General features: G+C 30.7%; 3 protein-coding genes and 3 long non-coding RNA genes across 18 annotated transcripts; 5 read left to right on the top strand and 1 right to left on the bottom strand.

The window, feature by feature from the left end:
• The first annotated feature begins 2,269 nt into the window (after nt 1-2,269).
• Nucleotides 2,270-45,200, top strand: LOC121128112 (DBH-like monooxygenase protein 1). Its single transcript, XM_040723681.2, has 7 exons — nt 2,270-2,914; nt 39,632-39,748; nt 39,819-39,992; nt 40,311-41,036; nt 41,106-41,282; nt 41,654-42,037; nt 44,663-45,200. Exons 1-7 carry the CDS (start codon nt 2,636-2,638, stop codon nt 44,912-44,914), a joined length of 2,109 nt encoding a protein of 702 aa, XP_040579615.1. The 5' UTR covers nt 2,270-2,635; the 3' UTR covers nt 44,915-45,200.
• An 11,539-nt stretch (nt 45,201-56,739) lies between these two features.
• On the bottom strand, nt 56,740-225,870 carry Magi (membrane associated guanylate kinase, WW and PDZ domain containing protein magi). Of its 11 annotated transcripts, none has more exons than XM_071893012.1 (13): nt 225,056-225,332; nt 65,730-65,963; nt 63,452-63,964; nt 63,312-63,395; nt 62,300-63,001; nt 60,206-61,800; nt 59,954-60,146; nt 59,254-59,538; nt 59,141-59,175; nt 58,802-58,905; nt 58,403-58,589; nt 58,006-58,330; nt 56,740-57,946 (listed from the first exon to the last, which is right to left on the bottom strand). In XM_071893012.1, the coding sequence occupies exons 1-13, from the start codon at nt 225,330-225,332 to the stop codon at nt 57,630-57,632; spliced, it is 4,851 nt and encodes a 1,616-aa protein (XP_071749113.1). In that variant the 3' UTR covers nt 56,740-57,629. The 11 variants fall into 11 exon arrangements, with proteins under 11 accessions (XP_071749113.1, XP_071749114.1, XP_071749112.1 ...); XM_071893013.1 differs by lacking the exon at nt 225,056-225,332 and adding an exon at nt 187,935-188,240; XM_071893011.1 differs by lacking the exon at nt 225,056-225,332 and adding an exon at nt 126,534-127,048.
• On the top strand, nt 127,256-128,336 carry LOC121128084 (uncharacterized). Of its 3 annotated transcripts, XR_011783351.1 has the most exons (4): nt 127,364-127,378; nt 127,520-127,559; nt 127,626-127,818; nt 127,877-128,336. It is a non-coding gene; the product is annotated as an uncharacterized lncRNA (long non-coding RNA). The 3 variants fall into 3 exon arrangements; XR_005868030.2 differs by lacking the exon at nt 127,520-127,559 and having other exon boundaries at nt 127,256-127,378; nt 127,775-127,818; XR_005868029.1 differs by lacking the exon at nt 127,364-127,378 and having other exon boundaries at nt 127,385-127,559.
• A 55-nt stretch (nt 225,871-225,925) lies between the features above and the next one.
• LOC121127952 (uncharacterized) lies at nt 225,926-230,227 on the top strand. The gene is made up of 2 exons (XR_005867974.2): nt 225,926-226,062; nt 226,683-230,227. It is a non-coding gene; the product is annotated as an uncharacterized lncRNA (long non-coding RNA).
• Nucleotides 230,228-235,890: 5,663 nt separating this feature from the next.
• On the top strand, nt 235,891-236,893 carry LOC139907052 (uncharacterized). The gene is made up of 3 exons (XR_011783365.1): nt 235,891-236,221; nt 236,274-236,413; nt 236,476-236,893. It is a non-coding gene; the product is annotated as an uncharacterized lncRNA (long non-coding RNA).
• A 6,135-nt stretch (nt 236,894-243,028) lies between these two features.
• On the top strand, nt 243,029-247,503 carry LOC139907093 (glycoprotein-N-acetylgalactosamine 3-beta-galactosyltransferase 1-like). Its single transcript, XM_071893104.1, has 4 exons — nt 243,029-243,068; nt 246,549-246,791; nt 246,856-246,892; nt 246,955-247,503. The coding sequence occupies exons 1-4, from the start codon at nt 243,029-243,031 to the stop codon at nt 247,376-247,378; spliced, it is 744 nt and encodes a 247-aa protein (XP_071749205.1). The 3' UTR covers nt 247,379-247,503.
• The last annotated feature ends 40,855 nt before the right edge of the window (nt 247,504-288,358 follow it).

Raw genomic sequence — 288,358 nt, 5'->3', positions numbered from 1 at the left:
ACTGTACTTTATTTATTCTTTTTTAAATCAGTTTTAGTACTGACAGTCCTAAAGACTGACAGTCTTACGGACAGGTCCTAAGACTGGACAGGAACAAGACCAAATAAATAAGGACCGGCACAACACTATGTACCGGGTGGAAACTCGAAACTTACACAATTGGAAAGAAAAAATAAAATAGCTTACCATTCTTTAATTATACATTTAACAAAAATCTTTCTTAATAATTTTCTGATATCTAGCCAATGTCAAATTGATTTAGTCTATTTGGCCGTCATTGGAAACAAGCCTCTTGCAAAAAGAGTTGCAAGTTTTGCAAATGAAGTTCGGGTCCATGGCATCCCAATTCTCGTCGACAGAGTGATGGATGCTATAGGCCCTCCTCTTGATGTTCAGCAGGAAATAAAAGTCGAGGGGATTCACATCCAAACTGTATGAATGGCCACATTTTCTTGTCCCAGGAAGTGATGTTGTTAGCTTAGAAGGTCTCAGGAGGGGGCCCATCTTGCTGAAAAACGTCATTGCCGTCAAGGAAATTTGCCTGGATCCGGGGGAGCAGGTTGGAAATGAAAAAGTCGAACTACATGTCTGCAGTGAGCCTGTAACACTCCGGAAACTAGGTCAAGGGTACCACAATGCCGTTGGAGGTAAAAATACCTAGCGCCATGGTTGATGCTGGGTGTTTGGCAGTGGCACTTTTCAAAGGTCCACATTGATTTCCTTGAAGCTGACATAACAGTCATTCGGGCGATTGTAGATGGGATCAACGTCAAAAGTCTTCTCGGCTTAGAAGAGGATGACTCTGTCTGGTGCTACACACCTTATATTGTTGAAGAGTCCCCGGAAACGGAAATGGGTTATCTTTATGGTGGCTGTGAGGAGGGACCTCATCAGGGACTTTCTACCCAACTTTTTTTTACATTTTTGAACACGAACTCGTATGGCATGGGCGCAAAGAGACTTGGTTGGACCCTTTTTTATGGCATCCTTAAGGCCATCTGCATTAATGATGGTCTTTTTTAGGAACCATTCTTTTTTTCTATGGTCTCGTTGTGGTCTAGCCTCTTCTTAACACTATAGATGGTCTTACGAGCCATTCCCGTCAGCCTGCTTATCTCTGTTCGAGTGTGCTTCTCACGAGAAGAGTTCCTCCCCTAAGCATTAAATCTGGCAGCGATGACGTTTCTCGTCCTATGTAAAAAAAAAAAAAAGCAGGGAAACTCCAAATGATTACGCATATCTTAGACTCTTTAAGGGATTAGAAACAAGGTGATAAATACATTTTTCAAATAAATCAAATACTAAAAAATATCCTTGATTCAAATTAAAAGTGACTGTATGGCGCTAACAATGACCTGAGATACCTCAAAATTTGAAATAGTCGGGTTTTTGATTTACTTCCAGGTGTTTGTGCAGTGTAGATATACAAGAATAAGGGTATAAAGGGGGGGGGGGCAGAGGTACTTCCCGTCCAAATTTAGAATAATTTGAGGAATTTTGAGGGCAATTATTTCTTAATATTTTTTAAAAGCCAGAAATGGAAGAAAGTCTAAAGACGGTCTTTTCTAAAATAATATCTTTAAGAGATAGACATAACACCAAATATCTTTAGAATTAGGTACATGATAGTTTTCAGTAGTTATGGGAATTACGGCTCTTTTTATAGAAACGGCTCCTCAGATTTTTTGTTTATTTAGAAAAAAATCCAAATTTTTTTTCTCTGCTGCATAATTTCCCCATAACGTTTTTCCTCCTATCTTCGCTTGAAATTTCATACTGACGAAATTTTTTTATAATCAAAAGGGAAAAAATCCATCATATGGGGGTGAGTCGGGTCATAGAGCTGTTACATTCACGAACGACACATCACTAGTATTCAGGCCAAATTGAAGTTACCCACCAAAAAGAATCACATCTCCTCTGTATACAGTCATGTCTCGTTTAAACGAAAAAACTTAATGCATTGAAAGAATATCAAATTAGAATGATTCTACAAACAAAATCAAGAGATATTATTATACAATCATAGCTAACTAGTATATGTATGTATACTACCTTTACGATATATAAAAACGTTTGAATTTAATAGAATAATAAATATTATTATGGAAAGGAACGTGATTTATCATAATAAAATAAGAAATTAGGGAGTCTCATCACTTGTTCTACTTTTTTTATTGAAGCAGCTTTTATTCTCTTGGAGTACAAATATACATAGGGAAATAAAAAGTAGGGAACCTCGTTGTCGTCAATTTTTTGTTTTTTGCGTGACTTTGTGTGAAGCATCAGGAGGAGCAGCACAACTATTGCTACAACAACCACCGCATTCTGTGAAAGTGGTTCATGGGAACAATGCAGTGAGTAAAGGAATCCCATCATCATCAGAACACATACGTGAAAACAGCACGCAAGTAATATTCGAGCGCGTTTTTTTCTTACTTTACCATCCTAACAAAAATCATAGAAATGTGTAGTACACACAGACAGACTTACATATTATATTATATATTTATGTATATAATTTGTCAGTGAGTGAATGAATCCCCGTGAAAGACGGTATGTGTCAATAAGAAGAATAAAACACCTTAGTGCATGAGTCCGTCCAAAAATATATGTATATATACATATAAACAAAATGTTTGACCAAGAATTATTTTACGTTTCCATCCTTTTGTGCATTTTGACTCTTGTGAGCTCCAAATCCACAGGCTTGGACTATTCCGATCTCACCGATGGCAGCTCCAATCCAGAGAATGAGGATAATATTACAGTTGTAAATCTACCAAATCAAGTCTCGGACCACCGATCCCTCATGGAGGAATGGAAGGGAGAGCACTGGGCTGCTTTGGATTCGGATTTGAATCAAGTGTTTCTCTCGTGGAATATCGAGCATGGGGATTCCATCACATTTCAGGTAGGAGGGATCACGAGTCTTTCTCTTTTTTGAACCAAATGAAATGAAATAAATCAATCAATCTCCACTGGATGCTTACATGTTCAAAAATAGATAAATCATTATTTGCGTGTGGTTGGAAAATCGATTCATTCGTGTAATAATGATATATTATCGAATAAATATGCAAATCTTTAAAGGTCCATAGTCTAAAGGTTTTTATTTGTCTTTTGGATAATTATCATACCTACTGCCATGATGTGCCCTATGTTAAGGTTCTTTATTGGCAAGTCACGAATTGATCGTGCAAAATCCATTGAATACATAATGAGCAGCATTGTTTCATTTTATTTACAGGAAAATACCTTAGACATTATATGTTTACTAGGTACTACAGAACTAAAAATTTGTGACAGTAATCGATATATCAATAAGGAGAGGGATCCCTTTGAATCCTGTATGTATTTTTACGTGATAACCGTTTTTTAGAGGCTTAATCTCCTTGTAGGTAGCATTTGTCACGAAATGAATAGAGCATTAAAGAAAACTTAAAGGCATTAGGCTCTACTTGAAATATGTGCTGCTCTAAATACATAGATATTTACATAATTCAATAATGATTATACAAAATGGAGTCTCAATGGCACATAAAATATGTATGTAATTTTATTTCTCTTACAATTTTCTATTCATATTTAATGAATTTTAATTAAAATTTCATTATTTCTAGTGTTTTTCGTATCTTATTTTTTTAGGGATTTAATTTAATTTAATTTATTTATGTATGCAAGTACAAATAGGTGGATGATTGATGTCATAGAGTATATCAAATTTGCAAAACGATCCATTGATAAACACTAACACCCTTGTTTCACCCCTTTTATTAAAATATACATTCATTTTGATAAAAAAAAAAAAACTAGTAATAAAAAAAAAACAGTGAAAAATTTCCTGTATATAAAAAAAATGAGAGGGAAACATAAATCTATAATACCTAACATGTTATACACATATATAGAGAGGTAGATGTAACAAGGGACGGATTTAACCCTTCACAGTGTTTTGAGAGATTATATTTCATTTAATTGTAGCAAGAGGTTAGATTATTTAACACCTGCAAAACTTACCTTAAGTTTATAAATATAGTATTATAATATATAATAATTATGCTAGGGGGATCAATCAAATATGTTTTATGTAGTTATAGGTAGAGTTAACAAGCAATTTAGGTATTAAAAGGTGCGTTCGCTGGATTTTTTTGAGGTGAACTTTTGGTTTTTATTTCAATTTCAAAAATTCACAGCTTTTCACAAAAAATTTCAATAATCCATAGATGTTCATAGAAATTTCTATTTTCTTTTTCAATCAATAGATTAGAAAATTACATTTTTTAGAATTTTTTTTTTTTGAAAATTACATTTCAAATATTGAATTTTTGGAAACAATTTTAAGAAATTAAAATTTTGGAAAAAAAAAATCAAAAATCAATAGGTTTACAAAGAAAATTAATTATTTTGTAAAAAAAATAAAAATTACATCTTAAATATTAAATTTTTTTGAAAAAAAGTTCAAAAATCAATAGACTTTCAAAGAAAATTATTTTTTTTGGAAAAAAAAATTATAAATTACATTTCAAATATTAAATTTTTGGGAAAAAATTTCAAAAATCAATAGATTTTCACAAAAGATTACATTTGTTGGAATTTTTTTTTAAATTAAATTTTTTGGATTTTTATTAAAAAATTAAATTTTTTGGAATTTTTTAAAATAATTAAATTTTTGGAATTTCTTTCTTAAAATTACATTTCAAATATTAGGTTTCTTGGAAAAAAAAATTTTAAAAATCTAGGGCTACTCAAAAAAAATTCAAATATTCAAGTTTTTTGCTCAGCTGCATAATTTACTCGAATGACAAAAAAAATAATCCTTTATTGGCGGGAAGGGGGCACAGCAGGCCCTTTAGCCCACCCCTGCGGACGCCCCTGTATTATTAGTAATTTGTGCAATGGATTGCCCTAAATAAACGTATCAACGTTCATATTGTTAGGTACGAAGAAGTGAATTAAAAAATATATTTCTCATTTCACAAAATATTATTTTATATAAATAAATGATTATTTTTTAACAATGTGGTTTTTACAAGTTGGAAGTAAACAAGTTTATTTTTTATTTACATAAATCATATTATTTTTAATATTATATTTTATGTACATATACATATATGCATATTTATAGGTATATCTGTAGTAGTGTTGGGTTTCAGCCTGAAAGTCCTAAACCAGTGAGAGACCGTTATGATTTTCCTGGGAACTGAAATAATTATGTACTTTAAATAAGTTCAAAGAAAAAATTGATCTGCTCTTGTCTTTCACAAAAATCATTTTAGACCGATTCTATAGATCAGTGGTGGGGAAAAGGGGTAAATTGGAAAATTTTGAGGTTAATAGGAGTACTGCTTCCTAGTGTTATATGAAATAAACAACATGCCCTACAGGGGTGTCTGCAAGGGATGGGATTGAGGGGATGTAGCCCACCCTGTCAAAAAATTAAGAAATTTGGATCTATTTCCTAGAATTTTTTGGCTCAGGATACAAATTGCTACGCCTAATTAAGGGTAAAAATTTAATTTTTACCAAATAGCTATAGAATTTTGAAATTTTTTTGTCAAAAAGTTATATTTTTCAATTTTTTTTTCTAAAAAGTTTAAAGTTTGAAATTTTGGTCTAAAAATTTAATATTTGATTATTTTTTCCAAAAGTTTAATATTTGATTTTTTTTTCTAAAAATGTAATATTTGAATTTTTTTCAAAAAATTTTTTTTATGAACAGCTATGGATTTTTGAAACTTTTTAAGAAAAGCTATATAATTTTGGAATTTTTCTCAAAAAATGTTATTTTTTCAAAAAAATTCCAAAAACCAAATACCTCCCCTCCATCACCCCCGCGTACGCCCCTACACTAGCTTTGGAAAAAAAATTGATCCAAGTGAATGTAAAAAAAACCCTCACTTAAGACGAATCCAAAAAAAAAAAAAAAAAAAAAAAATCGGTCAGGAACGAGTCGTAACACTAGTATATATGTATATACTAGCGTCAGGTATATATATATTAATAAACTTTTTTTTAAACCACAAATAGGTCGATCTTCCTGCTTTTTTTTTTTTTACAAACTCATAGCTATTTACATAGAAACATCATTTTTGTACAAATTAATAGGGATGTATCAAATATGTATTTCCGTCACATTTGTATCTGGAGCTGAAAAATATTGTGTATATAATTAGCTTTTACACCATGAAACACTGAAAGCAAAAAAAAAAATTGTATTTAAGAAGTATATGGTTTTTTTAAATTTTAATGTTTAGATTTACTTCAACATCCGCGTAACTATCCTTTTAGATATTTGATATATCACTAACATGTGAAGTAGGAGATTTTATTTTTAATCATTGGTACCAGAGCAAAATAAAGTCTACTATTTATGTTGTATATAAAATTGATTATTTTTTGTTTTTTTATTAGAAAAAAAATTAAAAACTAAGGGTTTAGTGTACTTCTAAAATTTACTCTTGTTATATGAACATTAATAACTTGGATTACGAGTAACATGACATAAATGTTGGTCGATATCTTAAACTGAGCCAGAGCTAGCTTCTTAAACATAAATTGACGACCAATCAACCCATTTTGTTACAAAACCTAATGGTCTCATGAGTTAGTGAGTTTTTTTGAAGAGTGACTAATGCACTTTTTTACCACCAATAACTCAACCAAATACTCCTTATCCTCTAGAACTACAATAAGCACAATCTTCCAACAACAACAACAAAAAAATAAAAAAAACAAATTGTAATCCAAAAACTGATGTAAACTATAAAGCATTTTTACCTACGTTAGTTAACTGGGATATTATAAACCCCAAAAATTTTAAAAATGTTTTTCCTTATGATTTCTGGGATTTTTCTTTTTTCAATGTAAGGACATATGTAGATGGACAACGGTCACTCCAAAGTTATGATTTTATTATAATTATTATTTTAAATAGTCCATGCAACCTCCTCAAAAACTGATGAGTACTAATTTGATTTCAAAATTCGCATAAAGTAATTAAAAAGTTAAATTTTTGATTGTAGAACTATGCCTCATTGTCCTATGAACCCTTCTTAATTGCCCAGATCGTTTAGATTTTTGGTGGACGATTGGGCAATGAGTTAAAGTAGACCATGATATCATACTCCACAAATCTACACAAAACAATACAAACAAAAAGGAAGAGTCCATAGAGCATTGATGCATAGTTATACTTTGCTCCAAAAAAATGAACCTGATAATTTATAGATTTTTGATGAAAAAAGCAAATTCAATGTTTTTACTCTAAGAATGACAAATTATATATTGATGAAATCCCAAATTCATATTTCTAAGATTGTTATAAAATTATGATTTAATCTATGTTTTACATTGATAAAATTATTTTTAGCTTTTTAATTGATATTTGCAGGTGCTAAATGTATGGAGTATTTAAAGATACGAAACAAAATTTAAATGACATTCATTGTTCAAGTGTATATTAAGTAACTAAATATGTCACCTTTTTGGGGTATATTTTTACCCATTTTACTAACTGCATTATTATAATGACTTTAAATAGTTTAATTTATAAATGGAAACTTCTGAACCCCTTTACAAATAGAAAATACTTTTTTTAAAGTCATTTAAAAAAAAATGACCTTTGAAGAATGAAACTTTACAAATATTCATTAAAGTACAACAGAAAATGGAATTAACAGGTCACCTTAGTACACACGCTAAATAAAAATTGGGAAGAAGGTGACCTTTTTGTGTCCTTATAAATGTACTTTATGTCATATAACTATTGTTTTAAGAATAAAAAAGACTCTAATAATCACGACATTTGCGATTTTCTTCGTATTATTTTGAAAATAGATGAAAAAAATAAGCATTTATGAGTGAAAAAGTATTTTTTTTTTTTCCTAGAGTGCTAAAAATATATTTTTGTATCCGAAAAGTTGGGCAAAATTTAATTTTCTCATTTTCATAAATTAACAGTGAAATTAAGTGAAAGTTTATGAATATTTCCTACCTTTTATTTGTTTGAAAACTCTGGGTTACTCTTAGTTCAATGAGAAAAGTAGAGAAAATATTACATTTAGCAATGCACAATTTACTTTTAAAATACTTAAGTGGGGTAGTCCGATAAATTAATAACTTGTGAAGCTTCAAATTACCAATAATTACATTATATACATCATAAGAGAATTAGTGCGTGTGTATGGGGGTAAAGAAACCAATCCCCTACTACAATATAATCAAAACGAATAAATCATTAATCAAATTACTAATAGTCTCATTTGCAAAATAATATATATATGTTTTATATACATAATAAGTAAAGCTTAACATTTTAACAGAAAAAAAAAAATATTTCATTTATTATACAACACACGCAACCTATCAAATTATCAAATTCCATGTAGACTGAATATATATATGATAATTTATTAGTTAAAGTAAAGAAGGGGGGAGAGTTGTTTAGATTTTCATCAAAATGAGTTCAAGAAGTCAAATTGACTTCATTAAGTGAAGAGAGGGGAAGAGGTTAAGTGTATTGTTGTCTATGTATAAAAGAAAGAAAGAAAAAACTGATCAATTCACGACTTTTCAAAAGATTTTTCTTTTCATTGAGAGTAAAATTTGATGCAATTATTGATAACATAAATCATTATTTCGTGTTTTTCTCTTCTTTTTAATTAAGGAAACGCTCTGAAGTAAGAGTTGTATAAAGTATTGGCCTGAATGGAATAATACGGATGCATTATGTAGAGGAAATGAGGGTCATAAGTAGTGAAGGAATGTGCAATAAGGGAGCCTATGATTATGAGGCTTATTTTTTTAAATTATTAGGATATTAAAAAACAAAACAATATTCCATGGTTGAGTTATTACAAAAAAAGTCATACACGCTGATTTCTTATTTTATTTTGTTATAAGATGAAATTATCAAAACTATGGACAAAGTTACACAATACACAGGAGGAGAATAAACAATTATTTTGATATTTTAGAATGTCAGGGTCTTTTGAAAATCCATCATTTAGGATTAGATTAGAACTGCGTTGCTACTGCATTTTTGCATAATATGAAGTTTGTAGTACAAATGCTTATTTATGTGGACAACAAAAGCATCATGAATTAATTGCAATCATGAAATATTCATTAACAGAGTTTCTACAAAGGGACAGTCGTTAGGAAGAAAAATACACAGAGATGAAAACAGGGGGTCATTAAATTAAAGCAACAGAAAAAAAAAAACATTTTTTTGTCTTAAACATTCGTAGCCAAGATAAAGCCTGATAGTGAAATATATATGGGTAAAAACTAATATAAGGTATTTTTAGTACTTACTAGGGATGCCTTGCTTCCAAATTTTTAATACTGCTTTAATTTTCAATTTATGAAAATTATGTCATCTTAAGGGGGTTTTCCAAAGTCTGATAACGCGAGTGAGGGATCAATTTTAAGTCCTGTATTAAGGATCAATACAAGTCTAATACAAATAACTACATACCCTATGTTCAAAAAAAAAAAAAAAGAAGAAGAAGGTAACACTTATAGGCTTTGAATAAAAAAACCTGATTAATTGACGACTGTTTTAACAAAGTTGAGTGATTTATAACGCAGAAAAAATCATATCTGTTTACTTTTCTCTTTAAAAAAATTATTCTGGACGACATGGATGTAAAACAAACAAAGGCTGTGGGGATGAGCTGAAAGGCAATCTATGCCATCAAAAAACGATTTGAGGAGCGTGGGATAATCCAAAGGAAGAAAGGATCAGTTTGGACAGTTTTACCTGTCAAAGCTCGAATCAAGATAAACCCAATCAGGACTATTTGTGGGATGGAAAAGGGCATTTCCTTGACCTCTAGTACAGTCCATAGTTCATGAGGACAAGGGGATGAAGTCAAGGACCAGAAGAAAGAAGCACCTCATCCATGACTCAAAAAAGCAAAAAGGCTCAAGGGAACAAGAATACTCCTCAACAAGCTCAAGGCTGGAACAGCAAAAATTTTGCTTTCTGATGAAAAGCATTTTAGGATAGATCGGATTTCGAACTCCTGTACGGATCGATACAACAATAACAAAAACCTACTGACATCCCAGAGAGTATGGCAAGTGAATATTTAACACCAAACAATTCTGCTACTGGAACGCAATGCCAAAAGACTATATCATCAAGGTGTGCCAAGGCTTCAGAATGAAGTTGGAGGCTGAGGGTGGGCATATCGAATAATCCAATTATTTTACAGTCATGTTGCAATTTTGGAAAAAAAAAATACAAATCTTACCTCATGAAATAGCTCCGGTGAAAAGGTTGTCATTCTTGAAAACTATATCCTTTTTTTTTTGGAACATGGGTGTAAAAAGTATATTAAGAAAACGAATTCAAAAGAATAAGACACTTTTTTTGTTCCAAGATAATTCTATTTATAAGGGTAAAGACCTAGTACGTTTATGCCTTTCCAATATTGGGATGTAAGTAGGTATATATACTATCTATATTTTTATAGATAGAACACTCATTACTAAAAAAGTATGAAAATGAATACCTAAAAATTCTCCAGGAGTTTCTACTCAAATTCCAATAATAAAAAACAAAGAAAGAAGTTATAAAATTACTCTTTGAATATTTTATTTCTTATCTGCTAAGGAAAATTTAGAAACTCTCCTGAGAAACATAATTCCAACAGTAGTCTATGGTAGTCTTTAAAGTATAAGTTGTAATTCCTTTTAAATTAGGGGTGTGCGGATGCATCGGAATCGATATCGCCCTGAATTTGCCTTTTTTAAAGTATCAGAATCGGCTCAATACTGCTGATTCCACTGATACGTATGTATAATTATTTATATAGATAATGTGACTTATTTGAGATAATTTTGTAGACCAAATTACGGTTACAAATACCAAAAAAATCAATTAGAAACTAGGGATAGTTCAAGACCATTTGGTCTCATGTAGGACGAACCAGTAAAATAATAGAAAATAGCCTTTAGTTAGTGTCACAAGTATTTTTTTTTCTTTTTCAGTGAGGCATTTGAAATTAAATAATAGGGCGAGGGACAAGGAGGCTGACTTTAAATATCTAACAAAGGCAAACTTCCAAATGTGATCCAACTATAAATTAATTGACTCCTGAGCACGGAGAATAATTAAATTTTTTAAGCCAATTTGATTAACAACTAATTATAATTGATAAATATTAATTTATTTATATTTCCCTATCTGAAATTAATAAAAAGTCAAACATTAAAAAAAAAGTAAACAATTTTTCTTATTTGTTAATGAAATTCCTTTATACATAATAAGGAATAAAGACAGTATCGGAATCGGCTGAAAATATATCGGTACATCCCTACTTTAAAAGATTCTTGAAAAGGCCAGAGGATCTTCAAGGATTCATGATGCAAGTATTTATTCTGTTTATATGTATTATCATCGTCATTATTTGGTTGAACTACCATGAAGAAAGATTTGACATTGAGATTGTTTGATGATAAAAACATACAAACAAATTAATTAATATAAATATATAGTCGTACACAGACAGTAGTGCTTACATGATGGTCGGTGATTAAAGTGAAGGGGAGATGTGAAAAGTAAAACAATATATACATATATAATTTGTTAATTAAAAGTTTCTTTAGATTTTGGTTTCATAAACGTACATTTATATATTGAGCTTTGTTTTTTTGCTTTTTTCAACAAAGTTATCAAAGTCATGTTTGATCATGGAATTCGCAGGCATATGCATATTGCAAAATGCAGCTTTATTTATATACTTGTAGGTATTTTCTTCAGTCCTTCATATCCTATAGATAATATATGTACATATACTGTATATTTACCTTAGGGATATCAAGTCTCATATGTATGTACATTGTATATACATACATTATAATTATCATAAAATATATTTCAAGACTTACTCTTTTGTAAGTTGCTTTGGTATGTAATAAATGTTGCAAAGATTCAAGGGGAATCATAGATTTGGCTTAAAACTTTTAAAATATTTTATAGAGAAATGACCTGTGCATCAGATTAATAAAACTGCAATTAAAAATAGTGATTATAACTAATTTTATGAAAGATTTTCTCAAGTGCTCAGGAATTTTCATATTTTTTACATTAATTCAGAATTTTATTTTTATATTATAGAACCATTGTTGAAAAAGTTGTGGCATTTCTTTGATTATTTAAAAACTCTGATTAATTTCCTTTAGAACAAAGAAAACGACATTTAAATTGCCTGCATAGTTTTTCTATAAAAGTGCATTTTTAAGGATTAAAATGGTACAAATAGTTACTATGGCATAAAATTGCATACATTTTGGTTTGATTTGAGGTAATTATGGATTCTTACTGTTTTTCTAATACCAAAGAAACTGCCTCATTCTGCTTGATCTTGCTCATATGTGCAAATCCAAATTTTAATATTTTGTTAATTTTGGGTATATTTATACTTTTTTGTATCGTTTCTTGTTTTTGATTGGCACAGGAACTTGTGGTGAAGTTGGTGAGTCATCTTCGTGTTTCTGATGCGACAGTGTTACGTACAACTCAGTACTTAGACTTTGGAGACAGAACTTGACATGTTATTCTATGTATTTAGATGCTTAAGACTTCAATGGGGCCTTTATCTTACCAGCTTGATCTCTTAATCTTGCAATAACTCGATAAGCTTTATTGTCCCATTATAATTGAGCAAAAAAACAGATTGCTTGCTCTCTCGCTTCCTAAGGTCACCAACAGTAAAAGTAGGACAGCCTTATGAGTCACATCAGCAATGTGGTTAAAGTTTGTAATTATATTGTAGGTATGAAACAGTGTATAACTGAAGACCTTATTAACTAGATAAAACTACCACTATAAAATATCTGGGACTACCGAATCTTGCCTTGAATGGTTTTTTTGGGATATTTCTGGTCAATAAGAGAAATTTCCTTGCGAACTATATGAAAAAAGACACATATATCTTCAATATAGGCTGGGTTAAATAAATTACCCAATGTGGGATGATGACATCATAGCGATTCTTATTTACTTTTTTTTTACAATTTGTTCAAAAGTTCGATATGAGTATACAAAAAATATATACAACAGTCGACTGTCAATCCTTGTCCCCCCCCTCTCCCCCATAAGGGACTTGTTTAATTTCAAATGAAGAATTATTCATTAAATAAATTATATAGAGTATGTAATAATACAAATAAGATAAAGGGATCTCTGGAGGGTATGGGGGAAAATATGATGGATGTACGTTCATAGCATGTCCTTTAGTACTAGTATTTTGAAGTAGTGAACAACGATTTGTAATCAAGTCTGAGAATGGATCTTCTCAGTTTGTCTGAAGGTAAAAGAAATATATTGGCATACCCCAAAAATTATAAACACCCTATGTTTACTATATATATATATATATACTGGTAGAGGGAGGATTGTCCCCAGGATTATATACATATAGATATTTTTTTTTTGGCAAAAGATATTTTTGAAATATTTTTCTAAAATTCATAGCTATTCACAAAAAAAAATTAAATAATAAACTTTTTCGAAAAAAATTAACCCCTATTTTAGCGTAATTTTTTTTTTTTCATAAATAGGAATAAAAACAAAGAATGAAGGTAGAAGAAAAGAGACAAAAGAGGTTTGGTTTCGGTCAAAAACAGACCCTTAATGCCCCAGGAGGTTAAAAAGATATCATAGAAACATGCTATGTCACTGTATACATCTACTTGCTAAATGTCATGATGGATGATTTTGGAATAGATATTTGATTACACTAAAAATAAACTTATAAATATATATGTACCAGGTATGAAAAAAATAATTGGGGGATTTAAAAAAAGGGGGTAGTGACGCCACTGATCCTACCTATTATATATATATTGCACATAAAGCCTCTTTCATTGTCCAAAAAGTTGGATACACCATCTTCTGATATGATACCAATATTGTTGCCATTAGTTCTACGGCCAGTATCCATTTCAGGTGGAGGTACTGCAGACAAGACATGGGTTTGTCCTAAAATGTCATAAATATATGATACTCAATCCCCTTAAGATTTGGAAGATGTACTGAGCTAAAATAATAAACATTCTTCAATATAAAACTGTCAATTGTGCCTTTTCAGAAAAAAATATATCTTGGCAGATCCCTGATTTTAAAGATTCAAATTCTAAGCTGTGCATTTAAAAAGAGACATTTAAATCATTGGTGGTTTTGCAGGAGTCCTGGACCCTCTCTGCACTAAATATTTCAAGGAGAGTCATATTTTAGGAGGCTGCAAATGGAGAAAGAAATAAAGAAAATGTTATTTTACAAAAAAAAAAAAAAAAAGCAGTAGAGGCGAAAGGACGCCTCTATGGAAATCAAATCAGACCAAATTTACCAGATGAATAGATAATGAGCAACAAATTATATCGTAATTTTATAGATATAAGCCAATATCATCGAACCAGGATGCCCCTAAATCAATGAGTACTTTTAAATTGAGAATTCATAAAAATACAAACAATTTCTATAAATATATTAAATAGCAAATGAATAACCAAATATAGAATCATTAAATTTTCTAGATACAAAAGAAGACAGATTAAAATGGTTGGAGCATATCAAACCCATTATATATAAGATGGAGTTTTATTTTAATCTTCTTAAATGTAGATTGAAAGATCAAGGATCTCTATTAACCCTTGCTACAATATTATCGTTGTTGATGCTTCATCTTCAAATTAATATTAGAGAAAGAATATAATTTCCATCATTTTTGATTGACAAACATATACCTACATATTACAGTAAGTCGCGACGAAAGAAGAAAGCTTAGGAACAGAGATCTACATACATATTATGTAGATATGTATGTAGCTACAAAATACACATTCATAGACGACGTATCAATCAGGATTGTCCTTGTCTTGTTTCTTTATTTACATACATATTAATATAGGAAAATATAATTTAAATTTTTGTCAAAACTTTTATTTATTAGTCCCAACTACATAATACGTACTTCTTTTGATATAAAGAGAATATGGCTTCAGAAACTTGGCTTCTTGCTTTAATTATATTGATTCATGTATTTTTATACGCTTAATTTATAGAGGAGTGCTTACTGTTTGGATAGAGAAGAGGAGTAGAAACTATCATCCTTGACAACTTGGCATATTTTATGTACATATACAAAGCATGCGAAGCCTTTCTTTGGTTTTATCTAGGTATGCAGATATTGCTCTGATTTGCTCATTACACCTTTTTGTATACATGTGCTATTAGATACAAGGATTTATCTCCCGTAATTTCTGGAGGGGTCACAGCTACGCCAAATTCCTAGGAAATATTGCATTGAATTATTTTCTATTATACATAAAAATGAAAAATGGAATACTTATTATGGAACATTGACCAGCAAAATAAGTTTTTAACGAAGTGTGCCTTGAAAATACAAATGTAATTATTGGAAAAATAATTTAATTTTGAATGTTTCACGATTAATTTAAAATTTATGTTACTTCTTAAAATGTAACACTAATTTTCCCTCATTTTTTTATTTACTATTTCAAAAAATAATGGCCAAAAAAGGACCTTCAGCAAACCAAGAAATGAATATTTCATTATAGCTTCAACATTTAAGGTAGGAAAAATGGATTAATTACGGAGTTTTAGAGGTAGATTAAAATTTCTGAATGTAAATATAGAATACATACATTACTTTAGTTTATCAGTACTGATAATCATGCTCTATCTCATTCCAAAATTTCCCGGAATTTGGAAATTGATATCCCGGGAAATGAGAATAATGATAGGACGGGCCTTGAACTAGGATCTGAAGTATCTGGGTACGCTTTAAATAAACTAGTATTATCCAAACGATCCGTCACCTGAACTGGCTTTGAGAAAACCCAAAATTTACGAATCATAAAAATATATGAGTGGTTTCTTGGATGGCACTGTTGTTCATTTATGCTTAAGGATTGTGCACAGTATAAAAGGAGCTAATTATAATCCAGCCAATCACCGTTGAGGACACTAATTAGTAGAAAAAAATAATAAAAAATCAACTGTTGCCAACAAAATACTCATTATATTTTTGTCTTGACGAGGTAACGTCATACTCACAACCACAAGAATGTATTTACAGGGTTCTGAAGGAAAACGTGGACTGTTAATAAATGCTAATTATATAATTAAAATATAGATATTTTGTGATTTTTACTCCATATTCCGAATCTCCTTTGCTTTCTACTTAAGTAAGCAACAATAAACATTTCTCAAATCTTTCATCATGAGTGAGCAAGAAGCAAAAATGGAGAGGATCTCAGACCTTCTGGATACCCATATTGAGGTGGCAGAGATAATGGACATTATGAAGTGCTCAAGGAGCCTCATTTTCAAGGTGGCCAATATGAAAAAGGATGGAAAATACATCCCAAGGAAAGCAGGAAGTGTAAGACACAACCTTGAAAAGGAATTCTGAGTTTCTGGGGGACCTGAAGATCAAAGAGGACTCCACAAAATCCATGAATCGCCTCTCTAACGAGTTTGACGTGGACGAGGGACAATCATCTTTGCCGGATTTGAACTCGATGGGGCACTTTGGAGAAGGAGACTAATCGGACATCTCCCCCAATGTGTACTCCCTGAAGGCTGCCATTGTGAAGGAGTGGAACAACTTGTCGGAAAAGTTCATCATCAACTCCTGCAAGGCTTTCTGCCGCCGTGTGGAGGCTGTGATTGCTGCTGAGGGCGGTCATATTGAATGAACATGCTCACAAAGGTCGTGTCTCAAAGTTTTGTTAAAAAAATTTAAAATTATTTGTCAAAAAATAAAGTTATTGACATTTTTCTAAAATCAGTCATTCAGTCCACGTTTTGCTTCCGAAACCTGTACACTATATTAAGTTATCCGCAGGTGAAGTTTCTTCTTCTTTTCTTCTAATCAGTGTACTTAACATTGATTGATTAGATGCGATTAATTTCTTATTAAGCGGTGAACAATTATCAACTATTATTGGATAATAATTTTATAGGTTGAGTAATTGGCCAACTACTTACTGATTTTTGGCTTTTTCAGTTTCTTTTCGGATGAGAGGTTACGATATATAATAAAGGAAATGATGAGTTCAATGCTATTATATCAATAATAATATTAATAATGAATAATAATTATGTTCTTATAGTAATTACATCTGATCATTTATTATTTCGGCATCCATAGTCAGTGAAAATGTAACTTTAATCAGTTGCGCTTGCAAGATTATATTTTGTTTCTGGGGGTGGGGTGGGGGAGATTTTCTTGAAAATAAAAAAACCAAAAAAGTTTAAACGTTGAATTTCAAATATTAAATTTTTTGGAAAAAATTCAAAAATCCACAGCTGTTCACAAAACAAATTCAAAAAGTAGTTTTTCAAAAATAAAATTTTTGAAAAAAAAACTACAGGCATTCACAACAAATAAAATTGATAGTTAATAAAATACTATTTTTTTTGAAATTTAAATAATTCAATTTTCTAGTAAAAAACAAAAATGACTTAATGGGGGTGTGTGGGGGGGGGGGTATTGCAGACACCCCCTTGTTAATCTAATCCTTTTTTTTAGGTCCGAAATTTGTGTAAAATGCTTATAAAATTCGAGATAAGTATCTGTTTAATTTCGGTTTTGGATCCAAGTCTAACAGTTTGGGTACCCAAAATTTACTCGAGTATATACGTCTAAAGATACGAACCTTCCCAGATCTGAGAAAAAGTGGGTCCGTCCGTTCTTTAAATAAGAAGACTTATTAGATACATAGGTAAATACTTAAATCATTCTTTCTTTGAGGATGATAAAGTATTGATTATGCAAGTCTCTTTTTATTAAATATTTCAAATAAGTATATAAATATTAAATGCTATTATGCGTATGAATATAAAAGGAGAAAAGGAACGATTAATCTTGCAAGAGACAAAAAAATTTAACACGGAGTTTTAACAAAAAAGAATGATTTTTTTCTTCCAAATTTCCTTTCATGATGTGAAGTTAGTTCTTTAACAGGTTTTTCTTTTTTTTTTTTTGAAAACTTATTCATTGTATAGTTAAATAACAGCCATTTTTTTAAAATTCTACAAACAAGTGACATAGTACAATTTGAATGAATGCCTAAAAAATGAAAATATGTCATATTGTTACTATTAATAATGTATAAATAAATAGATTTCAACTGGAAGCGGCAATTGAATTAAGTATACTTCAAAATAAACTAACTAAAAATTACAAGGAATAATATAATTTTTTTTTGTCAAATAAAAAACTCATTTATCTGTTTATTAAAATCTTTTTTGAGTAATTTAAAAAAAATTGAATTATGGCAAATAATGATAAGTACTTAGATGTTATTTATGTAATTAAATAAGACCGGTACAGGGTAGACAATATCTCTTTGTCGTTTATAACTTACGAATTTGTGAACTAAGAATTATGATCATTGTATACAAATACAATGATGTTGATTTTATTAGATGTTTCAGTCAAATCTGTATTAAAGAAAACACATATTTTTAGATGAAAAGTTGACTATATCTGGGTTTTTAAAATCTCCTAAGTATCCAAAAAATCACATTTTCTGGATACTTGTTTAAAAAAGTACTTTTAAAACTCCCTATTTTGAGGCAACTAGTGTTTGATTGGATCCTGTTTTTGACATATCATCGATTATTGTAAGCGTAAGTGTTTTTTGGGTGTACTCATTATATTTATGAATTGAAAAGCAATGTGAAATGATTGTAAAAATAAATTTGAAGAACAAAAAAGTAGGCGCCAGCTTACGATTTGTATCTATAAAAAGGAAAAACCCTCAGTGGAAATCTTCATTCTCACGAATTCCTATGAATTTATGGATTTTTACTTCATTTTTCTTGAATGGGAAGTATTTTATGCATTAAAAAAATCAGTATCTGAGATATGCATATTTTTATTATATCCGGATTTAACAATCGACTTATACAAGTTGCAACTTGTACAGTAAACATATAAAATATACAAAAGAGGAGGTTGTTGAACAACTTCGTTCAATATTTACAGTCTAAAGGGTATCTCAAATTACTTTTTCTTACGCTTAGAAATTATTAGTATCGATATTTTACATGTTGATATATGATGTATCTAATATTTGATTGCAAATCTCAAAATAATGATCTACAATGTACATAAATAATATGTATTGGACTCAATCAACATACATTTATACCTATGTAGGTATGTACGCACAATGAGGGAGTTTACTTATTAGTTAGAGGGGATGGCGTAGAAACACCTTCCCCACACACCAAATTGATTCTAAACTTATAAAGTAATTTGATCATTTCTATATATAAAACTGCATACTTTTTAATATATAGGTATACATATACAATAGACATGTACATTTGATGTGCTAGAGGGTATATCTACTACATAATATACATATGTACATATATGAATACAAACAAATACATGGATTTGTCTAAAATGCCTGCGGAAGATTCCATTTGATTGTATTTACTACTATGCAATATAATATGTATTATAGATCAAATTCTTGATTTCCATCACCTTTGAAAAATGTTGGTTTTTTTTAACTTCCTCCTACATTAAAATGATTCTAATGAGTGTACGTACATATTTTTAAGAGATAAAGATTATAACATAAAACTATTTTTTTATTATCATATCTTTTAATATTATTATGTAGATTTCTCATTATGTTAGGAATTTTTGTGTTAGAAGTTGTTAATATACGGCCATAAAATGAATCCATCCCAATCCGACTATTTTAATTCATCAAATTTTTATCCAAGAGGAAATTAATTCTATACAGTAATATCTTTAAATACAAGTGTCCTACTATACTTGGTATATTCTTAGTAAACATTTGAACTGAATACGATTTATTATTGAAATAAGAGCTGGCCAGGAGTTAGTAACGGAACAAGACATCCGGAGAAGCTATCGATTGAAGAGTTAAGCGGCTGAAACAGTTGCAACAGCTCGTTTGGGAAGTGGAAGATGTTCAACTAGAGGAAATTGTGAAATACAGGGAGATTAAAAAAGTTTTAGCCAAATTGCAGGATGTTTCCGATTTTATTGAAAAAGGACACCCTGATAAAATGTCCTTTGGGGTTGAACTATTGACTTTTTATTGAAATTTTGAAAAAAATAGTTAAAAAATACAAATCTAATTTTAGAGGTTTCATAATATCAAAAAAATTATTTATTTTTTATAATGATCAGCAAGAACAGTTAGTCAGTCACATTGAATACATAAAAAAGTTTCACAATTTCAAACCAAAAAAAAAATCAAAAACCTTAGAAAATTATTTCTATTGGATAAATTGCTTTAACTTAGCAACTCAATGAAGGAAAGAATTCAATTCGTATGTCAAGAAATGACTGTATACTTCATGATCCTATGTAAAACGTCACTTTTTCTTTCATTTAATTTAAATGTAACCACAAAATTTATTCAAGAAGAAGAAATTTCCAATTATTCCCCAGAATAACATACGTACATCCACACATATTGTATGTACAATATATATTCTCATTTTATCGTTGTTTTATGTTTTCTTTAATTTAAACCGTGTGCTTTGAATGTACTATAGTACATAATATATGTATTTGAATAGAAATTAATTAGTAGAATGACATTTACAAAATAAATACACAATAGGAATTAAGTTTTTTTCTACTTAATAAATAAAAAAAGGGTGGAAGACGAAGACAAACTCATATCTTTCAGCTATCTATCTATCTGTGTGTGTTTTTTTACGACTAACATAATATATACCTAGTATCTTAAAAATAATTCCGTACAAAACTAAAAATAGAAAATCATTACTTGTAATTTCCTTTTATGTTAAAATAATATACATACATACTCCTTCATGGACTAAATAGTACATAATATTATATAAAGAGGAACCTTGGCTTATATACATGGACGTACGTCGTACATGTATAAGTAGTTGCGTTGTTGGAGTTGTGTTTTGTTGTCTTTTTTCTTCAATGAACACATTTTCTCACGGTTTGATGCATTGAAGTTGAACGACACCCAACTCCCTTCATCACACAGCTTGGTTGACAATTCTCATACCTATTTTGTAACTCCATAGAAAAGGTTTATATAATACAGGGGAGTCCGCAGAATTATACTTTTATGGGGGGGGGCTTCATTTTTGTACAATTTTTCGTAATCAAATTTCAAAAATTAAATTTCAAATTGTTTGGAAAAATTTAAAAAAATTAAATTTCATATTTTTGGGAATTTTTTTTTAAATCCACAGCAATTCATAAAAAAAAAAAATTGTAATAAAATCAAAAAATTGGAATTTTCTGTAAAATAATCGAAAAATTAAAATATTTTTGATAAAAATTACAAACTTTTACAAAAAAATTTAAAAAATAAGTTTTATAATTATATTTCAAACATCTATTTTTGGAATTTTTTTTTTTAAATTTACAGCTATCTAAAATAATTATTGTTTTGAAAAAAAATTCAAAACTCCACAGCTTTACGGTAAAAATTTATTTTTTTTGGAAAAAAAAGAATAATAAATTATTTGGGAAAAAAATTCAAAAGTCCACAACTATTAACAAAAAATAAAAGTTTTGTAAAAAAAATTTCAGAAGTACACAACTATTTACAAAAAAAAAAATTTTTTTTTGAAAAAAAATTCAAAAATCTAAAGGGATTCACAAAAAATTAAAATATTTCAAATAATATCTTTTTGGAAAAAAAAATTTAATTTCTTTTTTTTTTTAATTTCAAATATTATCATTTCTTCTTTTTTTTCAAATATTATCATTTTTTTTTTCTAAATTTCAAATGTTAAATTTTTACTATTAAAATTCAATTTGGGTAGAGCTACAACCTCTCCATAACACCCCCTGCAGCCCCTGCAATATTCCAAAGAAGTAGAGATGAATTGGTGAGCTCCAACTAAACCAATGATCAGGTCTGGTTTTACTGTGAATAAGCGCAGGGTAATGATAAATGTGGGAGCCTATTTCTTTACTTTTTAAATTTCAAATGGATTTAATAGATGTTTTGATATTTTTCAAGCACCTTTTCTTAAGAAACTTAATATTTGAATGACATTTTTTAAAGAAAATTAATATTTAGATGCTCTTTTTTAAGAAATTTAATATTTCCATTATATTTATTTCGAAAAGACATTTCTGAATCAAATACCTTTAGAAAAAAAAAAATTCGGAATTATTTTTATATAATCTACCCTGTACCGGGCCCTTATTTTGTTTTATTAGGGCAGAGCCTGTCATTACGGGATGAGAGTATTTTCTCCCTCCTAATAAATGCTCGAGTCATTTTGATGGACTTTCCTCGAATTCATTTATAAAGATATAGCAAAGCTAGGGCTGTGTCATTTTAAAAATAAAACAAACTTAATTCAATGAAACATGGGCACAATTTACTAAAATATACTACAAAAAGACTTCGTCTTTCCTTTAAAAAATGTTATTTCCCCAAATCAAATCAGATATTTATGTTTTGAAAAAACGTCCATCGATTTAAAATGTTATCAAACAAAGCTGTCGGAGAAAATGTATATCTTCTAAAAAAAGGCTTGCAAACCTGTTTCAAGTCTTCATTTTCCGAACTCAAGTTCATAAAAACATGATTTGAGATAAAGTCCGTACTCAAATGTGAAATCAGACTCGGAAGTAGGTAAATATCACATTATATGTGATATTTAAAAAACCAAATGCATTTTTCTAAATCATATTAGAAATATGGTAAAGAGAGCTGCAATATGTACTCATAAATACAATGAATAGATTATTAGCCAAAATTAAGCTTACTGCAAAATGGTTGTTACAGAAACATATCCATTAATAAAGACATTCATCTCATTTTATTTTATTTCATGTATATGTGCTTTATTAAATAAAACAAACATCTGCCGCAGAAAAGGGACTGTGGAAATTAACAGATTCGTCACATTTGACTATAATATATAATTATGAAAAATCATTGCTATTGCATCAAATAAACGTACATGGTTTTACATTAAAAACGTAATCGATTAATAACTCTGTATTGACTAAACTTGTGAGTCATAATTTTATGCTTTTTCTCCCTAGATACTATTTATGCATCAAAAAAATATAATAATAATTAATCAATATATGTTTAATGTATGTTACAGATGTTAGACTCAATATATGGCACGTACCATCTTTGTATCATTCTGTTTTCTCAAGCTAAATCAGGTATTGTTCTGTCAATTAATCTTCCTTAATAAATGGTGCAAGCTTAATTATGCAATATGACGTGCATCACCACAAAATAATTCTTGAATCAATTTAATTTTATTCTTTATCACATAAATATAAACGGCCCAAAAAATCATTCTGTCGATACTGGACTTTATATTCAAAATATAATGTCCTCGATTTGAATACTCAAGAATATTAATTAAAACCTAAATAATTATGAGCTAGTCAACCTCTCCCAAAGAAAAAACCTAGTCATGTCTCTGAAAGATTTTGTCCTAACCACGAGCCCCTCTCATGTACAAACAGTGTCTTACCTGGACAAGAGTGACCATATTTGCTTTTTTTTTTGAAAAAGACTGTTGGCCTAATCAGTGTCGGTTTAATAAAGGATTAATCAATATAGTTTATCAATAAAAATAGAAGATAATACATAAATTAAACAAAATAAAAGTAATCATTTATTTTGTGTTGACGAACTTCTTTCTAAGTCTCTACCTTACAAGTAGTTGGTGCATCGTATTCATATTTTCTAAGCTACAATTAATAAATTAAGGGTCTACGTATTCTTCATCTTTTCCTAGGATCAATTCATAGCACAACTAAAAAATATAAACAAAGTATGCTTATAATTGCTAAAAATACGAGGGTGGTTGAAAAGATTCTGACCTGAACATGAAGATGGTAGCACTCGTAAATAAAAGCTATTCACATAATTGTTGTTTGAGTGAGTTGATCTGATCGTTTTTTTGGGAAACAATCCTAAACTTTTTTATACATTATTCAGCATCGTCTCCTTGAAACTCTTCACATTTCCCATAGTGATGTAACACATCCCGAATTTAACTCCGCTGGGAGAAATGTGTTGGGTTACAAGTAGAATATGTTGAAAAAAAGAAATCAGTGAAACCCTCACATCAACTCACCCAAACGACCGTTACCTAATAACTGCACCTCCAAAATAATTGAAATTTTTTTATTAGTAATTGCCAACAGATGCTTTTATTGTAATTATTAATTAAATAATACGTGGTTATATGAAAAGTTTAATTCTTTACATGTACAGATATAAATGTTTGATGAATGGAGGGATGAATAGTTAGTTATTTCCAAGAAATTTAATATCTTTAATTTTTTTCCCAGGAAATTCAATATCTTAAACTTTTTTCGATAAATTCAATTTTTTTGGGAAGCCATTAATTTTTTTTTTCCAAAAAAGTTTCATATTTTGTATATTGTATATATATATGTATAAAAAATTTAATTTCTCTTTGAATATCTACGGATTTTTGAATTTTTCACCAATAAAATTAATACTTCATTTTTTTTTTTTTCAAAAATTTCATCTTTTGAGAATATCTATGGATTTTTGAATTTTTTTAAAGGAAATTTAATATTTTAAAACTTTAAAAAAAAAAAAATTTCCAAAAAATTTATTTTTGGGTATGGATTTTTAAATTTTGTTTCCAAGAAATTTAATATTTTAATTTTTTTTCGAAAAAATTCATTTTTTTTTTTTTGAGAAAGCTATGAAATTTTTTCCAATTTTTTGATTTCTTTTTTTTTTTGGAAAAAAAAAATCCAAAATGCAAACCCCCCACGAAAATATAATCCTGTGGACGCCCCTGACTATTAGCTGGAGGAGGGTGATAAAGAAGACCAAAAAAAAGTAATTTACACTAATAAAAATTGAGATCTTAATACCTATATATGTATAAATAGAAATTTCCTTGTGAGACAATTAGCATTCAATGCCTACTGTATACAGAATACACACATAATGGCCTTCTTTCTCCTAACAAAGAGTGAGGATGCTTGAATAAGCAATGAAAAAAAGAAAATATATAATAGGAATTAAGGAAATGAGAATTTCAAGTATTAAATATATTAGTTCATGAATCAGATAAGACATTAAATAAGGGTTAAAATATGTAAATTACTTAGAAACTCACGAATTATGTATAGCTATTTCCCTTAACTCTGAGTGTGATACTCTCTTTATGTTAATCGTGATACGTTTTGACAAAAATAAATCCTCCATGTTTCGAAATAATATGAATTGAAGATGATTTGTAAAAAACATAAAAAACTTCGGGTGGGAAATCTGATTGATTTCTTCTCAAGGCAAAGAAAGAAGAAGGGGAAAAAAGGAAATGAATCCATCGGAAAGGATGGAAGTGAGGATGATGATTCATTCATTTTTACACATTCATGAGAGATCCATGCATGATTTTCTCAGGAGAATCTTGAAGAGCCAAAAAATAACGGAAGGCCTTCAAATATTACATAATTATGTTACCTATTGATAGGACTCGAATCTTATTCATGATGCAGGGAATAGCAACACAATAGGGTAGATTAGGATAACTTATACTTCCCAATATTAGGTTTTGTGTTGTTTGATGGAGTAAAAAAACATTATTTGTCAAACCTAGTACTCAAATTAATCATTTTTTGTCGTTGTATTACACAACAAAGTCAGGAAGTCGAGAAAAAGTGAGGCCTTCATGATATGTCTGACACGGGGAGAAAGAGCAGTAGATAAATTCAAAGCCCATTAAGGCCCTTAATCAGATACAGATAAAAAATACACAAAGACAGGTATTAACCAAAATAGTATACAGATCCCAGATCCACAAGAATCAAACATACTGTCATTTTCAATGATAAGTAACAGAAAGGGATCTCGACTTGGACTAGAGACTTGTGATTCGACTTTGATCTCACTATCAAAGATTGAGACTTGACTTGGACTTGATAACTAAGACTGGCGACTCGGCTGGAACTCGATAGCTAGTATAAACTGAATTTATGACTATGGATCCTATGTACATATAAATATGGACTTGAAATGAACTTAATATAAGGTTAAGAACTCGAACTGGACTTGATAAATATTCAAGGACATGAGCTCGACTTGGACTTGCAATTTAAGGACTCCCCCTACGCAAAGTGGTGTTTATAAATCAAGTCAAAATACAAGGAAGAGATCGGAGGCTCTTGAGAATGGAGGTTACAAATAATAATCTTTATGCAATAAACATGAGGTTGATCATTGTTTTCTTTCTAAACATATCTTTTTGTCCAATCAATACTGTATATGCATTAGAGCTTTTCCATTTAAAACTTGGCGATATTATGTTGCATGGGATGCATGTTTGTCTAGATTGAGATGTACTAAAATCTTGATTTGAATGTACCTACTATCATTGTTTCAATTTGAACATCCTGCAGTTATTTTTTTTCGGGATTGGGGATAAATGTAATGTATCAAGATATCAATATCTTAGACATTATGAAGTCGATTGTAAAATATTTATTGTTTGCTAATGATATCATTTCATTCATGATAAAGGTTTAAATGTAGCAGAAGTAATTTTAAATAGTAATTTAGTTAAATGATTATGTTTTTTATGTATTAATGTACCTTGTAAGTACACAACAATAAGTCGATACTATAAAAGTAACGATGTCCTGACTTTCTTTTTTGGTTTATAAAAACAAAACATGTTAATAATTTATAAGTAATAATACACTTTCCAACATCTGGTTGATGTATTTACTTGTCCCATTCCTTGACCACTCACTCAAAAATAACTATTGCGGACATATTTTATTCCCCCATAAAACATCTATTTATATCCATATATAGTAATGAAGATATGAAACTCACAACATACAAACATGATATATGTAAGCACCAATCATGTGTCTTCATAAATTAGGGAATGATAAACTATCAAAGATTTAAAAATGTATATTCAGCAAAGATTTATTTGTTTTTTAAATACATACATATATGGTCCATTGATTTAGACGTAATGTATACAAAAAGTTTGACTAGCTACTAAATTATATTTTCATTGAATTAACATTTTTTTAAAAGAATATATCCTATTAGCTCGGTTGCGCAGACTCGACTTAAATTTAAGCATAGCTTAATTATAAGAGAGCTTAAATGTAGCGACTCTACAAGTTCTTGTTTTAAATTTAAGTCGAGTTGATGCAATCAGACCTTAATAAAAAAAATACTATTATTATCAAACAAGCAACGTAATAGCTTATTTGTATATCCCTTTTCTACATATAAAGAAATTAACCAATAAAATAGGATATAAATTAATATAAAGTACAATCAAAGTTAATAGAAATACAAGGGTATACCCAGTGATGTAAATCCATTGAATATTTTAGCTGGCCCGTTTTTTTTTTTTTTTTTTTTTTTGAATTGGTAATCTGAAGAAAGAATTTTCTTTTCATTAAAAAGTTGTCACTATTATTTTATTCCTAAGTAGTTAACATCTTTTCCTAAATAGATTCGATTATATTCAAAATTTGATAGTGTTGGGGATCGATATCGGAGTAATTGTAGCAAACGTCATTGTTTATTTCCTTTTTCCCTTCCTCCCTTGTCACAGCTGATTGTAGCTCATCTAATGAAACGTCATGAGCATTATTCTTTCTCTTCAAGATATTATTCAAATTATCAGGGTTACCATGTTGATTTTTGGTTGATTTTTTCTAACACGCCCATTGTACACTGGATTTTCATCACTAGTTATGCCATCATGTAATCAGGTTTGCCAGAATTTTCAATTTGATGTACTGCACCGACTCCTGGCAAGACAGACAAATTTTGACCTCATAGAGTATAACAACGTTATATTAGTAGCATATAATACTAGAAATTATATTATTAACAGTAACAATATATTGTATTCTTTGACGTCACTATTAAAAAGCGTGTGGTGGAAGTCAAACATCAGTCGGAAAATCGTTATGGTATAACCTTGTATTTCTATTAACCTTGTGTATAATGACGTTTTTTAAATTAAGCTTGAACGGGACATTTTAAAGTATATTTACAAATCAATGATAATTAATTTTAGCAATTTTTACAAATACTTATAATTTATCAACATTATTAATTGAATATATTTAGATAAGTAAAAATTTACTAGAATCCGGGTGAGTATAAAAATAGCACCTTCCGAAATAACTTGTTATGATCTTTTTTTTTAAACACAAAATTGTTTGATTTATTTATATGTACAATCAAACACTTAGCTAATGTATAGGTAAATACTGGAAATATTCAATTTTGATGTAGTGTTGAAAATGAAATGCTGTTCGGGATTCAAGTATCTATTCCAATTGAAAATGAGTATAATATTTTAAATAAATGTTTCTTTTTAATTTTACTATTAAAGTAAACAAAGACTATTCTGTTATATTATGAATTAATCAAAATCTTCATATTTAAGTAATTTCTACGTATAATTAAAAAAATGAGGTAAATGTGAACTTTTTGTGTATTTTGCAAAACGTAAAACACAAATAATTGATTATAAGATAGTATTTCAATATTTATAAACAACAAATAAAAATAAAAAGTAGCACAAACTATTTCTCGTTTTCTTATAAGAAATTTTCATTTATTCTTAGAGTTTAGAACATGAATTTAATTTTCAGTTTGACGTGATTGAAGTATTAAACACGGTGAAAGAGGGGGAGGGGGAGTTATGAATATGGACTTGTCCCTTTCCTTGCAAATATTCATAAACTTTCTAAGCTCTTTAACAGGATTTGAAACTTCAAAATTGGAAAGAATCTATATTCATAAAAGCAAAGTTTGTCCGTATGAATGTATGCATATAGTACAACAAGTATGTAACTGGGTGCACTTTTATAGTGCTCCATGATGTATATCATTTACACATTTGAATCTAAGAAATAACCATTTAGTCGTATAATGAAATACTACAGAAGTGTGCATCGAATTATGTATCGAGTGTGTATACAGGATGCTCTGTATCTAGGGATCTCTGATCTAAATCATATCAATATTTTTTTAATTTAAGAAATAATAATGTAGTCGTATTAATGAAATATTGAATATCGTTTGTTTTTTTAGTGAGCGCTCTTAAGACTAAATTACTCACCACTCATTCCACCCTGTTATTATTATTATTATTTTCAATCCCTTATTATTATTCTTTCATTCTTGAGAACAGAGCCCATACTAGTAGTTACGTCTGAACGTGCTCATAAAAAACGTAGAGTAGCACTGAGAATTTCTTGAGGACCTATCTTCTATATTATTAAAGCAAAATTTGTCTTTAACTCGACACCTAATTGCTACTGCTATAATTAATAAGAGAACAAATATTTTGCAGCTTACCAATTAGCACTTTTTTTAAACATCAGCAATTTTTAAATCTCTAAATATATCCTACATATTCATAGAGCATCGAAGACCAATAATTGCATGAAAAATATTATCTTTTATCAAATCTACTTATAAAGTAGTATAATATGACTTAATAACAGAATGAACAATATCCAAAAGGTATTCCTTTCCTAAATTTGTACATTAATTCTATATAATAAATTTTTCTTCCCCCCCCCCTTTTCCACATACTCCCTTGTCATCTCCAAAATAATATTTCTTTTTTTAAGAAATCTTTTTCCTCTAAAACACATTCAAATTCACTGTCACAAATATGTCAAAAGAATAAGTGAGACTCATTTATTAGGTATTAATGGAATAACACTACAAAATGTATCTATTAGTAGGTATCTACATACTCTTTAGAGAGTCTGCAGAATTATATTAGGTGCTTGGTTTTAAAATGTTTTGAAAAAGATCCAAAAATTAAATTTTGAACAAAAAAATCAAAATTTACATTTTAATATTTAATTTTTTTGAAAAAATTATAAATGAAGTATTTAAATTTTTGGAAAAATATTTGAAAAATTTAAAAATCCACAGCTGATCACTAAAAATAGAATTTAAAAAAAATGCAAAAATCTGCAGCTGTTCACAAAAAAAAAATTCAAAAATGAAATTTACAATATTAATTTTTGGAAAATAAATTACAATATTAAATTTTTGGAAAAAAATTACAAAAATCCACAGTTGTTCACAAAAAAATTAATTTTTTGGAAAATAAAATTATTTTGGAAATTTTTGGAAGAATTCAATTTATTGGAAAGTTGGATATTTGGGAGAGGGAGGGCTACAGACCCTCCAGCCCTCCCACTGCTGACTTAATTACATTTAATAAAATATAATCAATATTCAAAATTAGTATTAATTCAATAATGTGGACCTGCTAATTTATTTAATTGAATGTATGTGTGGATTATATATGTATTTATGTCTAACTGCATATAGTCGACCTATTCAAAAATAAAAAAATATATTTTATGCATAATTGAATGAAATAAGTTGCAATACTAGTGGATATTTGCAACAATTAAGATAATTATATCTTAGAGATTTTTGAATTCTTTTTTACAATAATAACTGTTACTTACATACATAATATGTAGATTTTCAGAAAAAATGAAATTTTAAATGTAGGACAGTATTTTCTCATTAATAATTTTTTTCATATTGTTACAACTGAATTCTATGAGCCTTTTTGATATAGAAGTTTTTTTTTTTAACTATCAAATGAAGCTTGAATTAAAATTAGAATTTTAATAATCCTCATTTTTTCTTACATAGTGTTTGGAAATATACATAATCGAAACGACAATGTTTAGTTTCAATGATAATGTTCACCTTCAGTTTATATGAAAATCCTCAAAACTATTTTACTTTGGTCTCTATTAGTCAAATATTATTAGACCACTTTGCAGAGTATGAGAGTGTTTTTTCATCTTTTCGTTGAAGCGTTTATCAAAATTGATAGACCAATTGCAATATATATATATCTTTCCAAGTGAGTGACTTACCAGATTTGAAACTCGGTCTCCAAGCTCAAGTTGGACTTGGACTCGCCCTGAAATTTAAGCGAAAAAATGATGTTCTCCATTTCAAATTCCAAAGTGACTGCAATTCTAAAACAGTCTAATGTATTTAATATGTAGTTTTCACATTTCCATTGATTGCTCAGTATGTACTAATTTAGAATACGATACCTTATAGAAAGTAGTTATCTACATGCAGTGTATAATCAACCAGGGATTCTTATCAGAGTAGAAGGGATTTAGAGCATAGAAGGAGGATTCTTCTCAAATTTCATACATGGTAGATGTTCGGTTTATAAAAAAAAACTCCCTTTATATGTACACATTTGCGACTATATATTTTTTAAATATGCTTTGCACATAGTATATACATATTATTATATGGTGAGAGCACAATATAAGTTAATGAGCTATGATTTATACATGAATGTATGTACATTTATATATATATATATTTTAATATACATCATATGTCGATTCAAAAGCATTTTCAATTCATAATGAATTCTTTTATCCCTCATGAAAATCCATTTCTGCGATTTGGATAACGGTTTGAAGTGTTACAAAATGGATGGATCCCATATCGAAATGTTGTTATACTCTTTAAGTAAAAGGGTTTTTAATCCATGTCACTCTTACTCAACAAACCAAGAAAATGATAATTATGTACTTTATCTTATGAGACATTGACTTCCAAAAAAAATTACGTTTATAGGTATCAAAAAATTTATTTTGATTTATTTAAATGGCATGCTTTTAATTATTAATTTCTATTTCGAATGTAAAATAGTTCTTCATTATTCTATTAGACATGATAATTGAAAATAATTACTTAAATTTTTGATCAGCTTTCTACAGCCACAGTTGATAAACACTGTTTTAGGTTCATATTGTATCTCCCAATTAGTCAGCCTATTCTTCCCAAGTATTCATAATTTAATACTAATAGTAGGGAATTGTTCATAGTTTAACAAGAGTAAATTTAAGTTGAATAAACCAACGTTCAAAAGTATTATGTTAATGGACATGCTCGACTCTTTTGGGTTAAACAAAAATACTATATTTTTGTTTAACCCAAAAAGGGAGTTTTACCAAACGTTTTTGTTCAATTTTTCATTATCTAAATGAATGAGTTATATAATTTGTAGAAAAATATTTTTTTATTAATTACACAAGATCTCAATTTTTCTCTCAGTCAACTGAAATATCTGGGATTTTAGCAATTCGGAACTATTATTGTTCAGGGTCATTTTTTACCCTAAAAAAATCTCCAAATTAAAAGTAGGATTAATAAAACTTATGCAAAAGTGTTTATGTTGATTCTGTATCTTGTTCTGAACTTGCTATATTTCCATTTTTGGATAAAAAATGATAAAAAACGACACTTCTCTTTAGACACTTATAACTTGTTCAAAATACATAGTGATGAGAAGTATCATGACTTATATTATAGATTCAATGTATAATTTAAAAAAAAATATATATAAAAAATATCCATCTCCAAGATTTTTTGTTCCATTTTGAAGTAATGCCAATTTCATGACGCCATGCCCTGTAAAAGGAAGATCCAGGCAATCTAAGTAAGATATTTCTAACTTTATCATCCATATCAAGAGATGTTCGAATTCGGATTCCTAATTCCTCGAGGGACGAAGGGAGGAGAATTAATCCAAGGAAAACTACTAGACCTCATAAAGGAGTAGAATGGACTCCTTCCTTGGGAACCCGATACCAGGATCGAAACAATAAAGCGATCCATTCACGATGAGTAGAGATTTTTAATATTTCAAAGTGGGCTCACTTAAAAAATACAAAGTGGAACAAAAATCCTCAGAGATGCATATTTTTTTAAATACATCTTTTTAAAAATTATACATTGAATATTTATCTACAATATAAGCCATGATATTCTTCATCACTATTTATTATGAATAAGTTATAAGGATCTAAAGAAGAGTGTCGCTTTCCATCATTTTTCAGCCTAAAAATAGAAATAGGTATATTGAGTTCAAAATAAGGTACAGAATAAAAAAAAAAACACTTAAATATAAGCTTACTTAATCCCGATTTTAATTTGAGGATCGTTTTAAGTGTAAAAAATGACTTTGAACAATAATAGTCCCGAATTACTATAATCACAGATATTTCATAAATCAGATAACTTAGAGAAAAAATGAATCAGTTTTGGATTCTGCGCACAAATATGAATTCCTTTTTTGGCTTGAATTCATTTATACAAAATAAGTGTTCCCCTGTGTTATCAATATAAACACAATAGATTAGTATGTGATTTAGGGTTTTAAATAAGTTATATAATAAACAAGCACGACAGTAATTCAAATAAAAGAAGTGTTAATCACTTTTCCTTTTCAATTAATTATCATTCCATATGGATCTCGAGCCAAGTTATGAGAACCATAACAATTAACATGAAGGCTCCTTCAACAAATTTCTTAATGTACTTTTCTAATATGATACATTTGAATATATAACTAACCTCCTTTTTAATAATTGCCTTTAGTGGTCTTTATCAAATGATATGGATATTAAAACTCTTTATATTCATTCAATCCAATTCCCTTTTTAGAATGAGAGTCTCACTGCATTCTAAACACATGCTACTGTGTTGTGTTTATTTAATGAGCATTAATGAATATACTTAATAAAAAAAATATTTTCCCACAAAATAACACTAATTAATTTACCTATATGACGTATATAGCATATGAACAATACCTATTTATCATAATATCATTTTAAATTAGATCAAAATATACAATCGCATATATTAATACGAGGTTGGTCTTAAAAGTTTTCGACCTCAATTTGAAGATGGTAGCACTCGTAAACAAACGCTATTTACATCTTTTTAGCATCTATTGACAGTTACTCGCCAATTTTTCAGCCCTTTTAGACGACCATTTGTTATTTAAAAGGGGTTTGAGTGAGTTTGATGTGTAAAATGTTTTTTTATTTTATTTTTCAACATAGTCTCCTTGTAACGCATCTCACTTCTACAAGCAATGTTACAGACGCCCAGATGACAGAGATGGCTCCAATTGCTGGAAGAAGTGTCGTTTTATTTACAAGTGCTGCCATCTTCACTTGAGGTTGGTAACTTTTCAGAACACCATCGAACATCAAATATACTTATTCGGCCAAATACCCTAAATAGTACTTCTACAAAATGTCCGGTGGATAAATTTTCCTTCTGCAATTTTTTTTTGGCGAATGGTACAAGAACCATTTTTATGCTAGTGGGATCTACCAGGAGCGCAGATTAGATTTAAAAAATACAGGGGAAGGATAAAATTTGCATAAATGTAGTTAATCTTATTTCTTCTCTCACAACTGCACCAATGAAATAGACGAACTACATACTTATTTGCATTTATTGACAAAAGAGTTACATGTATGTACTCTTCGTAACTTTAGGAAGGATTAGCCCTCCTAATATTATTGCGTTCGAAGTTGAATATATGTACATGGAAGGTATCACCTTTTTTTTATTTAGAAACTAACAAGTTTGTTGGCTTTATGTTAACAGGAAAATAGTATTTCAAGAATGAGTTGAACTATTTTTACAGTAGAAAGTTTATTGTTTAAATAAATAAGTAAACAAATCCTGGAGATAGGTAAACAGTGAAAAAATGTAGATTAACAAAATCCTTAAACAAATGTACATCGATAGGTATCTATGTAACCCCCATGTATTTCATCATCAAATCATTCACTTCAACCAAGTAAATGTTCGTACATACATCATATCCATCACATGGCATATTAACTACTTATGTTGAAGAAGTAGGTAAAATAAAAAAAGAACAGCTACCTTATTGAGAAAATCCTAATTTCCCACGAGCAAATGAAGTGTATATTATATTATTTTATACACACATTTATATCGTTCACAAAAGAGCAAGTTCATAGTAAGAATAATCATGTATGTAGGTAGGTACCTGAAACATCACAATAGAGCCAATTTGTTATTCATACCTGGTCTTTTCCTTGAGTAAATTCATGGATAATCAACCATAGTGAGGCAGAAAGCTTTGTCAAAGAAAAGGGATTTGTAGTGTGAATAAATTGATTAAATCATATCTATGCCATGTGGCTCCCTCATCCAAACAATATGAACTAATCAGAGCTCTCATCAGGTGGGTGTTGGATCACATTCATAAGTGGGGGTAGTGGGAGATTGGCTCAACTTTCACAGAAAGGGTCATTTGTAAATATGTCCGCCTCTAGACTACAAAAGGTTGACTAAATCTGAATAATCCACCTTGCCAGTTTTATAAATAAATATAAATGGGGTTAAATAATCATGATATTATGACTTTTCATCGTTATTATTTTTCGAAAATTGGGTGGGGCAATGTTTCCTTTCTCCCTTTATTGTCACATTTGTTATCTCCACCAACGAAGTTCAACGGAGGCTGTATTTTTCTCTCTGTTTACTAGTCACCAGGATTACAACAAAATAATGGATCGATTTTGATCAAACATAGGTGTGAAGATTATGTATGGGCACAGTAAGAGGACATTAAATTTTATTTAAAGTAGCACAAAACGTAACAAATACAAGATCGACCTAAACTTTGAAACAAATTAAAATAAAGTACTAAATTTGATTTTAGGGGGAGGTTTTGTGGTCTACCGAGGGCCCATTCTAGTTACTCCTTTAAATCATGGGCAATTAATTTGAAGAATTCTAGAAAATGTACGTGGATCAACGACTGGATTCATGTTTTTGAGGTTTTTGGTAAAGGAATTTGTCATCCAATGGAAAAATAGGCCTTACTTTGAGCTTCTGTTGACTTGAGATAAGTAAACATGTATGCACTTATCCATGTTTGTATACATATAAATCCTTCTCAAAGTAGGAAGATCCAAGCATGTGTGAGAGAGATTTGTGGAATATTACAAAGGGTTAAAAAGGGGTTATGAGAATTTATTGTTGATTACAGTGCTACTACTATTTATAATTATAGTGGTTACACTAAGAGAGGAAGTTTGTTCCTCTATTATTTTCCGACAAAAATGAATGTAATACCTATGATCATTTGGATGTAGGTTTTTACTATGCTTACATGTAGTGAAAAAGTCCTCACTACAAGTCTACAACATATATATACCTAGTCCCTCACAACAAAGCATAAAACTCCTAAATAAAGAATGGGCTTTCTCATCTATTCAAAATTTAAATACCCTTTAGGTAGTTAGATTAATTATAAAATAGATTGACTGCTCTTCAGGTGGAATGAGCTATAATTAATTTATTGAAAAAGTGTCAGAGACATAAAATAACTTTTATTACTTCAGGAGAAGAACAATATTAATGTGTAAAAATTGACAGTTTATTGACATTGATATTGCAAATAAAAAATTAGAATTCCCTTGTGTATTAAAAAAAACAAAAAAACATTTAAACAGTTACTATTTGTTCATGTAGTTGAATGTTTATCTTTGAATCTTCTCCTCAAGGCTTATTTATATGTATATTCAATTCTTGTTAATATTTGTACATTCTAAGTGTACTTAATTAATTATCTTTCATTTCATTTTCTTATAATAATTAAAACGTGATTCAAAAATTGATTAAAATATGAAAATTTCAAGACTATAATTGTTATTTCACTTTACTCCGTATTTTAATTCAAATTACTGTATGGTAAAGTAAAGATTGCCTTGAGACTGCTAAGGATGTTAAAGATTCATTTAAGTAAGAAAATACAGGACAAATGGAATATACTTACATACAATCACATCTGCCAAAAATTACTCAAATTTATTTGTTGGACCTTCATCCACAATAGATAATAGTAGTTACAATAACAAGATACATTTGGCTTAGACTGATTGATCATAAGTTTATGTGTTACTTATTGTTTTCTTTGTTGATACTAGTAATTAATTTGTGATGAACATCATGTGTATAATGGATGTGTTAAAAAAAAAACCCAAAAAAAAACGAATATCATCATGGTAACACTTACAATTTGAGGAATGTTTTAGAGGAGCTCCGCAACAATCAGCTGAGGAGGGGTAGAGGGAAACGATTGTCAAAAATTACTCCGATATCGAACCCCAATTCTATTCCGAGTCCAACAAGGACTTACAATTATGATTACGCAACAAATCTTCAAGACCCCGTCTTTTATGTGGGCACACGAATGTTTTATCAAGTTTAGAATATAATTGAATCCATTTAGGAAATTCACTACTCAGGAAATAAATAATAATAACAACAGTTAAAGAAAAGATAATTAATTCCCGAGATTATCAATTCTAAAAACAGACCAGCTAAAAAATTCACGGGATTTACATCTCTGTTAATAATCAGATTAATTACCAATGCCTGTTCTAATTTTTTCCTCCACCCTTGGCATTTATAGCCCTTCAAGGTGATTGAATAAATACACGTCGAAAAAGAATGATTAGAATACAATACCTACATACGTTGTAGTTGTAATGAACGTAAAAACCATTCAAATTAGTCATGAGAGTAGTTCATTTATCACATCTTTATGATCATCCTACTAAAGGGAAACGATTCACCCATCCCTTTTCATTCTTTGAATCTCCTACCTCTATATCCTTTGCATGTATGTACATTGTAGATAGTCACTACCTCAGTAAGGAAATGCATTTGTCACCAAATTAGAACAATAAAAAGTATATTCATTTGGAAGGAGTGTAACATGCGTATTCATATTTATCTGTACCGAGACAATAAACTGTTGCTGGTCTATATAGGCCCCTAGGTAGGTAGTAGGGTGTAATCAATGTAGATTATAACACAAAAAAAGAGGCGTGTTTTAAACAACTTCAACAACCTTTTCCGTAAGTTAGTAGCAGAAGGAACAATTTGTTTGATTACACAACAAGCTATTTTAATCACATTAATAATTATTGAATCAAAATGACCCGTATCCGCCTTCATGATCAAATTTTGACGTCATGAGTCCTTTTTATGAAAAACGCGATAATAATTATAATTATTTTTGTATCATCAATTATGTCATTAAATCAGAAATATACGTTTATTTTTATGAAGTCAATTAAATCTTTGTCCGATTGAGTTTATTAAACTCAAATTATGTTTTCCCTTATCAGTGAACATGAATGGGATATGACACATTTTCATGTTGAATAAATAATAAATGTTACTAAATAGGTGATAAAAGATAACTCTTTTGTCTAAGTCTACAACTACATAATATAATTCAAAACTTTCGAATGAAATAATGGACGAAGCTTCAATTTGGATTTAGGTTAAATATTATTTTTTCAAACAAAAGCTCTAGCGGAAGTGGCTTGCCCCGGCTCGACGTTTCATTACGTATTGTAAATGCATTATTTACCGTAATTGGTCTTTTGGATTAAATTATGGTTCCTTAAATGGATGTATGTAGACGTAGATAGAGTGCGGAAATAAGCGGTGTTGCTTTTGGCTATTTTTGTGGTTATTTAAAGAGTCATCAATGTGTTAAATAGGTATTCATTACGCATGATTTATAAAAATTTACTGTTTTAAATTTTTTTACATCGAATATTCAAATGAAATACAAAGAGAATATAAATTAATACATAAGCCATTTTAAAAAGTGACTTTGCAGGGGCGTGCACAGAATGATATATATACATATTATTTAATTATTATTATTATTTTTTTTTTTTTGGGGGGTCTAGTTTTGTTGCAAAAAAGAATGGAATTATTATTTTTTTTTTTCAATTGATGCTTTAATTGAGCTTGAATAACAAAATTTTTGAAGTTATACTAATAAAAAAGTCTTACAATTTTCATAGTCGGGTAATATTCCTAGTACTGATTAGAATAAATGCCTATAATATCTAATTTTGTATGTTTATTCAAACTGAGACACATTCATAATCATCTTCGATGCGTCTTAAAAATAAATTTACTTACAATTTGATGTATAAGACAGTAAGGAATACTTGCTTGATCCATACTTACATAAGTAGAACAAATTAGTCTTGCATGTCTCAATTTAACGACATGCATCCTTCAATTATTTTGTTCTTGTTTTTTGTCATTTCTTACATTGTCCAAAAAAATGAGAAATATCATTTGATTATAACTTAACATCATACATTTAGTATAACAAGGGCAACCACAGAAGGTGGCTATAGGGGATGTAGCCCCTCCAATTAAAGAATTTTTCCTTTTAAGTATAAAAATTTTTCATTATTCGATCCAATTATACGGAAGAACAAAAAAATTAATATTTAATATAACTTTTGATTTTTTTTTCCAAAAAATTGAATTTTTTTGTGAATAGGAAACAATTTTTTACATTAGTTCTCAAATAAATTAATTTTTTGTGAATACCTGTAGATTTGGAATTTTTTTTTTTATAATTTAATATTTAAAATTTCATTTTGGAAATTATTTTCAAAAAATTGAATATTTGAAATTATTTTCAAAAAATGGAATATTTGAAATTGCATTTTTTAAATTTATTTCCAAAAAAAATGAATTTTCTGTGAGTGCCTATAAATTTTTGAACTTTTTTCCCAAAAATTTAATATTTGAATTATTTTCCCCAAAAATTTAATTTTTTGTGAATACCCATGGATTTATTTTTTTAATCGCTCTATTATAACGACGACTTTTGTTTTTACAGATTGAAGTTCATTCTACAGGATGGCTGAGCCTTGCTTTTAGCTTCCGTGGAGAGTTGGATGGAGCGGATGTTGTGTATATGTGGGTTGAAGATAGGACAGGAATTGCCAGGCTTGTGGTAAGGCTTTTTATTAATGTCGTGCTCCTGTTTTAATTTCATTATTCATTGATATATGTTTCATATGCAGGATGCACATGGGACGACAGACTATGAGCGAAAGTTTGAAACCAATGGAACACGTTTTCGAGTTGACTCTGAGCCCAATTATGAGATCATTATTGGATATCAGTATCAAGACACTACAGTCATTCGGTTTTCAAGGAAAATTAATACATGCGATGAGGATGATGTTATTATAACGGTGGGTAAATCATGGAATAAGAATTTATTTTATCTTTTTGTTATGGCTCATTTATTTGCTCTAAAATTGAGTTATCGATATGTGCAGGTACAACATATGTAGAATATAAATGTATTTGTATGCATAGCTATAAAGAATCTTTATTTTTTAAATGTAATACTCAAGCATAACGTGCATAAAAATATATAGAATAAAAACCTTAATGAATGGAAAGAAAAGATGCATATGTATGTATATAAAATGCAAATGTTTGTCTCTCATCTCTAGTCCTACCATTTGCCTCATCCATTAAAAGTCTATTTCTCCTACTTTTTTTAGAATGATACATTCACTGTACTCTGGTCCTACTCTCACAAAGATCCTCCGTATTTCATTGATGACAAAATTGACTTGGATATCTTAAAAGCAGATAGATTTGGGTCTCGAAGTCTACATCTATACGAATCCCCTGGATCTCGGAATAAAGCTCCACAAGAGGACACTTATAATTGGCTTCTTTCCTCTAAAGCTTTGGTTGTACCTGCTCAAAGCACATTATATTGGTGTACAGTAATGCGACTACCAGACTTTGATGGAGAAAAGTATCATATGATTGGTTATTATCCCTTCATTACTCCAGGGAATGAGAGATTTGTTCATCATATGATGATATATGAGTGTCATTCCGATGAAGTATACGATGTAGATACAGGCTATGAGTGCAATACACCTAATATGCCAAATAATTTCAAAAAATGTAAGGGCATCATAGCAGCATGGGGCTTAGGTGGAGAACCCTTTTATTTCCCAGAAGATGTGGGCTATCCTTTGGGCCAAAACTATGGGGGCTCCACTTACTACATGTTTGAGATACACTATGACAATCCAGGACACTATAGACACCTTGTAGATAGTTCAGGAATTGAACTCGTTCTTACACCAAAGTTAAGAAAATATGATTCAAGTCTCATGACCATTGGACATGATGTTTCAAGTCTACACATCATTCCACCAGGAGAGAAAAAATATGTGTCTGTTGCACATTGTCCAGATTTGTGCACTAGAGTAAGGCCTTTATACATGTACTAGCATTACGTATTATCCTAAAACTCAAAATGTGTTTTAACCATTTAGTTACTGCCAGAGGATGGTATCAAAGTATTTGCAGGACTCGCACATACACATGATCTCGGACGATCTGTTCGTCTCAGACATTTACGCAATGGTGCAGAGATGCCTGTTCCTTTTCAAGATCGTTTTTTTAATCCAAATTACCAAACAATGAGGCGAATTGACATGGAGGTGAAACCTGTAAGTTTTTTAAGCCAAGACTTTTTCGTGATATATTAATATACTTATCCAAAGGACTCTAGGAAAAGTGCGGTCAAGGGAAAAATAAACAATTTAATCTAAAAATTAGGAAGACTATGTTCCTAACAACGTAGTTGACCTTATCCTTCCTTCTCTTTTCCCTCGTGGAGAGGCTCACTCCTTCACTCACCCCCCACACACACTTGCTGCGTTCCTAGCTAGAGGAACATGTAGCAGCTTCTAATTTAAGCCAATCAGAATTAAGAACTACTAAACACCACCTTCCTTGCCTTGAGTGTCCAATCTTTGCCTAGAGTCCTTTATACTTATATATGTACACAATACACGTATTGTTATGTTTCTCCTTTCAGAATGACCATTTGATTACAGAATGTAGCTACAATTCCAGCTCTCTAACGCATTTTACACGAGGAGGATTTTCGCGAAAAGAAGAGATGTGCCTTATTTTTCTGCACTACTACCCTGCCACAAAGTTGGCTCATTGTGCCTCGAGACTCTCTTTCAAGCATGTTTTATATGCACTTGGAGTCACAGTCTGGCCCATTACTCCTCAAAATAAACACCTGGGTCTCCGTATCAAGGATCCAGCCCACATGCAAAACCTGACTTTTGGGGACTATTTAAAGATATCAGGAAGGAATGATCCAATTGTATCTAGTCGACTTCAAGATGCTTCACTACATCATTCACACAAAGCAGAGTGCTTTGACTACGGAAGACAGAATGTGTATGCGGTAAGTTATATATTTATGCATCTCGCATGTCAGATCCAAAATAAATAGTATATTTGAATAATAAATATAGAATAGAGCGAGGGTATTTTAGTATATTTTTTTTTAGTTTTTTAGGGGTATGTAGATAATAAATAACTTTAATTCAATTTTCCTACAACCTTACATATCTTGGATATATAGATCATTTTTCTTTTTATATACCGGGTGCGGCGAAAAAAATCTTTATACTTCGTTTTTGCTACATAAATCAAGGTTTTTGTGAATGCAGTGAAGTGTTTTCGGTCAAATACTAAAAAAACAAAAAATGAAATAAACAAAAAGAAAAACATAAAAAAATAGATTTTCCTAAGTGTCTTAGAATCCAGGAAAATGCCATCTGAACGTGACCAACGAATTTTAGTGAGTGCACTTTTGGAGGCTTGTAAGAATCCAACAGAAATTGATCTCAAGGCCAACCATCTATACCGTTATGAAGTCGGAGACGGTGGATAAGATGCTTGGGTCGGGTACAAAAATGAAATTGAATCTGAAAGAAGTCAAAGAGGCTACCCAAGCCAATCCTTTGAAGTCAATGCGGGAGCTTGCCAAGGACTTTGGCGTTTTGGGCCGAACCGTCCTTAGGACCATCAAAAGACTGGGAGAAAGATCCTTGTGAGGGTGGAGATGCCCCACATAACACCAGCCATGAAACAGACCCATCTCCAACGTTGCAAGGCTCTGTTGATTTACCTCAAGAAGGTCAAGGCCAGTCGAGCTGTGATCTTCAGTGCTAAGAAGACATGGACAGTGTACCCTTTGCAAAACTGCCAAAATGTCTGGTATTTGTCCTTTGGAGAGGTTGAAGAGTCTCTCCAAACTCTCACTACCACAAAGCACCCTACATCTGTCATTTCCTTTGGCTTTGTGGCCTCAAATGGCAAGGCCATTCCCCTCATTTGGTTCCCGACCCGATACAGGCTCACAGCGGGCCGACTTTGTGCAAGCCTTGGAGGAGAAGCTATTATCGTGGGTCCTGACCAACTACTCGGACATGAACGTGGTGTTCCAGCAGGATGGTGCGCCTCCACACACGTCCAAGAAGTTATTAGACGACAAATTGCCTTTCTGGACAAAGAAAATGTGACTCTCCTAGTGCTAACCCATTGGACTTCACTTTTTTGGGTACATGTTGAGTTCAGAGCCTGCATCGTCCGTCACCCAAATATATAAAACCTCAAGGAAACCGTCAACCAATATTGGGATGCCATGTCTGAGGACTACATTCGCAATGGGTGTAAGGCCTTCTGTGGCCGCCTGGAAACCATCATTGCTGCCAAGGGGGGGGCTACATCGATTATTAGAGTAGCCAAGACATCATATTAGTTATTTTAATTTTATTGACATACCCTATTACAACTGGTTGCTAAAATGCATCTTAATAAAGTTCTAGATTGAAAGTGTAAAGATTTTTTCGCCGCACTCGGTACATGTTACAACAAGGAATAATAGGAAGGCGAAACCATCGAAGATGACATCTAGGGCGTCTGTAGGATATTATTTTGGAGACGCTTAATTAAATTTATCCTATTTAATTATTTTTTTTCTGAATTTAAAATGCTTAAAAAAATATTTGATCTGTTTCGCCATTAAATTTTTTTTTGCACAAAGCTGGAAGTTTTGCCTGATAAAGACAAAATTCCTTTATTTAGGGGGGAGGGGTTCAAGTTTCAAGTTAAATAACATGAAATCACTGATCAGGGCGGTTTTAGGGGGCACAAATTTTAAATATATACACTAAGAAGTAATTTTTAAAAAATAGAAAAAGACTATTTTAAAAGTGTAAGAAAATATTTTTTCCTAAAAAATGTGAACATAATTTATTTAAAAAGCCCATCAGAAGGCTTTGGCTTCTTCTCAAGGTAATTTGAAGAAAAAATGGTCTTGCATGTTATTTTCTAAAAATATGTCGTTTTTTAAAAACCAAACTTTAAATAATAAAATAATAAAAGGGCCCAGCCCAAGTTAAAACCTGATTGGTGGTGATGATTGATTTCAGGACCTATGCATGTATTAAAGCTTGTTTAATTTGACCTTTGCTGAAAAATAGTTAAGTAGCCCTTCAAAATAGTCTATACATGAAAGATGCACTCTTTTTTTCATAGTTTTGACCTAATAAGGCCATTTTTTAATTTAATTTTTGTTTAGTTGAATAGTTATTTATTAATTATTATTACAATGATATAAAATGAATGCATAAATGAGAAAAAATCTTGTAATTACTTATGACATTCATTGCACGATTGTTTCAATTAAATTCTCTCTTTCAATTGTTAAAAAAAAAAAAAGAGTGTATAATCCATGTATAAAGTAATCGATGGCTGAACGACACTTAATTAACACTGAATAACAAGGGGAATTTTGTTTTATCATAAATATACCACAATCAACTAATAAAATCGAGAATATAGCAAAACACACAGTTTTAGAATTCAAACATGTAATGTTTGAATTCTAAAAAAAAAATGTATGGCAAAAATCATCTATAAAATTATCAAGTGAGATTAAGGTTTTTCGTTGATCATTGTACTCATGATATTACTAATCAATAATACTAATGTTTACTATAATTTCATCATTACTATGTAGGATGGTTTGGAATTCTCTACTCCAAGGATATACAATCCCATTTACGACTATTTAGAAGATGACGTTTGCCATCCACAACAAAAAATTTACTCTTTCGACGAGCAAGAAACTTTTTCAGAGGATAACGGGCAGCAGCCCCTTCACTCCTCTTCGTCCCATCACCTAATTTCATTAGTTATTTATTACCAGACTCTACTGATCTCATTCCACCTCTCCTATCATTCCATTGATTATCATTATAATTCATTATAGAGAAACATAATTCAATATTATCTGTAAAACTTTATCATATACCCACTACATAAATCATTTTACAGAAACGCCAAAGATATAAGACGATTTTATAAGGATGCTTTATTTCTATGTTTATAGTTTAAAATAATACTTCATTTAAATGTTATTATAATAATATAATATATTATGTACGTATGAAAGACTTGAAAAGAATATTATATTTTTTATTTAAATGTATATATGTTGTGAAATCATTGTTATTTAATCTACTAAAAAAAATCTATAATAAAATTTGTTACGGACATTTATTTGTAAAAATACTATTATTAGTTTTTTCTTTAGCAAAATCTATAAATCAAGAGCTGTGGCGATGACTTTATGGACCAAATTTAGTTGGCTACGAGAATACTTATTTATCCGCTAGGGACATTGATGGCTCCCAGAATTTTATGTCTATAACTGTGGATGGGCATTTTGGATAGCACAATGAGAAGGCTGGAGCGAGACATATGGTAGTACTGATTTAATACTTTTGTCAATATGAGCTGTATGTAATATAATTTTTGTGGGAGCAAATGAATTACTGCTCTAAAGAAGAAAACCTTATACATTTAAATAAGTATTAGTGCAGAGAAAAAAACTAAGCCTTAGGTAAACACAAATTCTTCTACAACTAGTCAAATATCTGTGCTTTTGAGATCCCGTAGTTATTTTGTGACAAATTGGACCTTGATTTAGTCAATACCAAATAGCTGCTGGTCATATGATTGTGCAATATCACGCGTTCCGAAATATGGTTATTTTGCTCAAAAATCGAGTTTCTGTTGCTTCGTAAAAAAAAATAATTTCCCCAATATTAAGTAGTTTGACTTAAATTGGGCATAATTTTGGGCGTCTCAAAGGAACACTTTTTACGCTGTCAGCAAGTCCGAAACGTTGGAGAGGAAGAAGTTCTCTGTCAAAAAGACCAAACTGGATCCGGAGGAGTTAAGGAAAACAGTCCATGAGGACCCATGTAAGAGATCTTGGGGATTCACACTGGACTGTCTAGAAAGCTATATAAAAAGTGAGTGGAAAGAGCCTTGTGATGATGGAGAGGCCACTTTTGACACCAGCTATGAAAGAAACCCATCTTTTCCGTTAAAAAAACTCTTTTGAATGAGCCTTTTGAGTTCTTTTTAACACTTTTTTGAAGCTTTCGGTCTCCCTACAGCCCTTATGCCAATACTCTGAACAACAACTTTTGAGTATTTGTTGAGGGGAAGACCTAACGTCATCCAAACACCGAGGCCCTCAAAGCCATTGTCAGCCAGCACTGGTACGCCATGACTACATCCACAGGCCTTCCGCCGCCTGGAAGCTATAACTGCCGCTAAGTGCGGTTATATTAATGATTACGAGAGCTCAGACACGCGTCTATTTATAGTATTAATTCTGTTAAAATTCTATTGTTAATTAATAAAATACATCTTGTTAATGTTTAAAATTCAAAGATTTTAAACGACCACTATGTATTATTTTCATCTATGCTTATAATAATCCTCGTTGTCACTCTCCATTTTTATGAACACACTTACAATATAATCCTGACATAGGTAGGAATTATTCCTATGTTGATCCTCAATTCTACTCTGAGTCCAACAAAGACTTATAGTTATAGAACTTTTTTGAAAAAAATTCCAAAAATTTAATTTAAAAAAAGTGAATTTTTTTTTTTAATTAAAAATATTAAATTTTTTTTAACTAATATTCACTACCATTCACAAAAAATTAAATTATTGGAAAAAAATTCGAAACGCTATGGGCATTCTCAATATATTTTAATTTTTGTCAAAAAAATTCAAATATTAAATTTTCTAGTAAAAAGGCAAAATTCTAGCCCCATCAACCCATCCCCCGCGACGTGCCTGATAGTCTTCAAACAAAGTCCCTCCTATGTTACAATCTCCTTCAATTAGTTATTGTAAACGAAGTCAAGACAAATAATAGAGATGCCTAATTACTATATTCAGAAGTCGATTAATACCAACTTTTCTGAGAATACACTTTAAGCAATACTATAATATTTAGAGGATTTGAAAAATTTCAATATTCATTATGAAATCTGTAAAAATAGGAACACCCGAAGATGGTTTGGATCTTTCAAGATAATACAAGTTTATTTACACAGTACAAAAGTACTTTGGTGTCAGTTACAATGTACGTTCTTTCTGTACTTTTAATGTAACTGAAAGGCGTTTGTTTAGTCTACATCCTTAGATAAAAGGTGCCGTACTGGTAGTCAATTAAAACAATCGTAGATTACTCGGAGCTGTAATATTTTATAGGCGCTTAGCCATAGCTATAGTTATAGATTCAAATAATTCGATAACTATTGTTATAAATAAACCAAAAAATGGGATTCTAACCCCGGCAATTTGAAGAATGTTTTGGGGGGGAGAGCAGCTTAGCTGTCATGACGTTTCGTTAGATTAGCTGAGAGTAGCCTTGAGTTTAACAAAATAAACACAAATTCCACTCCGAATATAGCTATGATACATACAGCAGGACCCAGGAATGGAAATATAACGATTTCAATCTTCATTTCAGCTCAGATTCTAATAACAAGGGCGTCCGCAGGATTATAAATATATATATATGTTTTTTTTTTTTTTGGGGGGGGTGGTTAGAATTTTTTTGAAAAAAAAATCAAAAATCCAGTGCTATTCACAAAAAATTAAATTTTTGTAAAAAAATTTCAAAAATCCAAGGCTTTTCTCATAAAAAGGATTTTTTTTTGGAAAAAAAATTCAAAAATCCAAATCTGTTCACAAAAAATGAAACTTTTTGGAAAAAAATTCCAAAAATTAAATTTCCAATATAAAATGTTTAGGAAAAAAAATTATAAAATTTACAGGAGAAAAATTTCAGAAATTCATAGCTATTCTCAAAAAATTAAATTTTTGAAAATAAAAATTCAAAAATCCAGAGCTATTCAGAAAAAAACTGAAATTTTTGGGAAAAAAATCAGCTATTCACAGACAATTAAATTTTTCGGAAGAAAGTTTGAAAAATTTAATTAAATTTCAAATATTAAATTTTCTAATAAGAATAAAAAATTCCATAATTTGGGGGGGGGGGCTACAGTCCCTCCAGCCCTCCCCCTGCGGATGCGCCTGAATAAGGACTTACACTAAAAATCCTATATGTTAAATATTTTCTAAAGCTGTCGTGATTCTTTTTAATTATTGCTACGCTATCACAAAGTGAATTGAGTCCCAAATTAAGATAGTGTTGCCAAAGATTGTGAAAAGATATTTGTCTTACCTTAGACGAAGCTACAAGTAGATCCAGACTTTCTTATTTTACCATGGACCCGGAGCATGATGACTCAGACTTTAACTGACACTGGAAAGGTGAACTCGAATATTGCTCTGAATATTGAATATAATGCATCTTTACTCTTTTCTTTGATTATATTTACAATATAGAATCACAAGTAAAAGAACATCAGTCGTACATGTATACTAATATATATACAAAAATTAACTTTTGAATCTTCCTCCTCCTCCGTTTTTTCTGCGTAGCGACATTTTTTGTTCTACACTCTCCTATTAAAGATTATAAGGGAAGGGGGTTAATAGTACCATTAGCCAGTTAATTCGTCTTGGATTGCTGCAATTCAAAAGCACACTTATTGCTGCAATTCAAATGAATACCTATGATAATTTAATCTGTCCTATAAAGCCAAATAGTGACATTGTACATAGAACTAATATTTTTAAGTACCTATGGCTCATAAACATTCTATTGAAGCATTGAATATTACGCAGGATACTAATTTATTTGGAGGTAAAGTCATAATAAAGTTGTACAAAGTTGGTGTATGTATTAAGCGATCTTCACTTCAGGGAAGTTAGGAGTAGGTTAGTTATTTGACATCACATCACACTTTTATTATCATCCCCCATGCTTCCGTGGAACGGAGAGGCTCATATTAGTATGTATATACATATATTAACTCTTATTAGTTAATATATCGAAGTAACTCTTATCCCGTTATCTACATATATGAGACACTACTTTATTTGGGACTCCTTTGACTTTTTGATGGTGTAGCGATAAAGAATGTTTGCTAGTATAAAGTTCCATGAATTTTACAAAATTTGGATGAATATCAATATGAAGTAGGACATTGCAGGAGACATTTATATTATCAGGGGCGTCCGCATGATTATATTTTTATTTGGGGGTTTGGTTTTTGAAAAGTTCTTGAAAAAATTAAAAAATTTCCTCCGCAGCGTAGCTTGATTGAATGAACTTTTTTTTAGGAAAGAAATCCTAAAAAAAAAAAATTTAAACCATATTTTGTTATATTTGTTTTTCAAGAACCAAAAAAAAAATTCTAGTAAAAAACAAAAATTCCTTAATTGGGGGAGGTCATAGGGACGCCTCTGATTGTTCATATCCGATATAAAATTAAAAGCATCATGATTCCGTTGTATCCTTTGAATAAAGCTTTAAATTATGATAGTGAATACAGCTTTTCTTATGGTTTTGAAATTCTTATTTTCCAAAGGCTTGAATCCCTCATCGCCACAAAAGCCACATGACAAAAAACTGGAAACCTTGCCAAAAATATAGACTTATTCTCTTTCATTATCGACGAAAAAGGAATTAAAATTAATATTTTTATAATTCAATTATATAATGAAATTTAATATTAAAAAATGAAATATAAGTTCTGATATTTGTTCTTTTCAAATACGTAATATTTTAATTAAAACAAATTAAAATTCTTCATAAGAAAAATTATTATTAGTGAAACTATTGGTACAATTAGTCTTAGAATAAATACGCTTACAGATTATATTTATACAAATGAAGATATTTTATTTTATTTTATCCTACATTAAGGAAAATTATAACCTATAAAATTAACATAAGTATTTAAATTGCAAATCATTTTTATTTAATTTTTAATCAAACTTCGATAATATCAATCACAATTATACATTTCAGCAGTTTGGTCTTTATTTTTTCTTGATGATGACGATGGTATTGTTCTTTGACATCTTACATAATATTGATACCAATTCTAATCAATAACAATTTTGTAATTAGAAGCTAATATGATTACCATTTAAGGACACAAATTATCCAGGAATTCATCCTTTTCCTCAAACTTGAACATTTAGTAAGTCGACTGTCAACCTTGATAAAAACTGAGTAAGATCATGGATATATATTGCGACTTTTCTAGGCAATACAACATTGGTTCACAAGGTATTATGAAAAATAGTTCTTTTTGGACTAAGAATATAATTTAGGATCGCCTGCGAAGTTATTCCCATGCGAATTCGTCGGATTATATACACTTTTTTTTGTAGAAAATAACTCCTCCGCCAAAATTTTCCCTCGATTATAATCTTTTTGTCTTTAGAAAAAAACTCCTCACAATTTTTTTCTCATCATTCTAATAACCTTTTTTGGAAAAGAAATCCTTTCATTGATTTGGGATGGGGGAGGGTGTAATTTTTTTTTATATTAATCTTTTTGTTTTTTTTAATTTCTCGATTGAGGAGAGGGGAATACAGCCCCCTCCACACTTCGGACACCCCTGATTCATGTCTATGTTTTTCTTCTATATACAGAGTACGATTTGTGTTTACTTCCTTTCGAAACATCTCAGAGCTCCTTACTGCTAATATTATAAAAAGGTCATGGCAGCTAAACTGCTCTTGTCCAAAACAATCTTCAATTTTTTAGGATTACCACGATAGTTTTCGCTTTATTTATTTAGCCTACCGGTGGATAGCTTTATTTTATCTATGGACTTTTCGGACTCAGAATATATGTCTCGCTCCTTCTTTCTTTTCAAGCTCTACAAAATTCCCATCCTTATCATAGTCCTGTACTACTGATGGTATTTTTGAAGTACTTTAGTCTAACAATTTTGATTATAGTAAAAATGAGATTTTTGTTGGGAGCCCTTTTTTTAGTTTTCAGTACGAGGCTCAAAAACACGTTTGAAGTGACTCTCTAAAACTGTCGCTTTGATCTGAAATTTAAGTCATGGACAGTTCAAAGTATTTCTTACAAATTGGAAAATTTAAAAGCTTGCAAAGATAACAATTTATCATTGTAGAACTTAGATTTTGAGGTATGGGTAGACTCTACGAAAAAGAATAAGAAAAAGTGATCACCTACCCCATTTCAACAATTCCTGAAATTTACAATTTGATCACTTTGAGAAAAAAAGCAAACAAAACAATGCAAATCGACAGAATGGAATATTAGGGACTAGGCCATGGATTTTGAAAATATACTTGTTAATGTCATAATAAATCGGTAAATCAAAACTACAAGATTATTTTGGTAGTGGAAATATACTTAAGATCTAGCAAAATGGTGAATTATTGCCAAGTATTTGGATGTCAAAATAGGACAAACATAAGTAAAGACATAAGCTTTAACCGCCTACCGAAAATCTTTATATATTCCAAGTTTGATTTTCAACTTAATCCTATTGCATAGTATGTAATGCCTATTTTCATTTTTTTTTTTTTTTGTAAATGAAATCCCTTGCAATCGAGGAACTTTTATGCGAAACTTAAAAATAAAAATGCCCCAAAAACTTTCCCTTTCACGTTGATTAAATAACTTTTTAAGCTATTACTCGATTACTTAATATTATACAATATATAAGTTTCCCTGAGCATCAAAGACCACTTTTATTATCCTATAATACACCCCCAGCCCATGGGTTGTGGAAGTGAACTGCTGGTCGAAAAGGTAGGTCATTAGCCACCGCCACCGCTTCATTAAGAGTTAGGAACCTTCGTTATTCACAACATCTCAAGGTATTGAACTTTTTTTGATATTATACTTAATGGGCTCTGTATAGGTATGTGTAACTTTGGTAGTGGTTTATGACCGTCATGCGGCTCCTCTGTAACCGGAGGGTTTAGTAGTTTTTATTAATACTAAAATATAAGCGAAAAAGGTGAGCAATTTGAATGAACGTGATAAAATGTGGGTATATAGAATTGTTGATCTATTTGATAATATTCGAACTACACGGTTGTATATTTCATATCAATTTGATAAGTTTCTTCAAAATAAACAAAAAAGAAATTTAAATCTACTTTTCAACATCAAATGTAATAATTTCAAAAAATCATCTCTTAGGACATACCTAATTTCTTACCTTAATATTTTTACTAATATATCCTAAACATAAACACATTCACCAAATAAACTATTTCTGCTGTATGTTGTGCTATTAAAAAGGTGTTCCTTTTTTTTTGCAGATGAACTAATTTGTTTGGAGTCTGTGCAATTGCACCACTTAAAGCCTTGTTCATTTCCATCAGGCACAATTGATGCAGTCAGTCGTAATCTCTCTGAGAACTTCCTCAACACTGAGAAATGACTCAAACTACTTTCTTACATTGAGCTGTTTTAAAACATCATTTTTTTCCCCTAATCTATTATATTCATTTACTGCGACATGGATCACAACAGCCAAGACGTAGTAGGGATCTGTTTTTGAAGAGTCAATACTTGGAACTTGAACATTGACGCACTGTCCTACATCAGTCTCCTTAAACTACCTAGAGAAGAGATGTATCATCCTGTTTGCCTGTTCTTCTTGCTTCTTATTATCACCTCTCTCTTGTACTGGGCTGTCCTAAGCAGATTCTCTTTGTGAGCACTTCATTTTCCCCCATGAAAACGGTGGAAGGTTCTGAAGCGTAGCAGTTAAGGCCAAAGACGTAACAATTTTGTGAGAGGATCTTTTAATTTAAATCCTCCTATGCCAAGATACAACCAAGTTTGGGATGCAGAAAATGCAGATATCCTATTAAATTATTTAAAATCTGTAAGTGACCCATTCACCATCTCATTAAAATTGATTTTTATAAAGACATAACCTTGCTATCCTGAGCCTATCTTGTGCGGCTACTACTTAAGCTAGCCTGAGTTAAGGAATATTTCCTGAAGGTGATGAATTAGTGGAGCATGGACAAAACGTCGACTGACAGAAGGTGGACCGTAGAATATAAAATAAAGGGCTACTCCAAATGGTGTTCCAATATATCCCATTCAGACATTTCCCGCATGAAACATAGCCCAACAGCACCATTTCTATATAAACTACCAGTAAGGGGCCCCATCCCCCTTATTTGGGGGTGTTTTCAGTCACCGCCGTGTCCCAAAATGGGATAACAACTAGGTGCCCTTCACAACCCATATGTACCCCCCAAATGCTTGAGCTGTTTTCAGAGACGGCTTGTCCCCAAAATGGAATGAAACCCACCGCCACTATTTAAATTTACACCCCAAAAGAGCCCCCAAATTTGAGACTGTTTCGGGGTTCATCCCAATTTGAGGCCCACCGGTACCCGAAATAACCCCAAATTTTGAGGTATAAATAGGGGTTTGTGAGGGAACCTTACTGTTAGTTTAGGTAGGGGTGGTGGGGTAAATATCTCGGGCTGGAAATGTCTGGAGTGAAATGTCGTAGAGACAGTTTTCCATATTTGGAAATGTAATATTATCCAGTCGACGTTTTTGTCCATTTGACGTTCTGTCAGTCGATGTTTTGACCTACTACCGGAATTAGTCATTCATTTACTATCCTTTAAAAAGTATTATTCCAGTAATCTCATTAGATAATATTTGAGAATAAAGAGGTTTGAAAAAGAATAACCTATGTAAAAGCCTATATAGAGAGAACATCCTATATATAATTTAATTTTCAACATTTGTAAATCTTGGAAAAAAAGATCCACATCTACGTTAAGTAGATGGGACTGATATTAATACTGGTTTTTATAAGTCCCATAGTTTTTGAGTTGCATCGTCAGCTAAACTAAAACAATTAAATATATCACTAAAATAGGATTCTGGTTATGAAATTCTTGAGTCTTTACTAAATTTTATCATGTTCCTATAGAAAAAAGAAATTTATATTTATTCCTAATAATTAATGGGTGCATATATATTTTATAGGAATTATAATAAAACACATTGTGTTGATTTTAAAATTATATTTAACCCTTTATAGGCCACTCATATGGCATCATTTTAGTTGTGTTTGTGCAAACTATAACATCGTATTTGGAAATGCCACATGAAGGAAATCGTAATAGACGAAGAGTACTTATTTGAAATCTATTTTACTCAATATTCTTATTTAATAAGATTTTTTTTTAAAGATGAAACCTTGATATGTTTCACTTTAAGGTTTAATTATCTTTTTGACATGATTGCAATATTATTTACATGTTTAAAATGAATTAAGTTAATACTACTCCAAATGGGATAATTGGCCAGTAATAGTTATATGCATAATAATATGTCAATTTCTGCATTTTGTTGATAATTCCTCCTTCACTGATGAAAGTGGAAAGTCCTTCAACATATCACCTGTTATCGAGGCTATAAGATCCCAATGTTTAGAAGTCGAAACACTTCATTCAATATATATATGTAAGCAAATAATTCCTTCAAAAACTAAGATAAGACTGAATAACCCCCCCCCCACACACACATAAAAAAACTAACAAGTTAAGATTTAAGAATATGGTACTTACTGAAAAATTTGGTTTCATGTAAGATTATTTAAAAATATATTAGGGAAAATAATCAGCACATACTTTTTGATTATAATTATATTTATCTGTGTTCTCAATCTGTTGCTCGGTTATATAACAATTTCCCAAAAATGACCACAAAATTAGTATTTTGACAACTCTTGAGTTATTGTTATTTATAAAATCAGATGGCATACAAGCAATTGACACTTTAAGAGCAAATTGCTAAAAAGTGTGTCTTCTGAAATCACTTATACCATTCAAGAAGCAATAAAGAGGATCAACTACAACTACAGAACTGATATTAATTCAGGATTAGCTATTCTGAGATGGTTGGACAATAGTATGGTTCAACTGGGTTTACATTTTGTTGTTGTCAATCCTATTGAAAAATAGATCGTTGGTGCTACTAAGGAAATAAAAAGTATTGACCGTCCGAAAATGGTATCAATGTACAACAAGAATATTATTAATGCGGATAAAGCATACATGTTGATCAAATTATATAGAACTGAAGTTAAAACACCACAATTGTAGATAAAAATGTTTTGGCATATGATGGATATTGGTAAAGTGAATACATGGCTTTTATATCGTAAGCGTTACAAGCTTTTCAACATGCCACCTAAGAATCGAAAATTGTTAGCAGAATTTAAAATAAAAATTCCTTAAATGTAAGTAATAAGGGTCGACCCAGGAGGAATAGTATTGAATCTATGGCTAAGAGAAAAAAAATATATATATCATTAGAAAATGATCAAATAGGAAATTCGCCAATACATATAAAGCGAGAAAAGTAGATATAGAAAATGCCTAAGTGATACTTAGGATGAAATGTTCTAAATCTAAGATATATTTATTAAAGGCTATTAAATTTATTTTTAAGTTTTTTGTAACTATATAGAGAAATTAAGAATAAGTAGATATGATAATATGGTTTATAAAAAAAAACCAGTTTTTATATAATTATATGTATATATTAACGACCAATGACACCATGTGGAATCATATTTAAAAATATAACCATTTTTGGTCTCGTTGAAAAACCCCTAAAGACTATCTTTAAAGTGTATGAGGTATGTAGCGTTGCCTACAAAGACTCAGAATATCTATAACATTTTGCGGCTATAAATGTATCGCTATATTTGACATAAGTTAATATTTTTATATTACTCATATATTGCTCAACCTTCAAGTATTTTCCACATGTTCTTAAATTTGAATGCATTTAATCATAGAACGTTAATTTAAACCCTTTACGCCCGTATGTGACTAATTTGTCAAACTATAATAAATAAAGAAGTAGAGCTGAGATACAGAACGAGACTGGTAGCTAAGGTTCTGTTTAAGTTTTAAGTTAGTGTTACATCAGAAAAGTGCACCACTTTTCAGTAAAAAAACACAACTTTGGTTTTAGTTATCCTTGAGATCCGTTTTCATTTTTTTGTTAGACAAAATTCCGGATAGCTATGTAGTTTTAAATGGCTCATAATGAAGTGATTGGTAATTAGTCAAAATTAAAATAACAATTTGTGTCATTATAACAGATTATAAGTAGAGATTAAGACAAATACAACAGTTTTTATCGGCGGAACTTTTTAGTCCTATCTGGAGTAACAACGGACAACTTTTACTTTTATACATATGAAAATATATTAAATATACACACCCTAATATTCATGTTTCAATCGTTAAAAAAATTCATGGCTTAAAGGGTTAAGCTATAATCTAATGTGACAGCCTGCCCCGGTCACGGGGTTGTCATACTATGGGTTGGTTTTACGCCTATAAAGTATAATTCCGTTGATCGAGGGATTAAGTTACTGTTTTATAATCAATTAATACGAATTTGTCTGTAGTTGACTATCATTTATGAATATTTTCATAAAATTAAATAAATAAAAAATCTTTCTGATTTAATTTAAGTCAATATAATATAATTATACTTAAGTTTTTAACATAACATTTGATTAGAAATAAAGAATATCTTAATTGTTTCTTACTCCATGTAGGATAATATTACATGTGATAACCTATGTCTGTAAATTCATAAATCTAAATTATGAATCTGTTATTAGACTACTCGAGGATTAAAATGTACTAAGTACAATCTTGATTTTACTACAATTGCAAATCCTAAAAGCGGAATTTGGGCACATGATTTTGTACCATAAGTCTTCATATTTGTAGTTATTAAAACTTTGTGGCTCTCAGATATGTTGCATGAAAAAAGACTTAATAGAAAATATTTGGATATGTAGGTGTTTTTATACTGTAGTATATTTACGGATTGAGAGGAGATATTATTAATTATCCAAAGAATAAAAATAGTTATATTTTGAATAAGCAATATAATAATAATATAGAAAAGAATATTCATATAACACATTATAGATCATTTATCGCCGGTAATACCATTTTAGGGGACTAAACATCTTCATCATAATTATAATAAAATAATATATATAATATTTCTTTTCTTTAAAAAAAAATCCAAAATCCGAGTAATGGAAGAGAGAGGGATAGGGAAATAGGGAGGGACATTATGTATTATAATAATAGGCTTACTAAAAATGTAAGCAATAAAAAAAAGAGTAAATATTGCATCTGTACCACAAAAGTAACAAAATTGAATAAAAAATAAATTATGTGCCACTTTTTTTTCATTATGTGTAATTAAATGTGTGAATGTGTATAGAAACAATAGCAAATAATATATATATATATATCACAACCCCTAAATGCGTTTACAAATATATATGTATATATAAATAATAAGATATATATTGGTAAAAATAAGGCATAATAGTGTTATTTACAACAACATGAATTAAAAACGAGATTTTCATATAAACTTCTATGTCGTGAGAATGATAATAGTTATAATATATAAGTATATATATTCTTTTTTTTCTCTCTTTAAAAAAAAAGTTCATTCTTTTGTACTTGGACTTCCCCCAAACTATAATAATGTCCAACAACAACAACAACGCTGAGACGGAGCTTCCTACTCCTCTTCTATTCATTTTTGAATTCAGCGTCATCATCTTAATGTAAAAACCACACACAACCTATACAAGCGTCGTGAACTATATTTTGAAACAAATCTCATAGATTTGTCCATGTCTGAATTAATGTTTCCCTTAAACTTATTAAGATTGGTGTTGCTGATGAAGACTACTGATTTGTTGCTGTTGCTGTTGTTGCCATCCATACAACTGATCTCTTGGAGAGCTCTGACTAACAGGACCGTTCAATAAGTGCCCGTTGGGTAAATAGTTGTAGTTATCATAGTTGTGGAGATTTCCGTTTGGATGAGTTGTTGGCAGTTGTTGTTGCTGCTGCAGAGAATAATGTCCAAGATTTGTGGTGGGTTGAGACATGGCGCTCATGGGACGATTGAGAGCATTAGACTGTTGGGAGGACATAATGGATGGCACTGGAGTAGGAGCCATGGGCGAGAGTTGTTCTAAAAAGAATAGATCCACATAGAAAACAAATAATAGAAAAGAAGAAAATTTTACATACCCATTAAGGCAGCTGGAGGCATCTTTCCTCGTCGGACGAGAAGCCTCACAACACCTCCACCGCTTTTGATTAATTCTATGGCTTCAGAATGAGTCATATTTTTTGTATTATTCCCGTTTATCTCGATGATTTGGTCGCCAACACGAAGTCGACCATCTGATGCTGCTGGCCCATCCATGGCTATACGTAGTACAAATAAGGGCATACATTGAAACTCTCTCCCACCTCGAATAGAGAAACCAAAGCCTCGAGATCCTCTTCTTAATTCCACAGCGTAATATTGATCGTCTAACTCGAGCCGATTCAACTCCTGGTCTTGTTGGTCCTATAAAATGAATAAGTCCATTAACGTATTAGCAAATGGGTTTGTACGGCTGGATTAGTAAGATAAACAAACCTGATAGGAGTAGACAAGCTCATTCTGAGATTGCGTTTGATAAGAGTTATCATAGAGTTCCATTTGGGAAGACTGTTGTGGAGGGGAATAAGGAGGTTGCTGCTGCTGTTGTTGTGGTGGCGGCGGTGGCGGGGGTTGTTGCTGCTGTTGCTGGTACGGATTGTACGTATACCCCGCAATAACAGATCTGAACAAATAAATATTGTGTAAATTTCTACAAATGCTAGATTATAATTTAATAAGTCATTTGAAGTGCCAATCTAATTTATATCCATAGGTTCAATGTTGGTTATTAAGAGTAATTTGATTTACTCACAAGAACGTTCGAGAATAGGATTTATAAAAGCATGCACGTATTAACTCAGAAAAGAAATAAAAGAAACTAAAAAAGATAAACACCTTGGATCTACATTAGAGGATACGGATGCAGTAGAGCCCGTCGAATCCGTCGGAGGCAATACTGTAGGGGTAGCCTGTGCCGTCACCATGGAACTCGTCGAACTCTTAATGAGGTTAAAATAAATAAATATATAAAATAATAATCTCTAAATGTACATACATATTTAAAAAATAGGTTCGAAAAAAATAATTAATACATGAATTAAGAAAAAAAAAAAAGTAAATAAAAAATGTATATTTATTCATGCAAAAAATGGTAAACTAAGGGAAAATTATTTTTATAGTTTTTAACATTGAATAATAGGGAGAATGAACTAAATTAATATCATTTAAACTTACTCTATGTGATGCAGAAGTCGTACTGGATGTTTCATCTGCAACAACAAAAATTGAAACAAGCATTAATTAAACAATATTATACAACAACAATTCCAATTTTGTTCACTTCATACCTATGGGAGGTCCAACGGTTAAAACAACACTGTATCCAGAGTCTTTTATTAGATTGACAATTTCCCCATGATGCATGTAATTTATATCAACGTGATTAACTGCAAGAATACGATCTCCAATATGTAACCTCCCACACCTTTCGGCTGGACTTCCAGGAATAATTCGACCTATAGTCGAACCAGAACGAGAAACCGAGGAAATTATAACGAAACCAAAGCCTTCATTTTCACGTCGATCTACAGCAACGTCATACGGATACGTCTCCGTAGCACGTCCGTTACCATCTATTAAAAGGAATCATAGAATAAATTTGATAATTCATTAAATTTTAATATTTTCACAAATATTTTGCTGTTAACGTCTACAAGTGGATTACCACATCTATCGTGCGTTTAAACATAGAGATATCAGGAGGAGAAGAAGGAGACTTGCTGGCTGGAGTTATTAATAATACTATATTATATATATACGTATGCGTGTTCACGCACGATAGATGTGGTAATCTACCTTTAGTTTATCAATATTATACTGCTCAGTCTCCCCCCATCTAGTAGCAACTTCTTTTTGATAAATTATCGTTATTTTTAAATAATACAATTTCCTTCATGACAAAAAGACAGTATTTAATCAAAAGCTTGACGATCTATTGTGCGGTTAGTTTGAATAGATAAGATAAGAAGGAGAAAAATAATTGCAAACCTTGTTGATAAATTCGCCTGCGAATTGTGAGTGTAACTTTTCCGTTTTGAGCAGCAGTTCCCATTAGACCTACGACTTGATGATGTGAAGAATTGAGCACTGAATTATTGTCTACTGCAACTATTTCATCACCACTAAAAAGTCTTCCATCAAGGTCTGCAGCACCACCTGGTACAATATGCCCGATGGATACCTACAATCAATAAAATAAGTGAATTATTTTCCTAAGGGTTGTTTTTTGTAAGATCCTACCTGTGAACCTTCTTCTGTTCCACCAACAATTCGAAAGCCAAATCCAGAATCTTGTCGATGAAGCGTGACTGCTATTTCTAACATATCAGTAGCTCTTCTCTCAGGTCGGGGCCATCTCGTAAGATTACCAGGTAAGGGTTCTGAATGTTCAAAACTAGTGGACTCTTTTCTACCCCTAGGCAATGAGCCTGTCAGAGGAGGGCCAGTTCTTCGAGTATATCCATATGAGGGATCGTATCCAGAGCTCGTTGGATTATTATTATTATACCCGTTAAAATTTCCGTTATCGTTGCTACCTACTTTAGAGGGAGAGTATGGACCACCTCCATATTCACTCTGACCGTAGGCGGTGGTGTTGTTTTCTTGAGGTAGAAGAGAGTGATGATATTGATAGTCTCCACGTGTGTGTTGACCAGAATACGAACCGTAGTTAGTATCCAATTCTCTTCCAGGACTATGCGCTCTTGAGTAATTATCAGAATTGTCTAATCGAAGAGCTGCATCCATTCGCTCTCCTAGTTGAGTCGATATAGAATTATTGGCTGCACTTCCTCCGCCCATAGAAGCTCGGGTGAAATCATTGCGTGAAAAAGGTTCATTAAAAGCTGCAGTTGGAGTTTTAGAACGACTTGCCATATGCCGAGTATCAACCAGAGGTGTTTTTGGTCGATTTGGTACTTTTTCTTTTTCTTGTGTAGAATACAACTCCGCAGTTGGAGTCTTGGAACGAAATAAAAACCCACTTTTGGGTTTAAAACTGTCCTTTTTGTACTTGTTCTTTGATGGTGAAGATTCTTTGGAAGAAAGTAGCCCTCTTTGGACGGTAATGGTAGCTTCTTGACCCCGGCTACAATTTTTGAGGACTTGAACAACCTCAGAATGAGTCATATTACGCACGTTGATATCATTGATTTCTATTAAAACGTCTCCTTCATTTAAGTTTTTACATCTAGCTCTATCTAAAATTTTCTTAACTTTTTGTCCATAAGCAGAATCGGCTATGGTAAAACCAAAGCCCATTCCTCCTTTTGTGATCTGAACACTCATTGAGTCACTATTACTACCTCCCTTACTGCTAGGATAAATATCTCCTAAAAGATCTGCACTTCCAGGACGAGGAGCAATATTTGCTATGCCAGATGTACCTGATAAATCAGGCATACTCTGAACATCAGCCTGTCTTTGTTGGAGCTGCTCTAACTCCTGTGCCCACTCGCCCTGCTCGGGAGAAGTTACAGCTACAGTTGTGACAATCTCAGTGTTGGGATCATCTGGATCAAAAGGAAGTGGATATCCTCGACAAATTTCCAACTGAACGATATCACCCGTCGAAATGGATTGAAACATTGTCACCATATCGTGATGCGTGAATCCGAGAACACAAGTAGAGTTAACGTAGACAAGCACATCACCAGTTTTCAAACCTCCATCTAACCAAGCAGGCCCATTAGGAACTACAGATTTTATCTGAAGGAATTCTTCGACATTATCGTCACCTCCTACAATCGTAAAGCCCAGACCTCGAGCCGATTTGACTAGTTGTGTTCGGATTCGCTCTCCACGTAGTTGATTGGGATCCCGTGTAAAAAATGCAGCTGAAAAATGATAAAAATTATGTTAAATATAGTATGTGATTGCAATTTTATTATCAAGAGTCTTGTGATCATGCAAATGAAGAGAAAGCATGCACAAAAACCATATACAATAAACTAAATGAATAAATAACGCAATATATTATAATATACCACATTTAATGATATAGTAACGGTAGTAAAACATAATGGAATCTCGTAAACAAAACTGAGAATGAAAAATATTCAAAGTTGTAATTTGACTGGCTAATACTCCCACTTTCGGATAACTTGAGGAGTTTTTGTACATATACATAATATGTATTGTACACCTAACACTACTACTAGTACTACTACTAATAATAATAATCTAAGGGAGATAAATTAAAAGAAAAATTTGTTAATTAAACTAAATATATGAATGAACTAACAGGAGAGGCGTAATATAACTAAAAAATAATATAATGGTTTAACTAAGTGATTGTATCGATTATTCACAACACTAAGACATGCGCTGCTGCACCTGGCTCATTATCCTCTTCATCATCGTCAACATAATTTTTTCCAGAATTCTCTAGTCCAGAAACCAGGTCCGGGCATTCCGATGAATGAAATGAGAATGAAGTTGAGAAATTGGCAGCTCCATATTTAAGAAAACAATTAGGATCGTAGCAATGCGACGCTGTAGAAGCAAAAAAAGTAGGGCAAGGCAAAAATGCCATTTGACCTGAGGTCGTAGTCGTAGAAGAATAGAACCGAACAAGCCCACCATCAGAATCTCTCATCGTGGGCATAGTAGCAACAACTCTACCATTGAAATTAGACAATGCAGATGTAGTCTTAACTGAATTTGGCTCAGTTGAGGGAAGAGCAAATTTAACTGTCTTTGTTTTGTTACTATTTGTTCTAGCCAGATTGGAAGTAAGACTTAGTAAATATCTTTTACTGCAATTGTTGAGACGGAAGAATGAACGTTTCTTATGACTTGCCGCCAAGAGCTCAGTGGATGAGCGTCGAAGACAAGAGCGAACATTCAGATCATCAACAGAATTTGATTTTTGTTTGGATAAATGAATCATACTTCGGTAGTTACCACGAAATGGGCTAAGAAGATGATGACATCCGTTTTGACGTGTTTTGGTTAATGAGGTAGAAGATTTGGTTAAAACAACTTGATCAGCTTTTTTTATACGAACGAGGCAGGGCAAGCACCATTTAAACCCAGCTGATCATTTGGTTAGTAGGGGAAAAAGTAAGTTTTAATTCAGAGTTGACAAGATGGATAAAAAAAAACACAATGATACAATAAGTATGAAAATGGAAGACATACCCAAAAATCAAATGTAAAAATATAAGATTTATATAATGAACCTTCAATTCAAATTCAAAGAAGAAATTAATGGAAATGAAGTCTGTAAACGAAAAGATTGAAGTCATTTTGATCTATGATGGTAACAGATAAATAAATCTTACATTTTACATACTTTGCACTATTGGCAAAACACATGTAACATTGAATATAAAATTGAACTTACATTGTGTTTTTTTCGTACGAGGAAAAGTACCAGGTCCAGGAGGGATGGGTAAAGATGTTCCATCGTTTGGAGAAGCAATAGCATCTATAGAGGGAATACAAGAAATATAAAAAAAAACCCGGAATATCAAATCTTCTTACCAGCACTTTGATTGACAGCTCTAGCTACGAGGACGGGGTTTTCGTACTGAGTACGTCGATTAACATGATCGATGTAGTAGGTACCATAGTGTGGATCATCTATACGTTCCCATCCAAAAGGTAATTCATCTTCGGAGCAATCTTCAGGTCTTTTCTTTTGGATACGAGACAATCTAGGATCGAGCCAATGAGATGTGCCCGATAGATGATCAATGAAATAAGGTTCCCCCTTTTCTGTGTAAGCCTTTTCCCAATGTGGCGGAAGAGGCCCCAAGGGATCTTGAGGTTCATGCTCTTGATCCCGTTTATTGGATTCTGAATGATGTGATGTGTCGTGTTTGGCACTCATGGCTTCTACGTTAGAGCGATTTCTTTTCCGTTTTCCTTCAGAACTGGGATGTGCACCTGGAAAGAGTTTTGGAGCAGATGTTGAACTATCGTTGGATGAGGATCCTCTGGAATGGGGTGAATTGCCTCCAGAGTCTTTGGGACGAGGTGTACCATAGTGATTACCTGTAAAAATGGAAACATAGAAAAATGAAGATGGATCTCAAGAATGGAATAAAGGAAATATAGAGAGATGGAGAATCACCTCCAGGATTAAAGTTTTCATAGTATGATTCAAAATAGCAACTTCTGGATCTCTGTAGCTCTTGTTCCTCCATAGAATGCTGATTTAGAGTATCCTGACGCCTACTACAGCTCCTTGTACTCTTGCTCCTGCTCCTGTGGATCAGTGGATTCTTGGTGGAGTGGTTGTTGTTATTGCTACTACTAGTCTGCTGCCCAAACCAACGTGGTAAGGTCAGAGAATTCATGAGAAGGAGAGCAAGACAGGCACGTCAAAATAAAAACAAAAACCAGGTTTTTCTTTTGCTCCAAACACGGTAACACCACCATAACCACTAGCACGGGTCACTCACTCACTCACATCCACGAATCACAACAAGGAGACACATGAGTCAGGGTGGCAAAGGAGAGCAATCTGGAGGAGGATATATGTAGGCTGAGGAGGAGAGGTTGAGGGCTGCAAGGATACTAAAACAACGGCTACACTGACTCCTCCATAGACACGAGAGTAGCTGCTACACAAGACGCGAATCACTAATATTAGTAAGTAGTATCTCTATGTAAAGAGGAACAGAGAAGGAGGAGAGAGAAGGAAGAACAGGTAGTTGTTAATCCCAAGTCAACTCTCCAAGGGAATAAGCCCCAACGCACCAGCAACACTTGGTTTCAAAATAAACTAGCGCGCCCCAAATTAACAACAAGCGCACACGACCACCACCACCACCCTTCTTCTTCTTCCTTCTCCTATACTAACATACTACTTAGTTAGTTATACTTTATAGTTTATCCACCATATTATAATAATATCAAATACAATTTGACTTATACTATGTAGTATCTATATGTACTACAACTACTACTACTACTACGACTAACGTTTTTTCTCTTTTTCCTTCCTCCTATCGATGTATATCCTCTTCATAGCATTTATAATTCTACTACTAGATCATTATTCATTATACGATAGATACCTATTCAATTCAGAAATAATAACATAGAAAGAAAATATGTTATTTCAAGTTTATTTCAAGTTCATTAACTAACTTAACTATCAGGCTATGAATTACACCTACTACTAACTAGTGCTGGATAAAATCAAAAATCCTCGACTTTACTATAGCCTACAATTTTCGGAAAACAAATCAAACTGTCACAAAATATGATTTGAAAAAATCAACTTTACTTGAAATAAAATATAATCAAAACATTCGAGTATTGATTAATCCAATTCCTTTACTCAAAATTCTACACCCCTCCCCTGTCTAAAAGCTTTTCAAATTTGTCAAAGAAATTTTTTTTATGAATAATTTTTTGTCCTTGTCACAATTTTCAAGAGTGTGGTATTCTTTTGAAAAATATATTAAAAAATGATAATGATATATATTCTTATCGCAAGGATCAAAAATTTGCATTATGAAAAGTTTAAAAAAAAATAAAAAAAAAAATCTTTCAAAATGGTCAAAAAGCCTATGAATAATGATTGAAACATCCCCCCCCAAAGAAAAAATCTATTCAAGGCCCTGAGTATAGACGCTGCTCCTTTTGATATAGTGTCCTATAAAAACACATCGACTCAACGCAGAACTCACTACTAACTTCATTCTCGAACTCAAAAACTTAAAAATGTTAAAGTATGGTGTAATGACTAATCATTGATGTCCACGCTTGAGCTAATTAAAGAAAAAGAAGAAAATGAAAAGCAACTTACCATCAAATATACCGCTCTCGAGCAATTCGCCTGACTTTTCTAGAGCAATAAACTCCTCCTTGGAGAGAAAGGTGTAGTCCACTCCATTCTTCTCACCAGGACGAGGAGTTCTTGTGGTGACGGGCACTGTACGCAAATATAAATTCTCTCGTATTGTATTCTGAAGATCGTGATCCACTCCTCCTTTAGGGAAACGAGTATTCAAATAATGCCGAAGATCAGCAGCTATCGCACCTGAAATAAATAAATAAAGATCTGATATAAAAAGTTATTTAAATCATTCATGAATATAGTTATAATTCCAAAAGAGATGACACTTGGCGGTTTAAAACGTCATTTTTTGAAATTAATAAATGTTATGTGAAAATGAAGTATATTTGATTCTTGTTTTTTTTTTTGTTAAGAAGATATTTTGGTCTTGCTTTAGAAATTATATTTTCTGTTTAGTCGATTATTAAGCCTAACATTTCATAAATGTATAAACAATCTCCCTTACTGGATGTAAAACGAGGACGTGTTTATATTAGTAATACGTGGGTCGACTTTTTTTAGCCATGGGTCCTGCTTCTTTTTGATTTTTGAAACCAGACCCAAAACATTTAATCAGATTTGACCACTCTATAAGATTTGACAATTTAATAATACAATAATTCTTCAATATCCCTTACCTTACCATACTCAATGTATTTAATTAAAATTTAGAGGTGTGTATATACGAAACTGTCTATAAACCTTTTCGTAAAATGATATTACTTTCAAAATTCTTTTTTAAGGGTAACATAACATCTTTAAATAGAGCCTTACAATAACCTCCCTCCACCATTTTAAATAAAAACTTGTCACAGAACCCCCTACTATAAACCATTCCGTCCAAAGTTAGTTTTAAAAAAAAAAGTTTTGAAAAAAAATTCCAAAAATCAGAAAAATTACTTGTTGAGGATTTTTTTTTCAAAAATCAACAGCTGTTCACAAAAATTAAATTTTCTGGTAAAATGCAAAAATTCCTTTATTTGGGGGAGTACATCCCACCTCCTGGGGACACCCAGGATATTTTAAAAATATTGTAGCATTCCGAAATGCAAACCATGTGGCAAGAAAACCTTCTCTTCCTTTCACCCTCCATATCAAAACAAAAAACAAATTAACAAAATTGACCACAAAATAAAACAACACTAATCAAGGCTATGTTATTTACCAACAACACCAACAAGGTATAGTTTAAAATGAATTAAAGCGATCCATTCCAGCCTCCATGAGACACTTGGTTACTTTACATCTTTATTTATAAATCAATGGGAAAATAAAATAAAAAACCACCACACACCTCATTCAAAGATACTTTTGACATGACTAAAAAGAAATTGTACTACAATAACCAAAGAATTTACTTATTTTTTTTTTAAATCAACGTAGCTAAGAAGAGAGGAGCTCTCTTATCACAGCGCAACGTAATATTATTATTGTATGCCATACTTTGTATGAAGAATTACACTCTTCCTATACCTACACAAATGTAAATTTGCATAAGCTTCTTTCAAATCGTCATAATTTCAATTCCCTTACTTAACATATTATTATATTATCAGGGCCCTTTCTCTCTTACTCGCTCGCTCTTTACTATAAAGAATAAAATTAAAGCGATTATATTTTAAAAATATGTATAAGTTGGGTAGGATTTAAAAGTCAGTATGCAGGGAAAAAACACAACAAAAAAAAAGTCAACAAGTTCCAATAATAATAATCTCATAGTACTGTGGATTCAGAGCGAAAATGTGTTATGTCAAAAATGAGAGTTTTAGCTCACATTTATTGTATGTGTAATGTGACTCCTAGTGTCAGGTTTTGGTTTTGAAATCATAGACAAGTCTGTGGCTGTTAAATTTTAACTAATTCTATCCAAATTCGGTCTGGACCGGCCTGCTAGTACATTTTAATTTTTTTTTAGAGAGGGGAAAAAAATTAGTGAGACCTTTATTTTTTATTATTAGAAAAAGAAAATATGGGTCCACTGTTTGAGCTTGGTATAGAATTGAGCAAAAAATTCGGTATCGGACAGTCACAACACTCTTCTTGGTATTTGACAAAAAGGTTCTTTAAATATTCAAAACCGAATTTTTCCCCAAGTCTTAAGTGCTTTTTTTCTAGGCCGTTGCTTTTATCATCGCTAGTGTTACGTCGGGAAAACATTATTTATCTTTTTTTTTTTTAAAAGAAGCCTTTTCCTCCCTACATTCTTAAACATATATTTATTTTTTGTATTATCCAATAATGGAGAATATAAACTATAATTAAATCACTTACTCAACAAACTCATTATAATTTGATGAATAAATTAATGAGTCTACCTATGTAGATGTAGTATATTTTTCCCTCATGAATGCGTCCCAAGATTCAAATCAATTACTCCTTTACTTTTCTGGTCTCTATACGAATTATTTTGATTGGATCTCCATTTTTATCATTTTAGTAAAAACACAAACTCGATTAAAAATGATGAGAGCTAGTAAAAAGTATATTAATCAGAAGCCTTAAATTATGATAGCATACGACCTCCTAGGGCTTCTTTCACACATGCAATCTGGGATTTGGATTAATTTTAAATCAATCTACACTGTCTATAACACAGCAGATTCATATACCTTCCTTTCGAAAGAAATTAATAAGTATTCATTTTCTGTACTAATAATTATTATATACTTCTATACATACATTTGTATATAATGATAATGTAACTAAGCACGGCTCAAATTACACTGAATTACGTTCTCCTCCTAAAATAGATATTCAATGTTATTGTTCGAATATGTTTCTTTTCTTTTTAATACAATTTTCATTTATGATAATTTTAAACAAAGGTTGCAGCTCTAATCAAATTTTGTTACTCAATCCTAAATCTTAATGATGACCCTAAAGTGGGCATACTCTCCCCACAGTGTTACACCACCTCTAGCAAACATAAATTTATTTGGGTCAGCTGTCGATTGTACTACTTCTCTTTATTCGTATTTTGAACTTTGATTGGTAGAGCTCTAATGATTTCTTATTTAGCAGTGCATAATTCCTTACTATTTAAAGAAGAATAACTTCATAGTTGGGAAAATTGGGTAGCGATCAATTGCTTTTGGGCCTTCTCTTCGGGCTTTTTATGGAAGAAAGAACGGCGTGTTATTTGAATAAAAAAATATTTTCTAAATGATTTTATTACAGGAATCAGACAGTGACGACATTTTAAATATATATCGACCATTTTCGAGGTATAAGCGCCCAATACTTATATGAATAATTAATCCTTACTTAGGAAGAATTGGTCATCTATTCTCAAACATGAAAGATCCTACATAAAAAGTTTTTTTGAACGAATTCTACAGGTAAGCCCAAGTACTTTGATCCAATATTTGTGAAAATATATACCTGGTACATTTTAAAATCTGGGACGTCCATCAAGGACAGCGTGTTGAACAGAACAGACTTCAAGTCCCATAATAACAAAGGACCAATACAACTCTAATAAATATATGTACATACTTATGGCAAAAAATCTGAATCAATTTATGTGAAATGATAGATTTCATTACTGCCACACCATCAAACTCAACCATTTTACAAATATCGACATTAAAATATGCATTAAATGGTACGGAAAAACTTTATGAATATTAAATATAGACATTTAAAGTATATACTTATATGTATATACATAATCAAAATCACAGATAGAGATAATTAGAAAGAGAGTCTATAATTTTTACATTCAAGCTAAGCATACAAATCATATCAAATTGAGTAAATGAGACATTTATGTATCAATTAGAACTATCCTTTGAAGAAACCACATTTCTTTTTTCTTTTTTTTGATTAGGGATCTGTGTAAGTCGTATATAAATACATTTACATACAAATAGTCATAAAGATGAAAACAATGAGAATCATAAGAGAATGCAATAATAATGCAAGGAGTTTATCTTACTATATTTCCGTTAAAATGTAATTTGCACAGATAGTGTAAATAAATATGATTTTTATTATTATAAATTATATCAAAACTATACAAAATAGATGAATAAATTAGTATTTTCAAAAAATAAGAAATGACTTAAAATCATGAAAAGATTATTTCTAATATAGGATTATGCGAAGGGAATTCACGCATAAACATAAGACTCTAGAGACTAGCTGTATGTACTATGTATCTATAATATTAATATGAGAGAATAAAGTCAGAAATAAAGACTCAATGTAAAAAAGAGGAGGAGGATCTATTTTTTTATGTTATATGCTTCTTTCTTCCTTCTGTTTGCAAATCAATAAGCTTCCAATTAAGATGGTTCTTATTGTTTTATTAAGGAGTAATTAAATAAGTATGTACATCAATATAAACACTAACTCTTAAATATTATAGTCCAAAAATATAATATAACTATCATTGGAGCAACAACGTAAAAAAAGAAAAAAAATCAACCAATCAAATCCTCCGCGTAACTTTTTTATATTTAGACATTAACTCAACCTATCAACATCCATTTTACATTCATACTCTTTTGAGGATTTATCAAATTATTAAAAATAATAAGTAAATGAATTATGTCAATAGGAGAGAAACAAGACAAAAAAAAAGATGAAAAAATAATGGATGATATGTAAAGAATGCTAGGAATGTAAGCAAGTATGAACATGAACGTTCAGATAGATGGATGATGGTACACACTCCAAGGAAATATCAAGTTGATGATGATGCTCCCACTTTAAGAAACACAATTCTTTGGAGCGATACAACATATAGCAAAGAATTTAATAAGAGCGCCAAAGGCTCAATTCACCTCTTTCTTTCTCTCTCTCTCTCTTCCATTATTATATTCATCCTCGTAATTCTAAAACATTGGGAAAAAACAAAAGGAGACAAGAAGGAAAGACAATGGAGTTAATGAGACATGGGTGTAGATATGTTTATGTATTAGTAGCACATATTACTCTCACTATTACTTGTTTAAAAAAAGACGAATGATTTTAATAATAAGTAATATCATACAAAGATGAAAGAAGGTCGTTATAGCAGTACCCTTTCACATTTTTTTATTTTATTTCCTCAAACAAACATAAATTTCAATTTCCTTCACATATATGTAGCACTTCCAAGCTTCTATTCTCTATACTTTAGAACTAAACACTTATAATGTAATAGTACATATATTTACCTTATAACCCTTTTCAAATGTGGGAGCCTCCCTTAATCAAATATTATATGAGAGCACAAATAAATAACATTTAATAAAATCATTGTTTCAAAATGTCAATTACAACCCACAATAATAAGAGTCATAATTAAATCAACTCAATCCATTTTTATATCACTAAACTAGAAATAATATTATTTTGTTTTCTCATGTTACAACAACCCTTATTATGGTTGTATTTTTTTTTTTTTTTTTTTACCCTTAACCTTATTTTCTCATTAGTTATGGAACTCAATGATTAATTATTGTTACCCCTCATTCTATTTATATGTACAAGACGTGAGTAAATTCTACATACTATATAGTATAATCTATAATAAGAAAATATATCTTTATAATAATATATTGTAGACATTTTCATTGTCTAATAACTTTTGATTTGCTGCATTTGCAATGCAAGGTATCCCCTTTTTTCAAATGCTTCACCCTCAAATATATAGGTAGATATAAGTTAGTATTTTCTAAAGAAGAAGAAGTGTGGGGGGGGTTGTAAGAAACATGTTATTGTTTTGTTTTTTTGCCCCTTCTTCTCCTCTCCTCTCCTTCTTAACTTATTTCTTTTGCTGCTCCTTTCTCCTCCTATATATACACAATATTATTTAGTATATATACATACATAGAATAGAGAGTCTCAGCATGGCTGACACTGAAGCTCTCTTCTATTAATTCCCCTTTATGAAGACTAAATATGCCTTCTTACTAAAGCATATACACATAATAAGTTTTTTACCTTTGGTTGTAACCTTTTTGATACGTTTTAGAGTTGTCGTAGGGATATGTATGGGATAGTCTGGATAGCTTGCACTGGAAAGAGGAGGGAGAGTTGTGGTTGAGAAATCAAAGAGGGGCCACTTGAGGTGACCGTGTCGAGGGTGTCTGAGGGGATAATTATAATACTGATGATCGTCGTTGTCTATGTTGCATCCGACGTCTCTCTCAGAGTCGCAGCGAAGAAGAAGTTCCTCTCTTTCACTATCTCCAGCTGTTCCTGTTCCTCCGCCTTCTCCTTGATGAGTTAAACAAAGTGCCTGTAAATTTGGCTCCGAAAGGGTGTGTAGTAGGGACTGACCCGTGCCGTTTGGATGACCACTGGAGGAACGATACACTACTTCGTAACTATACACTGTATTTCGCTCATGACACACGCAACAAAGAAATAAACCTTTTTGATCCTTGTTAGCGAAAGAATGCCTATGACGAACGTCATTCATATCACATTGTCACTCAGCACTAACTCGTATCTGAACCACCAACTATCTACTTCTCCACAAACTAACTTACTAGAATAAGATGAGGATGGTAAACATATACAAATATAGGTGGCAAAAAAAATCTCTTCAGCTCCACCACCAGAAATGGAAGTGTTACTCAATACACGCCCGTACAGCATCATCATACGCACGTAGGAAAAACGGAGGCAACGCCATCTATCCTTACTTTTACTTGGGCGAAAAACTTATGATGGAGCGTGATATTGGGACTGGAGGAAGGAAAAGAAAAGGAAGGAAGAGGGAAGGAAGGAAAACTAAAAAGAAGAAAAATTCAATTATTATTTATGAACTACCACAGAATATCGATAACAAGATGATGAAAGAGAGAAGAGGGAGGTTAACCTTCAAGCCACATGGAATGGCACTTGCACCTTCGATGATCATTGTATTAATATTTCATGCATGTAGAACATTTAAATAATTAGTATTTATTTACATAAAAGATTTTTGTTCACTGGTGAAATGAGGAAGAGAGAGAGAAACTTTCAGAATGGTATGTTATCATTATTATTATTAGTAGTAGTAGCTAGGCATTGTGTATGGCGTAGATGGGAAAATAAGAACGATGCCTAAGGGAGAGTCTTCTTTATATATTCTACTTGAATATGAATAAGTATAAAACAAGAGGTCAAAAAGAAGTAATAATTCTCTCCGTGATCATTCTCAGAATAAGTTCTACGATGACGGCAATGATCATTACAATAAACATATACAAGTAGTTAAGCTGATTTATGATTACGATCCTTGTTCGGGATTTTCTTATCCTTTATTATACATAGCTAAATTAAAAATACAATCAGTGGTAATTACTTCCAATTGAAGGTATTTAATTTATTCAAAGGAGTATTTTAAGCCTTCAACTAATTTCGAATAACTATTTATTTTCATAAAAAAATTAGGATATTCTATAATAGTCAACATGTTGTACAGAGAGCGAAGGTAAAAACAACTCAACAAGAAGGAATATATATTATTGTGATATTTGAAGCCTTTGAATAATTAACAAACGAGTCTCAAGTTACAATCTTTTGTACCTAACTGTGAAGAGCGTCTGCAGGATTATATATATATATATTTAGGGGGGTACAATTGAAAAATTAAATTTTTGCTGAAAAAAAAAATTACAAAAATTAAATTTTTATTTGGAGAAAAGCTCAAAAATATATAGCTATTCACCGAAAATTAAATTTTGTAGAATTAAATTTGAAAAATTTAATTAAATTTCAACTATTAAATTTTCTTGTAAGAATGAAAAATTTCCTTAGAGGGGCTCCAGTCCTCCTCTTGTGGACGCACAGAGAGAAAGATGAGGGGGTGGGGATGTAAATATTAATTAATAGCTGCACTTTTACAAGAAAAAAAACAGAAATAAAAGCTTTACTATGGAATAGAATTTCTTCAATTTTCAACCTCTTCAAAGTATTCTACCTAGGCTTGCAGACTACCACGGATACAAACGCACAATATTCAAAAGGTTATGTACATTAGAGTAAATAATAGTTGAGGGAGATTTGGTTAGTGGGAAATAGTGTCATTTAGTTGGAACAGAGTTATTTATTATTATTATTTTTTTTTTTGAATTCCACAGGTAGAAAGGCAAAGAAGAATAAATAATAAAGTTAAGGACAGATGAACAAAAAAACAACTCTTTATTTCAAATAAATTCATTATAAATGTAACATTTGTAAAATTAGTTTTATTGACATAATTTTATTACTAGTAATTATCTCTCCTTCTTAGAAAAAGAAATAATATAAATATTACTACGAATCTGGTCGTTCTCCGATATGGCTTAGATCACAAAAAAATAATAAGAAAAAAAAAAGGAGGCGGGATCAGAGTCGGAAGGTATACAAATTAAAAAATAAAAATGAATTAATGCCGATTCTATGCAATTTACTTGGATATTCTTAGGCAAGAGCGCACTCCTTCTACACGTTCTCTCTTATCTATTGGGCAATCACTCAACCTCTCACGCAAGAAATTCCTTCAGATAGGTTTTGTGATTTACAAATATTTTTCTACATACTACATAGAATACGAATAATAATAATTATTATTATTAACTTTCAAATTCCTGACTGGAAGGGAAAAGAATCCCCCCTCTTCTTCCACTCTACCTATTTGTAATAAAAATAAAATAATATAAGGACAAGACAGGTAAAAAACCACAAAATTAATGGAAAGTATTTATAAGAAGGAGGAGGAAGAAGAAGAAAAACAGAAATCGAGTGAAATCGCCAAAAATTGCGTCCTTCAAAAAGATTTTTTGTGTGATTCTATGTGAATTTGTAGATTTTTTTTTATCATAAATGGAAAATTCACATATATTATAATATGTTTATACCATTAATGTATTAAAGTTAATCCTCCTTTGCACCTATATTCTATCGTTTTTACATGCGTTTTAATTACGTAAAGGGGAGATCAGGCAGCGTCATATTGCAATATGCATTCGTACATAATATATTAATACAAGTATTTAAAAAAAATATATATGTAGTAGGTACCAAGAGATGTATAATTTTAATTCACTAGTACAGCAACCCTCTGATAGATGGCCAAAAAAGAGGTTATACAATTCCTCCGATAGAGGAACATATCATATTACTATGTTACTCAGTTTCATAACATAACTTTGTCCCTCTAATAGATGGCGTGACTTCCTTTTGGAATAGAACATACTATATTGACAAAAAATACGAAATTATAACTACTACGTTGGTAATTTAAAATAGTATACATTATGTACGAAGTAGGATTGATGAAATAAATACTCTGTAAATTGAGTATCATGACACTGCAAAAACGTACATATCATTATTGAACATGATAAATTATAATTAAAATGATTAGGAAATCTCTAGCCAAATATAAATATAGAGGCGTGCTTGTAGGTCTATTACTAGGTCCTCATTATCGTTACATGCTCTGGCCATGGGATATATCCATATTACATTGTTCCGTAGTATATAAATTTATCACGATATAGCACTTTATTGTATCTCTCAACCTTTCCTTTATTAATATAAATAATTAAAATCCCAATTATAAGCCCTTTACGCTCAATTGTAAAAACAATTCTTCAACTAATAATTAATTTAGTAGAAATTCACGAATTAACTAGAAATTTTATAAAGAATTCAACCCATCAATGTAAAAAAAAAAGTACGTAAATAGTTTGAGTAGTTTAAAAATCGAGAGTTGACAAACAATTGAATATATTTTTTTAGTGAATTGACACAGATTTACAGAAACGAATAGCATTCATTCTTGTAAAAATTCCCTTCTCTGATTGAAATAAAGGATTTGATGGCACACGTCAGGGAATGAGGGAAGGTCGTTGAGCATGGGGAGTGGTGTTATGTATTGTATTGTATAGGTGTATTAATTGTGTGCACGTACATAGCACTACTACCTATTCTATTTTTAAAATTACCTAGTGATTACTACATAAAAAATCACTCGAGACACAAATCCCTCTTTCATTGGAATAAAAATAAATACCATCAAACTTTAACAAATTTAAATTTTACTTTTTTGACATTGATTCATATATTTATGTCGGTACATAAATTCATATGTGGGGATTATTAATTGCATTTACCTTGATAATCAGACAGCAGATAAATTAACATAATATATATGTATGTAAGAAAGGTTTGGCTTTTTATTATTTATCTAAATATCTGATCGCATTTTCTGCGCCTGGCTATAAAATAAAATATTTATAATAAAGAAGAGAGTTGATTAACAATAAATCATTTCATTAGAAAAAGAGAAGAGAACGAACAAACAACTTTCATATGTTGAATCATCTAAGTATTAAAAAACATTAGTCGTTACAATTACAAATAACAATAACACAACAAATGCTTATGAGGGTGCTTTTCAAATAAAAAATATACTAGAGGGAGACCAGAAACAATTGCAACACTTTTTACTTTTGAATAAATTAATTGAACTAGTTGGTTTGATTTAGAAGGGACGTCCACAGAGGTCGGTTAGTGGTGCAGTACACCTCCCCCCTCAAAAAAATAATAATAATATATATCTTCTTGCAGACCCGTCAAAATTTAACTTAAGTTAGAGCTTATACAATTCAGTGATTTTTCCAAAGATTATAATTGAACGCTACTACATTATGCAACTACCCCTTTTGTACTAGGCAATATAATATCTCAAATGTCTCTTCAGTAAGGGAGTTTTGCATTGTGATAAAATTATAAAAATTGTTTGATTTTTTTTCTTCAAAAAATCAAATATTAAAATTTGAATTTTTTCCCCAAAAAATTTAATATTTGAAAATTTTTTCAATTTTTTGGGAACAGTTTTTGATTTTAGAATTTTTTCCAAAAAATTAAATTTCTTGAGAATAACCATGGGTTTTTGAAATTGTTTTCCAAAAAATTCCAAAAAACAAGCCCTCCCAAAAATATAATCCTAGGGAACACACCTCAGAGCAAAATAGTCTTATTTAAAATATAAAAAAATTGTCTTATAGCTAGTTTTATGCCAAAAAATCTGGTTGTATTCTCTACATTACATTATCTTGAAAAAAAGTTGCAACTATCTTAGGTTTACCACCTGTCCCTACTAAATATGTACTACCTCTTAAGAATGATGCAAATTGTATGAGAATGAAAGTACGACCAGTAAAATAGTGAGGTTGAAATTGACTAATAATCTTTAGATAATATAAAAATATGTCAAAACAGCTACCTTGTAATAAATCATACAAATACAAAAGAAATATATATATATATAAAATGGCGGAGTCTTTTTGTGGTTGTAAGTATTTTTATTCTTTATTAATATTGTAAAAAATAAAAATAATCAAGATGTCGAGTTTCATAATGAATAATAAATCAAATTTATATAGAATGATTTCGTGTGACAAGAGTCTCTGCAAATAAATAAGTAGTAAGTGCTTTATATACATATATATATATATATATATTTCATTAAAATAAATATTTATATCCAATATCAGATTATATTTTTCCTTTAATTTTCTTGGCAGGACAAACACACACTCCCCTACGCACAAACTTCTATTTCGTGTACATAGGTTTTAAAATATTATGCGACGTAATTAAAAAGAAAGACCATGAACAACCAATTACCAAATACTACTACTTATAATGAATAAAAGTCAAACTGATTGTACATCCAATTACTCAAAAGGAATAATACGAATTTCAATTAAGGTCCTCAATTATGTATATTTGAATGTGTGGTCAATTTTAAGAAACTAACTAATGCTTTTCATATTTTTAATTTACGACATGCTACATCGTAGGTAAACCAAAGAGAAGTCACAAGGGTTTATATAGACAGTTCGGTATAATTGAATAGCAGTAGATATAAAATCGTATCTCTGTACGATTAGTTCTGTTGAGGAAAAGGGTATCAGATAAAATTGTGAGGATAGAGCAATATTTAGTTCGGGTATCTTTATACTACGGATTTATTATTTCAAATCACTTCCCACTAATTACTGAGAGGTGGATCGGGCTACAAAATATTGGACTTTGGGCTAAATCGAGGATCAAAGTGTCATGTCGGGTTTCGGGCCAGCTTTCGAGCCAAAATAGGAGAATTTATAAAATAAAAATATTCCAATATATACTCATTAAAACATCAGAATGAAATTGATGAAGTGAAATATCAAACTACAGGGGCGTCCGCAAAAAACAAGTACGGATCAGGGCTCAGGAAAATGAGGTTCGTACAGCGGGCTATTGAGTCAAATATGAATTAATTAGTTCGGTCTTACCAAAAATATTATGTGCCCAGACCAAAAACCAACATTATTAAAATTAATATTAGCTCGTAGCGCTTACAGTTGTATGTCCAGAGAACCAATTATCCCGATTGCTCAGAGTATTGCTCTATCCGAATTGAAATAACTAAACATGTATTATTTAAAAATAAATGAGACCTCATCAAATTGAACATCTCTTGAACCACTTTTGCCAGATGAATTCAATGGATCAGGCTTACGCATACCTCGTCTTTCTTTCATTATAACCAAAATTATCGATTTTTAAGCAAATAATAACACGTCATCAAAAGAATTTCCTCCATTTGATAATGTTAAAAAAAAAATATATATATATTATATTCATTTTCCAGTTGATATAATATCCTTGAAAGAGACCTCAGCCCATTAAAAAAATCAGCAGCATCTTCTAAAAATGCTGAATCGTACCTTTCACATCGTATGAAGAATAAAAATATAGGAAAAAAGTTAAGAAAGGGCTATAACTCTGTGCGTACATAAGCATACAAATGTTTTCTTAAAAACTGAGTATGTTAAAAATTATTAATATATATATAAACTATCAAACATCTCCAAAAAATTTGTCGAAAAGTGATTAGGAAAATAAATTTAATGGAGTTATGTGTATATATATATATCTTGTTATAAGTCTCAGTAAATACATCAAACTTCCGACATAGATAATTAAATAAAACATTTGTCATAATTTAGATTTTCTTAAAAGAAACTAAAGAAAAAGAATAACCAGCATGGGGTAGTTAAGCGAGAGTTTTTATAAAGGAACGAAAGCGTCGATCACACATATTTTACATATTTGAACACCAAATCAAAAGACGTCTAATTAGCAAAAAAGAAAAATATCCGCCCTACTTATGATATTGTTCATTTTTGTTTCTCTCTCAAGAAAATATCGTTAATCAAGAAATTATGAGTTAGTAACAATTCGTAAGTTATACATTAGATTAAAAAGATGAAGCAAAAATATTTGTATGAGGAGTTACATAATTGTATTGAGTCAACAGTAGCAAAAAATAAAATTACACAAATTCAGCAATTTATTTATTCAATATTATTTCGGAGAAACAGAATAAGAAAGCGATGAACATAAGAAATTTATATACCTCTAAAAAGATAAGGAAGGTTAAGAGGTATATGAATTGTTGTAGATAAATAAATATATATAGATTATAGATAGATACCAACATTATTCAGAAAAAGTCGAATAACCCAAGCCTGAATAAACAAGTTAATTTTTTTTGAGATCACAAAGATTGAAAAATCAGAAAAGCTTTTACACATTTGAGAAATAATATTTATTTTACAAATAATTGAATAAATTTTACAGCTTTGCAGAAAGTGACTAGGATAATAGTCTGGATACATCCAATTTGTGTTGTTTTCAAAATTAATCTACAAGGATCAAGATAAAAAAGTCTTGAGTGACATTGCAAAGACTAAATAAAAAAAACTACAATTTTAGGAAGTTTGGTATAGATAAAAAAAACCTTTGCAATTTTGGAAACCAAATTTTATAAAAACCACGGTATAATTGGAATACAAACATTATTCTTTAGCGTTTTTTGACCAACTAAAGAGTATTTTTATTTATTAGTAGCTTTGCAATGAAAGAGTTAATTGAATTAATAGAATTATTTATGTATATTTTAGGAACTTAAATTAATAACTTCTTTCAATTTATTAAAACATTCATTACACAATTGTTTTAATTCAATTTTTTCGTTTATTTCATAACAATTACACTATTAGTCAGATATAAATTTAGATAAAAGATGCGCCATCTTTTTCCCTTGAATAAAGTATTTTCATTGACGCTATGAATTATCTCAAAATTGAAGGAGATGCCATTTTGGACCCTCAAAGTTGATATTTTATTACTTAAAATGTAGAAATTTATAGTAAATCTTGATCAAATGCAATCAAATGGTTTTAAGAATAAAAGAAAATTTAATACCTGCAGTGAATACTAATTTCTGCCAATGATAAAGACTGTTATTTGAATTAAATTAAAGTAATATGTACTAAAAAATTGCTGAGTTGTTACTTTTGTTCAAATAGGGACAAGAAATGTAGGATAATTAGAGAAAAGCATACTTTATTTCATCTAGTATTCATTGACTAGTCTATGGACTAAATTATTTTTTTAATTAAAAGTAAGATGAAGATTGATATTAGAGATTATGCAAAATTCTAAAAATGAAAAACTGATAACAAAATATGAATAATTATTTTATTCAATCTTAAGCTTGTATATTTTCAACAGTGTTATTGAAGTTACTTTTACCTTGAGACTAAAATAAATAAGAACACGACTCAGAAGGGATCTTGAAAAATACATTTTGGGGGTAAAAAATAAATGAAAAAAGTTATATTCCATTCAAAATTGGGTGCCCTATCTACAGAACATATCCCAATAAAAAGGAATAAAGAAATTTATTCATCATCTGTTTTAAATCCAAATTGCGTAGTTGGGGCATTCCATGTCAAATGGAATAGGGCATGTAACACCACCCTCTCAGATTTAAATGATTTTTGGAACACAAGCTCAATTTGATGATTTGATCAAGTGTATAAACATCCCTTATAAGAGACAAAAGTAGACAAATCGACAGCCAATGAGAAATGCATAGTAAATTAGTGGTTCACCGGGTGCAACGAAAAAACATTTATACTTTTAATATGTACTTCATCAACAAGTTGTAATAGGGTATGTCAATAATATAAAAATAACTAAAATTATGTCTATGCTGCCCTAATCAACGATGTAGGCGCCCTTGGTAGCAATGATAGCTTCCAGACGGCCACTACAGGTCTTTCACCTATTGCTGATGTAAACCTCAGACATGACATCCCAGTACTGATTGACGGTGTCCTTGAGGTTGTTGATATTTGTGTGACGGACGGCACAGACATTGGATTCAACATGCACCCAAAAAGTTAAATTACAATGGGATGGCATCTGGTGAGTAGGGCCACATTTTCTTTAGCCAGAAATGCAAGTTGTCCTATAACCACTTCTGGGACTTTTTGGACGTGTTTGCAGGTACATCATCCTGCAGAAACACCACGTTCATGTCTGGGTAGTTGGTTTGGGTACATGGAAACAACTTCTCCATTGGTTTCTTGCCAGCGTCCAAAAGTGCAGGGACCGAAATTCATTGGTCACATTCAGATTGTCTTTTCTCGGCTTCTAAGACAATTAGGAAGATCTAGTTTTTTTTTTTTTTTTTTTCGTATTTGACACGAACAAATTTACCGCACTCACAAAAACCTTGATTTATGTATGAAAAACGAAGTGTTAAGATTTTCGTCAAATACGTTCTTGAAATTTGATCTAATAATAGAGCTAATTTTTATATTTCAATATTTACTTTGTTTTTTATGAAGTAAAAAAGATATAACTTTTTCTTCTTTTGGTTTGTTAAAAAACCATGATAGCCTTGAGAATTTGACAAAGATTTTAAAATAGTGCAACTTCACTGTTATGACATTTAAGCAGCTATAAAAGGAATTCAATGAACGTAATTCACACTTCGTATCTAATAAGGACATTGGTAGAAATTACTTAAATATTTATCTTCGATTCTACTATGAATCCAACATGGACATACACACTTACATATAACAAGTTCTTAACAAATTATCAGAGCTTATCTCTGTCATTCATGAGCACATTTACAAGTGGTTCCTTTCAATATACATGCTCTCTTCAAGAAGAAGAATAATAACTTTCGGAAAAAAAAAAAATGCATAGAATTTGCAACTATTTGTCGGTATATACATTTATTTAAAAAGTAGTATCCCGAACAGTGCAGGTAATTCGTTCCATGGATAATACACCAGACTGTTTAATCTATGAAGAAAATAATATTCCATCAAAAATCAATACCCATTACTAATATTACTACACTAATTTTAAGGTGAATTAAATTTCAAATATTATTTTTTCAAAAATCCATACTTAATTGATAATTTTTTTTTATTATCAAGTTTCAAAAAATTTAATTTCTTAGAAAAAAATCTCATAAGTTAAATTTCAAATATTAAATTTTTTGGATTTTTTTTCTCCAAAAATCCTTAGCTATTCAAAAAAAAAATTAATTTTTTTGGAAAAAGGTTTCAAAAATTCATATATATTCACAGAAAATTATTATTTTTTGGAAAAAATTTCAAATATTAAATATTTTAGAATAAAATATCAAAAATTAAATTTTTTGGAAATAAATTTAAAAAATCCATAGTTATTAACAAAAAATTATTTTTTTTGGGAAAAAATATCTTTTTATTTTTTGGGTTGGGTGCTGTAGCCCCTCCAGCTACACCCCTGATTAAAAAAAAGAAACACATATAAACAAGCTAAAAAAACGTCTCACAAAAATTGCAATCATTCATGAATATGTCCTACTGGTAGGTAAATTCACTATATTAAATATAAATAAATGTAATAAAAAAAGGTTTTAAAATCTTGATATTGTATATTCATTTTCTCTCAATACTTATTTCATCTTTGCCCGCGCATAATATATATAAAGCTATGCTGTGTAGTATGTAAATTATATATTATATGAAACTGTAATAAAGTATAAATTAGATTTAGTAAGGAGGTGGGAAAAGTAAATAAAACAACTGCATGCTTTATTAAGTTCAAAAATGGCAAATTGCTTTAATTCAAATGTATGTATGTTGTATACGTATGGTACTTTAGCTTTTTGTTAATATGTAAATATTTATCCATATTCTTAATTTATAAAGGAAAAAAAACCTAGATTTAATATTTATTTATGAGATAAAAACATTTGATCAGAAATAGCAACTATCTGAAACCGCTTAATATCAATTTGGTCTTACGTGATTCTATCTGTATCCATATTTCGGTCACGAGGATCGTAAACAGATTTGTAATAAGTTAAGCGAGTTGTACACATGTGCGGTGATAACATAAAAGCAAGCTGGGATATTTTTCCTTCATATTCAGACAGTATGATAAATGTATTCGTTGATATGTCCATAGGAGTTGCAGTTTTTAAGGTTAACTGAGCCTGATAAAAATCGGTAATTTGGTAACACTGATCATAAAAGATACGTCAAAATTATTTAAAAAAAACAGTGTATAAGTCCTCACGTTGCAAGAAAAACGAAAAGAAGAAAGGGATTAGCTGGTTCATAACAAGCTTCACCAACTGAAACTGATTATAGTGATGATATCAAAAGTCTATTTTAAATTCAAATACCGCAAGTTCAAATTGACTGAATTTGTAAATAAAATGCTCATGTAAAAATTTAAACAAATATCATTCATATTCATAACTTGTTGGGCAGGTCTTCAGTCGTTAAATATTGTATTTGATTCATTAAATAATTCTCCTTGGTTTTTTATTGAAGAAAAAAACTAATAATGTGTTTTTCTCTGTTACATCTAAAAAATTCCAACCTTCTTTTATTTTACCACCACACACATATGAAACACTTGAACTGCCTTTGACATTATTTTACCTATTTTCACGATATGGAAGCACAGATTTTTTTTTGTAAGACTGATCTAGACAGACTTAGTTCAGTTGAAACAAAAAATATGACTGTTTCAATCCGTTTTAGGATTTTCAGATTGGTAAAAAACACGAATAAAACATGCATTTTTATTGGTGAGCCCCTTCAAAAAAAGATATGTGATGATTTACTCTTTCCTTACGAACGAACATACATATTAGACTACGAACATTCTTACTATTTGATTATTATGACCAACATATCTTATGACACAACAAAGATAATGGTTCTGGTATCAGTATTATCTGAGGTGATAATAAGTGAGGGCTTTTTTGGAAGATTGACAAGAGCAGGGGTTGATAACTCAAAATTTGTTTTTCATTAAACCACTTACAGGGGCGCTAAAGAGCCGTAGGTTGTAAAATTATAGATGAAATCAAAACCTTAAAAAGTAAACATCATACTATAGCCCAGGGGTCCACAGTCCAGGTTTGGCCCTCGACGTCAGTTTATCTGGCTCGCCGACGATGATTGAATTGACTTTATAAAACGTATGGAACACGATACTTTGTGCTACAATTTAAAATTTTTGTTGAGAAAACTAGAAGATATTGATTTCTATGTGCCTCACATTTACTATTGGTGTAGTGTATTTTATCTTTGTCTTGTTCTCTGCATTTCAAGAAATATATACTCAGTGCCCATGTAGCACTAATAGCTCTTACATTCATTTACTTCATCTCCGTTTGGGTATCCCCCAATTACGTATCTTACCCGTTCTTTCATTTTCAGATCTCGTTTTCTTCATTCTTCATTATGGCTACATAAAAAGGTAAACGTGGATACAGAGTGTCGCGTTTTTAAAGAGGAGTGGGGAGTAAAGTATTTCTTTGTGGAAACAAAGGACAAAAAAAAAAAGTAGTTGCTATATATGTAGCAAAAGTTTTGCAGTTTTGAAAGAGTACAGTATTCGTCGTCACAATGAAACAAAACATTTACCAAAAGTTTTCTGGAACGTTACACTCTGAGAATGATGAGTCCATGAAATGTATTTTAGAAATTCAAAAAAACTTCTTCACGAGAAAGTTTTCTGAAAATGAATCTGTCGCTGTTACAAGTTACTAAACGGTTGGTGAGCCCCACTTTAGCCCAGCTGGTAATCAATTAAACAGACAACTTTGAAATGAACCCTCGAGAACATAGTAAAAATAATCAAACAAAAGTTAGAGGATAGCAACTCTCAGTCACAGCCAAGTTATATTTTAATAAGGAGGGTCGTGGCCCTTATAACTACTGTATAACTATCCAAGTTAACGTTCCTCTTTCTCTAAGATTTTAATTAATTCTATAACTTTTCAAGTTTTTAATGCTGATTCATGTTGTATTGGCCAAAAATTAAATAATCATATTCTATTGATGACTACATTGCCCATGTTGTGGACTTTATGTCGAATTTTTAGCCTTTGACGGTATCAAAATAGTCATTTTTTTAAATTAACCATTTGGAGAGTATTTAAAAGTAAATTACATTGATTGTCGGGGTCAAAAAATTGTTTAGTTATGGGTGATAAGGAACTTGTTCTATTCTACATTAGTATTCTATTTAGTAAAAAACTAAAACGGATCCATTTATTCATTAGAGGCTCTTACCCACAGAATTCATCAACGTCAACCTAATATGTTTATGAGATTGTCTTTTTATCTATGTATTCCCAAGTCAAAAGATGCATTCATAGAAAGAGAAATCCTTCTTCTTCTTTCTTTCTTCCATAATGGATAGCTTTTAATTTCCTTAGTATTCATGGAACATGTGTATGTACATAGTAGATGTATGTACATATTATCGAAGTATCTATCGTTATTTTTGTTTCTTATAAGAGAGTACTTTAAGAATAGTAATTCATCAAAATGGGTGCACATGTAGATGTAAATACGTCAATAATCAGTGATGCGTGACCCAAAATTAAGTGTAGCCGTTTAAGTGCTTCATAGTAGGCCATATGTATACATAATATAATTTTGGGTCAACTTGCTTGCTGGATAACAATAGATGTGACGACGTTATCTTAAACAATATAAAACTGTGGGTTTTTTTTTGTCAGCAGACGATTTTTCTACTTCTCTTGCCCATTATTAGTATTATAATCGTTGCTAGAACGAAGTTTTAATAGCTTCTGTTAGGCTCCTAACAATTACCACCGATTATTCAAGAATAGTCCAAGAATTACCAAGCTCAACTTCATCAAGATTCCAATTAGTTCAAGTAGAAAGACAATGATACTTTATTTATTAATTTTACTTTAAATAAACAATTAAATTTCAAAATAGACACCCTTGGCCTACACCATGGTATCGATCCTAGAGTTGAAGAGCTTACAGGTCTTCTTCCCGTATTCCTCCGATATGGTAACCCACTCCATCTCCACACCAGCCTTTAAAGCATCTCCATTAACATGGGAAGTGGATAAGACCTTTCTCTCAATGGCACCCTAGATTCTATAGTCAAGAGGGTTGTAGTCTGGTGAGGATAGAGGCCACATAGACAAGGGCAGGAAATTTTGGCCTTTGGAAAACATAATTACCCCTCCGGGTATTTGGCTTTAAACCAAGGAAATTTAAATTAATTTTATGGTAATTGTCTGCACCGATATACAGGCCTTTTGGAAACGAAAAAGTCCAGGAATTCCCTGTCCTATTCCAGTTTTGCCTATCACTCCAAGCACTTGTAGATGACCTTCAGCTTTTTAATCTTGGTAATGAGACGCTCGGAGCAGGGGACGATAACTCCTTCCCGCGTCAAGAAGCAGCTGTCAAACAATTTCTAATGGCCTCTATCTCAGTTATACTTGGACTGATGAAGAAATTGGTTTCACAATAATAGTTTGTTCCTATTGCTCTACTAGTTGATACTCCGGGAAGGAATCGTTCAATTATTTAGTAGGTTACTTAAACCTTTCCAAAGCACACACTGGAAGTTTTTTGTAATAAACAAAAAAGCATGAACAATAATAAACGAAGGATGCCACCACTATCCTCAGCTATGTAAACAATACTTGTGCCCACTATCAAGCAATTTAGGGACATTTTGCCTCCTTTTTTAAAAAGGAAATGTGGCAATATATACAATAAAGATAAAGTCGTGTTGTATTTCCACAAAACAAAGTATATATATCAATTTTCATACCTCCAGCTTTTTGAAATGTCTCAACATTTGAAAGTCAATTTAAAAGAAACTTTTTTATGATGATTATTTCTTTATGGAAATAGGAAACCCATTACTACCCAAGTTAGCTAAGAGGGTTCATGGTATATACATATACCATTGTATGATACACATTTTACACACAATGATATTACAATATAATAGTAACAATAATCCAAATACCTCCTCCCCTCAAAAAAGGGTCATAAAAATTCTTCATATTTCTAAATAGTTACAACCACAACCATTTCGAAAAAAAGTAGCATGACAAAGAAGAAAATCCTTTCAGAATAAGGGAAATAGATTTATTTTCACGTTATAAAAACATGGTCATCAAACAAATGAGTTGAATTTATGTAGAGCTACACTTGAATTCAGTTCATAAAATATCCATTCTAAAAGAAAAGATACCGTATGTTCATTTGGTACATCTTTACACTATCAAATATTAAAAATACATAGTACATAATTATGTACATGATTTCTTACTAGAAAAAGACAAAATGTGCCGCGTATGTTAATATTTTTATACGTGTTGTGTAAAAGTTGTGATTTTACACAAGTTGCAACCAAAAAAAGAGATGTATAATTTTTAAAGGAGGGATATACTACAGTACTTGGGATGGGGATAATGGAATCCATGGATGTTCGATATATTAATAATGCATTTTTTGGTCATTTCAATAAAAATTTCAAAAATATAAATATTATAAGGCACATAATTAAGTTCAAATACACAGATTTATGTTACTCATAAACACATAATAACCATCATGAAATATTATAAGATTAAAATGAAAGGATAGTATGAATTAATATTTGACAATTAGAATGACCAAATTTATAATTACACCAGCAAAAGTACACCCGGCGTAGCTCCGGCCAAGGAGGGAGTGGGAAATAACATTGACAATGGTGAATATTATTTCTTTTTAATGTTTTGATCCCTTCGGTGTGGACGAGCAATAAAATATGTATATTTATGTTTATGAAAAAACAATAAAAATGGTCTTAAGAACTTCGAATAAAATGCCAACACATATGAATAAAAAAATATGTCTTAAGGAGAGGTCCATTTTTCATTTTTGTCGAACAAATTCCCAAATGAAAATTCGCGAAGAAAATGGCAAAACCCTTGTTTGCACTAATTTTGCAAAAGAAAAGGTCATTTATTGGAATTATAAAGAGGAACACAAACTTGCCAAAATTTGTTTCGTACTTTTTCGTTTTTTATGGAGAATAATGTCGTTGAAAAAAAACCCCTTCGATAACTGGTTCATTTTTGCAAATATTGCAAAAATTAAGAAGTAAAATGATTCGGAATTTGAAAATACAGTAAAGAAGAAATTAGAGTTTATAGGTGCAAATTACATAGTTTTGAGGAATTTCTTTTTAAAAATTGAAAATTGACATGTGATGAAAAAAAGAGAAGAAAATGAAAAAAATATTCAAAAAATGAAAGATATTTCAGTTAAACATCAATTTTGTTGTGTCAAATTTATATGAAAACGAATTTTTAGATCAATTTCTACAAACTTCATTTTATCAACGAATCCAATGTTCCATTTCCAAAAATACATTTTTTTGCAAATGAAAAAAAAAACAAATAAAAAGAAAGTGCAATTTTAAATTTAGAAAACGTAGTTATTCGTATAGTTGTTTTTTGAGTCATTATTTGAATTATAACTCAACCCCTTTTTATTCTCCTTGAGCTCTAAAAGCAACTTCTGTTTTTTGAGATAGAATGAGCCACCTTATATGACCCTCTCCCCCCCCCAAATGCCACTCCCGTCTTAACCTTAACAGGTTCAAAAGAGGCAACCCTGCGAAATTTCAGCTTCCTCTAGATTCAATGGTTTGGGCACCCATAAAGGACATACAAACTCTATTATATATATATACACAGATAATTAATTATGGAACGTCGAAGCTCAATGGACAATGGACACGGGAAAAATTATTCACTGGAACTCAATGTGCAAAGGTTCCTTACTACAGAAAGAAATATACTTAATAGATGAGGACTTCTAAGACGAGATATTATGAAATATTTGTAATACTGTTTCCTTATATTTAATCAGTGCAACTCGATCTGACTAATTAAAAGAACCTTTTTCAAAACGAAAACATTTTAAGACAAAAAAATAGCCACTTGTAATATGAGATTATACAAGTTGTAACCGGGACAGACATTGGAACTTGAATATTATTTTATATTTGCCGGTAACAAAAAGAAAAAAATCACAGAAAAATTTGCTAACATTCTATTTTTATTGTTAAGGTAGAATACTTCATTCAATTTATAATAATAATAATCAAACCCTTTTGTAATTACACGTGTGAAAAAAACAAAACATAAAAAACAAAATGTGTTTTTTTTCTAGCATATGAAAAAAAACCTCTAATTAATAGACCTGTCATTAGACATATATTATATTATCTTTTTTGCTATTGTCAGTAAAATAAATATCTAACTCAGCAAAAAAAAAAAAAATAAAAAAGTAATGATTAGAAAATGACAATAATATTTTTTCTTCTTTTATTATTTTTCAAGCCTTGCCAATCTGCCAGTTTTAGAAGGAAATAAATTGAATCGTTTTTAACTATGGGAAATTCCAATTTAAGTAGTAAAAAATATTATTCCTACATATCACTTATGATATAATAATAATTACATAAACGCTACAAACATCAGTCACAATTTCCTTCCATATGTATGTACATAGTTAGGTAGGTAATAATAGAGGCTTTAATTAAAAGAATGATGGTGGTTCATCAACCTTTAAATCTATGGAAAAAAAGAGAGAAATAATAAATTATGAATTCAGACCTCATTCATAATTCAATCTCACGAATTGACTAATACATATTTACATTTGAAGGAAATAATTTATACATGAATGGTTTTTTTTTTGTGAATCCAAACGAATGAAAAACATAGAGAAGGGGGGCGACGGTTCCACCTGAACCATTAATTAGACAATGAAGTAAGAAAGATTATATGCAGAGAGGAATGAATTATATTCGTCACTTTCAATTTTTTGGGAATTTTTTTCAAAAATCCATAGCTATTCATAGAAAGTATTTTATATTTTATTTTATATAGTAAAGTATAGTATTTTTTTTTAGAAGTTTGGATATTAGGGGTGTGAGGCTACAGCTCTTCAGCCCACCCCTAATCTATATACTTCATCACTATCCAGAAATGAGGCCTATTTAAATAGTAATTTGGATTAACTTATAGATAAATAAATACATAAAATGATATACCAAATTAATATTTCTTAACAACAAATTCCTTTTTACTATGTATTTAAATAATGAAAAGATGGCGATTCTATTTACATCCAATTCTTACTATTATTACTTTTTAAAGCCTTTTTCAAAAGTATTTTCATAAAATAAAATTTCATAGTAAAAGAAAGTTGTTAGTTAATCAAACGTGTTGGTGCTATGGTGTTTTTTTTTTAAAAGGCATGTTGCTAGAGTTGAACTGTTTGTGTAGATACATATTTATTAATAATTGTTACTCCAAGAAAAGAAAACACCTTCAACATTTGTAGAATCTTGTCAAATTTTGTTTTACTCGTGTTTGTATACAATTATTTGTTGATGCTGTATTATATATATGAGTACTTAAATTAATAAAGCAAGGCTTATATGTACGAACACTTTTGGATATTTAATATAACTACACTCCTTCTTCTTTTAATCTAAAATTATGTTTCATTAAGGAAACTAAGGTATCTCATCCTGTGACCATGATATACAATTTAAGTATTCAGTGAGTTGATATAATTTGACTAAATTGAGTGAAACATCTGTTCTTTTGCAAAAAAATATTGTCATTTCTTGTGACGAAGTCTTTAAAAAGTATCGTTGATTCAATTAAATAGCCATCTACCGAGTAAAAAATAAGATGTATGTATGAAATCCGTGGAGTCATTTTTGAAACGAAACGGAAAAGAAACAAAGACATTATATATATTAAAAAATAATGAATGTAGTTTAGCAAAGGGGCGCGTGTAGCTAAAGCTCATCCAGGTAGCACTCTAAAGGCTAAAGTACATCTATCATTAATGATGAAAATCCTGTGTGGTATGGGTTTTCAAGTAGTGAAAGAAAAATCTAATGAGGTTTCATTGGATCAGCTAAAATCAGCTGTGCCGGGGAAGAAAGACAGAATTATATTTTTTCAAATTTTTTTGGGTGGGGGGATCCAGCTCCTCACCCCCTTGAGGACGTCCCTGTATTATTTACATAATATATAACTTATCAGAGTAAAGCCATGTTTGTGACAAGTTAATGATAACTACTGACACATGATAGTAATAAGAACTCAGCCACTTTTGATAGATATGTAAACACTGTAAATATTACACATATTAAAGATGTCATCATTATCACCCCCCTTTCCCTAGCATAATCACGCAATACTACTCCTCTCAAACATTTTTATTTTATTCCGAACTCTCTAATAAAGTGCTTCACAACCGATGGACTAACGAGTTACAATTTTCTTACGTTTTTTAGGAATTTGTCATCGGAATAACGCATTTCTTTAACTTAGCCATTGTCATCAATAGCTAATCCCTTAGTAATAAACTTCCTTTCCTACTACTTTACTATATTCAAAATATGATTGAACATTTGTGTGTGCTCATAAAAGACTGAGAGTAACCTTTGAGGATTTGTTGTTGAGTTAAAATTATAAGTCCTTGTAGGACTCGGCGTAGAATTGGGGATCGACGTCAGAGTCATTCTTGCCAATGTCCAATTTCCTTCTCCCACTCCTTCCTTGTCAGTGATTATTCTAGCTGACCTCCTCAAGGAAACACTTTTCAAATTCTCAGGATTACCACGTTGATTTTCGGTTTTTTTTGGTTTTTTTAACATAACCATTATACACACGATTTTAATCATTACTAATAACTTTAAATTTCCATTTCCACTACTAATGAAGGGCTAGCACAAACTTATTGACGCTAAAAAAAAATTAAAGGCATTCAATTTTTTTGTAACTTTCTGTCAAAAATGGGGTATTTGAAGATGTTAAAATTGGGTATTTGAAGATCTTAAAATGTTATATTAGGGGGGGTCATATATTTATGCCAGCCAGTTGACGGGGGTGAGGCTAGTGATTTAAAGATTTTTTAGGATGAGGGAGGGGGTATGGAATAATTGGGAGTCCACACCATTGTGAACTGATCACTTTCTAACTAATCAACATAATCTCTTCAATATGAAGTATATCAGTGGTCTTCAAGATATAGCCAGGGGGAGGGGTCTATAAATTAAGGACGTCCAATAGGAGTGGGGATCAAGTTTTGGACAACACACACAAACGGACGGCTGGTGTCAAAAATTGTACTTCTTTCGGGATGTCATAAATGTATGACCTCCTACGTGGTACCCCCTGTAAAAAGTTTGAAAACTACATTATAAAGTTATATAGTATGATAGTACACATTTGAGTTATTGAGAGGATTGGGAGGGGGGTAGAGTGAAGGACTAACTTGGATGATGGAGACAAGATCTTAGAAATATGAATCAAGAAATGTATACAATATACATACATTTGAATTCAAGGAAGTTAAAAGAACACATTCCATGTTAGGCGTAGAGATATTAAAAGAAGGAAATACAAATATTGTAACATATTTGCATGTACATGTCTAATATATTTATTATCAATTATTTAATAGAATCAAACACCTACAAATTGATAGTCAATAAAGTATGTAGCTTTTATATATATGGGATTATTCCTCCAACAACACCAACTCTTGAAACATTTTAATAAATAATTACATATCGAGACGTTAAAACCGCGGTTTCCAATGGTAGGTACTTATAATGGATACAACGCTTCCTTGGCAACAATGATTATTATTAATAATAAAAACAGACATAACTTCATACAATTAAACATCTCCCCTCTATCTAATTACTTAATTAGAGTTCATTATTCCAATACATAGATATATGAAAGTATACTACTAATTAGATACATTAAATGTTGTTACTCAATCGTAGGGTGGGTAGGTAGAATTTTATCGAGGATGTGGAAGATGACCCACTTAGGAATGGTAAACTTCCGTTAATGAGTACCTGGCATGACATCGGAAAATGTTAACGACTCTAAAACGGTATGGCTATGTATCCATGTATATGGATATGTAGTATACCTTTTAGGATATTCAATTAGATTGAAGGAATGTGTATATGATTCATAATAAGAGTGTCGTTCTCATTACATGGAACCTTGGATATTGCAAAACTCCAATTACAATAATATTATTAATAATAACGGAAAGGAATGTGTCCTTTATCGTGTTTGCATATACAATGCATACATGGATCATACATGACATAAGCGATCCTTATTGCCTCTCTCTCTCTCCTTCTTTTCCTTCAAAAGGGGAAAGACAAATCAATAAATGGTTGGCCAGTTAAATTATTTATTATCTACAAATGTTGGACTATGTATAAAAGAAAGTGAAAGAGCGGTCCTTTATGATTAAAGCTATAATTTATAAATAATTCAAAACCCACATAACAAATATACTAGGTAACCCCAGTTAGGTAAATAGTAATATTATGCAAACTAATGAATGACTCAGAGCATCAATGTATTTTCTTCTAGACGATCCAAAATTTAATAGAATGCAATAGATAGAAAGAAAAAACAAATTTTTTAAGGAAACCAAAACAAAAAAATCCATGAGGGACTAAATCGAACTGCAGATCTTAATTGAGTTAGGCTATTCTGTATTTAGTGAGTTTGAATATTCAAAAATCATGGAGGTAATTCAATCAACATTCTAAGCAATAATACCGAGTGGTCCATTAAAATCTGACCAGTGAACACTTTGAATTTTAAACTTCAACAAGATATAATTTATTAATTAACAATAGAATTTCAACAACATTTATACTATAAATAGATGTGTGCCTGAACTCTCTTCATCATTAATGTATCCGTCCGTAGCGAGAATGATGACTTCCAGTGAGGACGGAAGGGCTGGCACCCGCTGCAGTCATCTGTTACGGCGTCCTAGTTCTGTTTGACAATGGCTTTGAAGACCTCGATGTTAGGATGACAGACACTGCAGGCCTTCTCCCTAACATGCACTCAAAAAGTGTAGTCGTGGGGGTTGGCATCAGGCCTGTATGCAACGGAGCAGAGGGTCTTCTTTCAATGGTTTGTGTCAAAAGTGGCCTCTTCACACTCACAATGTTCTTTCTTCACTTTTTTTATAGCTCTCTGGACAGGCTGGCGTGAAAGCCCGAGATCTCTTGCATGGCTCCTCGTGGACTTGAGAGAATTGGCCTAGGTTGTTTTCTTTCGAGTCAATTTTGACATTTTTGACAGAGCCCTTCTTGCTTTACAAACGTTTTGGACTTGCTGACGGCTTACACTTTAGTCCTGGAGACAAACAACTGCTTGGAGTGGGCGAATGGAAATTCGTCGATCTCTTTCAAGTGGCCTTTTCTCAGCTTGTACGTAAGACAGAGATCTTAGTTTTGTTTTGTTTTGTAACTAATTGTTAATGCTTTTCTATATACAAATGTGAACAAAGGTTCAATCCCTCAACCTTAATTAATTATTGAATTAGTAAGCTTTCAGATTTCATTTGACTACCCGGTATATCCCCTTACATCAGGAGTACTAGCTAACCAAAGGGGAGGCATTAAAAAACAAATGCCTAATATAACTTTAAAATCTTTGACATGGTATTATTATATTATTTTTTTTTAAGAAAGATAAATAATGATGGTTTACTCCAGAGGCGGTTAAATTGGGAGTAGTCATTATGGGTGGTAGTAGTAGTGCTCGTGGTGGTTCTCTAGAAGTTCCTGACAGCTATTACATTTTGTCTTAATAATTATTATGGATATCTTCTGGTGGTGTTTCATCATAGTGTCTGAAAGATCAACAACTGCAAACCCTATTTTCACCTTGAAGCCATAAAAGGGAGTATTTTCCCCCTTTCTCCCTCCCCCTTGGACTATACCCAAGTATAAATGTATGTATGCTTTTATAAGTAATTTGTTTTAATCATTTAGTCATTAGTTATGACTCATTTGTATTTATTTATCTCCTTCTTTCTCCCTAATGTTATTGATGCTGCTTTAATAATTGCAAATCAACAGACATCATCTCTGAACAATACGAGTAATAATCATTAGAATAAAAACATAATGAGGAAAATGTGAGGAAGGAATGGTTCTAAATGTACAATATACGTCATAGATACATTTTTATTTACATATAAAGTTGTTAAACTTATTACTCAATGTGGTGGTTTTTTTATTTTTATTTTTTAAAATGGTAGAAAGTTATAAATTTTACGACGCTGTTAATATATTTCTCCCTTGAAATTAAATAATATTATTTTTTATTAGATACTCTGTTTTCATATATTACTAGAGTAGGTTTGTCCGGCGTTGCCCGGCATATTCAGAAATTAAAATTCATTCTAAACTCTTCTGATTCATATAGAGATTATAAGGTTTAGAGGAGAAAAAAATATTCAAGTTCTACCTTTATTCGCTCATCTTTCCTATTATTGTCAAAAATCCTTTGTTTTATTGTCTCTTCTGTTTTTCTTCATTTTAAATCTTTCTTTAAATGTTTCTATCAAATAGTCATAGTTAATAAAAAAATCATTTTTTAGAAAAAGGCGGCTATTTTAAGACCACCATGGCGTTGAAGGCAAGAAAAAAAATTACCAGAACCATCTCTTGAGCCTTAAAATCTATTCATTGGTTTGACCATGATTCCCGGACAGCCACAAACAAATGCACACACAGACATTCACATTTAATAAATAGATAAATATGCAGTTTTACAGACATTTTAACAGTCTCTTTCTCACTGTTGCTCCTAAATCCTTTTTATTTTATATACTTGAATAACACGTAGTGACTCAAGATTTGGTGCTACAAAAATCAAGAAAATTAGGAATTCCTATAACATATATTTTTTAAATTCATTAATTTAAATTATTTATTTGATATATTGTCTAAATGACAGATTTTGGTCAAAATTGAGTGAGAAGTTGCAGATATATTAACTATAATTTAGAGCATAGGAATCTGCACAAAATTATTTCTCCTCAAAGTAAATAAATGAAAGTATTTTATATTGTGCGAGCGAGCTCTCTATAGGTTAAGTCTCTGTTTGGTCATAATATGTATGTACTCAGTGGTGTCCGTAGGGTATCGGCTGGGGGAAGGGCTGTAGCCCCCCATTATAGGATTTTTTTTTTCTACAAAATTATATATTTGAAATTTAATTTAATTTTTTTTTAAAAAAAATTTATTTTGAAATTTAATTATTTGTGAATAGTTGTGAATTTTAGAAATTTTCCTAAAAACTTCATCCTCCCCAAAAAAAATATATAATCCTGTGGTACTGGGAGATCTTGATATTTTCTCAAGGGGTACAAACAAAACTACTGATTGAGAATTACTGATCTATCATATTGTCTTTCTTTAATTGTAAGAGGGAATTTTTCCTATCTTTAAGTTCTATTTTTGACGCTTCTAAATCATTAATCAAAGTAATTTATCAGATAAAAAAATGATAATATTTAGTCAAAGAATACAAATGTAATCCAGACTCATTTTTGATGAGAAAAATCCTCCTTGCTCACTTATGTATTATACTCACATATATAAAGACATCATCACCATATTTGATCTGTATATGACATGAGTTTTATTCCGTAGCTGGATGTAGTAGCCTTGACGATACAAAATAAAATATGAAGGGCTCTTTTGGACAGCTATTAAAAGAAATTTATTGCTCCCCATATAAAGACTCGTCATAGTCAATTACATGGGTACATACATAAACATAGTTTATAATATTATGTACTTGCCTCTGCCTGTTAGTTTTTTCTACAAAAAAAAAAAAAAAATATGTATTCCTTCATATCCTTGAAAGTGGTCAAGAAATTGAATTTTATGACTTTATTTATCGTTCATGTCAACAAAATGTTTTGGGAAGTTTTTTTATTTTGTTTTAATTAGTGATGTGCTCAAAACGCATATAAAAGTTATGAGTCTCTTTGTCTCGTCTTGTTATAGAAGTGAAATGATTGGAGTTCCAGATGCAAGAGATAATAATCCTTGATCAGGGGTGCCGCAGGATTTTATGTATATATTTTTTTTTTTTTTTGAGGGGGGATTAGGTTTTTGGAAAGAAAATTAGAAAAATTAGTTTAATTTGAAAATAATTTAAAAATCCATATCTATTCTTAAAAAATTTCAAAAATCAACAGCTGTTAACAAGAAATTTAATTTTTTGGGGAAAAAAAATCAAATATTAAATTTTAAGGAGATAAGTTCAGAAATCCATAGTTATTTTTTAAAAATGAATTATTTTCGAAAAAAATTCCTTAATCCTGAGCTATTAGGATAAAAAATTAAATTTTTTGGGAAAAAATTAAGAAACCCATAGCTATTCTTAAACAATAAATTTTTTTGGAAAAAAATTTCAAAAATCCACACCTGTTCACAAATATTTAAAGTTTTTGGAAAAAAATTCAAAAAATAAATTACAATTTTTCGGAAAAAAATTCAAAAATTAAATTTCAATTATAAAATTTTTTGGAAAAAGAATTCAAAAATCCATAGCTATTCTTATTCTTTTTTTGAAAAAATTCCTAAAATTAAATTTGAATTATTAAATTTTTTTGGAAAAAATTAAAAAATCTGTAGCTATTCACATGAAATTAAAATATTTTGAAAAGAAATCTCCATTCTAACCCCTGGGGACGCCCCTGTTGATAACTTATTTTCTACCTTTGATAAATCATTAATAATATTAATAAGTAACACAGAGTTATATGCGAAATAATTTGTTTTTCTGTAAGAACTTTGCATATTTTGTTACTTAAATAATAATTATTAAATGTAGATTTATTTTATATAATAAAATATGTATTAACCTTATTTTTTTGTGTATATTTGCTTTATATAAATATATATAGTACATGCATATGTTAACATGTTTTAATCAACTTCATTTTACTTCTTCCCTTTCTCTCCTTATTCCTTAGAATTTTATTTTTTTTAAACTTCATTTTAATTTTGTTAAATCGTGCTTTTCTTAAAGGAATTATTATTTACTATTATTAACAGCGAGTTTAAATTCCTTCATATTGACCCTGATGTTGTTTTAAATCCTTAGGGGGAAAGAAAGAAAGAGGAAGGGGGGGGGGGGAGGAAGGGTTAAGTAAGAATGGGAGAAATAGGGTATTATAATATATAAATACTCTGTAATTCTTCTTAATGACCTTAATCATATTAATAATGATTACTCCGACGCTGCTGCCACCACCTCCTATATATACATATATATTCTAAGCATGATATAGATGATGGCGTTCGTGACAAATATTTATAAACAGACTATCATGATTAAGCTCCTTGTCAGAGTGGTGTTTAGTCCCAAAGAAATTGTATAATTTAGAGAGGAATTTCGTTTAATATCTTATGGTGTTATATACTGGGTGCGGCGAAAAGATCTTTACACTTCGTTTTTACTAGATAAGGTTTTTTGTGAATTCAGTAAAAATTTTCAGGTCAAATACTAAAAATAAACAAAAAAAAAAATAAAAAAATAGATCTTCCTAAGTGCCTAATACACCAAGAAAATCCCATCAGAACATCACCAACGAATTTCGGTCCTCACTTTTGGACACTCGCAAGGAACCAATAGAGAAGTTGTTAACATAAGTCCAGGCCAATTACCCAGACATGCACGTGGTGTTCCAGTAGGATGGTACGCCTACACACGCGTCCAAAAAAGCCCAGAAATGGTTGGAGGACAACTTCCCTTTCTGGCCAAAGAAAATGTCACCGATGCCAACCCAATAGACATCACTTTTTGGGTGCATGTTGAGTCCATCACCAAAATATCAACAACCTCAATGACACAGTCAACCAGCATTGGGATGACATTTCTGAGGAATATATCTGCATAGGGCGCAAGATCTTCCGTGGCCGCCTGGAAGCCATATTTTTATTTTATTAACATACCCTATTATAACTGGGTGCTGAAATACATCTTGATAAAGTTCTAGATTGAAAGAATAAAGATTTTTTCACCGCACCCGGTATATTGATGACATCATGATGACGCAAAATTTCGATTGTTATTGCCATTCAAAAAGTAAAGTGTAAAAAACTGCAGTCAAATTTTGGAGAAGAGTAACACATTCAACATTTCATACCTTTCCTCCTGTCTATACCCACTCTATTTAGTGTTGTATTGGTACTTATTTAGGACCAAGGACCGTAGTCCAGTCCCATTGGTTGGTCCTTAAAGAAGGTAAATTCGATCCCAATCACATCAATGAGGGTCATTTCCTTTTTTTTTTTTAATTATTTCGTTACATTGTTTTATAATTTATTATTATATATATATGTCCAATTATCTTTATACATATTGCATTCATCTCATTTGAGATAATAAACCATCGATATTTGTTTAAAAAATTCCAAGGACAGTCCTATGACTGGACTGAAACAACACTATCTCTAATATACATACAACAAGAACATGGACACATAGCTGGCGAGATTGAAGGAAAAATCTTCGTTTCAAAGTTCATTTCATAACGAAGAAATCAAAAATACTGATACAATTATGATTCATAATTAAATTTGAAGCCCATCTAATTCCTAATAAGTCGTGCAATGCACCGTACTTCAAAAATGAGTAATAATAAAGACTAAGACATTTCGGAAATGAGCCAGACCAGATTTATAAAATTTATTATCATTAAATGGGCTTATTTTTGATATCCATATCTATGGCAAATAGAGTTGAATAATTACCAAGGATAAAAAGAACTCCTCTTCAAAAAGAAAATCCGTTCAAATAATAATCAAAGAAGGTATATGCCACATTTCCAATAGTTTATTGATAATGGAAACGTTTTCAAAAATATATAATATACAGCAGTTGTGTATAAGTACATAGATTAAAGAAGTTATATTTTAAGCAGACAGTCAAATATTGAGCCTTGAAGTTGATGAAAAAGTTCAAAAACTTTTTGGTGGAAAATAGTGTTACAATTGTAATTCAAATAAATAATATGATGAAATATTTATATTTTTGTGATGAGGGTCTCAAATATACACTACGATGAGAAATCAATGCAATTCAATGAACCACAGTTTCTGTAAATATAAAATATGATACAACATGAAATGAGACATCAACACAAATGTCAAGAAAATGAGAAGTTACCAATTTATTTGTTTTACTTCTTCAACATAAATGGCCCAAATTTTAAAATATGTATGTAAAAAAATATGAACTTCAGCAAGAAATAATTTATTAATTAACAATAGATTTATGGATTTTCAACGAAATTAATACTATACACAGAGGTGTGACTGAGATATCTTAATCATTAATGTAGCTACTCTTAGCAGCAATGATGGCTTCCAGGGTGTGCACAGTCCTTTATCCCCCCCAAAAAAAAAAAAAGTGGCCAAAACTATATTTATTGAGCTTATCTTTTGATTTTCACCATCCAAGTTATGTCTAACTTATTAATCCAAAACATATTAGCTTCGAATGATTTCATATGATTTTTAAAGCATTTATTTTGATATTTATGGAAATAATTGAAACATAATTTATTTGTTGATGCAAGGCAAATTAATGAAAAAATAAATTTAATCTATTTAATAAAAAACTGTGTAAAATATTTAATCTAATCCTCATCGGGGCATCATTTACTGTATCAATATACAATAATAATTTAGAATATATGAACCAATAACTCATGTTTATTTCCTTTAGAATTATTATACTAAGGTAAGGTATTAAGGGGTCACTGCTTATCAGAAGATGCTGAATCTGAACCGTAAGGGTGTTAATTCTTGATATTTTTCTGAGTGTTTAATTCTATAATATAAAGAAGATCTATCAAGAAATGAAAAGAATGATTCACTGGGCTGACATAACGTGCAGTTTAATAGGAACAAACATGCTCCCAATGTGTTGGTTGATTGTCCAGAGCAGTGGTTCTCAAATGAGGGTACACGTTCCCCTTGGGGTATTTCGAGGCACTCCAGGGGTTACTTGAGATTTTGGAAATAATAATTTACAAGTGGTACATAATAACTCAGGGGCGTCTGCAGAGGGTGGTTTGGAGGATCTGTAGCCCCTCCAAATTAAGGAATTTGTTTATTTACTAGAAAATTTAATATTTGATTTTTTTTTTCAAAAAATTTAATATTCAAAATTTAATTTAATTTTCTGAAATAGCTATGGACTTATAAATTTTTCTGAAATATTTTTTCAAAAAAAATGTTTTTTTCCAAAGAAAAACTTTATTTTTGTAAATAGCTGTAGATTTTGGATTTTTTTTTTTTGGAAAATAATTTTTGGATTTCTTTTCAAATAAAGAAAAAGAAAACCAGCCCTCTACTCCAAAATATAATCTTGCTCACACCCCTGTCACTCAAGCTAAAAATGCTTTGTGTTGGTAAGTCTTACTTTTTTAAATAAATATTTCACAGGTGGTAAATAACTAAAAGAATGTTGAGAGGATAAGAACATGTTCAATTTTGCATTACACTCTAGAGCTGAATCCTAATTTTGGAAAAGTACACAAATATGAAAAGATTTTTTTTTCTTTTATACTCATCATGAATGTCGTATCTAGATAACCTCAGTGTCTTTTTTTGCACACACTTATTCTTCTATACTAAACATTAGGTATATAAATAATTTTATGTATATAAACCATAAAAATACCCAAAAAACTATTCTACTTTTCATTAAATTGTTTATTAATCCCTGAACAAAACAATATAAACACATTTTTATTAGATGTATGGAAAAAAAAAAACTAAACAATATCAATATTTAGGGGTTTACCCGTTTTTTCTGTACTAAAGCACTGTGCGGCGACGGAAAGCATGGCACCTGCTGCAGATGTAGTGTTTTTGATGGCCTTCCCCTCGACATGCATCCTAAAGGTGTGGTCGAGGAGGTTGGCATCAGGGCTATAGGGGGGGCAAAAGTGTCAAAAAAGAGTTCGAAAGAACTCAAATACTCATTCAAAATAGTCTTACAAGGAAGGAAATGGGCTTCTTTCATTGCTGGCATCAAAAGTGGCCTCTCCACCCTCACAAGGCTTTTTCCATCTACTTTTCTGATAGCTCTCTGGCAGTCTGGTGTGAAACGCAGATATCTCTAGCATGGGCCCTCATGGTGGAATTGGCCTAGATTATTTTCTTTAACTCATCCGATTCAATTTTGACTTTTTTGACAGAGCCCTTCTTGCTCTACAATGTTTCGAACTTGCTGACGGCGTAAACGTGTGTCCTGGAGACAAACAACTGCTTGGAGTGGGCGAATGGAAATTCGTCGATCTCGGTCAAGTGTCATTTTCTCAACTTGTACGAAAGCAAAAGACCTCAAATTTGTTTTATTTTGTAACTAATTGTTTATGTTTTAATATATCGAAATATGAATTAATTTCAATCACTCAAGCCTCATTAATTATTGAATAAGTAAGTGTTCAGATTTCAATGAACCCCCAGGCATATAATGTATCTCTTTATTACATTGTATATAATGACATTAGTACTATACAATGAGCTTGATGTATCCTTTACATGATACATATTTTGCAGATCCAAAGGGGCAAATAACATTGAAAAAAAAGAAAGAAGAAGATGAACCTATAAGACAAATGATGAAATAACGGTCAATAATACGTCAAAATTACACCCAAATACAGTCAATCCCTCATTTTCAACTTCTCTTTCTCCATGATTAGACATATAATAATGATTGTACTATAACATACATCAAAGCAATACATACAAACAAACACACATTAAAAAAAAAAGAGTCAAATGATGATAAACGACTTGGAGTAAAACACACCATTATTACAAGTTGTTTGGTGGCCTTTTAATAATAATATATTATCATTTCATTAATCTTCGTACATAACTCAATAGAAGGGAGGGAGACCCATTAACAGCAAACAAAAACCTCAATACAGTAAATGTATATTAATTTAAGTCCCATTAATAAACAACCAAAATTACTAAATACAGTGGAAAGAATAAAATAAGTATTAACCCTTCTTGCTGATTTTGCCTATTGACAAAGAAAAGGATATGGTCTATAATTTTTAATACAAAATTGATTTTAACAGTGAGAGATAGTTGGGGGGAGAAGGGGTAATTTAGAAATTTTTGGGGTAAAGAGATTGGATTTTTCTTGTGTGTAGTTTAGATCGATCTAAAAAAACTGCAGTCCAATCAGTCCGGTCTGAATAAAATTTTCTCGTCCTAGAACGGTCCTTTTTGGTATTTTATGGAACAGCTGAAATTACGTAGTTGCTACTATCTACGTCATTTGAGTCGCAGAAGTTTTATCATAATTCATAATCTCTTTCAAAGAGAGAAAAAATAACAGAAGTTAAAAGTAGGAAATGTGTGACTGGAACGGAATTATTCATTATTTTCTTAGTTTTTATAGTCTTCCATACTGGCTAAAAGTGAAGAGGATAAAAACTGCAGCACTGAAAGGGCAATGTATCAGTCCTTAGGACCGTTGAATGGTAAAAAAGATTGAAGAAGGGGTCAAGGCTGATACGGAAGTTAGTCCTATAACCGATCCAAAGAAGGACTTTTACTTTCTAGAGTTAAATGAAATAAAAAAAATAAATGACATGTAACTAGTTGGGGGTAAATTAATTTTACTATAAGTTCTTTGTGGGTAACGCAAAAAAAAGTGTATGAAGGAATACAAATGCTATGTATAACCCCAAGACTACAATCCATACCGTCAAGTATGAGGTTGTTTCTCATCTAAGGGGAAAGGAACACTTCGCCGCATCAAAGGAAATATTAAGCAACAACCTTATTCCTTGAGGGCAGGCACTGAAAGCGAGTCTTCCAGCACGACTATAACCCAAAATAAATGGCCATGGCAACAAAGGAGTGGCTAAAAAAGAATAACATCAAGGTCAGAGAGTGGCCTTCCCAGTCTCTGGACCTCAATCCCATATAAAAATTTTAGCATTGGGCAAACTTACAAAAACGACAACATATTATTTCCTCCACTTAATAAATATATTATGTAACGTTGTTTCAACTTTTCTCACTGTACAGCATACATATATATATATATCCATTTATAATTACTTTTTCTTTTCTTTTTTGGGAGCTTCTTTTCATCTATTCATAGCATTGTGTAGTAACATCAGACTTTTTTCAAGATACAAATAAGCAAACATACATATTATATAGTATATAAACACAAAGATTTGTATCCATCGCTATATTAAAACAGATTTATTTACAGAAAAAAATGGCCTTCAAGAAAGAATAAAAAAATGGATATTCACATTTGAAAAAAGGTTTTTTTTTTAAATCTTAAAAATACTAAAAGATAAGAAAATCCATAGATACTACACAGAAACTAATAATTATCCCACCTGCAAGATGATGACACTTCTTCATTCACCGTATCTTAAGTCACCTTTTACTTTTTATATGGCCATCACCACATATAAATGAATGAGGTATAATAATATATTACGGTCTATCATTATTTACTACTACTGCTATTACGACTAGATAGTAATACGCTATAAACATTATTGTGGTCATATTTAAATGATACGTGTTTGGATTGAATGCAGAGAGAGAGAGAGAGAGAAGCAGGTGAACCTTTATGTATATACATTTGCATCTCCGATTACGAGCAATTTCCGTGCTGGATAAGCATTGGGTATCCAGAATAGACTGAGACCTTGTTTCCATTACATTTGATGGATATCATTATATTTTATATAAGTAAATGAATTATTTTTGAATCAATGTCAGATTGGGAGCAAAAAAAACTAGGTTCAAATTCAAGGTATTGCCTCTGGACTGTCCCGAAAATACAATTTCATAGTGAGGTTTTTTAAGAATATAAAATATATTATTTTCTATCTTTTTTTTAATCACACACTTTGAGTCCCCCTTTCATTTAGAGTCTATATTCATAAACGCAGGACTTATCTGCAAATCTGAAACCAGCAACGCTGAGGGGGGATGCAAATTCAAAAAGTTAAATTCTGTCTTTTTAAAGACACTCTTCAATTAAGAGTATTCGAATCTAAGGTATTTACTAGTGATGTGACGATAATAAAAAAATATAATAATAATAATAAAAAAAATATAATAATAATAATACAAAAAACAGATCCCGATACAATTCTAGTAAAAATTAAGAGTGCCGATTCTGATTCTTTAATATCTTAAATAATAGTTTAAAAAATGCCATTATGCTATTTAAAAAAAAAAAAACACAACTGTTCAAAAGAATTGAATTTTTTGCGAACAAAATTCTAAAATCCAGTTACTTACAAAAAAATTATAAAATCCCCAGCTGTTAGAAAAAAATTCAAATACTAAATCCTTTGGAAAACATATTCAAAAATCCCTAGTTCTAAAAAAAAAAAAAAATTTAGAAAAAAAATTTCTAATATTAATTTTTTTGCAAAAAAAATATTTTATATTAACTTTTTGGAGAAAATTATACAAAATATAGTTTTTAAAAGGAAATAAAATTATTTTCAAAATTTAAATATGAAATATATTAAAAAGCAAAAATTCCTTCATTTGTAATTCTTTCCAAAAAATTTAATTTTCTGTTAATAGAAATAGAAGGGTTGAAATTTTTCCCCAAAAATTCAATATTTTAAATTTTTTTTTACAAAATTAAAATTTTTGAAATCAAAACATTTAATTTTTGATTTTTTTTAGAAATTTCCCAAATTACAAACCCCTCTATAGTCCTACAGTAACCCCTGCAATAAGTTTTATTTTCTAAAGCTGTTATCGTTATTATTTCATCCTATCCTTCAGGAAAGAACATCTAAATATAGAAACGTGCTCATGAAAAATTGAGAATAATACTATGGATTATTTGTTGGTGGAGTTATCTCCTATATTAATAAACCAAAGTATGTCTGTTCATCGACGCCTATTAACTCTGATCAATGCCTTCTGCTAGTATATAATAAATCAATTATTTAAAATGAAATGATAGTATTTATCAATAGTTGGTAATTAAAATATCTGATATTGAATTCAAGGGTATGAGGCAATCAAATTAGAACTAGAATACTTGAAAAAAATTATAAATTGTTAATTTTGAATTAACATAACTGTACAGATATTCCCCCCTCCTAAAAAAGACACAACACGATTTTCTACTAAATATAAAAAGCCAATAATGAGCTCCTTAATAACATATAATAGTAAGAGAGACATGCCCATCATCATCGTCACGTTTGTCATATTAGCAAAAAATAAAACTGACAATGAGATTGAAAGAAAAAAAAATCAATCCCCTTAGAAGCATAAATGTAATCATAAAAAATCAGTACCTCTCATTAAAAAAAGATATACTTCTTCAAACAATAAGAGTAAGACTGCCCAAATAACAAGGAACTTTATATTATTAAGATGACAATAGAAGGAAATGTTTATATTACTGACACTCTTGGTAATAATTTAAAGTTAAGTAAAGCAGGTACACGTCCATACATAGATGGATTACTTTTGAACCTGTCCAGAGAAAGAGAAAGATGTGTCCTTGAAGACATACATACACGTATGACTCCCATGTATAAATACATACATACACTTTTTTGGTACCCCCATTAACTAAGAGCAATATATGATGTTATTTAAGGGATGAAATAGATAATGATAAGACATTTGCTGCTACAAAATGTCAATATGTATGAATAGTGTATGAAACATTTGTTTACTCAATAAATATTACAATCATCTGTAGAAGGGGCCATTTTGTAAGGGGATGAAAGTTCAAAAATGAAGGCAAAAATAATTGGAGGCATTTCATCCTAACAAATAATTTTTCAGACAAAAACAAACACACATACAACAGGAAGAAGTAAAAAAAAGAAAATACATTATATATGTGTAGGCCGTTAATACAAAAACAGGCTTGGACAATTACTCTAATACTTAAATTAAAAAAATTTCATAAACTGCAGGATTATATTGTGGGTTTTTGGATTTTTTTTGAAAAAAAGACAAACATTAAAAATTTTTAATTTTTTTCCTTCCAAAAATCCATAGCTATTCACAAAAAATTTCCAATATTAAATTATTTGGAACTTTCATACCTATTTACAGAAAATTAAATTTGTTGGAAAATTTTTCAAAATTAAATTTCCAATATTAAAATTTTTGGGGAAAAAACCACCCGAAAATCTATAGGTACAATCAAAAAATTGTTCAAGTTACACTTTTGGATAAAATTTTCATGCATGAAATGTCAAATATTAAATTGAAAAAAAAAAAAAAAAATCCATAGTCAAAAACAAAAAAAAATCAAAAAAGAAATTTCTAATTTTAACTTTTTGAAAAAAATGACATAAAATCCACAGATATTCACAAAAATTAAATTTGAAATTACGGTATTTTTTTAAAAATTCCATAGCTATTCCTTAATTTGGGGGGTAGGGGGATAGGTCTACAACCCACCCAATTAGTAAGCCCATGATAAAGGACTAAATTTGAACAAATAATATTATTTAAAAAAATGAGTAAAAATATTAAAAAAATTAGACAGGAGGAAATTTTTAATGGGATAACTTTAAAAATTAAGCAAGAATGGGCGTGGGGCTCAACGGCTCCTATGCAATTTGGCCAATTATTGTGGCAAAAGTTAATCGTCGCAGTGAAAAAGGAATGATAAATTGGTGGATTTTATTAGAAAAGTCTTATGATCGAGGACAAATTAAATATCATATTAAGGTTCTGAACCATAGTTAAAATTTTTGAGTATCTCCACTTATTCAAGAGATTTGAGTATGAAGCCTATAGGGCTATTGACCGAAAATCCCTATGAAATATTGTATTCCTGTAAGGTTTTTTTTTTTTTTAAATTTGTATCGACGTATTACAAATGTTTAAGAGAACATGAGAAAGTTATATATTTTGTAAATAAATACAATTAAATTGTATATATATACGAATCAAAATTGTTCTTTCTTCCTTCATAAGTGATACCATTATTAGTGATGGGACGATCAATCGGAATAGGAGAAGCGGGTGTCTTTTCTGGAATCGGCATCAGGAAAATAATTCTCAATTTGCATTTCAGATTCTAATGTACTATTATTTATTAAACAATTTATTACATTTCTGTTATGAAAAAAAAAAAAAAAAAAAACTCAAAAGAAGGAATTTTTTTTTTCCAAAAAATTATTCTTTGAATTTTTTTTCGAAAATTTTTTAATTAGAAATTTAACTTTTCAAAAAAAATGAAATATTTAATTTTGTTTTCCAAAAATTTAAATAAAAAATTTATTTTTTCTAATTTTTTTCCAAAAAAAATTTTCAAATTTTTTTGAGAACACCTGGGGACGTGTTTTTAAATTTTTTAAAAAACCAAGCCTTTCTTGTGGGCGTTCTGATATCAAACTGGTATTTGTTTAACTATTATTTAAAATATTAAAGAACCGGCATCAATAATTTTTATTATATCTCATCGGAATCGGCATTCCTTTTGGAATCGTCCCATCACCAACCATAATGTTATCTACTATATTTCTATGTCGTTGTAGTGTTGGATAACATTACTGTATAAATAAATATAATCCCATTGAAAAGCATATTATGGAGAATTTAATTCAAATTGAAACATACGTTTTGTAGACGTGATATATTTATAAACATATATATGTTATATGTAAATCCTCTTCAAGTAGAGGATATGCCATTATATAAATGGAGAATGTCAGAAGGATGATGTTCAGTCGAGGAACACAGTAGATACATGTATACGTATTACATATTACAAAAAAAAAAAAAGAGTAACATAGTTGGAGCATAAAAAAATATACATATATAAAGGATAAATGTTCCAGGACAACACTTATTTTCAATTTGACAAGGCATTCAATTATATAACTCACAGTTTACATCTATTCGCCTTGATTACTTGCCCATATAGAATGGATGTATGCAGAGGCGCATACATACATACTTAATATATTTTGACGTTAATCTCATTGGACTCGTAAGTAACACTATAGATTCTTTTTTCATCCCCTTAACGCATGGAAACTTTTAATACATAATAAGTAATTAATTCCAAGCACAGAGTGAGCACACCATGGAATGTCCACGAAAACTAAGTATCTAGGTATTATTCTATGGCCTATCACTTTAACAAACAACTATTATTTGAGTAGGTACATAGTAATGGTGAGAGTCGTTCCGAGACCGATTTTGTTTTTCGTTTTCTTCTTAACCGGTCTAAAGTCGTGGACAGAAGCCATGTTATTATGGTTTATATATAATTTATTTGATAAAAAGCATAATTTTTGTGGAACGGGTCAACACAGATTTTTTTAAGTAGACTGAACTTTATACAAAAATTATAGGGTTCTTAGACATCTATAGGATTTCTCAAACTCAAAAAAAAAAAAAAAATACATAAGTAAGGGAGCAGTGAAAAAAATATGAATATATGAACATAGATTTCAAACAGTTTTTATGATTAAATAAGAAAATAAAAGAACAATTAGTTGATTTTAGTGTACCTAAATTTGAAACGTGTATTTTCTCCAAGTGTGCAATGGTCTATTTGTCCTCTTATTTTTAACATAAAGTGTGTCTCACGAAATCATGAATGAAACTTTGGAATGGTTTAATTGATTTACTAAACAGTTCACCAATTTTTCCCTTAAATATCAATTGGTAGAGCAATAAAAACATCAATTCTTGTTAATCAAAATGCTTCATCAGAACAAGGACAGCTGAGATGAAGGCAAAAAAAAAATCATGAGTCAGTGCTTCTTGATGAGGTAATGAGTAATGAAAAGATCTCCTGCATCCTCCCCTACTCAAAGGGCCTCATTACCAAAGAAAATAATAAAAACAGAGCCTTGAGAGGAGGCCTGCAAGCCACAAGGGCAAAAAAAAACTCAAAAAAGTTGTGACAACAACTAAACAAATTTCTAGGCCTAATCAATGTGGCCCCTTTCCCACAAGACAGGAACACTCTTGACTATAGGACCTGGGACGCCTCCAAGAAGAAGGCCTGTGCCATCTCCCATGTGAATGTGGATGTCCTAAAGACTGCCATGCAGAAGGAGTAGGGTAACATGTCGGAGGAATGAGTGATACAGTAAAGTAAATATATAAAGTCTCATAGTCCCACTACTTATAATTTTTGAGAATTTGATAAAGTTGAGCTTTGGAAAATTTGTTCACGATTCGCAGCGAAAATGTCCATCCAATGAATGGCAGATTTTGACGGCATAAATTTTGTACCAAGTCATCCAAATGTATTATTGTCGAGTTATTTATTATTTTACTTAACTTTTGAACTTCAATTAAAACTGTTATTCACTAATTCCTGATTTATCCACTTTAAATTGGGCATACTTTTTGTCCAAGAAAGGATAGCTTGAGCAAAAATGACACTATTCCTATTTGTAAAATATGTTGGTAAGCGACATGGTAAGTAATGATTAATTGGAAATACATATCCCAAAAATCATTCCATTTTTCTTAGCCGCATTACTAAATGGAAAAATGTAGTTTTGCCCCACATAAGATAAATAAACAAAACATGTATGTTTTTTTTTTTTTTTAAAAGAGGGGAAAATCCAGATGCTCCCACCACCTCTCTTCGAATATAAGAAACAAATGGCGTTCGACATGCCGAAAAGATCTAAGACTAATACTTGTTCCAAATGTATCACGATTTACTAAAAGGGTAAAAAATGAACAGCTTTGCTTATTATTAATTAGTCTAATTATGTTAAGTATATATACATACACAGGGTGGTCCAGAATAATCGGGAAAATCTTTAAAGGCTTATAAGGAACAAACTATAACTTTTTTATTAATTAAAAGCTACATTTAATTATTTATAATGCCTCTTATGATATATAAGAGGCATGATACTTGAGATAGGCCTCATGTGTGACTCTCCACCAGAGATGAAAAAACACATGAGATTAGTTCCGGCCTTTTAGCAGGCCAAAATACAGGATCTAAAAGTGAGGATATCAAGACTTTTTTGACATTGAGTGCCAGTTGGACCGTCATGTTGGAATGTGTAATTTGAGCTACTCCATCCTAAATTGAAAATGCAAAAACAGAGCCAGTACAATGACAAAGCTTGAACCGCATTAACTCATCCTGGCCTACCAAGGGTGGCCAAGCTTATTAAGAAAGGCGAATTTAGTTATAAATAACTGAAAGTGATTAAATGTAGCTTTCAAATAATACATTTATAGTTCTAACCACTCTAGTTCGTTTTTTAAATGCAATAAAAGATTTTCACGATTTATTTGGACCACCTTGTACACTAGAAAAAGTCACTTATAGCCTCATTCGCAAATCATATACATTGTTAGAGAGATAAAATTATGTAGCCTGTTACATAAAAGGGAATCGTAATCATAAACAACAAATATGTATATTTGTAGAGTAAAATATAAAACCGTAACAGTAATTTAGTCGTGATATGGAAATCCTAGAGACTTTTTTTTTTATTCTTTTCAAATATTGAAGCTCTGACCTTTTAATCCTTTGAGTATATATGTAGGTATATTTTTTTGTGAGACTTAGCCGTACCTAAATCCTGCCCAGCTTTCTTGGGGCAATTATTATTATTCTAGTTAGTAAAATGCAATCTAAACTTTCTTGCTCTCTAACGATAATGAAAACCCGTCAAGCAAAGTGCATCATTGTTAGCCCAAATGCAAATTATTATAAATATCTATCCATGAATGTAGATAAACGTCCAACTGCATAAATTTCTCCTTCCCTCCTGTACAAATGTACACCATATACGTAATAAGTATGTATCTATGTATAAATATGATCTAAAAATAAGAGCAGTCATAACAAAAAAAAAAAAGCAATAATAATGAAATAAAGGTAGGTAATTGAAATAGAAGAAGCATGAATCATTGCTAACAAGTATCTACTGAATGCATTTAATATGGTCATTTGTCTTAAGATGTATTAGAAAATAAACAAATGGGTCTCATAAATACATAATGGCTATGAAGTTAGGTTGACTTATGGTACCCATCCAGTGGCGTCTGCCGGATCGGGCTGGAGCCCGCCCAAATATCCAAATAATTTAATTGTCACAAAAAAAAAAACATCCTTTTTTTTGTGAATATTTATGGATTTTTGAAATGATTTAAAAAAAAATTTAATATTTGAAATTTCAGAAAATTTAATTTTTGTGAACAATAAATTTTTTTATGATTAGCATTTTTGACATTAAAAACCAAAATATTAATATTTGAAATTTACTTTTTGAATTTTTTTTTCTAAGACTTATATGTTGGATTTGATTTTTTTTTTTGTGGGGAAACAAGACTCCCCTTCCTCCCCCCCCACAAAAACACATGCAGACGCCCTGCTATCTTGTGCCTCCTACTTCTGAAAGGAAAGACATCCTCCCTTTCTTTTAGAAAATAAATATTCATCGTTTATCGAAGATGTCAAAGCAGCAGCACACAATACACACACAATTATAATAAAACACTTAAAAAGAATAAAAATTATCGACTGAAATGTCAATATCCACTACTACTGTTACTACTACTTATAACAAGTTCGGGAAATTCAAGCGCTTTCATACTCGATCTAAGATCTGTTTTTCTTCCTAAAGGGTCTTAATTTATTTATATCAACATATAATCTTAATACATGGAAGAACCATTACTATTTCATGGTTTAGATTTTAAAATGAACTCATTTCCTGAATATGGAGTTAGTGACAAGTGAAAATCAACCCTTGTGCCAAACTGCTCTGGTCTCCCCATACAATTAATGAGAGTTGTACACATATAAACACATAAAATGTTGTATGACACCACTGTAGCAATGTTTACAATTATAGAGCACACCTGACGTCATCAAAAGTGTGTCCGCAGAAGCTGAACTGGATGGCCAGTAGCCCCCCAAAAAAAAAAAAAAAAAAAAAAAAAAAAAAAAAATTATCATTTTTAATAGAAAATTTAACATTTGAATTTCTTTCCAAAAAATATTATAAAATAATTTTTTTTCAAAAGTTTATAAAATAACTTTTTTTCAAAAGTTTAAATAATAATTTTTTTTCAAAAGTTTATATACAATATATTTTTTTTGAATGACTGGATTTTTGAAATTTTTTGAGAATAACTATGGATCTAAGAAATTGTTTAAGAATAACTATTAATTTTTGAAATTTGTTCCCAAAAAAATTAATTTTTGTGAAGAGAATTAATATTTTTAAATTTTTTTGATATCATTTTATATTTGAAATATAATTGTTTTTGTGAAAAACTGTGGATTTTTAAATTTAATTTTTATTTTTGAAATTTTGCTTAGAATGGATTTTTGAAATTTTTCCCCAAAAAAATTAATTTTTGAATTTTTTTAAAAAACTTCATATTTGAAATTTTTGGATAAAAAAAAAATCCTGCAGACTTCCCTGATCAACCGTGCATCTATGAACCTTAATTTTAAATGAAAACCGATCAAACCCGATTATGTTACTGTACAAAACTTTTCTACTTGATCGATTCAAATCAAACGTCAAACCAAATTATTTAGTTAATAAATCTTAAATATATAACATAGACAATACTAATAAAATAAATTACCCTTTTGCCAATACAAAGGCCCTCCTCGAATAAATGTCCTATAAACCATTAACTTTTTTTTTTTTTTTTTTTGCAAATATTCATTATGTTCTTACCTATAATGAAAAATAAAAAATATAGAATATATAAATTGATTTTTATAAATTAGTAAAAAAAATAATGAAAAATAAACATGGCATGTATATAAAGAGGCGCGTATCATGTATTCGATAAATGTTCTTCAATGACATTTTTCAATCAACCAACAAATCAACTTTTCTTGATTTTTACTTATTCATTATTGACATTTTTCCTTTACGATTCCAAAACATTTTCTGATATTAAAAAAGTGTATACTTGTATGATGTTTTTCTAAACCCTTAAACAATTATTTGGCAAAATTTTACTTCTTATATAATTATGTACTTATAAAAATACAGGAAAATAAAAACCCGAAAAAACATGATTACATCTGACTCCTTATAGGCAATTCTTTTTGCCAAAAAATATTGAAAATAATAAATAATCAAATATCCTTATGTACAATAAACAGGTTCAAGTTGAATCAGTCTTCCTCCTTCTACCTTTGATTAATTGTTTTTTATTTATTTATTTTGTTATATAATTCATATTATGTATGTGTGTAGAGCAATGCTCCTGTGTCAACCTTCTATTGAGTTTTTTATATATTTTTGAACTAAACATTTAAAGACAAGGAACTAAGTTTTGAAACTTTGCCAAGAAGTTAAGTTTGAAACAAAAGAATAGAGAATCTCAGGTCAGTATGTAGTAACTCATCGATTTTTTCCTTCTTATCATCCTCCCTCATTAGACTGTCCCGTTTTCGGGTTCATATTCTTTTCCCTTAGCATTAAGACCTTTTCTGTAGAGAAAAAAAAAAAAAACTCAATATGGCAAAGCATGAGACCTCTCATGCCATTTTTTAGCATTAGCAGGTAGAAATTGGCCATTTTTAAGTCTCTTGTACCATCATCATAAATATGTTATAAGTCAAAAATTGTATTTGGCTTATGATAAAAAAAATATTAAGAAGTTTTTGATGTTCTCATTGGTTTCTCTTCAGGGTTTATAAATTTAATCATAGTTGAAAGGAAATTTGTAGGAAAAATCTTTGATAATACAAGGAAAACGTAAAACAGAAAATTTCATTACATATTTCGACTCCATTTTAACTTAACATATTTTTGGAAATCTTTATTACTATGACGTCAATAATATGATGTGTTTTTTTTTAAATCATCATATCCTTGAAATGTAACTCCCAGACATGAATTACACTTATCAAAATATCATCATCAATTTGGTAAAGATGTAATTAAGTCTCTATTACACCATCCATTCTTATTATTAAGTAAGATAAATATCTACAAACAGAATCATTATGTAGGTATATTCTCGAGGAAATGGACACGGATTTTACGGACAGAGAAAAGTCTTACTCAAAGACACGTCCATTCATATTTATTTATTTAAATAATAATTATAAAAAATATATACAATGTACATACACGAGCAAACAACCGTTTTTCCTTGACTGCAAAATCAAGATATACAGCAGCTATGCATTTCCATCAAATGACCTACATATACTACTCAATAAAGTACACTGACGACTTTAATCGATATTTATGTCACAAATTTATGCTCCACCATAACTCAAATGAAGAAAGATAAATCTATCTTAATTTAATCATCTGTTAAGAAAGTCTTCATGCATTTATTGGAACTCCCTTTTTGTTTTAGAGCCACAGCAATAAATTCAAAATATTTTCAATTAGAAACCCACCTACCTACTTACATAATATTCTCTCAAATAAGAAATAAAAAAAGAGATGTTCAATAAAAGAATAGGAATGTTTGACCCAAATTCCTAGATAGTGACAGGGGGAGGCATTAGGAGCCGTGCCTCCCCAGAACTTAACTATACATATAAATAGGTCTGTCCCGATAACACATTTTTCTGTGCCATTAATTGCCCCAGAAATGACTGTGATACGCGATAATATTGCCTTTCTGACACCATTTTTAACTTATATAATGATAATAGCATAATAATGTAAGAACAACTTTTAGAAGATCAATAATCTTTTATTTTAAAGAACACTGGATCCAGACATTTGGAAGACATTTAAAGTATCAAGAATTAACACAAAACCAAAAATGATCAATACAATTTAAACACTTAATACAAAAGGATTGCACTTCGACATATCATAAACTCAGACATACAGGCAAAACTGCCAATTCGAACCTTTGTGCAAAAAAAAGGAGCAAACTAACGACAGAAAGTGGATGCCTCAACAAGTCACATGCAAATCTGTAGCTTCTTTAGTCTTGCAGATTCCGAGCAAGAAATACCAACACTGGATTAAAAACTTTTGATATTCAGTTTCTTTGAATCATACGGATGGAATTTATTGCAGCAGGCAAAAAATTATGGCTCATTCTAATTTATCGTGCAATTTATTGATTATTTGCATATCACGACGGGCCTCAATAGAAAAAAAAATTAAATTGTTTAAATTTAACCTGCTACAGCTGAGAAGAGGTATTATAATAACATAACTAAAATGCACAAACGGTAGAACGCAAAACATCCGTTTAAAATTAAATTGAATTATGTGTTTCAACGTATTACAAAAGTTATGGTCGATTGTTTTAAGTTTTATGTCACTTTAACTTCTCAAAATTCAATGGAATCTTACTGTGCCAATACATTATCATATATAACACACACAAATAGAGGGGACACATAACTTCCGTTCAACTTTGTTGCGGAGGTAATCAAATTTACATTGATAAAAAAAGTATCAAAAAATAGTTTTTAATTTTGTGCTTAAGGATAAAAAAAAGTTATTAAATTATTTCAAAAGGAAATAAAATATCCTCTCAAGCTGGTTAAGCGGTAAAGAAGAATCCAAGTCACGACCATGGCCCCTCCTCCTAGATTTTGGAGAGCATGTCTTCGAAAATAGTTCTGGATAAGAGACTGTTAAGAATCTTTTAATTTGCCATTTATGATGAGGAATACGTATTTATTAATTTTTAATTCATTAGTCATAGAAAGGTGTACTAATTACAACCTTTTCTACTGAATCAATAAATAAAAATTAACTGAGTACCTACATACCATTAAAAGTTAATCATGATTAATAACATTAGTACATGGATAGATAAAGTCATGAAAATACTACTCCAGACTTTTTTTTTTCTTCATCATCACATTAAATAAAAATAACCACAAAATGCAGCCAGTTGTTATATGTATTATATATTTTAAAGAAGCAGGGAAAATGCAATTTAGTACGCTTTCACTTTGTCAAAAAAATAAATTCAAGAAGTTAGGAAGAAGACAGATTTGATAAGTATAAGTAGTTTTTCTCTGTGAGCTACCTTAGGGTCTATGTGCATACAAAGTACGCACACAGGTTGGAGGGAGAGAGAGGGGGTTTATTAATTGCAAGTGCAAGCTATGATGTACATATGCCATATACAGGGTGGGGAATTTAAATCAGGAATAAGTTTAGACCTTAATGTATCTCAGTGTTGTGTCGTTCGCGAATAATCAGGAGCCGGCTCATCAAATAATGGATTTTTCGATTTTTATTATAAAATCTTCTAGCTCGCCGGATCTGGCAACCTTCGACCACTACGTCTTGGAGAGAGAGAGTCCAATAAACGTACACATAATACTATTGAATACTTGCAGGCTTCCATTCTCGAGGAAGTGGTCAATATGGGCAAGGAGTTTCTCATCAAGGCCTGTGCCAGATTTGAGACTTCCGTTGGTTGATTTGAGTGATTTACTTCACTACATATAAGAGCAAAATTGCTGAATCAATTATGGGAAAAAAATTGTAACATTATCCTTTAATTTTCCGGATCTAAAATCATCACCCTGTATATAAATGCTAAAAACTTGCTGGTATACTTTGTGAATGGTTTCTAACGCATCCATCAACATGTCTTTAAATATGATTAGAAATAGGGCTCAGATTATTCCCCAAAAGTGGGGAATCACAATTTCTTTTCGACCTCAGTGGACTGGAATTGATTTTGATTCCAGACTCTACTAATATACCTAATCGTCAATTTTCCATTCTGTATACATGTTGATAGACAAACTATGTCATGATGTAGATTATGTTACTTCAGTGACATATGCAGAATCTTCGTATATTGCGTTGTGCTGAATCATGCATCAAAAAATACATAAATTAGTCTTGTATTAAAATTTCCTTCAAAAATTTTTAAATCGATTCTGATTCTTTAAAATATTGTGAATCGTCACTCAGCCCACTTTAAAAGTAAGGTTAATCGGAAGAGTAATGCGTGAAGGGAGAATAGAATCCTGGTGTTCAATTGGATCACCATAAGAATGACTGAATAATTGAAAAACAAACCAAGTAATTTTTCATGTTATAGGGGTACACGTCAGAGACTTAAGAAAAAATTGAAATTTGAATGCTTCTAACTGAAAAATATTCCATCAATATGTTACGTGTCCAATATATATGGTTGTGTAGGAATTTGTATTCCATGGAGACAAGAGGTGTGTGTAATACATTAACATATATATGTGTCAAATATATATAAAAGATACCCAACTTTTAATATTCAAAGTATATTAAAGAGTCCAACGAAGCCTGATTACTCATTATATTTAAAGAGACTGCAGTAAGACCACCACCTAGCAAAAAACTAGAATGTTGAGTGGTTAAAATCTACTTCCTTCTCCAAGATAAACTAAACAAGAACAAAAGCGGTTTCCCTGGTTTCGAAGGAGAAAAATCAGGGACGTCCGCAGGGGGTGGGCTGGAAGGGATGTAGCCCTCCCCAAATTTAGCTTTTTTTTAGCTTTCTACAAGAAAATTTAATTTTCCATCCTTTTTTTCTAGAAAAATTTAATTTTTCAATTTTTTTTTCCAAAAAAATGAACTTCTAGTATACAGCTTCGGATTTTTGAAATTTCTCTTTTAAAAATTCAACATTCCATTTTTTTTCAAAAATTTTATATTGGAAATTTAATTTTTAATTTTCCAAAAAATTTAATTGTTCGTAAAGAGGTGGGAATTTTGGATTCCCCCAAAAAAAGTAATTCTTTGTAACCAGGTGTAGATTTTTGAAATATTTTAGCAAAAAATTTGATTTTTTGTTACTTACTGGGGATTTTGGAAAAATTTTGTGAACAACTGTAGATTTTTAAACATTTTTGTAAACACCCGTGAATTTTTGAGATTTTTTTCCAAAAAAATTAATATTCGAAATTTAATTTTTGATTTTTTCTCTTCAAAAAATTACAAAACCAAGCCCCCTCAAAATATAATATTGTGGACGCCCCTGAAATTTGTATGCTTGCATCATCTACCATGCAGTATGTCATAATAACATTTATTTATATATGTACATAGATGATTTCCTTATATAGCTAACCACAGGATGGACGTAAAGTCTTAGTGTGAAATCATGTGATGAACACATTTTCAAGGATGTATATACACCTATAAAGCTGATACAACTAATAAACTGGTCGTGAAGTCATTCAGAAATGCACTCCATACGAAAGTAAGTTAAATGAAAAGTTTTTTATTATTACATTATATTTTATGGGTAAAAAAATTGAAGATATTAATTATATGATGCATATTTTATGTCTTGCAACCTCATTAAATTGGTCGGGGCATGTTGCTTATTGTATGTGTAGAGAGTTACTTAAACGTCAATGCACTGAGAAAAAGAAATGAAGCAAATTCTCATATCTAAAATAGATATTATTTGTCTTTATTTAATTTTCTTTAAAAAAATATATGACTTAATCATGTAAATCAGTATATTTGCTGGTAAAAAATATGTCCAACGAATATTTGTAGAGGAAAAAAAAAAAAGAAGGAAATAAATAGTTATTTATGGGGGAGATTAGACTAAATAATTTTATGCTAATAAAATTTCACCAATTCATTTTGAGGCAGATTTATTCAAAGAACAAATAATATGTAAAGTGGAAAAAATCAAATCCTTTGTAATTTGAGGAGAAGGACGCGTTTTCTTAAAAAATAAAATATTAAAACGAAAGTAACATCAAATAATCATTAAGCACAAGAGGAAAATAAAAGAATTATCATTAAAGAGAGTTAAGGATGTGACAGCTTTAATGTAAAGATTATGATTAATAATAATAATTCAAATAAGACAAAAAAAAAAAAAACAGAAACATAAAACTCATCTTCTCACGATGTCAAAAGACATTTAAAGGGAAAAAGTATTTTGGTTATGAAAGAGACGTAGAAAAAGAATGAAAAAATATCTCCGATTTAATTGATTAAACTGTCATCGAATTTCTTTCATTATATACATCCATCTCTTGTCCATACACAATATTTCCTTTCAAGGACAATAATTAACTTATCATTTCACCTCCTCCTCCTCCTCCCATCCAAGGTGATGCGATGACCAGTATCAATCACTGTCTTTTGACCTCCTTTCTAAAGGTACAAACTCAAACATACATCAACCTGCACAATCTTCACAAACAAGAAAACAACAACTGTTCTATCCCCAACTCTTGTCTCTTAGCTAGGGTTGTATCGGTTCATAATATGAGTCTTAAAAAGGGCCCAGTCCCTGTTATTCGTCCTTGGAAAATTCCCAAATTTTAAAACACCCTCTACTAAACATCTTTTTCAATAATATTATACTAATTGAATTACTTCAATAGAGCGTTTCACGTCTCATCAGCATTGTTGATGTTGGACATTTTAATGGCCGAAACAACAGATTTTTATAGGAATGAAAATCCTTTTTCTATAGTATTAAGGAAAATAGTAGACCATTACTTATTCTTTAGGCTAATGAAATATTGTAATAGTCTCCCCTGCATATTAGAAATAATGAAAATGAAAGATGTTACAAGGACTTAATTAAAAATATATTTGAGAAAATTCGAACTTTAGACCTGCATTTATATTTTGTTTTTGTTATCATTATTATTACCACTCGCTCCTTTTCTTATTTTAAAGCTTTTAAATTTTATAAGAAGATTTAGCTCACTCAAGCTGTACTTCTCGATATTTATTTTAATACATTCAAATTCTAGTGTAAATTTTACTATTCATGGTCGACTCTAACTGGCATTCATTGCCGCTAGTAGAAATAAATGATATGTCAAAATGGGACCGGCAAATAAAAGGACTTGAACCTTACTGTCTATCAAAATTTAATCCCTCTGTTGCCTAGTTGTATAATATATCTACCCTTAAAATGTATTTAAAATATTATTACATCTTTAAACAATAAGAACACCATGTTGTAGACAATTAATTAAGAATTACAATTTAAAAAACAAGATACTTTCCTCTAACTATCCTACTTTTCCCGTCCACTAATCGATCAAAAAAACAAACAAAAAAACAAGGTATAAATCTAGTACATATAAGCTTGATTTAATTTAAATATTAGTGTTAAACATTTGCATCTAGTAGTATTCAATCCAGATGTTAAGTCTTTTTTTATTCATAAAGCGATTTGATAAAATATATTTCATAAAGATTGATTGGGAACTTCTTTATGAAATAAAGTAAAAATATCAACTTTGAACCCCCAAAATGGCATTTCCTTCCATTATGATGCAATTTATCACATTAGTGAAAATGCTCTATAAAATCTCAAGGATCCTTCATGCACGATCATAGTTTGTCATTATTCTTAATAATATTAGATCTTAATGTCTCATATATAGCTGGGATGGATTGATGATAACATCACTTTGCAAAGATTGTTCTATACGAGACTTTTGCGTCCGATTTGGACGCTTTTTGAAGTTGGAGGAACAAGCGTTAAAATTTTGAGACACCATTCTAATCCTTAGCTATGATGAATACAATACACTTTAAAGGCACATCAACTTATTATGGGTTTATTAGTAGTAGTCTTGTAGTCCTAATTTATTTGGTCTAGTCCAATCCAGTCTTAGGTTCGGTCCTATTAGTCCTTGAGACCGCCGGCCTTTAGGACTGGCAGTAATAGAACGGATTAAAAACGATAAATGAAGTGGAGCAACGTCATCAAGCACCGAACTTTCTCCATATATATTAAATGCGAATGTCTGTCCAAAAATCACGCCTTAACCAATGAAGTAATTTTTGCTTTTGAGGGTCAAAAGATGGTTCAGGTTAAATTTATTTTTGGCCTTCAAGATCATGGCGGCCTTACATAGCATTTTTCTAAAATAATTTTTTTGACTAAAAACAACTATTCCATTCATATAAAATAAAAATTAAAGACCGTTAAAATTTTAAGAATGATTCTCGCTGCATGTTGGTATGTATCTTTGTACACTTTAAAAAAAAGGAAATTATAAGACTTAAAAAAAAGAGAATAAGACAAAAGATTTATGACAATAATATAATTGATGAGCAAACTATAGTTGAATATTTTTTCTCCTCTAAACCTTATAATCTCCTTTAAAAAAAAACAGACAAAGTTAAGAATGAAATTTGATGTCCCGGGCAAGGCCAGGCAAACCTCTCCTTTATTTGCTTATAAAAAAAAAGGGTGAAAAGATGCATACAAATATAACATGCAGCGAGGATAATTCTTACAGTCACTATTTTTGTTTTATATTAAGTAGTCACTCTGAATTAATTTTAATTTCTTCATGCCCTGGGAAACGCGGGGCAAACCTACTGCAGTAAGTTTTATGACTGAACCAAAAGTGAACTGGACGGTACTGTAGTCTTCAATCCGAAACAAGGACAGACCCACCACTAGTTAGTTATTAGATCATGCCTCATAAAGTGCATGCAATTAGAAGCCCTTTACATAACAAGTAATTAAAAAATATGAGAAATTTAACATTGATGTTCCATTCATATGTATTTTATCTATTTAGGTAGACAGATGAATGGGATTCCGAGACATTGGTAAGATGATGCAACTAATAGTTAAATGCACAAGGTTCTATATTACATATATATATAATTGATTTTCAATTAAATCCCCCCCCCCTCCAAATAAGGAGTTGAAAAGGTCAAAAGAGACAATAGCATAGGAAGGATTTAAATAATGAGGTGGCAAATAGCTTTGAGAAAATGCAATAGGGAGATGTTCATACATATTGTGTGAGGAACAAAAAAAGAAGAAAAACAAAACATTATTATTATATTTCGGTTCTTATTTTATTTAACTTGATACAAACAATAATAACAAGAGTAAAATAATTTATTTAGCTCAATTTACCGAATTTTAAAAGAAGCAAGGGGTCATTGAAGCCCTTCTGCTCCACAATGTTTTGTCTAAGGCTCTGCGAGAGATTATATACATAATAAGCCTCTAATTTATTTTGACTCCCTTATTTGAAGCCCAATTGACTTTTTAATAAATATATTTTTCATTCTTTCATATTCACTATTGGGATATTTTCAAGTTAATGAATAGGTCGATAATTGCAAAAAAATAATAAAAATAACTTATAAATTAAAGAGCATATTATGTTGAAGAGTAAAGATCTATATAGAGTACTCAATTTTGAAAGGAAATTAGTCATAGGTAGCTCACATATATTGTAATTGTTGCTACATCTAAAAAGAAAGCCTTTCAGGCAGAGTTCCTTGACCAAATACTACTAATTACATAAAAGAACAAAATCCCTACATACCGAGAGGAAATTTGAAATTTATAAAGTTTACATAATTACTTCATATTTAATATAATATTCAAATTACAAAAAAAAAAAAAATTTTAAAGAATTATTCTGAAGGATTTATTCAATTTTGGCTGTGTGTACAAAAGCTCAATCCTGCTGGAAGATTATATTACCTTCAGGGATTTTTTTTTTTTTGCCGTACAAGAGAGTAATTTGTCTTGGAAGACTTCATTGTAGCCATGGCTGATGAAGACTTTTTTTTTGCGGTGATTATTATTTTCTTAGCATCGTCTATCTCCCCAAAACTTATAAAACAGTCATTACGATGGTTATAAACTGGGTGTATATCAAATGTTTTTTCATCAGAAAAAATTATCACTCTACGAGATGGTGCAGATTTAAGTTAATTAAAAAGAGCTTAGTAACGTTGGGGATGGCTATCTTTCATTCTAATCGTAAGGTTAGACCTCTCCAACAACATTACCAAGGACTAGCCATCAAGTTTTGCAATTGTTTTATTAACTTCAGTATGAGAGTCTCTAAGATCCTATGCATGATTTTGCATTTACATAGTTGTATTTCTCTTAAAGCAGTTTTTACCAGAACCATCATTTCTTTCAAAGTTCACAACACAATCCAACTTCTTTTCACGTTGTAGACAGTCTTCCTGGAGACTCCAATAAGCCTAGAAATTTTTGTAGGAGTGCAACCTGAAGGAATGATTGTTCAGACCTTAAGCCGTGTTTCCCACTCAACTAGCATATTTTTTTTTTTTTTTTTCATTAATAAATTAAAAATCATATTTTTTAGAAAAAATAAATATTCGGAAATTTATAGTTCAATCACTTAAAATCCCCAAGCATTTTGAATCATTTGAGCATATAAATTTCAAGTTTCTATCCAGTACATACAATAACAAGAGGGACAATGTAATAAATAAGATAATGGCTAAAAGAAATTGCCTATGAAATGTGTAGTATTATCTAAAACAAGGATACTGCATCTCTTGGAAAGGATATATATATATATATAATAGTAAGATAAAATATATGAGAGGAAAATAAAAGGGGTTTCACACAAAATTACCCCATTTTAATGACTCGAGGCTTATTTCTACGTACGGGAAAATGTTATACTTTGAGTGACGATAATTAATGAGTCATTCTCCGAAATTGTTAAAAAAAAAGAAGTAATTGAGGATCTCAAGATAGGGTTGAACCTGACTTTAATTATATAAGTACTACAAGAACATTGATAAGAAGAATAAGAATATTTGCACAAAATTGGAATCTCTGGTTAGATAATGGTGTCCAAAAAAAAAGTAGTTAAGACAAAGGAGTATATATATCTTTGTTGGATATTCCCTACTCGATATATGTACATATAGATTTCTTCATTAGCATCAAAGTATCATTTTTGGGGGGGATTTAGTAATTAATCAATAAATCTACGAAGAAATAAATAACTTTTATCTTCGTAACCTTGACATAAAGAAGTGGTGATGATGTACAGCATTGTAAAGGAACAGCGTATTGTACTATTATGATATATTTAGGAAATTCCTCATAAATCATGCACCTAGGAAATGCTTTATATAAGAGTATTATAATAATTAAAAGATCTTCTCTTCCCTTTTTTTTTTTTTTTTGTTAGTTATTGTACCAACAAATCATATGGACACTGCGCTTCAGAAGTCGTATGGAGTAAATAAATAGAAAAATCACAGCATATCCAATTATTATGTCGTAATATGTTAAGGTCGACTGAAGTTTTTGTTGAATGCACGATCGGAGTTAACGGTGAAGCAAATTAGGCAAGTAGAAAAAACAATCACAAAAAACTTATCATAATCATTAAAAATAAGGAAGGAAAAAGAAGATTCATACGTGTATATTATGTTATATATATAGATCATACGATGTGTGACAAGTAAGATTTAAACATGAAAGGAATGCATTTTGTGAAAACATGAGTACGTACAAGACACGAGAAGAGAGAGATAAAATAAATGACGTTTATTTTCAAGAAGTAATCTTATTATAGGTCAAGAAAAGATAGGCATAGACTGAAGAATTTTCTTCCTTACTTAGTCAAAGAAACAAAAGCCCCTTAAAAACCTAATGGTCTTTAAAAACATAAAAATAAAACAGAAAGAAAATATACAAGTCATTTAAAGATAGATGAAAACAAATTATTAGACTCGAGTATAAATCAATTCCTGGACACAAAGACGTGATAAATGAAGGAAATACATAATGTGTACAACTTCATATTTATCAATCTAAGATGAAATTATTTCCAATTAAAGGTAAAGTAATATATATATATATATATATCTTTTGGCATTTGTCTAATTGATTTCGTTGTAGTTTGATCATCAATTGCGTGTCCCAGCATTTATATATATGCTAGTATAGCAGTAATCATTATAAAACAATATTTTTGTCTTTTTAATGAAACACAAGACAAATAATAAAAATATTATATTATTTAAAAAGGTAAAAAAGTAGAAATACAAACATTGGTGGAAACCCTCCACGGTTATTAAACAATATTTTAGTAAATAAATCGTTTTATGTAGTAAGTAGAGCATATTAAAAACTTTGATTTCAAGCCACAACTGTCACAAATGTTTTGGTAGTGTAATCATGGTATGCACATGGGTATAATACTAAGTAGTGTATGTACAGGCAGTTTTATAATAATGGTACTAAAACTCATGCTTCTAACTTTAAGGGATGATGATGAATTGATCTTATTTGAGTAGATAGAAAGGAGGAAGATAACTACTAAGCGGAAATATGTACCTAGTTTCGAAAGGATAGTTATGAAAACCCCTTATTTATTCGCTCTATATCTAGGGGCGTCCTCAGGGGGTGGGTTGGAGGGTTGTACCCCCTGCCCCGGTTAAGGAATTTTTGCTTTTTACTAGAAAATTACTTCATCATTCGGGCAATTTATATACCAGAGCAAAAAATTTAGTATTTGAATTAAAAAATTCCCCCACCCCAAATATATATGTGATCCAGCTGACTCCCCTGAGTCTCAAGACTGTCAGTACTAGATCTGATAAACAAAGAAGGAATAAAATTGAGTGTAAGTCTACAAGGACCAAACTGGACCGTACAGAGACTGAACTGAGCGGGACTAGCCCAAATAAATAAGAACCCACACACAAAAAAGGTACTAAATAGGGTACAAAGGTGATGATGCAAAATTGTTGTAATCACGGGGAGGCCCCATTTTTTTTTTTTTTTTTTTTTTTAAGTAGTAGTATATTGATCGCCCCTGTAAATAGTGGCGAGTCACACAACAAATGAGCCAATAACAAATACTAAAACCGTGATTGCAACACTGTGTAATGAGAGTAAGTAGAGGACATATTAAGTCTGAGGTACACATTGTAAATCATCTCAATGAGGTGAGGAATACGAGTTAATAAAGGATCTCTTGGACTATACCGTTTGTGTAGCTCCATTTCTTCAACTTGGACTTGGGTTTCTCAATCAACAACCCTCGTCCCTCGCCGCTTCCACCCTCTTCTAGACCCATATCCACCTGTGTCCCCGAATCCATCATTTCCAAAGGAGGAGGTCCCCCATTGTTGTCTTCCAACTTGGAACTAGAGTCCTCGGACATGGAGGAACCCCGATCGGAAGTAACTTCCTCCTCATTCTTTATCCCCATTTCCTTTTTTGATTTCGACTTTTCCATGGATTCAGGACTTTTATAATGAATATAATACTCCTCTGAATTCTTTATTTCAATCACACTACACATGGTCGAACTTTCACATACTCATCGTATTAGAATAAGTCACAATGACATGAAAGAGAAATGAACACAATGTATGTGGAAAAAAAAGACAGCGCCCGAACAGGGTAAGAGTCCAATTTCAACTAAATCCTTGTCTTTTATTACAACTTACACTACTACTACTACAACTACTACTACACACTACTATTATTACAACTAAACAGTAATAATAATAATAACAACAAGAGGAATAAGCACTGTAAAGGAAGGAAGAAGAAAAAGAAGCACGCCATCTTCTTGGTCACTCACTCCACACTCTAGCACGCTTCTTCTTCATTATTATAAAGGTATGTTTTGTATATTACTACAACAACTACTACTACTACTACTACTACAACGAGGATAAAAAGTGCGTGAGCGTCATTCCTCAAAAAATTAACCGGTTTTTAATTTCTATTTTCCGCAAAATACAAAAATGGCCGTTAAAATTAGAAAGAGAAATTTTTCATCACAATCAAATATCGTCCTTAATAACATCAAATATGAAATAGTAAGTAATACTACCTACTAATCCATGGCCCATCACACATTATTTGTATTTATAATAATAAACTAACCCCGATGCTCAAAAAGAAAGAAGAAAGATAAATTAATTGTTCTCTTTAAAATGGTCTGTCATTCCACAAATCAGGATATTATGATGTGTACGGACGTAACTGAAATCACAATAAGTATTGTATATGTACATTAATGAATATACTTATTTATTTTATTTTCCTCTGCTTGAAATCCCCAAGGATCCTGTTACCCAGAATTTAAATACCCAATTACATAACACAGCTTTTGTTGAAACAAGGAGCAGAGGAGAGGAGAGTCAATACTTAGTGATCTTTCATTCATTATTGAATCAAGCTACGTAACTACATACTTTATTATTTATTTACAGATTGCATAGGGGTAACGTGGAACATCGTATGAGGGGAACGAGGGGTAGTTACTTAGAAATACAATTTATGTCATTTCTCAATATATTTTCCATCTTTTTCAGGATAGTATTCCAGGGATATTCCAAACCCCCTCATTGAAGATCACAAGTGTTCGTGACACACTCATTCATGATCAATTTGATTCCTTTGGGTGTCTTTACACACACCAAGCAAATACCTCAACAAAACCATGAGGACTAGTGATTTAGACAAGTGGAAAGGTGAAGGAACAAGAATCTTTTAATAGGAGTATTTTTGGAGTAAAAAACTTCGGAACTGCGAACAGATATACATATTATTAATAGGTCACTAATAATATTACACCACCATGTACAATAAGTTCCATTGGTGAACATTTAAACAAAACTTCTCCAAAAAGCAAAAAGTCATAATAAATGCATATTTAAAAAAGTTTGTCAAAGATTTATGTAATTTAGCAGTAGAATAAGATCTAAAAATACGTAAAAAATACGCACAATCAAGATTTGTAGATATGTCTTACATACATTCCTATACAAAGAATACCTAGTTAATAGTTATCATCAAGGAAGAAAATATATTCTGTAATTTTAGAATGATAAACAAGACGACCCCTTGTCTTAGCTTTTTTAATCAAGTGCACCGAGAGATAATATCCAATTTCAAAGACATACCAAAAAACAAATTTGCATGACTTTCTACTTCTTTTTTTAATCTTTTTTTTTTTATTACTTCCAGCCCTTCAAAATAATATATTTGTTATAATAACCCTCAGTAATTACAGGTCTGGGGACACCAGGGGTGTCCGCATGATTTTTTTTTTTGCCTTAATTTTTTCAAAAGTATTTTCCCTGGCCCCTAATTTCCCTTTTTTTTTAATAAGAAAAGAATTTGTATAAAAAATGCAATTTTTGCATTAAAAATTTATCGTACAAAGCAAGATTTTTTTTTAGGTTAAGCGAATAATTCCTTAACGCCCCTGGACACATTTAAAAATAAACAATTGTTAAGCAGAAGAATAAAGACAGTGGTCACAATTAGGTGGTTTCAGTAGAAGAAAATTTAAATTATGTCCGTATTTACATTTCAGTTGTGATGGAGGCACAATAGTAATTTATGAGGGACATGGCCCCTTAGTCACCATAGTTACGGCATTGGTGGCACTTTGATTATATAATGTGTTACAAATGCTTATCTTGTTAGTAATTGTCATCAAAATAGTACAAAATTACGAGTGTTCCATCAAAATCTGAACACTTTGAATTTAAAAATCAACAAGATATAATTTATTAATTAAAATATAATTCATACTATAAATAGATGTGTTTCTGAGCTCTCGTAATCCTTAATGCAACCCTCCTTAGCGGCTTCCAGGCGGTAGAAGGCCTGTCACCCGCTATGGATGTAGTACTCTGTCATGGCGTCCCAGTGTTGGCTGGCAGTACTTTGAGGGCCTCGGCGTTTGTATGACAGATATTGCAGGCCTTCCCTTCGACATGCATCCAAAATGTGTAGTGGAAGAGTTTGTCATCAGGGCTGTAGGGGGAGGGGGGGGGGCAAAAGTGTCAAAAAAGAGTTCAAAAAACTCAAAAGTCTTGCAATGGAGGAGATAGGTTTCTTTCACTGCTAGTGACAAAAGTGGCCTCTCCACCCTCACAAGGCTATTCCCACCCACTTTTTTGATAGCTCTCTAAACGTCCTGAGTCTCTTACATGGACCCTCATGGACTTAAGGATATTGGCCTGGGCTGTTTTCTTTAATTCGTTCGGCCAGTTTGACCTTTTTGACAGAGCCCTCCTTCCTCTCCAACTTAAACTTTGGCTTGCTGACAGCGTGGATGGTGGTCTTGGCGTGCGCGAATATAAATTCGTCGATCACGTACAAGCGTTCTTTTCTCTACTTGTACGTAAGCTAGAGAGGTCAAGTTTGTTTTGTTTTCTAACTAATTCTTATGCTTTAATATATCGAAATATGAATTAATTTCAATTATTCAACCTTCATTAATTATTGAATTAGTAAGTGTTCAGATTTCAATGGACCATATTTGGGTATTAATATATCAAATATTTAATTGAAATTCAATCATTCCAATATCCTCATCTCATGTATTGTAAAGTATTATTTATCATTTTGAGGTTTGTATATTCAATCTGTTTGTACAAATACCAACTTGTATAAAAATCATCTTGTACGCGACATTCACGTAAGTGCATTTCTGATGTTACAATTTTCATTAGAAGGAGGGGGCTTCAAATGTTCTTTGTATCATCAGAGTGATGAATGCTTTATTTATAGATTTTTTTTTGCAATTTTTAAAGTCAAATTGGGATCATTTTGATTATTATTTTTTTAATCAATCTTGAATTTGTATATTACATTCTCTCCATTAGGTACATATACTTAATTATAACCATTAGATTCAATTAAATCTTTGACTATAACAATAATTAATTGAGTTCATTCATCAATCTTTTAAATTGAAATCAAATCCATTTTATGTATGTTTGTAGTGTGTATATGAAGCACACACTATGTGTAATGCTATGCATATTGTTTATATATAACATGGCCATATGTATATATAATATCGATCCAGATTTTACGAACAATAAAAAAATGAACTATGTTTCAACTCTTGTAAATAGTTCATTCTACTAGTATACACATGTACTCTTCTAAAGAATGGTCATGCATAACAAATTTCGAATTTTTTAACCCTCTTGTCGGCTTACAGGTCAAATTGACCTGTTTTTAAATTTAAACTACGTAAAAAACCTCTCATTGATATTCACCATCTTGTCATCCGTACAAAGATTGTCTTACAGGTCATTTTGACTCGGTTATTATAAATGATGGTTTATGCAATAAAAAATTCCAGAAACACATAATGAAATATTGATATTCTAGCGTACATAGATTTGACGCTCAAGAAAATGGGTATGCATAAAATGTAAGGACCACAAGAGGGTTAAAAAAAACACTATTCTTTAGAGTTCTTTTTCATACTAAATACCCATGTAATGTATAAGAAGATAGTTAATGTTTAGATAAACAAAATGAAATTAAACATTTTTAATGGTACTTTTCATGTAATCATTGAAATTCAATTGAATACTTGCAAGGTTGTACCCTTATCGGTCTAGCGGTTCCAGTTCTTGAACAAATAAAAGCAAAATCGACAAAGTCGAACAGAAATCACAATATATTGCTTATCAGTCTCGGTTCTTGTGCTTTTGTTCCTATATAAATATATAAAGAAAATACAGTATATATAATAAAAAAATAATAAATTAGCTTTAATTAATTTTCTCAGTTGTTTTTTTCCGTACAATTGCAGAGTTTTCAAATGATTTTTTACGTTACCAGGGTGATACAGTTGTATCTGAGTTCCAAATGGCTAAGGGCTTCATATGGATCTGGAAAACTGGTTTCAGGCACCAGACAGTGTTTATGAGAGAGGAAGGGGTGGGGTAGATTATGGATCCAGGTTCGCTACTAAGCTTTTCAGGGCCCTATAATATCTACAATATTTTTTAAGCCAGCGTTTCCCAATTTTTTCGATGCCAATATCATTTCCTGGGCTCGAATTTTCTAGCGACGCCCATTGTTTTAAATGTCTGTTACCAAACGGAGCCTGCATAAAAAAAAACAGATGAGACCTAAGACTGGAAACGATAAAGTTGAACCGAGACAGAAATAGTTGAAATACAAGAAGTGAGACCTAAGACAGGAACCGATAGAACCACTGAACTTGAACCGGGCACAACCTTGAATATTTGATATTATATCAATGTTGTAACTACTAATTGATTAGTATTATGTGACAAATTATGTCCATTATTCCCTCAGAGTCCCATCATTCGTAAATAAGTAATTTTAATGGATCAAAATGAAATAACGTAGCCTTAACGTAGTGTATATTGTATGTTATAGTTGTTAATTAAAAGGTCTGGTGTTATAATTGATTAAGGCCATTATAAGACGAATAAATTGCAACTTGTACCATCTGCTTCTTTAAATAAGTACCTATTCGTACAAAATCCCCAATTGTACTCATATATACAAAATCCAATATAAACTATAAAAGTAAGTTTTTTTGTACATATTTTGTTCAATTTCCAAAAAAAAAAAAAATGTCATTTGCACTACTTTTGTTATACTATTATATAATTGTTAAAAAACGATGTATACAAAATCAATCAAATCAATTCTTATATACATGGGTATATTATTCTATGTATAGATACATATTTATAAGTCCAAGTACATCTTATGTAAAGCTTTTCTTTTAATTCAAATATGGAAATAATACACGATGTAATGATTGACCATTAATTTTCATGTCATGGTCAGACTAGATATTTTTTAAGATTAGAAAATGTATCATATTTTCATTATTATTAGTATACTTTTTTGCATTTTTTTTTTGTAAGAGATATTTAGAAATTATTCAAGTCAATATTTTTATTATTATTTTTTTTAATCATTAATTCCTTAGTTATGTTAGTTTGAGTGTGTATACTATATACTTAATATACATAGGCATACAATATTAGCAATTTATAATGAATAAAACATTTAAGCTATTTCACTAATTCATATTTTACATACAATTATATTTCGGCAATTATTACTGTAAATAATGACTCAAGTACTCATCAGCAATAACATCACATTAATTTTTTTTTCTCAAACTATTAGTATTATGCTTTCATTCTTGAGAAGAGAACACGTTATATGAATTGATATAAGTATTGATTAGTCACATGTCAGTGTGCATGACCAAACGGGAAAAAAAAATCCCTCTTGGACAGAGATGAACACACTAGTATGTACATAGAAAATTTGCTTGGTTAAGTTTTACTAAGTTTCTTTATTTTTCAACTAAGTGTCTATACATATGAATTAAGGTGATTAAGCATGATTTTTCTCTCAGAAATGCCCAGGGACTTTTCAATCAAATTTAGCAAACAAGTTGTAAATTAAAAGAAAATTGTACAAGTTGCAACCAAAAAAAAAACAAAAAAAAAAAAACGAGACAAGTAATTTTATACAAGACCGTAGTCACCGAAGAGCCAGGGTCAGACTCACCAAGTTTTTCAATTGGTTTTGATCTCATCAAAGCATCGCTCACATAAATTCGGGATTTTTTGGCATGTACTAGCTCCACAATTACCGCAATTATCTAAGTAACTGAGAATATCCAGTATTTTATGTGTGATTTAATGAGGCATTCGCGGTTTCACCTTAATTAGGCTTGTACTTAGACATGCATGGCTCAATCTTTGAGAAAAGCATATGACGACTACTGTCAGGATCAAAAGTGGTTTTTCTAATTAATTTAATTTCAAGAGTCTATCCTTTTGAAGAAATAAGAAAATATCCTTGTTAAATCCCCATTTTCTTTCATTAGAAGGCAAGTGGAGCATGGGGACTAGGAATTATATCGGGTTTACCTCAGTGGGCATCATACTTAGACTTATCTGGAATCACAAATGACTTAGATTCCTGTAAGCATTCCTGTTGTGATAAAAAACATCATTTTTGATGATAAAGTCGACTTGGTGAAGTAATATGAACTTTACTCCGGCTGTTTATATGAACTTAAAATCACTAAACCTTATAAATAAGGTAGATTTTCTAGATTATATCATCCAAGTCCATAGAATGAAGGAGTATTCTTGACAGTATGTATTTGTTAGTACAACCTCAAGATTTCATAATTAATAAATAATTATAATATACTTAATTAAATAGCTTTGTTTCAGAGCATGAGGATTAGGAATGATATGGGATTTACCTCAGTAGGCATAATGATTTCGACTTATCTGGGATCAGTATGCTGGAGGATTCCAGGTACTAAACCAAACTGTCGTACGAGCCTATCACCCTCTATGAGATGCAACCCCAGTCAAGCTGTACTTTGACAAGTTACTAAAGTTAACAAGGATATTATGCATCAAGGAAGGAAAGAGTATGATAATCTTAAATAAAGCGCTATGAGGATTCGTTGATCACGTTCAAATGATATTTTCTCGGCTTCTAAGACACTTAGGAGGATCCAGTTTTCTTTATTTATTTTTAGTATTTGAGCAAAACAATTTTACCGCATTCATATAAACCTTGCTTTATGTAGCAAAAATGAAGTATAAAGATTTTTTTCGCCACACCCGGTATGTTTGTGTGTGTCTTCCGCATTCTAAGATTATTGATCTGCAATATGTGGATAATGATTAGGAAGTTTTTTTAGGAGGGATAATTATAAACAAAAATGTTTATTTATGTTATATTTTTATCGATGATCCTTCTTCCTTCATTTATTTCTTATGTTATCTGTAAATGAAGACGATATGAGGCGTACAAAATGTAACTTGTACAATATGCTAATAAAAATTAAAAGTTGTATAGAAATGCCAACTTGTACACAACGTAATACAATGTCATATTTTTATTTTTTATTTTTTTTGTACGTGACAAAGAGTTGAAAACAAATTATTCCAGCTAAATTCAAATATATATTATTCTTAAATATTAACATCCCTTCTCACTCATGTACATCAGGGGCGTCCCCAGGATTATATTTTGTGTGGGGCTTGGTTTTTGAAATTACAAAAAAGAAAAAAAATCGAAAAATTAAAATTTTGTAAAAAAATATGTAAAAAATTAATAGCTACTCACGAAATATTTGAAAAAATACATTGGAAATATATTATTTTTTTTGGGAAAGAAATTTCAATTATTAATTTTTGGAAAAAAAATCTCAAATTAAATTTCAATTATTAATTTTTTGGAAAGAAAATCTCAAATTAAATTTCAAATATTAAATTTTTTGGAAAGAAAATCTCAAATTAAATTTCAAATATTAAGTGTTTTGGGAAAAAAATTCATAAATCCATACCTATTAACAAAAAAATGTAAAATTTTTAATTATTTGCTCTGCAGCATAATTTTCCCGAAAGGTCAAAAAAATTACTTGTAAAAAGAAAAAAATCCTCAATTTAGCAGCCCCTCCAGCCTACTCCCTGTGAACGCCCCTGAGCATTTTATTTTGGATTTCAAAATATGGTTTTTCTACCATATATAATTTACTATCCTAAGAGAATAATATTATATCAATAATTTATTGAAATAACAAGCTATTTACATAAATAGTCGCTCTTCAATGAAAATTGACATTAATCTCCCAATATGAAATGTAGTAACAGATACATAAGAGGTATATAAAGAAGAATCATTAATAAAACTTCAACATAAAGAAACATGTAAGTATATACTATGTACTTCGTACAGTTCAATACCAAATAACATAAATTGGTTTTTATGTTTAAACACAAATAGTTATCTTAGTTATAACTTTATCCATTAAAGCAAATACTTTCATGTTTCTTTATTATTCAACCTGTATGTATTAAACAAACTTATAACGAAAAAGTATTTTCCTTCCTCCCATGTCAGTATTTATAGGCCAAGTCCAATCTGCTTGTTGTTCCCCCATTATCCTCAAAATAATCATTAGATATAAACACAATTTCCTGTATTTTCCGAATCATTTAACATCTTTAACTATATATATATATATATTAGAATTCATTTGCTACTTAAAAAACAAAAACAAAAGGTGAAGTTTTTGACTCACTCACTCATTCATTCAACATGATTTATTTTCATATCACTGCGTGTAGTTATTTGAGTGGAATAATTGACTATTTTAGTTATGATGGGAGGGGAAATCTACTTCAGTGGGGGGCTATCATATTATCTAAGCCCGTATCATCATTCAACATATTATGTACTTTTGATTTGTAGTCATTTAAACAGATATTAATTTTAATTATGATTCCTCTTAAACACTAATTGCTTTTAATTCCCCTACAACACCTGTAAAAAAAGTAACTTTTTTGTCTTGTATTTATTTACATATATAAAAAAAACACATGATAAAAAATGGTGGAGGGGGGTCTCTTAATATGGGTAATTGAGGGGGGGAGTCATGGATAAGTGAAAGCGTTTCTACGCTTTAAGTGTCGGACCCACCATACATAGTTTTTGAGCTGTTGTATCATATTGTTCTATTGTTGAGGAGGGGAGTCGAATCAGTGGACCAAATCCATATATTTCTAAATGGGACTTTGTATGCACATAGGGAAATAAATATAATACTCATTTATGTCTTGTTAAAAGAATAAATATACATTTTTAATGGCTCGATTACGACACTTTGAACGATCTTCATAAGTCATAACAATGAAATTAAAACGACTTCTTTGTCCCATGTATGTAGGTATAATGTACATATTATGTAGTCAAGTGAAATTTCGAATAGTTAATGAAAAGGACTGTTAAAAATACCACAAAAGGAAAATACATACATATAGGTAAAGGTATATATAAGTAATACCTATATTTGAATAACTAAATTTTATGTACAATTGTATTTATATCCAAGCCGTTGTAAGAATCAAAATATGATTATGTAATTAAATTCCATTGAACACATTAAAAGTCAATTCGTTATTCGTACATAGGTACGTACGTATAAAATGCTTTCTCCACCTTAATTTAAATATCTTTATCAGTGTATGTGTACAAGTAATACTTATTCTATTTAACTTCTAGGATGGCAATAATTACTTAAAATATTGAATATATTTATTAATATAATTGTTCGATAATTAATTGGACATTAAATATTGAAAATATCAGCCATCGGCAATCTCCTTCATTTTTCGAGGCGGCGGCTTTGTCATGCGTAGCGATTTGATCTACGGGGATTTTGGGCTCTTTTCTCATTGCGATAGTTTTTGCCAATCTAGCATTTCACGACGTCCAAGAGTACATGGATATATCCATGCCAGTTGACTTTTGAGCCATTCATGAGAGTATTGTTTTTCTATCGCTGGAAATGACCCCAAAGATCATTATTAAAGCCGCAAATTTCGCCCTTGTGACCAAGATTACATTATCCCTTTTTAGGCCAAAAACGATCGTTTTGACATTTTGAATCAAAATGACGCCAAAATTGATCAGAGCGTTTTATATACAATACGTGCACTCAAAAGGTGTTAGTTGAGGGTGTTGGCATCCGAGCTCTATGAACAGTCTGATGTAAAACTCCAAGATCTCTTGCATGGGCCCCCATGGACTTGAGGGGATTGGCCTGGCCTATTTTCTTTAACATCTCCGGATCCACTTTAGAGTTTTTGACAGAGACTTTCGTCTTCTCCATCGTTTTGGCCTTGCTGAAAGCGTAAACAATAGTCCTGGAGACGCCCAACTACTGGGAGTGCGCGAATGAAAATTCGTCAATCACGTTCAAGTGTCCTTTTCTCGACTTGTACTAGAGAGCTCAGGTTTGAGCTTTTTTATAACTAATTGTGTATGCTTTAATATATCAAAATATGAATTAACTTCAATCCCTCAAACTTCATTAATTATTGAATTAGTAAGTGTTTAATTTTCGGTGGACCACCCGGTAGAGGGAAAAACGTCATATAAATTAGCATTAGCCAGGGAAATTAGCCGTAATAATTGATTAAAATGAGGTAGCGAAACGTAAGTAACACTTTGTATATGGGAGAGCTATGGATTGATTCTATTCCAAAGATTTTTTGTTATTGCCATTTTTATTCAAATAAGAACTTTTATCCAATAAACTAAATAATACATGCTCACAAATATAATTTGTTGGAGGAGGATGAAACCAATAATATACATATATGTATGCTGTTAGGAAATCAATTTGCCATTAGAAAATAGAAAATGCTTTGATGTCAGTTTTTTTTTAACAAATACACAGAAAGCTATTTTCTTCTTTTCATCATAATGTACTTTGTATAATAATATAAGAGTCAGTAGTAATTATAATTTCATTTTTGCAAAGGACATTGAGGTCAATATTAAGAACAAAATATGTATGTACACTAATAGACGCATCTATAAATCAAAAGCTAATACAATATAGTAGCTAATATATGTATTATATAAGGATCAATGATGGATGTTAATAAGCAAAAATGCAGCCAGATGAAAATGTATGTATGTATATATTATTGTCTTTTTCGTTTCTTCGTTTCGTTTATAAGTCATGCTCTTAGCTTATAATCTGTGACACATAAATTACAATAATTTAATATATATATTGTATATAACCACTCTGCAGGAATGTAAATTTATTGTTTTCTAATAATATATATGAGATTATGCAACTAAATTGTGTTAACTTATGCACACCTCAAAGTCTCGTTTTGCCTATGTACATATATGTATGTGTTTCCAAACAAAACGCATTGAAAAACATTCATGTCAGGTTAGTTTGTAAATCAAAGCAATAATTGAATTAATAGGCTTATTATGTAGATTCGCTGTTCTATTAACTAAATTGATCGTTAAATAACTTCTTTTTGTTTTGTTTTTAATATGAAATATTTTTCAATTGCTCTTTTTTTTAATAGTAAAAATGAAGTTTTTTAATAACCATACATTTTTCTTTTTTCTTTTAAAGAAAGACGAAAGTCTTCTTGTAGTAAATAATGTCCATTAATTGAACTTTATATTCTCATTTCTCCCTTTTATTTTTTCAATCTAACGCGAGGCCTATTTCTATTTTAAGGGTGGGATTTAAGAGCCAATTATGGCTCAAAGTACGTCACTTTTAGATCATGTTCCATTCCAATTTTAAAACTTTGAGCTAATTTATCTAAAAAACTTTAGTGCATATTAGTTTCAAAAATCTTGTCTTCAACAGTTTCACCTCTTTAATTGGTTAAAGTAAAAACCTGCCAATTTTATCAAAATATATAGAGATCGAAAAACAGTTTAAATTATAATATTTAACGTCATTTGAAGCATAATATACATTAAACGCTTCTCCAGTCACCTTATATTTTTGGAGTCAAGATACACTTAAGGTTTTATTGGTAGATAAATACCTACTGGATCATAAAATGTGTTTTTTCGATTCCTTTGACAAAAAATACCACAGTACAGACAAAAATACTTCACACTTGTAGTCACAAGAAACTGAAGGGATATCACATCCCTGTCCACTAGGAGAGAAGATAAGTATATCTTTTTGGAGTGTTCAAAGTCAGGAAACTACCGAGATGTATGTCATAATCTAAATTGAAAACTGGAGCATTAAGTTACCAAAAACCACTCGCAATCAGAGGTATTACTGTATCTAGGACAATTAATTATTTTATTAATATTTTGTTTATATATGTACAATATACATAAATTATTCCCTTCGGAAAAATTGGTAACTTGAATTAAATTAAAGACAGTTCATTAATGCACAGATCAAAAGTCACGATTATTTATAATTAATGTATGTAATTCTTCCATATGTATACATTACACATGTACGTATGCAATCCACAAACACTCATTTTCTTCGTCTCAAAGAAGCCCACGTCATTAGATTCTTACTAGTATATACATAATACTCATTAATGTGATTAGAGACATAATTGGGTGGAAAATCCACTTTGAACATTTCATTAGAAAAGTTCTTTTGAAGAAACATCTTGGAACAAACAAAACATATGGATATACAATATACATATCACGCTTGTAAAAACATGTTTGTTTGTTTTTTTGTCAAAATCTTTCTACAAATTTTTGAAGACTGTTTAATATTCCTTTATGTTTATATTTATCGATTTTAAGAGCTTAAAAAAATAATTTTTTGTAGAAATCGATATTTTATGTGAATTTTTTTATTTTTTATTGACTCAAGAATAAGAAGTATGTTGAACTGCAATATCTCCATACCAAATCAAAGTTAGATAAATGATTATAAATTAAAAGTGTAGTATTGAATTATTAATAACTGAAAATTAAGTTTCAATAAAAAATATTTAGAGATGGAAATTTTAATAAGGTTGTTGTACTAATTTTTTGATGGAATTACTTGAATTTTTTTTTTTAAATAAAAAGTCTAATCAACTTTTATCCTTCATAAGTTTTAAGGGAGTAAATATAATCCTTGCTTAACCTGTTTTAAGTTGTCCCTTAAAAATTGCTCTTTTCTATTAAAAAAAGGACAATAAATATGCAAATGCTGTGCGTCTAGCGCGCACATTTCTTAAGTCTTCCTTTATATAACAACTGAACTCTTCGATATAGTGAAAAATAAATAATATTTAAATTCATTTGTGTATAAATATACGTATTTTTGTAAAGTTTTTTTTTCTCTTTTTTTTCTCCCTATAGTTCCGTTCAAAACTGTTATTAAACTTACATTTTATATCAATTGATGATATTTTGTATCAAATCATTATTTTTTTTACGTTCTAGAACAAACTACCTTAATATATTTGTACTTTATAATATAAAATCACTATATCTTTAAAAAAATCAATACAAAAATAATTTTGTATTAACTAGTTACAAAAAAAATACAATGTTTTTTGACTAGATTTTTTCACCTCTATGTAGAAGTAATAATTTTTTAGATGTATCCAGTTCCGTTTATTTGATATTTTACATTAGATTGAGAGAAAGTGGGAATATTAGAACTCTGAAGAAGAGTAAAGAAAATATAAAACTAGTCAAAAATACAACAAAGTTTCGAAATCTCAGATAAAACTACTGATTATTCTACCTTAAAATCCACAATCGTTACAAAAATACCTCCTCCTGAGCAAATCTGGCTATAATTTCAAGATTGGTTAAGGTCAGGCAGTGTTGTTGGGACAAAGTGGAGAGGGATATGCTTGATAGAAATCAATACAATAAAGTTTTAAAAAATTGAAAATAATTTTATTTGTCTTTGTAAACGAAGTTAACTTAATAAAAATATAGATAATGTCAAAAAAAAAAAAAAAAAAAGATAAAAAGGCAGATGAAAAAGTTAAAAATGAATATCTAGATTTAAGAATAAACCTATAGCATAGCATCATTACATCCATAACTTCTTTGATTTTTCCAATTACTATGGACCACTATGGAGAAAGCATCTGAATCATCCAATAAAAATTGGGGTGACTTATAAAAACAAATAAATATTCCAAAGTCTGCTGAAGAAGATAAAACTTTTATTTGCACTCCTTAAATATATATGTATAATGGTCTACATTTTTAAACAAAAATTATGTTTAATTTGTTTTTATAATAAAAATGGAAAAAAAGGTTCTTTCAAAATACAAAGGAGTTTAAATTTTATATTAGATCAATAACTTTTTTATTTATTTTTCACTACTAACTCGAAAAAGGTGCTGTTATATAAAGGGAAATTTTTAGAAAGGTACGCACTATACACAGTACTCGTACCTCATCTGCATATTTATTATCCTTTTTTGAATAGAAAGGAACATTTTTTAAGGAATAGCAAAAAAAATGTTACTGACAGATTATGTGTAGTTTTCCAAGAAGTTTGTTTGAATTAATTATATATCATAAAAAGTTTACGTTTCAACAAAAGTAACTAATTTAAACTAGAAAAAATTGACAAAACCCGACCTAAAATTTACATTTCTAAATATGTGTTATGTGAACATTAAAATCAGTTATTAATGATGCAGTACTAATTACATACACTATGCATTACTTTTATAAACATTTCTCTAAATTTGATTTGTCGTGAACTTATGGCATCTCAAACTTCTTCTTCTTGAGCTAGTAAAAATAAATCGACATATAATAATGATTTCTTCAATAAAGGTACAAAGATTTTTTTCAAACTCTCCAAATCTACATAGAAAAATATTAAATAACCTTCTAATGTTCTGAGATCGATTTGGAAAAAAAACCCTCATGTTTTTAAAAGTGTACAGTAAGAAAAAGAAAATTAAGTTTAAACACTTTCACTCAATTTATTATAGAAATATATATAAGAGTATATAGGTATATCTAAGTTGGGATTTTGTAAAAATTGTAACCAAAAAATGAGATAAATGATTTTAAATGGAGGATTTATAGTACTTGAGAGGAGAATAACACAATAATTTCATGAAGGATCGATATATTAGTCGTGTAATTTTGTACTATTTTAATAAAAATTACTAAAATATAAGTATTTTATGACTCATTATTAAGTTCAAATGCCCACATTTATATTACTCGTAAATACATAACAAATGCGTAATTTTAATAATCAAAATCAAATGATAGTATCAATCAATAGTTGATAATTAGAATGACCAATGTTGTAATTAAAGTATGCATTTTAAGATGAGCAAGTTCCCACTTGTAGAATTTCCCTATACAAGTTGCAACAAGTACAGACATCAGAACTTGTGTACAGCATATATGAAAATATGAAGGTTCATTGTGTACATGAAGTATAGATTGCGGGATTCAGTTAAGTAAATTCATATCAAACATTGTGATTCCTTACACATTATTGAATTAAAGGATTTGAACATAATGAAATATCATCAACTAATACCTACTCTATATACACATGTATGGCTAATGATTGATTACCTGTAATGATAACCTATTTTTTGGGGGGTTTATTTTGATTTTATTATACTATGAATTACTTAACAACTGGATATACAAGAGACACACAGCCTACATATTATCAACATCTATATATAATAAGACAATTAATAATTATTCTTCCATTTAATTGAAAAGAAGAATTAAATATTACCAAAATTTTTAAAAGTGAATAATCATGATCGTAGAGATATAAAAGTATCCATTATTTGTGAAATTGAATATAGAAATGGAACTTTGAATCATCTAGTGAAATATTTCATTCATTTATAATGTTGTTACTAATAGGATCATTATTATGTTGCTATTAAACTGTCGGTTTCTGTATTAAAATGCGTATTTTTACTTCTCTCGATAAACTTATTATTATCTCTAGAAAAAATGATGAAACTAACAGTCTCTATTTCTAATTAGTCAAAATTTTAAGAAACTGTGTTGTTGACGGGATTTCCAAAATTTGTTTAAACTTATAGTTCACTCCAAAATTATATTATCATTGATATACATTTACTCTGTCGATATATATTATTTCTACTCAACTCTGTCGATATATATTATTTCTACTCAACTCTGTAGCATTAACCTCAATAGATTTAAACTTAAAGATTAAATATCTAAGAGTAATTAGTCTAATTTAATTCAAAAGTGTCATTATCATTACATAAGAACTAACTGAATACATGGTACATTTTGAAGAGTGGTTGATGTTTCTTTAATTTTCAATTGATTTTCATAATATATATTTTGACAGCGAGCAATGCTCACTTTTTAGAGAAACGAAATATAATATTTGTATAAAATATAAAACAAGAATTTTTTTACTGCAAATTCTAGTAGTTGTTACACTTTTATAATACGTCTCTTCTCATCTAATTTTGATCACTACTAACTGAGAAATTAAATGGATCAAGGAAATAGTACACTTAAAATTAATTTATTTATGTACATATTGGAATTTTTTTTTCAATTAATTTTCTTTAGAGAAATGTAGTTGCGGTGTATTTCAATGTTTCAATAGATAAGGGATCAGTGCCTTGTCTCAGCTTGGGAAACTACAATTGCATAGCTAAATAAAGATAATATCTGACCTATAAGAACATCAGCGGAAGGGAATGGATTGGTAAGAGACACATGAGTGAAATATAAATATGCTTAACTACATAAAATAGTTAAAATATTATATGTTTCTTTAAATAACCGGATCAAAACAGTGTAGTGATATCAAAGAGATTACGTGATTTTAAAAGTGAATAGTATATCCATACCAATAAACAACTACATTTGTCGTCGTAAGACACATAATAAAAATATAAATGGCTGAAAAAATTGGGGAAACAACATTAATAGAAACGATGTTATTATAAAATAGTATTAGACTTATCGTTCATATGAGTACAAATAAATATTTACAGTACACCATTCTATTTTGATATCTTTTTTCTATCAGATGTACAATCTTTTTTATCAAAGTTTTTTTCGGTTATAACATGTCACAAAATTTATTGTAAATACAAATAACATTTTCCCAGCAATGATAATTGCTTTCTTATTGAAATTATCACCAATTTTGTATTTTTCTTTGAGAACTATATTTATTAAGTCTTGGAAGGACAAAAATAAATATAATATTTCACCTATGAGAACGGAAGGGAAGGGTTGGTTAAGAGACACATGAAGGAAATAAAATATTTTAACTATTTTATATAAGACATGGTTTGAGATTCGACCCTAGATTCACTGCCAAAATTGGCAAATATCAAATTCTTATAAGTAATACAAGTTTTCAAAACCAAAATTTAAGTAGACTTAAAATTTAAGGTCAGAAATATTAAATATACTATGATTTTTTAGAGTTACTCATTTTTGTAGAGGTAATAGAAATATGTATATCTTCAGCATTGTCAAGTTCTACAAATTAATGAAGTAGTCAAAAACCTGTGGTTTTGAGGACCTATAGTTGGTCTCTGACAAATTTGACCCATCAGCCTAAATTATACTATTTCAGATACAAACTATAAAATTTTGAAGTATACAGGTCCTAACGTTTTTATATACCATCCATTTTAATGACGGACGGCATTTTTTTCACACATCAATAAAATTAGTAAGAAGGTGTAATATTTTTACTTTTGTTCCGGTACAAGAAATAGTATAAATTAGGTATCAATTTAAAGCTGATTAAATTTAAAATAAAATAATATGTAAATAAACCCTCAAGTTCTTTCCTAACAGTAGATATGGCTACCTAAAGCAAGGAAATTATCAAAAAGTGTGAATTTTTGATTCAGTTTGTCACTTACTAGATATTTTTTTAATGGCCATTGCACAAAAGTTATGGAAGAAACTACTGCACAGATACTTTTATTTTAAAGTTCTAGCCACTATCTATGATTTGAACATAAATAAGGGTTATTTTAACGTACATTGTAGATTCTATAGGTCTACAAAATGTTTGTCACGCAAAAACTGTCATTTTTGAAGAAAATTGGTCACAAATTCATTTTTTTTTTTTTTTGGCTAAATGACACAAAATACAGGATTGAAACTTAGAAAATCATAATCAACAGACATTTTTACACTATAAAAGACTTACTAAATAATTCTCAATGTTTATTTTCTACCCTAAATATTCTTTTTTATACTTTTGACAATGAAACCGGGGTCGAACCTGAAACCATGTCTTAAATCATTATAGTTATATGTTTCTATGTAATCAAATCAAAACAGTGCTATTAGAGAGGATGAATAATTATAAAAGTGAATATTATATCCAGGAATATATGTGGATAATTAAAGATGGATTTGAAAATGGACTGTAGGTACTTATACATACAAAAAGTTTAGGCAAGTTGACATAATTTTTTTATTATTATATTGTAATATCCTCCTTTTCAACGTAGTTTTGCTTTATGTCAAGATCTAAGATATGTTGGTTACATTGAATGACAATATATCTACTGAAAAAGATCACTATATAAATCCTAGTGCTCCTTACTCACTAATACCGGGCTGATCGTATCTAGTGGTACCCATTAAATTATTTTCTATTCTTCATGAGTAAATTTTAAACGGGAGGTTTTGAATGGACATTTATTTTACAAAATAATCTGAAAATAGTGATTAGCACAACTTTTATCCAATATACGAGACGTCATCTCAAATAATTGCCTCAATACGAGGCCTAAATCCCTTGCAGTATATACTATGATGTACTGTGACTCTGTAGTCACACTCGAGCTTAGTCCACTCCTTCTTGATGGAAGCATCTATAGACTGGACACTCCTGTGAGAAGTAGCACACAAACTCTCCCCTAGACTCACTTAGATAGAGTAGTCCAAGGGGTTCACCTCTGGAGAGAAGTTCGGCACATGTTGAGGTCCCAAAAGTCCGGCAAGTTGTCCCGAACTTTTGTCTGGCCCAAGGTAGCACTTTCCTATCGAGAAGTTTGATGTAAGCATCTGCATTGAGCCGCTCCTTCCTCTCCACAAAAATGCGTGGATAGACTTCGCCTGTACTACTCACAACGCCCAAGACTGTATTTTTTGTTCTAAAAAGATGTCTTACTGAAGCTGAGACATTGTTCGGATGTTCCTTTGTGTGATGAAGTAGCTGTTCTGCTTATTCACAGTCGCATAAACTGTGAAAATTTGTCATCAGAAAAGAGCAACAATTTGCTAAAATTGTTGTTGGCCTTGAATAAATTTAGAATCTTCTTTGCTCTTTCCAACAGTCTCAGCTTGTTCTGTTCAGAGATAAGATTTTTTGCTTGCCCTCCTCCCTGATTTTGTACCAATGTTATTCCAGATTGAAAATAATAATATGAGTACCACTAGATAAAATTAACCCTGTACATTTGAATTTTCAAAATAGGAGAAATAATTAACTAATGAGAACATTATTAATATCTTGCAGATTATCAACGTATACTTTAGTTTATGGATGCTCGCGAGGACTCAGTCAATTTTCTCAACTCCAGTCATAACAATATATACTATGGTCGTCAATATCTGTACAAAATAATTAACCATTTAGTCTGTTTAGAAAAAAAATGTTAGGTAGGAAAGATTTTTTTTTTTCATATCATGTCGAAATTCCTAGTGCCCTTCATTTTTCCAATTAAATCTTGTTTTACACAATTATTTCAACAATATATTAAATAAAAATATCCATATAATATGTATCATGTAAATTTAATATATATCAGAATGACTAAGCACAAACGATCGAGTTGTATATCTGATAAATTGCATATATATATATAATTATCGTTTCAATGGATGAGTCTTATAGGGATCCACCATGAATATTAAAAGTAGGATATAGTTAATATTTACCTTCTACATATATAAAAACACGTCCTCTGTGCTGATGCTCGTAGTAAAGGAGCTTTAATCGTACTAACCCATGGATTACATCCCCTTTCTCCGTAAATGTTAAACTATAATACTGTATGTGTAATATATATTAAATTATCGAATTATGACACATTTTTAGAGAAAAAGATTTATATTACATTTCTATCGTAAAAATTATAATGTTTTCTCTTAAAATAAAAGAGAGGAGAGTAGTTCTGATGTAAGTAAGTATGTTCAAAAATGGATATAATGTCGTAGTTACGAGAAATACGCTCTCAAGTGCGTTAAGTATCCTTCCTAGGCATGTATATATATTAGTGATGTATATAATATCTATAAATATGTGGTTATGCGAATGTGAAAGCCATATTTCGAAGTTTTATTCATATTTTCTTTTGTTCAAAAAAAAAAAAATCACATTGTTTTCATCTAAAGCTGGCACAGCAAAATTAAAAGTTGTGCATGGTGGTAGCAAATAGATATGCTAGAGACTCTGGTCCAGAGCAGGGATACATCCCCCAGGAGTTAAATGCATTGATTAAAGATGTAAATCGTGAGTATTGTTTAGCTGGCCCGTTGTTTTTTTTTGGAATCAGTAATCTGAAGAATGAATTTTCTTTTCCTTAACAGTTGTCATTATTATTTAACTCCTGAGTAGTGAACTTCCTCTTCCACTACATTCAATTATTTATTAATTCATAGCCTGATAGAACATTCGTGTATGTTCATAAAAGACGAAGAGTGCCCTCGAGTATTTTTTGCTGAGTTATAATGGCAAGTCCTCGTTGGACTCGGAGTACAATTGAGGATCAACCTCGTAGTTACCTACGTAACCTAAATGTCCTTGTTTATTTCCTTCAACCCTTCCAATGCCATGACTTCACAAGTTCCTAGTGTATATTTAAGTCAATTCGGAGCAACCGACTTACAATATTTCAAAATTGCCCTATATAAAAATAAAAAAATGTATTTTAAAATAAAAATGCTAATTCAATTTCTGAGTCCCTCTGAAGAGCTAATACGAATTTTAAAGTGGGAATTTAGTTTCCAAAGCCTCTTAAAAACAACCTTCTTCCCAGATCTGAAAACCAAACTACGGTACTAGTCCAAAACCAAATTGCTTAGTTCTGACTCTCTATAAGTTAGGCCGGATCGAAAAATAAAAATTTTAACCTATTTTTAGAATTTCCTAATTTTTAGTGTAGAAAAGATGCAGAGCTGTATCATATTACATGAGTTAAAATAGTATTGCAATAACTAAATTTTTTCAAGTGCCCCAACACAGTCAAAGTTTTAAAAAGTATGTATTTTACCTTAAATTTATATGTTTCCTATATTGCTCAGGATAACTAAACATATGTGTATTATTAAGTTAATATGCCAGTATTTAAACTATATATTTTTATATCTTCAATGAAACACCTCTCGGTTCATCTTTTCAAAGAGCTTATACGGAGCTCACAACGTAGCTCTGGATGTGTGACGAGCTCAACCATACCCTTCGCAACCATACGATCTTTCCCATGGTACTACATTTTATCCCACTGGTACTTTATATTTGATAATTAGCTTCGCATTCAAAAGACGGTATTTTAGCTCGAGATTGTAGTCTTAACATTATGAATCCATCTCGTATTTCAGTTTCACATACTTTCATCGATGCTTCAACCACTTCTTTGATCATTCTTTCCACTGGTTGAGTGTAGCAAGGAAATTCATTGAATGATATTTGACTATTCCTGTAAATGTGATCGTCTATGTCTTCATCTGTCATTTTCTGTGTTAGTGGTGGCTCTGTGATTGGTTCCTTGCTAATCAATTAGCTCAATGTAATTCATAGAATCAAAGTTAAGAGAGGAGGTACTTTTTTCTGACTGCCTCCTCTTTTTTTATTCTCCTCCATCCCAGGTATCTTATTTCTACGTTATCATCATCAATCATTAAAACAAGGATATGAAAAGTGTGCGTTTTTTCAATGACTGGTACAACTCCTTTGGTCACCCTTTCACCAAGATTTCGAGTGAGGTCAATAGACTTAATCATTATCCATCTCCCCTTCCGATGATACCTTAGTAGTTCGATGGGGAATCACACAAAAAGAAGAAGACGTACTCATATTATGTTAATTAGGGTATTTCATTAAGTACTTATGCGGAAGAGGATATTTCTAAAAAGCAGCTAATCCCCAGATGCAAATACAAATATTTGAAACATCACTAATCCATGTATACCTCCTTAATATGTACCTACAGTTATAATTTGCATACAGAGCGTTTCAAATAATCTGTTACTAGGTGTTACTTTGTTCTTCTCTCCCTTTAGTATCCATATTCATGGACTCCCTTCCCCACTAACACAAAGGACTATTATTATCATTATTGTTACAGCATACTATCATAGGCATAACTAAGTACACCACCACCTTACCCTCCCTTAAAATAGCCTCCTATTAGATAGCTCAGCAAATCATCACATTACTCCCATAACTTATGGTAAGACGCAAAATAATAAATGAAGATTAAATATTCCATTTCTTTTTGAGGTAACATACATACAATGTATAATAGGTATTTTTACGACTTGTGACTATTATTCATGCTCTATGAATACTATTTTAAATGTCCTGATTATAAATTCGAAGAAAAAAAAAATGTAGTTATATAGGGAGAGAGAGTCACGAAAAATATATATACATTTTATTATAAGTGTAGCAATAGACTTCAGTAATTATATTATAATAATATCTCTTTGTGGCGATGAACTATTCTTTTTTTTTTTTTTTTTTTTTTTTACAAAGATTCATAATCGGAACAGCTATAAAACTATATCTTATCATTGATAGAAACAAACAATGTGCATGCCTATCTTAAAACAATTCCAATCGAAGTAAAACAGTCATCATCTTCGTTTCTGCAAAATGAATGACAGCATACGAGTGTCCTGTTTTTCAGATAAATTATTGGATTTTTTTGGCTGCAATTACTGGGGACAAAACTATTGTCAAAAGTTGAAACTCCCTTTTTTAACATTCAATATAAAAAATGGCTCTTTTTGAGCAGGGATTCACTATTCTTAAAAGTCTTATACCATCACAAATTTAAAGCTATGGGCTAAATATATTACACATTCTCCTTAAAAAGTATTATGGCAAATTTTGATTCAAAACTTGCCAGTGCCATGAATGAACATACAAATTCCTAGAGTGTATTTTTTATCCTCTCAAAACAGAAATACTATAATGCAACCAAATAAATGGGACACTTCAACATACATATCTTTTTCAAAATATATCTAGATTTAAAGTGAAATTATGAGTAACATTAAATCTCTATATTATTATATCTTGGAATAGTTTCAATATACTCCTCAAAGTGTGATACTTTCAGACGGCCTTCATAACTATATAGTTGACTAGGAGCTGTATGCAAACATCTATAGGGGTTTTAGAAAGACAAACTTTATAAAATCCATCTCCACATACTTTCTCAGAACGTGTTTTTCTAACAATCCCACACATATGAACATCAACTGTCGATGTGTCAACATAACCTTGCCCCATTTTTATAATTTTCTTGAAATTTACACAACTAAAATTAAAATCCAGTTGCTTGCTAAGCAGTGAAAATATCCCTGCTATAAAATTAAGTGAGTGCAACAGATAGGAGAGTGTAATTATTATTTAGTAACTCCCAGATGGTACATTTTGAGCCATTTTTCATTTAAAGGGAAAGGTTGAGAGAGGGAATGAATATCCGACATTTTATAAGATAAAAGGTCTCTTAATTTTGGAACAGAATAAAGGGAGACACATTATATATAAAAAATAAATTAGAAAGTGAAGCCTTCCTCAATTAGTTAACGCAAACCCCAGAAGTTAACATCCGTTTTTCCAACTCCGTCTCGACTTGCGCACAGATAAACTACTTACGATCCTTCGATAGAATTAGAATTTGGAGAGAGATTTAACTATAAATCAGATATTAGAGGAATCCATGGATTTTCCATAACTGTATCCATTATGTTCCCTCTCGAAATTGAGTTAGAAGTACGGATATGAACTTAGTGAAATGATGATGTTTTGAAGGCTATATGTGCATTTTTTCGTTTAAGATAAAAATGAGGATATCTACAACTTCCCCCACCACAGTAATAATATTAATGTTTTCCTACATGCAATTTGCTCATTAGGACATAATATGTAATGAAACTTAATTATAATTAGACTTTCTGGTAAACATTTCAATCATTTAGATCTAACTTCATTTCTAGGAATAAACAAAAGCTTAGAAAATTTGAACACAATTAGACACATACATATTTTGGGCTTGACTCAACATACATACATACAACAATTCCCTATGTTTGTTAATGAGGTTCTTACTCATAAAGTCAACTTCTTCATAATTCACACCTATACGCACAATGTAATAATAATAATAGCAATGTCTTAATGAATCAACTTGCTATATGCATAATGTATACTTCGTTGAAAGAAGTGTTACATACCTAAAGAATTGATATCAGGACCGTGACAACGACGGGGATATCCAATTTCTACATATTTTGTCTATAAGATATATAGTTGTTAAACTATTAATCCATTTGTCAAAAATTAAATTATGCTGACAAAAGCTTTATTTCACAACAGATCCAAAAATTTGTTCTCGGCAAAATTTAAAAAAATTTCAGAATAATAAATTGTCAAAAAGGGAAATTAATTTTTTCAAATGTATTTATATTTGACAAAAATGTATATAAAAAAAACGTACCCCAATATTTTTTGGAAAACATTAAGCCAAAATAATATAACTGTTGATATATTTTTATTTTAAAGTGACAAAATTTGTATTTAAAGAAAAAGGTGTTATCTCAATTAAAAAAAAAAAGAATTCTATATAGTTCCAAGTTCAAGTTGATAGAAACATGAATGCAGTTCAACTCTGGATTCGAGTACATACTACAGCCCTGCCAAATATAGACTCTTAGCATGAAGACTCAGAACTTGGAAAAAGGTGGACTCCTCGAATACAACTCAGCTCTGGAAGTAGGTACTATATTTATATATATACATGTTTGTTGTTGTTGTTGTTGTTTTTTTGGGGGAGCTAGCTCAGAATATTTAAAAAAAAAATCAATCAAACATTTAAATAAGTTCCTTTTCCTTACAAACTGTTACTATAATCTAAGTGAAGACATTAATTTTAAGCCCATAATAAGAGACGATACAACCCCCCATTTTATAAATAAAGATTCCCATTAAGTAAGGGTTTCCAAGAGAAAGCACATTAATCTTAAAAAAATAATATAGATTGGTGCTTTTTTTAATTCTTAAAATGTGTTATGAGACCGGGAAACAAATGTAACAACGTTTAGTTTTGGCTGAATTACTCAGAGTTTGATTGACTACATTCAGCAAATTTTAAGACAATATATCTCCATAATTATGTCTACTATAGTTTGAATCTATATAAATATTGTAACAGTCAATAAATTTTTTCATCCATTTGAAAGCAAAGCGTCAAATGTTACAACAGTTAAAAAAATATCGAATTTGACTTCAAATTTAATAAAAATAGACTAAAATTATTATTTGGTTAATTAATCATTAGATTTTTTCATAACGTATAATACAATTTATATTATAAATCATAGATCAGTATTATACATTGGAGAAATTCAAGCTCAAAAAACACTTCAAAGTCTTGCTTTGGGAGATGGGGCAAAGTACATTTAAATGCACTGACGTCTAATACAAATACTTAATTTAGTATTAGGATGGTTTTTTTTTTTTTTTGGAGCTATTTAAGTACCTGTACTGTATTTTAGTCCAAGTACTATGAAGACTATATTTACTTAACGTTTTGTCTCAATCCCATTTAATGAGTTAGTATACTTTTAAAGGATGTAAATCATTGAAAGATAGCTTCGAAATTCCTTGTGAAGAAAACAATTTATCCTCGAAAATTGCGAAAACAGGATTCTATAATCTTATGTAGTAACAGGACGATTAAAAAATAAATCCAATAACGATTCCTGTGAGATTCTAGTAAAAACTACCGATTACGATGCCGATTCTTTAAATTAATTAAATTTTTGGGATTTTTTTTTGAGTTTTTTTGGGAAAAAAACTCAATAATTAAAAAACTATATAATTCTGCGAACACTCCTGACAAATGTGCTTTGCCCCATCCCTGCCTGCTATGTCTAAAAACCATGTTTGGTGTGAAGTTTATGAAATTAAAAAAAAAGAATGAACGAATTAAAAATGAAGGAAAATTGCAACTGTTCCTTTTGTACTGAGCGTGACACAATCTCAAATTTCTTCTGAGGGAGTTAGTTTAGATTTTTGATACCAAAATAATCAAAAGACATATTTTGAAAGAAAAACAATAAATAACTTATTGAATTATTACAAAAAATCATTATTCCTTATAAAACTACTTTTACGCCTCAAATCAGCTTTTATCCAATATATCGAAGAAAAGTGATGAATTTTTTTATTTTGCAGAATCATTTACTTTATATTATATAATTGTTATGTAAATTTTATAAATGTAGCTTTTTGATTTCCAGAACAAGGACCTGTTGCAATTGTCCCCGCTACACCCCCTTCGTGTATTATTTATATACTTAAAAATAAATGGTATATTTTCCATTTTTGAATAAGAAAGAGCCTAACAAAGGGGTTTGGAGGGAAAGGGAACAAGATGTTACACATCAAATTGGTTATACTATTATACATAATAATAATAATAAAAACAAGACGCCTGTTTCAATCTTATAATAATACATTTCTACATAAATATATAATATATTACAGGTAAATGTTGCTCCATTTATATAGTAAATTTATAATCATAAATCAAAATTGCAAAGTAAAGAAAGAGAGGACGAGGCGAGTGCCATCAAGGGAGGGAGTGTGTCCTAATAGGGAAACCATTTAATGCAGCTGACAAATACCATTACAATTTATATATACGTGTTCTATGAGTGGCTCTTTAGTAAAAATTTGCATCAAATTCCTCTCAAATAACTAATGGTTTTTCTTATTATTTTATAGGTAATGTGGTATCAAAAGAGAATGGCAAAGCCATCACTACAAACCCATATTTATTCGAATAATAATGAGTCTCATCATCAATGATTTATACGCCTTATTGTCTTTTCCTACAATTTGTCATTTAAAATATTGAAAAAATGACAATTGCACTGACATAGTCGAATAGCATGTACACCATTGGTATTTATGAAATATTCACATTTCTATATGTATATGTATATATTTATAAATTGCACATATGTACCTACAAATATTGTTTAGTTTGAAAATCCTTGCTTCACAAAAAAAAACACACATTTACTTTTTCAAATAAAGTATGTACATAGTACTTATTATATATCAATACTACTAATAACTTACATCAAGAGGGGTATAACAAATGTCGAGCAGGAAGGGCTTTTTCTAGTTGGTAACTTGAAGAGGATTTTTGTATTTTCAAAGCTGTTGTCATTATTTATTAATTGTTGATGACAAAACATAAAAGTATGACAAAATAACTAATGTGTGTGCTCATACAAGATCCGTAAGACTGAGGTTTTTTTTACATTGCAGCTGTTTACAGCTGATTTGAACAAACGTCAAGACAGCTAAATTCATTTCCTTGTAAACATTTTTCAAATTGTCAAGGTGACCACGTTAATTTTTTGCTCCTTTAATTTTTACATAGGGACAAGACTGCTTATACCTAAAGGACTTTAGGCGGCAAAAAGTGGACACTTAAGGCAAGAAAGTTAGGATTTAGTAGTTCTCAATTCTGATTAGCTTAAAATTAAATTAAAGCTGTTACAGGTTCCTTCAGATAGGCACGTAGCCAGTGGGGTGGGGGGGGTAGAAGAGCGAGTCTCCCCCATAGTGACAAGAGAAGAATAAGGGCTACTAGTTTAGGAAAATAGTCTTCAGTGTTTTTAAATTGAATTGTTTATTTTTCCTCTTGACCCCTCCTTCCCTAGTCATTTACTTATACCTACCACTTAGCTAGGGCAGCTTGAACGCTGTAGGGAGAAGGAGGGGGATTATAGTTTATAAAAATGGCGTCACATATTGATAATATAATAATTACGATTTTTTTAAAAGTATGTGGCAAATGGCTCCTTGGCCCCTCCGATTACAACGTCTCTACTCTTAGCTAATGGGTCATACAAAGGATAATGAATAGTATACTTTAAGATGGCAACTTTTCTACCAAACACACACAAAAAGGTGTAATAAGTCCTCAATTCGAGTGGGTGTCAAATACAATATTTTTGCGACCCTTTTCTTAGAAAATTTATGACTTTAAAGTTTTTCAGTACACGTTTTTATATTTGGGTCCCTAATAGGAGTTACTATGGATTAACCCATCATTAGGGTCACTAAATACTACTAATGATACAATTATCGAAAGGGCCCTTGCCCACAACTCTGTTCTATTGATTGATACACTTTATCAAGTGCTGGGTAACCCAAAATATTGAAAAAGTTCAACTTTTTCATTCACTTTTGACTGAATCAGATGATCCACGACGTATCTGCAACGGCATTACAACCGGACTAAATAATAATCATACATTTGAAACTATATGTAAAAAGTAAATATATATATATACTTCTAACAGTAACTTAAAGAACATTTAAAAAAAAAATTATTCCAATATATGAAAGTTTAAAGTATCATCTATGAAACAAAAGAACTTGAATTACGACCCAATAAAAACAAAACACAAATAAAATAAAACTTTTGTAATCCCATTTTGAAGCTTACAAACGCTACAATATTTCCTATTAGTGTACGTATATATTTATATTTAATTACTATAAATATTTGAAAATCACCCTAATTATTACTTCAAAAACGTTCTTAGGGATAACAATAAATTCTCTTAACGAAATAGGAAACAAATGCTTAGAAGGAAGAATATAGAACAATAAGTTTTTTTTTGTTTCGTTTTGTTGAGGATTATTTCCTAAGTGAAAGAAAACAAGGAATTTTAATTACTTTTTTTTGTTTCAGAAGGAAGCTGCTTAAAAAACTATGAACAGAAACATGTTTCCTCTTTCATGCCACCCTCATTGAATGCTTAACGCCTAAAGCCATCTTTATTACTCATACCCTTCTTTGTCTAAAAAAACGAGTTCTTCAAATGAGAGACGTCATCCTAAATTACATCAAACAAGTAAAGCATTGCCAACATGACAAACTTTTATAAAGTCATATTTTGATGCCTTTGAAAATACTTGAGAGTTAATAATTATAGAGCTATTTTTTTTTAATTAAAGATTGGCCATAAACCACTCGTCATTAACGACAAATAAATTTTTCTTGGTCCATGTTTTATATATTTTCTATTCATGTTTTAGTAAAAAATATTTTGTAGATTAAGAAAAATGTTTTTCTTTGAAAAAACAATCTTTCATTTTGGGAGGGAACTCATTGTTTGCAACCTTCTGAAATATAAAAAAACTATTCAGTTTAATACTATCTTTTAACCAATCACTTTTATTAATGACTTTTAAGAAACAGTATAAAATGATATTAATATCCACAGAAGCTTTTTTAGCATTGAACATTGCGTATTTGTCTCATATTTCTCTAAGACAAAGTTAGTTAGTTGTTTAAATAACACCCAGTAAAAAAAATAATTTTTCTCATATACTAGGTGTGTTCAAAAAGTAAAGTGACTTTGTATTTTTAGGAAGAAATATTCATTTAATCATCAATATTTATGTTGTCCCGTCAAAGAAATTTAACGCAAATTCTTTGATCCATGTTTTTCAATAGCAAAAAATCCCCAAACATGCAAAATACTTCTAACCGTTATGCCTCTCACAAACAAACTAACAGCAAATATATGTTTGTGACGAGTGTACTAACATAAAAAACAATTTAAAAAATCTAGCATACCAAACATACATGTCAGCAAAATTTGAAAAGTCACCGTACTTATTGAACACACCTCGTATACATGTGAATAAAGAACTATCGTTACATTATGGTGATATGGTTATGGTATTCATACAGGGTTCTTTTGTTCCTAAGTTTTCATTCCTCTCAAAAATAAAAAAGGCCCAGTCTTAAGGACGGGCACTTTACTTTGAAGTTTTTATGATCATTATTGTTTAATAGCAGTTTGAAACTCAACTCGTAGAGTAACACATATTGATGTTGTAATTTGTATCGGTCCTAGGACTGAATTCCTAACTTAACTTTATCCTTACTTTACAAATTCTTTTTTCTGTGGGGGAAAAAGGTAAAAATGATTTAAAAGGTTTTCATTATGACATTTAGGAGAAATGAAGTTTGCCGAAAGATACTAAGTAAAATTGATTAATATTCATGGAGTAATACCTTTCAGTCAGACTCAATGAACTTAGGGAGGGGGTTATAAAATTTAATTCAATAGTAGACCTAATTTTCTGATGCAAGAAGAGTCGACTCTAAACACTCTGAAAAAAAAAAGAATTTGCAGTCAACATAATAGCATTTCAAAATAGTTTAACTATTGCATCACCAATATTTTAGACCTGATTTCAAATATAAACCATGAAATCAATTCATATTAATTTCGACTGATTTGGTGTTGGAGCATACCGTTGTGCCGTGATTATTTACTTCTATTTTTATAATTAACCATTTCACTCAAAAAATATGATCATGGGGCATTTCATTTGAACAAGTCGATTTCCGCTAAATGTATTTAGGAGTGACGTGCATTTTAAGACATACATTAAATTTAATCTTTCCTACGATTAGCAACATCAACAAATGTTTGATACAATGAATTAATACTTAAAATGAAGGAAATTTACCCTGATATCAGAACAATAAATCCTAGGGATATCTTTGATATTTCCTAATATATTTATAAAAATCCTAAAAGTTATTGCTTTATTCAAAACTACCGTGAGGATTTGATCGGAAGAGAAAATAGGTCTTTTGAGTTTTCGATGTGATCAGTAGATTGATTATATCTATACAAAAGAAGTTTAGAAATGTATAAATGATTCCTTGGAGAAAGGAATTGGAGCATTATTAAGTACAATTTCAAAGGTATTTGATAGTGATGTCATACTAACTATTATGAAATAGTAATTTATTTGGGTCCCGATGATGACGACCCTGAAAAGGAACTGAACATTTGACTTTTCAAGATTGGAGCAAAGTGAATGGGAATCATAATTGTCATGTAATGCTCCAGAAATCATTATCAAATGTATATAGTATTTTTTTGAAGAAATGACATTAGTCACATATCATTCGACAAATTACCAGAGAACCACCTACATTATACATTGTTAGATAATTTGTAACTGCGTGCCTTGTCTTTAATGAAGATCCAAATCCAAAAAAAATTTAATGAGTAGTAATAATTGAAATTTATTTATATAAGAGTAATTATTTCTAAATTAATGAAGATGAAAAAATAGCCACCCTTGTTGACGTCATCCATGATCTATATTTTACTGAATTTATAAGACTATAATTTGGGACTAGATATAATTAGGACGAATACAACTTGCAATTACTTAATAAAATGTCATAACAAGATATAAATATATTTAAAATACTAATGAATAAAGAAGTCATCGACACTCTTTGCTAATTGACGGCATTTCTTAGAATATGCCGTCAACACGGAAAGGATTCAGAAAGAGAGAGAAAAAAGACACAAAGAAAGAAGAATAGTATTTTTGCACATTTGCATTGATTTTCCTAATCAATGCAAAAACATATGTACATAGATGGGCAACATACAAGAGAATCCTGCATTAGGCAACATCACAAGAATGTATATGTTGCTTAAATGTCACACAAATAAATATATAGATTTAACAATATTTAATCCCTAGCAAAAAAAATAAATCAATGTTGCTACATATTACAATAAATACATCATGAACGGGTGGAAAGAAAGTGGAGAGGATGTTTGAAAATTTAATAATATATGCATTTTCAGGGGTGTACACAGGATTATTATTATTATTATTTTTTTTTTTGGGGGGGAAATATTGAGTTTCTTTTTTTTTAAATTCAAAAATCCTACTCACAAAAATTAAATTTTATGGAAATTTCTATTAAAAATCAGTAGTAATACACAGAAAATTAAATATTTAGGAAAAAAATTCCTAAAATTAAATTTCATTATTAAATTTTTTGGAAAAAAAATTAAAATATAATTTTTTTTTGAAACAAATTTGCAATATTAAATTTTTCGAATAAAAATCTAAAAATCCAGTTATTCTCAAAAATTAAATTTTGTTGAAAAAAATTTGCAATATTAAATTTTTCGAATAAAAATCTAAAAATCCAGTTATTCTCAAAAATTAAATTTTGTTGAAAAAAATTTCAAAAATCCAAAGTTGTTAACAAAATATGAATTTATAAAAACCATAGCTTTTCACAAAAATTAAATTTTCTGAAATAAAATTTCAAAAATCCGTAGCTATTCAAAAACAATTAAATTTAGTGGAATTTTTTAAAGAATTTAATTAAATTTCAAATATTTATTTTTTTGAAATTGTTTTTCTATTATTACATTTTCTAGTAAGAATAAAAAAATTTCTTAATTTGGGGGATGGAGAGGCTACAGTTTTCCATTTTTCCTCCGGCGGAAGCCCCTGACTTGTACATAATATGTACAGCAATCCTTTCCTTTAAATAACTCTATATTAACTATCTTTGAAATCTGCTCTTCAAACTAAAGCAAATTAATCCTTATCAAAAGAACAATTGAAAAACTCCCATAAAAAACGGAAAAATTCAGAGACATTAGGTAGGTAAAAATTTAGAGACATAAGGTAGGGAAAAATATTCATTGTATATCTTTGATTCTCAATTACTGCGACACACACCAAGAATATTTTAATATTAATAATAGTTTATTTTTAATGATTTATTTGATCTAAAAAAAGTAGAAAGAACTTCATCGACATAAATTTATGATATGCTTGTCCTTATCTTTTTTTTTTTAATCATTTTGAATAGTCATCATAATAATTCTACTCGCTCAATGATATTATTAATGAATTTATCAACTGCACACATCAGGTGTAAATCATTTTTCTCTTTATAAATATGCAAAAGAATGCATCTGCCTTCTTGTCGCCTTACACAGGTTTTAACGGCTACTGATTCAGCTGAAGATAAGCCTATAATCAAATACATGCTTGGAAAAAAATGGGGAAAATAGAAATGTATTTGTGAAACATTTTTAAATATTGTTATAAAGTTTGAAGGGCTTAAAAATAAGAAGACTAAACAAATAAAACACACTGAAAGTTAAAAAAAGTAACATCAGAAAACTAAAAGTTAAACTTTACTCAAACAACAAAAATGACATTAAATTTAGAAGGGAAAATTTCAATTTTCTCCTTTTTTTATATATAGTTTTTATTATTTAATCAGATAAAATATGAAATATAAAATAATAATCTCTTCAAAAACGATACATGATAGTTTTTATAGGTTAGTATGAATACTATCAAGTCAAACATATACATATATTTTTGGGACTTTATATATAGTAAAAATCATAAACGAATTTACAAATATTTATAAAAAATTTGTTCATAATTGGTTATGGATATTACAAAGTAGATTATATCTAGGAATGAAAATAGGGTGTATTTTGTAGCTCGGTCACTTTTTTAGAGTTGGAAAACTAAAGAGTATATTTTCTTTATTATAAGTTGTTGTCATAATTATTTAATTTCTGAGGAGTGAACTTTGTTCAATTATATTCAAAACATTTGTGTGTCCCTATTAAAGATGACCTAGAGGATTTGCTGCTGAACAATAATTTGTAAGTCCTTTTTGGATTCAAACTAGAATTAAGGATCGATATCAGAGTAACTCATGCCTGTATCCTTCTTTATTTCTTTCTCCCCTCTCTCCTCGTCACAGCTGATTATAGCTGATCTTAAGAAACGTCATTATATAGAAGCTGTTCGAAAATCAACACAGTAACCCTGACAATTTGAAGAATGTTTTATAGGTTTCTTTTTTTAACATGCCCAAACTACATGTTACTCTACAACCTCTAATCTTCTACAACAAACAAGCCTTACTAAATTTTTTTTGTAAATATCCTCATATCAATTATATCATAATAAATACCTGCGATATAAAACAAATATATTTCTAATACGTTTCCAACTATAGCTAGTTCACATGTGAGGGATTAACTGAATTGGGGTATAATCCACAGCTGGGAGGAGGGAGAATCAGTGAAAGACAACCTCGATGACACATATCGAAATGATTCATAATTGGAAGTAGGGGGTAGAAAATTGAAAAAAAAAGAAATCTTTATTTCTCATTTAGTAAATTCTATAAAACAACAATATGCGATATGGGAAGGTGAATTTCTAGACCCATAACTTGTTCTTTCCTTTAAGAAAAAAAATAACTAAAGTATCAAGGGTGTCCGTAGGGGAGGTCAGGAGGGGCTGTAGCCCCCCGCAATTAAAAGATGTTTTATTCTTACTAGAAAATGTAATTTTTGAAATTCAATTAAATTTTTGAATTTTTTCCCCAAAAATTTAATTGTCTTTATATCTATGGACTTTTGAAATGTTTTTCCAAAAAATATTATATTTTGAGAATAAATTGGATTTTTGAATTTTTCTGAGATAAATTTAATATTGTAAATTTGTTTCCAACAAATTAAACAAATTATTTTATATTTGAAATTTAATTTAATGTTCTTTTGTGAACAGCTTTGGATTTTTAATTTTTTTTTTTTTAAACATTTAATTTTGGAGAATAGCTTTGGATTTTTAAATTTCTCTCAGAAAAATTTAATATTTGAAATTTTTTTCCAAACAATTACATTTTTTGTGAACAGCTCGGGATTTTTTAAATTTTTTTCTCAAATTAAATTTTTGAGAATAATTATGGATTTGTGAATTTTTCTGAGAAAAATTTAATATTTGAAATTTGTTTCCAAAAAATTAATTATTTCAATTTTTTTCCAAAAAATTGTTATTTTTCAAAAAAATAATTAAGTTATGATGTATTTAAAGGAATGTTGTCATCATCCATCTCTCTTAGCCAGATTTATAGCAATGCATATAAGAATAATTTATAATATGTACCTACTTTAATTAAGTCTAAATGAGGAATATTGAAAAACTATTTTTAAGCATGACATATACTTTTATAAGTTTTAAGTAAACAAGTAAATTATTAAACAAAAGTACTTTATTATATTTAAAATTAGTCATATGCCTTGTAGAGAGTTCCTTCAAATATCTGACTCTATACAAATATTAGTAACTTTATTTTCTAACTTGTGCAGTACAATTTTCATACTCTTCAAATTCCAATAAAGAAAGGAGGGCTACTATACACATTGAGCCATTTTTATCTACTCGTTTTACAAAAAGAGACACTATATATCCTGATGTAAACTGTGTGTATTTTGTAGCTGGCCCCGTTTTTTTAACTTGATAATCTGAAGAATGAATAATCTTTTCCTCAGCTGTTTATATTACCATTGAAATCCGGAGTATTGAACATCTTTTTCTACTACATTCAATTATATTTAAAAGCTGATATAACATTCGGGGTTGCTCATTTAAGACGGAGGGTAACCCTGAGAGTTTGTTAATTGTAAGTCCTTGTTGGACTCAGAGAAGAATTGTGGGTAGATATCGGAGTCAATCTTACCATATTTTTTTCTCACTCTTGCCCCTTCTCAAAACTCTTTGTATCTGATCTAATGAAACGTAATCAGCTGCTCTCTTCGAAAACATTGAAAAATTGTCAGGTAACCATGTAGATTTTCGTTTTTTTAAATACCCAATATACACACGATTTTCATTACTAAATACGTCCAAATAATCTGTTTGACCACTAGAAAAGGGAGTGAGAAAGAGGAATTGGGTCAAATATAACCCTAAAACTGCCAACGTTGTTTATGGATGCCCCCATGTTTTTTATTATCTAAAGGGCATGACTTTGTTAGTCAATCCCTTTAAACGTGTTTATTATATTTACATAGATAAATGTTTACATTATTCTAAAGTTAACAAACAAATTTTTTTATCACAACCGGTCAAAATTAATAAATTTTAATTCAGTTTCATTCAAAATATATATATATATATTAGTGAGGCTCAATGTTTTCAAATTTCAAAGAATCGTTCAATTAACCAAGAATACACACAAAAGCATACGGCTTTGTAGTTAAAAGCCTGACCTACTTACAAACAACCATGCAATAGATACAAAGTAATCCATCGGCACATATAAATTAATTAACATATCCATTCGATGATGAATATTGAATATATGAACAAATGGATGGGGAAAACACGTACATTGTACGTACACTATCAATGTATTTGAGCAACTATCACTTGACTCTTACAAGAGATGGAACCTCATTTATTCAATGCACAAATATTTTTATTTATGAATGTAATACATACTTACATACATATTGTATTAATCCATTAATTCCTCAAGAGGGAAAGAGAGGAAAATAATAAATAAAGTCATAGACATACCTGTAAAAAGAAAATAATAATAATTGATAAGCCAACTTCAAACACAAACACAACAATAATCAAAATATATGCCATTTAATATATAGGTAGATATAGTCTGAAATAACGAAATTCAGACTTTGGATACATAAATAATGAAGAAAAGAAAGAAAAATTAAAGAACAATAAATAAAATAATACTTAAAATAGTTATCAAATGATTAATGGGTTTTCCACGTGCCAAGGTACATTTTCATACTAAATAAATAAATATATAGGTATATGTGTATTTAACTTTTGTCTTATTTTAAAATTGAACAAAATACAAAGTTGGATAATATTAGTAAAAAAAAAATCCCCATGCAGATTCCAATTCTTTATAATTTCTAATAATAATTAAAAAATACAATTTTGTTGTCTAGGGTGTTCACATGATTTATCATATAGTTTCAAAAATTCACAATTATTAAAATAAATGAAAAAAAATTTCAAAAACCCATGGTTATACTCAAAAAATTAATTTTCTAAAACAATTTAAAAATTAAATTTATATATAAAATTCCCAGAAAATTAAATTAAATTTCAAATATTAAATTAATTATTAATAAGCAAAAATTTCTTAATTTAGGAGGTGGGGCTATTTTTTTTTTTTTTTCATAACCTAGAAAAGTAATCAATAGTTAAATACAATTAACTAATAATTTATATATATTAATAAGAATCTGAAAAAAAAAAAAAAAATATTATTCTGATGCCGATTTCAGAAAAAAACACATGAGTCTCTGATTTCGATTAATCCTCCAATCCCTAATTATTATCAATAATGGTTGAGAATTGTTACCAACACTACCAAAGAGCTCATTCGAATTCAACTAATCAATGTTCAGAGTGTTGATTAGAGGGAAAAGAGTAAAAAAAAAATGACAGTTGACAACATAATAGAGTTTAAATCATAATGCTAGTGAGGTAAGGCCGTGCTCGAATTGGACTTGTATTTCATTATTATTTTATATAAAATAATCACTTCATGTTTTTAGGAAAATAAATTTTCACGAAAAATATATCAATATAATAAAAATAAGTACGAGTGAAATACAGGGATATCCGAATTGATTAATGATAGAAGACTTAGCCCAAGCAGAATTATTTATACAGTATATATTTATATAACAATTAAAGTATTTTACGTCTAATTCAATCAGAAAAATTATTTGGAAAAGCTTGATCATTTTTAAAAGGGGACCTAAAGCTACTTTAAAATAGTGCTAATGACTCAACTATTTAAATATTTCCTATCTTCGAGTACCTATAGTTTATGTACTCTGTTTAGTTTCATAGGTTTCTTCATTTAAAGATAATCTTAAAACAATACAACAGAATTTACATACGAAAATAATAACATTGCAGCTCGCAGCACTGAGAGTCCTGTTTTTCCACAGAGCCTTTATTGAAACTGTTGGGGGTATTATTGTAGCATATACATAAGTAAATCGTAAAGATTTTTTTGGAGCAATAATTATTATGCCTAATTTGAGTGGTAAAAACCAATTGATGAACGGATATTTTTATTTTAAATGAACCTTCCATGTTTGAGTACTAAAGGAGGCTCATAGAATCATAACTTGAATGCTTATGAATGTGTTTTTCAAATAATAATCCTAGAATGAATAAAGTATGAAAAGCTAAGGTAGATTACCACATACATGTATTTATGCGTGTGCACTAAACTTACTCAAGTTTGACTTTTTCCATCAAACATAGTGACATCCTATCTGACAAGTTGATTTTGTGTGTGTTTTTCTTATTATATTATTTGTAGGTTTGTGCATTAAAAATAGTTAAAAAAAAATACTTTCGAAAATTTTACTTATACATACAATAAAATGGTATTAGCTTTCATTTGTTACCCCTTAGAGCATCAACATCTGGGTAGCTACAGTAGGATAAGAAAAACAACATAATATCTCGAATTTTGCAACATTTTTGAAAAAAAATCAACAATAAAGCAAAATAGCTCTTGCGGTGGGCATATCTAAGGTCCAAAATCAAAGTTATTTCTATTTTGGATGGTTTAGACCTTGGAAAGGTGTAATAATATCAGTTTGCATATGTTTGATAAAAAAAGTCAAATTTGAAGAGTGCACTTACAGTGTGTGGTCGTTGTTTAGTAACAGACTTTGAGAGTCTGCATCAGCATTGCATGCACAGGTAGGAAGTTGTTCATTGTTTTGGCGGTTAGCCAGAAGTGTTTAACTTCAGTTAAAAAAATGGCATCGATCAAGGAATAATTTTTTGCGCAATCATGGAAACGGCAGTGTCCTTATTACTATCCGTGCCGGAGGAGACAATATTGCGATTGCAAACTTCTAAAACCTGGACAAGTCCTTTGTCTGGAGAGTCAAAACAGAACTAAAAGAGTCTGGAGATTATTATGAGTCAATATGAAAGCATGCTGATCGCAATATGAGGTCAGACTGCCGGAGGAATCAATTTTTCAAAAACTCATTCGTGATGAGCTATCCAAATCGATGAGGGTCTTTACCAAGGATCCCAACTGTTCTTAAAGACTGATCTCGAAGTGTGGATCATATGAATTGCGGTACAAATAATACACGATGCAAAAAATCTGAAAACTTTTTATCTTTGTTGGATCTAATATTTGGCCTCCCAAAGTGACCGGACATCTACCCAATGGACTCCCTTGTGTAAGGGCAGTTGAGCGAGACAACAACATATCCTCCTGTAACAGAAAATCCAAATTGACGTACAGGATCCGAGAGGAATTCAAGAGTCCGGCAAAGAAGACTGTCATCAAGACCAGCTACAGTTTTTGAAGTCGAATCGAGGCCGTTATTGACGGCAATGGCTATTATATTGAATGATAATAAACAAAATTTTATTCTGCCTTTAGTTTGCATTGGTTTTTATTAAAATTAGATGTTTAGTTTAAGATAAAATCCATTAAAAAAATCATGTTTGTTGTTAAATAGAGGTCACACCATGTATATACATATATATTTTTTTAAACGGACGATTGGGCAATATATTTCTAAGAAGATTAGGTATTGTAATCTTCAAACCTCTACTATTCTCCTTATCAATTTAAAGAGGTTCTTTGATCTAAACTGTGTAATATTCATAGGAGTAAAAATGACAGAATCTATTAAATTTTGGAAGCATTATAAATTTCTCTCCTCTAAACAAGAAAATTATAAATCACAGAACCTTCCTTTTTAAAAGATAAATTTGCTGAGGTTTAAAGATTAAAATATATGCAAAATTGTATATAAAAAAATTGCGTGTACATGATGTATGATAGATGTGGTCACCCACCTTTAGAATATCATTTTAATAGTTTGACTGTTTTACTTTCCTATTATAGATAGTTTCAAAACACTTGTTCAAAAATATTCGATTCCTAATTAACTTTATTATTGGTGAATTTTGTGAGTAATTGTTCCTTTTCTGCTAGAACCAAAGGTATAAATCCTGTAACAATTAACTCCATACGTAGCTTTAGTTATAAATGATCTATAGCTTTATATATTTTAAATAAAATATGTATTTTCAATTATTGAAAGATTAGATTTGATTTTATGTAAATAATATGTTGCAAATTAACAAAATCAAATAAAAAATATTTTCCTTTGTTTATTACTATGTTAATTACGGTATAAAAAAAACTAAAATATTTTTTAAAATTATTTAATCTAGATAAAAATTGCTTAATATTATTTTTAATTGCCAAACAAGAGACAATAAAATATTGATAATAACCGGTAAATTTTGCTGAGAACCAATTGTTCTCTATCATATGTTCTTTCAAACCCTTAAGAATGGCTTAAGAATATGAGGGCATTTTTGAAAGCAAATTGTAATGTTGATTACGGTAGCAAGTATTGTTTGATTTTTATAGCACCAGGCCTAAGCCATGTCAATAATGCCCTCCCTCTCCTCCTTATATTACTGGTCCTGATGTAAATCTTTGCTAGATGTTTTATGAGTTTAGAAAAATAATTTTAAAGGGTTTTCCATTTTTGGGTCTCCAAGTTACGACATTGTTTTCTTTTAAAAAGTAGAAGCTGTTGCGATTAAAAAAAAAATTGATTAATTATTATGAAATAAATTTTCAGGTTGAATTAACTTTCTGCCATGTATTCCACAAAAGAATGATAGAAACTAGAGGAAATCTTTTTCTGCGTTCTATACATTAGTTGTAATAGTTAATAACCATACATGTAAATCCGGTGTGCTGGCCCGTAAATTTGTAATTGGTAGTATAAAGAAGGAATTTTATTTTCCTTGGCAGTTGTGATTATTATTTAATTCTTGAGTAGTGAGTATCCCTTCCTAATCCTTCAAAACCTGATATAACATTCGTGTGTGCTCATAAAAGATGGAGGGTAACTGATGATTTATTGCGGAATAATAATTGGAAGTCTATGCTGGACTCAGAGTATAATTGGGGATAAACATCGAAGTAATAATATCAAATGTCATTGTTAATATCCTTTTTTCCTTCCTCTCTTGTCACAGCTGATTGTAGCTGATCCAATGAAACGTCATGAGCATTATTCTTTCGCTTCTTCAAAATATTCTTCAAATTGTTAGGGTTAATATGTTGATTTTTGACCATTCCATAATGGATTTTCACATTTGATCATAACATTCCTTTCTTCTTTTCTATAACTTAATACGAAGGTCGTTTGAAAAGTACGTACAAATCCAAGAGATGGCACTACTGGCGCGTATCGAGGTTATGTTTAGTTAGTAACATCTCTTGGAAAAACACACACCAACTTTCAGCCAGATCAGTCCATTTATTTCTGTTTGGTATTCGTTTGAATCGAGGAAGTGGAATGATTTTCAAAAAATGGACGAAAAAGAATTTCGTTTGTTGATTAAATATTACTTTATGAAAGGCAAATGTCCTTAAGAGACTAAAGAGAGGCTAGATAAACATTATGGGGACTTTGCACCTTCAATTAGAACAGTTTATAAGTAGTTTCAAAACATTTGGGGATGGCCATATGGGCACAAGTGACACTAAACGTTCTGGACGTTACAACTCCAGAAATCATAGGTAAAATCCATGATATGGTGATTGATAACAGAAGAGTGAAGGTGTGTGAGATTGCTAGTGTTGTGAGCATCTCGAGTTAAAACCCAATTTATATTAGTTTTGCGAGCACAACTGCTGAGATGTGAGCTGGTGCATTGTCGTGATGGAAAAGGACTTTTTAGTGGGCCAATTAGTCAATTAGTCCTTGCGAATCCAAAAGAAAGGCAGCCTTATATTTCTGGCAGAGTCCTGAATACATACAAATAACAAACTGAAAGAAATGGACAAATCTGGCTGAATGTTAGTGTGTGTTCTTCCAAGATATACTACTAACTAAACATAACCTCGATACGCGCTAGTAGTACCATCTCTCGGAATACTTTTCAAAAGACCCTCGTACCCAAGGGCACTTTTCCCCCAGTGCCTTTACCCCCTTCTTCTAAAACCAATCCTGATCGCAATACAAAAAGTCCTTAAAATAATATCGTAATGATATTTTTAATGACAGTAACTTTTTAAATATTTCATTCTGAACAAATTTTCTGTATTTATATAAAGTGTCTATGAATTAAAAAGATAAACCTTTATAAAGAGTGTGACGTTATAATTGCATATAAAAGTTATAAAAAACTTTTATGAAATTAATTAAAAGGTTTTTCTCTCTTTCTATGTCTAGAAAGTTTTATTTATTTATATACAGTCAAACCTGGTCTAACGGCCACCTGTTTTAGACGTGGCACTGCATTAAGCGCCCATATCCAGTTTTCAAATTTAGAATGGTTATAAAATCGAAAACCTGCACTAAGTGATCCCTTGTTTGACCACTTAATATAGGTTTGACTGTATCTATGTCTACGGTCCTGTAATTACAGAGGGTCAGGGCTATCAAATAAATTTTTGAGCAGTAGTAATTTTATTGGCCAATTAATGGTAATTCTCCGGTTAGGCCCCCAATACAAAATTGATGTATAAAGTACCTAAAATACATTAAATAATCATATGGATATCCAAATATGTTTTTCTTCTCTTGTTCCTGTGCAAAAAAATGTATTCTGATAACAATACAAATTTACGTAAACCTACAAATATGTATATTTTTTACTTCGTTAGTTTTTGAAAAGGTATTTTTATTTGATTTTACTACTCATATTGTTATTATCATCTCATTATTATTATAAGGTTCACAAAATATATTATATACAAATATAAACACACTGAATGTATTACAAAAAAAACTTTATCAAATTATCTGCAACTATTATTTTAAAATCTAATAATATATAAAAAAATATATATAATAGGACAAAATGTCTACCATGTTATCAATCTCAACATACATACATACACAAGTACATCATTTATAGGTAGGTATATTACATGCCTATTGAATTATATTTTTTATCTTTAATCTACACCATTTTTGTTCTAAAGAGTTTGAATATCTTGATTTACAAATTATACTCCTCTGTAAACATAGACGAGCCTGGCGACAGTTTCAACACGGGACGCTTGCAAAGCCCCATTTTTTAACAATTAAAAATATAAAACACAAAATTTACACAACAATTGAATAACGCTTGTATACTGCCAATCATATCAATCAATTGGTAAGAATTATTCGATAATAATAACTGACTTGAAAGAGCAATAATTTTGCAATAGTTAAACAGTGGTCCTCAAATAGGGTACGAGCACCATAGCCTATGGGTATTTGGAGGCACTCCAAGGGGTACTTGAGATTTTGAAATAATATTTTACAAGTGTTACATAACTCAGGGTCATCCGCAAGAGTTGGGCTGGAGGGGTTCTAATTACGGAAATTTAGTTTTTTTTACGAAAAAATTCATTATTTGAATTTTTTTTTCTAAAAATTTAATATTTTATTTTATTTTCTAAAAAAATTACTATTCCCAATATAATTTAATTTTCGTTGAATAGCTATGTATTTTTAAATTTTTCCCCCAAAAAACTTAATTTTTTGTGAAGAGCTGCGAATTTTTTTTTTTTTTTTTTCAATAAAATTAATATTTTGAGAAAGCAAAATTATAATTTTTAGATTTATTTTCAAAAAAATTCCAAAAACCCATCCCCCCTCCAAAATGTAATTCTGAAGACACCCTTGTCACTGAAGCTAAAAATGCTTGGTACTTGGATTAAATAAATATTTTACAAGTCTTACATCACTAAAAAAGGTTGATAATCCCTGGTTTAACAGGTACTTCATTTTTTCTGATGTAACTTATATGTATAATTTGAGTTATCCAACATGTTGCTATGATTCAATGACGCCGAAACAATAATTACCAAGTTATATATTATTTATTAGGTATTTATACTTAGTGATGTCCAACTAAGAACAAAAAATTGTTATTTGTGTATGAAATTCATTTGTACATAATAAGGGATCGGAATCTGAATCCGGTGAAAATTTGGTATCGGTACATCCCTAGTTTCATCTGTTCCCATTCTCCCCTATATGTCTATGATCAAATCACCATGATATATGCAGAGTCTAAAATCTAAGTCTAAAATATATTATGTCATTCAGTATGATCAAAAATTTGATTATAAAAACTTAGATAAATATATTAACGGAGTACATATATTTTATTCAAATGGTTTTTTTGGTATCATTTTGAAATAAATCATAATAATCAAATCGATTATTTGAATTAATAGCTTTACTACATATACATATGTATGAGGTAATATGCAATATCTATTTATCATTAATATAACATCTACATCAAATCCTTTTTATTCACGAATTTTGTATTTAACTACTATTGTTTAATGTATACTAGAGTAGGTCTGCACCGCGTTACCCGGGACATTCAGAGATTAAAATCAATTTTGAACTCTTCTTCTGCATATAAAACACAAAATAAAGACTGCAAAATTAGAAGAGTTACTCTTGCAGCATGTTAGTTTTTTTAAATTCAAGTTGAACTGTCCTTTGCTCATATTATTGTCAAAAATCCTTTGTCTGATTCTTTCTCCTTCTTCTTTAAAGGAAAGTGTACAAAGATATTTACTTACCTCCAGCGAGAATACTTCTTTGAATTTTAAGGTCTTTGTTTTTTGTTAGACAAAAAAATCGTTTTAGAAGAATGTTATTTTAAGGCTGTCATGGCCTTGAAGGTCAAAAAAATTGTTACCAGAACCATCTCTTGAGGCTTAAAACCCTACATAAATTTTTTTATCAAAATCCATTCCTTGGGTTGGCTGTGATTCCCGGACACACTCACTGGCATTTAATATATAGATTCTAAATTTTTGCTCAAAGAACCAAGATTATACAACAATCTATAATATTATAGACTCAGTTAATAAATACAAAAATAATCCTTTTTAATGCTACCTTTGTAAAACTTAAAATTAATTTACCCAACGAGTCTCTTCATTGCCAAAGCTATTTTTTCTTTCTTAATTATGATTTATACTATAAGGTATAGTTATTTGGCTTGAGTTATAAAATATACATTACATAACGTTGGTTTTTGTCAAGAATCAACGACTTTTGGCTCGTGAGCTATAAATAATAATTATCTCATTATTCAAAAATAAAAAGAAACAAAAGTTTTAAACCTCTTTGTAGCAATGAATAGATTATAATAATAACTTTAGCACAATTCAATTAGAGTTAAAGGAAGCAGAGTCCTTCCTCTCCATCTCTATTTACCTACTGTGCCTACAATGAGCAATATACGCAAAAAGACATATTAATAATTTATATCTTTCTATATTATCGAAGCTATAATAATAATATTAATAGTTATATTATTTATAGAATTACCTTCCTCCACATAGGCATATATTTATTTGTTTGTATGAATGTACAAATGGTCTAAACGACGTGTACATAGAATTAAAGCATGAAATAGATTCCTTATATTTTCTTATTTCTTTTTATTGTAGACACATACACACACACATAGATATACCTATATATATATCAGGTATCTTATCTCTTCAACAATACATTACAACAACAGTTAACGCAGGAAGGACATATACGCACATACAATCAAAGAGTATAAATAATTATTATTAGACTCCTCGAAGTACCTAGTTAATAGTTAAATGCTTTTAAGTGAACGATTTTTTAAAGATATTTTTAAAATATGATAAGGAATCGTATTCAGTAGACGACGGTAGGAGATAAATAAATCCTATAAATAGTATTTACTCTACAATGAATGTACATGTTTGATAGCTAGAGTGTGTTTAATGGAAGAAAGTTGAGGGAATCTAATCACAAATATCTTTGGGGATGGCGTTTCTTAATTCAGTTTTTGAGGGTACATAGTTTGTGATTAAAACTAGTGGAATTTTTTGGAATGGAAAAAGGGAGACACTTTTCACACTAATGTGATAAAAGGTAGGACATTTTAAAGTCTGTTTAAAGGTGTGAGACCACACAAACGATGAGGAAGGGAAAACAGAGTTTCAATAAATCCATGCAGGTAAAGAAACTTGAAGGAATGATACAACGAAATATATCCTTCTTGAGGGGTTAATAGTTTCATCTTTTGACTCGTGTCATTGTCAGAGATGGGGTTCTTTTAGAGAAAAATTAGGCCTATATATAGTGATGAAAGTCTAGAATGGAATGGTCATGTTAAAAAAAAAAAAATCAACCAAAAATCAACATAGTAACCCTAACAATTTGAAGAATATTTTGGAGGAGAGAAAGAATCATGCTCAGTAAGTTTCATTAGATCAGATACAATAAGCTGTGACAAGGGAGGAAGGAAAGAAGGAAATAAACAAGGTACTTTGCTAGAATTACTCGGAGGTAGATCCCCACGTCTACTCTGAGTCCAACAACAATTAAAACTCTGCAACAAATCCTCTTGGTAACGCTCTGTCTTTTATGAGTAACACGAAATTTCAATCAGGGTTTGAATATAATTGAATCTATTTAGGACCAGCTGTTCACTACACAGGAATTAACTAATAAAAATAACTGCTAAGGAAAAGAAAATTCATTTTTGAGATTATCAATTCCAAAAAAAACGGGCCAGCTAAAAATCCACTGGATTTAAATCACTGCCAATACGTACGCAGGTAGAGGTGCTATGAAATTGCTCCAAGCTTCTATAAAGTGAGTGCATTGTGCGTATCTTACAGTTTTAATATACTCACGCACCACAAAAGTTCATACCTCTAGTCATTTTTTATCGAGAGTGTGTGAATGAGTGAAGATAGTTTACAAACTATTATTTCAACCATCTTATCTCTTCTTTCCTAAGAGGTGTCTATACATGTTGCAACTTGTATAACCAAATTGTACAAATTAAAATTTATTCGTCTTAAAATGCATGATTTCATTACAGCATTTATCATTCTAATTACTAACTATTAAAATTAAATGGTTATTATGCATTATTGAGTAAAATACCTGTGAACATTTGAGCAGTATAATCCACAGCAGAATACTTATATTTTTGTAATTTGTATTAAAATAGTCAAAAATTACACCATACACAATATATCGATCCTCTATAGAACATTCAATCATTGCATCATCTTCATTCCAAATACTGTAAATCCTTCATTTCAAATTATCTATCTCATTTTCTGTTTGCAACTCACACAATTTACATATCAACTTAGAATTTGAACAATAACATCAGTACACATTAAGGAACTTGACACAAACTGCAAAATTATTAAATTAATTGTATACCCTTTGTATTCGTTGGGAACTAATTGTTTATATATCCCTACTATTGATGGGCGTAGAAACCCTTCAAAATGTGAACTAGGAGCATTTAAATAATTGCAAACCAACTGAAAAAATGCCTACATATGCTACTAAGTACATTTCTTTCCTCGTGTGCTGCAATCATAATTCATATCTTCGTTTTAATGCAACGTAATTCCGCAACTCCTCTTTAAATACACATGGGATAACTCAATTTATTAATGGGTTCTTTATGTTAATACATTGGTGGTTTGACTTTAGTATGAATAAATATATATTTATATGTCTGCTAAAGGTATACACTGGTTTTTATATACATATCTGTGCCTCCGAAAGGTATTTTTGTGCTTATCTCTCCCATGTTTCCATATAGGTCTATAAACATTATTTATGGTTCTATATGATCTTGTATGTATTTGCAAATAATATATAACAATGATATATATGTATAACATCAATTGGAACACTATATCGACCCCCCTCATAATAATTGTCATCAAGAAGCAATTCATTGCTCATTTTATTAAATCAAATACGTGACATAATGTGTCCTTGTTCGTTTTATTTGCAAACAATTTGTTGATGAGTACATAGTCATGTAGGATTGAAAAAATATTCAATGGATACTTTAATTTATTTGATTGAGATGTGATTTGGTGGATAATAATTTATATGTCCCTTTAAATGAATAAAAATAATATTAAAATCAAGAAAAAAATAATAATGTGTGCATATGAGGCTATGGCCAAAGGAATAAAGTGCTCTACTTTCAAATAGAAGAAGAAAAGTTATAAAGAAAATAAAAAGTTTTTCACCTTTAAAAAAAAATCATATAATATAATATAATAAATTCAACATTTTCTTTTTATATAATAATCAAATATGTTAAAACATTTCCTTTTTTATTTATTTCAAAAAGGGGAAAAGTAAAGCCCGGCATTTCAAAGCTATAAAGTATTTGTATGTAAATATATTTTATATGTTATCTTTTTCATTATTATTATTGATTTTTTTTTTGACAAATATATATTTTACGGGGAATCTGGAAAAACGGGAACTTTGCTAAATGCCACAGAGGCCATGTGCAAAATACCCGGGCAATCTATAACATTTCCAAAAGAGTGGTTCTTTTAATTTCATTTACATTCTGACGTAAAATGATTGTGAGTATTTTGATTATTAAATAATGTATCGCAAGTAATTTGATAATCTAGTGTAGGGATGTCCAAACTGTGGGTCCTGAGCAACATTGCGGCCCGCCGGATGTATATGTCTTGGTCAATACTCTATTTCACTTAAAATAAGTATTTTGTTAGCAAAATGGTCGCAATATCATCAAAACGCGTAGAGCACTCATGCTACGTATAAACATTGAAAAATATTTGACGGCATCTCGTTTTTCTGATTTTGACCTTTATTTATATTTTATCTAAATAAAAATAAATTTTTATTTAATAGTTTTGTTTTTTATAGCCATTTTTGGAAGAAATTTAACTTAATAGGTTCAGTTTTATTGATCAAATTGCTTGAAATAGATTGTTTAATAATCTCATAACTCTATTTTAAATTCGATAGACTGCCCTGGCATTTTCACATTGCCCGCTCTGACGGGATTTTGCTCTTTGTCCGGGTATTCTACACATTTCCTTCTCTAACGGGCATTTTGTATATTGTCTACCTTGCCCGTACCATATGTATATAATATAATATATCCAATTTACGTCTAGAGAAATAAACATTTCAAAACAATATTAAAAAGTAAGTAAAAAACCTTTAATTAATCATCCAATATTCTTTCCCAAAGCATATTCCTAGAAAAAATGTCAACACGTGATATCCTACCTACTAAAAAAGCAGCAAAAACAAAAATGCATAAAACTTCTTTGTTGACGTAGATCGATATAGACTTTCTTTCTTCCAATTTATTTAGATAAGAAAGGTGGTAATTGAAGAGTAACTTTTATTTATAGGTGCACAAAATGATCCCCCTCCCCAAAAAAAAAAAAAAAAACTCTCCATGGTTGATTGTAGAAATAAATAAAACAAGCTAACTCAAGAAATTTTAGTGCACTCATGTACATTTTAATGAAAAAGAAAAAAGGGGGGGGGAGGGAGAATAACACCCCTTTTTATATCAACACCCCTGTATTTAATCATTGAAAAATAACCCAAAATGAAATTCAGAAACGGTGGAGGATTCACCTTGTCCATCTAATCCATCTTACATATACAATATTTAACTCAAAGAGTTCTTGACACTGATCACGAATCTGTCATTAGTTTTCAAGATTTTCCGACGGGAATTTTTTGAGTATTTTTACTCTTTAGTAGGCTTGAGCCAAAGTTAATAGAAATACAAGGTTATACCATCATATAATGGGGATTGGTAGAGTTTTCAATTTTGATGTATCGTACCGACTGATGGGCACGCCATAGAGTATAACAACGGTACTCTAGCAGTAACAATCAAGGAAGGGGATATATAGCTAGTCTTTATAACAGTTATACTCTTTCACGTCACTATTAAATACATGGGGGATGTCAAACATTTGAAGGAAATGCGTATTGGATAACCTTGTATTTCTATCAACATTCAACAAGATTTAACTTATTAATTAACAATAGAATTTCAGCAAAATTATTAGTATAAATAGATGTTTGTCTGAGCTCCTTCAATCATTAGTGTAGCCGCCCTTTGCAGCAATGATGGCTTCTACGCGGCGGAAGGCCTGGTACCCACTGCAGTTGTATTAGTTTGTGATGGTGTCCCAGTGCTGGCTGACAGTAGCTTTGAGGGCCTCGGTGTTTGGATGACGGACACTGTAGGCCTTCCCCTTGATATGTACACAAAAGATGTAGTCAAGGGGATTGACATCAGGGCTCTATGGGGTCAAAAGTATCAAAAAAAGCTCAAAAGAAATCAAAAGATTCATTTAAAATAGTTTTGCAAAGGAGGAGATTTGTTTCTTTCATTGCTGGTGTCAAAAGTGGTTCCACCCTCACAAGGCTCTCCCTAGCCTCTTTTTTGATAGCTCTTTGGACATACGGATGTGAAGCCCCAAGTTGTTTTGCATGGTCTCCCATGGACTTCAAAGGATTATTCTGGGCTGTTTTCTTTAACTCCTCAGGATCCCGTTTGGCCTTTTTGAGAGATGCCTTCTTCTTTTCTAACGTTTTAGACTTGCTGACGGCGTAGACGGTGGTCGTGGAGACGCCCAACGGCTTGGAGTGCGCGAATGAAAATTTGTCAATCACGTTCAAGTGTCATTTTCTGTACTTGTACGTAAGCTAGAGAGCTCAGATTTGTTTTGTTTTGAAAATAATCGTTTATGCTTTAATATATCGAAATATGAATGGATTTCAATTAATTATCCTTCATTAATTATTGAACTAGTAAGTGTTCGATTTCAATGAAACACCCGGTATTTGGAGTTAATTTGAAGAAGAAAATTAGTTCAACAAGCTCGGATAGATCACAAAGAATTCACATCTACTATAGAGCATCAAAGAAAGACTATAACTACTCATGACATACCTACACACACACAAGATACATAAATAGGCCATAAATCCATAACGCCATCACCTTTTCTTTTTGCAATAATGCCAATGTAACACGAGACAATGGTCCAAATTCTTTGTCTGCTCCGTGCACAAAGAATTCTCACAAGACTATCAATTATATTATAATTATAAGCAATGGTTCTTAAATAATATTTACACATCATCAAAAAATGTATGTACATATAGGTTTTCTTAGGTACATTTAGACTAAAAGAAAGGCATAAATAAAATTTGATGGAAAATAAATCCACCTACATCCATTCAATATAAATTAAAAAATCCAAAAAAAAAGGAGCTCAGAGGACGAACTCTCCTGTTTGTACGAAAATACATACATAGAGAAAATATTTTTAATTAGGAATTTTGTATCATAGGAATGTACGTCGATAATATTATGTAGAACATACTCTTGCTACATGTTAAGACCAGAGTGTAGGCTGCATTTTAAATAAATAATTTATTTATATGTTGAAATGCATCATCTAAAAAAATATATATATGAATGTACTAGTGTTGAGACTCAGTCCAGCACCGAATTTTTTTTCGGTTTTCGGCTTTTTTTCGGCATTGCAGCCCACTGCCCATTCTCACTTCAAGTTTTATTTTTTTAGCAAAATTGGCACAATATATATAATCAAAGCGCGTACGTATACTCCCCAAACCATGGAAGTGTTGAAAAATCATCGCTCTGAGATGGAGGTCATTTTTTTTTTTTTTGAAGGATTTATTGTGTAAAAAGAAAAGTTCATTTCATCAAATTTTGAGGCTTCTGTGGACGTTCCTTAATCGAATTGCCAGATTGGTCTTTTTTTATATTTGACACCTAAATTTGAAATAAATATGTATTTAATGATTTTGTTTCATTAAATCATTTTTCATGAAACTTAATTTCATACGTTCTGTAGCCAATTAAAATGTACAAGAGGCAATGTGTCCCATTAAATTAAAAGGTTCGATGTTGTGTTCTTACTTAAGATATTATAATTATAATGTATTAATCCAGGCTCTTCGCCAACCCAACGGGTAAAATGAACATAAGAAGTGGTGACTCACGACGAGATATAATTTAAAAAGAGTATATTTTATAGTTTAACTAAAATACAAATACTAAATAATATACGCGCTAAGATACATGGAGATGAACCGACCTAGGGGTAAAAAGAGAGTGACGATGCAAAATATCAACTTTATAGCATTTAATGTTAAGGGGGTACACAATGTTAAAACTAAAATATGGAAGGATTGACAAGATACTACAAATATTAGACATCCCTACTTTAGACTGATCTAAAACAAATTTTACCGTTGGACTGATTTAGATCGAACTTTTCTATGCGACCGGTCTGGACAGATCTTTTTTAAATGACAGAATTAGTAAGTTCCAACAAAAATCATAATGGTCTCAGATCGGTATAGAATTTCCAGAACAAACCCCAACACTAGTAGGTACCTACTTATTCGTAAGAAAGTGTAGGATTTATTATTACACACACTTTAAAAACGATGTTTTACCTATTTAAGGGTTTTGCATGCTCTATATTATGAATATTTCAACCTAAAATAAAATAAAACAAAATGATAATATATGTGCACACGAAAAAGTGGTGTGGATATTTTATCATTGACATGAAAGAATTTAGCACTATAATTATGTGTATTAGGCACAGGGGTAATTTATCTGCTACATAGTTTCCTACATAATATATTTTGTATATATTCATAGGGATGGTGATATAATAATAAGCTTTAAATTGTCAAAACAGGAGAAGAAAATGAATATATGCTAAAGATAGAAGTGAAAATAAGATCAAGTTTGCAAAACATGCAAGGATATGATGTTGTATTATATGTGTACCGGGTGCATAATTGAAATTTGGACATACTTAACAAATATTAAAAAACAGTAATAATCGAAAAATGGCCGCACAAAAACTCTGTATTGGTGTGAAACACACACAAACAGAGATCCAAAACTTGACTATGGCAAGCAGACATACTATTTACAAAATCAAAAAGGCAACTAATCAACGTGGTCAACCTTATATGGACTAACTTGATCCCCTATATAACAGATGCCCAACCTATACCCCGCGATCTCCATTACGGTACGCTTAATGGGGCGCTCCATTACTCATTCTAACTTCAAGAAAAGTAGTTCTTAGCAAAATTGTGACAATTTCATCAAAATGTGTAGAACGCTCATAATACGTACAAACATTGAATACAAGAATCTTTAAAAAGTTTTATTTCAAATAACCGCCTCCCCATAATATAAATTTATGGACACTCCTGAAGAGAGGGTTACCAGATTCACCTTTTTTGAAGCAGTTTGGCCTTGAAAAATTAGATTTTCCTAAATTTGAAATAAATATGTATTTAATATTTTGCTATATGAAGACTTTGTCATGAAATTTAATTCCATAGGTTATGTGGCCCATTAAAATATTTCAATGGGCAATGCAGCCCGTAATATTAACAGGTTAGTCATCAACCACAAAACCACCAGAAAAGATTACACAGTCCCTTTTGGAGACCAACACTCAATTCTGTTAGAAACAATAATCCAGCCATACACGCCAGATGCCTACCCACTCGACTGTTCCTTCTGGCCACATATCGAGGGCAGAGATGCAGAACAAGGGCACTGTATCAATGCTTCTGATAATGAGCATTGAAATTATTATCGCCTGGAAGAACTTCTGGTGGCGCCTTGAGGCCATTATCACAGCCGAAGGAGGCCAGATCAAAGATTATAAATGGCAAACGCATTGCCAACATCAGTACAGAGTTCAGTAAATGTAACTCCCTAGTTTAAGAAATAAAACTTATTAAAATTTCAGATTTTAAGTGTTTATTTTCCAATACTGCACCCAGTATACAAGCAGTCTGAACAAGTTGTAACCAGAAAATAGGATGAAACCATTTAAATGAACAATTTATAGTAGATACTTATGATAAGGATAATGCTTTAATTGTTCTCCATTAGATGGCCGATATAGGTATTAAAGGAATAATTTATGACTTTTCTCATGAAAATTACTATTGTATGTATTCTTCAGCACATTACTAAAAAATTAAATGCCTACAATTCCGTTACTCGTAAATAAGAAACAATTAAGTTATATTAATTCATCAAACTACTTGGTAATTAAAATGATTGATGTTATTTTCTTCAATTTGCTCGTACAAGTTTCAACTTGTACAAATCAATACTTGTACACAACATAGCAAATAATAAAACTTTTAAATATTTATTATTTCTTGGAAAATCAATGAATAGGAACAAGCCTTTCGGCAATTTATGTAGGTATAAATGATTATTCAATAGTATTTTTTATCGTTTTTAAGGGGCAATTAGGATTAATGACCTATGAAATATTACAAAATAAGTGAAGGTACTTGAGTTAATGAATCAAGGCCACAACAACAATCACCACAACTCCTTAAGTGAATGACAATATTTTTTTGTAATTCTTTCTTCACTAAAGATTTCGCTTACTTCATCCTCATAAAACATAATTTAATTCATTTATATTTTAATGGCCCATGAGTTGATTTTATAACTCATCAAATGTCATTTATTTCCATATAGGTATAAAAAGAACAAAACAACCGTGAGAAGGAGGAAAAAAACAGAACTTCCTCTCCGTATATAGCAAGGATATAGACTGCAGGAGCGTCTGTAGGGGGTAAGCTGGAGGGCTGTAACTGGAAAGCTAACCGGGGATGGGGGGGTCCCCATGCCCAAAAAAAATTAAGAATTTTTACTTTCATTCGAATTTTTTTCCTCATTCGGCCAAGTTATGCAGCAGGGCAAAAAAGTTTGAAATTTTTTGTTCAATAGCTATGGAGTTTTGAATTTTTTTTCTAAATAGATGTGATTTTTTTTTGTTAAAAGCTGTGGATTTTTGAATTTTTTTTCCAAAAATGTTGTATTTTAAATTTTTTTCCAAAAAATTTAACTTTCTGAGAATAGCTCTGAATTTTGAAATTTTTTTTCAAAACTTATGCAATTTTGCAATTCTTTTCCCAAAAAATTAATTTTTGGCGAAAAGCAATGGATTTTTGAATTTTTTTTCAAAAAGTTATGAGCGTTTTTTCGCTTAATTTTGACAATAAAATTAACATAGTTAGAAGTATCTGATTAAGATGGCTTCAAAATTTCATTTGGCTAATCTCTGTTCTTGAGGAATTGAATAATTGCTCACATACCGGTGCAACTCGACGATTTCCACTATTTTATCGACTTTTTCGATGATTGGTCTACCAAAGCGTGCCTCATCTTTGATGTCCAGATAACCAGAACGTAATCGTTTGAACTACCACTTTGATGCTCCATTCGATGTTGTATTGGGTCCATAAACAGCAAAAAAAATTTGGTCGTAGTGATACTGAAGAATGTAGCAAATTTCCTCGTTTTTTAGTTCAATTTTTGAACACTGTAACATACAACTGGCTTCACCAAACACACAACTGTAAATGAACTTCTTCTTCTTCCACTCCTTCCTCACAGATGACTCAAAATAATAAATGTTGCAGTGTGGGGCTCGGCAGGCTTTGAACTTCATTTGTCACCAGAAGCTGCAGTGCAGTGGGTTGAGTTCCGGGCTCTGGTGTAGCTAGAAATTATGAATTAAGTAACTAAGAAGACTCCTACAACGATCCATAGGGTATTGTTGACGCTTTTGATTAAAGAAAGACCTCTCCTCAAACATCTTTGACTTTGCCCCTACAACCTTGCCCAACTTTGACAAGGAAGACCGGGCTAGGAACTTCTTTTTGATAATTCGACTATGGACATGGTTTAGTTGTCCTTGAAAGAGGGTTTGTTAGTTTCAGAGGTTAGCTTGACTGGCCTATCCCTTGAAAACGGCCATTGATGCCAGATTTTCAATGCAGGTGATTGTGAACGCGGTATACAGTGTTGCGATTGACCCCAAACTGCTTGAAGCTGTATTTGGTGTGATGGATCAAAGTTGCAATCGCTAATCTTTTTGTTTCCATCTTCGCTGTAATTGAGATATATTTGTTTGCAATATCTCGTTTGAAAGATAACAAAAACGACTTTTCATTAATGTACCCAACTTTATGATCGAAACTATATATACCTCTCAAAAATACAATTAAAGGGGTGGCACAAGACTCATTCAATACCCAATATTATAAATTATAAATATAATCCAAAACCCAAAAATAATAAATAGTTGCAGAATAACTGAAATAATGAACTACACTATTTATCTATGGACTAAAATGCAGATCTCTGTGTGTATCGGGGGAGGGGGGTTGTCTGACAATCACGATTCAAATCCATGAATAGATTTTGAAAAAAAACATTATTTAGCTTCTTAAGGCTCCAAAACCGTTCTGGTAGCATTTTTTTTTTGGCCTTAAAATAGCAATTGTCTAGAAAAACAATTTTTTGACTAAACAACAGACTATTTTATATAGAACAACAGATAAAAACAATTAAATTCCAAGAATTTTTTTCCTACATGTTGGTATGTATAAACAGCAAAAAAAAAATTCTTTTAATGAGATTATAAGGTTTAGAGAATAAGAAAAAAGAATAAGACAAAGGATTTTTGACAATAATATGAAAGTTGACTAAACGACAGTTCAACTTGAATATTTTTTCTTCTCTAAACCTTAAATGATAAATGATTCTAAATTTTTTTCTCTTTTATAAAGAAAAAGAGTTCATAATTAATTTTATATATATATATATTTATTCTCAACCAAAACAGGCGAATATAGTTGATATCAATAAATAAGTAAATATGCCATATAGATAGTTTTATTTATTTACATATTTTTTCTTTTTTTTGTGTCCCTTTTCTTTGAATTTTTTAATGTCCGGGCAGTGCCCGGCAAACCTACTCTATTTTTTATGAAAATGAGAAAAGAGAATATATGAGATGTCGTCATTTATATTCCTTAACTTTTGTGACAGACACCGCTGTCATAACTTTACAATATATGACACTGCTGTAACTCTATTTTTAATGGTTTTTAATATATAAAAGGACCATCTCTCAAACATTTGAGATTTTTCCTTTCATTCACAGACCCCACACTTCTGACAACCCTGCATGTGAAACCCCGAATTAATTAGGAATACTCACAATCCTGTTTTGACTTTTTATCTACGTAGACCATGCAATAAAATTCAAGACGAAAGAGAGCAAATATTAAAAGCAAATGCTATAAGCATCTGCAAATCAAGTTTGAGTGATAGAAAAGCAATTAATTTGTTAGATAACTCCCCCCCCCCTTCTTTTTTGACTATTTCTTAAGGCACTTAAGCCCAGCAACAAGTACACACATGATGATTAATTATGAATGATGTAGGCAAACATAAATAAATTAATAAGAAGTTGAATGCCACTAAGATACCATATGACATTATATCATACAATATACGTTCATTTATAAGCAATGAAAGAAAACAAACAACGAATCAAATCACTTCAAAACAAACATGGAAAAGATAAGAGTCATTTAAAGAAGAAGAAAAAAACGAAGATAGTATTGACACTTGACAAAAAAATACAAGAATAAATAAAAATTCTGATACTTGATCAAGTTCACACATTACTTCATCAGTATGTATTATATTCCCTCCCTTACATGGGCCTTCTGCATACCAAATGACGCAAAATAAAGGGTGTATGTGTATTTATAATACATCTTATGAATGCGGAGTTTTGTTTTGAGTGAGAGATTTTATATACATTTGAATCTTCTTTTGAAGTGACTCCTGATGGTTTTTTTGATATTTTTGCTTGAATCAAATACAACTCAATTTCTATACAATTTCTTTCTATCCATATATCTATTTATTAAAATAAAACCTTGTAACAGTACATGGTATGTACAAGGGGAAAATAAACCATACTTTTCCCGTCCTTCTCACGTACGTTCTTCTTCTTCTTCTGCCTTTTTGAAGAAGTAATACTCGTAGTAGAGATGGAGAAAATAAACAATTTCATGCACAACATATGTATGTCAATTTTGTGTACATAAAATTACAACTACAATAGTCAGAGACGTCCGCAGGGGGTGCGCTGGAGGGGCTGTACCCCCCTCTCAATATAAAATTATCATTTTTTTTTACAAAAAAATCTATATTTGAAATTTGAATTAATTTTAGAAATTTTTTGTAAGCCGCAAAGGATTAAAAAATAATTTCAATTTTTTTTTAGCATAGCTTTGGATTTATATTTTTTTTTACAAAACTTACTATTTGAAATTTAATTTTTGAATTTTTGTTCCAAAAAACTTAATATTTGAAATTGACTTGATTTTAGAAATATTCTCACTTACATTAAATTTTTTAACAGCTGTGGATTTTAAAAAAATCTAAATTTTTTAATTTAATTTTTAAATTTTTATTCAAAAACAATGTATATATATATATAATCCTGACGCCCCTAAGAGTACAAATCTGAATCCATCACTATATAATATAATTGAATCCATATTTAGAGCACGTTATGACCTTTCTCCAATTCGCCTTTTATTACATATCTGTTGACATTTAGTTATGCTCACACTATTATAATATATTAGTATAAATGATTAAAGAAGAAGAATACAATAATACATAGAGGGCGTCGTCGTCCTTGTAATAACTACTTTGTCTTTCAATCAAGAACATATTATGTGTCATACTTTCAAGCATAGATGCTGCTATAGGGTAAGCAGTATAATATGGATGTTATTTCAACTTTCAACTCAATTAGAAAAACTATTATTAATAAATATCTATAAAATAATTCTCCAGAATTATCTTCTTCTCTTTCCATAATCCATTTGCCCTTGATTGCATAATAATAACCCTTTATAACAAATTACACAATGGCACATACATACTCACACAAGGGAGTGGATTTGATTACAAATTACACCATTCATTATTAAGAGGAGTGAAATCTCAAAATCAATTACTCTTTTACGTATAGATATTATGAAGGTAGGTACTACACAATATACATATTTGGTTTGAATTTCCTATTATGTGCATACCTGTAAGTACACACTTATATGTGGCAAACATAGGACCTAAAATTTTAACTTGTTCTAAACCATATGAACCAGTACGAATCAGGTATAAACTGCATTCAATCTTTGCTTAATGACATCATCTTAAGTAGGCATCAAAGACAGAAAAATATATTAAGACGAGACTCAGCCATGAAATAAGTGAGAAAAGACAACTGGGCTGATATAATAGTAAGAAAATGAACCAAAAAATTACATAGAGATACAATGAGTAGAGTTTTTTTTTTTTTTTTTTTTTTTTTGTGATGAAATGTCAGAATAAAATATTTAAACTTTAATTATTCAATTTTAAGGTCTTTCAATCACGTAGCATCTCTATTTATCCCTTAAATGACAAGTAAGGCACTCATGACATGCTGTTGTAATTTTTGGAGAGTAGGGATCAATGGATTTAAGTAAAAATATGTAGACCTATTTCAGGGAGAAACAGGTGAATTTTCTTTGGGGAGTGGAAAGCTTGAAATGACATACATATATTTATTGATTTTCAAAACTTTTTATCGACCATTTGTTATGAAAGCCCAAAATTTGAAATTAATTTTACTTTTGACTAATTTTTCTAGAAAAGACAATGTGTACAACAATTGTGTTATTACTATTCCCCTCTATAGTTCCAGGTCTGAGGAGTACATTTAAAAATAAACTATTTTTCATCACAATCATTCAGAATGTGCTATCAAAATTATGTTCATACTATATCCTCATGGAGTCTCTCCTTGTTACAGCACTGTTCTAGTAGAGGGCGCTTTATGATTTTTAAGGGTTCTAGGTAAGTTTGTCACATGACATATTCGCCACCTTTGCATATTTTTTTATATCATCAATTAGAACTTTACTGTTGTACCTCGATCAGATTAATTATATAGCAAAGGGAAGAAGAAAACAAATATCAATATGATTAACTTATCATTAATCAACCATTGTTTAATGAATTGTATAGTCAACTCAGTTGTTCCTAGATTTTGAATTGCATACATTCAGTCAATCCATCATTTTTTGGGATTGCAAATATTATCCCAAAATGGAAGCGTTGCTTAAAATAACACGTGATGTTGAAATAAAATTACAACTACGACACATATTATAGCTTTATAAGTGTACAAAGTTCATATGAGTTGACCAGCAGAACATTCTTATTAATTATGATATTTTCCACCACAACAGACTGTGTGATTGGAGCTTGTGCGCCTCCAGATAGTATAAGAGCTCATTGACTAATCCTTTTTCATCATTATTTTCCTTTTTTCATATTTTCCTAGTTATATAATTAATCTGATCGAGATACAATAGTCAAGTTCGAACTGATAACATAAAAAGGCGTTTAATATATTATGCGGCAAAATCTCGAGGCAAAATTACAAGCAAATAAAATGTACACGGAAAAATTACCAGTAACACTTTTCAAGGACTGATAATAGGGACTAATGACAAAAATCCTGTGGACAATAGGCATGTGGAAAAAAAAAACAACTTAAAATCAACATGGACGATTTGAAGAATATTTTGGAGGAGAGAAAGAATAATGCTCATTAAGTTTCATTAGATCAGCCACAATAAGCTGCTACAAGAGAGGAAGGAGAAAATGATATAAACAAGGACATTTGCAAGAATTACTCCAATCTCGATCCCCAAAACTACTCTTAGTACATAACTCCACAACAACTCATCAGGAATTAAATAATAATGCAAACTGCTAAGGAAAAGAAAACTCATTTTTCAGACTACCAACTCCAAAAAAAAAAAAAGAAGCAAAAACGGGCCAGCTAAAAATTATTCCAGATTTTCATCACTGGACATAACATATCTTAAGTACGGTAATAAGGACAAATTCACAGCCCTAATATACAAATATTTATTCAACTATTGTTACTTTCTATTACCATAAAGAATTTAGAGATGTGAAGCGTTCTCTTTTAACCTATTTTGCATGTACCCATCTACCAGACGTCTTCTAATAGTAATAATAATAGAACAAAGATTTGTCATTTTGATATCTTATTACTGTATTTGTAGCTACTGTGTATTTGGCCTCTTCTCCTTACCCTAATTGCTTGTTGTAATACCTTGTAGGTACAAAGATATATATTGTATATTATTTAATAGATCTCTCTATACCTTTAAAATAAGACAAAATAATTCTTCCCCTCAAATATGTAGTGTATACGTATACAAATAAGTATTATTATAATATCAACTCCCACAACGAAATAATAGCACAATACACCAAACAAAAGATTTTTTTTTTTTGCTGAGGAAAAGTTATTTGTACGAGGGAATCCTTCCGTTCAATAGGAACTTATCAAACTAGTAATACTAATATAATTTATAGCATAGAGATTGTACTTCTTGAAAGAAATTGTTTTGAGAGGGGCTAATAATAGTATTAATAATAAAAAACCAACTCCTACAGACCTTTAAGTGATCCAATTATTCCATTACTATTGTAATTCCTCCTTTTCTTGACCAAAAAGACTTTCTTACCACTACGTTCCTTTCCTTTTCTCCCCCCTCGGGGAGAGAGAGCCGTAATTTTTTTCCGATCCACAGCATCAAAGCATACTTCCGAATTCTCATCATATAAAATCTCCGAATCTTCCTCCTCTTCCGACTTCATCCTTCCTTCTTGTAATTCACACACTCACTAACTGTTGAATCACAAAAACTATTTTTTTCTTCCACAAAACAATTTGCACATAATTTCTGTCAATATAATAATGATCTCTAATACTATAATGATCAACTGATTCATTCATTTGGAGAAAAAAAATGAAGTATCTAGCTGCATAAAATACTTTTGAATATAGATACACTCACTCATAGGATGATGTTGATTATATTGATGGTAAAGTTGGAGAGGCAAGCCGGGAGTATGTCAGTATCACTCAGGACCGTGTGTTCCTTACTATACATATACTATTATATTCTTTAATAATAATATCATGCAAGCGAGTATGATGAAGAACTGAAGAGGGTTCATGAAGAGTGAGTACATAATAATAAATATTGTGAGGGAAAAATGTATGTTCTCTATATGAAACAAGGATTCTCAAGAGGAGTGGGTGGTTGAGATGATATGAAGATGCTGTTAGGGATTACGGTAGTGTGGTAGGGATGAGATACGTTGAAGGGAATTGAATTAAAGGGATAATTACCCTAATAAGCATACAACTTAGATTATACATAATATTAATATGTACCAATTTAGGAACATTGAACCGAGAAATAGCAGGACCAACTGACGTACATATGACGTAGGATTGTAATTGGACGAATACAGATGCCCAGAGCTTATTTACCCCTTACAAGACCGGGTGGCTAATTAGTAATTACCTACATCCTTACTATATAAATTTTTTATACTCTTTTCTTCTCTTTGTAAAAGAAAAGAAGTCACCGACGTCCAGAAGACATGACTTCATTCCACAAAACTAAATACTTATTGAGAGCAACTTACTTTGGGACAAAAATGTGATTTATTTGTAAAGTAAGAAATAATATTATTCTATTTTGTGGAGGAAAAGTAATTTTGTATTTTCCGCCCTTTTTAAACAACTAAGTATATCTTGTTCATTATTGGTCACATCGGATCATACGATAAGATGTTGTAAAGGTGCGAGTGTATACTACAAACGCTTTTTGGACCGTATTATGCTTGACCGATTCAATCGTGCGTAAGTTATAGAGGTCTTAAAGGAAGAAATTCGACATATTTTACATTTTTATTATGTGAAAGGGAAAAACTTATTGAAAATTTACAATTTATTTCGGAATGGTGTAGTGGATGTCAATGATGCACCATGAACTGGCAGGCCTGTCGTCGAAAATGTTGATAAAGTAATTGAGAATAACGAGATAGGCCGTCATGTAAGCAGTCGAAGTATAGCCCAGGAGTGAAAAATACGAAATGACTTCCCCCAACTTATTATAAAACGGAAGCCCATACTGTTATGTTCCTATAATGTACATTATTATTAATTTCTTTGTAATAATAAATATACCTACTGCAATTAAGCAGAGCTGGGGATTCGGACTCGACTCAAAGGGGTAGTCAAAAGACTTTTGACTCAAACAGGGCTTGTGACCAAAAGAAACTGGATAACCACTATAGGTAAAATGAATTTTTACATTTGTTAATTTTAATTGCTCGAAATTTTACTGGTATTCTATTGCTAACAATAAGACTCTCGACTCGTATCAAAACGACTCGAGAGTTTCCCTCGGGATTTGACTCGGACTCGTGCGTAAAGACTTGACTCGAGAAGAACCCCCAACTAATCTACGCGTCAATAGTTATTTATAAGAGCTGTCTTTATTTTGAATAGGATTACAAATTATTTATAATATACAGTATATACAAAATATATTTATATTAAAGCAGAATATGCTTTCAATAGAGACAGGACACACAATCCAGAAAGAGGGATTCTCATTATGTCCTATTATCGTCATCATTATTGATATATTAGTAATAGTATATTGTTGAATTCATAGGAACAACAATGAATGAAGTTTTACAAACATATGTATATTCTATGTTATCATCTTTTTGTATCCTTCAATCTCCCAACAAATCTCCTTCCATGTTAGAACTTAATTCTTAATCAAAATAAGTTTTTTAAATATATTTATATTATTATACATATAATGGCATGCATGCCTTTCAAAAATCAACTTGGCTGTGTGTATTGTAATTGAATTACTCTCCAATGACCCTCCCCCACCCTTCACTATTCAACTCTCTCATGTTACAAGCCCCTTATGTGTATTGACTAGTGTTGTCTTTCGGTTTGTATATCCTAACCCGGTTGAGACCGTTTTAACTGCAACAAATTTGGTTCAACATCTGCGTCGACCAGTCTTGTTGTAAAATCTAAACATTAAAATGATTTTTTTGTTGTAAAAGAGAAAACTTTTTTTTATGAGCTAGCCTTTTTTCTACAAAGTAAATTTTTGTCCACGGTCTGAATTAAGATCAAATACCGGTCTTGGACCGATTCTCAACACTAATACTTACATATACGCAGAGGCCGCAATAAGTCACACAAAAGATATACACATGAAGAAAATTGAAGGATTTTTGTTTTATTTCTTCATTTTAACAAAAAAATAATAATAAAATAATTTCTAAGGCATGCATGCATGCAAGCAGGCAAGCAGGGTCATAACCTATGGATTGAAAAATCATTAACTTTTTGTATTGTACATATATATGTGTATATTTTTTTTTTTGTATCGTTGAGAAGGGGGACGATTCTTTATGGATATGAATTATGATTCAACCCTCTTTTGGTGTATTTTTTCTTTCAATTTCACTTATTGCTTTTTCTTAAAGAAATTTCCCTTCTTCCTTACATATATCTCGTGCCTATATACATATAGGTATACATACACTTCAAAGGATTCCCATTCGCCCTCATTACAAATCCTCATTGATATTTTTATTCCTATGACTAAATTATCGCATATCAATAAGTCATTGCAGCATGACGATGGTGCCTCAAAACCGGTTTCTGTCTCATCCTCATGGCAAAAAGTAATGGAACGGGTTTTTTGCTCTTTTAAATAAATACTTTGTCTTTCTGTGATAATATCCAACTGGGATCCCACTTTATCCCACCCCCTTCCAAATGAGAATTCTTCTTAAAAGTGTTGAAACTTGGTCCGAGACCTAATTTTATAATGGTTCTGTCTTAAGTAATTTTTATAGACCTAGATATTTTGATCTCATATAAAGATCAATTTTCTACCCATTCTTCATTAACGAGTTGTACAAATATGATTTATGCAACAAATTTAATTTCATATAATGGTTGTAGCAAGGTTAATAGAAATACAAGGTAAGACCTTTATGAAATCGGGCATCCTAGAATTTTCAATAGGATGTATTGTACAGACTGCTGGGCAAGACGGGCAGATTTGGACAAAACACGCAACCACTCATAGTCTATTACGTCACTATGGTTAGAATGTTTAATTTAATACATCGTACCGTCAGATGGGCAAGACCCCATATTTTGACAAAACACGCAACCCCTCATATAATATGACGTCACCATTAAAAAGCGTGGTGGGAATCAAACATCAGCCGTACACACATTGTGGTATAACACTGCATATTTTTTAACCTTGGGATGTAGGTAGTTTTGTGTAGGTACCGTCCCATCCAGCCTAGTCTCACTGTAGGCCTGATATCCAGTCAAGTCCCACTTGTCGTACCTTAAAGAAGGTATAATCGATCCCTCGTGATGTCATTGAGGGTGGTCTTTCTTTTTTATTGTTCATATCTGTTTTCATCTGTTTATATTTCATTGTATTATAATAGACTCATGAAAACTTTTTGCTATATTTGTGATATGCTCTTAATACCAGGGATGTATGGTTGAATATGAGAATGTTTTCAATGCTCCTTCATTTTTAAAGATATTGTAACAATTTAAAAAACAGATGAAAATTTCACTCATAACGTTTCATCTTTTTGATATGGATAAACTGGATCAGAGGCAGTATTACTTCCAAAAACAAACAATCAAAATGCCTTGTTGACTCCCCCCTCCTACATAATAACAATGACGAGAGTTCATGATTTTGGTTTCCGACCTCCCTCGTGGAAATAAAATGATTTCGGAGAACCGAAAGTTAATCAATGTCCCTGTTAGCCCAGATTCCCAAATTTATTGGATTACTGTGAAAGTTCGAGCAAGGGATGGCCCATCAGATACCTATGGTGGATCCCGAAAAAAAAAAGAAAAGGACACCGGATATAATTGAGTAAGTGCATCTAGCTGTGGAGATAGATTGACGTGTCACAGTCAGGGAGCTTTCCTTGAAGTACGAAATTTAATTGTGGACCGTCAACCAAATCTCCACCAAATATCTTAGTCTCTCAAAACGTTGTGCAATTTGGATACCTTGAATTCTCAGAGAGGAGCACAAAATGAGAAGAGTGGAATGTACAAAGGAATTTTGTGAAGGCTTCTCGGAAACATCCGGGGTTATATAAATCAATTGATACAACTGACTAGTCTTGGCTATCCTTCACCACATCCGAAACCAAAGAACAATCAAAACAATGAGTACCTAAAGGAGGTCAAGCTCCAATTAAAGCAAAGGTCCTTAATTCATCCAAAAAGTAATTATTATTCTATTTTTTGATTACTATGGCTTGATATACACTGATTATGCGCCAAAAGGCCAAACTGTTGACTCAGATTACTTTATCCACGTTATAAAGACGTTTTTACATCATTTTGGCAAAAAATACCGGAACTGAAGGATGGAAATTGGACCCTTCACATGGTCAATGCCTGTTCTCACACTTCCAATCAAACTAAAAGTTTCTTGGATTCACGTAGGATTAAGAAAATATCCCACCCAGCCTATTCTCCCTACTTTTCTTGTTCCCTACAACCAAAAAAGTTATCACTGGAAGATCATTTGGGACCGTGGCAGAGGTAAAATCAGCTTGGGAGGGTGTCACAATCCCTAATTTGGAAATGAACTTCGAAAAGGGTATGGACAGGTGGATTCGGTGATGGCAAAAGAGCGTCGACATTAAAATAATATTATTTTCATGTATTCTTCTTAATTAATAAATTACCCTCGAATTAAATAATTTGCATATTCAACCCTCGTGCATATCTAATATATCTTATTTGGCTTAGTAAACCATCGACCTTTATATGAAATATTCCAAGAACAGACATTTAAGGAACGGTTCCAAAGAATTGAGTTCTAAAGCCGGTCCCAAGGACCGGCTTTTTCTAAGATTGGGCTCAAAAAGAACTGACACAACTATAGTTGTTCATAATTTTGAAAGAAAATTGACTTCATCAACAATTCAATTTATTCTAGACTAGGTATTGTAGCTCGATTAATGTTTAAATGCAGCCCACTTTTCATTCTCACTTCAATTAGTATTTTTTAGCAAAATTGTCAGAATATCTTCAAAACACGTAGAACACACATACTATGGTTTGCAATTTTTGAAAAATTATCGCTTCTGCGAGAATTTTTTTTAATGAGAAAACCTTTGAATTTTTTTTTCAACGGATTTTTTTTCTAATAAGAAAATGGTCATACGATTAAATTATGCAGTTGGGCAAAAAATAAAAAGTGGTTAGGCTTTGAAAAATTTGATTTGCCCTAAATTTGAAATAAATAGTTTTTTTTTAATAGCCATTTTTCATAACATTTGATTTAATAGGTTTTGTGGGCCATTAAAATATTTCAAGTGACAATGCACCCCATTATATTAAAGGGTTGACCATCCCTCATCTAGACTGTATTTGAAATTAGACCGAACTTCTTTTAAGTACCGAATGAGTTTTATCCACTAAAAATCACAAGACAAGGGGTTCAGACCGGTCTAGGATTTTCAGACAGAAACCCAACACTAGTATGTACAGCAAAATTCATATTTGGGTAGATATTATATCTTCATTAAGAAGAAAAGGGGGGGAGAAGAGTTTTGCACAAATAAAGAATAAATACATTAATACTCAAGGAAGATCATTAAGAAACACACACAAACAACTGTGGAATGAGAACTTTTTTTTACCCACTTATACAAAGACTCATTTTAAAAGCTCATAGCAAACAAAGACCATAATTTCTACTTGGTCATATATATATGTATATAAACATATATATTAACCGTTAACTAATACGAAAAAAATATCTATCTGTAACGTCTTTAATCACTTTGAGAAAATAATTACGATGAGAAGTAAGAATAAAAAAAAATCTTCATCATGTCTTTTCGGGCGTTTCTTTTTATTTCTAATTGAAAAAAAGTTTAGCAATAAAAAATGTAAAGACTAAGAAATATAAGTTCAAATTTTTACGATTACCCATTCTTAATTAATTTTTCTTCACCATTTTCTATTCTATTCTATTTTTTTCCTCTTAAAAATGATATAAATACTCACTTATATGACCTATTTTCCCCCTATAGATAAATAATATGGTTAAACGTACCATAAACAATTAGCAATAAGCAAGTTGATCGATATATGGATATTATATTTTTGAATGACACAGATTGGGTGAAAAGTTCGTTGACTAAACACATTTATTTGGCAAAATTCGATTGATTAATTCACTATAGTTAACTTTGAGGGCGATACAACGATAATAGCAGTCATACAATTGTCCAATGCCATTTGTACAATACGATTTATCTTTAGTCTAAAAATAGTCGTCAATTTTGGCGATTATCTCTTTATTACACCTTAAAGAAATTCCAGTGAGTTTTATTTTGAGGTTCAAAAAAAAATTGAGGGTCAAGAAAAAGTGACTCTGGACCAGTCTTCAAGCATTGGCTACAACAATACTTTTTTCACTAAAAAAACAATACTTTATTAACGCACAAAATTATTTTTAATTTATTTTTTTAAAGATACCCAATGTTGCTTCACTTACAATGCAAACGAATTTTTTAGTTTGAAGGTTGATACTAACTAAAAGTCATAAGATTTAATTGTATTTACACCATCTCAGGGTTGTCCCCAGGATTATATAAATATATATATTTTTTTAGGGAGAGCTTGGTTTTTGAAAATTAAAATTTATGGAAAAAAATGGAAAAATTAATTTTTCCAGAATTTTTTTTCAAAAATCACAGCTACTCATAAAAAATAGATTTGTTTTGAAAAAAATCTCAAAAATCCACAGCTGTTTACAAAAAATTAAATTTTTGGCGCTAAAATTCCTTATTTTGTGATATTTTTTTTTTTTTTTTGGGGGGCTACAAAATCTATGTGTAAGCTAACCAATTTTTTTACCCGACATAATAAATGAAGCTTATACATATATGTATGAAGAAAAAAAATACTAAGAATTTAAGTATACTTTTTGATAAAATCATAACATGCCTAAATCTAAATATTAGTCATATTAAGATGGAAAAAATGTACACCATTATGAAAGATGTTTAATTAATAACTGAGTCATCGAGTTCCTTTAAATATTTTATAACAACAAAGAGTGCAATTTCACCACTCCAACAAGCATAGTTTTAAATGTGTCATTTGTAAATTTGAAAGGGGTTTTTAGGAAGACAACTATTGAAGAAAAGTTAGAAAATGGATCAAACAAAGTTGGTCTGACTCAACATCATTTAGATGTTTGCATTTGGTAGGAAAAATATGTATTATTCTCGGGCCAGAAGGTGTTTGTTTCAATCAAAGTTACCGTAATACATAGATCGCATTATCCCAAAATTACGGCAGTAAACCTTAAAATTAAATAATTAAGGTTGAATGATTCTATCCTGACATTTTCATCATAAAAAAAAATCATTTTTTGTATCTGAATGTCATTTGTTTAGTTCGTATTTAGGATTGTCATGTCATTATAACAATGCAACTCTGGTTTTAGACTTATTTCATGAATAATTCACTTAATAAACAATAAAATATTATTCCATCTTTGGTTTCAACCTATTTCTAAATAAATTATGCATAAGACCTTCGCTTTTATAGAGAAAATTAAACAGTATCTAAATACAACTAAGATAAAAAATACTAAACTCACATGTTTTCTTACTTAGAGTTGTTTTGTACCCATTCATTTAATATATAAATACACAATATATCAGTATTGATTGGTATAATAAAAATGCTTTGACCTATCAGTCTACGATAGTTGCAAAGGTACTCTCTAAATAACGATACAAGATAGGGGCCAAAAACTTTTCGGAGTGAGAGTTCAAAATTAGCAAATAATTAGCACGATAATATTTTGAGGGGGTTTGATTTTTGGATTTTTTTTAAATTTCAAAAATCCATTGATATTTACAAAATATTTCAAAATTATTTTTTTTGGAAAAAAAATTACAAAATTTAATTTCAAAGATGATTTTTTTACCCCTATTCCTTAATTTGGGAAGGGCTACATACCTTCCAGCCGACCCTCTTGGGATTCCCCTCATTGTCTGGAATCAAACAGTTTTGTCAAAAAATCCGGAATCTTTTGAAGGCATATCAAAGATAAGTAAAGCTTTCAATAAATTACTGTTTTGAGATTAGAAAAGGAAAAAGAGTTATTGCATTTGCTATTTTTTTCTTATTTATTTATTCTTTATCAAATCATTATCGTGATCACATCTCCCACTAATAAAGAAGCTATAGTTTTGCGCGAACCTTTCTACAATATAATTAATATTATCAGTGAAATCACTAACAAAATTGATTCCAACGTCTGAATTGAAATTAATGGATGCCATGAAATTGGGAGCCACATACGGGATGACAACAAAATATTTTTTGTAGAATACGTCGTTATAAGTATCCTAATAGTCTCCCATCCAGATTCAAACGACACTTAATATCCTCGTCCATCATTTAGAACATGAATATATACAAAAACATCTGATAATGATTCTGGCACCTCTAACACCTGCTTGTTTAATCTCATATACCTTTTTTCATCGAGAATAACTTCAATTTATCGAAATTTATAGAGAAATATGCTAGTAAAACCGTCCCTAGTAGAAGGACACTACATAGATTAATGAAGCTTGTCAGCAAGGATGTAATCTCCAAAATTAAAGGAAACATTGGAGATAACGATATTTTCCTAGCTGTCGATGGGACTTAAGACAATTGTTGTTGCAACCATTGTAAACTGTAACTTAGAGAGGATGATCAGCATGTTGAAAGTCATTAATACCAAAATAAGCACGTGGATATCAAGCTAGAGCCATTCATTACCAAATTATTACATCTTTAGAAGAAAATTAAACGTACAACGATCTACGAAACCTAGCAAATTTTGAGGAAACATTTTGTAACCATTGTAAACTGTGACTTAGAGAGATCATCATGTTGAGAGCCATTAATGCCAAAATAAGTACGTGGATATCAGTAAGCATTGGCAGGACATGCTAATTATGAAAATAACGCTGAAATAACGTATTCGTAAGAGTTCAAATAACTTTTAAAAAATACATATGTATTAATAAATACAGTAATATTAGCAAGAACTGAATGGTCTCAAATGGTTATTTAGCTTCAAATGGTCCGCAAGTAGTTTGTCTAACATCAGTTTCTTCGATTAAAGACTTGGGTAAGTTATAACTGATGTATTCAAATATTCATAAAATTAATTAAACAACTACTTTTTCAAAATTAGGATTTTCTTATTGCTAAATGTTTATAATCTCCAAAATAATGAGTAAGAAAACTATAGTAATATGGGCAAAAACAACTGCATGGATGGTCTCAAAGGTTTTTTTTAAAGCTTCAAATGGTGTACAAGGTATTTGCCTATCATCAGTTTCTTCGGCTATCTACAATACATGGATAGGCTTAATAGATTCGAACATATTAATGTGTAATTTATTTAAGATAAGTACAAGTCGTTTTAAATACTGAATACATTAATTTACTTTTCTTTTTGAGCTTTACAAATGACTTAGAAGACAAAAAATAAAGATTTTAAATGGAATTTGAAGTATGATAGGAATAAGACAGATTTCTATAATAATTTAATTTATAAATTTACTAGCAATCTAATTGCTACAAGCAAAGTAATACCGGGCCGTGCATAATTATTTACCGATTTTTGTTCAGAACATATCGCGGACAATAATGACATTTCGAATGACAATTTATTAATACATTTTTAGAATAATAAAATAGCTTGTGATCAAATTTAATCAATGTAGCCACCATTTGACTCAATGGCACTGGTCAGGAGACGTCTGAAGCTGCCACAGACTTGCTGGATGTAATCGGCGTCCATGGAGGCCCAGGCCTTGTTGACAGCAGCCGTTAAGGCATTTATGTTCTTGTGTCGTTTTTTGCAGGCCTTGGTCTCCACGCACGCATAGATAGAGAAGTCTAGTGGGTTCAGATCTGGGCTCTGAGGGGGGCAGTAGTCCTTGGGCTAAAGTTCATGTTGTCCTTGACCCACTCCTCAGCTTTCTTGGAAGCGTGGGCGGGTGCTCCATCTTGTTGAAAACCCCAAGGAGAGTTGCCGAATATGGATTTGATCGACGGAAGGACCTTGGCTTCATGGGCTTCCCGTTGGAGGCCACGAGACCCAACATCATCACCCAAGCAGGGTGCTTTGTTGTTGCCACATAGCAGTGCTTATCTTGCACATCTCCAAAGCTCACAACACGGTCATTTTGCCTGTTGAAAACAAGATCGACCGTAAAAGTTTTCTCATCTGAAAAAATGATGATGCGTCCAGATGAGCTCTTGATATCATTCAAGATTTTCTTGGTACGCTCAAGACTGACTTCTCGCTGACGTTCAGTTATCAGAGGGCGTTCAGTACGCCTTAGGGACTTTCCTCCAGCCCTTTTCAATGCCCTTGAAACAGTTGATCTCGACGTTCCCATCTTTCTGGCCATGTCGGCAATGGACCTGTTGGGAGTCCTCTTCAACACTGCCTTTACTTGCCTTGTTGAAACGTTGTAAATTGTCTTCAACGAGGCCCCAACATGTTCCTTAATGTTGTTATGAGGCATTCCCGCTCGGAGGTGGGCTGCAATTTAGATCCTCTTTGTTTCCTGATTGGACATGGTCACACGTGTGGAAGTTGTTACGCTCTCACAGGAAGGATTTTTGTTTATTTTAACAGTAACAATACGAAACAATCAGATTGGTAGCCACAAAACCTCCTAAAAAAGTATATTTACATCATCGGTAAATAGTTTTGCACGGCCGGGTAATTATAAGTTTTTGACAACTAATTGTATAGCATATCATATTATCGACTTTAATATATATAAATATATATATCATATAGAAATATGATTTTTTTCCTCATATGTTTCACGAAGTAAATAAAGTATTCCTGAATTTGAAAATTAAACTATTTTTTTATATGAACACTCTTTCAGTGTTATTCAAAAAATAGAAAAATCCCATTCCAAAAGAAGAAGCACTTGATATTCTATATCTTAAAATCATAACATCAGAGGCAGATGATTTTTTAAAACAAATTTTAATCAATACTACCATATGTTAGGTTCACGCCTTTACCTCGCGCTCGCTCGTATGACCAACCCTAAAGGTAAGAAATGAAACTAGGTATATACCAATACCAAAACAAATTAACAAATTAAATTTCAAATATAAAATTATTTTGGAGAAATATTTTAAATATTATAACTATTAATAGAAAATACATTTTTTTGGAAAAAAATTTGAAAAATTATTTTTTTTGTTATTTTTTCTTGAAAAATTAACTTACATTTCAAAAATTAAATTATCTACTAATTTTTGCAAAAATTTCTTTATTTTTTTTAGGGAGGGGAGGTTACAGGCCCTCTTGCCCACCCCAAAATTGAGTTCAAATAAGTAGTATTATCCAATAACAAGTATGCCTATACATCGGCGGAATCGGCATTATTGGGACGATTCTTGCCGATTCCGATGTATGGGTACACCCCTGGAATGAACAGATTATTTTTTATTTTTGAACAACTAAATGAAAACTTCATTGGAGCGGGTGTTGCAAACTACTGCTATAACATTTTTAGTTGTAATAATCGTTTATTTTAATTAGGAAGTGATTATCAGCAATGTGGTGGGGGAAAAGTTGTAAATGCAAAAAAAGTGCCATAATGTAGACATTAAATCCTATTTTTTTTTTGTTAAACTTAATTTTATATCACTTCTAAACAAATAGACCGAAAGTAAATTGTCGTTTTAGAGTAAAATCTCTTTGATCCTACCAAAAGATTGTTGTAACTGCTAAATGGATTTTGTACACATTAGTTAATATTATTATTTTCGTTTAAGACACTCCAGGCTTTAAGACACTCCAGGCTATAGAAAGATATAAAAATCTGTAGAAATCCTTTAGTAGATCAATTTATATATAGTTTGTTTGTCTTTTCATAAGTTATAACAAAGGATGCTATTTTTGTAATGAAAAAACTAAGTTTAGCGATTAGAAAAAAAGGGTTGTTGCGTCTGCTCTTTCTTCTTTTTTTCATTATTTAATAGGTCGGGGTGCTGTTAACTTCTCCCTCTGAAGTAAGCATTCTCACCTACCTTTCTGGTAAATTTTGAAAATATATAATAAAATTAAAATATATGCATTTGAATATAATTATAATATTTTCCCTACACTAAGGATTTTTTGAATGTAGAAGGTCCTCCTCTTTATACCAGTAATTCATTTTCTCCCCCCCACCCCTCCCCCAAGTCATATAACCGACAGCTGATAGTAACAAGGGTCTTAATTTAATAATACCATACATCTCACTCTTGCAATCATTTTTTCCTTACAAAAACAACATCATTAGTTATAATGATTTTTTAAAATTTAAATAGATATCGTTCTATTTCCAAGCTTACTTGTTCCTTTGGGTCTTTTTTTAAAACTCTTTTAATTTATATATAAATATTGATGAATGATACTGGCTTTAGATTGTACTTAGTAATTGATCTCTGCAATGAAGAAAAAATAACAAAACTATTTGGCCTATTTGACTTTCTGTTAGATGTTTTTCGCTAGATCTGATACTGAACACTGAACTATAGGTATTTAAATGATTAAATAACTATTTAAAAAAGGTTGTAGTACACATATACTAGGCAAAATTTGAGTAATTTAAGATCCATGATCCTAAATAAAATGTTTTAATTAAAAAATATTCTTGAATTCTAATTATTCATTAAACTTTATTGTAGAATAAATTGAAAAATTTCTTGGATATATACGTTGTATATCTAAATTGTATCACGCAACCTTTTTTTCCAGAACTGGATCCATTATATTCCTCCGTGAAACTGAGTTGGAAGCATGAATATTAACTTTAGGGTTGGTATTCCATTTTATTAATGACTTGAGATATTAAGGAGGTTTCTCTTTCGAATTTACTAATCCATTTTATGTACCATATATCTTCTTTTCTCTTCTCTTCTAAAATTACAGGACCCTTTATCTCAGAGTCCCAACTTTTCGATCATAATTATATAATATATTTAAAAAAAGTCTTTGATTTGATTTGATCGTATTATTGGTATTAAAATATCAACAACAGGAATGACGTACAAAATTCCTTCCCTTTCAAGAATTTGATTCTATGTATGTAACTAATAGAAAGAAGGATAACCCTTACAAGGAACAATGACACCACCTACGATGCACTAAGAAAGGATTGTTTCTTTTAAGGAATCAAACAAAGGCCTTCCTTTATTAAACTCATTCTGGCCCCAAATGAGTAATATACATTTTGAATAGTAAAAGTAGGTAGAAAATGACGAATAGAAACAAATTCAAATTCCTTTATAAAAACAACAACGACTAGAAAACTTTTAAAACCCATGTGTCAATATTGTGTTTTTAAAGTTGAAAACTTTTATTTTTCGTATCACAACTTAAATTAAACATAAAATTGTCCATAGGTACATTTTTATTATTATTATTTCAATTTCCATCCATCTCTTCAATATATTTAGCTTTTTATTTTCTGGACAAGTTTGTATTTTCAACCCATGTTGTGTATATAATATATATAGGGTGAGGAATCAAAAATAAGAAACCTGTTTGAGAATGTCGAGCCTAAGTTGTAAAACTCTGATAATTTTGTAGTTAAGCCATTCAAAAGAGTCGACATAAAGCTACAATTTGATATTTGTTTAGTTTTTGTGCGATCAAAAATGTCAGAGCAACAAGCAAAACTGGAGGGTGTGCAATCTCATTCGCGCAGATCTTCTATCTCCGACAAGAAGATCTTCACAGTGGAAGCGTTTCTTAATAGGAGAAATGATCGTTTCTTGGCTAAATCAAGAGCTCAGGTCGAGGGAACCTTCAGGACCAAATATCCAGCTCAAGGCAGGATCCTCAGCGTCGTGGCGTCCGACGGGAGTAAGATCCTTACTTACTTCTTCAAGGCCAACGAGAAAGTCAACACGGACGTCTACTACAAGGTGCTCAGGTACCGTGTCTTGCCAGGGTTGAAAATCACGTTCCCCAGTGAGATCTATGTGTTTACCAAAGACAGTGACCGGAACACACGTCCATGAAGGTGCAGAATTTATGCATGGAGAACATGGCTGCGTCCTAACAATCAGACTTCTGTACTTCGTCTTCACACGATGTGAACCTCCTGGACTTTGCTGTTTGGCGCGTCTTAGAGGGGCATGACTTCTCACCAGAATGGCGATGCCCTGAAAGCCGTGGTCACGGAGGAGTTGAACATCCTATCCTAGCACTTCATCAAGGCCAAGTGTCCTTCTGTTCGTTCCCGTATTAAATCCATCATTCAGAATTGAGTGGGACAAATTTAATAAAAAGTATAGAAAATTGTTGAATTACCAACTTTTTCTTTAATAGTCTTGTCACAAAAATGGCACAAATGAAAATGTGTATAAGTGATAACGGCTTTTCAAATTTTCTTATTTTTGAGTCCGCACCCTGTAAACTTTAAAAGTTGTAGTCTAGTAAAGTTAAAAGGGAGGAAGATGGATTTTCTTAAAAATTCACTCAACAACGAAAGGATTTATGTATGTGCTTAAATAACTGCATTGATATATTTAATTAAACATATGTTGCACATAATTTTTCTTAGTTTATCTACCTTATGCAAATAATATATTCAAAAGCATTCAATAAGACCATGAATATGTACATAAATTATATGGAAATAGTTTGTCGAAGAATCTTTAGGGAAAAAAAGGGAAAACATAGGAAAAAAAAAAGATTTAAAAGAAATAAAAACTCTTCAAAGAAAATCACATCATCAAAAAGAGTCTCTGAATCCTTTTCTTCCATCTGACCGTCTTATAAATAAATAAAATCTTGATAATAATGAATCAACGAAAAATATATGTATAAATATAAATTATGAAAGGCAAGCTTCCTCTGTGTACGAGTAATAAAAACATCGTCATAGATCATAGTTTGTCCATGATGCAAGCACCTCCCAACCTCAACCCTGAATTAAATCTGTGGGATTATCTGCCAAAGAAAATTGGAAAAAACATACATCTGAAAAAAAAACAGCGTAATATTTCATTAAACCATATTAATAAGTTAATTGAGCCTATGCCATTGACGTGTTAAAGGGCCCATTAAAACAACATGATATCCAAGTTAACAACATTTTTATATCTTACACATTAATTATTGTCAATTATTGCTGTAGTTCTCCATATCAGTTTTAGTCTTGTTGACATTTGTAACACATAAATGTCTAAAATCAATATTCTCTTGATTTTGATCCCTCAATCTTTTGGTCTATGTCTTGGGCAAGGCGGTCCTGGCCAAATCAATACTAATAGTAGTTATTAGAGAAAATATCAGAACAAAGTACGAGTATAATTTTATCAAGAGAAGTGCTCGTAATTTAAAAATGACAAATACTTACTAAAAGTCTGCTATTGAATATTAAATTTACTAAAATTTGATAGCAATGATATAGATATATATGTAGTAGGAGTTATCACGGGACCAAAAAAATTTACCCCCCTCTCTCTCTCCGGAAAGATTTCTGTATGAAGTAAAAAAAAAATAATTATGAAATAAACTTTTTTTTTCTTATTTATAAAAAAGCTTTATGTGCTTTAAAAAATGATATTGCACGATATGAAATTTATTGCTTAAGTTAAATCCCTTAATTCTAAAGCGAGATAAACGTTGTAGGCCCCCGGATTTAGTGCGATAATAGACGAAAAAGATAAAAATTACTTATGAAAGGAGAAAATTCTGCCAATATCTTATTTTTTTATTCTATATAAGTTAGTATATGTGGATATCCTTATTCTTTGCTGAATGCTCTTTTTAAACATATTATATGTAAATATATCAAACTGGGTACTGAAACTAAGTTTTAAGCTTTATTAGTTTATCTCTTGATTTTTAAGTTGAAAAAATATATTCGTGTCTTTGGTTATATCCATAAACCTTACAGGAAACCTTTGAAACTAGTTTCACTGCCCTTTCTACAGATTGGGAATGACATGGATATTTCTCTAATTTCAAAGGCTCATTATTTGCTTTCATAAGTTCTTTATCTGACCAATATTGTAAGATTGGAGGAACTTAAATTACTATCTTAGACCAATCAATCATATTCATAGAATGATTTGATATCATAGTTTATTTTATTAGGAATTATGAACTGCCTATGGGGGTCATATGAAATATGTGATGGTTGCAACACAAATGTAGGATTTTAGTCTGGCATTCTGAAGAGGCTTGAACTTTCCCTCCAAAGACCCCTTCAACGACTGGTGTGTCAACTTCACATGAATGAATTGACATTGAAGGAGGCATTCAAACAAATTGATGGTGGTCAGCATTTATAGGGGCTCAATTGGAAAATCACTAAATGAAGATTTACAAAAAATGTCAGTCATCAATTTCAGGCATGTTGTAGGAAAAGTTAAAAAAATTAATGAACATATTTTGGTAGATTAAAGTAATGACCAACGCTACCTTTACGACATTGTTTTGGCAATTCAGTCTGGAAAAATTCCTTCTGTTTCCCACTTACCTCTTAAATCACCAGGAACCATACGCGAGGCTAGATGGCTTACCAAAGCTAATCGCATTTTGCGATATTATATATCGAATAAAAACCCTAGCAAAAACTTCTTAAAATTGGAAGCATTAATCTAAAATTATTAGGCTCCAATGTGGTTTGCAATACAATAAATATGTTCTTTTTTGAATGTACTAACATAAAAAAATCTAGTATACCAAATATATGTTACCTGCAAAATTTGAAAAGTCACCTTACTGTTTGAATACACCTCGTACACACATATTCAAATCATTTTATGAGAAAACTCTTATTAAGAAAAAAATAGCACATGTTACAAGACATATTATGTATGTAGTACATAAATACTTTTTTAATTTTTTTAAAACAAACAGAATTATATTTTTTTTAAAATAACATAACTAAACAATTAAATATAATCCCCGCCTAACTCACCTCTGCAATAATTAAAAACTTAAAAATGAAACATCAAAAGAGTTAATATACTTTAACATAGGGTTTCAATTACCCCCACAACATATTCCTTTGAAGTTTATATTATATACATTCATACAAATATATATAATCTATGTTCCTTTAACAAGAGGTGTTTTTTTTTCCTTCTTCTTTAGTAAATAATAATAAGAACACAATAAATACTTATTATTAAAGAAATCCATTCGAAATATAATAACAACAAAAAAAACCATTATTAATTGGTTTAAGGGGAGATACACCCATTCATAGCTTTAATAATTAAGTAAAAATTAATATTAGAGTTCTTCTACCTATCTACACCACCTTTGAAATTCATACAAACCTCTTTTTATACATATGTAGGTATTTATAGATAAATATTTAATTATTCATTGCCCTGCCCAAGATACACATTACATATAACCAAAGAATCAATTAATAAGACATGGCTGTAATTAAATAGAAAAACATCAACTCTTCCTCCAACATAAATAAAGATTTGCAAATTAAAAGATTTATCTCTATTTTTTTCCTTTAAAGAAACACAAAGTATGCTCAAACGAATTCCATCCCATCTTTGTCAACCATCTCATCAATCTGCATTTTATTCGCAGTATATAATAGTGATGGGACAATTAATCGGAATGTTTTTTTTCTTCTGGAATTAAGGAATTTTAGCTTTTTATTAGAAATTTTAATTTAATTTTTATAATTTTTCTTCCAAAATTTTAATATATGATCTTTTTTAAAAAAATTTTAAATTAGAAATGGAATAGTCCCATTTTTTTTTTTTTTTTTTTTGCGATCGGCTGTGGATTTTGGAAATTTATTTTTTGTGAATAATTGTGTATTTTGTAAATTTTTTAAATGTTAAATTGTATGTTTCAGTTGTTGTTGTTTCTTTCAAAAAATTGATATTGATTTTTTTTTTTTTCAAAAAATTTAATTTTTGGATTTTTTTCGGAAAAAGTTCAAAAACCAAGGCCTACAAAGATAATCCTGTGGTCGCCCCATATAGCAAAATGGTATTTTTAACTATTATTTAGAATATTAAAGAGTCGGAATCGGGAGCGGAATGATTTTTACTAGAATCGCATCAGAATCGTCATCGGGATATTTCTTTTTGATGGAATCCTCCCATCACTAGTATATAACTCTACAAATATGTATCTACATACAATGATAGACATCTAGAAAAAACAAAAAGAGAGTGATGGATGTCTTACAAAAATGTGAGTTACTTAAAAATAAAAACTTACATTTAATTAAATTAATTATGGTACCGACATGTGTAGACATAGTATAACAACCATATTTGACACTGTCAAAAGAAAAAAATATATATTTACAGAATGTGAAATAATTTGTATGAGAGAAAAATCCGCCTTCGTAGACCTACGGGAGTCTCCTTAAAAAAGAGATTTGTTATATAAAAAAAGTTAGAGTCACAGGGGGTATCACATACATATGGATGTTTATTTGTTTGATGTACATAAAAGTATATTTTAAAGTAAATATTGTTGTTAAAGGGGATTCAAATAATGTCATCCGGAGAATAAATCGGAATTAAAGTATATACCAGTGATACGTGGAGGAGCGTAGAACTAGAGTTAAGCTCTCCCTATAGTATTTTCAGCTGAAGTCAGTACGCACTGTAAAAAGTTTGGAAACAATGCTTTTGATTGAAGGGAATAATAAATTTCACATGGAAGGTATTATTTGTATTTATTTTTTTACTTAATTTTTAAAATTAATTATAATTAACATACATTATCGCATTTAAATTAATTGACTGGTTGTATTAGAGTAGCCTGACAAAGAGGGTTGTTGTGGTCTTTAAAAATTAAATCACAAGAATATTGTAAAAGAGTAGCAATTTTTTAAAGCAAGGGTCTCAAACCTTTTTGAAGAACAGAGGCCAAACAGCTATCGCTGCAGAATTATGCTAGAAAACTATGTTATTGAATATATCATTGATTTTCTGGTTGTTTAAGGAAAACAAGGATTTAATATAATTTTATTTAAACAAGGGATCCAAGGAGCCATGGTTGTGAACCACTGACTAATGCAACTAGGTATTATTTAAAACAACATACTTTAGTATGTTGTTTTAATCAACTCATTCTTGAAAAAGACGATAAAAGTTTGTCCATTTGGTGGAATGATGAGATTCAGGGTAGAAAGATAAGACAATGTGCAAATTTAAAGATTTAATTTGTGCGGATAAGGATTGTGTACTGTGAGATAGGGAGAGAGAGAGGGACGCTTGGTTACAACTACGCTTTAGAAATGACTGAAAAGTATTTTTTTTTGTTCAAAACAGAAGAAGCATGGAGATTCATTCTATAAACATATAATATGTACTGTATATTTATTTATGGTCATTGATCAATGATCATAGGTACGTATCTTAATAAATATGAAAGTATACTCATAAAGTCAAAAAGGAAATAGCATTCAGTAAACATAAGTTATAATCGATGTTCGATTTTGATCTGAACATCTTAAGACGGGTATGAGACCGTTATAAGTCTAAATAATTTGGTTTAACGTTGGTCAGGACTCCTATTGTAGAAATATTTGTTTGGTCTTAATTTTTTTAAAGAAAATAAATTTGATGATGAAAAAAGACGTTTTTTGTCCATAAACAGTCTTATCCCCAAGATTATAAATATTATTTTTTTTGAGGGGGGAGGACTACCCCCCTCTAGCCCACTACTGCAGACGCCCCTGATAAAAAATAACAAGACCGAACCGAAAAAAAAGTCGGTCTTTAACTTAGTCTTAACACTAGTTATAGCAACCGTTTTATAATATATATATTTATAAATCATTCCAATTATGTGATATGCATATAAAGAAGTAAATTCAATTTCCTTTCCGACTATTTTATGTACATACATTTTGAAACAGAGGCGTGGAGCCATCCTTAAGTCTCAAATATCCACCAATAAATCAATAACCCCAACTCCTCAAAACACCACTTACTCAAATAACACAAATAAAATAAACAAAGTAAAAACCAATATTGTATTCTATAAGGTCAACTTGACTTTCGCACACACTTCTCTTCTCTTTTTCCTCCTTGATACATATAAATATGTTCATTTACTATGATGTGTATTAGGTTGTCCAAAAAAATGAAATATATTTTTTTAATCAATACACATCCTTCCCCTATTTTTTTCTATTTGGTCTCAGCTACGCCAATATTAAGTGCGTCCCGTTTTGGGTGGACTTTTTATTAGAAAAGACAAATAACCTTTTTGGAAAATTAATTACAGTTAATGTTTTAGGAAGATGCTGAATTTGACCGAATGACAATTTTTGAAAGGCTTTTACATTTACAATCTTTTGTAAAAACAAACTTTTTTTTATAGTATTGACGCTAAAAAAATATTTTAGGAGAGAACATCTCTCCAACCCCCGTCCTACTGACGTTCCTGAATATGGAGAAGGGCATATCCCTAGTCCACGGATAACCCATGCCGACGTGAGCTTAAACTTTCGTAATCAAACTAAACGAAAGGAAGAAACCACATTTTCTCAGGTCCGGATCGGATCTTAAGACGTAAATATATTGAGTAAATTTTGGGTTCGCAAACTTTCGGATCCTGATCCGAAACATAGATTGCACTAATATTTTATTAGCTTTTTACCATAAGCTCCGACTTTAAAAAAATAGGACCAGGATTAAAGTTACATTTTTACTAACTACTGATGCCGAAACAATAAATAATGATTGCTATAATGACATTAGAATAACCATAAATGTAATTGTTCATGTAGATGTCGCTCCAAGCACTAATCAAGATAAATAGAGCTGCTACATTCTATAAGGATAATATCTGTTTTAAAGCTAGGATTACGTATTAAGCAATATTATATAAGCGTTTCAATGCCCCAAAACTCACTATGATCCTTTATAACATCCTATATAAAGTTAAGGTACACAAAGCCTATTTGGATCCCAGATTTCAGATTATACAAATATACCTTTACTGTACCAAAGTACTTCTGATGCTGCAGATCCAATACCCGTACTATCTTTATTTACCAATACTATAGGCTTTTTCAGATATGAAAAAATATATTGAATCTTTTTTTTCAGATCTGATAAAATTTATATATTTATTTGTTTGATTTGTCTTTCTTTATTTTGTATAAGAGCTTAATTTTATTTTTGGTTGATTTTTAACTTTTTGTTCCTCAGGAAATTGGATATTTCATATGTGTATCAAAATTTGGCGGCAGGAAGTAAAAAAAAACACTTTTCCGGACAAAAAAGGAGGGTTGTTCTTCCTAATATCTTGTGATGAAAATCGTATGAATAATGGGCATGTAAAAAACAAACAACCACAAAATCAACATGGTACAATCAGATGTGACAAGGGAAAAGGGGGAGAAGGAAATAATCAAGTACTTTCGCAAGAATTACTCGGATGTCAATCACCAATTCTACTGTGAGTCAAACAATCACTATATAATATAATTATAACCCTGTAAAAAATCCTCAAGATACCTCTCAGTCTTTTATGAGCACACATGAATGTCCAATCAGGTTTTGTATATAATTGAGAGTAGAATAATTGAGTATGTAGAAAAGGAAGTTCACAACTCAGAAATGAAATAATAATGGCAACTACTGAGAAAATAATATTCATTCTTCAGATTATCAATTAAAGAAAAACGGGACAGATAAAAAATTCAAACGATTTACAAACCACTACTGATCTCCTCCAAAAAAGTCTTAAAATCATCTGGGTTACCATGGTGATTTTCGGTTTTGTTTCAAGCATGCCCATTCTATGCACAATTTGTATAATTTCTAATAGCGACTGCCTAATAGAATTTATCATTGCATTTACCTATAGTTTTAACAAATATACAGGGTGAGTACTCAAAAAATAGAATCCTCTTCGAGGCAGTCTAGCCTCAATTCTAGAACAAAAAGCTATGATTTGAAGTTTGTTTTGTTTTTGTGAGATCAAAAATGTACGAGCAACAAACAAAACGGCAGAGGGTGTGCGATCTCCTCCATGTACAAGTCGATCTTCAACAAGAAGATCAACCAGAAGAACCCTGTTCTCAATAGGAGAAATGGTCTTTTCTTGGGCGAATCAAGAGTTTAGGTCGAGGGAACCTTCAGGACCAAACATCCAGCTATGGTCATCGTCATCGACGTCGTTGCGTCCCACAGCACCAAGATCCCTCCATACTTTCTGAAGGCCGTGAAAACGGAAGGGTGGAATATATTGAGTCCATTATTCCGAATGTAGACGGACATATTGAAGTACCAACTTTTTTTTCCTTCAAAAGCTTGCCATAAAAATGCCTCAAAATAAAAATAAGAAGAAGTGGAAACGGCTTTTAAAATTTTCTAATTTTTTAGTCCTCACCCTGTACCCCGTGAATTTCTCAATTAAAACACTCATACATGGCATTAACGTTATTATGAATGTTATAAGAAATGAAAAGGGAACAGTTTATCAAAGCAACCTTTCCCTTTAGAAAGAGCCAGCAATAAATCCTTAATAAATGTTAATAAAAAACGTTGTACATTTTATCAATATTTTACTAATATGACGTCCACTTCAAGAATACCAAAAAATAAAAGGTACAAACATACTTACATGTAAAACCATTGAGGGAATATTATAAATTATTCAAATAAGGAAGGAAAATATAGGTATAATCTTATAAATGTATACATAAAAAAAAAAAAAAGTGGAGATTTATGGACTTTTATACATTTATGGACTTTTATACATAAATATACTTACTTTTATTTTAGGGAAAATCTGGAATAAAAACTTTTACATATATGTATATATATATATATATATAATATGTATTTAATTAACTCGACTCCCCCCTAACAAACGTCATCACTTATCCCATTCATCTACGTTATGAGGAACCCTTCACGAAAATAACAAAAAAATGCAATGGGGACTCGTTAGAGAGCGAACCTCACTCTATGGTCATTTTTACTGAATGAAATATAATTTCTTCACTGAGTTACAGTCAAAAATGTACAATTTTCTGGGGTTTCCGTAGGATTATATTTGGGAGACTTGGTTTTTGAATTTAAATAAAAATCAAATATTAAATTTTAATGAAAAAATATTCTAAAATCAACAGATATTTACTAAAAATAATTTTTTTGGAAAAGAAAACATGATAAATCCGCACCTTTTCACGAAAAATTTCAAATATTAAATTTTTTAGAAAAAATTGAAAAAAAAATTGTAGGTAACTATTAATCTTTTTAGAAAAATATTGCAAAACCCACAATCACTCACAAAAAGTTAAATTTTATGGAGAAAAGTTTTAAAATTTTTTAATTTTTTGGGAATAAATTTAACAAATCCATAACTATTCACAAAAAAATTTAATTTTTTGCTCTGCTCGATAATTTCCCAAAATCACCTTTTTTTTAAAGAAAATAAATATTTTTTTAAAAAACGCATTTTTTCGCAAATTTTTTTTTCATCCGAACCAAAAAAAAATCTAGTAAAAAGCCAAAATTCTTTCATGGGAGGTGGGGGGATACAGCTAAAATCGTTGGATCATATCTCTTGCAATATAGGAATCGTTCATTGTTGCGGACGCCCCTTCACATCAAGGTCTGTGATACTCACTTCTGACCTCGTGAATAATTGTATCTATGATCAAGAATTCATTCCTCCAGATCTTCTACAGAATAATCGTATACTTCTACATATATGAACTTTCGAGTTCCATAAAATGACAGAATAATCAATTGAAAGATACAGTGAGGAACGGAAAGAGTTCTCATCCACTGCTCCTTCATTAAAGTTCTCGAGTCTTTTTCTCCTTAAGTCAACTCTGCTTCGTCTCCTACTATAAGAACTATATTTCATTGATAAGAGTTTTTGATGAATGTAACTCAGAAGTGACTCATCTCACTCACATTGATATTAATTCAATTTATAAGGTGGAATTTGAGATGTATTTTCCATATGATTAGCGATTCCTTTAATAATTGAGAGTCTCTTTTGTGATTGAAAAATAAGTAGAAGATTAATCTAGACTCGCCTCTCTTTTCTCGATAGTTTTGTCTGTAAGGCATATTCTATTCTGCTATTGCATATAAATATATTGTATCCAATCATCCTATATTTATATTAATAAAGTGAAGAGTTACACAAAGAAAAATAGAATGGAAAATACAGTGAGGAACAAAGAAATTTCTCCTTGTGTTCAATTCTCCTATAGTCCACTCAGCTTCAACTTCTATTTGAAGTAAACCCTTTCCTTGATAAGAGTCCTTTGGTGTCCTTAATGCCTATAGCGCACGAATTACAAATATCAATTCCATTTATAAGCTTGAATTCGTGCTATACTGCAAATAAGGACAATTATACATCTTCAACACTTCAAGCATCACTTCCTATTTCATTAGTAATCGTAGGACTATTTTGCCCTTGGAAAACTAGTGGAAGATTATTTTAAACACTCAAAAGTAAATTCCCAATTTATGAGTTCTCTGTTATATTATTTTTTTATCTTATTGATTCATTCGGATTTGCTTTGGACATGGAAATGCTATTTCGTTAAATTGAAATCATACGGAGACTTGCTTTATATCACCAGATGCCCATTCATGGCGCAACTTTACTTTCAGCCCATTCATCATAATAACCTTACTTTTCTCATTTACAATCAATGAGGGGTTATCATTTTCATCAAGAAAATACTTGTCTACAAGATCTAAGTCATTATCAGGTGTCCAACAGAAAGTTGTTCTCTCAGAGGATTAAGTTCTTACTGCTCAAAGAGTTGAGCCTTCTTCAAGAAGAATGTCAAATATCAAAAACTCTGCTTGAGTTCATGTAAAACAAACGAAAAATTATTAAACTATTTATTTGTTTTATTTTTACTGAGGCAACGAAACTAATCATCTTCATTTTAAATTACACAGAAGGTTGATTGTTCTAATAAATAAATTATTAAGAAAATAAAATATTCGCCCCATCCTGCAACGTGAAAAAAAGCGTGAGTATCCAATGAGTCTAGAATTCCGTGATCTTTTTTATAAATATACGGTTAGCTATATTAAGGAGACCAAAGGGACTAGCACACAGATAAATAAGTATTTGATATTATATCTCCTCCTCCTTAAATACCAATGTACAATTCGATTTAATCCTACAATTCATTAAAAAGATAATGTAAGGATTTATATCTTACTTTGTTAATTGTAGACATTAACCATTATTTGCAACAAAAAGAAGATGTATAATAAAATATAGGTATAAAATAATTACCAGAAGAGGAGTGAGCAAATAAATACCTTAGTACAGATATACAGAGCCTTTTTATAATTTATTTATTTACGTATACTGATACAAATTACACACGTTGGTGGAGGTGGAGGAGGTGGAGGAAGATCCAAGAAAACAAGTGCAAATCCTGTTTGTGAATTGATAGCTAAAAATACACATATTATAATACAAATATATTAATTATAATAAACCTTTGCTATTTCTGTAGGTCCAATAAATTACCAGAGAGAAACAAGATCTTTTCTTTCTCTCTCATCAAATGTATATATTTGTATAGTGTATTGAGACATTTTACCTACATAGTATATTATTATCTCTGCAGTGAGGAGGTAACCATAGCATTATTCTCGCTACTGGTGGGTTTGGGTCTGAAAATTCTTGGCCAGTCTGGGAATGTAATATTTTTTGTTGTCCGTCCTATAAAAAAATCGGTTGGGATCGGTCACATTGGAAAATTTGTTGAAATCTGGTCTCATTTAAAATTCGATCTATATAGACAGGGCCGTTCATAAAATTATATACATATATATATATATAGATTTTTTTTTTTTTTTTTTTTGGGGGAGAGGCCTAGTTTCTCGGATTTTTTAAAAAATTCCATAGCTTTTTCACTAAATCGCTAGGAAAAGAAAATCAAATATTAAATTTTTTGCTCTTCTACTACCCGAATGACGAAGAATATTTTAGGAAAAAACCAAAATTCTTAAATTTGGGAGGGGGGCTACAGCCCCTCTATCCCACCCCTTGAGGATACCCCTGATAGACGTCATGTGCGTTTCTAAATCATGAAAATAGGTACAATAAAGTGGATGGAGAGAAAATCGCCCCAAAAACATAGAAAAATTGATCTACGATTTAGAAACGAAGGATCGGTTCAAATCGATGTAAAAAAATTACTGAACACTGAACTGGGATAAAAATCCGTCTCAGATCGAATATCAACACTAATACAGAGTTTTACTGACTTCTTTATAAACAAATAACTATTGATGCATAATGCATATCTTATTTATTCACTTAAAGTACGCTTCTTTTATGGAAAGGAGTCCTCCTCATATTTTTCTTTTGATAGACTATCTTGGTTATTACCATTGACAATTGTATATTTAAGTTACCGAGTGCTCATTAAAATCTGAAGAATACTTTGAATTTTAAACTTCAACAAGATATAATTTATTAATTAACATTAGAATTTCAACAAAATTAATACTATAAATAGATGTGTATCTGAGCTCTCTTAACGATCAATATAGCCCCTTTAGTGGCAATTCAATGTATTCATCTGTCATGGCGTGCCAGTGCTGGCTCACCGTGGCTTAGAAGATATCGATGTTTGGATGACAGACACTGCAGGCCTTTCTCGAGACGAACTCAAAAGATGTAGTCAAGGGGTTGGTATCAGGGCATTTTGGCCCCAAAAGTGTCAAAATAAAGTTAAAAAGGACTCATCAGACTAATTGAAAACTCATTCAAATCTTGCAAGGGAAGAGATGGGTTTTTTCATTGTTGGTGTCAAAAGAGGCCTCTCCACCTTCACAAGACTCTTTCCATCGACTTTTTTGATAGCTCTCTGGGCAATCTTGTGTGAAACTCTGATTTCTCTTGCATGGGCCCTCATGGACTCAGGGTATTGGCCTGGGCTGTTTTCTTTAACTCCCCCAGGTCCAGTTTGGCCTTTTTGACAGGGCCTTCTTCCTCTCCAACGTTTCAGACTTGATGACAACGTAGACGGTGGTCCTGGAGACGCCCAATCGCTTGTAGTGCGCGATTGGAAATTCGTCGATCATGTTCATGCGTCATTTTCTGGACTTGTACGTAAGCTAAAGAGCTCAAGTTTGATTTGTTTTGTAACTAATTGTTTATGCTTTAACATATCGAAATATTAATTAATTTCAAATACTCAACCTTGATTAATTATTGAATTAGTAAGTCATCAGATTTCAAAGGACCACCGGTAACGCGTTAACGCTATTATGTATTAATTAATAAGTAATATAACTGACATTTGACTTAATAATATGCCACATAATAATTATATTTTATTATTTTGTATTAAAACCAGGGCAGCAGAGTCGGTAAATAATATCCCGGACTCCGGAAATTATAATTGTAAAGACTAAAGCGCAAGTTTGAAATTTGCGAAGTAACTTTTACATAACTGAACTTTCAAGTTTTATAACTTAATAGTACTTAATACCTATAGTTTATAACCATTTAGGAAAAAAAAACTTTACTGACACTCAATGTAACCCTAAAATTACATATAAGTTTTATTTACATAAATTATAATAATTTTTCAAGCCTTAGTTGGTACAAATTTTCCTACTCCTAACTCGGACTCTACCAATAAAGACACCGACTCTGAATCCACATCCCTCTAAGTAAAACAGTCAGTAATTACATTAATATGAATATATTGATCATCCATGGAATATTCAATTATTGCATTGTCCTCATCCAAAGTAATGTAAATCCTTCATTTAAAATTATTCAATTCATTTTTGGGCTTGCTACTTCCACAATTTGTGTATACCAATTCCAATTTGTACAAAATTGCAACTATGTACAACCTATATATACACATTATATTAAAAAATGGAGGGGGCTAAGAAATTTTTTAGGGCTAGGGACACCACTGTTTTCTAGATCGTGGACCGAAATTATGTATAGTAAAATTTCATTCTTTAAAAAAATAAAAGTTAGTACATTTTCTCCTCTTTAACCCATTAAAGCTGAGAATTATTTACATCAAAACTTAAGGTAATTGTCATTTTATTTGTCTCATAGTAGTAATAAAGCACATTTAGAACTATACAATTTTCAAATTTACTTATAATTAAAGAAATACTGCCCGGGCACATATGTTTCCACTCGGTAATAGGATAACAAACATTGCATTTATTACATAATAATGCATTTCAACTAAAAAATAGCCTTTTTATTATATAATAAATGAACATAAGATGATAATTGAGCATTTGCTCATTAGTGTGATATCGTTCCATGCATTCTGAGTGCAAAGGAACTTTGCACTTTTCCCATATATGAGGTGTGCAGCCTTTACATCCTTTGTATCTACTCCTAGCATGCTCTCCTCTTGCAGTCAAGGAGCCTTCTTTGCTAGGTCGAATACTTTTTTGCCCCAGTATGTTTTCAGCACTACAATAGCTAAATTTTTAGTAAAATTCAGGAGGCTGAGATTATAGTTATTTCGTCTGTTGAAACGCCAAGCCTTGACGACTTTTGTATAGATACTCCATGCGAACAAAGGCCTCCACCATTTTTTTATCATATCCTTATTGATCGAAAAGATAAACACCTCTCATGTATCTATTGTAGATACAAATATAATTTTGAAATATCGATTTAAATATATTTTTTCTGCTTCCCGTCTCACTGTTTCACTTTCTGCAATGGTTGTTCGAAGCTACACTTACAACTTTGTTATCTATCCATTTCACTAATGACACATAATTTGTATATGCCTCTTCCATTGATCCACTAGCTTTCTAGTTCATATGTTGCCTTGACAAGACTAGAACTACAACCCAAACGGAGAGTTGTAGTGCAAGCAATTTTCATTCGTGCGAGTTCTTTCAGCATAAGAGCAGTCCCAAAATATTGTCACAGATGACATGCTGTCCATCCTTCACTTAGTCCAGTCTTATTCACCATATCTAGTTCAACATTTGGACCGAGGCCAAATCCATGACCAGGTATGCTTGTATATGATCCATAATAAGGCTCATCATGCGGCAAAGTGCCGTCAGAAGCACATGCATCCCAAAAATTGAAGCCAAATCTTACAGGTTTCCCTCGAATATATTGTTTATACCATGCCTTCCATAACATTGCACCATTATTTTATCCACACTCATAAATTTTCCTTAAAATTTACTATTCTTCATGACCAGATTAATGAGAGTGAATATTGGTCTTACATTGTGAAATCTATCATTTTGCATTTGCGTGTTATCAGAAAAATGGAGGCATCAAACGTGTCTCCTATCGTAGAATTGTTCACCAAAGTGCTCAGAAAATCTTCTTCGGATTACCAATAAAATCGTGGATTTGGTAATTTATTGTAACCAGAGATAACTAGTATCTCAAAAAATACTCTTAGATTATACTTTGCCATTACATCAAATGCTAGTGACTCCTGATAGGATAAATCTTACTTTTATCACAAATAAATTGCAGCCAATAAAGCATATTTAGATAAAATTATATCTTCACCACTTTTTTTTGTAAAATCACATTCAATGTTTTGAAATTTTTATGCCAAATAATTTTATCTTGGAGAGGTTTCTTTGTCTCTGGAGCTTCAGGTGTTTCTGATTCAATTTCATTTGATACTACTTTAGAAAGCAAAATTCTTCTGGGTAAATAATCGGGGTTACATGTCAGCTGATTGTCAGATAAATCAAAGTCAGAGTCGGTGTCCGCTGCTGCTTCTTCAATGGGCAGTTCAATGATTAAAACTTGAGCACACTCAATTTCACTCTCAAAATTTTCTTCAAAAGATAATCTAAAATTTTTTTAATAAAGTAAAAGGCACTCACAACTATTGACACCTATTTTTTGTCATATATATTGCTCAAAACAATAAATTTGTACAACATCTATAACGAGTTCACAAGAATAGTAACTATGACGTAAAACAAAACACGTCTAAATGCTTGTAGCATTATATCAACGCCGAGTGGGCACATTTGTTCCCACCCTTTATACTTATGCTTCTAAATAGATATATGCAAAATATGAAATAAAGTTGTCCAAAAATATGGAACAGTTCTTCATGCATGAAATTATGCTAGAAGATTAAAAATATATCACTGTTTGTTTGGTAAAAACAAACCGTTTAGTTCTGTTGGATTGTACCATATTTCTGAAGACCCCACTTTACCTATTTTATCTGACTACTACTCCTAAGCTACTGACAACATAATATGTTTGTATATTGTATCAAACATTTAAAAAACTTATATGTAACTTGCTGATCTACTATAAAATTAAAATATTTTTGGGTTTTGTAGTAATAACAGATTTTCTGCATTGGGCACATATGTTCCCAGTCGGCATGAATGAATTAACATTCAGAAATGTGATGAAGTTTTTAAATCAAGTATTTAGGACCGTACTTTGCTACTAAGTATAATACAGTGATTTAAATTGTATTAGATAGTCGATAAATATTATTGGGAAGAAAGTTTTATATGAAAATTAATAATAGTTATTTTACTTCTAAATTTATATTAATAAAAATAAAATTTGTCTATCGAGGACTCATTTTTAACAACAAGGATGTGAAGTTAAAGCTCAGAGCGTCATATTAAAAAAATAATAATATATGTGACTTTAAATGAGGTTTATCAACTAATAAGTCTATGAAGATAAAGCTTAACGGGTTATATTTAAAAAAAAAAGAAGAAGAATAGTACAAATGTATAGGATTGTAAATCTTAAGCAATTTTTAGCATGCGAGTTATTTTTTTGTTGGCAACTTGAACAATTTTTTTAACTTTTCAAGATGATTTCATTATTTTTGCATAGTTGTGTAGAGAACATATCATTAATAAGTAACTACGTGGGAGTATGCTCATGAAAAAACTGGGAGTAACACTGACGATCTGTTGGGGAGTTCTCTTCTACAGGGTCTTGCAGATAAATTTGGACAAAGTTTAAGACAACCAAGATCCATGATGAATGATTTTAGAGAATACTATATATAAACTGAAAGGTTTAACGGATATTGAGATCTCTGCAGCGTCTATAGAGCTGGCCACGGACCTGATGGACGACTTCAGGGCATCAACAGAGTTGTGGTAAGTTTACAGAGGCCTTCCCTCTAACTTTCCCTACAGATAATAATCACAAGGATTAAGATCAAGAGACTTGGAGGACCAGGTCTTGAAGAAACAAAAATGAGGCACATGGTCCTTCCGCCATTTCTGCACAATCTTGGCTTCATGGGTGGGGGCGGAGTCCTGTTGGAAGGTGTACCTTCTGTCTCTAGCCACTTTGTTCATCCAAGGCTTGATCACGTCTAAGTAGACCTCTTTGTACACATACAGCTTGGGCTTGAAGAAGTAGGGTTAAATGACGTGACCCTCAGCATCATCACGGCGGATAGGTTCTTCGTTCTGAGTACTATGGGGACTTCTTCTTGTCAACAGCGAATATCTTCTCATCTGAGAAGGATGGCAAATGTCCTCTAGTGTTCTTCAAGGTAGACTGCTAGGTTCAAGAAGACCCTGTATTCCTTGAAGAACACTGGAGGTGTTAAATTGATGGCTCTAAAGAGGGTACTGCGGTGCAGGGATCGGTTTTTGGCAAAGATGGACATGGATTTGCCTTGGTCAGATTTGATAGAAATCTTCAGCCCAGCCAGGAACCTGGGGGTCCCCTTTTTGTTACTCTTAGACCTGCTGGATATACCCCTGTTTTGTACCTCTTGCTGATAGTGTAGACTTCGTTTTTTGGGTATACCAGAAGTATGAAGGAGTTCGATCACAGTGGACCTTTTTTGGTGTTCTATCCTCATGGAATGGACTTATAAAACTTATAAATACACACTACAGAACATCTCCAGATAAAAAAGCTACTTGTATATATCACTGGTGTTACTCATGACATCCATTAACTTGGTCCAAATTTATTATAAATAAAGCAAAGTTTGTATGTTTGTCGATGCCTTATTACTTAGAGCAATGCGGGGTACTTTCCTTAGTTTATTATATATATAACTAACAAAATAAGTGTGTAGTTGAGTAATCCTTTTAGTAGGTAAATAAGCAATACATATTATATATGTATGTATATAAAAAGTTGACAGAAAAACAAAATAAATCAAAAATAAGGGAGCTTGTTAAAAAGCATGTTGCTTCTATATTAACAATCAAAAATGTATCCACAGACACAAATCTCATTTTAATTAAGATTTAACAAAGTAGGTATAAAGAAATAAAACAAAATTTATACAAAAAAGCCTACAATAATATATACATAGTCTAAATCTAGTTTGTAATACATAAGTATGCACGGAGATTATTTAAGAAGAACATTGTTCTTAACTAAGAATGGGAAAAGAGTATTTCTAAACAAATATTTAAATATTTGCGCCTTTACATACACATATAGTCTTAATGCAAGTCTAAAGATTAAAGTTTAATGATAAAACTTTTTTTGATGGTTTAAATAAACATATTATAATATATAATATGAATATATATTATAAATATCAATTAATTAATCCAAAAGGAAAAATACGGAGATTTCAGAAACAAGAGTCTTAACCTTTCTGACCCAAGAGTTCTTTAGCAAATTGATTAAAATAGCAACAAAGGACGATTATAGCGTGTTGTTGTGGTTGTTATTGTTTTTGTGCAAAAAAACAACAACATAATAATAATAGAACTAATGGCTGGGCATTTTATAGTAGTCGTTACACAATTAATTACAATGCATAAATACAAAACACAACAACGCTTTAGTTTCATTATGAGTCATTTATACACCTATATGTACATTTTACTATTTATAATACAATTTTAAAAAATGGTTGAAGATCTATGCACAAATAGTCCATCAAACATCACGATGCAGGCTATAGCAGATATATTAACTCTTGCCAAATGATTTGGCTATGGGTACACTCTCGAGGTGACTTGAGTCAATTTAAGTAATGAAGTAAACTGAATTTTGGGTTGGGCTGGAGGGTTTGTAGCCCCTCCCTAAATCAAGAAATGTTTGCTTTTTACTAAATAATTTAATATTTGAAATTTTATTTCAAAAACTTTAATATTGGAAACTAAATTCAATTTTTTAATTTTTTTCAAGTTTTTTTTTTAAAGACATTATTAATTCAGAAAAGTTACATATAAAATATATATATAAACAATGTAGTGTAAAATTAATTCCCTAAAACAAAGTCAAACATCTTGAAAAATTGCTATATATGACCTTAGTAATCAATCCATTTTCAACAAAACGTTCCTTCTATAAAATCGGACAATAAATAAATAAACAAAACAAAACCACAAAATAGCTAAAAATTTCATAAAATAGATTAATGACCAGTAGTGGCATAATATTTAAATAAACGGATAAAACAAGTTATTCGGAATAGCATTTAAATAAAAAGAATTTTAAGTTTTTATCTGACAATGAGCGATAGTAGCGTAATTTGTCCCCAGCATAGTTCCATGAAGACTGATACGCCCTGGGAATCCTAACAGAGAAGGAAGAATATCAGGCTGCGGCTGTGATCAGAATAGTTCTGATTTCTTCGACTCTGATAGGCTACACTACGCCCAACTTCTCTGCAATCAAGCTTTTACAGCTACATAAGGCAAACTCCAAAGTTTTGTTTTTGTTTGAGCAATTTGGACTTTTAAGGAGAGACCAAATAAAATTAAAGGCGTTATAAATTTTTCTGTAATCCCAGCTTTGTTTAGTGTGATAAAATCTCTCAAAATTTGGAGTGCCGGGCAACTCGCAAACGCATGTAAATACATAATATAATCCTGCGGACGCCCCTGGAATAAATCCAGTGGTTCCATATCATAGACAGGGAGACAATCCTTTAAGTTGCGTGATTTTGACCCAATATCATCAATATGTGACATCATTTTAAAACTGGCCCAAAGTCAAGAACAATGATATAAACCATGGGATGTAAAACGATGACAATGTAAGCGTTTTTTCCCCAAATTATTTGCCTACGAAAATTATATTTTATCCGCTAGGGCCGCTTAAATATTACTCTATAACTAACTGCACAACATCTACGAATTTAGGCTTCTAATTGAATTTACAAGATAAATTCTGCAGAGGGAAGAAAAAATTGAATACATCACGAGGAAACATGATTAAGTAAAGTTATCTGTGTTGTCTAAAAGCGAGATCTTGCACGAGGAGGGGGCGGTGGATAGTTAGCTACAATGAGTTAAAGGAAATTTCCTTAAGCTAATAGTCACTTTTTTAAATCTTTGGAGAAGATACCATGCTAAATAAATTTTCTTTTTATGTAATTTTGTTCTTATGTAAAGGGAAAATTTTAATCAAGTTGCTTTGTTATTTGTGATGACGACATGGTAGATCCCCTCAAGAGTTTAATACACAGCTAAACCTTGTTGAGTTATTATCGAGATCAAAACCGATATTGAGGTCCAAATCACTATAAATTACTTCCAGTGCAAGTCCATCTCGAGGCTGGATACTTTGACAAATTTATCATAATCATCAAACAAAATAGTTGATTTAAAAAAGCATAGTCTAAATATGAACTGATATACAATTCAAGAAAGCACATAATTTATTTAAGAACAAATGTAAAGTTACTATTTAAATAAACTCAACTGCATGGAGTTAAATAATACCTTCAGTCCTCAATCTAAATATCGTACATATAATATATATATTTGCACATAATATTTGTATAGTATTTTACTCATTCAAGAGTACCTTACAGAATATTAACACAAAATGTTAGTCAACTCTTTAATTCTCTTGTGAGCCATTTTTCTCAATAAAAAAAACCTTCAAGGAATGGGAAGCTTTTGTCACTTTGTATATTACGTATATGCATTCACAAATAATAATACACCCCTCCTCTTCTTATTACTATTAAAAAGTGCACCTGGACTCATTTAATTACTTCAAAAAATTAATAGAATGAGAAGGCATTAACTTTGAGAAAAAAATAAGAGATAAATTTTGCACGTTTTACAAGAATACATAGGGAGGGGGCGGGTAGTACAACTTGTGCATGTTCGAATGAGTTAGAAATAAAAAAAATTCTATGATATTAATCAATATAGTAGTATTCTATTCATTGTTGATAACGGAAAAACAAAATAAATGGAGAGGTTGCGTTATAAATTTCCCTCAAATGTTGAGAATGCTATTATTTTATTTTAGAAATTGAAAAGTTTTTGTACCTATTTTATTATATGCACATAACATACACAAATTAGTGAATGAATAATTATTCATTTGAATAAGTTATGTATTGGGTGTATCAAATTACATCAACACATTGGTCTCATTTGTCGCTATATTTTCTCTGAATTTCTATTTGTCGATCTGTTAATGCACTCGCATATTTTTGTAGGATGAAAAATGAATACAATCTTTTTATATTATGGCCATGAGTATGTAATGCAGATATATTTCATATTGGTGATGGTGAAAAAAAATAATCTTTTATGCATAATATGCTCCTATACCTTGCATTTCTACTTCATGGATCAATTAATTATTAATGAGAAACTTTTTAAAGAAACCAAATACAGGATAAATAAATTAATAATGTGATTAATTCAGTAAGGTACTTAAACAAACATTCAATATTTCATTTCTTTTACATATATACTCCTATTAAAAGAGTAGGTCTATAAATATATAGAGTATTTTCTCTTTGGTAACATGGAATATGTAAAAGAATAGCCAAAATATCATTTATGATAAATGAATAACTTCCTTTGACATAATTCACTATTTCCGTTTTGATTGTTTGGTGATGATGTTGGTTATAACTTATATCATCGGACGAGTATATTATGTCGTATTAAACGGGTCCAATCCCTTTTATGTATATACATAGATAAAAAAATAATTACTTTTTTACATATCGTGTTTCTACATTAAATAAATATATTTAGTAGTTGTACATAGTATGTAGAGATAATCTCTACTTGACTTATATATTTATTCACTTCAGCCAATTCCATGCATCCTCATATAAATTACAAGTCACAGGGTGATGCATTTCTGCTCGTAATGTTATCTTAATTTAATATGGACATAGAATGCATGCACAAATGCTTAGGGGCCTCGTCAGTTTGGTACTCACGTACAAATATATTCATAGCACATTTTCGTAATATATCCATGGTGTGAGGGGAAAGACATCATTCTTTGTCGACGTCGTACAAGGAGATCACCCCCCACAAATATAATAATATGATGTTGATGAATGAGAGGAATCCATTCCCCCTATAAGGGCAGCATAATTTTGTCGCAAATGCATAGTAATGTACATACATATCAACAAAAACACGAATTTTGTTGGATAGTTTATGAAAAAAGGCATAGAATTTCAAGTACCTACTCTACATACATACGTTGTACATTTACTAAGCTATAACAAGGAACCTTCTAGTATTACACATAATATGCAAACGACATGAATCAAAAATTTTTATACTTATACAATATACACATAGAAAAACTTAATGTCATGTTTTTGGAAATATCCCCATAGGTACTTATTTATACTCCTTGGCTCTTACCTTTAGGAACGACTTTCATCAGAATGGCTGATTGATTCTCTGCACATGTTTCCAACCAGGATCGCACATCTGAGGATGTACAACCTGGAACTTTTTGCCCCTGGATCTCAAGGACCACATCTCCAGGTTTGGGAGAGTCTTTGGATGACACTTCTCCAATCAGAGGAAAGGATCCACGATCTGCACCTCCAGATAGTTTTAAACCGAGTCCTTTACTTTGAAATAAATACTCTCGGCATGATTCCAACCAATGTTGGTCGTTGGAATCGGATCTCATGTTGTTGGTTTGAGGGGCTTAACTATTCAAAAAGATATGTCATATGTGAACTATAAAAAGAGAAGAGGTCCTATAGTCAGATATATATTGTTATGAAGAGATGCTGGCCTTCTTAACCCATATTTTGAGGAGTTTTCGGGATCCGAGAGTCACTTGAGTCGTTGTTTGATTATTTCAGCTTTTTTAAGAGGAGAACACACTTGAAGAGGGACACTCGCACGTCATATCTTGGATTCACTTCACTTGATCACTCACTTACTCCAATAAATGGATTAAAGTATCGATCATCAAACAAATTGTCACTAAACTTGATTAAACTAATTTCTATTTTGTCAACAGGCAATATTATGATTAAATCCAAATAATAACAATAACAAAAATATAGGAGAGAAAAGAAGAAAAAGGAGAAGAGGAAGAAGAAGAGTGGAAATAATATAATAACTTAAAAAGTAGCTGCAGAGGTTATTATTTCATTATTTTGTTTCTCCAAGAAGTACTGAGTTTGAAGGGCCATGACACCAATGCCCGGGCAAACACCGCACCTTCTTTCACTTCATCCATATTTACCTCCTTAGAAGAGAAGGAAACATCTTATTCGCCGTCACAGACGGCCCCTCGTCATTTCGTCTCAAAATTCCCCCCGCCCTTCTTCTCTACGTGCGCGCTGCAAGGGAAATAGATTTAAATTTGCGTTACCTGTGAATTCCTCACAGGTAAAAGTAATACACAGGTAACTTTGGTCATCAACAAGTATGAGTCTCTATGACTTACATCCAAAACCATCATAATTCATACCATATATAACATAATACTTAGGTTCAATTATAAAATTCAACCACATGCACTCTTTTTTAAGTAAATTAAAAAGTTAATAAAAAGATTATCCAGAGGGCGTAGCATTTGTCACACATTATATCAATGAAACTTTGCTCCAAATATAATGACAAAATGAAGGCTTATGGATATAATTATGCATCAAAAGCACAATTCCTTTCGAAATAGCTAATCAAATATTAAATCCATTTTCAAACAACGGAATATATCAATATGATGGATATCCCTTGAGAATCTCAAGGGATATCCACCATAAATTTAATGCGTTGAGGTTTTGTAGATAAAACAAAAAGATGCGACTATATATTATTATATCGAAAACATATTTATTATATGAATGAATACTTCATACTTAGCTGTTAAGATATTATTGATTAAATACATGAGAGATTATTGCTCTTACTACTTCGATTGTAAAAATAGATTAAAATTATATTATTCAATCTTCTATTTAGTCAAAGTCATTCAAAGGATTTTCAATTATAATTTAATTAAAAAATTTCATTATAATAATAGGAAATTCTTAATGTTAGAATCATTAAACGAGACCGATGTATGTTGAAGATTTGCAAAGATTAATAATTAATGATGAGTATAATAAGACGTTTTGGAAGTTTTATGGACGTACTAATATTATACTTACACTCGAAAGGAACAAAAATTGGCATGTACGTATGTAACCATAAACTCCGGATAATGAAATGTATTATTACCTCATTTAGGTTCATGCAAATACATACCTTTGTATAAATTGGTTCTTTTGACTTCAATAATAAAATTAAATCCTCTTTAATTGTAAACTTTCTTTATGAATATTCTTTTACAAACACGTAAAGAGTTAAATAACACTATAAAAATTAGTATGATTATGACTCGTAAAAAATAGATGGATACTAACAAGGTGATACATATTAACGATATGTAATATACCATATCAAACTAATATGATCAAATATGCAAATACAAACTTATATGTACATAATATACTATATAATACCAACATTTAGTATAACTTTTATTCTAACACTTTCCATTCTACATGCACATGATTATTTAATTAATATAAATGCGAATTGATGATTATTTTTAATACATACCTATTATTTGGTAGTATACATAATATACGAGTAGGTAGACTCAAGGGGTTCTAATTCATTTATTTTTTTCATTGTGAGTTCTTGGGACTTGATAAGCTACACTTTCATTTTCCTTTATTATTCAAACTAATTGGGAAAATGTTGAACTCTATTTAATGACTAAATTATATACAAATACCCACATTGAACAATGTAGGTATATGAAAGTTGATACCTTTTCATGGAAAGTTGCAATACATAATTTAGAATAAGTTCCTTGGAGATTCATAGTAGGTTTGTCAGAATACATAATGATATGCTTTATGTTAATATACATAATTTGTTGGGTTTTTTATATGAGGCTCCTTATAATCAGAGACGAGGACTTTTAATCGACTTGCTCTTAAATCTCATTAAACTACGACTTCAGACTCAACTTGGATACTAAGGTATAAAAGGTAGACTTGAGCTCAAGGACCAGGGGTTTCCGCAGGATTATATTTCGAAAGTGGCTTAGTGTTTTTGAAATTTTTTCAAAAATCCATAGCTATTCACAAAAAAATTTCAAAATAAGAATTTGGGGAAAAAATATCAAAAATTAAATTTCAAATATTAATTTTTTGGAAGGGGACACCCCTTAACTTAACAAAAATATCCATTATTAGTGTTGTATTCAAGATTCCTTAATCCAATACCAAGATTTTGAGGGATATACTTCAATTGGGAGAGAAAATGATATTTTTTTTCAATATTAAAATTAATTTCGTTGTCTTGGACTTGATATTGAACAAAAACCAAGAATTACAAGGATTTGAAACCAATTTTGAAAAACACATCACAAATCTCAATTAAGTTTGGGCCGGATGAACACACTTTTCTTATAAGTATCATTAAGCAATTATTAAATTTGCACATGAGCACATTAATGACACACATATGAATATCAGTGCCTTACTTTTTAATTTGGGATTCTTGATGGGTAATTAAAAATTCGTCTGATGTAATTACTATATCAATAATGCACGACCTTTGATAATTCTATTTTTTAAATAATTTTCCTACAAAATAGAATATAGTAAATGAGAAGAGAATGATTCCCTATTCATTATTTGCACATTATGTGACCTACTTCATTGCATAATAATACAATTAAATGAGTATTTACATATGTATATTGTACGTGCATAGATATTAAATTTTTTTGAAAAAGATGCAAAAATCCACAGATATTAGATAAATATTAAATCTCTCGAAAAAAGTTTCAAATATTAATTTTTTTGCAAAATAATCGTAAAAAATCAATAGGCAATTTCAAAAAATTAAACTTTTTGGATTTTTTTTTAAAAAACCACAGTTTTTTCTCAAAAAGTTTCAAAAGTTGAATTTTTTTTCCAAAAAAAAAAAATTATTTCAAATGTTACATTTTTTAGAGAAAAATTTCAAAAATTATTAACAGAAAATTAAATTTTTTGGAAATAAATTTCAAAAATTGAATTAAATTTCAAATATCAAATTTTCTGCTACCAAACGAAAATTCCTTAATTTTTGGGAGTATTACAGCCCCTACAGCCCATCCCCAGCGGACGTCCCCTTAAATTTATGTAATAAGGGCGGTATTAATCCACCGCAGTAGAATTGGGCCCCACACGTCAAATAGGTCTCACACTTGATTAAAAATAGATATTTACTTATTTGAATGACATTAATTAAATAAGGACTTAATTTATTTGAATAGGACTCAAAAAATCTTGATCTCTCCTTAGCAAAAGTTCATTCTAAGAATAAAACATTTCTTTCGAAAAAAAGGCATTCGTTAAATATTAAAAAAGATGTAAGAATAACACACGGAAAAAACGGCACCACAAAATATTTCAAAAGAAATCAAATTTTCATATTAAATATTGGGCTTGAATATATGCATGTGATATTAGATAGGTCCATTACGGCAAAAAAACATTCCTTGATTTGTTTTTCAATCAAAAAAACAATATATAAATATGTGTATGACTTTACTAAAATTTAAACTATCAATTATTTCCGCTAGATAGAAAGTTGAATGTTTAATCCTACTAATTAATATACTACATATACAAATATGAATAACTAAACCACAATTGAATAATGAATTATGCGAGTATTTTCATCTAGTGTCAAATGTTTTGAGAAAATAGTCTTTTTCACTAATGTATTGAACATGCATGATATATTATTATTTCTTGAAAAAGATAATTAATACACATCAATTTCTTTTCAAGATCGATGAAAAAAGATCATATTAAAAGTACATTATAATAAAGATAAATGTTAGTCGCATCATTAATATTATGGGGTTGTGCATTTATAATTTAACTGACGCTTTGAGTGACATATGCGTTCACTAAACGAGGCAACAAGGAGACTCTATCCCTTTTTTATTTTTACATCATCCAACAAAACCACCTATATTCAAAATAAAATTATGAGATTTTATAAAAAAATTCCTATCAAATATCGATAATGAATCAAAACATTAGTCCGAATATTGAAATAGGTAAAGTCTTTTGTATGCACACGCTGATTAGCCTATAAGGTTGCTCGGTCCCTGTCGGTGTTTACTTTAATTTACAAAGCACGTATATAAAAATGATTTAGTCGTCATAACATTCTGTTCTTCTTTTATATAACTTAGAAGTACAGGGTTGATTTTAACTAGTGGTACGCATTTTACTATTTTCAATCCTGAATGACATAGGTGTAGCATCACGGAGGAGAACAGCAAAGCATCTTATCTCTGAACAGAGCAACCTGAGACAGTTGGAAAGAGTAAGGAACATTCTAAATTTTCTCAAGGCCAACAAAAAATCGTGCAAAGTTTAGCTCTTTTCTGATGAATAGAATTTCACCGTTGATGGCACTGTGAATAAGCATAACAGCTGCTACATCTCAACCGAACATCCAGACAATTTCTCAGCTTCATTGAGACATGTCTTCAGAACAAAAAATAAAGCCGGAACCATGGTTTTGGGTGTTGTGGAGGATACCCTCCCATTTTTGTGGAGAGGAAGGAGTCACTTAATCCAGACGCTTATATCGAACTTTTGGATTAGAATGTGCTACCTTGGGCCAGAGAAAAGTTTGGGGAAAACTTTTTTTTTTCATTGAAGACGGAGTTCAGTGTCATCGTACCACTAATACCCAGGCCTTCCTGAGAGACAACTTTCCAGATTTTTGGGACCTCAACATGCGGCCGGCCGCCCTCCTCTCCAGACGCGAACTCCTTAGATTCTCTATCTAGGAATGTCTGGAGGAGAGGGTATGTGCTACTCCTCAGAAGGGGTGTCTAGTCTCTAGAGGTTTCCTTCAAAAAGGAGTAGACCAAGCTCGAGTCTGACTACATAGTCAATGTCTGCAATTTAGTTTTCATATTGAGGCAATTATTAGAGCTGAGGGCTCAAATTCTGAATAAAAGCTGTACCAAGCACAACATATAGAATGGTCAAAAAAAATTTAACAGTTCTGGATGAGGCCACTGCTTGTAAGTTAAATAAACTTGCTCCTATCCAATTTTATTCACATATGAATATTGTTTGATAGGAGAACAGATGAAGGTTTTAGTTTAGATAACATTAACACCTATTACCTCTATTTTTTAAGGATTACAAGTTATTTTACTACACATAGAAGAAGGGGTTCAGAATTATGTGAAAAAAGAACAATACTAATTTAAAAAATCCGGAGGATCAACAAATAGATTTGTGATTATTTATAAAATATTCTTAAAAAGAACCTGGTCAAATAACAGAAAAATGCCTCAAAACTTATTTATTTGATGCTAGCTTAACAGTCATTATTATTTTTTTTTTAATAATTACTTTAGCCTAACTGTTAGATCATTTTCGATTTATATCATTATAAAGTTTTTGATATTTTTTATTATTATTACATTAAGCATTTGGATAGAAATATGAGTTAATAAATGACTATTTATACATATATTGTCTCCTTAAATAGTTATATAATCCATTTGAATAGCAAAAAATCGAGAAAATACACTTTTAAGATTTCGGCATTGAAACAAGATAAATTTGATATTTTTTGTCTCCAAGATGAAGTTGTATTAACGATATATTTAGACTTATAGAGAAAAATTAACGTAACTGGGGAAATCCTCCTCAGTTTATTTTTCACATTATTTTCCATTGATTAATTGAAAGTTACAGAATTACAATTATTACTTACTCTAAATCCATAAGCCGATCATAAAAGTAGGTGAACTTAATTCTAGAGGACTAGGATTTGGATACACAAAAAAAAAAAAAAAATGAATTCTCACTCGAATCAAAATCTATACACAATGATTCTTCTTGCAAGTTGTATAATATTTCACTTATGGCAAAAATCTCTTCTGGATGAATTTTCTGTTTATTATAGTTCATAAAACCAAATTATTACCTAATAATGATTAGCTTTTCCCCATGATAAGATTCAAATTTGGAGGATGCATCCATATAAGATTGTCGACGTCTTTAAATTTTAATTTTGTGAGATAGTTGTATAGTCCCGGGATGTAGAACTGGTCACATGGTTTAAGAAGAAACGGAATGAGAATTTATTTTGTTTATATAAATTTCCATCGAATATCAAAAGTGAGAAATGAGCCATCAAAAAATTTGGACCGATCATACTTATTAATCGAATAAGAAGAATCATATAATGCTAAGCCTCTTCAATTACGTAATGAAGGTGAGTGGGCTCTCTATACCATCGTAAATATTGTATATTGTAGCTTTATTTTTAAGCAATTTCTATAAAGACATTCGGAAAAGCCATATCCGCCGAAAATTAATTATAAATTCAGAAAGCATTCAATCTTTATTTGATGCTGGCACTACTCAGCAAATGGAGGTGAAAGGCTTCATAAATATATTATCAAAGATGAACGCAAATTTAATCACTGCTTAGGTATCAAAACAAACATCCTTGATGGGAAAATACCCTATTTATTCATTAGAATTTTTATTTACAGAAAAGAGGGATCATGTTTAGCAAATTATTTATGTAGTATTTAATTTCAATGATCTATTAAGGAGGTTGAGTGGCTTTTATATATACAGCCGATGTTAAGTAATCTATGGTAAAAACTTGCATATGACATGGTGTCAGATGCGACCACATTTTCACTGCCAAAAGTGTGAAAAAAATATTTAGGGTAGAAAATAAACATTGAGAATTGTTTAATAAGTATTTTATATTGTCAAAATGCTTGTAAACTATGATTATTATGAAGTTTCAATCTTGTATTTTGTGTTGTTTAGACAAGAATTTGTAAAACAATTTTTTCAAAGATGACAGTTTTTGCGTGACAAAATTTTTGAAATCCCAATTTTGTAGACATAAAGAATCTACAATATACATTAAAATAACCACCATTTTTATTCAAAATGATATATAGACTTTAAAATGAAACTGTTTGTTTAGTTGTTTCCTCCATGACTTTTGTACAATAGCCGTTTAAAAAATATCTATCAAGTGACAAACAATTCGAAAATTCACACTTTTTGATAAATTCCTCGCTTTCAGTAGCCATATCTATTTATAGGAAAGGACTACAGGGTTGATTTACATATCAATTTATTTGAAATTTAATAAGCTTTAAATTCATAACTTATTTATGTAATTTTTTTTGTACCGAAACATTAAAAAAAATAAAAATATTACGCCTACTGCCTAATTTTATTTATGTGTGAAAAAAATACTGTCCGTCATTAAAATAAATAGTACATAAAAACGTGTGGAGCTATATACTTCAAAATTTGATTGTTTGTACCTGAAGTAGAATATTTTAGGCTGATACATTTAATTTTCTCTTTTAATTTTTATGCGTTTATGCGAAATTTTGCATTATGAGAGGCCACAACCAAAATACAGAATGAGCAATAATCTAGAAAAGTTAATCGATTATGCCCAGGATATACTTCTCTATGAAAATGATGCCCAATTTAGTGAAATTACTTAATACTTCTTAAAAAAAAAAATTGCGGAGCAACAGAAACTCAATTTTTGAGTAAAATATCCATATTTCGGAACACGTAATATTACACAATCAAATGACCAGCAACTACTTGATATTGACTAAATCAAGGTAAAATTTGTCAGAAAGCAACTCTAGGTACACAAAACTACAAGTCTTTGACTACTTTATTCATTTGTAAAACTGAATAACAGCTGCCAGATCTCACAATATGCAGTTACTATACCAGGAGGCTTTAGCAGATCATAGAGTGGAATAACTGGTCCTCAAATATTATAAAGTGCGATATTCTAATTTGGTTAACTTTGTGATAACATCTTGATGATAAATATAAATGTTACAATCTGATTTCATGTTAGCGTTCCACATAAAACTAAAAATATTCTTGGATCAGACATTGAAAACTACTCCACATTAGCTTCAAGTAGTTTCCAATACATTATGCAAGGTTTAAGTATGCTTTCTTAAAGAAATACATCTCAATAGTTGTTCTAACATTAATGTCTGAGTATACTTATATTTTCAGTATCAGGTTGAATTCTTATTTCTGTAAGATTAGACATACCTTTATGAAAATGAGTATACCTGAAGAACGATACCATATTTTGTATTTCTAACTTCAGATTTAAGTTCTATATAAAATTTGGTTAAGAAAACATTTATTACTTATAAGAATTCGAAACTTTCTATTTTCCCAATTTTGGTAGTGAAACTGGGGTGGAATCTTAAGCCATGACATATATGTTTCTAATGTAAAGATTTTCCATATAATTTGTACTATTATATATGAATATATTATTAACAATGTTACATGAATACTTTAATATTATTATAGATCTATTATTATCCTTGCAAAAAAGGATTAGACATTTATATGATATATTGTGAGTACCTAGTACTAATAAAGGATAATTGTAATTAAACTCGTTTGTCATTTTATAATAAAGTTAAAATAAATTTGACTATAAAGTAAATTTGAAAGACACTTTGATCATATTGAACTAAAGTTATATAATGCATTTACTTAAATCCTCCGTCATCTGGTTATATTTTAATTTATTGCAATATTTAAAAAGATTGCAAAAAGGTAACTTTAACAAAATTCCATTATCCTTATTCATTAAAAGTTCTCACATACGTAAACTTCCTTTTGTCAAACTAAAACTAATTAAAATATATCTATCTATAGATTTATTTTGTATTTATGATAGTGTATTCTAATATGTAAGTATAGGTTTGCTAAAACTCTTGAATGATTAGATAACTAGTGGAAGTACGGTCATTGCTCGGAGTTATTATGTGTCGAAGAAAGAACAGACATACTTTGATTGGATAATATAATTTTTCTTTAATTGTATAGAAGACTAGCAAATAATTTTTTGACTCCTTATATGACCCCCTCCCCCAAAAAATAATAATAATAGGCAACCCCGTCTTAGACCAGCTTTGGAAGATGCACCCATACCAAATTTCAACCTCTTGTGTTCAACGGTGTGGGCCTGCATAAATGACACACACACACTAACTCTATTTATATATATATATTATAGAATATAACTCCCCAAATAAATCCACAGTGTCACTTTTTATTTTTATGAGTACACTTACACGTAGTTACTCAAAACTTAGTTATTCTTTCCAGAAGAATGAAAGAATAGTCATAACAGATTCACACCATAAAAACATTGTCAAGTTTGTCAACAGTAACAAAAGTCGCACGTTTAAAAATGCTTAGGGTTTACAGTCCTAAATATATCCTCTTCCTTCATCTTTACTTTTTTAATATGGCCGGGAGTGCTTTAGCTACACACGCTCGTTAATAAACATCATATAATGTCACATTCATTTTTTTATTTCATAAATATACTTCCCTTTTCTTTTTTGTTTAGTATGACACGCTGAGCTATAGCTACAAGCGCTCGTTATTACAAATGAGTCCTCCTCAAATATTTAAACAAACAAAGAAACTTTTCTTTAATATAAATATTGTCTACAACAAAAACTTGACTGAGAAAGATACTTAAAATTTACAACTCTAAATATATGGACTCCTTTTTTTTTTTTTTGGTATGACGTATTAAGCTATATTGTTGCGTCTTGACGAGGGAGAGACGCAAGCTTATTTATAATAGGAGAGATCCAGGATGACCAAGAGACATGAGGAGAAGAAGGATGTGGAGGAATGAAACTACACACTGTTTATACGCTCATGTGTCTTCTAAATATACTCTAAATATATTTACATAAGACGACACTATTTATAATACATAAAACTCAGTACTTATAATTAAGGGTGATAATTTTGGTAAGAATACAAAAGCGTGCGAGGAGAAAAGAAGAATTACTTATGGCATCATTGATTAAATAATATACATCTTCTTCTATCAATCATGAACGTTATCATTCCCGCCTTTATTATTCAATATTAATATAATAATATTAGATGGGGATAGTCGATAGAGAACTGAATAAAATGCCTAAAATAACGTCGCCTTCTGTCTGGATTTCTGAAAATGGAGGCCAGGAATTTGGAAAATACTTACCGGATGAGAAACAGACTTGTCGGATTTTCGATATAAATGTCCCTTTAGTCCCCTGTCTAGAATTACACGCCACTCATTATCCTCATCTCATAACTAGAGTATGGATATTCATCTATAAAATTAATTTAACGATGAATACATCAAGTCAGACTTTAACTCTGATTTCACAAGGATGCTTATTGTATGTAATATAACCTTATCCATTGCTAATCATCTACGTTCAAAAAATTTATGGAGAAATACAAGGGTAAACATATCCCTTCCCCAGGAACCATCATTAAATTAATGGAGGATGTTGTTACTGATGTCATTTATAGAAATACATATAAAATGTTTTGAGTCATCCACACCAAATGACGATCAAGTTATCAGTAAAAAGTATTTACGAATATCGAAATGGAACTCTGAATTTTGTACTATCTCACAGTAAGTATTCAATTTTTTTTAAATCTAACCATAAAATATGATTCTATTTTAGCTAAACATATCAAGAATTATGATACACAACTCAGTAAAGGGCAAAAACAACTGCTTAAATGGTCACAACAACGGGGGTAGTAGCTTTGGATGGTTTGCAACAAGTTTGTCTGAGACTACTTACTTCGTTTTAAGACTTGGGTATGATAATTAGGTTTTCCAATATTACATAGTCATTAAATATTACTTTTTTATCCCTTAAGGCTTAGCTATGGTTGATGGGCTCCAAGAAATGGTGTTCAGAAAACTCATAAAAGGCAAAAATAACTGTTTAAATGGTCACAACAACGAGGGTAGTTACATTGGGTGTTGCATTATAATTAACAATTGTGTATATCCTTCATAATAATAGTATGTTGTTATATAAGCATACCTTAATAACGGGGGAAAATATTTTTTTGATGCTCTTAATAAGAAGTAATATCGCCGGACATTACTACATAATTAGCTTTTGCTCTAAATCTTTAAGATGAATTTATTTCTAACATTTTTTTATTAATATATTTATTGTCTAATTTTATGATTTTGACATTTACTTTATTATTAATAATTAGTTAGATCTCATCGGTAGAGATATATCTATCCTGTGCACAATTGTATATAGCAACTTCCACTTGAAGAAGAGGGAGGGGTGATTATCTTTTTGATTAAACTCCACGTCTCGCTTGTGTATTGCAACCTAAAGTTATGACATATTTAACTGAATTTTAGTCAGAACAAGCAAATATTATTTGGATCAATCTATTATTTCAATATTCTGTATTTATAATTTATTGTTATTATTAGTTATATGATTATAATTGTTTAATTTTGTATATTTAACATAATTGTATTATGGTGTATTTATTAGTATGTAGATTATATTTCATTTAAGCCTTCTTTTTTAAACTTTGAGCTTCAAATATATTTCAAATACTCTACTTTGTCGTTTCATTAGTTATTATTCTGAGAATAAGGTTCATAATGAATTACAATTTCATGGAGTGTGACGTTTTCCAATCTACTGTAACGGGGGAAAAAAATGTCTAAGTAGTAGTATATCTTCATTAAACATTTTGCTAATAAATACATTCGTTATACCCTCAAAAATCATAATAAAGCAGGCAGATGATAATCACATCAGTATTTTAAACAATGATACCATATGTCTTTTTTTCCCCCTCCTCCTCGCACGTGTTATTCTCTACAATATTATCAACTATACTTATAATACATAGACGAATATACAGGAAGATAAAAACCAGAAAGGACATATTAAATACATAACATATATCTACACACGGGCGTTGTTAAAAATGAGTTCTAATCAGACAAATAAAAATTTTTATAATTAAATGTGTAATAGGATTTTGTCTTTTGTACAATTTCAAACGACTACATTTTCCATGAAATGACATCTCGATGAGAGTATTGATTTCATCTTTAGAAATCAAATATAGAAATAATAAGGACTATGTTTTAATTGTATATTAGTATTAAATATGTGTTCCTTTTATATTGGCTAAAATATGTTAATATAATATAAATTTTAATATTTTATTACTTCTTTTTAGAATTAATGAGGTTTGAGTAGTGTCAGAGGTTGCGTGTATAGTTTTTTAAATAACTTGCGGGTTTTTTTAATTACTTCTTATCTATTTTATCATAATTAAGGATATAAATTTGGATGTTTTCTAATACTCCAAGTATTATTAAGCATGGATTACTTAACATCTGGGTTAACTATACACTTTTAAAAATCCCACAATCCTGCTATTATCACTATAAAACTCTTTTCATTCAATAAGTGATATTATCTTATCATCATTTACTTCAAAATAAATATATATAATTTACATAGAAAGTAATTATTCTTCCTGGACGTGAAATATGCCGTCAACTTGCGTGGTCCTTGTTGCCACACTGGTAAAGTATATGGTTGAAGGCTCAAAGATAATAAAATAAGAACTTCTTCGCATAAATTTCATATATCAAACATAGAAATTCTTAATGAAGGAAAACCAGGTATATTATTACCAGGTATTATTAAATACCTCTTAAAAATACTACCTATTTATTCTAGTTATATCTGATGATTGTTGAAAAAAAATTATTATTATTCATATAAGTGGTAAATCCGATTATAGCCCTTAAAAAGTCGTTTGGTTTCTTCATTTTAAACATGAAGATTTTGAAACAGAATTAAATAGAGGAATTGAGAACTTAAAAGACATATCCTGTAAGAAAAAGTACTATACTCTCTTTATGATTAGAAACAGAAGTGACAGATAAACAAAGGACTAGTATAATGCAGGGAGCACTATATACATGGAGAGTTCACTTCTTTTTAGAAAATACATAGGTTGACATAAACAATAATCTACGTATAATATTTTATCCAATCAAACCCAAGGTAGATCTCCTAAAGATGATTGTACTCCATGTATAATGTCAATGTCTGAGATGAGGAGTAAATGGAAAGGTGATTGATAGAATTAAGGGAGCAAAAGTTTTTGGGAGAAGATGATACTTCATATTTGTCAGAGTTAGAACAAAAATTAGATATAAATTGTAAACCTACAAAAATAAGAGAAGATTGGTTGGAAGTTGAAGCTTTTATTAAGCTTCAGAATGAGATATTTATGGAAAAATATGGTGAATTCAAAATATTATTATGTTGTCCATGTCCTCAACGCCTTTTTTGTAAACCTTTTGACTCAGTTATTATGTCCTGCCCTATATCTTGCCAAACATTTTCAATGTCCTGTAAATCAGGCCACTTCTTTTCTTCCATTTTGTAGACAATATCCAATAATTTTTACAATATTATGATGAAAAACTTTGTAATAGCATAAAATGAAAAAATAAGAGAAATATATGTTCAATCTAGGGAAATAAAAACTCAATATCCCAGCGAAAAATAATGAAGTTAAAATCGATGAACTGATTTACTATTAGTTATTAATATTTTTCATAAATATGATTATGGATTACTCAACACTGATGTTGAGTAAATTATTATAAGATTTTTAAATAAAAAAATTATTTTAAAATTGAAACAGAACTAATAATTTTATTCTAACATGTTATTTTATAGTAAACTAGTCTCCTTCAAGTGATTTTTTATTAATTTAATCAGGATTTATTCTAATTGAAGAAGATTTAGAGTAGTCATATCTAAATATAATGTAATAAATAAATCTTAGGAAGTAAAAATTGAACTTGTTGTTACAATAAATTTGAAATGAAGGAAATATCAACCCAATTTCAGTATGCGCCGTTTCTTTAGTTTAAGTAGTGACAATAAGAACGATTTTTTTACATTAATAATTCATTCTTAACGGGTGTCCGGTAAAATTATTGTGATTAAAAAGGTTGCAAACAAAAAGGTTGGGGTAATATCGTTGCGTGGTAATATCGTTGTGTACATTATCATTGTCACGCAAAAACTTAGTGGCTAATATTATCGCTGAATTATAGATTAGAATGGTTCAATCCCGGCATATTTCTTCATCATTCAATAGTTTTATTGTCCGAATATAATATAAATTGCTACGAAATTTCACATGATGATATTGTCTTGCAATAAAATTACTCACAATCATATTGCTCACAATGATATGGCTTCACGATGATATTACCTACAACGTTTTTGTCACACAATGATAATGTACACAACGATATTACCACCCAACGATATTACCCCAACTTATTTGTCCACAACCTTTTTATCACAAAAAGATTTGAACCTGCTTAACGTGTTGAGTAATCCACAGCAACATGATAGAAAGTATAAGTTTAAAATTCCTGAGATTAAAGCTACATATTCAAACAGATATCCTATATATGTATCGGGAAGGGCGAGGCATCCTTAATAATAAATTCTTTAAAAATGAAGCACAAACAATTACTCATTTTGGAAATCATGACAGAAACACTATTTTTTAATCCTTTTCATCAATTATAAAAGTTAGATCAAATCAATTTTACTTATAGTGAAATACAAATTACTTTATTTGTTAATGTAAAGCAATCTATAGATGAAAAAAGGTCCATGAAGAGACGCTCTTCTCCAATACGAGAGAAATAGGAAGGACTACGAAAGAACTGACAATCTAATAACTAAGCCATGGAGATTAAAAAAATTAACTCTTTCTTTGGCATAATTTAATCATACTTGATAATTTCTTGAGGAGTACACTATCAAGCTGCACCTCCGAAAAATAAAAAAAATCGTCAAAATCTTTCACCAGACGATCCACAATTTCATGATTGATTACATAGATCACAAATGAGAGTTTTCAATGGACGATGGGATATGTACCTGTCTCAGTGTTCATGATCAGATATGAATATTATATGTCCTCAAAAGCGGGAGTGGGTTTTTGCAGTTGGTAATACTTATAATACTAGAAGCTGTCTTCATTATTTTTTCATTCTTGGGGAGAAAACATTTCAAAATTCATGATCATTAGTCATATATAAATAGCTAACCTGTAGCTATGAACTTATTGATTATTTTCATAAGTTTTACAAACGTGTAAAGTTGCTTCGTGATTAAGTTTGAGATAAAGTATTGACTTGAGATTTGGTTATTGTAAGTACAATAATTAATTACGTTTCTTATGTTGTGTTGGTTGGTCCTTTAGATGCTTATTTTTTGGGTCGTCCTTATCACATTAATTTGGAAAATCTTACGAAAACCGACAATAAAACTATTACAAATGTCGCGTAAAAAGTATCAGCAACGTTCTTGGCTCAGATTTCAGAGGCAAAAGACAGAAGGTTTTCATTACCGACGGGGCTTCATATCGTATTAAAGTAGCCGAAAACCATAAACAAAATTTTTCAATAAAGCTGCATGTCACTTGTCTAGCTTATGGTCTGAACAGAATAGCGACGCTCTGTCCTGATTATTTCGAAAATACAAACACTCTCATCTCTGAAGTAAAGAAAGTATTTTTTAAGTAATAGAAAACGTAAATTTACTCATTTATGTCATGTTTCCCTCACACCATAAACCTATTCTCACGCGTTAGGATCTTTGCTTAAAGCAGTGGAATACTATGCCAAGCACTTCAATTCAGTCCAACAGTATATTAATGGTATGGATGAAAATAATGATACAATAAAAAAAGTAAAGGGTGTTTTGAAGAATGAGTCCCTTTTGTCAGAAATAGTGTTTATTCAAAACAATTTGAATCCAATACAAGTAGCCATTAAAGCATTGGAAAAGATATTGCCGCTACTCACAAGTGTAACTATCTTTGAAAATCTATGTATGCTAAGATATTGCATTTGAACCTTTCAAAACTAAATGTCTGGAGGTGATAGAGAAAAACAAAGGATACATTGAATTGACAAAAATGGCACCTAAAACCATCAATCACGATAGCAATTTTTTAAATACAAAAATACTCCTATTGTTAACTGTGATTGTGAGAGAGTTTTCATGTGATGTCAGACATAGATATACCGAAATGGTTTCGTTTGACAGAGGGTCATGTCAAGGATATTATGATAGTGAAGTGGAACATTGATTTATGAAGATAGGTAAATCTTATCATAAATCATACAAGTATTATTATTATTATTAACATAGTTTTTATGTATTTAATTTCTTATATTTTTAAGTAGTTAAATTTCATAATGGAATCGTTGTAAAATGTAATAGGTAGGTATTATTTAAAATTAAAGTAACAATTTTAATTATTTATTAATATTTAGAAATTATGAAATCATTCAATTATCTTCATAGTTAATACCAATGTTCCATTTGTGTTTTTGTATGTTAAAAAGTCTATATCGTGATTGATTGTTTATGGTCCCAATTTTCTAAATTTGATGTATTCCTATCATCTACAAACATTAATTTTGAAAGGTTCAAGCGTAATATATTGGCATAGATTTTCTATGATAGTTACACTTAGGAATAGTGATAATTTGTCTTTCAAAGCTTTATTAGTTACCTGGATTGGATTTAAATTGTGTTGAATAAACATTATTTCATACAAAAGTAGATCATTCTTCAAAACATCTTTTGTTTTATAAATAGATGGTATCATAGTTTCCATACATAAGATTCATATACTCTTTGACTGAATTGAAGTGCTTGGCATAGTAGTCAATTGTTTTAGATCACCTGAATTAAAAAGATATATATTCACTTAAAAGAGGTTAGTGTTTGTATTTTAAAAGAAATCAGGTCAGAGCGTTGCTATTCTGTTCATCCTATGAGCAAAACAAGTGATATGAAACATGATTGGAAAATGTTGTTTAAGGTTTTTGGTTGCTTTGATACAATATGAAGCTCCGTTGGGTAATGAAAACTTTCATTCTTTCGCTTCTGAAATAAGAAACAAGAACGTTGCTGTTACTTTTTACAGCAACACTTGTAATCATTGGATACCTTCCAAATTAATGAAATAAGGACGACCCAAAAATTAACCATATAAAGGGTCAACCAACACTGCAGTCATGGCTTGCTGTCGAGTGTCAGTAATTTCGTTCAATGCAAGAATATACTTGGTGATGGAGAAGCGAGAGGGAATTACTTTTCCAGTGTAAATTTCCATAAGCTTAACAAAATTTGGATGATAAACGATATGGAGTGGAATATTGCAGGATACAAGCATTTTGGTTATATCTTCTGTAAAATTGGAATGTTTATAATTGGAATTAATTATTTGACTTGTATACAGTTTCAAATCCCCTTTGTGAATTTGGGTTTTACTGTGTTGTTCTACTTTGAACATCTTCTGGACTATAATTAAAAAGATGGCATGCCAAAAATCTAGAATCCTAGTTGTAACTCCAAGTAATTTTACATAAATTATCAGCGATCAAATAATATTTATCAATTAACTCATCCTTTAAAAGCTATTATATAAATATTAAATAATTTTGAAATACAATATTGTTAATTAATTTCACAATGATTTTTTATTTTAAACAAATTATACTTTCTTTAATGGAAAAATAACTAATATAGAACTTGTAAGTACAATGAAAAGTGCCTTTGAATAAACACAACTGATTGTTTTTTTTTTTAAATATAATGTATTAGTGGCATTATATGATACCATTAATTTTTTTAACATGTGTAAAAAAAGATTAAAAACTATCAAATTATTATATATACATTCTAATACCCAAATGACAAGAAGGCATCCTTCCTCAGGGGTTCTGCATGTTGTGAAAAAAACCTTGAATTTCCTTACCATTTTTTCAATTTCAGAATTAATTCCTGGGCAATTAATGTTACTTCTTTCTCGTTACTTTGTTCTAACTATTTTTTGATGGGATTTGTGTAAGTTTTCTAAAATGCTCTTCCTTGCATCCTTTGGAATAAAAATTAAAGACCCTATTCTACGATTCCGATTAATTGTCCCATCACTAAACATTATCTTTCTTTTTTGTAACAAAATTTCTCGTCAACACAGATAACATTTTCCATGAAATGATATTTGTTTTGTTAAGGAAACAATGACAAAATCTGCATTCTTCTTTGTTATTATATTTATTAAATATTCTACCTCCAGTTGCTGAGTTGTGACAGCAGCTAATAAAGATTAATTGTTTTCTCAATTTATAATTAATTTTCGGATGATATGACTTTGCTAAATGTCGGTTTATATATTTTTTTTACAAATAAAACTACTATGTATAACATTTCTTATGATGAAGGGAGGCCACTCATTTCTATTTCATATATTTTAAGGATTTAAGCATTAGAGGCTTCTTGGAATTTGAAGGATAAGTATAACTTTTTTGATCACCTTCATCTGTTTCTTTCTCCTTGATATTCCATGTAAATTTATCTGAACATAATATATTCTCCGTTTTTTTTCATACCCCATATAACCTGTTTTACATTCCGGTGCAACACAACGATCTCATAAATATTAAAATTTTGATATCTTAAAAATGATATAATGTCAAATCAACGAGAGAACGTCAGCGTTTTCTCATTGATTTGGATAATTTTTGGGACAAGCTCAAATTCATGATTAAATTAAGCGTTCCAAATTTCAGCACATAATTTTGAGTCGTTTCTGAGTAATAGATACTCGTCTCATACCAAAATTTCCAACGTCACTTTAATGTCTTTTTACCGGGCGCTTCGGATGTAGTCAACTGTCATGGGGTCTCAATGCAGGCTGACAGGGGCCTTGAGGGGACTGGTGTTTGGATTACGGACACTGCAGGCACTCCCCTCGACATGAACACAAAAGGTGTAGACAAGGGGGTTGTCACTAGGGCTGTAGGCTTATCAAAAGTGTCAAAAAGGGCCCAGAAGACCCATTCAAAAGGGTCTTACAACAGAGAAGATGGGGTTCTTTCATTGTTGGTGTCAAAAGTGGCCTCTCCACCCTAACAAGGCTCTGTCCACCCACTTTTTTGATAGCACTCAGGAAAGTCTAGAGTGAAATCCCAAGGTCTCTTGCATGGGTCCTCATAGACTTGAGGAGATTGGGCTGGGATATTTTCTTTAACTCCTTCGGATCCAATTTGGCCTTTTCGACAGAGCCCTTCTTCTTCTCCAACGTTTCAGACTTGACTTAATTAATTATTGAAATAGTGTTCAGATTTTAATGGACTACCCTGTAATATTTAATTGATAAAGGGAATTATGGAAAGCACATAATATATCCATTCCATATCCTCGAATACGAACAATTATCAAATATATTTTCAAAGTATCTTCAAACATCAAAAACTCTAATGTTTTTTGTTCTGAACGTTGATTAGTTGAAGGCTGTTTTATTTTTCTTTGTTAAATGACATTCTTTCTATTTCTAGAATTATTTTATATAAAAAAAGGGTCAATGTTTTTCTTTTAGGAGGAGAGAAGCTTAGCTGTCATGACGTATTATTAGATTCGCTATAACTATGAGGGAAAATAAATAAAAACTAACTTCACTTATTATATATCTAGGACATACATATTGGCTGGGGTTACTCTGATGCCGAACCTTAATTCTACTTCGAGTCCAACAAGGACTTACACTTACAACTCCATATTCTTACTCTCCATTTTTCATATCCACAAGCACAAAATAGATGTTTAGTCTTCAAAACACTGGGGAACACAAATGTTGTACGAATGAATTCAACCCAAAAAAGTAATTTGTCTTTGAGCGCAGAATTCAAAACTGATCTCAGTTTTTCTCTTTGTCCTTTGAATTATGAAATCTTTGGGATTTAAGTAATTCGGTACTATTGTCGTTCAGAGCCATTTTTTACCCTTAAAGCAATCACCAAATTAAATGTAGGATTAAAAAAACTTATGTAATTTTTTTTTTAAAGATTATAAAAGTGTTAAATTGATTCTGTCTCTTGTTTTGAACTCGACATATTCACATTTTTAGGCTGAAAATTTATGAAAAACGACACTCTTCTTTAGATCCTTATAACTTATTCATAATAGATAGGGACGAAGAATATCAAAGCTTATATTATAGAAAAATATTGAATGTTTAATTTAAAAAAAAAAAAAAAAAAATATATCTATTTGAAAAATATGTTTCTTCAATGATTTTTGTTCAATTTTGTTTTTTTGTAAGTGATCCTATTTTTTATGGGAGTGTACTAGTATATGGGTAACATTATCATCCTATTGTTTATGATTTGAATGCCATTTCATTAAATCAAATCCTGTACTAAATAATAATATGTTATATCATAATATAACACCGCTCTTTGTAAAATTCAAATAAAATATTAAATAAATAATAATTATTCATTATATTTGAAATATTAAAATTACATACTCATCATGAATGGACCTCATTATTGTTTCGATCCTGGTTTCTCATTCTCAAGAAAGGAGTCCTCTCTACTCCCTAATGAGGTCTGGTAGTTTTCTTCGATGAATTTTCATCCTGTCGTTCCTCGCGGAATTCGGAATCCAAATTCGAACATCTCTTGATATGGATGATCAAGTTAGAATAATCTTCCTTCGCTTGTCTCGATCTTCCTTTTGTCCAAACTCTGGAAGAACATAAACTAATAAAAGTATTGCACGCTTTTTATCTCATATTTTATACAACATTAAGATACAGTGGCAAAATGGAGCACATTAGATATACATAACTATTAAGAGGATTTAATTGATAAATACATGTATTACTATTTAATTAATCGAGGATGAGGACAGTTGCTTTATATCGATGTGTTATTGGATTACTCTTGTTATATATAATATTTAATCATTTTTTGAAAAAAATAATATAGTTTTGAAAACGGTAAGATTTTTTTTTTTTGATTACATCTCTTTATTAAATTATCGTCACAGTCTCAGAAAAAACTGAAATATCCCCCAAAGATAATTCTGCTTCAAATATCAGAATTGTTTGTGTTGTCTTAACGCAAAAAAAGAATCATAAGACACGTGTACGGGCCATAGCAGACACGTGGGGAAAACGATGCAAAGCTCTGGTATTTGTCACAAATTCCACTTTACACAGTAAGTGTATTTATTATTTATTGTTCTACAAACTATATAACATATTTCTAACAGTAAAAATCATCATTTATAGTGCACGATCAAAATATATTTGACATTGGCAAACAGGATACATATTATACAATTTGGCGAAAAGTAAAAAACGCATTGCGTGAGTCTTATGAACGCTATATGTAATAGACTCCTTTTAATTAACCCTTGTGAGCTGTGTACAAATATATATTTATCTTTAAAGGAATGAAGCAGACTGGTTCATAAAAGCCGATGATGATAGTTTTGCCGTGGTGGAAAATATCAAGTACATTATCGAGGCTAACAGAATTAAACCAAGCGATCCCACTTGGTTTGGGTTACAATATCATTTGTACAGTAAACACGGATACATGGCTGGAGGGGCTAAACGCAATAAAGATTTATTAACAAATATATGTTCGTACATTGTAAAAACTCCAGGATATGTTATGAGCTTAGAGGCTGTTAGAAGGTTTGTAGAAATAGGACTCAATCTAACAAATAATGAGGGATGTCAAACCAAAGATGATATTGGTGCAGAGGATGTAGAGATGGGTAAATGTATGAGTAGAGTAGGAGTAGTTCCAAGTAAGAAAAACTTTCTAATCTTGCCTCTTATTTTATGTTATTTTCTTACAGCAACTTGATGTTTTTCCTTTTACTTTTCAGCCGATTCAAGGGATACATATGAACGAAGTAGGAACTTCCCTTTCGATGTTGAATATGTAGTGCAACCCCAAATGCCCACTAAAAAATTATGGTATTGGGAAAATATAAGATATCCTACAATTTTTGTAAGAGATGATCTCAATTACATACATATTGTACAAGTATTTCAATACACCTTTTGTACTTGTTATGTCAGGGTCATCCAGGATGTTGTTCTGATACATCCCTACTGTTCCATTATGTTACTGTGAATGATATGTATAAATATGAATACTTGATTTACAACTCCTTTGTACATGGGGAGAATTCACAAAGAGCTCCTCCACCTCCGGCTTCTCTCGTAAGAAATATGAAAATTGACTGGAAAGCCATACAGACATAAAACACTGCCTGTTTTCTTATTAAAAATACTCTGACTTTCAGTGAATAAATACATTATGAAGAAATTATGAAATAAAAATTTAATTAAACAAAATTATGCGTATAATAATAATTCAAATAATTGGAATTTAACTTTTATTAAACAATCTTGATCATTAAATGCACTTTCCCATCCTTTGTAAAATGGCAGAGGCGTATGCAGAGGTGGCATCGAGGGGCTGTAGCCCCCTCCCAAATCAAGGAATTTTTACTTCCTATTAAAAAAAAATTCTTGTCAGGATGAAACATTTTTACTTGAAAATAGGGTACACCAAATATTAATATTGAAATCAATTTTTAAGAGTAAGACAAATCCGTTAAGAAGTTAAACGATAAAATTTTCGGGTACATCCTGAATTTTCCTCGAATCTAAGTTACTAATTCGTATAAGTTTGGTACTTGATGTCTTTTTTTTAATAAAATACATTTAATTAACTTATTTTTTAATTAATTTTTTTTTTTCCAATTTTGTTTATTTAAATTTCATGTCTAGCTTTTTAATTAATATCTTAAAGAAATATTTTCAAGTTGTCCGAAATTGAGGGGAAATATTGCCTCTCCTGCTGCGAGATCTCCCTCGCCTATGATTTGATAATAGTCGGCTTCCATTTCACTTATTTCTAATATACACTCATAGAGAACCTTTAAAAGTGCTCAAATTGTGTAAAAGGGGTGTAAATAACGTACACCCTAGTGAGCTGTGGCCGTTGGTAATACGTAACATCAGAACAACAATTACTTGATATAAGTAGGTAGAAAATAATTCAATTTTTATACAAATTAATTTAATACAACTGCAGAAATCCTAAAAAACTCTTAACTTTTTCATTCATGCCTACTTTTTCCATACATACAGCAACTTTTATAATTTAGTACCAATATGTAGCATGGAGCTACAAGTGTGTTTTCAATCAGTCAAAGTACAAGTAGTCTATGGATAAAACTCTTTAATTGACTTATTTTTAAATAAACTTACTCATGCTATTGTTAGAGTTCTAAATTATACTTAATTTAGAAAAAACTTTGTTTATCATCTTATGATTAATTTCATATTTTATTAAAAGTGTAGCTATACATTCGTCAATCCTACCTCCCACCATAGAAAATAACGTAAATAAGAACAGAGAGATGGTTAATTTTGTCTCTCAGTTTCAAAATTATTTAAGTCCCTTTCTATCTAACCAATACTACAAATTTAACTGGACTGCCCTTCCATGTCCGAGGATGTCTATAACATTCCGCCTGATTCCCAGGTTTTCACAAAGTCTGGATATTCAGTTACAACAATTCCCAAATATCCTAGGTTTTCCAAATTGAAGAGCACATTTACCTCACATGCCCATCTCCTCCACCTGTGATTTGATGATAGTTTGCTTCAATTTTGTAAATTTATATTAAGTACAACCGTAGTGAGCTGTTAAGAGTGATTTCATATTGCTCTTGATTATCAGAACTTCCAAGGATGTCAATTTATCAACCTATACAACAAATGCTCAAGTATTTTGAACATGGGTTTAAAAACGCACAACCTAGTGAGCTGTTGCTCTTGATATTACATATCATCATAACAACAGTTATTTTTATAAGTTGATAGAAAACAATTGAATTTATATTGAAAATTAATTTAATGAACCTTCTATAATCAAAAGAAACTCCTTACTTTATTTATTAAGTATAAGATTATTGTCCTTAATTAGTCTAAGTAGAAGTTATCTATGAATTCACCTGTTTAACTCACTTATTTATAAATAGATTTACGGTTGCCATTTTATTGTTAGAGTCCCAAAGTAAACTTACATCCATAGCTTTTCAAACCGAAAATGTCCTTATACTTGAGATATTAATTTGTGTCCGAATGTCAGATCTTTTTTTGCACGAGAATGTAAAACAGGTCAACCGATAACCCGGATTATGCAAAAAGGAGAATGTATTATGCTCACGTAAGTACCCATTTTATACCTAGAACTGAGAAAGGGATAAATGTCAACACAAAAGTTAGAACTGATTAAACTTGTCCTTCAAATACTAGGAAACATTCTATGTTAAACACATTAAAATTTGTAGCAGAAGTAGCGTTTCTACAAAATCAGAAATGTTACTTTTTTGGTATTTTTATTTAGATTTAAGTAATTTCTGGAAATTTGCAAAAACAATATCTTCCAAAAATTAATTATAAATTGAGAAAACAATTAATCATTATTTGCTACAGTCATTACTTAGAAAATGTCAAATGTTGGTGGAAGATTTAATAAATAGAATATCAAAGAAGGCAATTTGATCATTTTTTTCATAACAAAACATAAATAATTGCTGGGTAAAGGCTCTCTGTATGAATGCTACATTTTATTACAACCCAGAGGCATTAAAAAAAATGGAATGGTGCATTCTGAATAATTAGTAAATTAAAGATTGGTCTTATCAATGGATAATAAAACAATAAAGAAGAGAAGGCTCACTATGCTACAAAATTACATACGATGTAAGATGTAAAGGGAAAAATATATGTAAACAAGTTAATAGTTTCAACTGGTGCTGGGCCGTCCACAGGATGATTATATATGTACATATATATTTTTTTTTTGGGGAAGGGGCTTGGATTTTGGGATTTTTTGGGGACAAATCCCAAAAATTTAAGTATTGAAATTAAAAATCCAAAGCTATTATCAAAAAAATTTCTAAAATTTAGAGCTGTTAAGAAAAAATTGAAATATTAAATTTTTCGGAGAAAAATCAATAATTTTTCTCGGAAAATTAAATTTTTGAAAAAAAAAAGAGTTTCTTTAATAAGGGATTTTTTCCATTAAATTTGCATAATTTTTTTGATATTGACCAAAACATTTACAGTAAAAAGCAAAAATTCCTTAATTCGGGTAGGGGACTACCTCCCCCCGGCCCACCCCCTGCAAACCCCTGAATTTCTACATTATTTGATTGTTACTTAACACGTTCCATTCAAGAGAAGCTAACTTATTAATATAATGTTTGTTAAAAGGGTAAATTTAATTTTCCTTTGATCTTGTTTATCAAATTCTCTCCTGTACTGGAAAAGTTAAGTATAGGAGGGTAATTAGTGTCAAATTCAATTATGTATTATTGATCAGTTCCATTTTTACAATGAAAAAAAGATAAAAAAGTATTATATATTCCTTAAACCCATTATAAGGTTAATATTTTTCAATTGGGGGAATTTTATTAGTGATCAAGGAATTAAAGTTATTATTATTCTCTTGTTATTTCTCTTACTTTTCTAGTATTGTCGTGTATATATATATATATATATGTATGTAAAGTAATCTTTACCTTTTATCCGTGTTATCCGTGTAGCCGTGTTATTATACCTATATAGGTATATATCAGAGTGGTGTATTATGTATTAATAAGAATATACGTGTTCCTATTAAACAATCCTTGCCTTATTCCTCCACTTCTTTTCTTTCCTCATTTATCTCGGTCGTCCTGGATTCCTTTATACATAGCTTTGGACTCTGCGCTCAAAGAGAATTCCTTTTTTGGCTTGAATTAATTTGTACAAAATGAATTTTACCATAGCGTATATTAAAGTTGTTGCGGTCAAAAAGCTCGTAGTTGGATTTCGGTGAGTAAGGAGGGGTTCATCTTGTTTGATGTAACTGCTGTCTTGTCTCGCGTTTTTCGACAGAGATTCCTGTGTGTTATTCATATTGGACAGACACGTGGATTGATGAACAAGCATTAGCATAATATTATGCTGTGATTTCCACAGCTTTATGATCCAGGATGTGTCACAATAAGAGGCGGTTGTCTGTGGCGAGACAAACCAGGGGAGATTCGGCGAGGCTGTCAAAGGTCGGGGGGTCGTTGGAAAGTGCAAGGAAAGCTCTGTACAGTTGGAGCAATCTCAAATTGCAATAGAATGATGGTCTTCGTTTCTTCGTCAACCTTCTTTCTTGTCCAAACAGAACAAAACAGGCTACAATTGGTAGTTAATAAAAGGAATTTAATCTTTGAAGTTATATATCTAGGACTGTGAATTTATAATTCCAATGAATAGCAAGTTACTTGTAGGTTCATTGAGCAAATTTTGAAGGGTATTTTTCAAATATGATGCAATGACATTTAAATAAGCAACTACGTTTGTAATAATGGTCTTCATAATGATGTTTAACATAAAATATGATTATTACAACTCTATATATTTATTCATTCATTTCAATTTAGAATGAGAATCTATATGAGTATAGATTTGTGATTGCCAATAGCATAGGACAATATCATCTGAGATCGTTATTGTAACCTCACGTGGTGGTAGATATATTTATATTTAATATACGTGCCTTAAATATAAGATGGCACCATTTAAAATAAGTATTGCACTGCTTCGAGAGGATAGGGAGTATTTTGAAGAGTCTCTTCAAGACCTGACTGATTAAGTAAAGGATTTATCCCCTGACTGAAAGACTTGGATGAATGTTTTTTTTTTTCGAAAATAGAACAATTAATGAAATTCTACGCCGAGTTTGAAACCGATGGCGATTAAGATTTTTATGGTAAACAACTACGAGAAATTCGGGAGTTACAACAATGGCACGGAAAGACTACCCAGGATTCTCGAAATTTTGCAGGAGAATTGAAGATTAATTTCTAGATATTAAAAAGGCTTTTTCTTCACCCGTTGAAGAGACTAAAATAGAAACTAATGAGCCTCTCCCCATGTTACGTGTACCCCAATTGGAATTACCGAAGTTTGACGGGGAACTGACGAATTTTGCGTCATGGATGAATACTTTTATAGCAAATGTTGATAATTATACCTAATATCAATATATAACGAAATTTACTTTTTAAGATCCGCACTCCAGGGTACGGCTCTTAAAAAAATTTCATTTCTTCGTGATACCAAGGAAAGCTATGACGAGGCTATCAGAATATTAAAAGATAATATTAGCTGTAGTCGGAGTGTGACATCCAAGCGGGTCCATAGATTTGTGGGTATAAATCAAGTAAGAAATAATGCCAATGATCTTCATCATTTCCACGATGAAATAATTACGATTCAACGTTCTTTAAATGCGAATTATATAGATTTGGAAGATCCTAATGTAAGAAGATTTGTCTCTTCTGGAGAGTTAAGTGTCTGGCCTCCTTAGGGATGGATGGGAAAGATTTGTTAGTGAAATTCAAGATTAAGATTTGATCACAATAGAACATTCCTATTGCATTTTAGAGTTGCAGCTAAGGTTGTGGAACCTCGCAATTCAATGAAGAGGGATGGAACATCGCAAATCATATAAAGGGCTGTTAATAAAAGTATAGTAAATTTGTATCAGTACCCTAATAATTGTATAGCATAACATTCACTCGATGGTTGTGTGTTGTTCAAGTAGATAACTTACAATGCCCGTCAATTACAGGTCAAGAATCTCGGTGTTTGTTTTAACTGTTTGAAAATGGGGCATCGTCTAAGCGAATGTTTATAAATTAATTCATGTCAACAGTGTAATGGTAGAAACCATATCTTGCTTCATAGAACAGAAAATGTAACAGGACTTGTTCTTTAAGTTTAAGATCTAATGTTGGGCATATTTCTACTATTAAATCAACTTTGTTAATGACTGCAAGAACACATATTGTTGGCAATGATAGTGAAAAAGTTCGTGTATTATTCGATCCTTGATCTCATATAAGTTTAGTAACTTCTAGGGTAGTTAAATATCATAAGTTGCGGGGAATCCCGGTAGAAATGTCTATTAGTAGTGTTGCTGATATGGAGTGTACGATTAAAAAGTATTTTCGACACTGTATCAGATTACAGACTCGTACTGGAAACTCAGTTCGAATCGAGGCCTTTGAAGTTAATCGTATTTCTGAATAATCGTTATCAACTCCGAATATTGTATTATCTCATTCACATTTACTTGATTTTGATTTGGCCTCACTAAAGGGATACTGTATGATGAAGTAGCAATGTTTTTAACGCATCAATGAAAGTGAATCATGGTGAATCGCTTTATGTAGGTCCAAAGATACAACTTGATCTTATAGACATTTTATACCGGTGGAGCTTTCGGCCTGTGGCTGATATAACAAAAATGTACAATCAAGTTTATGTTCCAAAAAGACAAGATCTTCTGCGTTTTTTTTTAGTTTTTTTAGACTAAAAATAAATGGCCCTATCAAAGAGTGTCGCCATACGAGGCAAGCTTTTGGAACGGCAAGTGCTGCTCATTCGTGTATATCTGCGGCCAAAATGAAGTATCAGAAATTCAAATCAAAGTGAGGCATCGAATTGGAAAATCTAAGTTGCCAATCGGGTACAGATCATTCAAGATATAATTGGTCCATCATTTTCGAGTCATGTCTCTGGAATATATAATCCTGCCGACCATGGATGCCGTGGATTGTAGGTTGCTTAATTTGTAAAAAAACGATTTATGGTTCTATGGACCTCACTGGCTTAGTTTAAAAGAATAAGATTGGTCAAAGAGCTATGTTATAAATGGTGAAGCAAATAATGAAATAGACTGTGAAAAAAAGAAATCTATTAATAAACTTATTGTTCGAGATATTCCCACTCCTTTATCTCAAATCCTAAATACATTTTCGTCTTTGATCAAGATTCAAAGATCAATAGCGTGGTTAAAACGACTGCCTATATTGTTAAAGGGAAGTGTACTCAAACCAGATTGTGTACCTTCTCTTGAAAAGCTGGAAATTGCAATAAAATATATTGTGCAACATGAGCAAGAAATCTATTTTGACAATCAATTCAAGAGTTTAAGTCAAGATGATTTGTTATCAAAGAAGGATAATCTTGCAAGTTTATATATTGTTAGGGATACTCATGATCAGTTAATAAGGGTTGGATATCGCCTTAATAACATTGAAATATTACCATCCTATACCCGACGTCCAATGTTAGTTTCAAATATATCACGTTTTGCTGTTCTTCTTATTGAACATAGACATGCAAGATTACTTCACTTTGGTGCTGCTACAACTTTAGCATCGCTCCGTTCTCGTTATTGGATTTCGAGGGAGACAATTAGTCAATTCAATAATACGTAAATGTGTTAGATGTCAACGTTCTTTAGCCAAGGTTTCTCCTCAGAAAATGGGTGATTTACCTATCGCAAGGGTAGATGGGGTCCTCCATTTGAACAAACTGGAATTTACTATGCAGGTCCGATCAATATTTATACTTCAAAAAGAAAAACAAACCAAGAAAAGTCTTATATTTGTTTATTTACTGACCTTTCAACTAGAGATGTGCATCTCGAACTTGAAAAATCATTGAGTACTGAAGATTTTGTTAACGCTCTTTGTCGGTTTGTGGGACGAAGAGGAACGCCCAGCGTCATTTGGAGCGATCATGGACGCAATTTTATTGGATCTGCTAATATTCTAGCTAAGTTTTTACAGAAAGAAGAATCAGCTTTTGCCAAATGGTCATTTTCTAGAGGAATTGCATGGAAATGTATCCCACCTAGAGCACCTCATCTTGGAGGTCCATAGGAAACAATGGTAAAATTAACAAAAAATATTCTTTGTCGTCAATTTGGAAATGCCCATATGACCGTCGAACAACTAAATACTGCATTAATAGAGATCGAGGCTGTACTTAATAGCCTCCCTTTGGTTCCTTTGTCTCGAGATGTTTCTTAAGATGCGATCACTCCGTTAATACTCATCACTGGTTTAACATCACAAGCCTTCCTGATGACTTTACAGCCATTATTCTCTTAGTTCAAGATGGAGGAAACTAAGTACTATTTTACAAAAATTTCGAAAAGAATGGATGTCTGAGTATATTCTCGATCTCCAACGGCGTCAAAAATGGAAACACGCTCGGAGAAATTTGAAGGTCGACGATTTGGTAGTTGTAGTCGATGAAACTCAAGGAAGTCATGAATGACCTCTTGGCCGTATTATTAATGTCTACGCTGGTTCTGATGGTTTGATTCGAATTTCCAAAGTGAAGCTTTCTAATGGAAAAGTTTATCAACTCCCTACAATCAAGGGCTTTGGTTTTGCCATCTGAAAATATATGACACCCCAGAGGGGTGGGGTGGGGGGGGGAAGAAAGACTTATGGTATCATTGTTTAAAATACTGATGTGATTATTAGCTTCCTGCTTTATTATGATTTTTGAAGGTACAACGAAAGTATTTATGAGCAAAATGTTTAATGAAGATATACTATGTATAATTGACTTAGACGTTTTTATCCGTTACAGTAGATTTGAAAACGTCACACTCCATGCAATTGTAATTCATTATTAACCATATTCTCAGAATAATAACTAATGAAACGACAAAGTAGAGTATTTCAAAATATATTTGTGGTTCCAAGTTAAAAAAAAAGCTTTAATTAAATATTGTCTAATACTAAAAAATAAACCATCATACATTTATGTTCAATATACAAAATTAAACAATTAGAATCATATAACTAATAATAATAATAAATTATAAATACAGAATATTGATCCAAATAATATTTTCTTGGTCTGACATCGGAGTTCAGTTAAATATGTCATAACTTTAGGTTGCAAAACACAAACCAGACGTGGAGTTTAATCAAAAAGATAATCACCCCTTTTTCTTCATGTGGAAGTTGCTATGTACAATTGTGCAAAGGATGGATCTATATCTACCGATGAGATCTAAATAATTATTAATAATAAAGTAAATGTCAAAACCATAACCCTAGACAATAAATATACTAATAAAAAAATGTTAGAATTAAATCCATTCTAAAGATTTAGAGCAAAAGCTAATTATGTAGTAATGTCCGGCGATATTACTTCTATTAAAGAGCATCCAAAAAAAAAAATCCCGTTATTTATGTTCATATAACAACATAAATAAAGGATATACACAATTGCAAATTATAATGCTACACCCAATGTAACTATCCCCGCTGTTGTGATCATTTAAGCAGTTGTTTTTGCCTTTTATGAGTTTCCTGAACACCTTTTTTGAAGCTTATCAACCATAGCTAATCTTTAAGTGATAAAAAAGTAATAGTTATTTACTGTGTAATATTGGAAAACCTAATGATCATACTCCAGTCTTTAAGTGAAGAGACTAGTGTCAGACAAACTAGTTGTGAACCATCCAAAGCTACTACCCCCGTTGCTGTGACCATTTAAGCAGTTATTTTTGCCATTTAATGAGTTGTGTATCATAATTCTTGATATTTTTAGCTAAAACAGAATCATATTTTATAATTAGATCTTTAAAAAATGAATACTTACTGTTAGATGGTACAAAATTCAGAGTTCCATTTCCAAGGGAATAAATATTTAATACTTTTTACTGATAACTTTGATTGTAATTTGATGTAGATGACTCAAAACATGCTGAAAATTATCTCAACTTTACAATTTACAATGGGAGTATTTCTATAAATGACATCATTATCAACATCTTATATTAATTTAATCATGGTTCCTCGAGAAGGGACGAGTTTACCCGTGTATTTCTCCATAATTTTTTTGAACGTAGCATGATTAGCATCTTTGCGGCATCAGAGTTAAAGTCTGACTTGATGTATTCATCATTAACTTGATTTTATAGATGAATATCCATGCTCTTGATATGAGATGGGGATAATGAGTGGCATTTAATTCAAGACAGGGGACTTAAGCACATTTATATCGACAAATCCGACAAGCCATCTGTTTCTCATCCGGTAAGTATTCTCCAAATTCCTGGGCCATCCAGAAATCCAGATAGAAAGAGATGTTATTTTTGGCATCTTATTCTGTTCTCTATCGACTATCAGTATTCAATATTATATTAATATTGAATAATAAAGGCGGGAATTGATAACGTTCTTGATAGAGAATAATCTTTGTTATTTAATCAATGATGCCATAAGTATTTATTCCCTTCTCCTCGCACGCTTTTATATCCTTACCAAAACTATCAACCTGAGACTCATAGCGTAGCTATACATTTGTAATCCTACAAAGTTGTTTTACTCCAAACCAGTTTGAATGAAGGAACACAAATTAAAACACAATTATTAAATCATTAATTAAACATCCATTTGCGATACTTTGTAAACTTCGAATTTTAATACCGGCCTGTAACGAATAAAATAATATTTTATCAATTATAAATTAGCTCTTTCGTTATAGGAACATAATAAAACCGATGAAAAGCTCGTGATTCCTCACACCAAAAACCTTGTTTAATAACTTCCTCAACTGAACTGTCATTAGCTCTCTTTAAAGCTACAACAGCACCTCTTAAGCTATGAACTTTGAAAACTTCAATATGTATACTTGTCGTTTGCATGATCTTTAAACCATCTATTAGCAGTCTGAGGTGCAAAGTGGTGACAATTTCCCTCAAAGTTACAAACAATTTATCTTCCAATTCTAGTATTATTTATATATTCAATGATATGTCTGACTGGATCCAGTCCAAGGTTACCATTTATAAAAGTGAGGCAACACGTGTTTGTGCCATGCCCTGCAGTCCCAATCCATGGGATGCCCCCGTATTTTACATTTTCTCAGAAAAAGTTGATGCTCCAGTGTCTTTGGATCTCAGTCTGCAGGAGAAAAGATCCAATTAACTAAGAATGCAAAGATTTGTGATTCTGGTAGGCATTTTATATCCAACTATTTTGAGTGGAATCTCCTGGATCAGCTTGAAATAAGCAAATCAGTTACATCTCTCCGGACTACTTTTCATTTCGAAATCCTGTGGATAAAAACGCCAAATTTATGCACAAGAAAGAATCTCAGTTAGAATCATTCAAATAGTTAATGATTGTTTTGGCTGTATAAATGCGTGTACAGCAAAAAAACAAAACACCTTTTTTATGGGCTTGGTATACATTTGGAAGAACAAATGTATGCTTTGAACGAAATGGAGCGGTTATTTTTTTTCCATGAAAGTGATGGGGAATTTTTTCAGCTTCCATTTCAAAAGTTCAACAAAATCATTATTTCAAGGTATCAAGGATAATGAAATGAAATTTATTTTAACCACTCATCTAAATCAAAAGAACCTGTTCTCATGGATTAGTGCCATCATAGGACACAATACTCATCCATCCCTAGTGGAAGCCCTCTGAAGACTGAGTGTAACTTTAATTGGAAAAAATCACGAACTTGTTTTCAGACATCCAGCTGTTGAAGAGGAGTTAAATGATGAGGATGATCGCAAAATATTTACGAAATCAATCACAATCGAGTCACTTCTTTTCGTCAAATGTAGAAGAAAATGAGCTTGATGAGGATGCAATTGTCATAGGAAGCTTTAGAAGATTCTGGACTTCTTGAAGCTCTTGGAGCCAAAAAGTAATTACAACAGATACAGAAGAATAATTTATAGTTTCCAATGATTGTTCAGATCAGGGTCTGGCTTATATTGCAGGATTTTTGCTAAAAAAAATTTAAAGGCCTTTATCCAAATCTAGGGAAAAAAGACATGTGACTTCGGATTTTATGAAGAAACGTCTGTCTAGCCCTTGGATTCAACTGGTTTCTAAAGGAAGCCTTACGATCCCCTCCTGTGATTGTCTGGAAAAAAATTTCAATTGCGTCTTCATTGTAACCATGAAGACGCAATTGACAAAAACCTAATCCTATTTGAAGGTTGCATAATCATCTAATTGAATTATATCTACTCTTTTATTCACCACTCTTATATTATTTAATAAAATGGCAAATTAGATAATATTCATACAGCATATTAATATAAGCTTCGATACAGATAGTTTATTATTATTAACATGCAAATTAATGTTAGTCTTTTTGAATGATTAGTTCTGAAATTGATTTTATTATTCTATAAAGTATCAAGCAAGGATATCGTCAAGTTTCATAACAATCGAAATAAGTATTGGAAAGGACTTACTTTTATAGATATTAATATCAATATGAGTTAAATATTTTTCCTTTTATACTTTTTGGTATGGTCCTAAGTTTACCATTTTGTACTATAAAAGAATTTTGATTATATTTATTTGCTTAATTTGTGTTGCCTTACAATGGATATTATTTTATAATTATATAAGACAGAGTGCTAAGTGCCTCAATAGTGACGTCATTTAAATTTCTTTTTCTCTTGATAATGAAATAAAAAAAAGCGTAGAACTTCCTTGATGCCTCACCTTTAGAAGTAGTCACCTTGATCCAGTCTCTCGTCTGAGAAAAACTTGCTAAATTAATTCTACTTCTATTATGGCATAAACTTGAATTTTTCTAGATTCAAAAAGGTGAGAAAAATAGACAATCCCTATCTATTCTATAGTTCGAACTTAATAAAGTTAATTAACTAGCTCTAACTATACATGCCAATGCTATTAATTATGGGTTTTTTTGCCAGTATTTCATATGGATAGTTTTATCATATATATATAAATAATTGTGGCCCAGCCTCCAAGCGCTTAATTGCGGATTTGCCATCGGAATAGCCAGTTGTGAATCGACAGACTCCGTTAACTTATAAAATTATTCATAAAGGATTTGAATTTTGCGTCAGATTTTGAGGGGGTTGCCCTGTGTATGGCAAACATCTCCACTGAAGGTATAAGGAATCGCTAATGCATCATGTATAGAAGACGATTGCTTTTCCTGTGTCCTTATTTCCACGGATTTATCACACATATTTATTAAATTTTAATTTAACTATTTTCTAATTATACGTCTTGACTCTTAAAGGGTAGAAAAATAAATATGATTATTTAAGAGAAGTAACAATTGTTGTAGAGGGTTGAGATTCAGGGTGACCAGATTCTTATTGTAAAATTTTGGCGTCTGTTTCTAAAATAGCTAGGGTAGATTGGAATTATAAACGTATAGATACTTTATGACATAAAATAGTAATTCTATTAATTTTGGCTGCAATGTACTTTTTAAATGTCGCCTACATGGCGGGGTTTAGTTTTACAAAAACAACTATTTATTTTTATGAAAAATACACGAATCATATATACAAAGGTTCAATTATTTATATTTATAAAATGACAGGCAATATTTCAAAGAGATATTACGGTCAATTAAAAGCATCGAATTTCAATTTATGGGATGAATTGAAATATCCGAGCGTGTTATCTGTACTTAAAAACTCCGTTTTATCTATCCGACTTAATTTGGCCCAATAATGTCTTAGAAATATAATTTATTTATTTCCTAATTATATGAATTTTGGCTACTTTAAGTACAATTAGCGGTGTCTCCAAAGGATTAATCAGAATCATTTGTTCATTGAAATTAACTATAATTTGTTGGAAAGTTATTCTATGTTCAATTTTGAGAAAAATTATTCTAGCTTCCTTTTGGGTTGAGGTGCTACAAATATGCAATTTTATTAAAATGACTTAGTACTATATAAAGTTGGTCATAAGTTATACATAATAGATTTTAATAATTAATTATTACTTAAATCATCTATATCAAGGTAGTGGATAATATAGGTGTGTCGGTTAGAGTCTGCATTCTGATTGGCTGAGCTGAGTTACGTCAAATATATTGTACTCACTCAAAAGTTAAAACAATAATATAAATATAACAACGTGAATTGAGAATTTATCAAGGTGGGGGATGATATAACTCTCTTCAATTTAATGGTCTGATCAAGGGATCTCGATTCTTAAGGTGAGATCCATTAAACAAATGTTTCACTAGGTGGATATCATCTCCTTTAATGGAAAGATCGTTCATTGTGCAGGTACCTCTTCATATTAAAGGGACTTGTGACTAGTCACTTCTGATCTCGTTAATAATTGTCTCTTAACATAAATTCCTTCAGTTCTTCCACGGAATCATCGTATACTTCTACATATAAGAACTAAGGAGTTCCATAAAACGACATAATAATCGACTGAGATACCGAGTGAGAAGCAGGGAGAGTTTTCATCCTCCACCCACAGCGCCTTCTTTGAAATTATTGAAAGTCAATTCTGCTTCGTCTCCTATTTTGAGGAGTAGGAAACAAAGTCTGAAATCAGCTCCTAATCTAGATAGGTGGATGAAAACTAACAAAACTTTCAACTCATAGGGGGAAGGGTTACCAATTTTATTTATTTATAGAGGGTCGGGTTAAAATATAGAAAAAAAAGCTTTTTATTTTTGTTAAACAAGTAGAATCATACAATAATTAAATATATCATATTATAATCCACTTATAAATAGTGGTAAAGATAATACCAGCACACACACTTCTACTGTAATAATATACACTAGAAAGAAAAGAATTACGGAAAATTAAAAAAATATTTAAATAGAAAAATTAATGACACAATTCAATAAAAAAAAACCCGAAGGCATTGGTGAAATATAATTTCATGTCGTTTAGACTTCCAAATCAATGTGGTATCACAATGCAATTCATTGTCATCATTCTAGGGTAAAACACTATTGTTCATTTGCTTATGTAAAGACGCTTCTATTGTCCTATTTTGTATATTTGGGTTTTAAAAACCTGCACTCCTGGCCGGCGTAACTTCAAGTCTAAGTATTCAACTAATTTATCATGTCTCTCTATGCGGAAGCCTCGTGTACGTGGGCTATGCTCAAGATGTTTAACCCTTTTACCACAGTTTTTGTATTTGCTATTCTTTGGAATTACCTTATATCGATTAAATTTAGACTTGGTTGCCACGTTGCCAGCCATGATTTGCACATCCCTTTTAAGCCCTGTATTGTTCATGTTAAATGTATTGTCTTGGATAAAGTTATGATTCCCCTTACCCTGAAGGGCATTCTTTATACCTTTTGTGTCTACCGAGTTAATTAGGTTGGCCCTGACGAGTTCTTGGAATTTGGTGTTCTCATGTACCAAAGTGATATTATACTTTATCGAAATATCTGCGAAAAGGCCAGGCAGTTCACAGTAGAGGGATCTAATATAAGTATTGTCACTGTTCACTAGTGAACGCATCCTATTATTGTAGGCAAAACTTGCTGTCGACAGGAGGTTCATTACTACAAGTCCACGATCTTTAGCTTTGGATTCAAGGAAACTTATAGGCGCATTATTTTAAGGACATCCATTCTGATTACAATTTGAAAAGCCTTACAGTCTCCCTTGATAATCTTGAATTTTGTCACTGCATAGTGATTCATTGTTATTACATTGCTTTTAAGGATGTGTAAGCATTGTTTATTTGAAACCATTGCATTATCGAGCCTTTTGAGCCGCAATTTTAGATCATTGTTCATATCCACTTTTTGATGCCCAAAACTAGAGTAACATATACTTAAATAGTTATAAAAATCATTTAGTTCCATATTTTTGATAGTACCATCCCAACTAGTGTGCACATGGGAGGAGTCAACGTACATGAGACCTTTTTTATTCACTTCTATGATAGACAACAGACCCAACTTATTACTATTCAATGATGGACCAACTTTAGCTGCCCCAACTTCAATTTCAAAAAAAATCAAATTTTAATTGAATGTAGTCTAGAATCAATGATCCCGTGTAATACACGTACAATATGTGGTAATATGAAGATAGTCTGAAGTCCGACGCATATTCTACTCTACTAATATATATAAATAGTTATTCGGAGCTGTTAAGTGATTATGTGTTTTACAAAATATATAACAAACCTTTTAACTTCTGTAGACCTATGTTGAAATATCTGAATGTCATTGAAATTCCCAAATTTATTGAGTTGGGAATCCTTCTCTAAACAGCCAAATTGTTTGTCATCATATTAGAATATTACTCTTGCAAAGATATAGCATCTCAACACGAATAAATAAATTAATAAATGTTTTCTACACTACACTCTACAATCTATTGAAAACACAATTGTTAAAATGTAACAATGCGATTGTTTTAGTATTGATTGAAATATAATAAAGTTAAATAAAATAAAATATAAAAAAAAATAATAAAGATAAATTTCTTCAAAATTTATCCCTATTTATGAGATCTCCCTTATTTGTTTTATTTTATATCTTATTGATTAGTTCAGTTTTATTTTGGATATGCAAATCCTACTTTGTTATTGTGATTGTTGTCAGGAGAGTAGAAATTTCAAAATCCTTCCTATTATTAGTTTAATATATATCTCTTTCTGGAGAGGTAAGTAAAAATCACAAGGCAACAGAGGCTTATTCAATGCATCATCTTCAGTTCTGTTAGCAAGACACACTCTATATCAACATAAATAACAAATTAAGATCTAGTTATAAGTTTATTTTGTTCACATGAGCGTTTCTTGTTAAGAAAAATAATCTCGACTCATTTTTAATTTAAAATTGATTTCTTCAATATATTGATTTTTTTATATGATAAAACTATACCTAAGATTAAGATAATGCTGTATATCCCCTATCCAAAGAAAATTGAAAAATATTCACAAATGATACGACGCAGTTGTTCAAACTTACAACTACAAGGCAACTAATAGTAATAGTTGTCTACCGTATTATATTCATAAACGTAAATAGATGTTGACCAATTTTTTTATTTTTTATACCTACAAGGACATAGTATGAAATTAAAATGCAATTCCCCATTTTTATAATACCAGCACCAGTATGCAAGTAGAAAATCTAACATTTTGAGTGAGATTCTTTGTCATCTTAGAGCAAAATACAACTACGAGCTAGTGTTTTTAACGCATATGTGACTTCATTAAAATGGGATGCTTCCTTTCTGTCTAATTATAAAAAATTTGTGAGCGACATACCTTAATAATACAGTACCTTCATCTATTTTTACATATGGGATTAAGAGAAATTGATATGATATAATCGCAATGGACATTGCTACTCTACTTCTGTGAAAATAAAATATTACAATTTTTAGTCGGCGATTAGTGTTTTGAACTTATGTTTGATTAATTTTTTTTTTTGATTCCCATAGACATTTTAGACAAAAACAAAAGGTTTGGCGCCCCAGTCATACATGAATGTGTTCTCGTTTTTTCTACATTCAATTTAACTTAGCAATTTCATTTGGAGTATCTTTCTTTTTATGCCTCAAAAACTGTTGAGCTTCATTTAACGAGAGTGCTAGTGTATGTATGTATACAATGCAGCATTTCAACACTCTTTCGCAAGATGTCGTTTTTTAATATGACGCCACTCTGTCATTCTTGCTACTTGCTTCTTGCTTACTACACGTAGGCTGGATGTAATAAAGATTTATCTTCTATGAAAAGGAATGCATGTCATTCTATTTTTTCTCAGAGTGCCGGGAGCCGCAATATTTGCATCTCACAATTGCAAACCTCTAAATATTTATATCAGACGGAACATTATGGAACTTTAAAGACCCACGATTTTGAACATTTGAAAAAAAATCTAATCCCTATTGATGTCATTCATTAAAAATTTCATTTTTTGTATAAAAAAAAAACTCCGTCAAATTTTAAATTATTTGGATTAAAAATATTCAAAAATCCGTAGCTATTCTGAAAAAATAGAATTTTTTGGAAAAAATTTCGTAAATTAAATTTTAAATAATAAATTTTTGGAAAAAAATTTCAAAATCCACAGTTATGCAGAAAAAAATACATATTTTGGATAAAAATTTCAAATAAAATAATTATTTGGATTAAAAATTTCAAATAAAATAATTATTTGGATTAAAAATTTCAAATAAAATAATTATTTGGATTAAAAATTTCAAAAATCTCGAATTTTCGAAAAATTCAATCAACAGCTGGTCACAAGTAATAAAATTTTTAGATAAAAAATTTCTAAAAGAATATTTTAAATATTATATTTTTGGAACTTTTTTTTAAAAAATCTACAGCTATATAGAAAAAAATACAGTAATGAAAAAAATTTCAAATATTAAATTATTTGATAAAAAAAATTCCAAAAATCCTCAATTGCTCACAAAAAATTCAATTTCTTCAAAATAAATTTCAAAAATGAAATTTTATAAATGAAATTTTTGGATTTTTTTTAAAAATCTACAATTATCCAAAAAAATGTCAAATAACAAAGTTTTGGAGAAAAAAATAGCTTTTCTTTACAAATAAATTTTGTGTAAAAATATTGCAAAAAATTTGTTTCAAATATGAAATTAAAAAAAAAAAATATCAAATCTTCTAGTATATAGCAAAAATTTCTTAATTTGGGGTGATACAGCCCCTGGACAGACCTAATTGGCTAGTTACCATTTTTTTCTTCTAATTTTTCCATTCAATTTAGAAAACCAAGGTTTAATAAGAAATAAAAGAATATAGAATATCTTTTATACTTTTTTGGCCATAGGTTTGATTAAAAATTCTATTATAAGTGTTACGTAATGGTTTAATTTTTTTTGTTGATAATATTGATACCGTATAATTATGCAATGTGATTTTGATCACAAGGTTCGAATCAACGAATATTAATAATTAAGACAGGAAATATTTTAGGCTACAAATTGTAAATGCTTCTAATCTTTTGGTCAAGAAACTTAATGTTAGTCAAAAAATGGAGTTATTGTTTGGATAATTACAAGATTTGATTCTAAACAAAATTACGACATTGAATTTGAGGATAATCGTTTGCAAATATATATATTTCTTTTAAGTCTAAATTATTTAATTTCTTTTTTAAAAACAAAAAAAAAGAACCAAATTTAAAATTCCTCTTTTTTTTATAATGAAAAAATTATAGATAAAAAAATATTTGATTCTTAATAAAGTATTTAAAAAAATATAAACATAATAATATCGTCAAAATTTGGAAGCATGAGATCCCTAAGAAATTAGAAATCTCTATTTGATGAATTTTATTCAACAAAAATGATTTTCGTTATTCCTAAAAAGGTTTAGTGAATAACTTTTTCATAAATTTTCCGTAATAGTTTTAAAATGCTTTGATACTTCATACATTTCGGTTTTTATTAATTTGTCTTGATACAAAACATACATAGCTTCTGAAGATATCAATAATAGGACGCCAGATCAAGGGGGCTTGAAATACGTCAGTTTTATCGAAAGACCTTACAGATATTATATATTTCAAAAGGCCCTATTGTAATATTATAATGTTTACTTTCATTTATCCGTGAATCTCCATCGGACCAATAAAATGAACATAAAAAAGATAAGAAAAGAAAAAAGATAAGATTGATATCCTTCCTTAAAATAATCAACTTGATTCTACTCATAGATAAATATTTATTACTTGAGAGCGTTGTAAGTTCACGCCAACTCTTATTTTTCCCTGTATTTGAGACAATTATGAAAATACTCCGAACTATAACACTTCCTCTACAGCCTTGGTTCCTAAAGTGCTCTATATTAACCTCTATGAGTCGATCTAGAGCTGTCACTCGTATTTACAAAATAAGTTTTTCTTGCATCCATTTTATACATCAATATTAATAAAGTTCAATAAAATTAGTTAGGTGCTTTTTTTATTTGTGATGTACTACTTCCGGCCTTTCTTGGTAAAATTGGTTTATTGAAACAGAAAATGGAAAGGCGTGAATTTTCCCAATTTCAAAACTTGCCATCGACAAACGTCCAGGATGACGCCGTTTAAGCTTTGGTTCATCATTTATAGGCCTTCATGCATATATTCAAACCAGGATTGATGATTTTTTGACTATGGACACTATGGATGATCAATTCATAAGATGAAATAGAAGAAACAGTTGTCATGTTATAAGAAGAACTGATCTTTATAATCTAAAATGAATAATTCAAGGTGCAGGTATTCCAGAATTTGGTTTCAAAGGAGAAATCTCTGTTGCCTATTCTACTTAATGGGCTATTGTTATAAAGTTATGGATAGCTTTTCCATCTTTATAAGTCTTAGAGAGGGTTAAAGGGCTTTAGCGTAGTTGCCGATCTTTTTACGAAAAAAATTGATTGGCGCAGGAAACATAAGGGTCAAGGGATGCCCCCCCCCCACTTTTAATGAATTGCTTCTTTTTTTTTCGTTCGTGCGTAAAAATATCTCGTGCTTTTCTAAAAGAAGTAGCTATTTATTGTCCAGTATCTAGTGAAAAATCATCAATAACTCTATTGCTGTAAAATATAATAAAATATAAGGTCCATAGTTGTCGTAAGGATTCGAAACTAATTACTTATTATAACAGGTTCAATAATCTTCAAATTTAAGGAAACCAAAGGCAAATTTTACACAACTCATGTTCAAATTACTTATTATTTGTATGTTTTATTGTAAAATTATCTACTAAAACTCTAACGTCAAATATGTATTTTGTAGGACATTCATATTTTTTTCATTTGGGGAAATAATTAATAAATTTGAGTGTCTTCGAGAAGAAAAATATTTTTCTTATTTTTATTTACCTTTATCCTCAAGACTATTAATTACAAACTTCAATAACTACATATTGGTATATGTATGTATATACGTACATAAAAAAATAATAATGGAATAATTTACGATTCTTTTTTCTCTAAGCAAAATAATAAATACACAAAATTGAAAAAATATAATAATAAAATTTGGCAAGGATGTATGTATTTTTGTAAATATCTTGATTAAGAATGGTTCAAAGGATTTATGAGGCTCACGTGACGAGGAAAAGTAATTAATATCCTTGCTTTATAGTCATTATCAATAAGGTGGTATATTATTGTAGTGTTGGGTATTTAAACACTATTATATTAAATTGATTTTAGAACCGGATCTTTTAGCCCTATTAAATCATCAAGAAATTGTACTGTCAATGACGTATCCCCCAAAATTGTCCGATCTAGAAAATTGTACTTTATTAAAGAAAGTCAGAAATGAAATTGTATGGTATAACGTCACTAAATTTCTGACCCACTCTTCTCATCTTATCTCAAACTTCTTTCTGAGCCTTTAATGACATTTTTGTTTTATGTTTTTAGTCAAAATAAAAATACTAATTTTAGTTCCAAAACCAGTTCAAAAATAGTTGTACTTATCATGATAACACAGGATGAACTCATGGATATCAAACAAATGAAGATAAGGGCACAATGATATCTTTATTTTATATCATAACCCATCCTCCAATTACGTAAAGAAAAAAAAACTGAAGTTACTTAGTATTTAGCAAATTACTCAATTCTCTCTAATTGTTTTGATATTCTTTATTTTTTGAAGGTATTTAAGCAAATAGACAATGTAATGACATGGGTAATATCAGGGGCTTCTGCAGGGGGGGGGAGGGGTTGCAGCCCCCCCAAATAAAGGAATGTTTTCCTTTTACTATATAATGTAATATTTTAAATTTTTTGTGAAACGCTGTATTTTTGTTGGAATAGCTATGGAATTTTGAATTTTTTTCTAAAAAGTTTAATTTTTTGAGAATAACTTTTAATTTGTTTGTCCCAAAATTTAATTTTTCAATAATTTTTTCAAAAAAATTAAATGTTTCATAATTATTTTTTTCCCGTAAACCAACCCCTCCCCAAAAAATAATCTTGCAGATGCCCCTGAATATGATCACTCCTTGAGTTAAATGCAATTGAATTCCTGTTTAATCAATAAACGTATAGAGTAAAAAACAAATATGATACAATGTTTAATGCATCTCTCAACCTTTCCTCTAAAACAAGGAAGATAAAAATTGTTGAAATCAAAATGGTAGTTATTCCATTACATCCTCCACTCCAACTTTTTGTAACTTTCATAACTAAACAAGAAAATATATCTTAAATATATTTACTTGATTTTTTCAATACATTTCATAATAAATTCATCATTCCTTCCGCATTGGGGATGAAAGACTTAACCATTGTCATTTATCAACCATGAAGAAGAGGTAAAATACTTAGGAAGCATAATCCATTACCTTTATACTTTCCACTGATCCCTTTACAATGTGCTGAGTATTAGATGTCAAAAGTCCCACTAAAATTCAAATCAAGGATTAGTTCATTACAGTTCTATACAGAGTGGGGCTGGGAATTTTTCCGCGTCATTATTTTTTTTGTTTTTTTTGCGCTAATTAAGGTTTGAGGTGACATCTTAAGAAAAATTCCGATTTATGTGTTGTTTTTTCTTGCACAATGTTTTAATTTGATAAAAATCGGACAAAAAATGAGTGAACAGAAATAAAAAAGGCAAAGGGTTTCGGATCTTCTTGACACGAATGTTGATCCAAAATGAATTTCAGACATTGTTGGCGTGACCGTGAGGATAGTACGAAAAATCAGGGTGGCTAAGGATAATGGGAAAGGAGTAAAAAAGAAGGCTGGAAGTGGAGGAAATCGTTTTCCATGAGGACAACCACTAGTTAGTACTTTATACTTAGACGAAATAGAGAGTATTTATTTCCTTTAATAGTCATTTTTAATAAATACATGGTTGCATATTTTCTTAATTTTTCTGGAATTGAGTAGCCTCTTTCTATATTGTGGCTCAATAAAATATACCTCACTTGGAGGGGGGAGAAGGCGATATGGACATTCACCACTGCTTCTGATCATCAAAACATCCAAAGTTGTCCATTTATCAACATATCAACCACTTATTGACCATTGTTACAATTTGTCATTTTAGAACTATCAACAATTATTTCATCGACAGTGCACACAATGAAACCCAATCTTGATAATCAAGAAGCTTGCAGTTTTTTCTATGTTCATTTTGTTTATGTATGTGTATTTTTCATTATGGATATGTGTGGATATACTGCTTTAAAGGTCAATAAGGCTTATTGATTTGTATAAACGAGTATCTTTGGTTCATCTCAAAGATAATTTGAACATATATTCCTAATAGATACAAGTTTATTCTGCTATAAGATTCATATACTATACATAGTTGTTGGGAACTGTTACGTGATTATGTGATAGAGAAACTCCAAATGATATAAAATGTATACAAGTCACTTAATTAATTCCAATTGTGAACATTCAAATTTTATTACTGATATAAGAAAGATCCTGACCTCCTGCAATATTCCACTCAATATCGTGAATCATTAAAATTTTGTTAAGTTCACGGAAATTTACACTGGAGAAATAATTCCTTCACGTTTCTCCATCACTAAGTCAGTGGAGTCTCAAAGTAAAAAAAAAATATGCAAGATAAAGAAAGAACTTGAGATGTAGGGTATATTTTTTGCATTAGACGAAACTACAAACACTTGACAGCTATCCATTACTGCAGTATTGATTTGTCCTTTAAATATTTATTCTTTGGGTTATTTTGGAAGATTTTACGAAAGCCAACAATAAAACGATTAGAAGTGTAGCTTTAAAAAGTATCAGCAACGTTCTTGGCTCGGATTTCAGAGGCGAAAAAACTGAAGGTTTCGTTACTGATGGAGCATCATATTGAATTAAATTAGCAGAAAACATTAAACAACATTTTGCAATGATGTTGCATGTCACTTGTCAGGCTTATGGTCTGAACGGAATGCAAGAGTAATAATATTATTTTTTTAATATCAATTCATCCAATTGTGATAATTGTCATTGGAAACCCTTAATCACTATACTGTTTAGTTTTGAAATGTTCGAGTGTAATATCTTGGCATAGATAGATTTTCAAAGATAGTTACACTTGGGAGTAGCAGTAATGTCTCTTTCAATGCTTTGATGGTTACAGTGCAGAGTGCAAGCTAGTCAGCAGCAACCCAGCAAGATGACTGGCATTCGGCAAGATTCAAATGTTGTTGAATAAAAATTATTTATGACAAAATTTAAGTCAATTTTTTTAAATCACTTGAATTATAAGCAATCAGGACAGAGTGTTGCTATTCTGTTCAGACTATAAGTGAGACAATTGACATATAAGACAAGTGGGAAATTTAATATCTTGGTACATTGATTGGTAATGAAAACCTTGACTCTTTCGTCCCTAAAATCGGAGTCGAGAACGTTTCTTATACTTTTTGTAGAAACTCTTATCATCAATGTATACTTTCCAAATTAATGAAATAAGGACTACCCAAAAAACGAAATAAACGAAATCAAATAAATCATTTGCTCTTATTTTCACTTTCATAGGCAAAACAGCAAGACTTTTCTCATGTAGTGTCTCACTGACAGTATATATTGCAATCATGCTGAACTGGCAAATGTGACTTTCGTCTTTTGACTAATCCAAAGCGAGAGAGAAGAATAGTGCTGCATTTATGTCCTTCACTTGTGCTGTCGCCACAATTTGATTTGCCATCATGAAGGTGCGAACGTGAACAGTTCTTGCAGACAGAGGGATGTCCTTTATTCGTTTGATTATCTTGTCTTTATCCGAAAAATCGTAAAAATGTTCATTGGCAACGTCAAGAATGAATGTTTTGGCGTATTTCCAATCTATGAATGGCTTTCCGTTTCTCACAATTGCTAAATCACTAGCAAAGCTTGCCGAATGTCAGTCATCTTGCTGGGTTGCTGCTGACTAGCTTGCACTGTAATTCATGACATGTTTTCTTCCTGTTGTCCCCCCAGGATATTTCGATACAAATGTAGTATGTTGTGTGTCGAAGTGCCGCTTTTTATTTTACCATTTTATGAATGAAATTTTATCCTTACATACTACACACTGCAGAACCTGCTCTCTCCACAAAAGCACATTCCTCTGTCCATTCCTGCTGAAAAGTACGATACTTTTTATCTTTATATCTTCTTCTCTGTCAAAAGGGTTTCCTCAATAAGCTAGCTCTCTACTTGATTAAAAGGAGGGATTAACGACACTTTCAACCTTCTGCTCTCTGCAGATCCAGACTCTCTCCATTTCCCAGCTCTCTCCGTCTTACACAAACCCACACCCACCCCGCCTCCAATATCACTCACACCCATGCCACATTCACTGTTTATTAACACAATAGGAAATCAGAACCATAATGTTGTGCCCCACTGAAGAAAGGAGCAATGGGATGCTACAATATTTTTAACGTTATCATATTTTAAAGAAGGATTTGTCTGTGATCCAGATGCAGTTTTCAAAAGAGTCACATCTGGCTCGCGAGCCATGGGTCCCGACCCTGACTTAATGGATCTTAGATACCACTTTTTTACTTTGAAACTTGGTAAGCTCTATAAACTTCACATAATTTATATAATTCTCAAAATGGAGTGAATATTGCAAGAGAGAAGCATCTTGGTTATAAAAGTAGTCAATTTGGGATTAATTATATATACAAATTTCTTTCGTGGATTCGGTTATTAGTTTGTTGTTCTACTTGAACTTATTCAAAGCATTGATCCCCTGATCACAAAAATGGTATTTCAAAAACCTAGAATAATAGTCTCAACTCAATATATTTTTATCTAAATTATCAGCGATTAAAGAATATATAATCAACCTACTTACCCTTTAAAAGCTATTTTATAAATGAGAAATATTAATTAATGCCGAAATAGCATAATATTAATTCTTTTTGTATGTATTTTTGTTTTAAACAAAATATATATTCATGCAATCGAAAAATGACTAGCATTGGACTTGTAGGTACAATGAGAAGTATTTGAATAAACACAATAAAAAAATTGTTTGGAAATATGTGTAATTATATGAAAATCTTTTTATTTTATTTTAACATGCATTTAGGAAGATTATAAACTCTCTAAATAACTTAAGATCTATTTTATACTAGTACAGTAAGCAATTACATTTGTTTTTTTCAAACTCTGCTAAATATAAATTTAAATAACGTGTTTATAATTTTATTTGTCTTGACATAAGTGATTCCTGGTGTTCTTCATAATATTAAATCCGATCCTTGGCAATAATAATTTTGTAATTTAAAAAAAAAAAAAAATAGAGTAGTTAACAATATTTCGATATAGCAATTAACCCTTGCTTTATTAAGGATATCAACGAAAATCATTTAATCAAAACAAGTCGATGACTTGGGATCGGATAGATAAACAGCAGATTCTTGATCCATAGGATTAATTATTTCCATACCTTTGATCAGAGAATTATAATTATAGGGCAAACATCAATGATCCACGCTGGGTGGATTTAATCTTACTTGAACATTCGACAAGGTGTTCTTCATTGATAAACTCAAAGTAAGATAATGACTTAATACTGATAGATAATACCATAGTGAAATCATTCCTACCTATACACCATTGATAGACACAGAGGCGGATGGAACATTTGCATGTTCTTATGAATGAAGGAGAGTAACAGTGAGAAGTTGCTGTGTTAGTCCTTGTTGGACTTAGACTCCGATTTATAATATAAATCGGAGTAATTCCTGCCAACGAGGTGTGTTCAAAAAGTATGGAGACTTTGTATTTTTAGGAAAAAATATGTATTTATTCATCAATACGAATTTATGTTGCCCCATTCCAAATAATCTCCCTCAGATACAACAAACTTATGCCATTGCTTTTTCCAATCCTCGAAGCACTTCTCATTAGAACTTTTTGGTATAGCCTTGAGATCTTCCAGCGATGAAGTCTTTATCTCTCAATCGTTGCAATTATCCATCCTTTCATAGTTCTTTTCAGTTTTAGGAACACGAGAAAGTCACATGTGGCAAAATCCGGTGAATATGGTGGCTGAGGCATGATTGTGATATTGTTTGTAGCCAACAAATCTCTTTTGAGTTAAAATGAGGGATCAGGGACATTATCGTGATGCAAAAACCATGAATTTTTTTTCAACAATTCTGGACGTTTTCTTCGTATTGCTTCAAGTTATGTGGCGCATAACTTCAAGAAAATTTCCCCCCACTGCTAAAGATTTTAAAATTTATTTTTTAAACATATATAATATTTGCCTTAACGGTGTTTGTATGAACTAAAGTAATTAACTTCGAAATTTAATCTATAATAAATACCTAAACGAATTGAAGTGATTTTAAATTACTTCAAGAAGTATGAAATGAGGTCCAGTTTGAAAATCAACTATATTGTTCTTCCTATTTGTATATGGAGCCCAAGTAAGGATATTCAAATTGCAAGCTGTTCAATTAAGGACAGAGTGGAAATATTGGGAGTTATATCGGATACAATAGGTGCCTCTTATTCAAACTGAACATTCCTAAAAAAGTATGTGTGTTCTTTAATTTACCAATGGAGAAGTTTCAATCTTCAAAAAAGGATTGACCTATATAATTTCTTCATTATTCCTAATGCACTATATAGGCAACAGCTATTCCCTGGCTCGCTGAGAGGGCAATTGAAGAAGAAGAGTCCTGGCTTAATAAGTTATTTTATAGGATCTATTTACCCTCAATCAAACGACCTAGATCTCTTTTGGGAGGAGGATTATCTCTGCTCTCAAGTATATTGTCCAAAATCTATCAAAAAGCGTTAATTAACCTTTCAAGACATTCAGAGACTGAGTGGCGAGTTACTATTTCCTAACACCCGGTGTACACATGGGTTATTCTGGGAACAGATTTTATAAATGATCACTTGGTGGAACAATCTCCATCTATAGCGGCAGCACATATGATTATTCGGAAAGGAAAGTCGCCATTTTCATCCACCTCCACCATTGATGGGGTGTGACAGAAAATGATACCCATTGCATGGCATTTGAGAATATTTTTTGCATAAGATTATAAGGAGTAAGCTGAAAAAATCTGAAAAGATGGAGAGCAATTTACTTCCCAATTTAAAATATCATCAGGATGTATATTCTTCAATGCTCCTTGCAAAGATTGTGAAAAATTGTTTAACACATCTATTTATGCTTTTTGTTTTGCTTCACTACACATGAAAAAATATCATAGTCCTTAAAATAGCAATAACAAGTGACAAATTTGTGGCTCCCATGCTTCATTTGGACTTACTTCAAATATTTCGAGCAATCCTAAAAAAACTCACACCATAGAGTTAGATCTCTCCAGCTGTAGAAGTAGGATAGCAGTGAATCTGACAGAAGGTTACCCTATCCGCAATGAAGAATTAAGAGCTATTCTGATTTCGACTCATGCAGGATACTCTGTCTTCGATATCCAAATTCTGTATTCTTCTAATTTAACGTGGAAGTACGTGGTGGATCTGATACACTACTACCCATGAAAGATCTTTTAAAGATAATATGATTTTTTTTCGCCGTCTCATACGCATCCACAGACAATTTAAAAAGTTTTGTACCTCCAATGCTTAAATGTTGTGATTTTTATCTCCATCCTACTTTTTTTAGTCGTATAATTTTGATAATTTTTATTCATTTGTTTTCTACCAGATCATTTTATCAAGAACATATATTTGAAAAGTCCAAAGTTATTGATTAATAAGTGTTTATACTTCATTCCACTCTGTTGATAAACATCCATGTTGTTGAACAACTGATCAGCGTTCCTTATTTACTGAAGATTTTTATAAAATGTGATAAACTACTACAGAGTATTTTTATTATCTTTTGACTCACTGTGCTAATTCATTGTTGTATTGACTTTTGTTTAGGGATTTAATTATAAACTAAAATGTCTATTTATATATGTAACTTCTACAAACAAATAAAGTCTTTATGGGGGGAAAATAGAGTACGTTAGTCTTAAATGGAAATGATTGGACCATTTTAATAAGTTAGTGAAGTATGTATTTAAAAAATATAATTATTTTTTGTGGAAACGATAAAAATATATCTAAAAATTATTATAGTAGTAAAATGACTAATTCGTAAATTTGGGAAAGGAATCTTCATCATTTTTCAAAGACAATAAAGGACCGTAGTAGTCCAATTGTTAATTGAATGTTAAATTTTGGTCGGATGCCTAAAAATCGTCCAATTATTAGACACTTTATTTTTCTTTTCAACAGTGAAAAGCAACGAAAGGAGAGGATCAAAATTATGAATAATGGTTAAATAATATTGCCTTGAAATAAAATTCTTCATTTCCCCCTCTCTGGAGGTTTTATTAAAAAAACCAAAAAAATCCATTTAAGAATTTCAATATTTCGCTATTTTAATTGTAATAAGACACATGATATTCTTGCAGCTATATTTGAACATGAATATAATGTACCCACTCCAAGTGAGTCAGGTATCTGGAAACAAGTGTTAAGAGAATGCCAGAAAATGAAAGCCAAGATTTTCAGAAATTAAAAAGTGGAAATTCTTATTGTATTCATTTGGATAGTAGTACACTAAGAGGAGAAGAATATTATGCTAAAAAATGTCACTTTGGAAATCTAACTTGGGGCCTTAAAATATGGAAATGGTTTTGCCAAGCACATAAATACTGAATTAACTAAGTTAATTGGTGATTACGATGCCTGGAAAAATATTTGCATGATAATCTGTGACACAACAGTAGTAAATACTGACCATATAAATAGGACAGTAAAACGTATACACAAGGCAGTATTATATGCAAAAGCCTTCAATATATTGGGTGTCAACACCACATTCTTAAGAACTCATTCAAACATTCCATGAGCTTTCTTATTCACGACCCATCTACCAGATCTGAATTGAATTACTAATTTATTGATATTATATAAATGAACTACGAGTCCCTTGGAAAATATTTGGAATAGATGATGTTAACGGAAAGAAAAACACTGGATAGAGAGAGGATTTCAAGTACTTTGTTGAATTATGCTAACCTATCGTTTTAATAAAAAGAAAACTTCTCATTGACCTCAAGTCAAGTAAAATAAGCTTTCAAACTTATATCAGATACGATGGAATTCACGTGCAATATACACTTGTCGGTTTTTTTTTTTTTTATTTTTGCCAGAAGGTCGCATTATCTTAGTTATAGGATGTGATTTGATTTTTAACTATAGGGTAAATAATTAGTTTTAGTCTCAAAATTACAATCAATCAACTTTTGATGGAATTTTGAGCTCACTTTGCAAGATTCTATGTGATATAGTTGATGTGTACAAGTAGCGATTTTGTACAAGTTGCAACTTGTATAAGCAAATGGTACAAGTTGCAACTCAAAAATGAGATGACTCATTTTAAAAGAAGAAATTACAGTACTTGGGATGAGGATTATACAATAATTGAATATGCCGTGGATAATTGATAAATTAATGGTGTAATTTTTGCCTGTATTAATACAAATAGGTATATACAGGAATGGGAAGAAGTATCCGGACAGTATCTTCAAGTAAGTTTCAATATAAGTAGATGGCATTTTAAGACAAAATAATTACAAATGAAATTTAAAATGAACAATTGACTCTTGTATCAATTATATGCTCGCCTTTGGCGTTGAACACTATATGTAAATGGAGTATAAAGTCTCAGTAGGTCTTTATTACATCTGTCTTGTTTAAGTGGGACATGGTCCTCTTCAAAGAGAGCTTCAAGGATCTCAAAGGGCTATGAGGGTGTTTGTTTACCTTCCTTCTTCGCTCAGACTACAACTAGAAATCACACAGGTTAAGATTAGGGCTGTTGGATGGTTTTGATAACGATGTGGAACTGGCTGTCGAGGTAATGTATGCCATTTTGGGGAAATGACAAGGTGCTGAATATTGAAGGCACATTAGCTTTGTATTTGGATTCTGGAGGGTATGTGGCTTCCAGCCATCGTATCACAACATTCTTAATAAGTTCCAATTACACTGAAGAGGTCAAATGAGACAATTTCAAAAATGTGAGCTGATATAAAATTCCGATAATTGGTGATAAAGCCAAACACCATGATCTTGGACGGGAATCTGTTCATAATCACAAGAGGAACATTGCCTATGTCATCTGCCAGCTAGAAATAATTCGTTTGGTTGTAGGCAGCATCCAAGGAGAAGTTTAACTCTTTACTCAATAGTTTTATGTTGCATGGATTTGATTTACAAAATTGGGTGGAGTTCCTTACCTCTTAGGAACCTGATGTCCTTCATCTTCGTGCTATGAAAGTGACACCTTCCCTAATGTAGGACTTCAATCCAAAGACGTCCTTGATGGCTTGGCCACTGTTCTTCTACGACATACCTTCTCCAAGCATGAGCAGCCATTGAGATGCGAGGATTTGTTTTGATGGACCTCTTTAGCACCGCCAGGAAGTGGCCAGTCTACCTTCTGGCTTTGTGTGAACCACATGAGGAGTGGAAAAATCCACCTTCGGTCGCTTACAGACGTCATTGAATATGCTCCTGGCATATTTTGTGATTTTTATGATTTCCTTTATATCGTTGCCGGCCTCAATGCCTTTACGTTTGTCCACTTGCTACTTCATGCTGACACTGAGCAGATTAATTATAAAAACAAAAGTTGTTGTTTATGGGCAGTACTTTCAGGTGAAGTTAGAGCATAGCAAGATAAACACAATAGGTTTAAAAAGGAAACAACTATAAATATGTCTGGATACTTCCGCCCACCCCTGTGTTTGAAAACTATACATTTAAACAATATAGCCTATATAACAATATAAACCTATATTTTCCAAAGTTGTCAATTTATAAACATATCCAACAAATGTCAAATTAACTATAGGACATTTTTGCAATCCCAATTTTGATAATCAAGAATCTTGGAGCTTTTTTTTTCTCTCATATGAATCCCCATACATTTGTAAACCATCTTGTATTTTTTTTTGTTCTTGTATGTGTACTATTCATATTGAGGGTATTATTTAACAGTTGTTATGGATATGTATAGATATAATGATGCTTTAACGGTCAATAATGCTTATTTATTGGTAGCCCTGAGTATATTTGGTTTATCCGGTTTTGTCATCTATTGACATAATAGATTTACACTTCAAAATATCATCATGAGCATATTATAACTCAACTTCATAACATGTAAGCAAATACATACTTTGCACATTTTAGTTATTTAGAAAAAATATCTTTAATTTATATGATACTTTGCATACATTCCATGATAAATTCATCACTCCTTCCGCATTGGGGGATGAAAGACTTTTAACCATTGTCATTTATCAACCATGAAAAAGAGGTAGAATGCTTAGTAAGCATCATCAATTACCTTTTTACGTTCCACTGATCCCTTTACAATGTGTTAAGTATAAGATGTAAAAAAATTCAAATCAAGAATGTAGTTAATTACATTTCTATTTTATAGTTTGTGTTACATAATATGTAATTGATAAAGGGAATTATTAGGGTTAACCATAACCCATAACCAAATAATTGTAATTGTCAAAGGAAACCCAACCCTTATCCGAAACTCTTATTACATTTTCTGCCAAATGGTTGTGCAATATACCAGCGGGGCACTTAGTGGGCTCATAACCCAAGGGCATTTCACTTCTACTATGACTTCAAGAGTATAACCAATATTTTTAATTATATGATCCATCTGACTTCCTACTGGATTTTCAAAAGCAGTCATAGGTGCGTCCATAAGAGGTGAAATGAAGGATTTTTGTTTTTATTAGAAATTTTTTTTCGTTTTCCGATAAATTATGCAGAGCAAAAAAATTAATATTTGAAATTTAATTTTCAAAATTTTCTTCCTAAAAATTAAATTTTATGTAAATAGTTATGAGATTTTCAAAAAATGAAATCGGAGATTTTACAAAATCCCCAGGCAATGAAGAAATACTTGGCAATCTATAAAATTTCTAATAGTGTGGTAATTTTACGTTCATTAACATTGTGAGGTAAAATGATTGTGGATAATTTGATTATGAAACAATTCATTGTAACCAATTCCATCATTAAGAATTTTATTAAGGTACAATTTCATTGTAAGCAATTTGATAATCTAGTGCAGGAATATCCAACCTAGATTGTGGGATGGCAGCCCACTTAATGTTTAGTTGGGGCCCACTACTCATTCTCACTTTAGCAAAATTGTCACAATATCATCAAAGCACGCAGAACACTCATTATACGAACAAACATTGAAAAATATTTGACGGTATCTTATAGTTTCTGGTATTCTAACAGGGTTATCGGATTAGCTTCTTAAGCAGTTTGGCTTTGAATAATTAGAGTTGGCCTTTTTTTACATATGGTCTAAAATTGAAATAAATTTGTATTTAACAGTTGTGTTTTTTTAGACATTTTCCATATATCTCTACTACTATCTTGAGTATCAAGGCCCACTTTGGAATATATTATAATACACGCCGGCCCCAGGTTACGCTAGTGAACCGCTTGTCCACAAGGGGGATACAAATCAATCGTCACCAATATGTTGAGTATCAAGACCCCCTTGTAATGGAGATAGGTTTGGATCCCTCTTAGGGACCAGCTGTCCACCTGCAAAACCTGTTGGCCGAGGTATATTTTGCAAAATATAGTTGAGTCTCTCGTTACAATTTCTTATTATACAATAGTTTGATTATGTGAACACTATATCTATTTCAATACCAGAGTATCAAATCCTTAACGATCAAATTGTTTAGTATTGAATTATTTCCTAATCAAATTACCCACGATCATTTCAACTGACAATGTAATTGAAGTTAAAGTGGAAATCTATTGGAAATATCATAAATTGATCGGGCCTTTGACACAACACCCGCTCTGATGGGAATTTTGCACATTACCCACTCTGACGTGTATTTTGCACATTGCCATTAACACATACATACACATTACACAGACACTTAATTATTAATTTAATTTAATACGCTTTAAGAAAAGTTTTGTGCTATAAGTTTGTTGTAAGACCATGGGGGCATGTTGCATGAACCATCAACATCAGTCATTGCATATATATTTTTTGGGTTTGTAATCATAAATCATTAGTTTATGTCAGAGTTTCGTAAGTGCCATAATATGATCTTCGTCAGACATCTTCTTTGTTTCGTTGTAGTTATCTTTTACTTCGTCTTCATCGGAGTTTCGTCTCCGTCAGAGTTTCATCTTCGTCAAGATTTCGTCTTCGTCAGAGTTTCGCCTTTGTCAGTTTCGTTGTCGTCATGATTTTTGTCAGATTTTCGTCTTCATCTCGTCTTTGTCATGATTTTTGTTAGATTTTCGTCTTCGTCTCGTCTACGTCATGAAAAAAAGTTAAATTAACGATATGATTTCGTCTCCTCAGGCTAGATGAGTGGAACACTATTTGAGACATACGGTTTAAATATGTACAAAAGAGGGGTAGATCCTTCCAAATGATGCACAATTTTAGTTTCTTTACTAATTTTGTAAAATGACACAAATCTGAGTATCTCTTGCGTTTTTGTGGCTAAACAAAATACATGGACAGGAAACCTTAATATACATGCTTCGTGAATACCAAGGAGTGGGCAGTAATTAATTTGAAACACGGACCTAATTTAAGCGTGAGTTGAGTGTTTAGAGTTCAAAGTAATTTTTTTAAATAATGATTTAATTTAAAGAATGAGTTAAATACATAACGATTCTCACACTCTCACGATTTCATTGGGATATTTTGATTAAAATAACAGATAGTTAAATATTTTTATTTATGTGTCTATGTACATACATACGTACATAACAAATCCTCTCATAATTAAAGGAGGAACATAATTCTAAATGGAATGGTGGTTAATTCTTTACATTTGGAATTGAGATAAGTAGAATTTCATAAATTAGCTGGTCAATTTGAATAAAGAATTGAAGTTCTACATGAAGGACAAAGCTGTAATTAAATGGAATGCATCAATAGGAAATAATGATCCAAGGAACAAAAAGTTGAAACCCCTTTTTGTTTTTTGAAATTGGTAAGATGAGTAAAAAAAAGAGATATACACCATGTTTGGGTTAATTAAAATCACTCAAATGATCAAGTTTCAGACATTCGACGGCAAAATGACCACAAGAGTAAACCAAATATATATATCAAAATTTGCTAATTTGTTCTCAGGATGTAGATACAAATGTAAAAAATAAAGTTAAGGAAGTTAGAAGTGAGAGTTTAGTTAAATTTCGCCAATTTTTTTTTTTTTTTTTTTTTTGGAAAATGTATTTAATTTTGCCAACTTTGGACGCATACCCGTGACTTTATGGGTATTATATACTGTGTTGTGTCGATCCTTATTTAGGACCAAGGACTGTGGTAAATTCCAGTCCCACTTGTACGTCCTTAAAGAAGTTTGTGATCCCTCGTGACGTCATTGAAGGCATTTTTCCTTTTTTTTGTATAATAGAATAAATTGTGTATCCAAGTCGAAATATAATATGTTCGTGTTGTATTGTTTTACAATGAAAAAAACGATAGTTTAGGCCTGCTCCCAAGGACTGAGAGTCCTAAAGAGGGATGAACTTAAAAAACAGTGCTAAGGAAATTGTCCAAATGACCGACATTCCTAAGTACAAATAGGAACGTTCCTAAGGCTGGAACAAATTAAGAACGACCGACATAACACCAGTTATATGCCTAACTTATTTTGTTAAATTTGTCATTTGCCAAAGAATGAAAGTATGTTGTCAAGGCTTGTATTTTTGAAATTTGTTTATTCTAAAAAAAAAAGTATCAGACCTTGTTTGGACACCCATTTCCGTGGAATTAATCAACCAATTGATTTCGGATTTTTAACTTTTTTGGGTCTGAAATATTGTTTAGCTTAAATGTAGAAAAGTAAAAAATTAAATCTTGTATATTATTTTATGCAAGACGGGTTAAAGACCGTATTTAACATTTATTTTATGTTTTTTAACAAAAATAATTGTCCGGGATTTTTTGGTATCTTTTTTTTAAATTTAACTTTTTATTTAAGAAAATAATACTGAACTTTCTTTTCGATAAACATTTCTCTTAAAAAATAATGTTGGGCGGTTCTCTCATTTTTACCTCAAAGTCCAGCAGGACCGTCTTGACTGTGAAAAAAACCAATTTTTGGCCTTTATTAACGACTATCTACAATGCCGTGGTTCCATATTTCTTAAAATCAAGCGTTGAGTCTAGGGCAAGTACCCTCAATGGCCATGCCCCCCCCTCTTCTAAAAACTGCACTATTCCTATGTTTAAATGAGTTATGAGATAAAAGTAGATGATTTTGAATATGCTAAAGAAGAATCGAGTCTCCTTCAGCATGAATTGGAATGAATGGTGAATAATACTTAAATATTATAATGGGCGTATATTTGAAATCAAAAATTAGTCAGCAACAGAGTATTAATTAACAATTCCAAAGTAAGTTCCTTTTTGTATGTTCAAGCATTAACATTTTAAGGATCATTAACCACATATTATTTGTTCATATTGTATTCCTTGTATTTATATTGTAGGTACATATAAACATACATAGATATATATTCAAAAGTTTGTAATCTATAAAAATATGTACGGTATAACTTGTACAAACATATATTCACAAATATTTATTACTTTTATTCAAAAACCATATGGCAATTCAAACCGTGACCTCAAAAGAATACTATTTAAGTATGTATACAGTCCATGTATTCTTGTTAAATATTTAGATATTTTACAAATTGTTTGAAGGTCAATCCTAATATTGTACAGCTATAGATTCACGAAAATTGAATCTACTCATGAAATCCAGAAGAAGAAATATCAAACCACATAGTTAAAGGATTTACCACGAAACTGTTATTCATTACATATCAACAAAATATGATACGAGGTTTTGTTTGGACCCATTGCTATACGATATATATATCTTACACAGTCAAATCCGTATATATAGAGATACGCTTACGCCAGGCCAACCGTTATTATTTACTCATCTCTATAATGCAAATTTTGAGTGGTTAAGAGTCATTTTTTTACAATTTTCCAATAAGTAATGTTGTAGTACACATAATTCGCTATCCATTGTCAAGAAAAACATTGTTCTAGTCGCCAACATGAGAACACAGTACGATTTACAATGTCGTCCATGCATGGATGCAATATAAATCGTCTTCCTTGAGGCCTCAGTCTGCTCCCCGATTGCTTTCTGAGATATTAATGCGTGGAGGAGCGCTCCTATCTCAATCCTCTTCTTGTACTGTGTGTTCATGGTCTAATTAAATACGGATTACCTCGAAATGAGGAGTTTCAAAATTACTTATTTACATAAGTATCCAAACATTGAGGGTTTTTATATACTTTGGATATAGTCAAATTTTCATCTGAAAAATAGAAGTTTCCTTTAGGTAGATTTGACTGTATTTTAATGAAAAATCAGAGATGGGAAAAAATCAACATACTATAATTCCTATTTGAGTCTCAAATCTTTCATCAGAAGTCCTAGTCCTTTAAATATTTATATTAAGCCCAGTTTGATTCCTTAGATTTATTGATGGTCAATTTTATTGCCTAGATTTATTTATAGTCAATTTAATTCCATAATTATAATATAGTGTACATACTGTCTGTGCTTTTCTTAAGTTCAGTAAAAATATCCATTGAGTCCAAAGTCGCGTGTCTAAGAGTCCATCTTTGCAAAATTTGTACATTTTCACCAATTTGAGAGCGGATGAAATACACTTGATCTAAATTATTTGCTAGTTGAACTGATGGTAAGGAAACGGTTGGTAAATACAGGGTATTCACGTCAAATAATAATGAATTATTACTGAATTATGAAATCTTACGGAAGTCATGTGTTGTAATGACGTCGATAAAATACGTTTCCTAAGGAAAATAATAATCAAAGTGATTGATCATTTGTTAGCAAATGTAATTTACTAACACATGACTCAACTACTAATATTTATATTAGGCACGCACTTTCATTCCTATGTATGTTAAAATGGTGATAGACACCTTCAAATTTGAGCATTTGAAATCATAAGAAGTATTTACATATCCTAAAGGCATTCATTTCTAATTTATTCTGCTAAGTTAAAGGTATTGGTCCATTAAATATCTTTGTGGAACACAACATTAAAAAAACATTGATGTATCTAAGATGAAAGAGTCACAAATAATGAAATCCTCACATACATACATTTTGAATTCATTACAGAAGGAACCATTATTATAAAGCCATAAATGCATTAGAGTCAACGTGAGAACCAACACATTAATACATTGTCCATCATACTTATTTGGTATTATGTACATATAAGTATTTATCTATATGAGACCTCTCATGGTTTTTATGGGATTTGATATTAAATAGTTATTATGAATATAATATAATTATTGCCTGTGAGCTTATGAGTTTGATTGTTTGTTAGAAAAGTTTTCAGCTATCATATTGAGTTGGGTTTTTCCAATATGGTAAAATACAATATTTACATATTATGTGACTATAACGAACAAATATGTAGGATATTAAATATCTATGTGTACAAATATTATAGTCCCATCATAAAACATATAAAAAAACATATATAATTAGATCATAAATTATAAAATCATAAAAAACTCTACAGTACCATTATATTTCAAATATTGATATGTTATTCATACCATTAGAGAGATCCTCAATTACCTTATAGGGATACATACCCGCCTTTCCCTAACTGTTATATCATTTTAAGTTTGTTAGCTTATGTAGGTTTTATGGTTTCTTTCCCTGGATTTTTGTGATCTTACACTTAAGAGAAGTACCAACAGAAGAAATATTTCGTAGGAAATATTGCATGTAATTATTTCTTAATGTCACCCTTATTTGTGTAATTAACTAAATCAAAATTTGAATGCACAATATTGAATATTAACAATCTATTCCAGAGTGAAAATGATGGGCTTTGTGTATCGAAAAAAATGATACCTTTACAAAGCCTCTATAACTAACTGTAAAACGCATAATAATTTCACATTCTGATGTACAAATGTAAGAAACATGGATTGATTTTTGATCTTTCACAAATTTATAAGTTCAAAAAGATATTGTCTTCTTTACATATTGAATAAATAAATTACTTAATTAAATTGTATTTATTATTTACAATCTCATACAAGAATTCTGAAATAAATCTATTAGTATCCCAAAAATTAGAACTGATAAATTTTAGTGGACAAATCTTTGTTTTTCTCTGTGGTCTTACAATTTATACACTTAATATAGTTGAATATGGTATTAATATCTCAATAAAGATCCACCGTATACGGCTTTTTAAGCTCTATACATCAGTATAAATAACTGATTTTAGTTGTTTTTTTTTAAATCATTTCATAAAATAGATTTGTTTGAATGATATTATTTATAGGGTTACAGCATTTGAATTATCTAAAAAAACCTAGATTTTTTGTTTTGGCTTACATAACTGATATTAAAAATTAAGCTTCGTCAAAAAAAAAATGTTTCAATCATAATTAATTTTGACGTATTTCCCGAGACTTTTTAACCTTTCATTATCTAAACATATCATATACAGTAATGATGCATAAATTATCCGAAAGAATTTGAATAAATACATTTTCCATTCCATTCTTTTTATCAATTTGATTGCTCAATTCCTTATAACTCATATATAAAAACGATGAAGCAACTCAAAATTGGGAACATTTCTTCCAATAGGTATATCGATCTAATTATACATACATGTATGATGGATGCATTTTTCATCTAACTTAACATGTCTTCGCTCACTCATCTAATCCAAGATCTAATAAATAAATAAAATCTCAGTTTATAGAAATATCATTATTATAATATTTCTCTATTTAAATTGTCCACATTGGATATTTTAGTATGACGAAATAGTTTTGATGAAAACCCATTATTTTCAAGCTCCGTTACTATATGTCTACGAGTACTTAACTGACTTGATACACGTAAATACATATATAACACAAAACTCTACAGTGTATTTTTTTCAGTTGTTGATGTTGATTTCCCGAATTAAAACTAGATTTTGTTGAGCTGTGAACACTTCTGAACAGTTATTGATGAACAATTATATAGTTGGAAAGATTTGGCCTATAATGAGAAACTACCGACTGATTTTCACCTTTTTCCCTTGGTTTTTTTTTTCGTATAAAAATTAAATAAATGTAACGACGTTATATATATATATAGGGACTCGTAATGCGCTGGTTGGCTTTTTGTATCCTAGGGGTCCTGTATCTTTATTTAACTTGACAAAAACACATGATACATTATTTCGTGGTCTACATACTCCTACTTATTGAACACATAGGTATTACTTAAATCTAATGTATTGAGATTTAAAAGTTTATTTTACAAAATTGCTCAATTATAATGAACTTGTCTTATAAATTATTTTTTAGTGTAAAGTTACGTTTTTAAATATAACCTTCCATATCCCACAATATACATACATTGTGAGGAAGCAAGTCGTGAAAAATAATTTAATGTTTTTTTGTGAGAGTAATTAAAATGTTCCGAAGAATTACTTTCTTCTGAAGATGTCTACAAATATGAAAAAACTACTTTGTTAGAAAAATAATAATTCGACCAACCATTTCAGAGATGGAAGCCAAAAGAAGCAGGGTATCAGTCATTCTTGATACCGGAATAGGATACTTTGAAATTGACTGTCTTGTTTCTTGCTCCTTACGCCTCGTATTCAAAGTCAATATACTTAATAATCAGGACCATTGCCTTGGGAGAAAGTCTGGTTCAGGCTTGCACAGTGAAAGGAGAACTTTGGAGTTCAAGGACGACATCAAGACTTCCATTCAGAAGATTATACGACAACCAGCATAAAGAACATTACAAAAACTTCAGGGGAACCCAAAAACAATCAAGACATTTGTAAGGCACTTAGGGGCGGTCTACTATGTCCATGGAAAGCGCTAACTATTGTTAGATACCAGTAAACCTAGAGATGGTATCTCATGAACTAAAACAACTTTTTCCCAATGCAATGTGGCCACCCTTCAGCAAGACTGTGACCCTTGGGCTATGGGATGAGGACCGATATGTCCATGGACTTCGTCAAAACATATGTAAGACTTTCAGCCCCCAGATTGATAATTATTTATAAAGAAATATGATTATTAA

Source organism: Lepeophtheirus salmonis, chromosome 13 (genome assembly GCF_016086655.4).
Source record: "Lepeophtheirus salmonis chromosome 13, UVic_Lsal_1.4, whole genome shotgun sequence".
NCBI lineage: Eukaryota > Metazoa > Arthropoda > Copepoda > Siphonostomatoida > Caligidae > Lepeophtheirus > Lepeophtheirus salmonis.
This window is presented reverse-complemented; position numbering and strand designations above follow the sequence as displayed.

What these genes read in the sequence shown, in the direction of transcription:
- LOC121128112 (XM_040723681.2), top strand. Translation starts at nt 2,636, where the DNA reads ATGTTTGACCAAGAATTATTTTACGTTTCCATCCTTTTGTGCATTTTG. An exon ending in GTCCAGATTTGTGCACTAGA is followed by an intron (nt 41,037 to 41,105) that starts GTAAGGCCTTTA and finishes TTAACCATTTAG; the next exon opens with TTACTGCCAGAGGATGGTAT. An exon ending in TTGACATGGAGGTGAAACCT is followed by an intron (nt 41,283 to 41,653) that starts GTAAGTTTTTTA and finishes TTCTCCTTTCAG; the next exon opens with AATGACCATTTGATTACAGA.
- LOC139907093 (XM_071893104.1), top strand. Translation starts at nt 243,029, where the DNA reads ATGGCATGCCAAAAATCTAGAATCCTAGTTGTAACTCCAA. An exon ending in AATCCTAGTTGTAACTCCAA is followed by an intron (nt 243,069 to 246,548) that starts GTAATTTTACAT and finishes TTATCGTCACAG; the next exon opens with TCTCAGAAAAAACTGAAATA. An exon ending in GAGTCTTATGAACGCTATAT is followed by an intron (nt 246,893 to 246,954) that starts GTAATAGACTCC and finishes TTATCTTTAAAG; the next exon opens with GAATGAAGCAGACTGGTTCA.
- Magi (XM_071893010.1), bottom strand. Translation starts at nt 72,171, where the DNA reads ATGAATGACGTTCGTCATAGGCATTCTTTCGCTAACAAGGATCAAAAA. An exon ending in GAACAGAAGAAGGTTCACAG is followed by an intron (nt 60,147 to 60,205) that starts GTAGGATCTTAC and finishes TATTGATTGTAG; the next exon opens with GTATCCATCGGGCATATTGT. An exon ending in AGCTTGTCTACTCCTATCAG is followed by an intron (nt 58,331 to 58,402) that starts GTTTGTTTATCT and finishes TTCATTTTATAG; the next exon opens with GACCAACAAGACCAGGAGTT.